The sequence below is a fragment of the Tachysurus fulvidraco genome, chromosome 15 (assembly GCF_022655615.1).
Source record: "Tachysurus fulvidraco isolate hzauxx_2018 chromosome 15, HZAU_PFXX_2.0, whole genome shotgun sequence".
NCBI classification, from domain to species: domain Eukaryota; kingdom Metazoa; phylum Chordata; class Actinopteri; order Siluriformes; family Bagridae; genus Tachysurus; species Tachysurus fulvidraco.
This window is the reverse complement of record NC_062532.1, coordinates 8,810,670-9,099,027: the sequence shown is the minus strand read 5'-3', so window position 1 is coordinate 9,099,027 and position 288,358 is coordinate 8,810,670. Positions and strand designations below refer to the sequence as shown.

General features: G+C 38.1%; 15 protein-coding genes, 2 long non-coding RNA genes and 1 pseudogene across 32 annotated transcripts in view; 6 read left to right on the top strand and 12 right to left on the bottom strand.

Moving 5' to 3' along the window:
* The window catches only part of LOC113639632 (ras-related protein Rab-26-like), a 61,713-nt gene extending 54,079 nt beyond the window's left edge, over positions 1 to 7,634 (top strand). Inside the window, exons 6-9 of the mRNA XM_027141627.2 lie at positions 2,388 to 2,453; positions 3,430 to 3,486; positions 6,149 to 6,225; positions 6,637 to 7,634. Coding sequence (XP_026997428.1) covers positions 2,388 to 2,453; positions 3,430 to 3,486; positions 6,149 to 6,225; positions 6,637 to 6,739 — 303 coding nt within the window. The 3' untranslated portion in view covers positions 6,740 to 7,634. The remainder of the gene's footprint in view (positions 1 to 2,387; positions 2,454 to 3,429; positions 3,487 to 6,148; positions 6,226 to 6,636) is intronic.
* A 3,246-nt stretch (positions 7,635 to 10,880) lies between these two features.
* On the bottom strand, positions 10,881 to 39,875 carry LOC113639510 (arf-GAP with dual PH domain-containing protein 1). The gene is made up of 11 exons (XM_027141390.2): positions 39,491 to 39,875; positions 32,912 to 33,042; positions 26,935 to 27,026; positions 24,173 to 24,255; positions 17,235 to 17,347; positions 15,163 to 15,309; positions 14,813 to 14,896; positions 14,510 to 14,572; positions 14,104 to 14,175; positions 12,911 to 13,139; positions 10,881 to 12,443 (listed from the first exon to the last, which is right to left on the bottom strand). Exons 1-11 carry the CDS (start codon positions 39,585 to 39,587, stop codon positions 12,415 to 12,417), a joined length of 1,140 nt encoding a protein of 379 aa, XP_026997191.1. The 5' UTR covers positions 39,588 to 39,875; the 3' UTR covers positions 10,881 to 12,414.
* Positions 39,876 to 40,700: 825 nt separating this feature from the next.
* LOC113639511 (RNA-binding protein with serine-rich domain 1) lies at positions 40,701 to 44,865 on the bottom strand. The gene is made up of 7 exons (XM_027141392.2): positions 44,730 to 44,865; positions 43,592 to 43,750; positions 43,299 to 43,490; positions 42,850 to 42,955; positions 42,618 to 42,771; positions 41,412 to 41,553; positions 40,701 to 41,210 (listed from the first exon to the last, which is right to left on the bottom strand). Coding segments are annotated over exons 1-7 (861 nt in total). The 5' UTR covers positions 44,732 to 44,865; the 3' UTR covers positions 40,701 to 41,104.
* Positions 44,713 to 48,337, top strand: LOC113639509. 4 transcript variants are annotated; one of them, XM_027141388.2, is made up of 5 exons: positions 44,713 to 44,826; positions 44,934 to 44,961; positions 45,256 to 45,914; positions 46,941 to 47,081; positions 47,172 to 48,337. In XM_027141388.2, the coding sequence occupies exons 3-5, from the start codon at positions 45,303 to 45,305 to the stop codon at positions 48,042 to 48,044; spliced, it is 1,626 nt and encodes a 541-aa protein (XP_026997189.1). In that variant the 5' UTR covers positions 44,713 to 44,826; positions 44,934 to 44,961; positions 45,256 to 45,302; the 3' UTR covers positions 48,045 to 48,337. The 4 variants fall into 4 exon arrangements, with proteins under 4 accessions (XP_026997189.1, XP_026997190.1, XP_026997188.1 ...); XM_027141387.2 differs by having other exon boundaries at positions 44,749 to 44,826; positions 44,934 to 44,991; XM_027141389.2 differs by lacking the exon at positions 44,934 to 44,961 and having other exon boundaries at positions 44,742 to 44,826.
* Positions 48,338 to 52,374: 4,037 nt separating this feature from the next.
* LOC113639568 (cytochrome P450 2K1-like) lies at positions 52,375 to 62,482 on the bottom strand (the record flags this gene model as incomplete). Its single annotated transcript, XM_047800643.1, has 7 exons — positions 60,685 to 62,482; positions 58,235 to 58,397; positions 55,010 to 55,159; positions 53,944 to 54,104; positions 53,579 to 53,758; positions 52,732 to 52,873; positions 52,375 to 52,589 (listed from the first exon to the last, which is right to left on the bottom strand). Coding segments are annotated over exons 1-7 (1,218 nt in total), but the record flags the coding sequence as incomplete, so codon positions are not given.
* A 4,920-nt stretch (positions 62,483 to 67,402) lies between these two features.
* LOC113639667 lies at positions 67,403 to 77,120 on the bottom strand (annotated as a pseudogene).
* Positions 77,121 to 103,253: 26,133 nt separating this feature from the next.
* On the top strand, positions 103,254 to 113,204 carry LOC113639620. Of its 2 annotated transcripts, none has more exons than XR_007137891.1 (3): positions 103,254 to 103,311; positions 111,263 to 111,489; positions 112,659 to 113,204. It is a non-coding gene; the product is annotated as an uncharacterized LOC113639620 (long non-coding RNA). The 2 variants fall into 2 exon arrangements; XR_003439864.2 differs by lacking the exon at positions 103,254 to 103,311 and adding an exon at positions 108,734 to 108,822.
* Positions 113,205 to 116,702: 3,498 nt separating this feature from the next.
* Positions 116,703 to 130,638, bottom strand: LOC113639531 (cytochrome P450 2K1-like). 4 transcript variants are annotated; one of them, XM_047800717.1, is made up of 9 exons: positions 130,372 to 130,638; positions 120,598 to 120,760; positions 119,844 to 119,993; positions 119,058 to 119,218; positions 118,548 to 118,727; positions 117,869 to 118,010; positions 117,575 to 117,759; positions 117,208 to 117,349; positions 116,703 to 117,147 (listed from the first exon to the last, which is right to left on the bottom strand). In XM_047800717.1, exons 1-9 carry the CDS (start codon positions 130,573 to 130,575, stop codon positions 116,933 to 116,935), a joined length of 1,542 nt encoding a protein of 513 aa, XP_047656673.1. In that variant the 5' UTR covers positions 130,576 to 130,638; the 3' UTR covers positions 116,703 to 116,932. The 4 variants fall into 4 exon arrangements, with proteins under 4 accessions (XP_047656673.1, XP_026997234.2, XP_047656674.1 ...); XM_027141433.2 differs by having other exon boundaries at positions 116,703 to 117,129; positions 130,372 to 130,634; XM_047800718.1 differs by lacking the exon at positions 118,548 to 118,727.
* Positions 130,639 to 136,692: 6,054 nt separating this feature from the next.
* LOC113639619 (cytochrome P450 2K1-like) lies at positions 136,693 to 143,258 on the bottom strand. 2 transcript variants are annotated; one of them, XM_047800715.1, is made up of 9 exons: positions 142,969 to 143,257; positions 140,587 to 140,749; positions 139,835 to 139,984; positions 139,051 to 139,211; positions 138,546 to 138,725; positions 137,860 to 138,001; positions 137,566 to 137,750; positions 137,198 to 137,339; positions 136,693 to 137,119 (listed from the first exon to the last, which is right to left on the bottom strand). In XM_047800715.1, the coding sequence occupies exons 1-9, from the start codon at positions 143,170 to 143,172 to the stop codon at positions 136,923 to 136,925; spliced, it is 1,524 nt and encodes a 507-aa protein (XP_047656671.1). In that variant the 5' UTR covers positions 143,173 to 143,257; the 3' UTR covers positions 136,693 to 136,922. The 2 variants fall into 2 exon arrangements, with proteins under 2 accessions (XP_047656671.1, XP_047656672.1); XM_047800716.1 differs by lacking the exon at positions 138,546 to 138,725 and having other exon boundaries at positions 142,969 to 143,258.
* LOC113639532 (THAP domain-containing protein 2-like) lies at positions 143,073 to 156,272 on the top strand. Of its 4 annotated transcripts, none has more exons than XR_007137901.1 (4): positions 143,073 to 143,182; positions 154,221 to 154,413; positions 154,498 to 154,620; positions 154,728 to 156,272. XR_007137901.1 is itself a non-coding variant. In XM_047800720.1 (4 exons), exons 1-4 carry the CDS (start codon positions 143,775 to 143,777, stop codon positions 155,061 to 155,063), a joined length of 669 nt encoding a protein of 222 aa, XP_047656676.1. In that variant the 5' UTR covers positions 143,404 to 143,774; the 3' UTR covers positions 155,064 to 156,272. The 4 variants fall into 4 exon arrangements, 2 of the variants coding, with proteins under 2 accessions (XP_047656676.1, XP_026997235.2); XR_007137902.1 differs by lacking the exon at positions 143,073 to 143,182 and adding an exon at positions 143,404 to 143,859; XM_047800720.1 differs by lacking the exon at positions 143,073 to 143,182 and adding an exon at positions 143,404 to 143,794 and having other exon boundaries at positions 154,501 to 154,620.
* A 736-nt stretch (positions 156,273 to 157,008) lies between these two features.
* On the bottom strand, positions 157,009 to 162,172 carry LOC113639515 (cytochrome P450 2K1-like). Its single transcript, XM_027141396.2, has 9 exons — positions 161,867 to 162,172; positions 161,180 to 161,339; positions 160,844 to 160,993; positions 160,457 to 160,617; positions 159,722 to 159,901; positions 159,176 to 159,317; positions 158,899 to 159,083; positions 158,664 to 158,805; positions 157,009 to 158,070 (listed from the first exon to the last, which is right to left on the bottom strand). Exons 1-9 carry the CDS (start codon positions 162,071 to 162,073, stop codon positions 157,883 to 157,885), a joined length of 1,515 nt encoding a protein of 504 aa, XP_026997197.1. The 5' UTR covers positions 162,074 to 162,172; the 3' UTR covers positions 157,009 to 157,882.
* A 13,571-nt stretch (positions 162,173 to 175,743) lies between these two features.
* abca3b (ATP-binding cassette, sub-family A (ABC1), member 3b) lies at positions 175,744 to 216,184 on the bottom strand. Its single transcript, XM_047800582.1, has 31 exons — positions 215,966 to 216,184; positions 213,281 to 213,362; positions 209,016 to 209,271; positions 207,124 to 207,251; positions 206,529 to 206,694; positions 205,190 to 205,449; positions 204,954 to 205,070; positions 204,567 to 204,687; positions 200,283 to 200,456; positions 199,990 to 200,171; positions 197,969 to 198,115; positions 197,693 to 197,822; positions 197,390 to 197,544; positions 193,184 to 193,339; positions 192,599 to 192,809; positions 192,279 to 192,429; positions 188,098 to 188,196; positions 187,169 to 187,367; positions 186,664 to 186,973; positions 186,280 to 186,553; positions 185,781 to 185,985; positions 183,494 to 183,713; positions 183,083 to 183,241; positions 181,825 to 181,985; positions 181,604 to 181,738; positions 180,532 to 180,726; positions 180,211 to 180,398; positions 179,769 to 179,939; positions 178,611 to 178,807; positions 178,123 to 178,196; positions 175,744 to 177,985 (listed from the first exon to the last, which is right to left on the bottom strand). Exons 2-31 carry the CDS (start codon positions 213,332 to 213,334, stop codon positions 177,848 to 177,850), a joined length of 5,133 nt encoding a protein of 1,710 aa, XP_047656538.1. The 5' UTR covers positions 213,335 to 213,362; positions 215,966 to 216,184; the 3' UTR covers positions 175,744 to 177,847.
* A 1,501-nt stretch (positions 216,185 to 217,685) lies between these two features.
* Positions 217,686 to 229,903, bottom strand: ccnf (cyclin F). The gene is made up of 17 exons (XM_027141395.2): positions 229,692 to 229,903; positions 228,813 to 228,967; positions 228,213 to 228,319; positions 227,956 to 228,023; positions 227,543 to 227,739; positions 227,264 to 227,317; positions 226,305 to 226,409; positions 226,120 to 226,197; positions 224,976 to 225,127; positions 224,714 to 224,878; positions 224,405 to 224,528; positions 223,905 to 224,085; positions 222,233 to 222,320; positions 221,597 to 221,696; positions 220,818 to 220,951; positions 219,709 to 219,866; positions 217,686 to 219,337 (listed from the first exon to the last, which is right to left on the bottom strand). The coding sequence occupies exons 1-17, from the start codon at positions 229,702 to 229,704 to the stop codon at positions 218,922 to 218,924; spliced, it is 2,295 nt and encodes a 764-aa protein (XP_026997196.2). The 5' UTR covers positions 229,705 to 229,903; the 3' UTR covers positions 217,686 to 218,921.
* A 6,688-nt stretch (positions 229,904 to 236,591) lies between these two features.
* On the bottom strand, positions 236,592 to 239,949 carry LOC113639519. Its single transcript, XR_003439847.2, has 2 exons — positions 238,464 to 239,949; positions 236,592 to 237,217 (listed from the first exon to the last, which is right to left on the bottom strand). It is a non-coding gene; the product is annotated as an uncharacterized LOC113639519 (long non-coding RNA).
* A 4,436-nt stretch (positions 239,950 to 244,385) lies between these two features.
* On the bottom strand, positions 244,386 to 253,030 carry LOC113639516 (tubulin epsilon and delta complex protein 2). The gene is made up of 10 exons (XM_027141397.2): positions 252,799 to 253,030; positions 252,615 to 252,713; positions 252,489 to 252,544; positions 250,501 to 251,011; positions 250,362 to 250,415; positions 248,655 to 248,733; positions 247,917 to 248,049; positions 247,480 to 247,578; positions 246,870 to 247,057; positions 244,386 to 245,714 (listed from the first exon to the last, which is right to left on the bottom strand). Exons 2-10 carry the CDS (start codon positions 252,710 to 252,712, stop codon positions 245,562 to 245,564), a joined length of 1,371 nt encoding a protein of 456 aa, XP_026997198.2. The 5' UTR covers position 252,713; positions 252,799 to 253,030; the 3' UTR covers positions 244,386 to 245,561.
* A 44-nt stretch (positions 253,031 to 253,074) lies between these two features.
* cfap70 (cilia and flagella associated protein 70) lies at positions 253,075 to 272,144 on the top strand. 4 transcript variants are annotated; one of them, XM_047801038.1, is made up of 26 exons: positions 253,075 to 253,235; positions 253,369 to 253,552; positions 254,056 to 254,154; positions 254,362 to 254,447; positions 256,692 to 256,877; positions 258,552 to 258,734; positions 258,825 to 258,919; positions 259,431 to 259,506; positions 259,601 to 259,738; positions 259,896 to 260,042; positions 262,306 to 262,368; positions 262,453 to 262,544; positions 262,663 to 262,723; positions 263,643 to 263,837; positions 264,367 to 264,498; positions 264,684 to 264,809; positions 265,024 to 265,157; positions 265,500 to 265,615; positions 266,329 to 266,496; positions 267,924 to 268,096; positions 268,441 to 268,593; positions 269,654 to 269,815; positions 270,001 to 270,090; positions 271,476 to 271,577; positions 271,769 to 271,816; positions 271,969 to 272,144. In XM_047801038.1, exons 1-26 carry the CDS (start codon positions 253,179 to 253,181, stop codon positions 272,047 to 272,049), a joined length of 3,147 nt encoding a protein of 1,048 aa, XP_047656994.1. In that variant the 5' UTR covers positions 253,075 to 253,178; the 3' UTR covers positions 272,050 to 272,144. The 4 variants fall into 4 exon arrangements, with proteins under 4 accessions (XP_047656994.1, XP_026997194.2, XP_047656995.1 ...); XM_027141393.2 differs by having other exon boundaries at positions 259,404 to 259,506; XM_047801039.1 differs by lacking the exons at positions 253,075 to 253,235; positions 253,369 to 253,552; positions 254,056 to 254,154; positions 254,362 to 254,447 and adding an exon at positions 254,786 to 254,801 and having other exon boundaries at positions 259,404 to 259,506.
* A 649-nt stretch (positions 272,145 to 272,793) lies between these two features.
* On the top strand, positions 272,794 to 280,539 carry hmox2b (heme oxygenase 2b). 2 transcript variants are annotated; one of them, XM_027141460.2, is made up of 6 exons: positions 272,794 to 272,929; positions 274,184 to 274,324; positions 276,045 to 276,162; positions 276,283 to 276,774; positions 277,142 to 277,262; positions 277,380 to 280,539. In XM_027141460.2, the coding sequence occupies exons 2-6, from the start codon at positions 274,227 to 274,229 to the stop codon at positions 277,505 to 277,507; spliced, it is 957 nt and encodes a 318-aa protein (XP_026997261.2). In that variant the 5' UTR covers positions 272,794 to 272,929; positions 274,184 to 274,226; the 3' UTR covers positions 277,508 to 280,539. The 2 variants fall into 2 exon arrangements, with proteins under 2 accessions (XP_026997261.2, XP_026997262.2); XM_027141461.2 differs by lacking the exon at positions 272,794 to 272,929 and adding an exon at positions 273,238 to 273,528.
* On the bottom strand, positions 280,275 to 287,329 carry dnaja3a (DnaJ heat shock protein family (Hsp40) member A3a). Its single transcript, XM_027141459.2, has 11 exons — positions 287,082 to 287,329; positions 286,760 to 286,896; positions 285,161 to 285,244; positions 284,874 to 285,086; positions 283,144 to 283,296; positions 282,904 to 283,051; positions 282,376 to 282,440; positions 281,768 to 281,896; positions 281,572 to 281,687; positions 281,339 to 281,436; positions 280,275 to 281,160 (listed from the first exon to the last, which is right to left on the bottom strand). Exons 1-11 carry the CDS (start codon positions 287,272 to 287,274, stop codon positions 281,138 to 281,140), a joined length of 1,359 nt encoding a protein of 452 aa, XP_026997260.2. The 5' UTR covers positions 287,275 to 287,329; the 3' UTR covers positions 280,275 to 281,137.
* Between the last annotated feature and the right edge of the window lie 1,029 nt (positions 287,330 to 288,358).

Here is a 288,358-nt window from a genome sequence, read left to right as displayed (position 1 = left end):
GGAATATAAAAACTGTTCCCATGAAATACAAATAAAAACTTTAAAGTTTAATTTTTTATTTAATCCTAATCAGCAAACCAGAGGCAAAAGTGGTAAGGAAAAACTCCAAGACAATATGAGGAAGACACTTTGAGAGGAACCAGACTCAGAAGGAAATCCACCACAGTCACATGTAGTCCATGTAGTCCATGTGCATGTGGGGCCATCCTCTGCAGCAGGACCATCCTCCCAACCAGAATTTGGACATCAGGATGGACTTTGATTCTGCTATCCAGAACTTCTACTTTATCAAGATCACTGGTATCTCAGGAGTAGCATGTGTACCCTGAAAGATAGTGTGTGTGTGTGTGTGTGTGTGTGTGTGTGTGTGTGTGTGTGTGTGTGTGTGTGTGTGTGTGTGTGTGTGTGTGTGTGTGTGTGTGTGTGTGAGAGAGAGAGAGAGAGAGAGAGAGAGAGAGAGAGAGAGAGAGAGAGACATTAGGCATGTTTGTGATCATAAATGGGTTAGGACAATGTACATTGTGTGCACAGTGTAAGCTGGTCAATACTTACTATGGAAGTCTAACAAAGGGAAAGCTAAAACGTGACACAGACATGAGGGTTTCCTGGGACAAAAAGCTGTAATCCACTCCAGAGTTAACAAATCTTAATGGATATGTGAGAATTCAGGGTTAGCATCAAAACATACTAGTTCACTAAACACTTATAGTATGACCTCTGAACCCTCCCGATCTGTTGTTTTGCTTGTGTTTTCAGCCTGGAATTAACATTGACACTTAGTCCTGAACACTAATTGGAATGCTGTTTGAGAACTGTGGTGTTTTTTAAGAAACAGCAAAACTACTTCACTACTTTAGGTAGCAACAAATATCCTATACATTTTGATTGAAGTATCATGGCAGATCATAAAAATATAAAAGTTCACTCAGGTACTGTGCTGTGAGACTATTCACTGATTAATAGATCAGTAGTAGTCAATATGAAATTTAACTAGGAGCCAGTGCAGTGTGTATGAGACAAGAGTGATGTGTTCATATTGTTTTGAATGTCAATTATTGCCTAAAAGGTATTTGATGCATAGCTAATAGTCATTTATTAATTTATGAAGATCAACACACTTAGACTGGTTTTAGAGACCCAAAAATGAGTATTTCATTTTGCCTTATTGAGTCACGCATTGAGAGTGATAGTCACGCATTTGGGTCTTTAGTCACGCTCTGCCGCCACACATCGTATTTCTCACGCAGAAAAATTTTTTTGACTATTTATCATATATTTAATAAGCCGCAGCGCCCAAAATGTATCAGTCCGCACCGCTGTCTCTATGGAACCGGGCAGGAAACAAGCGTGTCTCAGTTCTTAGTCGAGCCTGACACTTATCAGCCAATCAAAAAAGGAGGCTACACAATAGCCAATCAGAAAATAGCACTATCTGGGTAAGATTTAACGCAACAACCAATGAAAAAAAAGCATATTCATTAGAGAGGGTATTTTTGATGGTCAGTTTGAACAAAACCTCAACATGCAACAGCTTGTCTCTGGACGGGACATTGTCCTCAATCATGACCCTAAAAATGGCTGGGCCCTGTATATACAAACATTACTTTTCCAAGAATGAGCAAGAATATGTCAGAATGTAAAAGAAAATAAAGGACAGACTTAGGCCTGTAACATCCACAGCAGGCAAGAGGGGAGGTTTCATCCTCCACATGAAAACAGGAAGCGAAGCGGTACAGAATTGGAGTGATGTTGCAGGGCACCAAGGAAAGAAAAAAAAAAAGGCAAGAAAGAAGTGAGGCAACATCCTCCACAAGGAACAGGAAGCAGAGCAGCGTCCCCAACAGGAGCAGAAGCAGAGTGAAGTCCACAGAAACAAAAGAAAAACAAAATTACAAAAAAGTCCTAAAAGCCAGAAAGAATAGTCCAGAATAATTGCTCTAAAAACAGCAAAACTACATACACTTGGAAAACACTAGGGAAGACTAAGCAACTGAAATCAGAAACCAGAAGACATGGCAAGGACTCAGCAAACAACAAACACAATATAGCAGGTATAGAGAGAGAGGGCAATCAGTGAGACACAAGGAACAGATTAAGGACCATTTCACTGGTGAGGACAAAACATAAACAAAGACACATGGCACAAGACATAAACAATGCCTGCCAAAATGTTCCCCTGGTGTTCAGGCTGGAAATAGTCCAATCCATCCATAACAAACTGGTCTACAGTTTAAAATGATTGTTTGTGGGTACTTGGGAAAAGCATGTAATGATTCTGTTATTTAGGATTTGTTACTTTGGATTATTTTGCAGTATTATTTGCTTCTGCATTAGTATCCTTTATTGACATTGTACTTTATTTTTCTCCTTCTTTCTTGTTTATACAGGCTTGGCTGACAGAAATCCATGAGTATGCTCGGCAAGATGTGGTCTTAATGATACTTGGCAATAAGGTATGAGCATGAATACAGTCATATTCTATTCAGTAATCAGAGGATATACAGGAAATAGCTTTTATTTATAAACACTTTTGTAATGAGGATGCAAGATAGTCCTATACCAGTGATAAAGCAATCAACAAAATTCAAGCAAAAAAACAACAACAAATAAATAGAAATTTGTAAACAATAGAAAAAAAATAACACTTACAATAACCTGGTTGTATGAGCAGTCAATCTTTTTGGTTAAAAGTTGTTGTGTTTTCTTTGGTGGAAAATATGGTAATGATATTTTTGCAAGTTAGTTACAGGGTTTTGGGGTTTTTTGCCTATTTTCCCAAAATTTATGTCAAATTATAAAGTCAATTTTTTCAAAAAATGTCAACAAAGCTTCAAAATTCCAATCAATCCAAGTGTGCTGGAGCTTCATTTTCTGAGAACTGATTGTATTAAACAAGAAAATTGAAAGGCACGTTCAGGCAAACGTTATTAGTAGCTATGTAAAGTGTGTGGTATGGATGTTGACAGCGACAAAAATTGAGCTGAAATTTTGGTGTTCTAAACTTTTAGCCTAATCTGTAACTGGATTATAATTTCTATTGGTTTGCTTCAAAACCATGGCTGACTTCAGCCAAATGGCTTATGTTCCTGTCAGGAATCTTTTTAGTTTCATCTGAGTTCTTGGCAGTTCTTATAATGTAAAGTAATCAGTGCCTTTCCACCAGCTCTTCAAAACAGCTGTAACATTCCTAAACTTTGCATATGGATTCAGCTTCTGCCTCCTCTTGTGTATTGTTTTTGGCTAAAATGGAAGGCAAATAATAGTAAAGAGAAAAAGTGCCTTCCAACTTTGCTCCCCTACTTTCACATAAAATCAGATGCTCATGGTGTATTTGGTACAAAGCTGTTAATGAGCAATGATTAACATTATTTTTCTGAGCAGTAAGATAGTTGGTTTGAATGTTTCTGCTAAAGAACTGTGTTTTTACAGGCTGATGCCTCTCATGTTAGAACGGTAAGGAGAGAGGAAGGTGAAAGACTCGCTAAGGTGAGCTGTTTACCATTTTTATGGTCCAAAACAATCTGAACTGGTAATTTGTTCCTATCTATGATTTGCTATATTATTACTATTATTATTACTATTATTATTATTATTAGTAGTAGTAGTAGTAGTAGTAGTAGAATTTGTTTATGTTTGTATGTATATGTTATGTGAAAACCATACATTTTTATTTGATGTGTATCTCCATGCACAGTTGCTATGTAAACAGCATTATTAACATGTCCTTATCACCTATGAGTGCTCTGGCTCAGGTGGCTAGCAGGTTTTCATGTAATGGTGGAGGGTGTGAGGATGTCTAGAAAGAAGAGACATGTGACATATGCATGAGCATGACCCAATAAAGTTGTGGGGCTATCCTTTTATTTCTTTGTTTGACTTGACAATCTGAAAATTCTGAATTTGGGCAATATTCAATCTTCTTATTGTAGGTGGCTACACTCATAAATATAGTTCTAAAAACTATTCTGTGCTAAATATTTTTGTGAAGTATTAAGTGTGAAATTAAAATATTTCTTATTTATTTTGTGTGTATTTACAGTGGCATGATATTACTGCTGCAATACTGTTAAAACAGTATGCATCTTCTGTATAAATAAATATTTACACATTTTATGTTTTATGTTGGATTTGTGTGTGTGTCTGTGTGTGGACTGTGTGTGTGTTCACACACAAGAGTGGCATTGTGTGGTAAGAATTAAGTAAATATATTAAATCTAGTAAATATATTTACTGCATTTGTAGCCCATACCTTTTTGGGCACAGGGCTGGCACCATCTGTTCTTTTCTTGAGGGCAGCTCCTGGGGAGGAAGAGCATGCATATTTCTGCAAAGCCATTTTGGGCATCATTATCTAATGAAAACTGTCATAGGCCAGTGAACCTATAAGGGGGATCGAGACAACATCAAATTTCCATTCATTTACAAGAATGTATGAATTTGACCTCTATAAGAACACAGTTTTTGGATCTTAACAGATAATAGTGGCTGCTATTGATAAATGATACTGCATTAATTTACCCATGGTCAAAGGAGTTGTGTCCCCGGGCCGAGCTATCCAGAGCATGTACAATGAGGGAAAAAATTATTTGATCCCCTGCTGATTTTGTACATTTGCCCACTGACAAACAAATGATCATTCTATAATTTTAACGGTAAGTACAGACAGAATAACAACAAAAAATACCAAAAAAAAAACCTCCAAAAGGTAAGATCTTGTATGGAGCCTCACACCGAGGGAGATTGACAGCTATATTGTGTTTCTTCTATTCGCAAATAATTGCACCAACTGTTGTCACCTTCTCACCAAGCTGGATGTCTACAATCTTGTCCCTGACATCCTTGGATAGCTCTTTGGTCTTGGCCATGTTTTAGAGTTTATAATCTGATTGATTGATTGCTTTTGTGGACAGGTGTCTTTTATACAGGCAACAACTGAGATTAATCTCAGATTGTTGCCTGTATAAAAGACACCTGGAGCTGGAAATCTTGCCAACTGATACTTATTTCACTCATTAAAATGCAAATTATTTTCTAACTGTTTTGAAATGCTTTTTTTCTGGATTTTTATTGTTATTCTGTCTCTCACTGTTAGAATAAACCTAAAATTAAAATTATAAACTGACCGTTTCTTTGTGTGGGCAAACGTACAAAATCAGCAGAAATTAAATAATATTTTCCCTTATTGTAATAGAACTAGAGTGGGATTTAAAGACAAATGCATGGAGAATGATGCAAAGCGCATTAAGATGAAAATATTGGTGTTTGTTTTTAGTGCATTTTTTACTCACATTCGAAAAGTATAACTGTTAATTTATTATTCACATTAGAGACTTTTATTTTGATGTGTTAGGTGATTGAGTAATGTGACAAGGATTGTGTGGAGACGTTTCCTTTCTTGAAGTTTTCACAGTCCAGGGAATCATCCTGATGCCATGTGTGTTCAAAGAGATGGTGGTCATGTCACAAATTTAATATTTATGTTAAATACAATGGATCTTACTCAGCAAATTTTGTATAGTGAACTTGTTATTCCTCAAAGTCTTCTTAATCAATATCATTAATAATTATTGCAAGTATAGGGGTATTCTAATTTGCATGTAGTATAAGTTTAGAATGAAAATTGTGCATTTGTTGATCTAAAGCTAAAATGTAGGTAATGGGGTTAATTGTCATTTGTACATGTTAACCAGAAGCAAATACTTCTGTGGTCAATTGAATAATAGGTGCATTTGTGCAGACTATTCTAATTTGGTCAGATTTTTATTTGGTTATAACATATATTTTCATTTCAACAATAAAACACACAAGACAAGATTTTGTTCATATTGGTATGTGGCTTTACAGTGTTTGATCCCTTAACTATACATTTGAATACAGATGTTTGCATCGGACTGATTCTAGATAAAATTCTTTCACACTTTTGCATCTTTTTAGTAGTGTCCATAACTGTGCTTACTATTATTTTTAACTGGTGTTTTTTTGTTTGTTTCCCCCCCCAAAAAGAAACAGAGGTTAATCTTACATATGCATGGAGTAGATAGGCAAGGTTTAAAGTGAAGTGAAAGTGATAACTTTCTTTTAAATAATGCCATTTTACAATATATAACCGATAACTCTCTTGTCATGTGGATGTGTTTGTTTGTATAAGGAGTTTGGAGTGCCTTTTATGGAGACAAGTGCCCGATCTGGCCTTAATGTGGACCTGGCCTTCACTGCCATAGCAAAGTATGTAGACCTTCTATGTGCAATTTTAAAGACAATATAAATAACAATACACATTATAAAATACATTGTGTGGTCTTTGTTAATTATAACGATAACATATGTGACATCAGCGGCTCATTGTGTCTTTCTGTATCCCTCACTTATGTACTTCCATTTGTCTTCAATATATTTAAGTTCATATCCTGTTTATTAAAGGTTTTTGATAGCCTACACAGATCGATGCTAGATAATCAAATGTACAGTACCTTTATATTTATATTTATTGTGTTGTCTTATCATTGATATTTGAACTTTATGGTAAAACAAGAGCTTTTACTCATAGGACTTTTCTACCAAAACTTACCAGCTAGGATTATTCAATCGTGAGGAATTTTCAGTCTTCCTGCTGTTTATCTCTTCTCATCCTTGCAGAGAGCTGAAGCACAGGTCCATGAAGGATGGGGATGAGCCAAAGTTTAAATTGCATGAGTATGTCAATAAGGAAATGAAGACCACTGGCTGCTGCAGGACCTAAAACCACAAGTGGGTGTGTTGTGTGTACATATGCACATGGTTATCATAAATGTGTTTACATTTGCCCAGCTATGGGAATTTCTTTTGTTTATGTCTGTGGACATATGGTTCTTATGACTATGTTTAAATTTGTCCACATACATCATGTGTTTGTGTGAATATATGTATACTGAATACATGATAAATGGTAGACAATGAACAGTGTGCAGCATTTGATCAGCTTTGTCAAACCATGTGTGGAATTTTAATTCATTTCGAGCTTGGGAGAGCCTTGAAGGGCTCATGGGTACTATAATTAATTCAAGCTGTTTCTAGAGAAGCACAATTCTGCTCTTTTCTATCTTCAAAAGCAACACATATCCTAATCAGTGCAATGGGAAGAAACAGTCAAGCAATGCCACAAGCACATAGGTATAAAATGTTAAATCTTTTTGTCCACCAAAGTTATTAGGGGCCATCATGTCATTTTATATAGTCATTAAAATTCAAATTAAATACAAACCAGATGAATAATGTAGAAATTGCAGCAGTTTTAGCATTTACAAACCCACCTCCAGGTAGGAGGTCAAAACAATTAGACAATTGGCTGCTCAGCTGTGTAGCATTTGCATTTGTAATCTGGTGTTCTTAACTCTCAGTATGAAGCTTAAAGAGCTGTCACTGCCAGTGGATGCCATAAGAGAGACCACATTTTGGTTATTAGGTTAATAATTTGGTAAACAGTTAGCAAAAAAGAATGGCCACAGGAATAATGATAGAGTTGTAATACCACACAAAATAACTGTAGTGAATGACAATTTTAGGTAGGTGTATATGTGTCCAAATCATCAATCAGGTATCCAGAGTAATCACAGAGGGTTTGAAAAGGGGGAACCATATATAAATATATATATATATATATATATATATATATATATATATATATATATATATATATATATATATATATATATATATATATATGAAAATCCGCATTTCAGCTTTTGAGAGTGAATAAATTATGACAGTCCATGGCAGCTCAAGTACACTGTCATTAAAGCAAAAAGCAGTTCTTGTAAATATTATAATGCTTCTTTTTAGTTGTTGTCAAAATAGAATTTGTAATGAAAACAGTTTGTGTGTGTATGTGTGTTTGGAGAAAGGCATCCAATTGTCAATAAAAGAAACAGCATCCAGCATTCCTAATATTTGGCCAGATTAAATTAAATATCTGGAACAAATGGGCTGTTTCAATAAAGATGCTTTTAAATGTACATTTCATACTTTCAGCTTTTGCTAAAACATAAACCAGGATTACAGCATGCTAATTCAGTAATATATTAATTGGTACCAAGATATAAATGAATTATTGGTACCAAGACATTTTAAATATGGGTGAAAACCCCCAACAATATATGTGATATGTTATATATAAAGTTCGATGGTTGATATGTGTTGGAGTGTGACCAAGGGAAACATAGCTGTCACACCAGTTTAACATCACAGCCATGTTTGGACACCAGCATTTAATTAAATGGAAAGGGATTTTCTCCAAAGCTCATATTCCAAAGCTTTGAGCTACAATAAGAGTGTTTTTGACAAATTACTGATGTTGTTTTTGACAAATTACTGTAGACAGTGTACATGTTAAAGCTACAATTCATGTTTTGTTGCTTTCTGTAGATATTTAAGTGTTAAAAGTTTTTTGATCACAATGTTTATGCCAAATTTCAAAACAGCTATCATTATTCATTTCATTCAGTTTTTCATTTTGTTATATATATATATATATAATTGGGGCAAGTCATGGCCTAATGGTTAGAGAGTCTGACTTGTAATCTTAAGGTTGTGGGTTCGAGTCTCCGGCCGGCCACGACTGAGGTGCCCTTGAGCAAGGCACCGAACCCCACAACTGCTCCCCGGGCGCCGCAGCATAAATGGCTGCCCATTGCTCCGGGTGTGTGTTCACGGTGTGTGTGTTCACTGCTGTGTGTGTGTGCACTTTGGATGGGTCAAATGCAGAGAACGATTTCTGAGTATGGGTCACCGTACTTAGCCGTATGTCACGTCACACTATATATATATATATATATATATATATATATATATATATATATATATATATATATATATATATATATATATATATTAGTTCAGTGTAGTTAAGTGGCAAAAAATCTTCATTACAGCTTTAACAAACCCTAAATGCTAACAGTTAAAGTTATCTTTGGATAAAAGTTGAAAGGTATATTTTGCAGAATTTGTATTTTGTGTATTTTCTTATATACACTGCTAGCAGTTCATGTTCATTTTACATAATTCTTTACATAGAAAATCAGTATATTGAGTGTTACATCTTTTTTGATATATTATAAATCACTTAGAACTACTATTTAGATTAAACTTAAATACTGAGGCAAGAAAATAAATCTTAATGAATTCTTAATTTAAAACTAAGCTACACTGTTAACATGTGTTACTTTTTCATTTTGTAAATCATTCTGTAAAGTATTTTACAGGGTTGTAAAATACAACAAATTGTATACCAAAACCAGAAAAAAACCTACATTTATCTTATATTTTATGTATGATTCTATTGAATTTACAGTGCCTATAGAAATTCTATACACCTTTTTGAAATGTATACATTTCGGCTAAACAAACCAAAATTGAGAAGTGAATGTAGTAAAACAATATAGCACCATTCTTTTGGCTACCCTTTTTGTGTTAAACTAGTGATATTTATATAATTTCATCTATCCATTCTCTCATAATGGTGTTTAATTCCTCTCTTGTTCTTGCTAGTTTCTTGTCTCTGTCTTTTTTGTCCATGCATACACAGTTTTGATGGTGCCAGCCATATATTTGCATTAATAGATAAACTATTATAAACTAATTACTAATTCTAACTAATAACTAATGAGTTTCATTAATCATATCGTTAATACTTAACATCCATATTGTTGTAGATATCATAGTTCAAGCATCTGATTAGATTAGATCTGTTTAGATTAGATTACTATATTACTGAGAAGATGGTACACCCTGGACAAGATGCCAGTAAATATAATATAGTAATACATAAAATGAATAAAGTAACACATTTGTTAGACATCAGTGCATAAGAGAAAGTAACCAAAGTATGTCGTAATTTTTTTTTTTGCTGTTTTCAGTCATATATTTGTCAGTTTTGTTGAATTTGTAAGTTATTCATTATTACAATATTGTGGCAATATCAAGAAAACCAAACTGACTGACAAATTGACAAACATATTTGCCAGGATACAGCAATAAATGGCAAACTCTGGGTCATTTTTCTTATGCACTGGTGTATAACAGTAGTAAATATACTAGTACCTACTAGTAAATTGGGAACAACTCATTGCATCTACTTCTTTTTAGCAATTGTAATGATAGAACTAATCAGAATCACTGGTAGCTAAGTTGCTCTCATTTTAGCTATCACTGGAAAGGCGACTATCATTTTGGAGAATGTGCCATATTTCCTTTCTTTATGAAAAGCTTTTAAACTTGCATTGCTTTTGCACATTAATTGTTTGTTTTTTTTCATTGATTGTGGTTCTAAATATTTGTCTTGGGTTATAATCTGAATGGTGCTAGTTATTGTTTTGAAAAAAATGTTTTACCTGTAATAGGAAATGTAGGTCATTTCTGTGGGGTAGGTAGACCTTGTATAGGCACTGTTTAGTATGAATTGATGTGAAGATACATGAATGTAACATATACAGTATATGCATATGCACCTAAAGCTTATTCTTAAAAGTTTACCAATTGAAAAAAATTGTGCAGTTTATACAGTTATATATGATTTTTATAGACATTTCTGTCAACATGTTTACCTGGTTCATTGAAAGAAAATGTGATATTTGTACATTCTGATTTCTCTTATACTATAAATTGTATCCTATTCATGCATTGTGACCTTTTTGACACATTAAACTTCTTGTTGTGCAATAATTTTATGTTTAAATAAAGTCTACATTACAAACAGAAGATTTTTTGGGTTTGCTAAAAATGGTACACGTCAACTCGTGATGGACGGCAACGAATGAAGTGCACATAAAATGTAAGAGCTGTAACAGTAGTGCACTCTCATGGAGCAAATTTTACTTTCAGCTAAAACAGATAGACAGGGGCACATGTTTTTCATTAAAATAGATTTATGCACAGATTATACACAAAGCTCATCAGTTTTAGTGTATAATATTGTTTCTATTGTCAAAATGTTCCTTTAATGTCTTTCTTCAGTGCTCAAACAAGTATACAAGACTCCCATCGCAACACAACACAACACACAAATAAATAAATAAATATGAGGAGTTTTACTGGACACATTGGCCTGGCAAGTTTGCATGTCTCTCAGGTGATAAATATGAGTTGTAATACAGTCAAAATTTAATCCATTGTATCAATATGTTCTGACATGGGGCCTCATTTATAAAGACTGCGTAAGCACAGAAATGGATCTGGAATATGCGTACGGAAACTCATACAGAGAAACCAGGATACATAAAGAAATACTTGGCAGGAAATACTTGAGTGTATATTTATAGCTTTAACTCACGTGTAGAGCAATGCTAGAAACAACAGGAATCATGGTTACACTGCATAACAGGCTTCTTAAACATAAAAAGCATTAATGCTTTACATTTTTGATGAGGTGAAATAGTAAAGCATTATATATTAGTATTATCAGCTGTGAAGTAATTTCACATATATGTATAGGATATATTGTCTATAGTACGGCGACTATGTTGAGTTGTTAGAAGGCCTCACCAACCGAATGTTTATAAGATGCTAGCCAAAACATTTTCACTTGTTTAAGAAGTCTGTGTTAAAAAAAAAATATAATAAAAAAATAAAAATTCAATAAATGTGGCATTTAATACTACTAAATATATAATTAAATGCTGTCCCACAGGGCTGCTCACAACAAAATACAATGACTTATAAGGTGTAGCCTGTAGGCTAGTAATCCTCAGCCTAATAGGTGTTAAACAATGTTGTCAGGAGAACCACAATATAAATATCCATACAATCAATTAGCTTTAAAATTAATTTGGTGGTGCAGCACTTACAACTGATGTGTTCGTTACTAGAATAAAATAACCTGCATTTGAAAAAAAGAAAAAAGAAAGAAAAAAGAAAGACCAACATGCACCTCTCCACTTATTGATTATTTTATATTAATTATATTGACAATCTCAAAAAAAAGAAAGAAAAGGCTTTTTTTTTTTAAACCTTGGGCTTATTTTCAAGTTTACTGTGATTTCTAAAGCATAAACGGTGGGCAGGTGTACGGATGCAAGGTTTTATAAAAAGCAATTTTTGCAGCAATTTCCTTTTTTATGTGCGTACAAACATTCCCTCTAGAATTCATGCAAAGTCTTATAAATGAGTCCCCTGCTCATTTCTGTGTCACTTTTACTTAATGTCACCATCAAATAACATCTTTGCCAGGAAAGACTTATTATTTACTTAAAGCAACTGGGATAAAACATGGATGTGCTAGTATGCAGAATTTTAAAGCAGAGTTTGCACAGTCATTGTATCGGCCCATCAAAGTATTCTGAAGCTGTTGTCGCTGTTTCTCTCTGCACACCATTATGATAGGCTTTGGTGCTGTGAGTTGCTACAGGCTTTCATAGCATCTCTGAGCTCGATTCCCAGAAAGGATCAGGGCTTATGCTTGAAGCGAGCCTCCACTGTATTTGGCAAGAACAAAAAGCAAACCATTAGATAAGAAACTTTTACCTTATAGATGTGTATTGTAGCATAAAGGACTGTTGTTAAATGTATTATAACACCAGTATTTTCTGGATGTTGTTAAAGTTTTGCCAAATTTAGAAAATTCTAATGGCATGTGTCTTCAAGCTCTATACAAAAACAAAATACACTGTGCAAGTACTGGTATTTATAGTAGGTCAAGTAAACCTAAATAATTTAGAAAACTGAATATGAGAGACAGTGTCTGACAAGAACAAACAGGAGACAGTGTCTGAAAAACAGCATCAGGATTGTCTGCAAGGATCAATCATTTTTAATTAGATGATGATGAAACAGATGCAAGAAATGGAATAAATATACAATGAAGGTTAAAAACAACCACACAGTAAAATAACAGACCTTGAAATAATAAGGCTGAAAGTGAAGCATGTAAATGGAAGGTCACCTGCATACTCCTGTGGTAGCATGGGTTTGTTCATAACACTCTGAAATACAGCCATCCAATCTTTCTGTTCTGCCTCTGTTTCACAAGCAAAGAGGAATTTTCTGTCTGGGGTCACAATGGTGATGCCAAACTGCCAGTGGTAGCCCTGAGTGGACAGGGGCAGGCCTGGTACTACAGTGTAGCCACTTTCCTTACTGCCAATGAACACTTCCCCTCGTGCATAGGCATCCTATGTAGAATGGCATAGTGTTAGCATTAGTGAGGTCAAATGAGTAGGAGGCCTAACAATACCTAAGACAGTCAGAATGTTTATAAGAAGCTATGCCATAAAATCTTCACTTAAAAAATAAAATAATAATAAAATTATATATACATATATATATAAAAACATTCAATAAATGTGAATATTTTCTACTGATAGATAATTATTGTTATGCTAATATACCCAGTAAATTAAGTGAGTCCCACAGGTCGGCTCACAACAAAATACAACAGCATTATCTAGTGGACATTACTAAATTGCACTTCAACCCTTATTTCTTCTTAAATCATAAGTTCTATAATCAGAACAGATAGAAATGAATTATGGTATTAATAAAAAAAAGGGCAGTAATTTTTGTATTGTGATGTTTCTGCAGATATGTTCAGATCTAGAAGAAAAAAATATATAAAAGGGAGGGGTGGAGCAGTGATAAGTGCAACGGTTTTACCAAAGCAATACCTGGAAATGTTCTGAAATAAAATGTATATGAGTAAATATATGTGTAAAAAGTAAAATGTAAAATGTTTCGCACTTCGTGTATCTAACAGCTGAATAATAAAGTGAACCATGCTCCATGAAGGTTAATACTGGTAATAATGGCATAGAACTTTTAAGGAAGTAAACTAAAAAAAGTGAGCCAAAAAGTTGACATTCAATAATATTAATGCAGTTACAACTTTATATTTATAATTCTTTATAGCAACATTTTGCTGTAAAACATCTCATGCACTCACCACCACCTTGAATAGGAACACTTGCAAACCTGTTCACTTATGCAGTTATCCAACAGCCAACCACATGGCAGGAACACATAAAATCACCTCTTTTCACCAAGGCATTTCTGTGTAAATCAGCAGGTGTACGAGTGTTCCTATAAAAGTGGAAGGTGAGCACATTTTTAAGAACATGTAAATTATAAACCGCTGCTCACCAAGGGGTCTTTAAAGTACATGAGCCTCCTGTCATCCAGAGTGAACCAACGTTTTTTAAAACCCTCTGTTTGCTAGAACAGACATAAGACATGAATAAACACAAATATATTTGGTTTAGTATTTAGATTATTTCATTTATTCCTTCTTTAAATTGATCAACATATCACTATTCCCTTCTTCTATACTTTTCCTTATTTTCATAGTGGGGAGCAGCTTACAGTAAAACATACAACAGCTTAACTAAAACATTAACATTTATGGCATTGGCAGACGGCCTTATCCAGAGTGACATACTGTATGAAATTGCTCTGAAGTCTCCATCAATTAAAACATCAATAGATAACATCAATAAAACTGCTGTCAAGAAACTGTTTTCGGTCAGTAAACAAATCAAGAATTTCCAACCTTTGGACCTGTCTTCTCCATAAAACCCTCCTTAATATAGTTCCTTGTCAGTTTGGGCACCAGCTAGACAAAGAAAGAAAGGCAGTTAATTACACTGTAGAAACAGGATGTGAATAAAGCTTTTTTTGTGCATGTGTGACAGGCGTATTTAAAAAAAAAAAAAAAAAAAGCCTTCCACCACAAAACCTCAGGTTCCTTATAAAGAGAACTGGCCTTGGGAGATGATGTAATAGATGTTCTAGTATTTCTGTACATTCCTTATGTATTGTGCACTCTTGTGTGTATGTATTGAGGCTTACTTACTTCAGTATCAGGGGCTCCAGGAAAAGCAACTTGTAAGTAATGGAACCTAGCAGCTCGTATGGCATTGAACCAGTCGACTATTTCCTAAAAACACATACATCAAAATGTAAAAGAGAATTGCTGCTGCATTACTTTTAACATGCAATTTCTCCACATGACCAGTAGTGGGCGTCAAAAGATAAAACAAATTCAAATCACAAACTGCCATTTAATTCATTTAATTCACAATTATGTAATATGTCATGATTATATCTCTGACAAAATATCTCAGTTCAAGATAACTTGCTTCAACATCTAAAGAATTCCATGCCATGTATTTGGAAAATGAATTGTAAGAAATTGGTCTTAACCTTTCCATCCTCGTGGTACACAAAAATATTCCTGGTGCTGTTGTCCTTCAGGTAGGTGATCTGGAGACCGTGAGGGTGGCCAATTTTGGTCGGCTGAAAGGTGGCATTAATGGTTTGGATCTTCATCAAGGCTTTAGGTTCCCTAGCCTACCACAGAGATATCAACATAAATATCAACACACAATGTCAAATAAACATTAAATCCTCAAAATGATCCTACCTAACGCAGTTGTTAAGCATTTGGAAATCGGCTTCATGAAAAGTGTATGTGCAAATAAATTATGCAGGTATTTTTACAGTAAAAATAAGGCTTTTAAAAAAATTAACATTTAAAATTTCAGATGCGCTGATTTTATTCAAAGCAAGCCTCTACACTTACTAGTAATTTTGACAGCTGTAACATCAGAAAACAGTTTTAATCTTCTGTTCTCTAGTTTTAGTCACAGTTTTCCACAAAATAAGTGTTTTTGTTGAAAACAAACCTGCTAGTGTAACAGTGGAATACACACAGTTACACATATTATAAATATTCACATTTAAGCGATGAAGATTAACAATATTTCAGAAATATTGTGCATAACCGGACCTCTAACTTTGTTCTCCCCTGTACACTCACTGGTCACTTATTAACAAAAACACATGTATACCTGCCCATTTACGTGCTTATCCAATCAGCCAATCATGTTGCAGCAGTACAATGCCTAATATCTTGCAAAACAGCACAAGACCGTCAGTTAGTGTTCACATTACACATCAGAATGGGGAACAAGTGCAATCTCTGTGACTTTAACTGTTGCATTGTTGTTGTGCCAAACAGACTGGTTTTAGTAATTTTGAAACTGCTGATCTCATGTTAATTTCAAACTGGGACCAAAGAAATGCCACAGTAAAAATGTAGGGCAGGCTTGTCTATCTGTGCATAGGAGCTGACGAAGGAATCAGCACTATTATTATTTTACTGTTATATAATTACAAAATATTGTTGACACAATAGTGCACCTAATTTAAAGATGTAATGACTTTAAAAGAAAGTATGTTTGGAAATTGAAATGAAATATCCTATTGTTTATCAACGCTGGTAAAAGATTCCACATCATCAGTGCAAATATCTTTAGTTATTATTAAGTGTTATATTAACATAATCAAATTCCTAAAAATGCTTGTCAAATTATTGGCTAAAATTGTATTCATAGCAGATTATTTTGTACACAAAAATTTTTGATATCACTTAACAATCAAGGCCCCATGAAACATGGTCTTAAGTCAAAGCCCTTTTTGAAGTTTTTGTGGGTGCCAATTCAGCAGTGCAATGTGTGGACTTTACGACATTCATCAACATTCAAGTACAAATGGAGGAAGGCTTTTTAGAAATCCAACTAGAATTCTTAGTTCTAAGAATTACTACTATTTTAGTACTATTTTAAAAATAATAAAGAATAGTTAAAAAGGTAGTTAAATGTTGAATTATACTTCCTAATTTGAGCGTGAATTTGAGCTGGTGTTTAATTTGTTTGTTTGTTGTTGTTTTTTTTAGCTTTTTTTAATAACGTAATGTCACACAGAAACCTTTCAGAATTAAGTGAGCTTTCTAAATCTAAATTAAGTTAAACACACTATTAGATAGCTATGCTATTTATTGCCGTTAAATTCAAATAAATCCTTCAGTTAAACATAAAAATATTGAAAATCCCTGCCTCACAATGTTTCAACTCAATACACCTTTGGAAGTGATCACTGAGTTCAGCCTTCTCCAGTCTAAGTTTGCAATGTACAAGATTGTGAAAGAACAGCAAAGACCAATTGAAGAAAGAATTTTAATAGCATGACTATTCAAGAAAGGAGAAGTGGGCAGACTCAGACGTACCACGGTGGTGAGAATGTCAGCATTTTCGACATTTCCAATGGTATTTTTGACCTGTGTAATCACACACACACACACACACACACACACACACACACACACACACACACACACACACACACACACGCACACACACCCACACACACTCACACATACACACACACACACACACATACACACCCACACACAGATCACCAAGAGAAAGACTTACATCATGCTTGTTGAAATACTTCATTGCTCCCTCTCGCTCTGAAAGAATAAATTTTCGACTGAGAAACTGGCCATTGTCTCGCCCTCGTTTCCATAGAAACCCCTCACGATAACCTGTAAAGAAAGAAAGAAAGGAAAAAGAAAGAAATGTTTTGGGTAAGAAATTATTTTCTAATATAGCAAAAATTCACAGGCACATTCATTCAGGGAGGGAGTTATGCTGAAGTCTTCCTTGGACATCCATGAATTATTTATTCATCATAGCTTTTTCTGGAGGCAGGAAATCAATAGTGGGTCCAAACACAGTGATGTGCTCAAAGCTTCCGAACCTACTTGTTGAACCACCCTAGACCAACCCACCAAATGACACGTACAAACAGTACACATGCCTTGAGTATCATTTTGTGCATGGTTATATGTTTATTTGGATATTTCCTGACAGTTTGATTTAATGAGTTTAGTTTTAATACAGAAAGCTTAATATGTTTGTCACACAGTGAGGACACACTGGATAATACTGGAGCAACAGTGTGAATAGGTGAAGGAAAGGACGACACCTGACACTGCAGAATTTATCAGAGAATGCTCTCTCTTACACATACTCATTCGTACTCTCATGGTCCTTTTATTTCTATATTTACACACACACACACACACACACACACACACACACACACACACACACACACACACACACACACACAAAGGTGCCCCAGCCAGCTACTGGCATCTCTTCATATACACGTACATTCACATGTGTAGTTTATGTATGTATGTATGTATGTATGTATGTATGTATGTATGTATGTATGTATGTATGTATGTATGTATGTACAGTATGTACTGTATGTATGTATGTATCTATCTATAGTTTTCACCCCTTGAAAATTTTATAGTATTGCAATTTTATAGTAATTCCTTTCCATTGCATTCCCTCAAAATGTCTACTAGAAGCCTTTCTTTTCTCACATATATACTGTATGACAGCATAGTGAAATTCTTTCTTCACATATCACAACTTATGGAAGTCAGAGTGCAGCAACAGTCATGATAGAGCACCCCTATAGTAGAGAGGGTTAAAGTCCTTGCTCCAGGGCCCAACAGTGGCAGGTTGTCAGTGCTGGGTTCTTGATCCCCGATCCACCAAGCACTAGCCAGAGCATTAATCACTTGTGCCATCACTTCCCCTAAGTGAAAGGGCATTGCATATCCCAGTAAATTATCAAGCTGGGGTCAGAGCACAGGGTCAGCCATGGTGTAGTGCCCCTAGAGCAGGTGGAGCTAAGGGCCTTGCTCAGGGCTCCAACGTCAATAGCTCAGCAGTTTGGCGGCTTGAACCCAGAACTTCAGATCAGTAACCCAGCACCTTGACCACTGAGCCACCACATCCTTACATATAGCTTACAACATATACATAATACCTACATATATCTTCAAATATATGCAAAATATATGTAGTTTTATGTGCTAACAGGCCATTTAGGCAGAAGGAAGCAAATTTCTTAACATAAAAAGCAAACAAAAATTGAATGAAAGCAAAAATCAAAGGTAGAACTGCCAAATGAAACTTAAGGAACCATAGAATTCAACACATAGCAGGATAAACAACCCAGAGGATTAGAAACTATATACAGAAATTAAATAGGGGTAGTAATTTAGACTGAAACACACATAACAGTCGAGAGTGATTAAGAGTAAATATTTCAAAATTCTTAAAAACGCTTGTTAAATTAATGGCCAAATATGTTTTATATCAGATTATTTTGTCACAAAAAATGCTGAGATCACTTAGCAATCAAAGCCCCTTTGCAGTTATAATTACACCATCATTAGCTAAATATACTGATTCACACTTGATCGAAACATGGTCTTAAGTCAAAGCCATTTGATCTACATGAACAATGCATACAACACACCAAAAGAGCCTGGAAAAGCAGGTAAGAAGAAATGGCTCGATTTCACTATATATATTAATAGTGAATACTTTTTCTATATAGAAGATCCACTATTCCTGGGCACAGTCCAAGCAATTCAGTACAAACATGCCTCACGCTCACACACACACACACACCACCCAAACACACACACACACACACAGACACACACATTGTTGAAGTGCTGAAGTCGTACATACAGCTGAGCTGAATAATGATTTTGGCTCTCTTGTCTGTAACAAAGATTGAGTCAGCATAGTCTGAGCCTGTCTTTTTTTATATTTCAAATCATTTGATTGCTCTGTTAATTGAAGTGATGTTTGATAGATTATGCCTGGATAACAGAGAATCAAGTCAACAGATATAAATTTCAAAACAGAATTAGCACAAAATTCATTGCATCTAATCATCTAATGCATTAATAGTTGTTAAAAAATGCTACAAAAAAAGTAAGCCTAAGAAATAAAACCTGAATTCAAGATGTAAAGTATTTAACCAACTGTACAACTCAGTTTCACATTTAAAATAAAATTAATGTGGATGTTACCAAAGAAATCATTTAATGCATGCTTACAATCTTCTTGTTTCTTGTCCCCTCCTCCACCTTGTGTGATGTATGTTACACAAATCGTGTGGGGAAGTTAAAAAATACTGAAATGGAAAAAGAGGACTTCTGCATTGCTCTGCAGTGATGCATTTAGGTATTTTTTTTAGCTATCAACTAACTGATAACAAGCCTTCCGGAAATAAATGTGAAATCACTAAAATGTTACTGACTAAAAAATTCCAAGGGATTTGGAAAGAACAAAAAAGGAGCAAATTATACTGACGCATTTTCTTCACTGGCTGAAAACAAAACAGCACTGAGCAGCGCACAAAGCAGACATTCACAAGAAAACATAAAAACTCAAAGATAAGGCAACTTAGCTATGCTGCTGCCTCAAGCAGTGTGTTTGTCAAGAACAATGGGTGCACCCTCAACTGCTCTGAAAAAAAGCTCATTCTTACAAACTAGCACTGAGCTATGTTTTAATAAAAGGACACAGACTCACCAAACAATTAAATGTGATAACCATACAAAATTCAAAAATAAGTCAAGGTGACAAGCGATAATCCAAAGGGCAAACTCAAAACAAGATCAATGTCAAGCAATCAGCAAAAAGACTTAACTGGGCAGGGACCAATTATATGTTAATATAATATATACATATAATTAAACAATCTATATCAGAACCAGTAGGGAAAAGGCAAAACAAAGAATTAATGGTACAACATAATCACAATGTGTATTGGTGTGTGCGTTAATGTGGCTAAACATATAGGGTATTGGTTATTGAACTGAGTGTGAGTGTGTACATGTGTAAGTGTGCACCTGTGATCGAACTCAGGTGTGAGCCACTGTGACAATGGTGATTAAGTGATTTTCATGTCACCTTCAAACATACAGAAAGATCTATTTTGCATCATTTACTTTAGTAGAGTCTGTCATATTGTGATGCAACCCATGACAGTAATCATGACAATACATTTTTTTAAGTTTTAAGAGAGATTGAGCTTGAGCTTGTGTTTAAAATTTCTCTGCATTACATTGCTTAACATTTTACAGTTCAGATTTAGAACCTGATTGGATAATTTAGCTGGCTCTGTATAAACCAGGCTGGATAATGTTGTGACATATCATACCACCCCACAATGGATTATTATACAACTGAAAAATATATTTTAGAATGGCCCAGGCTTTTGGTCACAGACATTTCATAATGTCCATTTAGGGTCATTTGTCCAAAAAGTTTGTAAACCCCTACCTTACTAAAGGAGAAGGTTTGACTATAACACTCACATACAACACTGGCTTCCAGTAAAATTTCATATTCATTATAACATTAGTAATAATCAAAACCTGAGTAAACATTCACTTTTACGGGTCACTTTTCAACTAAATCCAGATAAACTTATAGAAGTGCTTAGTAATCTCTATTAAAATCACATAATCAAACTAGATCTTGGGACTGGGATTGTGGAGCTTCCAAAACATGTGAGGATGATGAATAGAGTCTTCTGATTAACTGTATGAAATGCTGCTGAAAGGATGAGTAGGATGAAAGCTGATTTTGTTGTAATAGTGAATAATATTTGTAGCACTGTTCTGGCCAGTAATACTGTCTACATCTGCCCAGGGATAATCCAATACTTTTGTCATTCTCAGAAATTTGCCAGGAAGGCAGCATCTGTTACTTTGCAGCCAGCTTGTTATAATTGTCTATTATAATCCACCACACCTGCTTAGATCAAATGGTGCATGTTCTTTAATTGTTCCTACAAGAGATACACAAGTGCAGATCTTTTCCCCGCAAGGCCCAATTAATCTTCCAAACCAGTTTTACTATTTGCTCTTTTGCTGAGGAAAAGGAAAAATTAATGTGTTTTGGACTAAATCTGATAATCTCAATGTATTATTATTATTATTATTATTATTATTATTATTATTATTATTATTATTATTATTATTATTTGTTTGTTTGTTTGTTAATTTATGTATTATTATTATTATTATTATTATTATTATTATTATTATCTGGGATTATCTGAGATCTGGGATTGTAATATATGAAAAATTATATTTCAGTTCATTTAATTGACTTTGTTGCATTAAATCACATCACATAAATATTGTGCTTCAGATAATGTAAAACATGAATGTTAAAACAACACCTAAGGAACCTTGGTTTGGTATGTTTTGAATGTTTTATCTTTGTAAGGTCATACCACAGGCCATTAGTTTTATCTTACTTTAAATATTTTCCCAGCTCTGCTCAGGGCAGTACAGTTAGTCTTTGGGCCTTAATGTAGTGATCAAGAAGTGAATACAAACGCAATTGCATGAAGGTGTTAGAAAGAGACTATCACAGTCATAACTGTTGACCACAGGCCCAATTCAGCTACATCAGTGGAAGACCTATATATCAAGTCTGATACAGTGCTATCCAACAGCTTGCTATGCAAATTAACATCCTGATAGCTCAATCCAAAAGATTCACCCAATTTTATACTCATTTGTGAAAAGCCTTCAGCAACATCATTTAAAAAGGCACTGTGAGGAACCACCAGGTATAAAAAGGTGTAGGATCCATGCCCAGTCTTTATTACAAAAACCATGATTAAAAAGTCCAAAATATTAACAGGAGATGAAACAGGAACAAACAGGCCATAGAGTCCAAGAAAGACAATCAGCATAGACAATCACCATAGGCAAAAACAGCGAAAAATCCAAAATCAGAAACAGGAAATACACGACAATCAAACAGAATATCCGGCAAATCCGGAAGTAAACCGGGAACTCAGTACTCCAGCGAGGGTTCCCTCTGGCGGTATGGAGTTGCAGTACACAGTGTTATAGTTACGTACATTTTGTCTACAATGGCAACAATAAATAATTCAGAGCATTGCAAAAAGCTTTCTATAAAATAATGGTTAATGATAATTGAAGAAGATGCAACTGGAGAAATGTGATTTGTTGTACATTTTTTCTCAGTTTCTTTTAGTTTAAGGACATGAAAATGTTTGTTTCTTGAATAGTGAAGTAAAGATAGTGCTTCATAATAGTCTGGGATGGAAATAGATCAGCAGCAATTTAGATCACCAGACAGAAGCTGACACAGTAAAAACATTCCCTAAAACATCAGAGAAAGAGTGATTATATCAAATTACTATTAAAATCTTGATTCTGATGGTCAGAACATGTAGCCTGTGTTGAACAGCATGGCTCTGACACTAGTTTCGGCTGCAGGACAAATCAAAGGTTTATATAAATTAATTTGTTTGGTAACTTTTTCTATAGTAACAGCTTATTCATAGGGACCTAAAAGTTTGAACAGTCTGTTGAACAACATAATGGCAATTGAGAGTTTTATTTGAATTCATTTAATGCATATATTGTAATAAATGCTTAAAAACCACTACTAATCACTACCATAAATTCCAAACTTTTCTGCTGCTTACACTCTAATATAGGGGCACAAGAAGAGATGAAGTGGCTCATCATCAGTAGGTGGTCAGTTTGCTTGACTGATTTGAATAACGCATGAGTGCCTTGTGCATTAATATGTCCTTGACATCTCTCAAGGCTACTTGCAAAAACGGGAATAGTCAGAATCACCCTGTTTTTTCCAGTTGATCTTGGCCTACCACCTGTAGTAGGTGATGCCTGATTAGTTGGAATAAAAACCTGCAGCCACACCAGCACCAGGAAGACTTGGATAAATCATAAGTTGTTGTGTATAATAATTATAGTATAGTATATGATTCTTTTCACTACATAAATGTTAAAAATGATCTATTCACCTATCATTCAATCATTTCATTAAAAAAATGCATATTTGTATACTTATATATACTATTGAATATATAGTGCACTATGTATAGACACTATGTATACAACACTATTATTTTGTGTGTATGTGTTGTGCATATAGAGGGAATAGGAAGCCATTTGGGATTCAATTCAAGTTAATTAGTGTTAATTATTCCTGCATGAACAAAGTTAGTGACTTTTTTATACCAATAGAGTCAAATATCTGGAGAAAGAGCTAAAAAGACACTTTATGTTTTTTGTATAAAAGTAGGCCTAGGCTGTTGCTTTCACATAATATTTGCAAGTTATAATTTCATGCAATATGAAAACATAGTGTAGCTGTACTGATAATCTACATTCTGTTGGTGACAGTATAATAAATTAATTAATATCTACATGCCGTGAATACAAGTTAAAAAATATAATTTATAAAGAAATAGGATATAAAGCCAATATTTCTTATTATATTTTTAACCACAACATCCCACCCCATCCCATCCCTCCCTATACACAAGCGCACACACACACACACACACACAAAGTAGTAATCAGATCTTATGCTCTCAGATGATAGATAAAATAAAAGACATGAAGAGTATATGTAACAGTATTAATAAAAGAGAGATAGATAGAAAAGACAGAATATTGTCATACCTGCTGAGTATGGCTCTTGTCTCTCCACATAAATAAACTCATTCCTCTCATATTTGGCTCGGATCCACTGTTCCCGCAGCACCCTGTTGGGGGGCAAGGCGCAGAGTAATTTTATATTCTTTCTTCTTCAGCCATCACTCCATCAGAGAAGAAATGTAATCTTCTTTAATAACCAGGGCCGGACTTTGTCACGATTGGCCCCTGTGCAGGCATAACATTTATGGCCTACTAATGTTGCTCTTTGCATGTGCAAAATCCACAACCTTATTATTATGTAATAGTCAATAATATTTGTAGCACTGTTCTGGCCAGTAATACTGTCTACATCTGCCCAGGGATAATCCAACATGATCATAGTAAAGCCAAAAACAAGCATGGGTGCTAAGCAGGAAGTAATTCATATAAATGACACTTACACTCATATTTTGGCAGTAGAACGTTGCAAACTCAATTTACCATTGTCAATTCATCACAGTTCGCAAACCCAGTTTCCCAGAACACACCATGGCCTACAAACATGGCCACCGCAGACTATACATCCTAAGACCTATGCACTTAAACACTCTCACAGTCACCTGATTTCTAAATATTCACCTTTAAACCCTGTCATTAATCATTACCAGCACTATATATTGGACCTTCACACACAAACACACACACACACACACACACACACACACACACACACACACACACACACACACACACAAATACACTGCAAAATAAACAATCAGTTATTCAAACAATTAACACTTTACCAAACTTTTGTATTATCTCTCTTATGGGTCTTGGCTTTTTGCTAGCCTTTAAAACATCATGTTTGTACACTGCATGACCTAGTTTGTGTTTTGGACCCTGCTTTTTGCCTTGAGTTTCGATTCTGTCTGCATATTGATTTAACCACAACTGCATCTTTATCTGTCTCAGCCTCCTTACTGATGACAATTATGTAAATGTAGGTTTGCACCTGAAACTAGTGTGTCTCAAAAACTTGTTAATAAACTATTTAACTACCTAAATTAGTTATATAAAACTGCTATATTACTAATACTAGATAAGCAGTTATAGCATGTTATAGCATTTAAATATGCTATAACAAAACTGACCGATTGACCTTCTAAATGAAAATGTATCAAATTGAGGTTGATCATTTTAGATGCATTAAAAGTACCAAACCGTTTAACTAAATTTGACAGCTTAGCATTTATCAGCCACAGGCTGGTATCTAAGAGGTACCAGAAAGACCAGAAGCTGACTCTACTTCCTTCCGTTTTTTTTTTTTTTTTTTTTTTTTTGGCTTTGAACCTTATGAACCCTCCTTAGGGCTGCACTCTGTGCTCACACATCTGGACAATAATAACACATATGCATGAATGCTGTTTGTGGACTTTAGCTCAGAATTTAATACCTTTAATAATCCCTTCCACATAGGCATCGATCTAGGCATCAACAATGATGAGACAACCTACAAGGAAGCGGTACAGCATCTGGTCACATGATGTGTGCCGAAAAACAACCTGCTCCTTAACACCAGCATAACAAAGGAGCTCATCATGGACTTCAGGAGGAAGAGAGGAGGCACGCATGCCCCATCCACATCAATGAGTTGCCGGTTGAATGTGTCTCCAGCTTCAAGTTCCTGGGGATCCACATCTCGGAAGACCTGTCCTAGACCACTAACACCTCCAGCCTGGTCATGAAAGCTCATCAGCACCTGTTCTTCTTGAGGACACTGAAGAGACATCATCTGTCTTCAGCCAAACTGCTGAACTTTTACCGCTGTGTGATCGAGAGTGTCCAGCTGTGTCACAGACTGGTATGGGAACTGCACATCCACAGGAACTTCACTTCCAGCCATTGAGGACATCCAAAGGAAACACTGTCTACATTGAGTTTGCAGCATTCTTAAAGACTCCTCCCATCCTGTCCATAGACTTCTTTCTGGTACGTGCTTCAGGAGTCTCCAGCAGGCTGTGGAACAGCTTTTAACCAAGGGTTGTCCTCCTTACTGAACTCTGACTCCCAGTGACCCACAACCCCCCACAACCCACCCCAACCCCCACACCCTGTACCCCTGTATGTCAATAGCACCTGTATGTTATATCAATATAATATACAACACCCTGTATATTAGGGCTACCACACCTGTATTTCTTGTCCATAGCATATTCATCAGTATATTATCCTGTTCATACTGTAAATACTTGCACTTGCTGCTTATTTCACTTCTGGTTATGTTCCAAACTGCATTCCGTTGCCTTGTGCATGTACACTAAACAAGTGTACATGTAAACAATAAAGTTGAATCTAATCTAATTGAATCTAATTATCAAGAAAAAAATCTTACGCAAGGTCAATTCCACCGTGTGCTAATATAGAAAAGATTATAGTTGCTGTGTGTGTGTGTGTGTGTGTGTGTGTGTGTGTGTGTGTGTGTGTGTGTGTGTGTGTGTGTGTGTGTGTGTGTGTGTGTGTGCTCTGGTTGCTGGGACAAACTTTACAAATGCCATTTTGAAGGTGCAGAACTGTAAGCAAGAGTTAAATGGACTAAAACTGATTAACTAAACTTAACTTTAGCACCTTATTTGTGTGACTCTGAGAACTGCAGGCAAAAATACTGATTGATTCTCTGGCTCCTAATAGCATCTAACATACAAACTAGTTAAGCAGGAGTATTCTGTGCAATTACTCATGGTTAAGGGTCACATGATAATTATACAAGAAGAAAAAGGCCATACAAAGAACACTAGGTCTTTACTCACTGACAGTCTGTGTGTTTTGGGGAATAGTAGAACGCTGGCACCATCTGTTCATATTTGCCTTTTGAAGAACTGTTGCCGATGGAGGCCATCAACTAAAGAGAGACAAACAATGAAATGTCAAGACATAAAAAAAACTTTCATATTTACATAAAATGTGTGAAAAACAAACAGTAAAGACATTATTGAGGTTATATACTTAAATTTAAATGCATACAAGCTACATGGTGGTGGGGTAGGTTGCATTAAGTTCCCTCACTGTGTGTATGTGTGTGTGTGTGTGTGTGTGTGTGTGTGTGTGTGTGTGTGTGTGTGTGTGTGTGTGTGTGTGTGTGTGTGTGTATACGTGTACGTGTGTATAGCACATATGATGTTTTCCACACAAAAAATTAATGGTTACAGCTGCCACATTCATATGCACACTTATTCTATTTCACATTAGAAACGGAAACAAAACGCACAGCTATAGATTTCTATTCTTCAACTGTCCAGATTTGCTGGATCTGTGTGAACTGTAGAAAGGAGTGGAGTTTGATGTGGTCTTCTGCTGTTGTATCTTCCTCAAGGTTCAGTATGTTGTGCTTTCTGAGATCTGTTTCTGCTCCACAAAATTGAAGGTTATTTCAGCTACCGTAGACTTCCTGTCAGTTCAAATCAGTCTGCCCATTCTCCTCTGATCTCCATCAATAAGACATTTCTGCCTACAGAACTGATATTTTTTGTTGTTGCTTTTATTTTCTGTAGCACTCTGTGTAAAATCTAAAGACTGTTCAGAACGAAAATTCCAGGAGATCTGCAGTTTCTGAAATATTTAAATCAGCACAACTTGCCATGGTCAAGTCAATGAAACATTTTTTCCATTCTGATAGTATATGTAAACTTTAACTGATGCTCTTTATCTCTATCAGCATTATATTTATGCACTGTACTTTTGTTACATGATTGCCTGGTGGACAATTGTATGAATGCAAAGGTGTACAAATGTTGCTATCACAGCTGCTGGTGAGTATATAGGCATCTTTGATGCAATATTAATTTGAATGGATAAATGAATAGAATGCAAAGATTGTTATTCATAATAGAAACAAATTATAATGCTCTAAAAAAATAAGGGGACACAAATCTTTATTTCTTTATGAATAATCACAAACAGATTATGTTTTGGGTTATATTTATGCAGAAAGATATAAATAGTAAAAGGGTTCACATACTTTTACATATACTATGTCTATAAGGAATCAAAAAAGATTTTCTTTTCTGCACTCTTGTGGTTCAAATTAGGTGCTAATAGGAATAACCTAGGCAATTACCCAAACATTCTGCCATCATGGGTTAAAACATCAGCACATGTATAAACAACAGCTAACAGAAGTCATGTTGGTAACCTGTCTGACACAATAAAATTCTATCCTTCTTACTTTTTTATATAATTACTACAGCTTGGTGTATAATATCTTGTTTTTGTTGTTTTAAAAAGCATCAATCAATAGAAATTATGAATGATTGTTTGGAAAAACTACTGCCTTCCCAGTAAGGAACTGTGCAAACAGATTCACAGTCACAGCACATGGCAGGCACCCTTATCCAGAAGAACTGAGCAATTGAGGGTTAAGGGCCTTGCTCAAGGGCGAAGCAATGGCAGTTTGGTGGTCAATACGCATATGGTTCTGTGAAAGAATTCTGTTTTTGAAATAACTTTTAAGATACCTCTAGGTGCGCTAGGTTACTAGAAAATGCCACCTCCCCTTCTGATGAATCCTGTTCTTTATGAGATTTGCTGGCATTGGCAAAAGATGGGGACAAAGCCAAGGCTGCAGCAGAAACAGGTCAGTGCTATGGAAACCACAGTCATGCTTCAGCAGTAATGCCAAGAAAAAGTACAGCTATTATATCCTACAGCCTGGATTCCCTAATTCCCCAAAGTGAAGGTATCCACTTCCCAAAAACCATATCTGTCCATGCACTACACTACTATTACAGGTTTGGGGACGCCTTGAAATACTTACAGAGGAAAAATGCCAGTCCAGCCTTAACAAATCTCTGGAAGGCCCAGTAAATGACCAAGAAAAGCATCTCAGAGAAATGGCTAGTAAAGCAGTTTGTATGAAGAAAGTGATTGCAGATGTTCTAACTGCAATAAAATGTAAATTATAAAAGTTTTCAAATACTGTCACATATTGTATATTGAAATATTTCACTATCTACACTGAGTTTGCAGCATTCTTAAAGACTCCTCCCACCCTGTCTATAGGCTTCTTTCTGGTAGGTGTGCCATCGATGCGGGGATAAAAACAGACCCAAATGCAGGATAGCATAAAAATAAACCGATTTAATAAATAAATCACACAAAACAGGGACACAGACGTGACTAGAGACGAGACCAAGGACGAGGATTCCGCACTGCCACCGGATTCTGCAAAGGCAAGGAGAAAGAGACAAGGGTGGGGCAGACACGTGAACACTGAACATGGCCAAAGTACGGGCTGGATCCTGACAGTACCATCACCACCCCACCCCACCCCCCACCACCACCCCCAAGGCACGGCTCCTGATGAGCCAATCCCATATAAAACCATATCCAAGGGGACCACGATCCAAGCAAGATCCAGGAGGGGGGAGCAAGGCACACACAAGGCAGGTGGGGGGAGCAAGGCATACGGTAGCTCAGCCAGTGAGGGCCGAGTGACATCCACAGCAGAGCAGAAGGGCCAAGCAACATCCACAGTCAAGCAGAAGGGCCGAGTATGCGGGGTGATGAAGCAGGACACACACAAAAAAAAGAAAAAGCTGGGGACATTGTCCGCCAGCAGGAAGTGAGGCAGCTCCCTCCATGGGAAACCGGAAGCGGTTTCACCCCACCGGAACAAATGCGGACCGATCTCACCCCCCCAAAAAAAATAATAAAGTCCAGGGACAAACAGGGCCGAGAAAACAGTCCGGAAAAAAAATGCTCCCGCAATAAGCCGGTCCAGGCTGACACTATCCTGCTGGTTCTTGGTCTGGCACAATCCTTCTGTCAGCGATGCGAGGATAAAAACAGACCCAAATGCAGGATAGCATAAAAATAAACTGATTTAATAAATAAATCACACAAAATAGGTACACAGACAAAACCAGACATGACACAATGCGTGATTAGAGACAACACCAATGACGAGGATTCCGTGCCGCGTTGTCTATGGCCTATGTTAAATACACAAGACAATTAACACATGAGGAACAGGTGTGCAGAGGCAGGACGAAAGAGACAAGGGCGGGGAAGACACGTGAACACCGGACGTAAACAACCGCACATGGCCAAAGTCCGAGCTGAATCCTGACAAGGTGCTTCAGGAGCCTCCAGCAGGCTGAGGAACTGCTTTTTCTCAAGGGCTGTCTCTTTACTGAACTCTACCTCCCGGTGACTCAGAATCCAACAATCACAAAACAATAATCTACTATCTAATTTCGATTACTATGTATTACATGAAGATAACACAGTTGTTGTGACTGGTATATGAATGAATGTTACAGCAGCTACAGGAAACCTCAGGCTGTGACATGTATGTAACATTATAATACTCGATAATTTAGCCATTATACATAGGTTCAGAAGTAAAACTTGACATTGGGCAGCACACTGGGTAGATTGGTGAGGTTTACACCACTTTACAAACAGTTTTCGACAGAAAGGGGGGGGGGGCTTAAATTGTTTCAGTGTTGTTTTTTGTTGACTTCTCTTTCACACATAAAATTTACAAAGCTTACCATGCAAGACACATACAGTATGAGTAAATTGTTAAAGGGAAAATAAAAGCATGTGCCTATTTTTATTCTGGGGGTCTGCACACACTAGTCCATTTAATCAGGATAAATAGCCAGTTGCTCTGCATGCTTATTGTGGCTCTCTTTTTAGCTGTAGTCATTATAATTTATATGTTTGAAGGTTACATCAGGACAACACTGTTATAATTCACCTATTTTGTAAAAGAGCCATATACTATTTTTAAATAGAAGAGAGAAGAGAGACTCTGATGATCGTCTCAGCTGATGATTATCTGCTGCAGGCTCTTGTGATCCAAGATGGTGCAATTCCCAATCCAGACAGCTGCTCAGGAGGCTCTTGATGGTCCATCTGTAATACCTGTTCAGGATGAGTGGAGGCAGATGTGCTTTCTTCAGCCTTTGTATGATGTAGAGACTCCGCAGGGCTTTCTTACAGATAGCTGGTGTTGAGTGACCAGGTAAGGTTCTCTGCCAATTGAACAGCAAGGAATTTAGTGCTCTTGATCTTCACAAAATATCCATTGATTTTCAGTGGAGAGAGGTCAGTCTGTATTCTTCTTAAGTCAACAACCATCTCTTTAGTTTAGTTAGGTTGTTGGCTCCACACCATGCTGTTTGCTGCTGCGCCTAATCTCTGTATGCTGACTCGTACTTCTTGCTGATGAGAGCAACCCTGATTGTGTCCTCTGCAAACTTAATGGTATGGATCAAGCTGTGCAATGATACACAGTGGACTGAGCAAACAGTCCTGAGGGGCTCCAGTGCGCAGTGGGGCAATGCTGGAGATACTGTTCTCATACTGTTCTCCCTGTTCTCCCAGGAACTCCACAATCCAGCTGCAGGGGGAGGTGTTCAGGAGCAGAAGGTTCAACCACTCAGCCAGGTGCTGAGGAATGCTGAAGTAAATTCTATGAACAACATCTATACTATTTGTTATGCCTAGATGAAGGGTCATGGCAGAGACATCATCTGAGGGGCAGTTTGGATAATACGCAAACTGCAAGGGCTCCAGTGAGGGTGGCAACTGGGTTTTGATTTGCCCTTGATGGATCCCTCAAAGCATTTCATCACAATGGGTGACATGACAATAGTCAATGATGCAGAATATTGGCAGGTCTTCTTCAGCACCAGGACGATGGTAGTGGTTTTAAGGCATGTTGGAACAACTGTGCTGTGCTCAGAGAAATGTTGAAGATATCAGTGAAGACATTTGTCAGGCTCACTCTGCTAACAACCTCTGTCTGGCCAATAGTCTGAGTGAGTTCACTTGTCAATGGGACAGTCCTGCCACCAGCCATCACCTATGACACCAGCGATCAGCACCAACTTAAACACCAGCGCATCATCTTCACCACTCCCAACACAGCACAGATGCATACCTCAACGCCTGCTGATTCTGATTCTGAAGAAAGCAAAAACTAATTTCATCTGTAAAAATAGTCATTGTTCCGATTCATTCCCATGGTACTGAGTGGGGTTGAGGTGAAGGCTTTGAACATGTTGGACTAGGCTTTATAGTTCCAGCAGAGGAAATATGTAATGCTATGGCAACCAAAGACATCACATACAATGTTGTGCTTCCAAATTTGTGGTAATAGGTGTTAATGTCAGATTTCCATAAACCTTTAAAGTGTTTGATTTGCCTGTCAGCTGCCAGATGTTGAACTGGGTTCCTTACAGGAGTCTAGTCTCCAAGATATAGTGACAAACACCTAATTCTTGTAGGTCTCAGTACCACTTTGATTTGAAGCCTGGCCAAGGTCAATGTGGGTGGCTTTAGAACGGAGGTTTACACTTACTATCATCAAGTTAGAAGGAAACCTCCAGCCTAGGACAGAAACCAGCAGATGGCTGAATCCAAAACAGCAAGAAGTTTGCTGTGGTTAATAGATATATGTGTGCAAGCAGTTTTTGACTCAGGGAAAATTAAGCCACCTTCATTGGCAATGGAGGGAAAACATTGGCATTGGCATCTCCAGTTGTGTAAAAAAGTGAAGGAAGCACTTTAATTTGATCAATTTATTAAAATTATTTGTATAGCGTTTTTAACAATTCACATTGTCGCAAAGCAGCTTTACATTAGCATTTCATGTGATATACCAACAGCCTAGCTATATCAGACACCATGCTTTAGCTAATTAGCTAAACTAGCAGAAACATTTCACTGGCAATTCTATGACAGAAAGAAGAATGCGTACACTAACAACAGACTCACCTCCAACTCTGATTTCTCCCAGGGGTCAATGAAGACAGATTTGACTCTGCTGATCTGAGGAATGCTGCGATGGATGCCTGAGCAGTTCTGACATATGAAGACACCCAAGGTGAAGGAAGCCCACTCTGGACCTACAACACAGAGACAGAGCATTTAGGTGGGTGGGTGGGTGGAAGGAAGGAAGGAAGGAAGGAAGGAAGGAAGGAAGGAAGGAAGGAAAGAAAGAAAGAAAGAAAGAAAGAAAGAAAGAAAGAAAGAAAGAAAGAAAGAAAGAAAGAAAGAAAGAAAGAAAAGAAAAGAAAAGAAAAGAAAAAGGTACTCCATTTGAACCTCTCTTCCGGTTTACCCACACAAAAAAGAGAGAGCCATTATCTGTGACAAGCTAAGAAAGACAAAGAAAGAGGTCAGGAAGTGGTAAACATAGAGCGCAGTAACTGAAACTTGTTTGGTTAAAGATTCAAACCAGATGTCCATTAGATTAGAGTTTGTTGTGTCAGTGGCTTGCCCAACTCCAACAGTGTAGTGAACGTGTATTGTTCACACAGTGTAGAATCATACAGTATAAATATGTAATGCAAAGTAATAAATGTTATTCACAAATATGCTTGACTGTAAAGAAAGGAAAAGGATTCCAGTCGACCCAGATACCCACATTATATACCCACATAAAATAATTTAAAAAAAACATATAGTTTATAAAACCATTTACCTGTTCCCTGAATTAGTGTGCCATAATTTCCCAGATTCTCCACTGTATTCAAATAAAAGCAATACGAGCCATTTGTAATATAACACTATGTTTTTAAAACAATGGTTATAGCTCACATTTTGGTTAAATAATACTGTAATCATGTTATGTTGCTTGCCTCATTAAATAAATACCTAGTGGTGTCATGCACTATCAGCTATTATATACACAAACTACTGATTTTCATCTAGTGAATCCACAGAAGAGTGAGAAAAATAAAGAACATTGTCTCAACATTATGTTGGTAGAAACATCTTTTTGATAAAATATATGGTCAGATCAGTAAAGATATAGAAAGTATTGTTCTTTACAATCATGGTGAGCAGAAACGCATCTAAGCATAGACAAAACAATAACCCTGAGCTGGATGTGGTACAACAGCAGAAGATAACACTCCTGTCAGCCAAGAACAGGAATCTGTGACCATCGTAAACACAGGTTCACCCAAACGAGACATCTGAACCCTTGAAACACTTCTGGTTGAAGTCTCCTCGCTTGGTCTTGCACACTGCTGCTAAGAATGGCTGCTGACCCATGTGACTGCTGTGGATACCCATGTGACTATTGTGCTGTCTTTGAACTGCTGTTGCAGCGGTCAGCTTTGTGCATGAGTTGTTATCAGTGAAGCCTTGAAGACTTTGGCAGAAAGAAATTAGTGTAAATTGTAGCATGAACTGAGAAATTATGCTGACCTATTTCTTGCTAGGGAGCTCTGGGTTGCATAATTCCATTTCGCCGTAAACATCTGTAGAAAGAACATTGTTTACATTTACATTGTTTATTTTCCAGGGTCAACCAAATGAGGATGGGTTCCCTTTTAAATCTAATTCCTCTCAAGGTTTCGTCCTCATATCACCTGAGGCCAATATATCATTGCAACCATTCACTCAGGCTTGCTCATTAGGGAATAAATATGAATTAAATTTTTAAACTTTATATTTTTTATTCTGTTTTCATGCTTGGCATGGGGGTAATCCAGGAAACTAACACTGTAGCAGCGGGTAATTTTATGCAACTCGCTTTTATTAAACACTGGAATTTGGCAGAATCTCTTGTCCTCAGTGTTTGTTACATCAATTTGTGTATTTTGGTGACTGAGTTTGCACACACACACAAACAAAGAAAGAGCATAAAATGTAGATTGAAAAAGCAAAAGCTGCTTTCTTTACTGTTATACTGTTTTAAGTTCTGTTGAGGGTTTTTGAACTAATCTGGCACCATGCCAATCAACCGTGCAGCAGATAAAGTCACTAGAATCACAATTTCCCCATTCTGAAGGTTAAGATGAACAATAACTGAACCTCTTAAATTGTATCTGCATGTTTTTATGCATTGCACTGCTACAACATGATTGGCTAACTGGGTAACTCTACAAATTAGCAGGTCTACAGATATTGCTGTTAAAGTGACCAGTGAGTATATATTTATTTATAATTTACACCAATCAGCCTTAATATTAAAACCACTGACAGGTGAAGTGACTAACCAATAATACTGATTAGGGGTGGGATAAATTAGACAGTAAGTAATCAGACAGTTCTCAAAGTTGATATTTTGGAAGTGAATTTAATGTGGTACAAATTATGATGGCTAGAGAACTGGGTCAGGGCATTTCCAAAACAGGAGGTTCTGAGGGTTCCCGGTATGCAATGGTGGGTACCTACCAAATGTGGTCTAAGAAAAGACTGGCAAACTGGGCCATGTGTTTTGGGTTAATGCCCGAAGCATGTGCAGAGTTACTATATGTAAAAAGGTGCATATTCAATGTAATAAATGTATACAGTGATCCAAAAAATCCTACACACACCTGTTAAATGTTGCAGGTTTTTCTAACATAAAAAACAACAAAAAATAAATCAAGCCAAAGCTTCTTCCACATTTAATGTGATGATCAAACACAAACTTCAAGTAAAAATCAAATAGAAATGCCCTAAAGAAAAAAAAAGAATAAACAATAATCTGATTGCACAAATAAGCACATCCTATAGTATCATGCACTAGTACATCAGACCTGCACATTTTTATGAACAGCAGATATGTTAATTCCTTTCCACTGCTTCTCTCTTTGTACCCATCCCGAGGCATCCAGACACTGTACCAGCTCTCAACGTCCTCTGTGGGACGAAGCCTTTGGACGTCCACTGAGCCGAGGCCGACTCTAAGAATCCTGAGACATCTCCAGTTAGACTCTGTGATACTAAGGAGATCCGAAGTCCATGATCCTTACACCAATACAACATTTAACTGACTGTATATTACAATCACACCCCCAGTGTCACCCATATGAGGATGGGTTCCCCCTTGAGTCCGGTTCCTCTCAAGGTTTCTTCCTTTACCAATTTAAGGGAGTTTTTCCTTGCCACTGCTGCCTGAGTCACCTCAGACTTGCTCATAGGGGAATAAATACATACACATTGTAACGATATATATCTAATAATAATCTAGAATTTTTATTCTGTTAATTCTTATTTCTTTTATTATTCGTTATTTCCTTTATCATTAATTATGTTTACCTTCTGCTCTATGTTTATGTTCTGTAAAGCTGCTTTGAGACAATGTCTATTGTAAAAAGCGCTATACAAATAAACTTGAATTGAATTGAATTGAATCTTAAAATTGTACACGTAATGGTTCACATTAAAACTCATGTTCAAAAGTAATTATCATACACCTGTCATCAAGTATTTCTAATTAACCACAATCTATATAATTGCTGTATTACTTCTGTATCTGGATTATTTTCTTGACATCTTTTTGGCTTCATCTGACTACACAAGCCATGATCTGCAAAGAGCTTAGAAAGCTTTTACAGGCTTTCACCGAATCAATCATCAGATGAGTACAAAATAGTTTGCAGAACTTTAGGGCCATTATCAACAAATAAAGAACATAAGGCACCACAGTGACATTACCTAGTATCCCAAAAATTGACAAAAGGACAAGCATGAAACTGCACAAGGACCTACAGTAATATTAACTAGATTTGTAAAGTTCGTCGCAACAAACTTTGATGTTGGCTTTGATGGGGCAAGTATTCACAAAGGCCAGTGCTTTTTGGAGGCTAGTGGACATAAGGGTCAGTGTTACTTTTGGAGGCAAGTGGACAGAAAAATTGTGAAAGCTACTGGAACGCTAGGGTGCCAATACTTTTGGAGGAGAGCGGACATGAGCATGTAATGTGATCTGAATACCCGTGGGGCAGTTCCCCACATTGTGCTGAGTGTTTTGATACGTCACATGTCCATGTTGTGCAAATTTTAAATTTTCACGTGATGTCACATGACCAGAATACCCGTGGGGCAGTTCCCCTCATTGTGCCGAGTGTTTTGATATGTCACATGTCCATGTTGTGCAAATTTTTATTTTTCGTGACGTCACAGAACCGAAAACCGTGACCCTAAAACCGTGATACGAACCGAACTGTGGGTTTTGTGAACCATGCCACCCCTAATACATATCTTCTTGTACGTTGGCAAGATAGTCTAGCTAAAATTAGTATGTTTGCAATATAGTAGAATTAATATAATAATAGTAGTATAGATTGAGACAGGCTACAACATCAGATGACCATCCTCACAAGTTGCTCAGGTTTGCTGATAGTAAAGTAATGGGATGCCACATGTCTGTCACCTTCTGGCTTTCCCTTTTAGTTATGCTGTCATAGCTAGTCTTGCATCCTGTCTGCACTTTGCACATAATGTACATTGTCCATCACATGATTGCAATCATACTTAACCCCTCGCCCTATCCAAGTCACTCCCGATCTTCTAGTGTTCTGAGTTCCTAGTCTGATCACATGTTCTTACGGACCTACTTCATCAATCCTGATGTTCTACCCCTGGTTGGGGTTCTACCCCGGTGGTCGGGGATTGATCTGCATGTTTGGCTAGTGAATCATTGGATTGTCCAACATTGAACCATTGTTATGTTAGTCAGCTGTGAGGTCTGGTCTTGATCAGCAGTCTTTTGAAGACTTTGACAGGAATTAATTAGTTTTGGGTCTATGGTGAATTCAGAGTTTTTGCTGACCCATTAGTTAATCAGGAGCTCTCAGTTGTACACTTATAAACTGTTGTAGAAATGACATTATTTACATTTACATTATTTACTGTCTAGTGTCAACCAAATGAGGACGGGTTCCCTTCTGTGTCTGTTTCCTCTTAGGCTTTCTCCCTCATATCATCTCAGGGAGTTTTTCCTTGCCACCATCACCTCTGATAAGGATAGATGTTAAACATATATAGTAACTTAATTTGAAATTTTAAATGTATTTATCTATTTATTTTATTTAGAGGAATTGACTCAAAAAATCGACCACACTGGGTTTCAATCCCTGTCAGAAGAGAATTGGAATCTAAGGCTATCAGGTGCACAAGATCATCAAAACTTGATAGTTGAAGACTGTAGAAAGACCAGGTGATTTGTTTTCCTAACTTTATCCATCTCAGTATTTGCTGATTTTCTGCTCACAATGGTTTTAGGGTGTTTATTTTAGTTACTATAGACTTCAGCTCAAACTAGTCTGGTATTTTTCTCATATCTCTCAAAGAAAGTGTTTCAGCCAGCAAACCCTCTGCTCACAGAATGTTTTTTCCGCCAAAACCATTCGGTGTAAATTCTAGATGTTGTTGTGTATGAAAATAACAGATCAACAGTTTATAAAATATTTAAACTAGCCATTCTGTTACCAAAATATATGCCACCTTTTGAGAACATGTAAGATTCACCAAAACCCAGTTAATTCAACAGAAAGTGGGAGTAAACGAGTATCTGGACACTTTTATTGCTGTAATTTTACCTACGTCTTTTGACTTAATCCTTTGAACAAAAAAGATTTGCTTAGAAACAAACCTGACCACAATTTACCAGCATTGTTGCAAAACTGTAGCTGGCGATGACAGATTCAAGATGTCTGCAGTAAGAAGCAACAACACTAGAGTCTTTAAATGGTTATTTGCCCTTGCTATATAGTACAGATGCAATCAATCATGCATGTGGTTGTTTAAAAAAAATAGATATTCTTTAAATTGCATATATACTTAAACGTATTAAGATGGCAAACAATTAGCTAAAGTGACTTAAGTGGCTAAAATGCTTTAATTGACAGATAAAATTAAGTCATTGTCAAAGATGAGAACCTGCGGTTCTTTTACATGGAGCTGGAAGCTCTTCAGCCTTTCATGCCAAAGCACTTCATCACCAAATAGTCTCAAGAGGGCTTCCCAATACATCCTTCTGTAACGTAGTAACCCGATGTACAGTCTTATAATGCTGTAATTCTGATTTACAGGAAGATTTATACTTTTCTGAGCTACAATGTGCAACTTGAATTTGGGTGCCGGTTTAATAAATTCACTTGCATGCATATCAAATACAATCCTGGCACAAAGAGTCAATAGGTGTGGTGGAAAACATTCAGATACACTGAATGTTATGCCAATGGATGAAAAGGGAAAGCATTAGAGGAATGAACAAGGCTGGGAGACATAATGACATTTATGCACTTGATGTACACACAAAAGCCACGCCCACATCGTGGAGGCTTGAGACTTGGTGTTTTTCTTATAAATCACTCACACACACACACACACTGTGTATATTTTATATATATATATATATATATATATATATATATATATATATATATATATATATATATATATATATATGTACACACACACACACACACACACACACACACATATACATATATATATATATACATACACGCGCGGGCACATAATGGGCGAATGAGACATTGGATTGAATAATAGGACGGTAGAGATGGATGTGTCTTTAGGCGCGGTCTAAAGGTTTCGGGAGAATCTTACCTTGAGCCCCGCAGTCAGAGCAGCACCCATTCCCAGGTCTGTCCAGAATCTCCTGAAGCCGGCGTCTGTGTGGTTCTCCCGAAGCCATGCTGAACATTCGGACCTTTCAGACTGATGAACACAGAAAGCTGCGCTGTTTTCCGCTGGGATTCGGCTGTGATGTCACAAGAAGCTCCAGCGCCCGAAATATCACGCTTCAGGCGATTCCTGACTGACGGAACATTTTCAAGAGCTTTGACGGCGGTAACGACATTAAACGGATATGAAATTAATCGGAAAATATGACCTCAAACCCCGTGAGCTGGTGACTGAAGTATGGTTAGTTTGTCTCAATGCAGGACTCGTGTATTTAACGCCCTTCAGTAGAGAGACCTCAAGCGGTCGCGGCTACACAACACGCCTTTATTCACCTCAGATGGTCACTTAGAGGAAGGCGAAGTCTCTGTATGTTGCTATACTAAAGCTTGGGGCTTTCACCAGGGTTCATTTACACACACTGTCCACTTTAATAGGAACACAGGGGTCATGAAGCAGCAGCACAGAGAATAAAGTGTCATCAGGTTTAAACCCACATCAAAATATCTATCGATAGTCTTTAGAGAATGAGGTGGGAAAATAGCCACATTAACACTGGTAGTAGAATGAATCATACTGAAGATCTCTGCATCATAGAACAGTAGTTCAGCCTTAAAGCAGTTGATCACAAACTCTCGCACACGAAGGCCATAGACTGCATGTAGTGTGTAAAACTCAATGTCCTCTGTTGCAGCAGTTCTAAACAGCCTCTGGAAGCATCATTTAGCTCATACTACTACTACTACTAATAATAATAATAATAACAACAATAACATAAGATCCCTGTCAGAAGCTTCTTGAGATGGGTTTCCATAGCCCAGCAGATGGACACAAGCTTAAGATGACTATAAACACAAGCATTGGCTAGAGTGGTGTAAAGCATGGCACTTCTCCCATCAGGAGGCATGGCAACTGTGTCATGGTCAGAAAGCCACATATTTTTGGCCATGTCTACTGTATATTGCAAGATTACAAATTAAAGAATTATATGTTGAATATTACAGTTAGATATGAATGTTCTAACTTTTACAAACTGAAAGTTGTTAATTTTTTATTCATTTAGAAAGCTCCCTATCTGTTTCCTACAGAGACACCATTGAACAAGCCTAAAAAACAAAAAGTTATTCACAATAAGTGACTTGGAGACTGGAGATTTAATCAATACACACTGTGATTTTAATCAATACAGATATGTAATGTGCCGAGCTTCCATTAATCTTAAAACTACTTAAAAAAAAAAAAAAAAAAGAACATTGTGTGTGCTGGCACTACCCATATATGGCAAGTAAGAACAGCAACATTTTATAAATGCACAAAACAGAGAATAAAGGTAAAAACCGATGCACACGTTCACTCAACTGACTTTTGATTACATGCCAAATTCCAAAAGAGAGCGAAAAATAGGATGTTTATGATTCTGATCAAAATTAGTAAATTCTGTCCATTCGAACTACAGGCTGAAGTGTCCTCTTGATGTAAATAAACTAAAAAGGTGAGACACTGAACTACAAGCTTTTGAAGATCTAGGAGAGAAATTCTCTATCGTGAAGAGTTGGAGCTGGAACGTGAGCGATGGCGTCTACGGCCCGGAGATCTGGAGCGAGACCGTCTTCTTACTGGGGAACGGCGACGTGGAGAACGAGACCTACATTTTGTTGGAAATGTGTTTAAAAAATGTTTTTTTAAAAATTGAAAAGGTTTACAAATTATAGGTTACAATGCATTTTTAAATGTTACATTCAATATCATATTTTTCTATATTACATAATAGTGACAAAAGATGGGCAATCCTATTATACAGTATACAAATGAGGATGTTTATTAAATCCAAGGAAACAATACAAACCTCCTTCTCATACGAGGCGGAGTCCGGCGCCACATGGGTGGAGGAGGAGGCATCCTACGTGGAGGGGAGAGCCTGCGTGGGGCAGGTCGCATCCTCTGAGTCAGGACAGCTGTTGCTGTGATTTCTTGACCATCTATTTGACCTGGGGATGGACACGGACAAACGCACGCATACAAAGATGAGTGCGTTTTCGGATCCATACTATATGTAAGCCATGGATCTAAAAAAAATTATTCTGACAATGTAGTAATAGGGCCCATGGTACACTCAATGTAACCCTATGCCTTTCTGTTTTAGTCATGCTTCCACTTCACTCTAAAAGACTCTATTGAATAATCTGTGGTCTCTCGAGCTGTATATACTCATTAAGCCCACTACAACACTGGTGTAAGAAAGTCACTTTTATAGGCCTGCCTTTCTGACCTTTGCAGATGTACCCTGAACCTGTATGTAATCCTTTAATACACCAAAGGTTTGCATATCTTTTACACACATTACTCTTCTTTCTGAATATTCTGACTTGGACAACAGTTCTCAGGAGCTGATTTAAACGTGAAGACTGCCATTTTTATCACAACGATCCTATTCGCTGGGGTTATAAAGTTATAAACTCGTTAGAAGGTCCTTCAAATGGGTCATTTAAAATGGTTAAAAGAAATATATATATTTTTTAAAGTAAACATTTTTTAAAAACACATTGCTTTACAGTTTATTTGCACTGCTTTCATGCTAAATGGAAAAAAAATGCACTAGTATACAAGCTCAGAAGATGCAGCAAGGGCTCTCTCATTAAGTTTATGGTCTGCTTGTGTGAGCACGCTGGCCATCAATGTTGAAACTTGCAGGAAACCCAAAGTGCTTACAGTGTGCAAACTTCACTGATCGTATGTACAATAAGTACACTTGTGTAATGATGCATTCCGCTTAATTTGGACTGGGAAGCTAGAACATAGAATCGCATAATTTTCTACCACTTTTTGACCTTTAAGCTACAAAGTAGAGGGGGAAAACAAGGGCACTGCTTTCCTTATTTCTTTTTAGTCATTTTGTGCTAGCTAGCCTATTGTGATGAGTGATGTATTTAGACACCACTATGCCAAATTGTGATTTTGTTACACCACTACTAACAATATTTAGTATTCATTAAAGTAAAACATAATATACAAGTAAATGAGAAAGAAAATAAATCAGAATTGGAAAATGTACCTCCATCCATGTGTTTCAGGGCCTTCTGGGCATCCTCTGAAGTTTCATACTCTACATAGGCATAGCCTCTTGACAAGTTTGGATGACATCGATCTGATGGCATGTCAATCATTTTTATCTTCCCATACGTAGAGAAGATCTCTTGAATGTGATCCTAATAGCAAGAGAATAGATGAAGTTGCAATGTGATGTTACTGTAGTTTGTCTATATGATTTATAAAATGCACCTTACCTTGGTGACATTTCTAGTCAGTCTTCCAACATGAAGCTTGGTGGGCTTAGGGCTAGGGCTCCTCCTTTTCCGCTCTTTCTCATCAACTCTCTTCTGAGACTTAGACCTTAAATTGCATTAGATTAGCAAACACATTTTAAGTTTCTGAAACAAACCAGTAAGATTACTACTTAAGGGTCATTTAAATCATTAGCTGGTTTGAGTCAAATCAACAAAAGACTTACACAAAAATCAAGTGCCTCTGTTAACTGAAAAATTACATTTAAATACGAAATTTCTAGATGCAGAACATATACTTTACATTCATTAAAAAATGTAATTGCATTCTCGGTCTACAAAGAAGCAACTTACAACAAACTAACAATATGAAGCTTTTAAATCACTAAGAAATTTTCATTCAACAAATGTTATTGCCTATTTAAGATATGCCGTATTGTCCAAAAACATACTTTGAACGCGACCGCCTGCGATTGTCATGCCGACGTCGGCTCGGGCTGGGTGATGCTGAAGAGCCAGAGGAGCTGGAGGATCGTGATGAGCTGGATGAGCCGGAGCGACTAGAGCCTGAAGAGGAGCTGGAGCCACTCGAGGAACCTGAACTGGACCCAGAGCTGCTGCTGGAGCTGGAACTGGACCTAGACCTAAATTGAGATCACAAGTTATACCATGTGCCTGAATAGTACAGAAAGAAAGAAAAACAATAAGGAAGAAATTGTAATGAGACAGTCTGCAAAAGTCTGACCTGCTGCTGCTGCTGCTCCCAGTAGAGTTACTGCGTCGCTTGCGGTTCTTGTCTCGACCCCTCTCTTTCTCAGCACCTTCCTTCACCACAGCTTTATCTTTGCCCCTTTCTCTGGCCTTATCTTCTGAACGCTCCCTGCGTTTGGTAGGTGATGGAGCCCTGTGGAAATAATAGAAAATTTTTATATAATAACCCTATAGAAGATCCCGAATATTACCTGGTACATACTGTGATACTAGACACTGAGCACCAGGTTAATATTTGCCAACTAACATAAAAAATTTAGCAGAGCCAAATTACCAATAGTTCTATTATAGTTCCTAGCTCGACCTATAAATAAAGTAAAATTTCAAAAGCACTATATATGCTGAAATTCTGAAAAAAATGAGCAGTTAAACTTAACGCAAAAACTGCGGCTTTTGGTATATAAAACTTTATAAATGTGCACAGCGGTTTTAAAATTTGATCAATATTGGACAAAGTAATATAGCATCGACCTAAATGTTAGACGACGTTAAAGCGTTTTCTGATTTATAGAAGATTTACATCTTTGTTTTTGTAGCATTCGCGACACATTAGCCGTGCTAAGCGAAACCTGTTTCGCTTCTTTTACTAAAGCCTTTTACTATTTGCTTCAGTTGGCCAACAATAAAAAACTAGCTAGCTCTTTATTTACAAACCAGATCAGACACGTTTAAATCATTAATATTCGGCTAATTAGCACGACGACACTGATGCTCTCAAATAACACAATTAGCCGAAGCTCGCTAACGGCGTCGCGGGCGCTTTCTATTCATTTACAGTGGAACTGTTGGAAGCAGCTATGCTAAGCTGTATTTCAGTAAACTACTGCTTTTGTTTGCAATGATGTACATCGTTTTGTTTAATGATGTAAAATTATTTACATTGTACTCGTGCACAATAATATGCAGTTAGTTTCGCCCTACGAACCATTAGCTAGCATTGACCACACAGCGTGTTAGCTAACTAGCTAGCAGAGTAAAATGGTCATAAAAATAGCATAATATCGCTGAGCTCTGTTATGTTTATCCAGTGCTAACAATATGCAAATAATTACTGTAAAGCAGTCGCATATTCTAATATTTAAAAACAGTAACCGGTTTAAAGTCTAACTCACATCTTCTTTAAGCGCAACACGTCCAAGCGCTAAACCAATTGTCGCCTTTTGTTTGCGTAACCAACGCGATGACGTCACACATCGTGCGACAATCCTGGTATGCTATGTTTATGTTTTCTTGGGCTCGAGATCTTTATCTAAACACATACAGTTTATTTGTAATATTTAAGAGCCAAAATGAACAACGAAACCGTTTTCTTATAGGAATATAAGCAACTCAAAAGCTGATCAGGTAAAGACGCTAATACTGACGGACGCCAAGGTACCGTTTTAGCCAGTGGGCTAAGGTTGCTAAAGTGGTTTTAAGATTGCTTAAGTTCATCTGTCTTATGTTCGTTAAAGAGAAATACATGAAAGCTTGTGTTTGACGCGTCTGACGTGTTTATTACCACTGTCTTGGTTTTATATATATATTTATATATATATATATATATATATATATATATATATATATATATATATATATATGAGAGAGATGGTCTTTATGTAGAGAGGTCTTTGTGTAATATTTACCGTTTTGTTTTAGCTGTAACGGAAACCCAAAAGGTTTTGTGTACTTAAGACCTCGGGGACATGGGCAGGCTGGATGACGCTGCCAAGCGCAAGGTGGTGGAATTGCGTGAAGCAGGCCTAAGCTTCCGCAAGATAAAAGCTGTGCTGGAGCTGGAGAACATAAAAGTATCCGCTCAGGCAATCTACCTCTTCCTGAAGGAGTTTAATGGAAGAGGCAGACAAAATGATGCTCCCATGTCCGGGAACGGTGGATCTACAACAGCTTCAGGATCAAGGGATACAGGGCTAGAGTCGAGACACAGTGGCTGGAGTGAGCAGCAACTAAGGAATCTGCTTCGTGAGGCTGCCCATGTTGCTGGCTTCTCATCCTCTTCAGACTCCTCGGGGCAGACTGGGGTAGCTTCAGAAACCAGGGGACACTCCTCTGGGGCAAGTATAACTAACCAGGAGCCACAGCAGGGAGACAGGAAGGACGAGGATGTCCGAATCATAAGTGTAACCTCACTGGCACAGAATACCCACCATGATGGTGTTCAAACAGTACGCTCTGGGTTTGGCTCAGGAGCAATGGCTGGAACATTTTCAAGGAGAAGGTACACACCCTCACCAGCAAACCCAGTCCTTGTGGCTCGGAAACGGCTCCTGGACAAGGCTTTGCTCCACAGAGCAAGGGTAAGTGTATTTTGTTTTTGTTTTTTTACATAGGCTCATTGAATATTGGTGGAACACAAAACCTAATCATGAAATAATTTCCACACTCACCGTACACTTTGATTAGAACATCCCTACATCTGCAACTTTTGCAGCTATCTAATCAGCTGATCATGTGGTAGTATCACAATCCATAAAGGATCGCTTATGCAGGTCAAAAGCGTCAGCTAATGACCATACCAAACATCAGAATGAGGGTTCTTGATGATGTTTCTGTAATCTCTTTTATCAACAAAGAGTTTCAACCTGCGGATTCTCTGCAACAGGAATGTGAAAATGTGATTTCATGCATCATGCTGCTGCCAGATGATTAGCTTATAGGATGAATGCATGAATGAACAGTTGTTCCAGTTAAAATGGATGGTGATTGTATGCAAAACCTTCTTGTGGAAATTAGGGAATAAATTACATTAATAAAGAAGGTTAATAAAAGAATTGTACAAAAGCTTGTGTATCCTGAGGCATTAGTGGCCATTGCAAATTATTAACAAAATATGCAGAGGGATGTCGGAAGTGCTGTCTTGGTCTATCTAATTGGATGTCCAATTTATAAATGTCACCTCACTGGCCAATCTTTATTTCTGTCATGGTGACTTTCTTTTTCAAGGAAACGGGCAAAAGAGAGGCAGCACAGAGATCCTGGGTCTTGAGCAATGATTGCAAATACATAAAAAGACTAAAATATTTGAAAAATTTTCACCACATTGTGGATTTATTATATGTGCATTAGAATTATTAGATTTGTTGTGTTAGATGTGGAATATATTTTGTAAGCTTAACCAATATTATACAGTGTAGATGACCTTCTATAAGCATCAGCAGTCATGCCCAGCTCACAGGTTTCTGAGATTGCAAGCTCAAATCCTATGATGCTATGATCCCTCATTGACACTTTGGGTCTGGGTTGAGGTGACGTGTTCAGTAGGAAATGTTGAAATGTTACAGCCATTAAATAATACTTATGACAAACCTGGTCATTTTTTATAGGTACGGGACAGTGGCCCTCAGTCTGCCCAACAAACTGTGTCATTAGTGAGAAGAGAGCAGTCCTGTTTCCCTTATTCAGAAGGAAGGAAGGTCATGTTACCTCAAACAAGCTCATTCAACCCCACTTCTACCCGACCTGTAGTAAGTAAAGACATCTTGTTACACCATATTAGCACTGCCTCGTTTCTTTTGTTGCCTTTCAAACTTGTAAAACAAATTTGTATTTCCCAGAGGGGGCTCCACCCAGGGACCAACCTTTTTCGACAAGGATTTCAGCAACGTGCAAATATACCTACCCGCTCTACAGAACAGTCACCCCGTGTTGGCATTCGGATTCCTGTGCCAGGTCAGTCAAGTACCGGGCCACAGAATGCAAATTCATCTGTAAGGGCTCCAGCTCCGACTAATCATCAGCAGTCTCCTCCAAACCAGCAGAGCAACGTGGACACCGGAACACCAAGTGCACTGCAGGAACAGGTCAAGTCTCTTGCTTCTGAAGTACGCAGCCTTGGCTTGGCTCTCAGGATGATGGTAGAGCAGCAGGGCCGGCTGGAGAAGGAGCAGAGCCAGCAGACCCAAGTCCAAAAGCAGATCCTCAGCACCTTGCAGAAATTAGCATCTAAACAGGGACCCTGTGGCTTTCAACACAATGCAACTCCTACACTTCCCCAGTGCCCATTGTCCTCAGCCTCCTACAGCCAGAGCACCTTCACCCCCAGCCAAGGAAGTAGTTTGTGCAGCCAAGCCCCATCCAGGTATAACGAAATCAATGGATCCACCCTTGAGAATATTGAGCCATTTTCTCTGGACACTCTCAGCACTGCAGCTATAGATGGCTTTCAAAACTCTGAGACTCTGTCATTCAACCGGACACACTCACCAACATTCACACAGGCACACACACAAACATTCACATCTGAGATAGTCAGTTACACACAGCCTCACACAGACACTTATGCAGGAATGGACAGCAAGCCAGCAGAAATAGCCTCACCGAACACAGACAGATCCTTTCAGGTCTGCAGGTCTTCGAGTCAGTCTTCTACTGAAGCTATTTCTGTTCATGATACCCAACTGACTATTGTAAAAATTGAAAATGTTTAAAAAAAAAATGCAGAAACTGACATACACTGCTGTGTTTGTTCCTTGCTGAAATTTGATGAATTTTAGAGTGAATCATTTTATGGTACTGTAGCTTCAGCAATAGTGGACAAGTAATAGTAGCACAAGCTTTAATAATGGGCCAATCATCATACCATACATTCACAAAAAAACATTTAATATATCATAAATTTTGAATTAATTGTTTTTAATTCTCTATTTATGTGTGTTTTTATTTAATGAGCAAATTACACGTTTTGTGTTTGGCAAAATAAAACCTAACTTTTTTGACTACATGACTATACAGTAAAAAGTGATTCATTTATAAGATTAAAATTATTTAGATATTGCAGTTGAAATTACACTTTTCTATAAGAATCAATTGCAAGCTGAATGATTTTTGTTATAATTCATTCGAGGTTCTGGTGCTACATCATAAAAGTAAAAAAGGTGTAGAGATCCCATCTGCCCATCTAAAAAAGAAACACGTTTTTACTTTTGTACATTCTACATTTTTAAAGGGAACTCCAAAAAGAAAGTAGAAGCAAGGCTAAAATCACAAAAACAAAAGCGTTAGTGTGGTCAGGTACTGATGCCAGGTGAGAAGGCATGGTTAGAAATTTAGTTTATATTGAAGGTGTTCAAGTGGGGTGGGAATTGAACTCAAGTTCTTCCACTTCAACATTGGCAAACCATGTCTTCAGATGGTTCACATGTCATTTTGGAAATTTTTCATTCTACTAAAAATCATATATAGACTATTTTGTAAATATACCATTAGAATTGTGTGCTTCCAGTTTTGTGGCAACAGTGTGAGGAAGGTTCACATGACGGTTCACAAGACTTTTGCCATATACAGTAGTGTGTTTTGTGTACTCAGCCCAAAATAGTAAAAGCAATCACTCTGTATGGGTTGACATTACAGATCGTTACAGATGTTTGCATGTGAAGCCCTCTTGTGGTAGATTTGCAGTGTGACTGGGGGCATTGCCTCACATAAAAAAATGTGGAATGATGGAGATTCTTGCAGGGAAGGAACTGCATGTTGCCTATAACGCTTCTGATAAACATTTGCATTCACCCTGCGAAGTAGCTGTATATGTCTGCTGCAGTAAACATCTCCCAAACCTTGACGCTGTCAACATGCTGCGTGGACAGAGGAGAACTGGTCCAATTTACTGATGAGTGAGTTTAATTTATTTGGGTCCAATGGGAAACATTGTCTTTTCATCAAACTATGGAAAGACTGAACCCAGAGTGTGTAAAGAAGTCCCTGAAATGTGGAGGAGGAAGTATTGTTTGTTGGATGTTTGCTGCAGCAATTTTCATGCAAGGTAATGCCCCTGTTACATTGCAAGCCGGTCCTTGAAGCTAAGAACATTGAAATAATGAAATGGCCAGGCCAGAGTCCTGATCTAAAACCGATTGAACATCTTTGGAAAGTCCTTGGCAACAAAGTTATTGCTAAGAAACCCTCTACAATTACAGAACTGTGGAAGAGTAGAGAATACGAAGATCACCCCAGGGCAGTGTGAGAAGCTAGTGATGTCTTGCAGCTACAGATGTGCTGAAGTCATTCAAAGCAAGTCCTACTAAATGTAACCCTCAAAAATTTAAGTTGTAATGTTCTTTTGTGCTACACAGTGGTTACTGTTCTCAAATTTTGAAGTGTTTTCCACAAAATAAAGGTTTTGTTGAAGTGTTTTGGTTATTTTGTTACCTTATTTTAAACATGCTAGTAGAATAGCGGTATACCCACAGCTTTTATATCTGATGTTCCTTCAAATTCTGACCAATTATAATTAAAATTATAGTTCAGAAAACTGAACAGTTGTTCTTTAATTTTGACCTCTGTCCTACAAATTCTCTAATTTACGAGGCAATTAAATATTTGCAGTGTAACAGGCCTTTAAATGGCACGATCCCATGTTTTTCATAGTTGTATTAAAAGTCAATGATTCATTAGTTTAACTCTTTAAGAAAACAAAAACAAACCAAATTATTATAAACTTATTATCAGTGATGTTTCAATACTTGTAATGCTAATTAACATACAGTTGAACTAGCAGGAAAATTTGATTTTAAAAAAATAAGTAAATAAAATTTCAGCCATACGAGAGATTTGATGGTTTATGCCATTGTTCTTGGGGTAAGATAAAAAAAATTATCATTTTGGACTGAATTTTTTAAGGAATGTTAAAGATGTGCTAACATTTTTACACAGTAGTAACACCATTGTTAGTGTTTAATGTGTTTTCTTTATTGATGGGGTGATTATCACAGATTCTTTTCCAATTCTGTGAAATTTCATAGTTCGAAGGAATAGATTTTATAATCGGGTGGCTTGTATATTTACATAGTGTGTTTTCCTTTTAAATTGGAATCAGCGAGTGATTTGGGAAAGGTACAGAATTAGTCATGTTTACTGCAGTCATTAGTTTGGAGAGGCTCATTTGATTCTGACCCGTAACATCTACTCCGATGTCTACCATAAAGAATTTGCAAAATAAAAACCATAATTTGAAATCAGCACTCGGTCATTTAAGGGTTAGTGGGTAAAGCTCATATGGCTCTAAAATAGATGAAGCATGAATGAAATTCACAGTGGTGATGAGTCTAAAGTGAGCAGTTCATTTATGTCACTCAAATTTTAGAACCCTGTTAGAACAGGGTTCTAAAATTTGAGCAATGTTAAAGCTAGTAGAAGAGCCACTTTTAGAGTCAGTAACTTTGCCACATTGTGGCCGAATCCCATACTACCTCTAGAAAACTAGTTCTTAATGTCGGAGATAGCACAGTCTTGTTAAGGTTTAACCTGATCCCCAATCACCTGATGTGAGCAAGCATGACATCACAGATGTCATACTGCTAACTCTTTTAACCATGCTAGGATGAGACAGCCATCAATGCAGTTCAGTTTGTGGATGCCCTGGAGTCGTAGACAAGCCAAAGTTGCATCCATGCACTTTATAAAGGTGCATGGTAATAAGGCCAAAAACTCTATGTTGGTAAACTTCACCCCCAAAAGTGAACCTGAGAAACTTCCTGCTTTCTGGTAGAATCTTGATGTGAAAGTATGCATCCTTTAGATCTGTCATGATAAACTAATCCTTGGATTGATTTTGGAAGTCAATAAGTTTGAGTGTTACAGTAGCATCTTGAACCTATAGAGGTCCACAGAGTTTGGTTCATGCTGCACAGACCTAAAATTAGACACAGGGCCACATCCATCTTGGGTCCTAGAGGTAGAATCCTGGCTCCCATTTCCATTACATTTTCAAAATTTGTGATCTTTCGTTATGGTTATCAGAACCAACTGAGCTACATTTGGCAGTAGCTGTTATGTTGCTAAATAATCTGAAAGAGGTATATTTTTTATATAATTGGCCTGCTCAGGGCCAAGACAGAGTATGCTGGCAGGAAATAACCAAACTGTTCAAAGAGGAAGCTCACTAGAGAGTGAAAGAGAGGCATTCCTGCTTCCTGAATCACCAGAAGGGGTCTGGTTGGCAGAACCACCTTTTGAGTTCATCAGAGAGGTTGGATATATTGTGATAATGGTGTGCTCAGATCCACAGCAACTTTCTTCGGCAAACAGGCCAGGATGCAAAACTGGGGCATCCAGGAGGAAGGTCTCATCATTCTTTCATCGTTCATCATTCATCATGGTACGCCTGCAGAGCTACCATGGTGTGCATGGAAGCAGCAATCTGACCTGTCTCACGTTCCAGTCATGTTCCAGAGTTCAAGTTCTGCCAACTCAAAATTTAAACTTCACAAATTCAGTTTTTTTTTAATAGAAAAGCATGCATTGCCAAAATGCATCCAATCAGCCCCCTTAAGGACTCATTAGTCTTCTCTCAAACAAACATTGCAAAAATAAGTTGTGAGTTGTCCCCTGTAAGAAAATGGGGTCACAACAGCACACATCTTCTAAATAGTTTGCTCTTCAGAATAGCCATTAATTGCAAAAAACAGATAGACAAACAAAGGGGGGCACGGTGGCTTAGTGGTTAGCACGTTCGCCTAACACCTCCAGGGTTGGGGGTTCGATTCCCGCCTCCACCTTGTGTGTGGAGTTTGCATGTTCTCCCCATGCCTCGGGGGTTTCCTCCGGGTACTCCGGTTTCCTCCCCTGGTCCAAAGACATGCATGGTAGGTTGATTGGCATCTCTGGAAAATTGTCCGTAGTGTGTGTGAGTGAATGAGAGTGTGTGTGTGCCCTGCGATGGGTTGGCACTCTGTCCAGGGTGTATCCTGCCTCGATGCCCGATGATGCCTGAGATAGGCACAGGCTCCCCGTGACCCGAGAAGTTCGGATTAAGCGGTAGAAAATGAATGAATGAATGAATGAATGATTGACCTTCTTGATGAAGAAGCCCTGGAATGTAATATCACAAGTAGTGGCATGTGGGATACTCATGGGTACTATGTTAGCTAGTCTCTGAGTTTCATGGATCACTGCATCTGTGTAAGGCAAATTCCTTCTGTCCTCCACCACTGGCTGACGATCTCCAATGACTCTGTCGATCTCCTCCTGGACATGGTCTAGAACAAAAAAAAAAAAAAAAACATATATAGTGTGTATGTTTACACTATATTTAAAAAGAAAAAAATGCACACTGAAATCATTACAAACATTCTGGTATTGCATTGGTCATTCACTGGACAATGCTTATGCAAGTTTTACCCTGAATCTTAGGATACTTGGCCATTAACAGAAGGCACCAGCGTAGTGTTGTGCTAGTGGTGTCAGTACCAGCAGCAAACAGATTGGAAATGGTTATAATGAGATTGTCTTCATGAAAATATTTGTCTTTATCTCCAGCTTTCTGTCCAACAAAAACAACACATGCAACCATTAGTCAATGTGACAGTAATAAACTTTAATCCTTTTAGAGTACATTCTCTGATGTCTACCTGCCAACATTAAATGTCAAATGTTATATGCATTAATGCCACCTTCATCTCAAATACATCAAGATAGGTTCACTCTTTTTGGTCACACATTCTTATATTACTGTATCAGAGCATAAAGATAAAAGAGATAAAAGAGACAACTATTTATACAAAAATATACTTTTGGAACATAAAAACATAGTACTTGTGGAACATAATTTCTGCACTATGCTGCTTTGCAATTTCTTTGTGTTGTTCTATGTTGTTTGGCTTTTTGGTCACAGTGGCAGTGATTCTATAGAAATTCAGCAAGATCTATCATGTTTGTTTTAGTATTTACAGCATTAAAAATGCATTATCCACCACATCCTCAAGTAAAAAATGTCTAAAACAGGCTTTGCAATGTACTGTAGAAGTGTGCACAATAAATTTTGAAAATAAAATCCTGAAAAAATTATATTTCTCTCTTTCTCTAGACAGACAGACAGACAGACAGACAGACAGACAGACAGACAGACAGACAGATAGATAGATAGATAGATAGATAGATAGATAGATAGATAGATAGATAGATAGATAGATAGATAGATAGATGCACCCTTAACATTTACATTTTTTACAAGAAAAAGATACAGTACCTCTGCATTATTTTTGCGTATAAGAAAAGAGTCAACCAAGCCTCTGGTTTCCTCAAGATTTAGTGTCTCCTCCAAATTTGTTACAAGCTCCTTTATTTGCTTTAGATTTTGCTTGCGGTTTTTCATTATGAGCTTCCAGTCCTTTAACCAGCATCCAAACCACGGAAACATATTATAAATCTACAAGTAGATGCAAATACAAACCATATTCAGAAGTAGTTTCTGCCTCAAACATTAACCATTTTATATAAGATCACAGTACACACATATACATGTATATATTCTTTTCTGATTTGTGATTTCTTTTGAAAATCTGTGCTATAAAGTGACTTTTATAAAGTTCATTGTTTAGATAAGCATGGTACCTGTATAGAAGGTGAGCCACTAAGCTTGATGGTCTCATTAGCCCGCTTAACCATTTCTTTGAATTGAAGGTCACTGTATTGAAACCTGCTTCCATACACAATGGCTGAGATGACATTTGAGGTGGCATAATTTAATGGCTGTGAAGTATCAAAAGGTCTCCCTGTAAAGTTGTAGGGAAAAATTAATATCTTAAATATTTCCTTTATAGAAATGCTATTTAAACTGGCCTTAGTTTCTGCATTTTCTATACTATTTTAAAATATACTAATAATTTAGATTTAAATTTAGTCTTTATAAAAACTGTCCCAGTTTAATCAAAGTTCATCAGAATTTTTTTTTTTAACAAGAGGAAGGGAAGTTTTTCCCTGAAGTTAATGGAATACATACAACTATATACTGTAGACAATTATGATAGGATAAAATAAGTAAGAATTTAGAACCGCTTTCCAAACTTACCAATATGTAGTTGTGTACATTGTACTTATAGCTCAGTTTTTATTCATTTTAGAATTTAAATAGGTCAGATTTAACAGATGTTTTTCTACTTGTAGTTTCAGTTAAATATATTCAAATTAATTGACACAACCGTGGTAGGTCTCTTCAGCAAGAACGACAAGTCAGCAAACAGAGAGGAAGTGCAACTGCTATCTGCCTGGTGTAGAGCCAACAACCTGTTTCTGAATGTTGACAAAATTAGAGAAGTTTGCTTACTTCGGGAGAGCACAGAGCTCTTTACTACTCTTTGATATACCTTTTACTATCTGCTTTACTATCTGCACTTTGTTGCCTTGTACCCAGTTGCAATGACAATAAAGCTGAGTCTAATCTAGTCTGATCTAATCTAATCTAACGGTCAATACTAATTCTGTATTTCCTGTTAATTACATACAATTTTAATATACATCAAAAATGCCTTTTAACATTTCTCCAACATTCAGCCACAGTGAATAATGAAATTACATTTTTTTATTACTCATAAATATAGAAACGAAAATAATAATTTAAACTAGTAAACTTGACTTCATTTTGAATGAATGAATGTCATTTGACTGTAAAGAAATGTACCCTGAAATTCTTCCAACACTTCTCTTAAATAGTGTGTTTCTTCTATGATTTTCTCTTCACTTCCTCTTTTGCCCATCCCAAAGTCTCGAAGGGTGGTGAGGGAAAATCTTCTCATTTCTTTCCAGTTTTCACCATTGCTAAACAGAATTCCTAAAGTTGAAAAAGAAATTAACACAGAGAAAACCTGTATTGCAGAAAACTGTAATACAGAAGGATTCTGAAGAAGTTCAATAATTTGTTTAATTATTTTTCTTTTAATGACTTGTCCTCATCAATGATTATTTTCATGGTAAGATCAATGTAGGTAAATCATGATGTTTTGTAATTTCTCTAAAACAAATTCTTGCAACTTTTCAACAATGTCAACAAGAAGTATTATATAATGTACTTCCATTTATTATTCAATATAAATACTTTGAAAGAATTTTGGAAGAAATCTAAAAATTGTATTTCATGAGTAAATTTGTTTTGAATTGTAAAGAGCAGGACAATTAATTAGAATACGTTTAAAAGTCATTCTTGTTTTATAGGAGTGGCAGGCATTCAGCAGGAACATGTGTAAGTCTGGAGTGTACAATATGGCATTGTGTATATACAGTCTGATCCCGTCTGGATACAAAGAGGAAATGAAGGAAGTTTCTTTTTGAAGGTAGTTTTTTATGAAAGAGCAAATGATAAACACCTTCACGGTCTCCAGGAGCTCTGATAAAGAGTATTCACTGATTAGGGGCCAGGGTGCTGTACATAGCAGGTCATCTTTGGGTCTAAGGCAAGCACAGGTTCTTGAAGGTAGTTTGTCATGAAGAAGCTAATAATAAACATCTTCATCAGTCAGCAGTTACTAAGTGTATTATATGTAGCAAAGGCAATATTCGATGGAGTAATATGCCGTGGCTCCATCACAACGCATGGTTATGTAGGGTTCTGCAGGTTATGGTTGTTAAACTCTGTTGGGTGCTCTGAAAACAACATGAACTTTATAGATAACTGAAGCAGTTTTAAGGGCAAAGTTAGCCTTTTATGAAAAACCAAAAAAATACAAAAACAAAAGAGTGCCCCACACTGAGCCTGCCATTTGCAGCACTATACTAAATATTGTGTCTCTATATATATATATACAAAATGGTTCCCTTGCTTCAGTATACAAACAGTAAACTGGTCCTGAAAGCTTGAAGGGAGAGTCTTAATCTTAAGTGGTGTACTGTATATAATGTTTTAATATAGGAATGGCAACATCATGAGCTACATTTCCATAGTCCATTTGGAATCAGCCCTGCATTCTGTAAAGATGCAAAAGTTGTAGTGTCTGTAGTGTAATATTTTAAATTGTAGTTTTCTAATGTCCATAGTTTTAAGGCACTTGTTTCATAACATATTTAGAATTAAAGTGAGGCCTAATAAATTGCTTTTTTGTATCATCCATAATGAGCTCATGCACGTTTTTTATGGTCATATTTCCTGCCTTTTCATGATCAATAAATACAGCTATAGTGTTCTCTTTTTTGATAAATCTGTTTCATATTAAATTTTAGTCTTGTACATCATGCATTTTCCTTGTCTCATGGTTTCTACAGAGGCAGCTAGTCAGAGATATATGGCAACAATTGTTTGGGATGGAAAGATCTTGGCCTGGTTTTGGTTATTGGTAGCCTCTTTCCACTGGGATGGTACATGATGGTTTTAACGGTGTCCAAGCATATTGATAGCATACTTTGGGGTATAAATTGGTAACAAAGTTTGTCTGGTCCAACATCAGTATCATTTGTGCAATTTATGGCTTTTTAAAGTTTTAAATTATCAAAAGCTACTTATGTATTTTTTGTCTGTAATGATTGGAACTCGGGTCAGTAGTTTTCCACTGAATAATTTCTCTCGAATATTTCTGCTTTTTCATCTTTCATCAACAATTTAATGTTTTGTGGTTAATACCCTTGGTTCCAATCTGGTCCCACCTTCCTTTCCTTTCATCTTTCAAATCAGGTCCCGTATTTTCTTTGCTAGTGTTTGAGAGGTCTTTCTTTTCAATTTAGTAATAGTTTTTCATGCTTGTGCACCTCATATTTTCAGTATCATTAGGTAAAACTTCTTTTTATGCGTAATGTTAAATGTGTATTTAACATTTCAATAACCTTTTTGCACTTTTCATCAAATCATGGGTTAGTTCTGCAATGTTGGTTTGTTGATGATTTTGGACGCTTATTTAATATTAAATGTTTTTCTAAATCATACAGAATGCACAATAAGTGAAGATAAGTGTGTTCATATATGCAATACTGAAATAATAATCCAGTGGATTCATCCACCTCTGCAATTAAAATAACACTATACATCATTACTGGCAAAAATACATGCACAAAAAGAAAATTGTTAGAGACTGAGGTTGAGCAACAATAATACACCATCTCAAACCAACATGAATGCATTAACAAATAGAAACTTATTTTAAAAGCTGCATTTGAAACATACAAAAAACGTATAAAATCTTATGAATTTGTAAATAAATCAAGCGGTCAACTACAATCAGTTGAAATCAGTGCAAAATAAAACATTTATTAACTGAAATAAAAATATAAATTACATACAACCCTCTTTTGATTAATAAAACTCTTGTCATGTCATGTTACAGGACAATAATCCCAATCACACCAAAAAATAATCAAGATGCTGGAAAGTCAAAGTCCAAACTTCAAGGTGTTCTACATATTATTAAATTATAGGGTGTTTATATGGTTTTTCTGACTGTTGGTTTATGTTTAGGGGAAAAAATGGCCACATATTTTTGAATCTTTTGTGTGTCTTTGTTGTCACCTAAGAATATTTATTTTATAGAAGTTGGTAACAGTCATGCAATTTTTGTTTAGACCCTGCTATTTTACTCTTTCTAAAAGACTTTCCCTATGAATGGATTTGATATATGAAAAATATGGACTCAAAGATACACGTTCCTATATATGGGCTTTAAGATACACCCACTTACAATTTTTTTGAAAAAATGGAAACTTTTTCTGTAGGGTTCTTCTCCTAGCTTTTTGAATTTATGAAATTAGCATTAATTCATTCCACAAAGACTCAAGATTATATCCAGAGACTTTTAGTAAACAAGAATGGACAGAAAGAAATAAATAGAACAAAGTGAACTTCCATAACTAAAACATTTAAATGTATATAGTTTACAATCATTTACAAGTTAATTATATTAGATTCAGTGAAGAAGAATTCTCTTACCATGTCCTTTGCTGATGTCAAAGAAAATGGGACTGATATCCCTGTTTCCAAATTCCTCAGCATTATTTACAAGTGCCTGTTTGACAGTTTGATATCCTGCCAAGACAACAACTTTCTTAGGCCCAAAATACACAGTGAATACTGATCCATATTTCTTTGACATCTGTAAAAGGAAACAAAAAGTTAACGTCAGTTCCAAATTTTATTTATTTATTTTTGCTTTTAGAATGAGTCATATACAGTATATATAAAATGCCATTTATCGTGTAGCTCTCACAGTTAGAGCTCTTCTTCATGCACAGTTAGCTGCCCAGTGTTATGGTTGTGGGAAATGTATGAGAAAACTATCTGAACAGATCAGAACATGAACCTTTGGAAACATAATACTTCACTGTGTGAGCAAAGACATGGCCAAGCACCATTTTGTGAATGGAGGGCGGAGCCAGTGGGAGAATGTGGTAAGGTTTACACACCTGTGAACCTATTCATGTTCTTTCTATTATGCAGGGAATGCAGACAGAGATAAAAGACACTGGAAAGGGGAGAGAACATGCGGAAAAAATGGGGAAGTAAACCAATGAAGATAAAGAGTGACTTGGTAAACATCTGCCTCACATCTCCTCAATCCACTCTCACCTAGTCAGGGCTTCAACTTTAACAACTGCACGACTATTATTTAAGTATTATTTAAGTTTAACTTAGCATGTTTATTAATTGTCCATAGAAAATGACCTCTGTGTCCAACGATAATATCCCAAATTTAATGGAAACATTATATTAAGAGCACAGTCAACTTAAGACAATACACTTGTCAGTCTGAGACACAAGGCACAAGGCACTTCCATTAAAGACGGATAAGACTCTATTATTTTATTCTAATACACAGAAATTAATCTAACACAAACAAACGCATCTTGTGCAGGGTGTATCCTGATTTGTGCCCAGAGTCTCCTGGGATAGACTCCTTGTTCCCAGAGACCTTGTAGAATAAGCAGGGGTGGTGGCAGTTTATTTTGCAGGGGGAGCTGAGCCATTACAAATAATATTTGCAAAATAGATCTTGTTTATTATGTTATTGTTGGTTATGTTTTTAATCATTTTTATTTATTGATTTTTTTTTTCATTTTATGAAATTAAAGAAGCACTCGGTTTACAAAATAAAATGATTTCACATAGACTTCAGAATTTTAGTCAACGGCAGTACAACAAACACCTATAGCACTGGGGTTATATTTACAAACCACCAGGACAGTGCAACATCATCAACATTTTATGAAATTAAAAAAACCTTTACTAAAAGTCTTTGCATCCGCAGGAAAATCATCAACAAATTGCTCTGTGTGTGAAAAATCATTATCTGAACCATTCTGTTTCTTAAGCTGAGGTATGTTTATATTCTCATTGTCACTAGAACCAAAATCTGATTTAGAATTATGAGGTTTGGCACAAGAAAACGCTCATTTTTTAAAATAAAATGTAATATTACGCCTATGCCAGCATAACTGCAACTCATGTCACGTGACGTTATGTTATGCATGAGTAATAAGTAAATGTTTTAAACTTTATTTCATTTGTTATTTTAAATTATTAGCTAAATTATTAATTAGAACATAGCCTTTATATTATTGCTTTAAAAACAAAAATGTTTGGGGGTGCTATGGGGGTACTTTGTTCTTTCTTGAAGCACCTCCTCTCCCCTCTCTGGTGCCTTCTATTCTCATAAGCAGTGAAGAGAATGACTTGGGGGATATTTTAATGTAGTGTATTTAAATCTTTGTAGGGATACAATATATGCCCTATATGTGCCACACTATATAATGCTTTAACTGAAATTTAAAAATAAGAGTAAACAGTCATGGAGCTGTAGTAAGGTAACAATAGAACTCTTATATTAATGAATGCTCTCAGTGTTTACAAGCAACGTAGTTTTTTCCTCTAGATATTTCAGTCTATAAAATAATCAGGAAACCACTCATACATTCAGTTGCTTTTTTCAACATGCACTATTGTAGAACAATAGTTCCAGAACAGAAGTGTTGTTCCCACCAACTGGGACTATAAAAGCAAAAGGCTTACCAAATAGAAATCATCAACATAAACTAAGGTTTCACAACTAACACAATGTGTATAACATCCCCAATAACCAGAATTAAACGTTATTAACCATTTACTACAAAAATATAGAAGTGGATAACTACCAATCTTCATGAAGGAGGGTTTTGAAGAATATTGTCCCCTGTCTTTTTTATCTGAAATTTGTCCTTGTGTGAATTTTGGCCGATGTAGGCAAGAGAACAGTCATGTCAGAAAGACATGTCTTTGTTAGATGTATGAAGTGTTCTCATCTTAGAATCAGAAATCGTTGGCTTACATAACCAATTTGTTAAAAAATTAAACAATAATGCAGTAGTGCAAGTAAACAAAGTGACTACAACAGTCAAGACACTCACTTCACATAGAGTCAGGTAGGGTCTCTTGAGGTTCAGCTGCAGAATATTTCCCAGGATAGGCAGTGGCTTAGGACCTGGAGGCTCTTTGTTTTCCTGAGAGCTGGCATCAGAAGAAAAAAGATAAACAATCAGCAGAAACATCATCACAAGTCCAAACAATATGCCAGTGCTTGTAGGTTGCAGGAGAAGCTCTTCCACTAAAGCCATTCATGAAGATGTAATCAGAGACAAATGTGTAAGACAAAAGTAGAAAGCAGCAAACTGAAAAACAAACTGCTTGGGTTGCTAGCCTGGTGGAAACCTAAGTACGGTTGCCTGGGAGTGGTCATTGAACCAGGGTGAAGCTGTATTAAAATAAAAACCACAGGAGAATGTGTTTGAGAAATACAATAACATTTCTGCATCATTTTACTCAATTGTTTCAACAACATAATTATTTCTTAGATATTTACTGACTCAAAAAGAAGATTCATTGTTTTATGCTTTGGTTGGCTGCATTCATGGCTAGCTTAGGTATGATTACAATGAATGACATGTCTGTCTACATTAGGAAGGAACTGTTGAACTCTTATTCTGGCCTTTTTGTTCAAAGACCAGAAGATTGCAATGGGTTGTTCAGGAATCCCAAGATAAAAGTATACACAAAGTTTCGATCTAGAGGAAATGAAGATCAGGAGGTGGAGTATGCCAAAGGAGTCTGTTTTTTTTAATTATTATTAAACCAATGGCCATTTTATCTTCATTTTAAAAATATTGAAATATTCAAGTAATATAACTAAATAAATACAACCAAAGAAATGTTTTTTTAAATGATCTGCAAAATGTAATAAAATAAATAAATACATATCTAGTGAAGAAAGGACACCCACACATTTATTTATATTTAAAATAAATAAAATTAACTACAAGTGTAGGTGCAAATTATTAGAACATTGTTACAAAGCATTTTGAAGAAGGCTCCAAATATTATTTGCAACTGGAGAACATTTAAAACAACTGCCAACATGGTCAGGTCAGGTCGTCCATGCAAATTTACCCCAAAAGCAGACTGCAAGATGCTTAAAGAAGTCTCCAAAAACACTAAAACATCATCACAGAACCTACAGCAAGCTCTTGCTACAGTTGTGCATGAATCTACAATCAGAAAGAGACTGCACAACATAAATTTTGATGGAAGGTGTGCAACTAGGAAACATTTGCTCTCTAAGAAAAACATGAGGGCAAGACTGAAGTTTATGAAAGAACACAGAAAAAGGCCAAGACTTCTGGAATAATGTGCTTTAGACAGATGTCTAACATTGAATTATTTGGAAACTATAACAGAGGGCATTTATGGTGTAAATCAAATACAGCGTTTCAACAAAATAATCTCATACCAACCGTTAAACATCTAGCTAAAAGTGTTATGGTTTAGGGATGCTTTGCTGCAGCAGGACCTGGCCAGTTTATTATCATATAATCCACTATAAATTCTACATTGCATCAGAAGGCGCTTGAGGAACATGTGATACCATCTCTCAAAAAATGACGCTGAAGTGCATGACAAAAACCTACCAGTAAATCCACCAAGACTTCACTGAAAAGTAAATAGCCAAGTCAACCCCAGATCCAAATCCTCTTGAGATCCTGTGGGGTGATTTGAAACGGACATTCAAGAAACCCCTCGAACATAACACAGCTGAAAGTATTTGGCGTTGATGAGTGGGGGAAACTTTCTTCCAGTTGATGTCAAAAACTGGTAGATGGCTACAAGAAACGTCTCACTAAGGTTATTTCCGCCAATGTGCGAAATACTAGCTATTTGTCATGACGCAGGGTAAGGAAGCGACCTAAACGCAGGATAGCCAAATCAACAGGGTTTAATAACAAAAGGACATGTAACAACACACGGAGTAGTGACAGGACAAAGACAATAGTAAACAGAAAATCCATAGGGGCGAAATACGGGCCTGCAACACCCCCCACGGACAGTAAGTGGGGTGAAGTCCTCTATGGAAACCAAATGTGAAGCGACACCCCCCACCGGACAAATGCGGAGCGATGTCACAGGACAGGCTGGTGACATGGCCCGCAACTAGGAAGTGAGGCGGCGCCCCCTGTGGAGAAACCGGATGCGAAGCAGCGTCCCTCACCGAAAAAATGCAGACCGGTGTCACCAAACCCGCAAAGTCCAGGTAAAAAAAAAAAAAAATCAAATAAGAAAAAAATACTCCCAAACGGCCGGTCCAAGCTGCAGCTATCCTGCTGGGTCCTGGTGCGGCAGAATCTTCTGTCATGACGTGGGGTAAGGAAGCGGACCCAAACGTAGGATAGCCAAATCAACAGGGTTTAATAACAAAAGGACATGAAACAACACACGGACTAGAGACAGGACAAAGACAATAGTAGATTCTGCGCTGCACAAGGCAATGCGGCACAATTAAATACACAGGGTAATCACAATGGGAAACAGGTGTGTAGACAGGGAGGAGCAGACGAAGGCGGGGCCGCTACGTGACGAGAAACGTAAACAGATGCACGTGGCCAAAGTCTGGGCTGAGTCCTGACACTATTAGGGCATAGAGTGTTGTAATTTTTTATAAATAATAAAAAATTAAATAATCATTTTGTTTATTTATTTTGTTTAATAAGTAAAAAGTGATTTTTTTTACAAGCAATTACATCACTTTCATCTACAGGTACAAATTAAAACAAGATCAGATATTGACATGTTGACATTTCTTAATGAAGGACAATATACTGTATAACTATATTGGGGTTAGTGAATTATTACCAATCCCAGCCTATATTTGCTAATTACCTTGTTACCTTGTCAACTTTGCCATTTAAATCATGCCAGCACTAAATATCCTCACAAAGTATCATCAGTCTCGCTGCATTACTAAGCCATTTGTTTATGCTGCTGTTTTCTTGCCTTTTTTTCTCTTTTGTGGTGAGAGTATTGTATTGTTCTTCACGCTTGTGTGTCATGCATCTATACTAATAATCTCCACAACATGGATTCTACAGTTCCTGCTGTGGATGACTCTTTACTGAATACTTTGACTAAGATGAATCCAGCAGAGATTCTCCAGCTCCAGGTTAACATAGCCTGTCAGGGAGAATTGCTAGCAACCTGTCAATAACAGCTAATTGAGCTGCATATGACTTGTGCCTAGCTGCTATAAGCTTTTCAAGACTCACCTGCTGCTTGGTTGGTACCTGAGGGGATGTCTCTATCTGAAAGGTTTGATGGCTCTGCTGACAAATGCCATGGTTTCTTCACACAGTGTGATATCCTCTTCACAGTCCAGCCGGAGGCCTATAAACATGAGACAACAATATAATTTCCCTCCTCATAGGGAAAGCTCTGGACTGGGCCTCGGCAGTATGGGACAGTGACCCATTGTAATAGGTGCACACTTCCTTTTCCTACTTATTGCAACTCATTAGAGATGAGTTTGAGTATCTGGCAGGAGGAATGGACATATCGGTACAATTACTCCAGCTTTGCCATGATTCAAAAATGGCCACCAACTACACTAGCAGACAGACATTAGCAAGCCAAAGTGGTTTGAATGAGAAGCTGCTATGCAGTTTTCAGGGAGGGATTGGATCCTGCATTACAATCTAACATGGTGTGCAAGGTTAAGGATTTTCCATTATTACAGTGCATCACATTGACCTCTATCTCTTCCATTCCTGATCTGCATCTCATTACGGTGAAAGCAAGTGACCTCAAGTCATTCAATCAAGACCTGAATCTCCATGGAGGAATGCTAACGCAGCAGTTGTGCCTTTATTGTGGCCAAGCGAGACATCGATGTGTTGCCTGCTTCATGAAACAGGGACTACACACTGCTAAGGTAAGCCTGAGTTCATGTTCCTATAGACTCTGCTACTCATAAAATTTCACTATGTGAATGCTGTGTCTTATCTTGACACCCTGACTCATTCTGCATCAGCTGTCAACCTGGTCCACCACCAGCTGGTTGGACAACCAACCCATCGGGGATGGCTACATAACTCACCAGACAGCACCGTTACACTCCAAGTTGGACTGTTCCCTGTGGAAGAACTAGTGCTGTTTGTGATATCATCCACAGCCAACCCAATCATTCTGGGGTTCCCCTGGCTTAACACCCACAATCCACTAGCTTCATGGAGAAACAAAGGACTTACCAAGTGATCCCTCCCATTGTCTTTTTTGAGAGTCCAGAGCAAACAACCACTGCTGCTCATATTCGTCAATTACCATGACCTACAGGAGATTTTCAGAATGGATCATGCCATAAAACCTCGTTTCACAGGCCATGAGACTGGGCTATCAACCTCTTCCCTTACACCGCACCTCCTTAGAGCCAGGTCTATATCCTTTCGATTCACTAGAACGAAGCATTGGAGAGCTACATTGAGGACGCTCAAGCATCCGGTATTATTTGCCCATCAGCCTAACCCTCAGTAGCTGGCTTTTTCTTTACTAAATAATAGGACATAGGTCTAAGGCCTTCAATGGAATACCAGGGACTCAATGCATTCTCAGTCTGCTATCCCTACACACCGCCCCTGCTTCCTCCTGCCCTCCTCTCTCCTCTGAGGAACTCAGAGAAGCCCACTTTTTCACTAAATTGGACTTAAGAAGTGCCTACAACCATTATTTGGCACTACAAATACCTAGTCATGCCTCACAAATGCACTAGCCATTTTCCAGTCTTTTGTCAACAAAGTTTGCTGGGACTTGTTTCACCAGTGTGTTACTGTCATTGACATTCTCATCTACTCCAAGATCATGGAATCCCATGTTAAGCACTTATGTACAGTATTGACATGGCTCCTAAATCACCAACTCTAGGTGAAGGCTAAAAAATGCAAATTCCATTGGTTATGTTAATAGTCAGCGAGGGGTGGAATTGGACTTTAGTAAGGCCTGAGGAGTGATGGAACGGCCTACTCTCACCAAGATAATGTACTCCAGAAATTCCTGGGTTTCACCAACTACTACCTCTAGTTCATAAGGAACTAAAGTTCAGTGGTGGCCCTACTCACCACCCTAATATGCAGGAAATCTAAAAGACTCAGTTGACCAGCTTACCTAGTCTCCAGCTTACCTAGTCTCAGCCATCCATCTGCAGAAGAAGAGCAATGAATGCAATAACTGGCAGACTGGGAGGGATACGGCCCTGAGGAATCTACCAATGATTGCTGCTAGATCACTCCCTTATTGCCGACATCCACCAAGCTCACCCAAATCACCCCACACTGAGACCCAGGGGTCAGCCCTGAAGAAGAAAGAAAGATAATGTAACAAATTTGCCTGCCCTTTCATGCCAAGAAAGGAGGCCCTCCCCTGAATATTGTACCACACCCAGGTCAAAGTTATTGTGCAGTGTAAGAAATTACAGAAATTGCACCCAAATTCCACTCCAAGGTACACATCTAAAAGAGCTCATTCCTAAAAAGGTTTAAGCATCATAAGGTAATACGGTTTACGTGACCACGATTACCATTTAAAGTGACCAGTTGACTGATAACAATTGTAACAATAACAAGACAAGGTATACATGACCGTGATTAACATTTAAAGCCATCTGGCTAAATAACAAGGTGTGACCCAGCCATTTGGGAGACACTCAGATCTTATGCTCAATACACCTTCAAAGTAGAATCTCATTTAAATTACAAAGAGGAAAACAGTATAAAATGCATGAGCAGGATTTGCTCTGGGTTCTAACCGACTCCGACGAACCCAAAGTACACTGCTCTCTCACTGCTATGCTGGAATAAACTTCTTGTTCTTTATTAAGATCTTCAACATCATCGTCTTATTTTTACACTACGTATTTTTTTCTTACAGCAGGTTGTCGGGCATTGAAGCCAGGGCAGCACTAAACAGTCTTGCTGCGTTACCAAGCCTTTTGTTTATGTAACTGTTTGCTTTCCTGTGTATGACCCTGTTTTCTGTTTATGGATTTTTGGATTGTTTGTTACATTTATTCAGATGTGGGTAGAGTAGCCAAAAATTGTACTCAAGTAAAAATACTGTTACTTCAGAATAATATGACTCATGTAAAAGTAAAAAGTAGACATCCAAATAATTACTTGAATAAGAGTAAAAAAGTACTTGGTGAAAAAACTACTCAAGTACTGAGTAACTGTTGAGTAACATCTGATTTATTTTTTAACACAAGGCAACAAACAGGCAGACAAAAATACAAAATAATCTTTAGGCAAATTATGGCTCATCCAATCAATAAAATAAATTCAAATTAATTAATTACAAAATAACTTAAATTAAAATAATTCAGGTAAATTTGAGTACTTAATAAATAAAATAATAATAAATAAATAATAAATATGCACAAGTAACACAAATTTCCAAACCTTTATACTTTTTTACCAGGCAGAACTAGAACGAGGCAGCCCATAAATTCTCATAAACTGTGTGTGTGTCTCCATCGACAGAACAACAGAAGGAAACACACACACACATTTCATACCAGGCATGCTGAACAGAAAATTGCACACCGGTCAACGTAAAACGTGTGTGTGCGTGTGTGAAAACATGCAGAAACAAACTATTTCACCAAAAAAATCACTCAGTGAAGTCACTATTAAGCTTCACCGTCTGCATTGCCGACGGTTTGTATTGCTAACTAACCCGTCCCACCGCTGAGATTGAGTATGGTTGGTGAAACACAGTCATGTGGTAGAGCCTTAGCGGACGTTTCTCTGTCAAAAAAAAAACATTAAAATTAATGCGTAGAATACCAAAGAGGTAAAAAGAAAAGTAACAAGCTCATTGTAGCCTAATGTAGTGGAATAAGAGTACAGTTTCTTCTTCACAAATCTACTCAAGTAAAAGTAAAAAGTATAGTGATTTAAAACTACTCCTAGAAGTATAATTTTTTCAAAAACTTACTCAAGTAAATGTGACGGAGTAAATGTAACTCGTTACTACCCACCTCTGCATTTATTGCTCCGTTTGTCCTCCTGTTGTCCTTCGGTTGTCCATACCCTGTTCAAATGCCCCAATAACAGTTTAGGCCTTAGCCCGGTGGAATTGAATCCTCCATAATATTTGGGTCTTTGTAAGTTAGTTAATTTGATTCTGGGAGGATGTTTTTTTTTTCAATAAAATTTGGTGAATTTGAAATTGAGTGATTTTTACCATAGAGTTTGAGTCTGAAGCCACTTCCAGGACAGCAGAGACACCCGGTGCATGTGGCAGGGCATATAGGCTCATCTGCCAGTGAAAGTGATGTCTCCCCCCAGAGGTGCTGAATGACTTCTGCAAGGAAGCACATCCCTCCCCCAACAATCAGGTACTCTGTCTATCCACAGACACCCATTGTAATGAAGTGCTTTGAGAAGCTTGTCATGAAGCACATCGAGACCCTTCATTTAGCCGTCACCCACCTGGACAATAAAGACACTTGCGTATAAATGCTTATTAACATTGCTACTTAATCTGTGATCTCTGTTTATGTTGAAGAAAAATAAGAGTTAGATTTAATAAAAGCTATTAAAAACACTGACACATTCCTTTCCTCTCACTCACACCGTTCTTTAATCTGACCCTGTACTTTAGGATTAGAAGTTAATCCTTGATTTTCTATTTGGTCTATTCCATTTTATGTATATATTATAAATTCTATTTAAATTCTATTTTACCCAATATTTCATTGACATTTTGTATTTATCACTTTGATATTACAAGAAACAAGTTTGCTCTTTGCCCTCGACTCTCCGTGGGCAATTTAGCATCACAGACAGTGCCGCTTGCATGCCAAATCCTGAAGAGCCAATAAGGAGCTGCCTCTAACACTTCACCCTTCAGGAGTAGGCGAGCTAAAGAAGCCTGGCTGAGCCGTAGGAGAGGTAAGCTTTGAACAGTGAATGATGATCTAATGGTGATTTCTTCTTCTGTCCCTCTGTTTCACCAGACTCTCCAGACTGACTGTATCCAGATCTTTTCCATCTGCCAGCCAAGCGTTGCTCCTGGGTTAGTGCCTCATTCTTCACCCCCCACTCGTCCCTGAGCATCAAGGCACCATTGCACCTTTTGCTTTTCTCCGCACTCTGCACTGCTATCTTCACTCGTGACCCTTAAGAATATATATTCACTCATGCAATGCACAGCTAACTGGACACAACTTGTGGGGAGATGAGGTCCAGCTGATCTTCAGACACCACTGGTGGAGGAGTGAAGCGGAAGTGCTGCAGTAAGGAGGTGAAGAAGAGAAAGCGTTCCATCCTGGCCAGACTCTCTCCCAAACACACCCTGCGTCCTGAAATCAGACAAGAACCTTTGAAACCAATGGAAATATGGAGCACAACATTCAGCAAACAAAAGCATTTTAAACTACCTGCAGAAAAAGGCATGAAGGCATCATTCTTAACAAATCGGCCTTGCTCAGCTAGGAAATGTGCCGGGTTAAAGGTCTGTGGGCTCTCCCATTAAGTCTCATCTCAACACAGATGTCAGAAGAGGAAGCACACAGTGAAGAGGAAGCACACAGGTACCCTGCAGTGAACAAGAGCTATACATGTCAATACATTTAGTCAAATATCTATAATTAAATAGTGTTAAATATCTAATAGTATAATCTATATAGTGTTATATGGATCTAATTAAAGATTAAAGTTTGGTCTGACCTAATTATTCTTAGGACATACCATTATATCCTACATAATTTATTAACAATACCAACACCAAATTAACAGACTGACCTTCTTGATGAAGAAGCCCTGGAATGTAACATCACAAGAAGTGGTGTGGGGGATACTCATGGGTAATTATGTTAGCTAGTCTCTGAGTTTCATGGATCACTGCATCTGTGTAAGGCAAATTCTTTTTGTCCTCCACCACTGGCTGACAACCTATGAGGACTCTATCAATCTCTTCCTGGACATGGTCTAGAAATAAGAAAAAACTTTTTTTTAAATACTGTTTTATAACCTAACATTCAAACAGTAGACTACCTGCAGCGGTTATTCTGTGGACAATACTTGAGTGTGTGAAATTTTACCCTGAATCTGAGGATACTTGGCCATAAACAGAAGGCACCAGCATAGTGTTGTGCTAGTGGTATCAGTACCAGCAGTAAACAGGTTGGCAACGGTCATAATGAGATTCTCTTCATGAAAGAAGGTGTCTTTATCTCCAGCTTTCTGTCCAACAGAATCATTATATGTAACCAGTAGCCGGTGTGACAGTCATTCCATTTTATATTATTTGAGTACACTCTTTTCTGATGAACACAATGATTTGTGCATCAATGCCACCTTTATCTAAAATCCCAATGGTTACTTTCTCTGGTCACACATAATTATTGCACTGGAACAAGGATTTAAAAGGATAATGTTTCCTTTTTTAAAAGATTTTATTTCTATTCTTGTGGCGAATGCATACAGTGATAAACCCTACAGCTGAAAATTCTGCCTTGTGGTCTTGAGGTCTGAAGAGGCCAACAATATGGTTATCAATTTTTTCCTTTTCTTCACTTATGCTGAACCTTAATTTTGGGGCACAGTGGCAATGATATATTTTATAGTGTCTAAAAATGCTGGTTCATGCATTCTGCAGTATGCATCAAGCTAAAGTGATCTCATGTTTTTTGTAGAATATGGAGCATTAAATGTAAAAGTGATTAATGTTATTAGTGATTAATGTTAAAAGAAGTCTTTATTTTTCTCACATATACATTACAGCACAGTGAAATCCTTTTCTTTAAAGTGCATAGTTAGCTTTAAAAATCCTAGTTTGAGAAGAAAAAAAAATAAAGATGTTACGCTATCCCAGTTATGGGGAAAGCACACACACACACTAAATTAAATTCCTTGAATCTGGGTATAAACTACATTTATTACATATTACTCATGCCTACTCATTTTGCTCACACAAATTTAGTCTCTCTCTCCCCCTCTCTCTCCCTCCTCTCTCCAAGTCAAACTGAAATTACTCATTCAATCATTCATTCATTTTCTACTGCTTATCCAAACTTCTCGGGTCACAGGGCAAACTGAAATTAAGCAAATATAAAAATCTTTGCATGCTCAAAATTTCTTCAAAGAATTTACCTCAGAATTCTTTTTGCGTAAAAGAAAAGTCAACCAAGCCTCTGGTTTCCTCAAGATTTAGAGTCTCCTCCAAGTTTATGACAAGATCCTTTATTTGTTATAGATTTTGATCAAACTTTATCATCATAAGTTTCCGGTCCTTTAGCCAACCTCCAAGCCATGGAAACATATTATAGATCTACAAGTAAAATGTAGAATTACTTAATGCTTCAAACATTCAGCAGGTCACAAATGTGCACAAGGTGCGAATGTTTGACCCAGGTGCAGTCAGCAGTCTTGTTCTCTGTTTCTGAGCTGCTGAGGACAGTGCTGAAGATTCTACCTGCATTTACTAAGCCTCTGAAGCTCTTTGGCCTTGTTGCAGCCTCTACACGGATGGAACTACATTCTTTCACCCTTTTAAACATTTTATCTGTGCTAGAAATTGATTTTTCAAATGTTTAGAATTGTGTTGATGAGAATATTACCTGTATAGAAGGTGAGCCACCAAGCTTGATGTTATCGTTGACCCGCTTAACCATTTCTTTGAACTGAGGGTCACTGTATTGAAACCTGTTTCCATAGACAATGGCAGAGATGACGTTTGAGGTGGCATAATTTAATGGCTGTGAAGTATCAAATGGTTTCAAAAGTAGTAAGCAATGGTTTCAAAAGTAGTAAGCAACAGTTTAAATTAAAAAAAAATCCCTTTGTAAAAATTATCTAATTATTTAATTATCTAATGATTAAAGTTACTGAAGTACACCAACCTAAATTAAATGTAAAGTTATTCATAGTAATGTTTGTGATACAGCTGTCTTAAAAAGAAATAGAATATTGCAAAGTTTCTTTTTTTGCTATGTTAGAAGTGCTTGTTTCTAATGTTGCTAAAATGCTAATTTTGGTAGCCTGATTTGAACTGATTTCTAACCTTAACACTAGGTAAGCTGTATCTCAGATTTGATTTATTATAGAATTTGAATAGATAGGACTGGACTTGTTGAAATGAATTTTCTTTTTGGTAATTAATTTTTGTGCTTATTTCATTTTCTTTCCACATTTCTCTTTCTATGTCGGAATGAATGTGTTCTTCCCCCCACTATGGTCATGCTGACCTGTGATAAGTGTACCCTGTGTTTCTGCAAACATAAGCAGGATGGTAAGGCTTGCTGATAACGTAACCATAATCTTAAGGGAATAGAAAACGAGGATTCTCTGTCATGTAAAATTGTATTTCTGTGTTATATGTTATATGTCATCTTCACCTCTTCTGATTTAATGTTCTTGATTTGAATCTATCCTGTTCCTTTAGTGCTCTTGACCGGATGAAAAGACAAGATAGGTTGACCTGCTTGTGAGATTACTCGCAGGACACTCAGTTTCTCTTTGCTCATGTACAGGCCTTCTGACCTTCAATACTTGGATAAGAGTTGTGAGGAAGCAGCATTCTAGCATACCCCTATCTATGTTGACAAAACTTGGCCTCCGCCTTATCTCATACACCATAGCTTACTGTATTTTCATTGCGTATATATTCTGTTCTGTCGCTCAGTTCTTTGAGCAGCTGTTTGGAATAAACCAGATTTGATTTCACTCGTGTGGTTTGTTCTCTTAGTGCTCCGGAGCACTCCTATTGTTTTGCAGAGGTAAAGAGACGTGGATGAGTGCGAGGAGGAACAGAAGTCAGTTTACTTAAAGCATCTGTTATAATTATAATGAGGTCCGAAAATATTTGGTCATTGAAAAATGTATTGTTAACTGTCACGGTGTGACACGGTGAGACAAAAAAGCGAGGGAGGATCCAAGTGCAGTTGAAGATTTAATGACAAAACAGAAAACAGATAAGCAGGCAAAACAGGCTATAACAGAGTGGAACAGGAACAGGAACAGACCACATAACACACCAAACACCAACACAACCACAAACAACGACCAACAACAGGGAAGTGAACAGACAGAGTAAATATAGTAGACAGGAGCCAATCACAAAGCAGAGACGATTAGAGACAAAGACAAGACACCTGGGGAAGAGATGGAATGTAATTAGTGTCCATGGTGAGCAATGAGTGGGCGGGGCAAACAATTAACATCAGGGAGAGACGGCAGACAGAAACAAGGGGAAAATACAGACAGACACGTTACATTAACAGTCTACAAAGTATATTAAATAATGAACTAAAAATTAAATTATGTAAGGACCTCTTTAGCTTTTTTGAGGGTATTGCATACAAAGTACATTTCTACTGTAAGTGCTTTAAATGTAAATACCCTGAATTAGATCTGAAATTAGAAATTAGAACTGTACCTATTACTGATTCATAATGTTAATGACAGAGCTGACAGTAATCTGTGTCTTAATTCCTAATGAGAATACCTACAGTACATTGTCTTTGCTGCACATCATGGATTTATTTACATAAACTCTACACTGTGACTACAACAGTTAAAGTTAAATATTACTTCAGTTTTTGTGGTTGTTAATACTGTGACGGTCAGCGTGCTACACGCACCTCCTGAACACCAGCGAAGAGAAGTGTCTCCAGAATATTAAAGCTCTTCCGGACTACACTCCCCAGAATCCTTCACTACCGCTGATTATATTGCCACCTGCATCAACCACCTCCTACTTAAGCTGAACTTGAACTCTACGCCGGTGCAAAGTGATTTGTTTCTACAATCTGAGCATTTCTGTGTATTCCTAGTCTGTTTCCGATTCTGTTTCTGTCTACTGGTTTCTCTGTTTGCTGCCTGCCCCGACCTTCTGCCTGTTTTGCCGTTACCGATTTCTGTCTGCTCTCTGATATTTTGTTTGCCGGCTTTGACCCTGCTTGTCTGATTTCGAGTGTGAATTCATTAAAACTGCTGCACGTGAATCCTCAGCCTTATGACTCCTCATTACAAATAAAATACAATTTTTAATATATTTAATCAATTTTGACTTTCATGCAGCAATCGAATATGCAGAAATATAGTCTAAAATTTTAGCACGAATTGTTTAAAAAAGTGAAATTTTTACTGACATTAAAGTCATATTACTGTAATATTTTAATCTTCCAACACTAAATCTTCCAACATTTCCCTCAAATAGTGTTTCTTCTATGATTTTCTCCTCGCTCCCTCTTTTGCCCATCCCAAAGTCTCGAAGAGTGGTGAGAGAAAATCGTCTCATTTCTTTCCAGCTTTCACCATTGCTAAACAGAATTCCTTAAGTTGAAAGTGAAGTTAATAAAAAGAAAATTTTAAAGTTTATTGGTGAGGGAGAGAGAGAAGATTCTTAATTGGTAGATATCCTGAGAAATCATCTAGTTAATACATAATAAATATAATATATGATTCGTGTAATGAATAGGTTGACTATTCTGAAAGGGTTATTCCCATCCTAAAGAAACCTGCTCTGGATCAATCAGACATCAGTAACTACAGACCGGTATCACTTCTCTCATTTCTTTCAAAAATTCTTGAACGCATTGTCTATAATCAACTGTCCGTCTATCTCTCACAGAACAACCTCCAAGATCCCAACCAGTCTGGCTTTAAAGCAGCTCACTCTACAGAGACAGCCCTTTTGGATGTTTCTGAGAAACTACATGCTGCTAGATCAGCCAAACTGTCATCCGTCTTTATCCTCCTTGACCTTTCAGCAGCGTTTGATATGGTCAACCACAAGACTCTCTTATCCACCCTCAAGAGTCTTGGGATTTGCAGATCAGCTTGGGAATGGTTTGCTTCCTACCTGGAAGGACGCTCGTATCAGGTAACATGGAGGGGAGTGACATCTGCTCCACGCAGACTCTCCACTGGTGTCCCACAGGGCTCAGTACTTGGTCCTCTTCTTTTCTCCCTGTATACTCACTCTCTTGGTGAAGTTATTTCATCACATGGGTTCTCTTACCACTGCTATGCTGATGATACACAACTTATCTTCTCTTTCCCACCCTCAGATGCCACAGCTTCTGACCGGATCTCAGCATGTCTGGCAGAAATTTCATCATGGATGACTGCTCATCAGTTAAAGCTCAATCCTAGCAAAACTGAACTGCTGTTCATCCCAGGTGATTCATCCCCAGGTCACGATCTTGCTATATCCTTGCACAAAGATCTGATCTCCCCTTCAGCCACAGCTCACAACCTTGGGGTAACCATGGACAATCAACTGTCCTTTTCCTCTCATGTTGCTAATGTGACTCGCTCATGTCGGTTTCTTCTCTACAACATTAGAAGAATTCGGCCATTTTTGTCCACACAGACTGCTCAGGTACTTGTTCAGTCTCTTGTCATTTCTAGACTGGATTACTGCAATTCACTGCTGGCAGGTCTACCTATGAACGCAATCCGTCCTCTGCAAATGATCCAAAATGCAGCTGCCCGGCTTGTTTTCAACCTGCCAAAGTTCTCGCATACCACCCCGTTGCTGCGATCCCTCCACTTGCTTCTGGTAGCTGCACGCATCCAATTCAAAACACTGATGCTGGCCTACAAAGCCAAAAATGGACCAGCTCCCTCTTACCTCAAAGCCCTCATCATTCCTCGCACTGCACCCTGCAACCTCCGATCTACCAGCACTGCTCGACTAGTTCCACCATCTCTCAGGGTAAGAGGCAAGTATACTACAAGACTCTTCTCTGTTCTGGCACCAAGGTGGTGGAATGAACTTCCCCTAGAGGTCCGGACAGCTGAGTCACTGGCTATTTTCAAGCGGCGGTTGAAGACCTACTTATTCAGGAAACACTTCAACTAGCACTTCTTTCCTTATCTTTTGCATTGCAAAAAAAAATAAAAAATTCATTGTAACTTTGAACAAATGTTTTAAACTCATGGTATCTTAAGTATGTGTAGCGATTTTGGCTCGTGAAGCAAGGTAAATATTTATAAGCAACTAAAACGTGTTATAGTGACTTCCAAATATTTTAACCTAAGTTGAAATTAATGGTACTGGAATTAAAGTTACGCTTATTTAGTTTAGTAACTTATAAAGTTACGCGAGCAAATAATTTAAAAAAAAGTCAGGCAAGCCTTAAAAGAAGAAACACATTACAAAAAGGGTTATAAGAATGAGAACCTTAGAGTACCTTATCTTGGGTTTTATTAGTAAAAGGAATGTCTCATTGTGTTGTGTGTGTGTGTGTGTGTGTGTGTGTGTGTGTGTGTGTGTGTGTGTGTGTGTGTGTGTGTGTGTGTGTGTGTGTGTGAGTTCTGTTTGCAGGCCCCAATGAGCCGCATGGGGTTATCTGGTGTAGGGTCCAGTCATTCTGGAGCCAGGTGTGTGTGTAAAACTGGGTTGCTCATCGGTTAATTGAGGAGTAGATGTTGAAATTTAGGGTGCCTGGGACATGAAATCTAAAATGACTGGTACAAGACGCTACATATGTAACCTAGTGAACCAGCATTAATGTATTCAATGTTAGAGATTTAAGCACTTATGTACGTCACTCTGGATAAGGGCGTCTGCCAAATGCTGTAAATGTAAAACAGCTAAATGGAGAATAAATTTCTCATTCTTATATATGGAATAACATTTAAATACACTAGAATAAATAAATAAATAAATAAATAAATAAATAAATAAATAAATAAACAAACACATACATACAGCAAGACTGGAATGTTAATCTTTCACCTTCGACTATGATTAAGTAGGATGTTTAAATGGTACTTCTTATTGCTATATACATTAGTACAGGCAAAAATACAGGCACAAAAAGAACCAGAGGCTGAGTGTGTTTCTGAAGTAGAACTTAGTCACTTATTCTCTTACCATGTCCTTTGGGACTGATATCTCGGTTTCCGAATTCCTCTGAATTATTTACAAGTGCTTGTTTGACGGTTTGATATCCAGCTAAGAAAACAACTTTCTTTGGCCCAAAATACACAGTGAATACAGATCCATATTTTTTTGACATCTGTAAAAGGAATAAAATAGTATAAGTCAGTTTGAATGCTCTTTTATTTGATTTATATTTGTGGATTAACGTTAGCTATTGCAGTTAAAGCTCTTTGTCATTTGCCCAGTATTGGTACATGGGCCACAGGAAAAAATACAACTAAACATCAACAGGTTTATTATAAACTTATTCTTTACAGTAATGTTCTGCTCCAAGTTTACTTGTCACTTGTATTGTATGTATAGTTATGTAGTATTGGTGCCCCCTAGTGGCAGTTCTTCAGAAAATCACATTTCTCATGCAGTCAGATCCTCAATCTTCAGATGCCATCCTTTGTTTTGCGTTTGTAAAAGCCTCATCTGTAAGTTAATTCTTCTTTACATAATACTTGATGATACATATTTTCATATATTTGTGATAAGTTTATTCAGAGCTTTGATTTAATGTAATTTTTGTGATTACAGCCTTTAGCTATTAGCCTAGCTTTTGTTTGACAGCATGTGTTAATCTTAATCTACTTTGATAAGATAAATTCTGTACGAGTCAATATTTGTATTTGTTGTCAATTTCTTGGTCTGATAATCCCATTTAAGAAAATTGATGACATTGATTTAATTTGGGCTATTTTTAGATATACTTACACGAATGCTCTTTAGTCATTGGTTATTTTTTCTGATTGTTGTTTATTTGCAGTTTTAATCTTAATTCATAATGTACCTGGCATCTTATTAAACATCAAAGACTAAGACGAATCCTGACTCGTCTGTACTTTATGGATGGAGTTTGGCTGGCTCTTAAATTGCATTGGTAGATGCAAGGAGAACAGTACAAGTAATCTCCATAGATGGTAAGAATCATCTGTGTAATGAAGCGTCATAGGGCTGAGGATCCATTTGCAGGCTTTATTAGAATACTCACAGTACAACAGGCAAGGGTCAACGTTGGCAAACACAACAATGCAGGGTAGACAGAAATCGTGGTCAATACAACAGAAAAAAGGGCAGGGCAGGCGGCAGAGAATCATAACTCAGAAATACAAAACAAAGTAACAACCAGAAAATCACAAAACAGGAAAAGCTCAGAATGATAGCCGAGGCAAATCGAGACATAGCACAGAAGTCAAGTTCAAGTTTGTTTATATACTGTAGGAAGTGGATGATTGGAACCAGGTGGCGGTATAATCAATCCCGGTGAAGGGTATGGGAAGTGTAGTCTGGAAGCTACTAATATTCGGGAGAACGTTCCCTCTGGTGGTGATCGGAGGACGAGGCAGGTGCTTCAACCATGACAGAGCCCCCCCACGAGCGGCTCCCGAATCGAGGATGCGTACAACGCCGGGGTCTTCCACAAGGTCGAGGGGCCAGTTTATCTGGGTGCTGCCAGTGTAAGCAGGGGAGGTGGCACTGATGTGTCGGCAGCCTCCTCTCGTTCCCCTCTCGGACCACCAGCAGGTTTAAGTAGCGAGACATGGAAAGTAGGAGAGATGCGGTAAGTAGAGGGTAATGCCAGGCGGCATGACGCAGGGTTTATTTGTTTTATGATCTTGAATGGGCCCACGTACCTGGGACTGAGCTTTCTGCAGGGTAGGTGGAGCCAGATGTCACAAGTGGAGAGCCAAATCCACTGACCAGGTTGATAATCTGAGTTCTGCGGCTTTTGTCGGCCTGGAGTTTTGCCTGACGGCTCTTTGCAGCTGGTGGTGTGCCTCGTTCCAGGTCTCTTTGCTCCTACGGTACCAATCATCCACTGCTGGCATATCTGCGGGCTCACTGGACCATGGGAATAGAGGCAGTTGATACCCAAGTATACACTGAAAGGGTGTCAGACGGCATGGTTTTGAGAAACGATCAATGGTGAGGATTACGGTGTAGTTGATGGACTTGGGTAGATCGGTGACGTGGTCGATGGCTATGTGGGACCAGGGTCACAGCGGAAAAGGTAAGTCATCCGGCAGGAAGTTGATGTGAGGTTTTCGAGGTGTTATACACGGTACAGTTTCTCACAAAGTTTCCTACAACTTCAGATAGAGAGGGTCACCAGAACTTATTTTGTGCGAGTTGAGTAGTGGCCGAAACGCCGGGATGACCAGAGCTTGGAGAGACATGCAGTCGTTCGATGAGAGCTGAGCGTTAGTTCACCGGCACGTATGTCATGTTGTACAGTCACAAAGAAGAACCCTGACGAGGCTGGTGACACAGAGTGCCGAATAAACCCCTTCTTTAACTCCTCCTCGATGTACTTTTTCATCGCTTTGGATTCTGGATGTGACAGGGGGAAGATTCTGCCCTTGGGTGGTGTGGTATTGGGCAGCAGGAGCTCGATGCTGCAGTCACTGGGACGATGAGGAGGTAAGTCGGTGGCCTTGACCTTGCTGAAGGCCTCTGTGAGATTGTGGTATTCGTCCGGTAGGCCGGGAATGGCAGGGGAGTCAGGTGTAGTGATCGTGGAGTTAATCTGGAATGATGTCTTGGAGGGCTGGTAATGTTGAGTGCAGGTTTTATCCCAAGTTACAATCTGTTGCTCCCTCCATGAAATAACAGGGTTGTGGAGCTTCAGCCACTGCAGACCCAAGATTAGTAAGTGATTAGTAGAGCTGATAACATGAAAACAGATGGTTTCACTATGACAGGAGCCCACTTGTAATTTGATCTCCTCGGTAACGAATTGTATTCGTCATTCCACTGTCAAGGTACGCTCAGTTAGTGGAATGGCATTTGCTCTGACAAACTTGCCCGAAATGAAATTTCCCGTAGCACCGGAGTCAATGAGCGCCACTAGATCAATCTCCCGTCCCTGTACCTTTAACCGCACATAAAATTGGGCACAGTTCTGAGATCGGGAGGTGAAAATGTTCAAACTCACTAGGGTGTTTCGTTTATTGTGTGGTCTGGTGGGGCAGGTTGGCAGCAGGCATCCGGGTTTTCCAAGGTATAGGCAGAGTTGTTGACGGATGCGTTGCGCTCTCTCCTTGGGGTGAGGTGTGTGTATCCGAGCTGCATGGGCTCGATATTCTCGATGGTGGGATGCGTGCGGGCAATCGGCGGGTTTTTATCAAGTTGTTTATTTGGATCGACAGCTCCATGAATGCCGACGATCTCTCCCCTCGTCACGACAGGCGAGTTCGGCCTGCAGACTCGAAACTCGACTCTTGAAACTCAAGGGCATAATCCGCAGCAGTGCAGTTTCCCTGAGAGACGCTTAATAGGCGCTCCTCTGTGCTTGAGCGGAAAGCTCCATAGAGAGCTTGGAAATCACTGCTGGATCACTTTGTGGTGTAGTCTTTTGTAACGAAGCATAATAGGGCTGAGGATCCATTTGCAGGCTTTATTAGGGTAGTTGACAAATGACCAAGAAAAAGTACTTTTTTTGGAAAGCATAGCTTTTTAAGAAAAAATACATATATTTGTGGAGTATGAAAACTGCAGTTTCAGAAAATAGTACTGGTCACTCATTTTGTCAATGACTTCACATATTTTTTTCACTCAACAATACTGTAAATGTGTCCTATGGTGTGACATTTAAAAAGTACTAAGAAATTATATTAAATAACATAAAATAAATACTTGAGACAGAATTGTTCACATTATTAAAACATTATTTTCTTAAAGTGATATTTATTTTACATGAAAGTACTAATTAGAATAATTTTCACCATGAATAGATGAAGTTTAATTTAGGGGTGTCACACCAAAGGACAAAAAACTTAACTTCAGTGGTCTTAAAACATAGTTAAATATTTAAACAATTCTGAGAGAAATACTTACCATGTGCACTTCTCATGGCCTTCATAGGGGTCTTCAGTCACATGACCTTGAGTGGGGTCTTTGAATTAAATGTAGTCATCCATGATATTGCCCAAATTAAAATTAGGTTTTTGCATAACACCAAAGGACATTTTTTTCTGTGACAAACTTTATGAAATTCCTACACTTTTACAAATGTATGTATATAAAAAGTGATGGCCACTTAGTGAAATAGACACTTGCACAATTATGCCAGGAGTGTTCATTAAGATTTTTAAACATTATTTTCTTAAAATAAAAGGTAATATTTATGAAATAATGTTGTCTACTGTCACACCATAGGACAATTTTGAGATTTGGCTCAAAGTTCTAAAAAAAAATAACAATAACTTGGGTATTAAAACAACAAATTCATATAAAACAAGAAAATGTTTAACCATTTACAGTATACTAAATTATGAAAATGTGAAATAAATTATGTTTTATCTTCTGTGACAGTGAAAAAGCCATGTCACGTCAACTACCCATTAGAATACAACAGGCAAGGGTGGACGTTAGCAAACACAACAATGACACAACACAACGTAAACCCTTTGTTCATGGTGATCCTTAATGTCCTGCTGCCATTCCCATGTTTATAAATGAATCAGGTTTATACGTTTAGAGTCCTAAATGTATTACCTTATGATACTTGAACCTTTTTAGTAATGAGCTCTTTTAGATGTGTACCTTGGAGTGGAATTTGGGTGAAATTTCTGTAATTTCTTACACTATCCATCTCAATCTCCAAATTATTTGTAAATTTGCAAGGGACTTTTGAAGTCGCATGGCAGATTGAGGTGAGGCATGGCAAATTTGGCATCAGAACCTACTGTACAGTTACCCTTGACTCTAATGTCTAATGACATTATAATAACACGGAACAAGTATAATATTTAAAAGTGTATATATATATATATTTTCCATTTTATTGAATACTTTTATTCTTAAAAATATTTAGGAAATTTTGGCTGCATTGGCAATAGTAGAACTATTGCCAATGCAGCCAAAATTTCCCTAAATATTTTCTATTTCTGACCACTTTCCTTTCCGACCATCTTGATGCAGGAAATGCCAAACCTACAGCTAAATTCCCTTCCCCCACCACTTTAACATTCCTTGTTCTCTCATCCTGACTATCCTGTCTTTTCTGATTTTCTAGAAGTCAAGCTGATTCCTGTTGTGTTTCAAAAGACACAGTGAATATGTATTGAGTACTTGGAAATTTTCAAAGATTCCTGTTTTTCTGATTATTCGAATCCATTAATCCTCCCTAAGATACAAGTGACCTTATAAAACCCTATTAACCACACAGAATTCCTTAATTACTGAGTTAGAACTTAATTAAGTGACGTGACATATGGTTAAGTACGGTGACCCATACTCTGCATTTGACCCATCCAAAGTGCACACACACACAGCAGTGAACACACACCCGGAGCAGTGGGCAGCCATTTATGCTGCGGCACCCGGGGAGCAGTTGGGGGGTTCGGTGCCTTGCTCAAGGGCACCTCGGTCGTGGCCGGCCCGAGACTCAATACCACAGCCTTAGTATTACAAGTCAGACTCTCTAACCATTAGGCCACTTGACATGTGAAAATTTCTTTCAGGGTTTGTTAGTAAGCAATTGGCCAATTTTTCCCAAGTGCTGGAAATCCTGGCTTTACTGCTGCTACCATTACATTCAAAGGGTTTGGTTGAGAATTGTGATTCTTATTTCCCTTGAAAATTTGGAATTTTGTGAAAACCCTTTAAAAGCTTTCACAGCATTTTTTGTCCAATCCTCACTGCAAACAAATTTGAAGATGAAGGTATAAAAAAGAAAGTGAGTTAATATTTTGAAAATGCACAGATGAATTCACATACATGCGTTTAAAAGAAATAAAAATAAATAAATAAACATACTCATTAAACCACCTTGTAATGAAGCCCCAGACGCAGCTTGTTGAGAATTCATATGCAGAGTTTTATCGATGATCAAGTCAAATCCAAATCCTAATCTACTGTAATAATTAGAGTCGGGAAACCGGCAAGGAAATAGAAAGTAAAGGGAATGCAAATAAACAAGGCAAACAAGTCCAAATCACAAGCCAGAGTACCAAAAATGTGAAAGCAAAACAATAGTCAAACATTGGCAAACAAGACAAGGAAATACAGAAATGGCTTGGTATGACAATAAACTTTGCACTGCACGGTGGCATGCATTTGGTTAAATTAGTGTGGAGCTGGCCCCTCTGATGTCAGGAATCGAGTAGAGAGCACAAATGGTAGGCTAAGGTGCCCTTTATTTCTTGTGGGAGAGGTGTTTCAATGCCAACTGGCTCCCAAATGGGGTCACTGTGAGCCAGTTTGAGGATGGACACATGAAAGGTGGGTGAGATACCGTGGGAGGGTGAAGGTTGAAGACAATAAGACACTGAATTGATTTGTCTCATAATCTTAAACTCTTACGGGCCGAGTCAAAGTGACCACTAGAGGATGACCCAGAAACAAGCTTCATTTCATCTTTAAAGCATCAAATCCTCTAAAAACACGAAAAAACCTATTTACCTAGTAAAGATTTTACTCTCAATATTCAATATTTTTTTAAGCCCACACACAAAGCATAATATGATTCACAGCCTTCATACTATTAGAAAAAAATTTGACAAAACTGACCTAGGTGGCGCTAGAGCCGGTTTTTCCCTTACCTTTAGACGCTTCCCTTTCTTCACTGGGGTAATATATTCCAAAACAAATATTCCATAAAAATCCACACGGGTCCAAGGAACTGGAATCTGTAAGCCTTTTAATCCAAATCGCTTTGGTCGTGCCGCAAATATTCCGTTTGTGTTCCGAAAACTGGAAACAGTAGTGCACCATCATCTTGTTTTGCCGCTCTAACTTCTCATTGGGGTATTCAAAAATTCTAAATTTACATCATATTTATTGCCCAGGACCTAACGAATCAAACAAGCCCTCACTTGAGCCAATCGGTGCTTGTATTGCAGGGATAGACGGCTGGGAAGCCAATGATGTCATGACATCATTTTTGGGAACCCGCCTTTGACTGACAATTACTCCTTCCAATAGAAATGAAATGGGCCGGGACCTCTACAGCTCTTTAGCCAATAAGCAGACGATTCCAACGATATGCAACATGCCGTGTGTTCTCTGGCAGTGTCTGAGTGAAAAAGCTGCGCAAAAGAATTCTTGCGTAATCCTTGACCTTTTGTCACTCTCACAGCTCAGGGTGTCAAGTTACAGGCCTGTTTTCACACCAGACTTGTAGACAGAGAGGCCCTGTATGTTTTAGGCCTTTTAAACTGAGCATGCAGCCTTTTAATTCAAAGTAATACAGTAAACAACTACACAAAAACGCTGGACCAGACGACCATGTCTGTAGAAAAATATTTTTATTGAAGCCATTTTTGGGTCTATTGACTTGAAATTTTTTTTTGGTGAAAGCCAAGACGTGTTTTTGGTCCCTAACATGTTCCAGAAAAATAAGATTAATCAGTTTATCAGGTAAACAACCCAGGCGGAAATGAAAACCTTCCACTCTAGCCTCTGTAACTTTGTGCTAGTAAGGCCTAGAATCAATCTGAAACTAGTTTCAACTAGAGACTAGAGAATCTCTTCTTTCCAATGAGACCAGGCTCACCCCGTGTGTCAAAGTATGTGGGAGCTGTACCACTTTTTGTTGGGTAGGTCATGTAGGCGAAAAACCTATCATGTCGCCGTCGCGAGAACGAGCCACCACCGCTAGGAGGCGAGAGTGCATCAACTTCATTGTAACTTTTAAGCATTAAATCCTCTAAATACACGGTTAAATTATATACTGTTTGAAAGCTTAGACTCTCAGGATTTTATTAAGCGCACACACAAAGCATAATATGATTTATAGTAATTTAACCATTTGATAGCCACTTGAACTAGGTGGCGCTAGTTCAGTTTGCTTACTCACCTTTAACGCTGGTCTTTAAATTTAAATTTCCCTTTCTTCACATTGTCACTAATGTTAATGTATTTCCCAAAACAAATGCTTGTAAAAATCCCCAAGAGTCCAAGGAACTGGAATATGTAAGCCTTTTAATCCAAAACGCTTTGCTCGCCTCACAAGAATTATGTTTCTGACCGGAAACTGTATACACCGGTTCACTTCCGCCTTTGTTCGACTCCTACTTCTCATCGGAGGCTTACAAAACTTTCAAAACGCATCAGATTTGTAGTCGAGGGTCTAACGAATCAAACAAGCCCTCTCATGAGCCAACCAGTGCCCGTGTTGCACAGATAGCCAGCTAAGAAGCCAATGAGGTCTCTCCATGCTATGTGGGTCACCCTCCCTTGACTGACAATTGACTCCCTCCAGTGGCGATTTGATGTTTCGCGAGCATCATAGCTCTTTAGCCAATAAGGAGACGATTCCAACGAGATGCAACATGATACATCTGGTGAGTTTGGGCTGTGCAATGAGAATGCGCATATTAATTTTTTTCAACTTTATTGCGCAATTCTCGAACGTTTCACACTCTCACGCCTCAGGGTGTCAGTTTACAGGCATTTTTTCACATCAGACTTCTAGGCAGAGGGGTTCTCTTTGTTATAGGACTTTTGAACTAAGCATGCAGTCTTTTTATAAAAAGTTATACAGTAAACAAATAAACAAGAAAAACCTGAACGGACGGACATGTCCATAGAAAAATATTCATATAAAATCCATTTTTGAGTCTTTTGACTTCATTTTTTTTGGTGAAAGCCAAGACATGTGGCTATGACCCTCAGTTGTTGTTTACCTAAAATCATTAAATACAGCAATGTATTTAATCAGTTTATCAGGTAAACAACTCAGACGGAAATAAAAATCCTCCATTCTAGCCTCTGTAACTCTGTCAGTAAGGCTTAGAATCACCCTGACACTTGTCAGAAACTAGAGACTCTCTTCTTTCCAATGAGACCAAGCTCACCTCTGTGTGTCAAAGTATATGGGAGCTGTACCACTTTTTAGGTGGGTATGTCATCTAGGCAAAAATCATGAAAATGGGGGGGGGGGCGACAGGTAAGAGGTTAAAGAGGAAATCAAAGAACAACCACCAGTATCATGAGAGTTACAAGACCTTCATGGAAGAAATGTTTAGCAAAGGAGTGGCAGAGCCAGCACCCACAACATATGATGGAGAAACATTATGGTACATATCACATCATGGCGTTTATCACACTCAAAGACCAGACAAATTGGGAGTAGTGTTCGATTGCTCTGCAAAATTCCATGGCATTTAACTTAACGATACTCTTCTCACCAGCCCAGACCTGATCAACTCCTTGGTGGGAGTATTGTGCAGATTTAGGAAGGAAAACGTTGCTGTGATCAAAAAGATTTTCCATCAATTCGTGTTCCTACTGATGAAAGAAACTTTGAGATTTTTATGGTAGGAGGATGAAGATTTGGAAAGAGAACCCCATGAGTATAGGATGGCTTTGCATCTATTCGGCGCTGCCTCATCTCCTGGATGCGCCAACTTTGCCTAAAGTACTTGGCAAAACAATATAATTCTGAATATCCATCAGTCTCATCATTCATCAAGAAAAATTTCTACATAGATGATGGCTTGATCTCCGTTCCATCGATCCAAAAAGCTAAAGAGCTAATAGTCGAAGCCCAAGCACTGTGCAAGCATGGTGGTCTGCACCTTCAAGTTTAATTCAAATGAAAGGGAAGTCCTCCGCAGTGTGGATTCTTCTGAATGGGCAACAAACACTAAACCACTCAACCTTAATTCTGAAGCAACAGGATATGTTCTTGGTATTCAGTGGTCGACGGCAGATGATACATTGAGTATTGATGTTAACCTGAAATACCAATCAACACATTGTGGGATTCTGTCGGTCATTGCTTCCTTGTACGACCCTCTTGTATTTGTCTGCCCTTTCCTATTGAAAGGAAAATTTATTCTTCAGGAGCTGTGCCGCAGAAATATCGGATGGGATGATCTCCTTCCTGCTGATTTATTCCTACGGTGGGAGGAGTGGAAAAGCAGTCTCCAAGATCCAGTGTTGTAATGTAACGGAGTACAAAAACTTCGTTACTGTACTTAAGTAGAAATTTCACGTATCTGTACTTTACTTCCCTATTTAAATTCACTTTTACTCCACTACATTTCCTAGATAAAATGTATACTTTTACTTCGTTATATTTCCACTAAGCATCTTCGTTACTCGTTACTACAAAATAAAAACAGCAGAAATGTGTGCGACTGCAATAAGGGAGGTTTGGCGAATCACTGCTCCTAGATTGCATTACGCGGCTCCGCACGCTCTAAAGAGAAGCACAGGCACATGCACGCGCAGTCAGAGCTGGAGGAATTTATCTAGAACGTTGATCGTCGGAAAGCCACAAAAGCAGTGAAATTTCACTAGTTACTGATGTCTGATGGACCCAGAGCAGGTTTCTTTAGGATGGGAATAACCCTTGCTCTTGCTTATTACCAGAGTTGATAGCACAAACAAAATATTAATGCAAACAATCCATTCCATACTAAATAAAAATAACATTTATTGATTTGGTCATTGTCTTGTGAATATTTTTATTTATTAATGATTGCATTCATTGGACACACTGTTTGTAGAGAATGCACACATACAGGAACTGATTTGATTCAAGACTGGCATCATTACATCATGCATAAAATTTTGGTGTCCACTTTTGCCATTTAATAATACCATAACTTTTGGCTTACTATGTATTCATATAATATATAATTTAAAACTCTTCTTGTTTTAAATTCTCACTGAGGGCTAAAAACCCTAAAGATAAAATCCTAGAACCGCCCCTGCTCTTATGCCTACCGAAATTCACTGACATTTTACTTTTACTTCAAATACTTATGTACAGAAAATGACTTTTGATACTTAAGTACAGTATATATCAGATACTTTAAGACTTTACCTTGAGTAATATTCTAAAAGGTAAATTTCACTTCTACCAAAGTCTTTTTCTAGTATGATACTTGTACTTTTACTCAAGTATTGCTTTCTAGTATTTTATACAACACTTCACCATTCCAAGATGTTATCATCCACCATCTTTTGGTATCATTGTTAGGACAGAGCTGCATCACTTCTCAGATGCAAGCAATCTGGGGTACGGTGCATGTTCCTACCTTAGGTTCAAAAATGACAAAGACGAAGTACTCTGCAGTCTTGTAATGCCAAAGCTAGAGTTGCTCCCACAAAAATTAAGAGCATTAAAAGAATGGAACTGTCTGCAGCTGTATTTTCTGCCAGAATGAGTGCTATGTTAAAGACTGAACTTGAAATGAAAATCAATCAGGAGTTTTTTTGGACTGACTCAGGGGTTGTGCTGGCATATGTCAACAACGAAGCATCATTTGTTCATTGCAAACCATGTTCAGTTAATCAGAGATATCACAGATGCAAGTCAATGGTATTATGTCAACACACCTGAAAATCCTGCTGATCACTCCTCCAGAGGTCTTTATGCCTCAGACATATGCACATCATCCTGGATAACAGGACCTACATTTTTATGGGAACAAGAAGTGCGTTCAGCACCCAACCCTTTTAGCAGAAGCCCAACCCTGGTCTGATCCTGAGGACAGACCAACTCAAGTACTTGCAACTAAAAGCAGTGACTAGCCTCAAGTCAGCAATATCCTACTGACATTGTCACTGTGGAAGAACGTGCAAGAGCTTCTGAGGTTGTGATTAAACTTATTCAGCAGCAATCTTTTTCTCAAGAGATAAAGATGATTCAAGGAGGCAAGGTTCTCCCAAGCTCAAGTACGCTCTTTCACCTCAATCCCATATTGAGAGGAGGTCTTCTTTGTGTTGGAGCAAGATTGCAACAAGCATCCCTGAGTGAAGAGTTAAGACATCCAGTGATTCTGCCTAAAAACAGCCACTTAACCAAACTTATTCTGGCTCACTATCATGCCAAGGTTTGCCATCAAGAGAGGTATCAAACACTCATGGAACTCAGAGCAAATGGATTTTGGGTTATTGGTGGCTGAAAATCAATTGCTAAATTGATACACTGCTGTGTTCAATGTAGGAAGCTCATACGGCCGACAGAACAACAACAAATGGCTGAGCTCCGTAAAGAGCATTTTTCCTACTCTGGTATGGACTGCTTTGGCCTGTTTGTCATAAAAAGGGGTCGAAAGGAGTACAAGAGGTAAGGACTCATCTTTACTTGCCTCTGCTCTCGAGCTGTCCACATTGAAATGCTGTAAAATGCTCCACAGACCCATTTATCAATGCCTTGAGATGTTTCATCAGCCTTCGAGGGGCTGTTCTTCAACTCAGCTGTGACCGTGGCACAAATTTTGTGGAAGCTATTAATGAGCTCAGAGAAGCTCTCATGAAATGTGATGTCAAAGCTGACATCACATGAAAACCAATGTGAATTTGTCTTTAATCCCCCCTCAGCGGGATTAAACATTGTTCTATGAAGCGATGGCTATTATCAATAGTCGTTTAACAATAGATGGATTAAATGACCTCAAGTCACTGGAACCTCTAACACTGAACCATCTCATTCTGATGAAGTCCAAGATTGCTATTCCTCCTCCTGGGAAATTTCAAAGGGAAGACATGTATGCGACAAAAAGGTGGTGTCAAGAACAGTTCTGGAGTCGTTGGAAAAAAAGAACATTTCATGAACATTCCCACACTGCAAAAGTGGCAATCACCCCGGCACAATCTGAAAGTCAATGACAGTCATCATCAAAGAAGACATGATGCCAAGAAACCAATGGCAATTAGGCAGAGTTATTGAAGTCATTCAGGGGAGTGATGGTTTAGTTAGAAAAGTTATGGTTCAAACAGGAGAGCAGAAACCAAACAGCAAGCTAGAGCTGCACTCCAAACCTACCATCCTTGAGTGACCAATTCAAAAGTTAGTGGTCCTGCTTGAGAGTGAAAGATTAATTAATACCTGTCACATTCTTGCATCAGACCATTTCTAAGTGAGCTATTTTGTCAAAATCATGTTTGATATGTTTGTTAATTTTCTGAGGTCAGAGGTCAATGATTTGTAGCACAAATTTTACATGTTAGCAGATGCTCAAAATGCAGAGAGAAAGATGGAGAAGTTTACATATTAATGGTTTAGTTTCCCCTTAGGAGTGTGGAACGAGGTATGTTGTGACGTTAAACTCTGATTAAGGCAGATTGAACTCTGCACATGGTTCTAAATATTACCGTGGTATGCTCAACAGATTTATATTGTGATTATGTATTTGTTTATTATATTTATGTTAATGTGCTTATGTTTGTTTGTTATTCGTCTTTCTGTATAGTTTTATGGTGCAATGAAGTGTGAAGCATAAGGTTTAATATGCTGAAGGCAAGAAAGGATGCACGTAACCTGTTAATGCAGACCAATGCAAAGAAAGGGTTTATTGCATCAAAAATAAATGTTCAAGCATCAGTGAAAAACTCTCTGCCTTATTCTTTGGAATTAAGGGGCCGCTACAGATACATATCCTACTCCCACAGGGTATTAAAAGATTTCACTGTCCATCTTGTAAGGCCACTAGCTGCTCCTGATATGTGGCCAGCATCTTCCCCGAAGCATGATGAGAGCTTATAGCCTGAACTAAATATACAAAGTATTCTGAAAGGACACCTCAGGTGTAGCTCATTGAGAATCCATACACAGAGTTTTATTGATAACCAAGCAGAAAATCATAACTATAATCCAATAATCGGAGTCTGGAAACCAGCACAGAAATAGCCAGCAATGGGATGGCAAACAAGCCAAACAGGATGGAAACAAGTCAAAAACAGACCAGAGAATCAGAAATAAGAAAGCAATGCAATAGTCAAACACTTGGCTGATTTTATACACACAAAAATACAGAAAAGACTAACAAACTAACAATTCTTTGCACTGCACAGTGGTGCATATGCAGTTAAAATATCATAAAAACCTGGAGGCAGTTCAATATTTTGGATATGGTACCCTCTGGTGGCTTGGGGTTATCATAGCAGGTCGGGATGTTACACAACAACAAAAACAACTCGACAACAGTATATCAGAATCATACCATGTGTGCATCGCATATAAAATGTGAATTTCTGGGGTTTTTTTTTAACTAATATAAAGTGTGTAGAAAATGTGATCTTTGTTGATACTGTGCCTACTGAAGCCCCTTTCTTGGCTGACAGGAGTAGCACCCAGTGGTATTCTGCTGTTCTAGTCAATCCACCTCAAGATTATTGTATACTTCTTGTTTGCATGAACCAATCTGGCATTTTCCTTTGACCTCCTATGTTTATTTTTGCACCATTCTGTTTAAACTGAAGCTCTTAATCTGTATAATTGTATAAACTTTGCTGCTGCACTACACATTTACACTGTATATGAGTTACACAAATTATACAGTTAACATAAAAAAACAAGCACTGCAAATATTTGTCTGTAAAATTAAAAAAATTTAAAAAGGGCTCAAAGCTCTTCAACTGCTTGACATAAAATCATAATGTTTGTCATGTAACTCTGCTGCCAAGTAATTCATTGCTAATGCTGAAGTCACACTAGTGTAATATGACAAACACTGAAAGTTAAATAGTTAAACATGAACACTAACATTACTGCAAATAAATACACCTCAACAACTAACAAAACAAATTAAGCAGCATGTCAGAAAAAAGATAATAAAATACATTTACATAAAAAACATAAACTGAATTTGGTTCTTTAAAATGAACATGCTAGTACAAATAGTGGATTATAACAATTCATGTCACGATGTGACACGGTGAGACAAAAGGCGAGTGGGGATCCAAATGCAGTTTTCTGTTTAATGAACAAAACACAGATGAACAGGCAGGCAACACAAGGCAGAACACGGAACGAAACAGAAACAGGCAGGCAAAACAGGTCATAACACTGAAAAGGAACAGAGAGCAGAGAACAGGAGCAGAGAACAGGAGCAGAGAACAGGAGCAGAGAACAGGAGCAGAGAACAGGAGCAGAGAACAGGAGCAGAGAACAGGAGCAGAGAACAGGAGCAGAGAACAGGAGCAGAGAACAGGAGCAGAGAACAGGAGCAGAGAACAGCATACACCAAACACCAAAGCGACCAACAACATTGAAGTGAACAGACAGAGTATATATGGTGAACGAGAACCAATCACAAAACAGAGACAGACAAGGACTAAGACAAAACACCTGGGGAAGAGATTGAATGTAATTAGTGTCCATGGTAACAGATAGGTGGGCGGGGTCAACAATTAACATCAGGGAGAGACGGCAGACAGAAACAAGGGGAAACAGACAGACACGTTACAATTCAATTAATAAGTTACATAACTGATTTTTTTTTCTTGTTATTGGAATAATTTTATGACCAGTTTGTATTTAATGTTCATATTATTTTAGATAAGTTTAGATTTATACTATCTGTGGTTTTGCATTGAATTTACTTACAATTATAGAAACTGATTTAGTGTGCACTGTGGCCAATTACTAAGAGTTCTGTTTTCACTAGAAGGACTACAAAAGCTTGGCTAATGGAAATCAAGCAAAACTAATGTTCACAACCAGCCTTAGTACTTAGTATACTTATTTACTTAGTATAAGTATATATGACGGGGGGCACGGTGGCTTAGTGGGTAGCACGTTCGCCTCACACCTCCAGGGTCGGGGTTCGATTCCTGCCTCCGCCTTGTGTGTGCGGAGTTTGCATGTTCTCCCCGTGCCTCGGGGGTTTCCTCCGGGTACTCCGGTTTCCTCCCCCGGTCCAAAGACATGCATGGTAGGTTAATTGGCATCTCTGGAAAAATTGTCCGTAGTGTGTGAATGCGTGAGTGAATGAGAGTGTGTGTGTGCCCTGCGATGGGTTGGCACTCCGTCCAGGGTCTATCCTGCCTTGATGCCCGATGACGCCTGAGATAGGCACAGGCTCCCCGTGACCCGAGAAGTTCGGATAAAGCGGTAGAAAATGAATGAATGAATGAATGAAGTATATATGACTGCCCCAATAAGTCAAACATTTGCTGCAAGTCAAACATTTTCTTCAGTGTATGAAGTAAATAACAGTCTTCATTATCTACAGTGGCGCATTGCTGCCACCTACAATTATTTTTTTCCACTCAATTATGTCATAATAATGAGAAAATATGTCATTAAAAGACAAATTATCTCGTTTTAACTAGAAAATATGTCATAATAACAAGAAAATATGTCGTTAATACGAGATATGTCATTAAAATGAGAAAATATGTTGTTAAAACGAAATCATATGTCGTTAAAACGATATATTTTTGGTAGCAGTTTAGTCATGTTTTCAAAGGTGAACCACGGCATGGCCCTGTGTAAGCTACGGTAGTCAACATCGCCATGGATTTTTGGACCTTTTTCTGGAAAATTTCAGATGAACATATTCAAAATATGAAGCTAGACAAAGTAAGCCTTTTGAATTGTGTTCATGCAAAATGTAGGCACATTTATTTAATTCTCATGTATGATTATTGTTTACTATGAGGTGCCATACACGGTTTAAATCAAACATTGCTTATGAATTATAAACTATAACTAGAACAATAAAATGATTGGATGTTCAAACAAATAAATGTTAAATACATGTGCATACTAATATGAAATCGATCAATACGATTGATACATCTTATAAGTGCGCATATGTTTAATAGTGATGTGATGTGTCGAGTTTGTACTGTATGTTTGTGTGAGTGATTTAAACGTATATACGCCTGGATCATGTTTATAAAAATGCGAATGCCCGGGTGTTTACATGCATATATAATATATATATATTGTAGTATGTTAGTATGCACGTATATTTGTTTCAACATCTGATAGTATACAGTACCTATATGTGAGTAATTTATATATGTGCACATGTTATATATATTTATTGTTATATATAAATGTTTGATTGAAACCCCATATGGCGCCTCACAGTTACAGTGGGCTTCTTAACGTGTAGGTTACTGTAGGTAAACTTAGCAACGTTTTAGCAAATAACCTGTCTGTGAATCTATACCTATAAAATCTAAGATTTTATCATCTTTTAACAAGAGGTTTGTCCAAAAAATGACAGTGGGAGAACTTTAGTCACAATATTTTTGATTTTCAAGAAACAGTTCTTGAAGATGACATTAGTGTGGGAGAACTCTACACAGTACTGAAAATGGGAATGCTAAGGTTTTACCTGAGTATAAAGAGTATCCCAAATGATGAAATCAATGTCAGCAATATTGAGACACAAGAAGAAATGCAAACACCACAAGAACAATGTTCCACTCCTGTCATTTCTGCTCATACAGCTGACTCTTTGTCTCAGACATCCAAGGTTATAATTTGCTGTAATCTCTGGCATGCAGTTTGGAAGACACTTTGGTGTATGAACTCCTGCACTTACCTGTCATACAACACTCTGACTTGGTAATCACAAATGTCGTTTTTCCCTCAACAAGTGATTCAATCAGTGGCATTACAGCCCTATCACAGATCAAGCAGAAGCTGCAGCTCATGGGGTCACGGTTTCAGCTTCAGAATATACACTCCTACATGTAACCATAAAGCTGCATAGGAGCACTCTTTTGGATGAGATGATTGGCCAGTTTAAAGATTCAAGGATCATGACATACAACTTAAAGTACAGAATCATAGATGAGAAGGGAGCTGATGAAGATGGTGTGTCCAGAGATGTATACTCAAGCTTCTGGTCAGAATTTTTGGATCATGCAGCTGAAGGGGAGGATATGAGAGTGCCATCACTCTCTGCAAAATGGCAGGATGAAGACTGGAAGTCAATTGGAAGAATCCTGGCCAAAGGATTTAAGGATCACAGATATTTTCCAACCCGTCTGGCAACAGCTGTCACAGTGGCACTCATTTTTGGAGAGCATTCAGTCACAGATGAGATTATGATTGAATCATTTCTATCATACCTGAGTCAGTCAGACAGTAACGTGGTCTCTTTGGCCTTAAAAGAAGATCTCCTTGGTGATGATAGAGATGAGCTGCTGGATCTCTTGGATCGTTTGGGTGCAACAACCATGCAAACACAACAAAACCTAAAAGAACTGTTGCTAAAAGCTGGTCACAAACAAATAATCCAACTGCCAAAATATGCTTTAAACAACATGTCTGGAGCCAAAAAAGATTTTCAGAGAAACTTTCAATAGCCCAGTGGATGTGCTACAGATGTATGAAGACAAAAAGGCCCACAACAAGAAGGTTCTTGAAATTGCTGGATGTCTCACCTCAAACGCAAGCAGAGAGCAAGTGCTTGCGTTTTTTTTATAGCAGTACATCAGAGGATTAGATGGAGTGGGATTGAGGAAAATGGTTAGATTTGTCACAGGCTCTGATGTTGTCTGTGTCAATGAAATAAAAGTGATTTTCACATCTTTGGATGGACTGGCAAGGCGACCAGTCGCTCACACCTGTGGCCCAGCTCAGGAGTTTCCCCCCATGGTTTACAGCTAAACCAGAACTGCGCTCTGATTTCGAAAGTATATTGTCGAGTACACATGCACTTATCATGGACATTGTATGAATCATGACCTAAATGTTAACAGAAGAATATAGTGGTGATTTGTTATTGTATTTGCCATAAAAATTGGAGTTACCTGTTAAAAATGTTACCTCAAACATGTGAACTGCATGGTTTTTCATTTTTGAAAGTTCAGCTTTTTCAAAATGTTTACATTGTTTACAAATGTTCATATTCAGCATATAAACTGTTAAAACATTGATTTGATGTAAATTTGCACAGTTGATCTTATCCTCCTCAAATAATATAATTAATGTAAGGTGTTCAAGGTTGCTCAGTTGACTTTTTTATTTACATCTTCAGATGTAATTCAATCTTTCTTTTTTTACAGTTCATGTTAACTGGAAATGTTATAAATAGGTTGCATTTCCTGTGACATAAATAAAAAGAACCCAGTTAATTTTATAAAACAGTATGAAATTTATTATTGCAATTTGATTTTACATTGTGTCATTGAATGGAGCGGTCAGTTAAAGATATTACCTGCCATTTGGGATCACACTGTTTTCACCCCCTTAACAGTAAAACATGTGGACAAAATGTACATAGTGTATAAGAAGACATGCATAGGTACAAATGCGAATAGAAAATTACTTTATTTTTAAAGTACACGATAGCGGAGGAACACGTAAAATTCGGCAGGCATCACAAAATTTATAGATTAAAAATGAACTTGTTTCAGGTTTAAGGATATACTCATTTGAGTAATTCACTTAAAACAGACATAGTTCATTCATATAAACATAGAAGCGCAGTTGACATATCTCTGATCAGTTGGCCTGACTGAGTGTTTCTTTGTAGCGTGTAAAATTAATTGCAAGTAATCCTTTCAAACACCTTACAGAAAAATAAAGTTGATAAAATGACATGAAACAACAAAAAATATTGCCTCCGACACTAAATTATCACTAAATTCAAAGTGCTGTCAATTGCATTGAGGATTGAACCCCCACTCGAGTAGACAGCTACAGATAACAGAATCATTTAAAATTATTGTGGTATAGTGCAATACACCTCCTGCCCAGTTAGTGGCACAATGCACCTATTTTGTTCAACAGAATACGTATGTATGCAGGAGAGTAAGAGAACGGTGTGAAGAAGTTTTGGAGTAAAGAAAGTTATAGTTAACCTTGGCTGTGACTGCTTGTTTTTCTACTACATACACAACATATTGGCGACAAGGAATTGCTTTTCTTGGAATTTCACAACCGCCAGCTTTCCTGGACACTCGTGGTGAGCCGACAATGTTCTACAAGTCTTGGATACAAATGTTTGAAAATTATCTCCTGGCACTCACTGCTAATGAGATGCCAGACAAGCGAAAGCGTGCACTGCTGCTTCATTGTTTGAGCACAGAAGGTCAGCGGATTTTTCTTACACTTCCAGATGTTGGTACATCTTACAAGTCTGCATATGATGCTTTACAAGCCTTTTTTGTTCCTAAAGTTAACGTGGTTGCGCAGAGGAATAAATTTCATCAGCGTGCGCAGAGGCACGGTGAATCTACCGTTCAATACGTTCCTGCATTATGGGATTTGCTTTTGAACTGTGATTTTGGCACTCCCTGATGACATGATTAGGGATCAGATTATAGAGAAAACGTCCTCTGGGCGTATTAGAGAACGTCTACTTTTAGAATCGTATCTCACACTGCAGAAAGCTATTACAATTGCGTCCCAAATTGAAACTGCAGTGGCTGAGGCGAAAGCGATGGCTCTCGCAACTGAAGCTACAGTCAAACTCGTTCAATCGAGAGATGGTGCTGCCACACACAAACGTAGACCGAGAACGAAATCAAATGCAACACGCACACACAATGGCCCGACTCACACTGCCCAACTCAAGACTTGTTACTGTTGTGGATCCAATTCACATTTAGCCAACAACCCAACATGTGCTGCTAAACATGAAAATGCAAACAATGTGGGAAAATAGGACACTTTGCCAAAGTTTGTCGCAGCGCAGCTTCCACATGCAATGTGCGAGAAGTTACTGTGCCAGATCTTACAGTCTTAAATATTACTCCTACTTCAACGGTGTCACTGACAAAACGTCTTTCTTGTACTGTGTCTCTTCATGTAAAAGATGGACAGTTACTTACCACAGATTTGCTTGTAGACACAGGTTCAGCAGTTTCCATTCTTCCAGAGCATGTTTACTGCCAGAAGTTTCTGCATATGCCCCTTAAAAAGCCTACAGTATGTCTAGTGACCTACATGAATAAACCTATTCCTGTCCTTGGATGCCTTCACCTTACTGTTACATACTGCAACCATAGCACGCAAACAGACTTCTACATTGTCCGTGTTGGGACATCTTTGCTTGGAATCTATCTTTTCACAGCTCTGCACCTTCAAATTCAAGATGGACACATTGAACCACCTGCTTCACCAGCAGAGGATCGAACTGCTGTCAACAACACTGAGGCTTTAGGCATTGCTACTGGATTTACCCACAAAGTTAAAATGCGTTCAGATGTGCCCCCAGTTCAGCAGAAACTTCTCAGACTGCCATTTGCTATTCGTTATGCTGTTTCAGAGAAGTTGAAAAGGCTCGAAGCAGAAGGCGTCATAGAGAGTTGACTCGTCTGCCTGGGTGTCTCCTCTGGTGGCATTCGTCTTTGTGTCTATTTACGTGAGCCAAACAGAGCGGTGGTGATAGACAATCACCCTTTGCCACACATTAAAGAAGTCTTTAATGAGCTCCATGGTGTAACTATGTTCTCCACAATCGATTTGCAAAATGCTTATCATCAAGTCCAGTTACACCCAAGCAGCAGAGGTCTTACAGCGTTTATTACGCATGACGGACTTTTCCGCTTTACAAGAGTTCCATACGGCTTGGCACCTAGTGCCTTCCAACGGATGATGTCTCAGATTCTGGCAGATAAAAAAGGTGTGCAATGCTATCTAGACGACATCATAGTATACGGTGAGACACCTGAACTTCATGACATGAGACTGGAAGCCGTCCTTCACTGCCTACAGGAGAGTGGGTTGAAGCTGAACACAGCTAAATGCCATTTCAGGAAGTCTGACTTGTCCTTTCTTGGGCATCTCATTTCTGCCTCTGGCCTACAACCTGACCCTGGCCATGTTCAAGCTGTGGCTCAAGCTCCCCCTCCTCATGATGCTCAGTCACTACGTTCTTTTCTTGGCCTGACTGCGTGGTATTCAAAGTCCATTCCCAATTACGCCACACTTGTAGAACCTCTTCATGCTCTACTTCAAAAGTCTACTGTTTTCCATTGGACTGAGGAGGCTCAGGAAAATTTCTCCCGAGTTAAATTCATCATACTGTAGCTACAAGCCCTGCTCTTGCTTTGTTCAATCCTTCCTTGCCGACAGTCGTCACAACTGACGGGTCAGATTACGGCATTGACGCTGTGCTGACACAGATCCAGGGCCATATAGAACAGACAGTTGCATTTGCCTCTAAGGCACTGACCGAGTGCAAACGCAAGTACTCTACAATTGAAAAGGAGGCCTTAGCGTGTGTCTGGGCGACTGAAAAGTGGCGCACTTACTTGTGGGGTCGTCACTTTACTTTAAGAACCACAGCCCTGACTACCTTACTCTCAACCAAAGGCCTTGGACGTGCAGGCATGAGAATAGCCCGATGGTCTGCTCGTCTGCTGTGTTTTAACTATAATATTGAATACAAAGCAGGGCGAGAGAATGTTACAGCCGATTGCTTGTCACGTCTGCCTCTTCCCATTACAGAAGAACATCAAGATCCTGAGCTGGAGATGGTTGGTGTTGTGTCAGCTGACTTTGCAGCTGTCACTACTGAAGAGCTCTCAAGAGCCTGTGATGCATGCCCTGTGCTACAGAAGGTGAGACTTTACATTTTTAAAGGATGGCCTGGGAGTGCAAAAAACCTAGACTCTGTCATCACACCTTACTTTCGTATTCAGAATGAACTGGCTGTGCAGGATAGTTACATAATTCGCGGCACTCATCGTGTGATTGTACCTTAAGCTCTGCAATCAAAGCTCATTCAGTTAGCTCATGCTACGCACCAAGGGATCGTTTGCACAAAACAAAGACTGCGAGTCTTGTATTGGTGGCCTGGCATAGATTCACAGGTTGAGTCTGCCATTAAGCCATGCTCTACCTGTCTGCAGCATAACAAAACTGCCATCACCCGTGCTGCCCCGCTACAACCTGGGCCTACTCCGACTGCAGCCTGGGAAAAGGTAGCTGTGGATATCGTGGGACCTATTCAAACTGCACCTCCTGACTGCCAGTTTGCGATAACTCTCATTGACTACTATAGCCAATGGCCTGAGATTGCCTTCAGCTCAGGTATTACCTCAATGACTTATGAACTTTCTTGCCACTGTGTTTAGTAGGGAAGGAAATCCACTCGAACTGGTCACTGACAATGTCCCTCAGTTTGTTTCAGCCGAGTTTGGATCTTTCCTTGCTGACAGAGATATCAAGCATTGCCGCAGCTCCGTGTATTACCCACAAGCAAATGGGGAATAGAAAGCTTCAACAGAGTATTCAAGGACTGCTTACAGACAACCAACATCGAAGGTAAACCTTTGAAAGCCTTTGTTACTGAGTTTTTACATACATACAGAGCCACTCCCCATGCCTAGACCTCAGTGTCTCCTGCCGGGCTACTTCATGGTAGACCACTCAATACAAAGCTGCATATCAGAGGTCTCCACTCCACATTGCCTCTTACAGAGCACACAAACCTGAAACAGAACATCCAGATGAAGCAACAGAAAACAAAACGGTATGCGGACAAACGACATAGTGCACAACCATCCACTTTCCAATTTGGATCTTCTGTTTGCATCCGCAAGTCTGGGTTCATTGCAAAGGGATGTTCTAAGTTTACCAAACCTTTTAAAGTGGTAGCCCAGAAAGGTCCTGCTACTTACCTGTTATCCGGTGGACATGTGTGGAATGCCATCCACCTTGCACCTACACCCCCACCACTTCAAGTGTTCCTACATCACAGCCTGATGATGCTTGTTTGCTGCCAAGCACCTCTGAATCACCTGAAACTGTGCAACCCCTTTCCCTCTCTCCAAGAGTCCCAAGGATGCGACATGCCCCGGTATGGTCCAGGGACTATGTGATTTAAAAAAAAAAGAAGAAAAAAAAAAAGAAAGAAATTATTATAGATTATTCTGTCTCTGTTCCCTGAAGATTGTATCTACAGTTCATTTACTAGTCTATTTTGTAATAAGATTGAATTGTGACACTGATTAGACTTTGTTATATGCTGGTCAAGATTTGACATACCTACGGATTCCGTTATTTACTTCCATGTTCAGGTCATTATCGATATTACGACTTATATTTCTACTGATTTTGTTTCATACTTACTTGCCATGTGATCACATGTGAGATTGTTATTTTCTACAACTTTTGCTACTTAAGGAAAAGACATGCTTCATGTTGTTTCAGTTTACATATATTGTTCATGAAGTTACAGTGTATAGTTTTATTTCTTACAAGAGAGGAATATGTGGTATAGTGCAATACACCTCCTGCCCAGTTAGTGGCACGATGCGCCTATGTTGTTCAACAGAATACGTATGTATGCAGGAGAGTAAGAGAACGGTGTGAAGAAGTTTTGGAGTAAAGAAAGTTATAGATAACCTAATAAAATTGGGGCCAGGATTTACATACATACGACGTCTTAAGCGATTTCTCTTTCTGAGTTGCACTCCATACGGATCCAGAATATTTAATAAATGTCGAGTTACGCTTTGACTGACAACAAATCCAGCCTGAATACATTTTAGATGTTGTAGATTATAGCCATGTAGCTACCCGTAACGAGCTAGTTCATCAACAAGGAATAATGCCACATCCAATGGATCCGTTTGATTCTTTCATCTGTACAGTCTCAGATGTTTAGGACCGCGGGATGAGCAAGAAACAAGCCTCATTGCAGCTTTAAAGCATTAAATCCTCTAAAAACACAAAAAACCTATTTACCTAGTAAAGTTTATACTCTCAAGATTTTCTTAAGCCCACACACAAAGCATAATATGATTTATAGCCGTCATACTATTTGAAAATTTTTTTGGCGAAAACTGACCTAGGTGGCGCTAGACCAGTTTTTCCCTTACCTTTAGACGCTTCCCTTTCTTCACTGGGGTAATATATTCCAAAACAAATATTCCACAAAAATCCTCACAGGTCCAAGGAACTGGAATCTGTAAGTCTTTTAATCCAAAACACTTTGGTCGCCTCGCAAATATTCCTTTTGTGTTCCGAAAACTGGAAACAGTAGTGCGTCACCATCTTGTTTTTCAGCTCTAACTTCTCATTGGGGGTTTCAAAATTTACGTCATATTATAGCCCAGGGCATAACGAATTAAACAAGCCCTCACTTGAGCCAATCGGCGCTTGTATTGCAAAGATAGACGGCTGAGAAGCCAATGATGTCATGACATCATTTTTGGGAACCCGCCTTTGACTGACAATTACTCCTTCCAATAGCAATAAAATGGGCCGGGACCTCTACAGCTCTTTAGCCAATAAAGAGAAGATTCCAACGATATGCAACATCCCCCATCTCCGCTGCCTGGATCTGCGTGAAACAGCTGCGCACAAGAATTATTGCGCAATCCTTGACCTTTTCACGCTCTCACAGCTCAGGGTGTCAAGTTACAGGCCTTTTTTCACACCAGACTTGTAGACAGAGAGGCTCTGTGTGTTTTAGGCCTTTTAAACTGAGCATGCAGTCTTTTAATTCAAAGTTATACAGTAAACAAGTACACAAAAACACATGACCGGACGGACATGTCCGTAGAAAAATATTTTGAAATGAAAACCTTCCATTCTAGCCTCTGTAACTTTGTGCCAGTAAGGCCTAGAATCAATCTGAAACTAGTTTCTGAAACTAGAGAATCTCTTCTTTCCAATGAGACCAGGAAACCCTGTGTGTCAAAGTATGTGGGAGCTGTACCACTTTTTGTTGGGTAGGTCATGTAGGCGAAAAACCTGCAAAAAGGGGACGAGGTCCTGCCGACGCAGTGTCCTCATACTGATAATAACTCCGTCAACATGGCTTAATGCCCCTAAAATCTCTTTGTGGTTTAAACCAAGGTAAAAATAAAACAAAATCAGTTCCATTACATGTTCCATCTTGTGCCACTGTACTCAATGCCCTTCATGTAATTCCTTTATTTCAAACGGCATATTATTTTGTTTTAAGAAAACATGCCATTTTAACGGGATAGAATCTCATTAAAACGACCTATTTTCTTGTTATAATGACATATTTTCTCTTTATTATGACATATTTTCTCATTATTATTACATATTTTCTCGTTAAAACGACATATCTCCTTTTAACATATTATATCGTTTTACTGACATATTTTCTCGTTATTATGACATAATCCCAGTTAGTCAAATCCCAATTGGTCAAATAATGAAAAAGAACCAAATTGCTTACCACAGCTATGCAGATGACACCCAGATATACTTAGCCCTGTCCCCCATTTCCTGGTCTCATTGGAAAGAAGAGATTCTCTAGTTTCAGATACAAGTGTTTTTCATTTCCGCCTGGGTTGTTTACCTGATAAACTGATTAATCTTATTTTTCTGGAACATGTTAGGGTCCAAATAACAACTGAGGGTCATAGCCACATGTCTTGGCTTTCACCAAAAAAAATTTCAAGTCAATAGACCCAAAAATGGCTTCAATAAAAATATTTTTCTACAGACATGGTCGTCTGGTGCAGCGTTTTTGTGTAGTTGTTTACTGTATTACTTTGAATTAAAAGGCTGCATGCTCAGTTTAAAAGGCCTAAAACATACAGGGCCTCTCTGTCTACAAGTCTGGTGTGAAAACAGGCCTGTAACTTGACACCCTGAGCTGTGAGAGTGACAAAAGGTCAAGGATTACGCAAGAATTCTTCTGCGCAGCTTTTTCACGCAGACACTGCCAGAGAACACACGGCATGTTGCATATCGTTGGAATCGTCTGCTTATTGGCTAAAGAGCTGTAGAGGTCCCGGCCCATTTCATTTCTATTGGAAGGAGTAATTGTCAGTCAAAAATTGTTCCCAAAAATGATGTCATGACATCATTGGCTTCTCAGCCGTCTATCTTTGCAATACAAGCGCCGATTGGCTCAAGTGAGGGCTTGTTTAATTCGTTATGCCCTGGGCTATAAATATGACGTAAATTTTGAAACCCCCAATGAGAAGTTAGAGCGGCAAAACAAGATGGTGACGCACTACTGTTTCCAGTTTTCGGAACACAAAAGGAATATTTGCGAGGCGACCAAAGTGTTTTGGATTAAAAGGCTTACAGATTCCAGTTCCTTGGACCTGTGTGGATTTTTGTGGAATATTTGTTTATTTTAATATTTTATTTTTATGTTACCCCAGTGAAGAAATGGACGCGTCTAAAGGTAAGGGAAAAACCGGCTCTAGCGCCACCTAGGTCAGTTTTGTCCAAAACATTTTTCTAATAGTATGAAGGCTGTGAATCATATTATGCTTTGTGTGTGGGCTTAAAAAAATATTGAGAGTATAAACTTTACTAGGTAAATAGGTTTTTTCGTGTTTTTAGAGGATTTGATGCTTTAAAGATGAAATGAAGCTTGTTTCTGGGTCATCCCCTAGTGGTCACTTTAGAGGTTTTGAAAACAGGTGAAAGTGTCCCTACATGATACACTTAACTGTAATATTATATTTTATTTCCAACTCCGACTATTTGTCCAGAGTAGACATTACTGATGACCCTTTTTTATATATATAATATAGAATCTTTACTTGTCTATCTGATGTTTTTTTCAAATGAAAAATTTTCTGCAAAGTGTTTTAAAAATTATCTAAACAAAAAAAAAAGATACAAAAAAGGGACTACAACAATCAAGACACTCACTTCCCATAGCGACAGGTAGGGTCTCTTAAGGTTTAGATGCAGCATGTTTCCCAGAAGTGGCAGTGGTTTAGGACCAGGAGGCTCTTTGTTTTCTTCCTGGGAACTGGCATCAGAAAAAAAGGAGATAAACAATCAGCAGAAACACAAAAGCAAACAAGATGCCAGTGGCTGTAGGTAGCAGGAAAAGGGCTTCCAGCGAAGTCATTGCTAAATAGGTAACGTGAGTCAAACATGTTCTACATAAAAAGTAGAAAGTAGCAGACATAAAAACAAACTACTTGGGTTGTAAACATTTGTAGTGACTTTGGTTGGCTGGGTGTGGTAAAGAAACAGGGGTGGAGCTGTGTTAGAATAAATGCCAGGCAGACACACAAGAAAATGTAATTTTATTTATTCATACATTTTATTTGGTATATGTGCCTCTCATTAATTTTTTTGTGAATAATTTTTATTTGCAGATCTCATTTTATTTTATTGAACATATTTAATTATTTATTTGTAACAGATATTCATAAAAGAAAGCTTGCATTGAATGAGTAACTACGATTACACGAGTATTCCACAAGTTTTTAGTTGGCTTTATTTGAAATAGCCTCACTTGATGTAGCATAACAATATTTATACCATTATCAACACATATAAACACATGTAGAAGTAATTTATTTAGTAGCATTATTACTGATTGTCATAAATAATAAGTAATAATGAATCAGATAAAAACCTCTCTCTGTTGCACAAGTTGGTATTGCTCAACTATTGCCTCACAGTAGAGGAGAGAAAGAGAGGGGGGGAGCATGTATTAGGAAGAAGGAAGAATAATTTATTGTAATTTAACTATTGACAGCCCACTAGTTAAATTTCATTTCAATTTAGCAATATAAAATGCTGTTTTATATTACTCTGTTTATCGGGTATCTTAACATTCTGAGGTGATTTCACCCAAATTCATTCTAGTTGACTCACGCCAAAACAGTAGGCTCTCATTCTTTTTACTTTGTTTAACATTATTTTTTCACTGTTTTACAGAGAAGAACTCAGATCATATTTCACTTGCAAAAAACATTTCAGGTGTTCCTTTGTCTGCATTACAGTGACACCTGTTAATAAAATACATGTAAATATAAAAAATTTATTTAGTGGATTCATTGGACTGCTGCTATTTTCTGTGTAATTTGTTTCAACCACAATTTGCAATTTTTTTATTGCAACAAATTACACAGAAAATGTATTTTTTTTTGTTTAGCATTTTTTACAATTGACATTGTCTCACAGCAGCTTTACATAACAAACATAGAACAAAATGTTATTATGAAAATAATATAAAGATTAATATAATACAAAATTCAAAATTAATATTAGGTATATTTAAATGTGTTTGTATTTATCCCCGAGTGGCTTAGTGGTTTTCCTCACACCTCCAGGGTTGGGGGTTCGATTCCCGCCTCCGCCTTGTGTGTGCCTTGCATGTTCTCCCCATGCCTCGGGGGTTTCCTCCGGGTATTCCGGTTTCCTCCCCCTGTCCAAAGACATGCGTGGTAGGTTGATTGGCATCTCTGGAAAATTGTCCGTAGTGTGTGAGTGAATGAGAGTGTGTGTGCCCTGCGATGGGTTGGCACTCCGTCCAGGGTGTATCCTGCCTTGATGCCCGATGACGGCTGAGATAGGCACAGGCTCCCCGTGACCCGAGAAGTTCGTATAAAGCGGTAGAAAATGAATGAATGTATTTATGCCCAATGAGCAAGTCTGAGGTGTCTCAGGCAGCAGTGGCAAGGAAAAACTCCCTTGAATAGTAAAGGAAGAAAAATTGAGAGGAACCAAACTCAAAGGTGAACCCATCCTCATATGGGTGACACTGGAGGGTGTGATTATAAATATACAGTCCAACAAATGTTGTATTGATGAGGAGATTGCTGTCCTCAAAGACAACATGGAGTTGGCATCTCCTCTTTAGTATCGCAGAGTCCAACTGGAGCTGGTAGATCTCTAGATGCCTCAGGATCCTCACAAAGTCGACCTCATCTCAGTGGAGGTCCAAAATCTTCATGGCACGGAAAACAATCTTAGCTAGTAAAATTTCTGGATGCGTCAGGATGGGTAGAAAAAGAGAAGCAGTGGACAGGGATTAACGGAGCTGCTGTTCATAATATTAACAAGCACTAGATGATCATGTGCATTTGGTCAGATGTATCAGAGATTATAGGAAGTATTTTATGTATGCTTGACTAAAAGATAAATTTTTAATCTACATTTAAACTGTGAAAGTGTGTCTGAGCAGAAAGACTATTCCAAAGTTTGTGAGCTAAATACAAAAATGCTCTACTGCCTTTAGTAGACTTAGATATTGTGGGAACTACCAGAAGTCTTGAGTTTTGTGATCTCAGAGAGCATGAAGGATTGTAACATACGGTGGCAGAGAAGTGCAAAACACATTAACAAATCCGAAAACAAATTATCAAATCAAAAAATACATCAACAAATCTGAAAACAAATTAACAAATCTGAAAACAAATCTGAAAACAAATTAACAAATCCGAATACACATTAACAAATCCAAAAACACAACGATAAGTCAGACAACCCAGAAACGGTAGGTATCGTTTGCGAATGGAAACTTACCAATCATCGGACGAGACTCCCATCACTCAAGATATACAGGTATGGAATCTTATGTGTAATGTGTAAAGTTCTCAGATTAAATATAAGAAAATAACAAAATTAATCCACAGTAATCCATTCCATCCCTCCATTCCAACTTTTCCCTGTGGCAGACTGTTGAACTTCATAAATATCTTGAGTGACAGGTGTCTTGTGCAATGATCGGTAAGTGTTCCAATCACCGACTATAGCAACCTCTTCCGGTTGTTGTTGTGTTTTCGGATTTGTTAATGTGTTTTGTGCAACGATTCAGACAACCCGGAAGAGGTAGGTATAGTTTGCGAATGGAAACTTACCGATCATCGGACAAGACACCTGTCATTCACCTGTATATCTTGAATGACAGGTGTCTTATACAATTATCGGTAAGTTTCCATTCGCAAACTATACCTACCGTTTCCAGGTTGTCTGAATTGTCATTGTGTTTTCGGATTTGTTTCTTCTCTTTATTGGCTAAAGAGCTGTAGAGGTCCCGGCCCATTTCATTGCTATTGGAAGGAGTAATTGTCAGTCAAAGGCGGGTTCCCAAAAATGATGTCATGACATCATTGGCTTCTCAGCCGTCTATCTCTGCAATACAAGCGCCGATTGGCTCAAGTGAGGGCTTGTTTAATTCGTTAATTCGCCCAATGAGAAGTTAGAGCTGAAAAACAAGATGGTGGCGCACTACTGTTTCCAGTTTTCGGAACACAAAAGGAATATTTGCGAGGCGACTAAAGTGTTTTGGATTAAAAGACTTACAGATTCCAGTTCCTTGGACCTGTGAGGATTTTTGTGGAATATTTGTTTGATGTAAAATGATGTAAATTTTGAAACATAAAAATAAAACACCAGTCCCATATACACACATATACTCACTCAAGTTTGCTTCAGCTTAAATACTGTTGTAATACTTCTACAAAATTAGGGGTTTGTTTGTTTCTGGTTATGTTTTCCTTTTGTGTGAGTTTTTAGGCTAAGTCTGAAGCTAACTTCTGCTGTAATATGCTGTAATAATGATAAAGTCAAGTCTGTCTTTACAGCAAATACAAGGAGCAACTCATACACTTGCATGGCCAAATGCACTCAGGCATATTAGCTCCCAACCCAAAATATAACTGCATTGCTTCATGATTAGAAATGTAATCCAATGCAAACCAAATAATATAATAAACTATAAATTCAGTACTTCTTACATACAAGTCAGACAGAGTTTATTCGTATTCGGTTTGTGTGTGTGGTGTGTGTGTGTGTGTGTGTGTGTGTGTGTGTGTGTGTGTGTGTGTGTGTGTATAGGCCCATTGTCTACCATTTCTGAAGCAGTGCACAACAACTTAGTAGGACAGAACAAGCTGTACCACAACAATACACAAAATCACTGGCCCATGTGTATACAGGTTTTGTTCCAAGAATGTCATCATTTCATCATTTTTTGATGACTCACACTATAATTGTCAAATGTCTGTCACATCAAATACACTTCACATGCTCACTCTCACTCATTCACTTTCAGTACTCACTTGATCATTGTCAAGGTCAGTGTGAATCCTGAAAACATGGCATGTTTAAGAGAGGAATGTGCTAATGATATTGTTTTCTGATGTGGTATAAATATTGTGCATTCATTAATAATTACATTTATTCAAGCATTAAATGTTTAATAAAAATGTGAATATATATATTAGAACATATCTGAAATGATTGTGCTATGTACATCTGTTACAAATAGTGGTTTTGTTGGTAAATATTGTCGACTTCTTCTGCGAAGAAATGCTTTGATAGTGTTGAGAGTAATAAAGGTTATAAACATTTACATTTTACGCACTGAAATATTTTATTAGTATAGGGCATGTTAGCAAATCACTGTAATTAATGCTAATCTATAGTTTTATAAATAAACAGTTGACACTAAGTCAAAATATTTTCTCCTGGACAGAAATATAATGGATTTATCTGCTTAAGTGTCACGTCGCTAGGCTTTTTCTCCCAAAATAAAAGACTTCAGTAATCTCACATACATTCCCATTTGAGATAGTCACACCTAGATCTCAGATCGACCTTATTAATTATTTGTTCAAATGATCAAAATGCTAGCATTACAATACAAGCTATTTTAGTGAACTGAAATCCACCAAACAAACCCAAACAGTATTTCGCTGCAGTGTTTAATTTGCTTTTCATTTTATCCTAATGTGAATCGGTTAAAACTGAGTTGCAGAAACGCACCATCCTGCTCTTGTGTAGCACAGTCACTATGCTTGCATGCCGGCATTACATTTTTCATGTGCTAAATATTCAGTATTCATTTTTTTTATGTGTAGGGCAATGTCTAGCTACAACAGCAACCTCCTCCCTGGTCACTGTCACGGTTATAATCACCAGTCAGGGGTCAAGGCACAATGTAAGTAATAAATCAAGTCCTGAGAAAAATCCCACCAAATGGTCAGCAAATGCAAATTGTCTTGGCTGTGCACATGTCTGTTAATTTATGGGTGATTAGCATTTATCAGCATAAGCATGCAAGTACAAATATAATCAACGTTTCTAAAATGTTTTTGTTTGGTTTGGCTCATGCAATAAAGGCTCATTACTAAAAGATTGCTAAATGAGGTTCATGGTTTATTTGTCTGTTTACGGCTCCTGTATCGTTCTTTGAAAGAATTACTTTTGGTTTCTATCAACCAACAAACATGTTTGTTAAACGTAGGCTTAGTTTGTGCCCTGCGATGGGTTGGCACTCCGTCCAGGGTGTATCCTGCCTTGATGCCCGATGACGCCTGAGATAGGCACAGGCTCCCCGTGACCCGAGAAGTTCGGATAAGCGGTAGAAAATGAGTGAGTGAGTGAGAGGCTTAGTTGGTGCTTGGTGTGATGGTATTCTTTGTCCTTGACCATTTGAACTAGAATGAGGATGTGTATTTGACAGGGACTACAAATAATTTCTGTGCTCTCATTCCATTTATGGCTTTGTCATCCCACTCGTGTGGCCTATGGTTCTATGTTCCATGTGTTTTGGATTAATTACTGAGAGTTTTGTATTTGAATCCAGAAGAACAGATCTGTACTCATCTGAATAGACTAATGTAGTGGTTGATGATCGGCGGTCTTCAGCATCAGGTCCTGCAATTTGTAATTAATCAATTTTGTGCCATGTAAAAAGTGGCCTTTTTAATCACTGTGTCTGAATCTAATACAATAATCAGATCTTTGTGAACGAGATCCTGAAAAGTCTGCAGAAACTGTATAGCCCAATCATGTCAATACGGACCAGGATAACAAATGAATGATTCCAGCATCTTTTGGCAACCATACCATAAAGAACTGATGCTATCTTTAGAGCAAAGGTAGGCTCTTCTTAGTATTGATACTGTATATAATAGCTCTAATAAAGTCGGTGAATGTGTAAGAAAATTTGTTTACATTTGCAATAGCAGTAGATAAAGGGAAATGCTACACAAATTTATAAGAATTAAAACACAGCATTAAGGTACAGTAAGTCCCCAGATGTTAAGGGAGCCAGGCAGATAATGACCATACAGCACAGATTTTCCATACAGAAATGCAGCTGTCCCTCGCAAATTCATTGATGTAACCTGACAGGGTATATAAATCTTTTTAAACACATTATTATCTAGTAACCCCAGACTAGACTGCCCCAAAATAAAAAAAAAACTCTACTAGTCAAATTCAAATACCTAGTTTTTATGTCTTTATCTTTACCTATATACGTACAGTAGTGTGTCTGTTGATGGGTTCTTTATTAGCTGTATCACCATAATTTTAGATTTCCAAGTGTTTTTGAAGATATTCCAAAATGTCATGATTGATCTAAACAGAGCTTTTGATGACTGCTAGTTGCTCATTGTATGTCATCTCTGTGGCTTGGAAAAGAGAGCAAGGAAAAACTCCCTGAGATATGAGGAAGACACTTTGAGAGAGCAGTACTGTCCCTCTTTAGAAGTGATTGGGGTAGGATTTTAAAAGGGGCTCTTGTTTTGAGGGTATAAAAATTGGTGTTAGTGTCATCATGGGTGAGTGTCCCTAACTAGCATTGCCTCAATTCTGGTGCACTCTATGAATGCCAAAGGGTGTGGAATGAGGAGCCTAGGAGACACAGTTAATGTGTGGCTAAGTCACGTTGCGGCAGGTTTCGGGCTTTGGGTTTTGTACGCCGATCTTGGAGATTTGCATTTCCTGTTCTTTTATGATGAAGAATTCCTAGGACATCGGACTGCATGAAAGCGACTGTTATCCTTCCTGTAGTGACTGATCATCAGTGCATATACAGTAGACACCAGCTTGTGGGGTTGTGCAACCAGGACAGGCCGATGAATTGGCAGCATTATTGTATTCACCGCCATGCACAGTGCAGCGTTGCTCTTTTAAATCTTTCTTTTCTAGTCCGCACGATTTGTGGAACTAGATTGATCAGTAATGATGCTTGGTGTTTATAATCTTAAAATTTGCACAGTCAAAGGTAAAATATAAAATTTAAGGTGGCCACTAAGCTGTCACCATCTTGTCTTTTTTTTTTTTTTCCTTTCTTATTTTTCTTTGTGGTTAAATTGTCTTTTTTCCCTTCTACCAAAAATGATGTGCTTTTGTTGGTTTCTTTTGCATAATGATTGAATCGATGATTTATGAGTTTGCGTTACATATCTTTTTTCTCTTTTTTTTGACATTTTGATTTCAGTTGTGTGTTTAGGCTGCTCATCTGGCATTGCGGTTGGTGGTAGAGGTGATTCCAGCAACTGCACATGACTGGTTCGGGTTTTTATCTTGATGTAACCGTGTGTGTCTGTGCTTGTCTGAAACCATAATTGTGTCTTATTTCCCTTCAGAATTTGTGTGGCCAGCTACAGCAAGTGCGTGCTTTTCTGCATATTGGTGGTGGTGCTTCTGGCAGCTGCAGTGGTGATGCTGGAGTTTGTGACCATTTGCCCCTTTTCCTCCAGGAGAATAGTTTTGGCGGAGTGCCTGATTGACTGTTATCCATTTGGTCTTTAGCTTTGGTCAGAACCCAAAGCCAGAAACCTGCTGCAATGTCACTTAGCCACACGCTAAATAGGTAAGCACAAAACACAACTACAGATAAAAAGTTTAAAACACACATGAACAATAATGACACCTGTTAGCTAGCAATTTACACTAATCAAGGAGTTTGATGGCATGCAATATATACAAATGGCTGACACCATTTTCATAATAATCACTTCTAAAAAAAGAGACTACTGCTACATTTGGTTCCTTGTTAGACAAAAATACAATCCTTTAATGTGTCCCCAGGCACAACTCAGTTACAAAATTTGCTGCCATATTGGAGCATGCATTCAGATATGGATAGCGGATAAAGCTTAAATGGCTGAAGAGTTCTTGAAGTCTTAGATTTTTTTAGGTTTTAGCCAAATGAAGTAAAATCTTAGGCAAAGCAGCAGATATCTCTGGAGAATGTCCGCACATACAGTATATTACAATTCCAGTTTTGAACCTGGACAAGATAGTCAAATAGATCCATACAGTCACAGACACTACTGGTGCATATGTAGTCATACCAACCGCTAAACATCAATGGAGCCCCTAGTGGAGAGAGTGGACAGTTTCCGGTACCTGGGTGTTCACATCACACAGGACCTGTTTTGGTCCTTAACACAGCGAAAATGCATAGTTCAATAAAGGGGACTCTGTGCATAAGGTGAGGATTGGAGTCTGGCAAGCAACTCAATAAGCACTTTGTCTGCAGATTTTACCTGCACGTGCTGTGGAAATAGGAGGCTCTGTCATCGTCTAAAATTTAATTTAATAAAACTGGATCCCCAGCATGGGACTTGTATTGAGAGTAGGTGGGTGGAATGCGTGAGTGAGTGAGTGAGTGAGTGAGTGAGTGAGTGAGTGAGTGAGTGAGTGAGTGAGTGAGTGAGTGAGTGAGTGAGTGAGTGAGTGAGTGAGTGAGTGAGTGAGTGAGTGAGTGAGTGAGTGAGTGAGTGAGTGAGTGAGTGAGTGAGTGAGTGAGTGAGTGAGTGAGTTACAGAATTAAAATGAAATTGAGCAAGAATTAAATTGACTTTACCCTTTCTTGTTCACCATCATTGTCACAGTGCTGTTTTTCATTATTTTTTTTGTTTTAGTTTAAAGTGCCTTTTTATTTTTTTGTCTGTGTGTGTTTTCAAGTTACAGGGAAATTAACCTTTTTACTGTGTTCCCTCATTTCTGTCTATTTCTCATATACCACCTTCATAGGAAGTACTCAAACACACAGTTTGTGCCCCTAAAGCTGTGCTCATCTCTGCTGAATGGATCGTATATGGGCTGTGTTTGCTGACCTGGATGTGTGATGAGAGCCTTATTTTGGGGGGACTGGGCATGTGCTCAGAAGCTTGATGATGACTGGAACCACTCACATCCACTCAAGTCTTCTCTTGCATGCCTTGTCGTGTGGTTTGGGATAACACACCTAAAACTAGAACCGTGAGGACATGATAAAATATTTTCATGACAGTTTACTGAAAATGAAACTTATATGAAAATTGTAGTTATATCTTAAGGTTTGATTCAAAACCTAATGTACAGCTAATGAGCAATGTATTAAACAGTATGGAAATTGACCTTGTAAAAACATTTTACTTTCTGAGAGGAAGTCATTTTACTTACTTTCCTTTCATAAAGAATTGAATCCCAGAAAGATACTGTATATGTGGAGACAGAATTCTGAATATTCTCTGAACATTAAGAAGCTAACAACCCTATTAAAAAAACCTTTAGAAAAGTACTTTAAATGAAATTTTACCTCGTGTACAATGTTAAAATAAACATGTATAATGTTTTCTGCTTTCTAACATTTTGTGTGTTGTGCACCAGTGTTGTGTCCCTTTTTCAAAATACTGGCTAGTTTGTTGTTATTGCAAAACAACACGAAGTCTGTGACAAAAGGATTTTGTTCGACACCAGAGACATGGGAAAGGAGCCGAGTACCTGTGGGACTTCATGAGAAAACTGGAACAATTTTCTCATTAAATGCAAAACCTATGTAATAAATGTAATATTTATGTATGCAGAAGACAGCTTTGAACTATCACTTTCCTGTACAGTTGTGATTCACAGACAGCGCTTTCCGCTGCATAAATTTTTCCACTATCCTCCTCTTCTGATGGTATTTACATATTTACATTAGATGGCAGAATAACTTCAGCTCCTTGGTATCCAATTTAATTCTACAAAATTTGTTACCCATGCTCTCAATTAATTATGTGTATTTATCGCTTACTTGTACGTAAGTAGCAGCAGTTTTGTAATCAATTCTAAAAATAACAGGTAGCAAGTGTAAAGGTGATAGAATTGGGGTTAAATGATCATACATTATTGTCCTGATAAGAACTATGGCAGCTGCAATTTTGGACTAACTGTAGCCTATTTATTAAAGATAGGATGTTTCTTAGCTTGGCAATATTTTTAATGTAGAAGAAGGCTGTTTTTGTAATATGGACGATATGATTTTCAATACAGCGCATTTTAGTAACAGTACATCCATCTAAATGGAAGTTGAAGTGTGAGAGCTTCTGTGTACTGGTTTTTGGAACGATAAGTAGTATTTCTGCACTTAGTTAATTTAGACAATTTAGCTATTTCATCTGGTTTTGATGAGATATACACTCTTAACCGAATTAGTTGACATTACTAGAAATTTTCGAGGAAACCAGTTGCACGAATCCATTTTAGTTTTTACACAGAATAAAACTAAACAAGTTAAATCTCAAGTCACGTGATAGACAAATCAAGTTTACATTAGTAGTCTGTACTGAAATTCATGATTCACTTACATGAGATTTTATATATATTAATTTAATAAGAAATTAAACAATAACACCATTTCATTTTTTTATTGTTGACAAAAAACAATCAGAAAAAGAATCTGTTCAATAATTCACATCGTGCATCTTGAGAACAAAAAACAGGCATGGTTTCTGAAGCTAGCTTAGCCATGATGGTAATTAACTATAATGTTTTAATAGGTAACCTCGTTTGTCACATATAAATTCACAAAACGTACACTTCCACTGCATCTTTAAAAGAACCTGTGAAAACAGAGCATAAGAAAACGTCTACAGTAGATTAGCCAATCACTTTCACTGTAAAATGTTAATGAATATCTGATAATGACTACATTTTTAAACAGTTTAGGATGCTACTACAAACAAACAAATAATAATAAAAGTTTCAAAAGAAATTTAAGAAACATGTTTTAAATGGTTATTGTAATACACCAGAGACATATGCTAGCGTTAGCGACATGCATACATATGATACATGAGATCCTCGAACTGATCCTTGAGTGGCCCCGTAATTAACTGGAAATAAATATAGAGGATTCACCATTTAATTCTAAAAAAAAAGGTATCGATCAGACAGGTAGGATCTAATCCAACTTAAAGCCTGTCCCTGAATACCTGTGTAATTTTGTAAGTGATCTAGGAGAATGTTGTGATAGTGTCGAATGAAACACACTTGGATACCAAAACATAACAAAAACTATACATTTTAGTATAGCATATAATATGCTTAAAGGAGCAGACACAAATCAAGTTTAATATGGCGCATTGTTCAGTCTCTGGTCAAGAAAATAAGGTTACTTTATTTAAGTTAGTTTTACAATAATGTATTCAATGATTAGGTCATTAAAAGTTTAGAGTGACAAATGAGAAATAAAGATTTCCCTTAACCCAGAATAATAGCAAAAACAATCTTATCATAATATATTAGTGTAAGTGGCACAATTCATTTTACAATATACATAGGTTACATTTTTAGATTAACCCATTGTTACTCCCTACATGTCCAGTATTGTTCAATGGGCAGAAGCCTTAACTGACAGTATACTGACACTGTCAAAAAATCCTGAGCAAGCCAAAGGCAAGGAAAATCTCCCTGAGATTACATGAGAAAAAACTTCATCTGAGTGACTTTCCTATATTGTCAAGTGTGAACGTATAATTATCTTATAATTCATTTTATAAGTAAAAAATTTTGATATTAATTTTCCAACATTGCTTCCGTTTAGAATTTCCAGCCTAAATATTGCCTATTGTGTTGGCTGCTCCACCTTAAATCTTATGTGCTTTTTTCTCAGTACTAGCTCATACTTATTTTTTTGGTGATTACAGTGGTGATTGATTGTACTATTGACACACTTTTCGAAAGTTTATTATTCATAAAATGTCATAAAGCTTATGCCAGCAAAATAGTATTATTTAAACAAAATAATCAGTAGTCTCACATCACCTTTTTTTCTCTTAGAATCCTCATTTGCATAGCAAATTAAATACAAATACAGTCTGTTTCTCTGGGCAACTCTTGTCTTGTCGGTCAATTTGTACCAATATTAGCCAGAGCATAATAAAGCAGAATCAAACTTTGACAACTGCACTTCCTAGAACTCAATAGTACTATTAATGGAAATGGTATTGGTGCTCTTTAAAATCTTTATTGTTTTGGTCATTTGAAGTTGTTGAAAACAAATCAGTCCTAATTTTTGCCTTGTTCTTGAAAGGTTGAGTTTTTCCACCTTTCCACGCCATTCCTGTTTTGTTTGTTGTTCCTTGATATCCGTGATAATGATTTTTTTTTATCGGACACTGAACTGAGTTAAATTCCTGTTTACTTTACCATTTAGTGTGTCACTGAGTATTTTACCTGAGATTTATTCTTTCTTTCTTTCTTTCTTTCTTTCTTTCTTTCTTTCTTTCTTTTGTTCAACACTCACACTTCACTCTCAACAACAATCTCCCTTCTCTCTCTTAGCATGCTAGCTTATTCCATGCTTAACATTGCCACTTAATCTGTGATCTCTGTTTATTTTGAAGAAAAATAAGAGTTAGATTTAATAAAAGCTATTAAAAACACTGACACATTCCTTTCCTCTCACTCACACTGTTCTTTAATCTGACGCTGTGCTTTAGGATTAGAAGTTAATCCTTGATTTTCTATTTGGTCTGTTCCATTTTATGTATCTTGAAAATTCTATTTTTCCCAATATTTCATTGACATTTTGTATTTAACACTTTGATATAACAAGAAACAAGTTTGCTCTTTGCCCCCAAATCTCTGAGGATCAGCTGAAGCGCCGGCAATTTAGCATCACAGACAGTGCCGCTTGCATTGTTTTTCTTCTCAAACTAGGATTTTTAGGTTTTTCTTCTAGGTTTTTTAAAGCTAACTATGCACTTTAAAGGAAAGGATTTCACTGTGTTGTGTGATGTATATGTGAGAAAAATAAAGACTTCTTTTAAATAACATTAATCACTTTTACATTTAATGCTCCATATTCGACAAAAAACATAAGAGATCACTTTAGCTTGATGCATACTGCAGAATGCATGAACCAGCATTTTTAGACACTATAAAATATCATATTAAATCATAAATCCTTGTGTTCATCAGAAAAGATTGTACTACTATAATATTTGAGTACAATGTAAATTATGTAAAAATATTCTTTATTGGGTCCTAAGAATATATATTCACTCATGCAATGCACGGCTAACTGCACACAACTTGTGGGGAGAGGGGTTTAATGTAAAGCCCACAGCTGGAGTGAGGTCCAGCTGATCTTCAGACACCCCTGGTGGAGGAGTGAAGCGGAAGTGCTGCAGTAAGGAGGTGAAGAAGAGAAAGAGTTCCATCCTGGCCAGACTCTCTCCCAAACACACCCTGCGTCCTGAAATCAGACAAGAACCTTTGAAATCAACAGAAATATGGAGCACAACATTCAGCGAACAAAAGCATAACCAACTACCTGCAGAAAAAGGCATGAAGGCATCATTCTTAACAAATCGGCCTTGCTCATCTAGGAAATGTGCCGGGTTAAAGGTCTGTGGGCTCTCCCATTGAGTCTCATCTTTCAACACAGATGTCAGAAGAGGAAGCACACAGGTACCCTGCAGTGAACAAGAGCTTTAAATGTCAATACCTTTAGTCACATGTGTATAATTAAATAGTGTTAAATATCTAATAGTATAATCTATATAATAATAGTATAATCTAGTGTTATATGGATGTAATTAAAGATTAAAGTTTGGTCTGACCGAATTAGTCTTAGGACATACCACTATTATATCCTACATAATTTATTGACAATAAGAAGACCAAATTAACATACTGACCTTCTTGATGAAGAAGCCCTGGAATGTAACATCACAAGAAGTGGTGTGGGGGATACTCATGGGTAATATGCTTGCTAGTCTCTGAGTTTCATGGATCACTGCATCTGTGTAAGGCAAATTCTTTTTGTCCTCCACCACTGGCTGACGACCTTCAAGGACTCTATCAATCTCTTCCTGGACATGGTCTAGAAATAAGAAAAACTTTTTTTATACTGTTTTATAAACTAACATTCAAACAGTAGACTACCTGCAGCGGTTATTCTGTGGACAATACTTGAGTGTGTGAAATTTTACCCTGAATCTGAGGATACTTGGCCATAAGCAGAAGGCACCAGCGTAGTGTTGTGCTAGTGGTATCAGTACCAGCAGCAAACAGGTTGGAGACAGTTAGAATGAGATTCTCTTCATGAAAGAAGGTGTCTTTATCTCCAGCTTTCTGTCCAACAGAATCATTATATGTAACCATTAGCTAGTGTGACATGAGATGAACACAATGATTTATGATTTAATATGATATATTTTATAGTGTCTAAAAATGCTGGTTCATGCATTCTGCAGTATGCATCAAGCTAAAGTGATCTCATGTTTTTTGTAGAATATGGAGCATTAAATGTAAAAGTGATTAATGTTATAAGTGATTAATGTTAAAAGAAGTCTTTATTTTTCTCACATATACATTACAGCACAGTGAAATCCTTTTCTTTAAAGTGCATAGTTAGCTTTAAAAATCCTAGTTTGAGAAGTACAACAAATAAAGATGTTATGCTATCCCAGTTATGGGGAAAGCCCATATTCTAAATTAAAATCCTTGAATCTGGGTAACTATAAACTATATTTATTACATATTACTCATTACTCATTTATTTTGCTCACACAAATTTAGTATCTCTCTCTCTCTCTAAGTCAAAATGAAATTAAGTAAATATAAAAACCTTTTCATGCTCAAAATGTTTTTTCACATCACAGGATTTACCTCAGAATTCTTTTTGCGTATAAGAAAAGAGTCAACCAAGCCTCTGGTTTCCTCAAGATTTAGAGTCTCCTCCAAGTTCATGACCAAATCCTTTATTTGTTTTAGATTTTCATCAGACTTTATCATCATAAGTTTCCGGTCCTTTAGCCAACCTCCAAGCCATGGAAACATATTATAGATCTACAAGTAAAATGTAGAATTACTTAATGCTTCAAACATTCAGCAGGTCACAAATGTGCATGTGTACAAGGTGCGAATGTTTGACCCAGGTGCAGTCAGCAGTAAAATAGTTCCACCATCTAATTGATGATGACTGTCTTGTTCTCTGTTTTATGAGCTGCTGAGGACAGTGCTGAAGATTCTACCTGCATTTACTAAGCCTCTGAAGCTCTTTGGCCTTGTTGCAGCCTCTACACGGATGGAACTACATTCTTTCACCCTTTTAAACATTTTATCTGTGCTAGAAATTGATTTTTCAAATGTTTAGAATTGTGTTGATGAGAATATTACCTGTATAGAAGGTGAGCCACCAAGCTTGATGTTATCGTTGACCCGCTTAACCATTTCTTTGAACTGAGGGTCACTGTATTGAAACCTGCTTCCATAGACAATGGCAGAGATGACGTTTGAGGTGGCATAATTTAATGGCTGTGAAGTATCAAATGGTTTCCCTGTAAAGTAGTAAGCAACAGTTTAAATTAAAAAAAAAAATCCCTTTGTAAAAAATATCTAATTATTTAATTATCTAATGGTTAAAGTTACTGAAGTACACCAACCTAAATTAAATGTAAAGTTATTCATAGTAATGTTTGTGATACAGCTGTCTTAAAAAGAAATAAAATATTTCAAAGTTATCTTTTTTAGAAGTGCTTGTTTCTAATGAGTGCTTTAAAAGTAAGGTACATTTATAAGTGCTTTAAATGTAAGTACTTCTGAATTAGTATCTGAAATTAGAAATTAGAGCTGACATTGATTTATAGTATTAATGAAAGCACTGACAGTAATCTGTGTCTTATTGCTAATGAGAAAACCTACATTGTCTTTGCTGCACATCATGGATTTATTTACATAAACTCTAAACTGTGGCTAAAACAGTTATAGTTAAATATTACTTCAGTTTTTGTGGTTGTTAATTCAGTACAATTTTTAATATATCTTAATAAATTTTGACTTTTATGCAGCAATTGAATATGCAGAAATATAGTCTAAAATTTTGAAAAGTACTAATTGTTTAAAAATGTGAAATAGTGACTACATTTTAACTGACATTAAAGTCACATTACTGTAAGATTTTACCCTGTAAATCTTTCAACATTTCCCTCAAGTAGTGTGTTTCTTCTATGATTTTCTCCTCGCTCCCTCTTTTGCCCATCCCAAAGTCTCGAAGAGTGGTGAGAGAAAATCGTCTCATTTCTTTCCAGCTTTCACCATTGCTAAACAGAATTCCTTAAGTTGAAAGAGAAGATAATAAAGAGAAAATCTTGAAGTTTATTGGTGAGAGAGAAAGAGAGAAGCTTCTTAAATAGTAGATATCCTGAAAAATCATATATTTAATGCATAATACTGTAAGTATAATATATAAATCCTGTAATGAATATGTTGACTATTCTGAAAAGAGCTAAATGGATAATAAATTCCTCATTTTTAAATATGGAATAACTTATAAATACACTAGAATATATAAACAAATAAATACAGTATACCAAGACTGGAATGATTATCTTTCACCTTCAACAATTCTTTTTCTACAATTAAGCAGGGTGCTTAAATGGTTCTTCTTATTGCTTTATACATCATTACAGGCACAAAATACAGACACAAAAAAGAACCAGAGGCTGAGTGTGTTTCTGAAGTAAAACTTATTCACAAATGCAAAATTAACACACCGTGTTTACATTTATACAAACCAAGCTTCTCTCCTAAAAGATGTAATCAATTTTGTAGCAAATTGATAATAGAATGTCCATTGAAACCACTGAAAAATATGGTATATAAAATACACACATCTGTACACACACTCACATGCTAAACAACATGATGACTCTCTTACCATGTCCTTTGCTGATGTCAAAGAAAATGGGACTGATATCTCTGTTTCCGAAATCCTCTGAATTATTTACAAGTGCTTGTTTGACGGTTTGATATCCAGCTAAGACAACAACTTTCTTAGGCCCAAAATACACAGTGAATACTGATCCATATTTTTTTGACATCTGTAAAAGGAATCAAAGAGTAAAAGTCAGTTTGAATGCTTTTTTATTTGATTTATATTTGTGGATTAACTTGCTGTCACAACCAGGGGAGGAAAGGACCCGTACGCAGGATAGCTTCAAATGAACGGGGTTTAATAAATAATAAAGACAACACTGTAAAAGAAGGTAACTAAAACAATACAAATGACGACACTTAACAATGACTAACCGTAACTAATGATTCCGCGTTGCCGATGGCAGCTCACTTAAATACAAAAGATAATGAGACACAATTAGGAACAGGTGTAGAGACATGGAGGAGCAGACTAAGGCGGGGCAGACACATGACGGGAACGTAAACAAAAGGCACATGGCCAAAAGTCCGGGCTGAGACCTGACAGTACCCCCCCTTGAGGCGCAGCTTGTGAAGTGCCAAATCCCGGCAAGGTCCAGGAGGGGGTCCACTCGACGAGGTAGATAGGGAGGCAAGGAACACGGCGAAGGCAGATGGGGGGAGCAAGGCACACGGCAAGGCTGGTGAGGGGAGAAAGGGACACGGCAAGGGCGGTGAGGGGAGTAAGGCACACGGCGAGGTAGGTGGGGGGAGCAAGGCTCATGGCGAGGCAGGTGGGGGGAGCAAGGCTCATGGCAGTCCACAGCCGAGCAGAAGGGCCGAGCGACGCCCACAGCCAAGCGGAAAGGCCAAGCGATGTCCATAGCCGAGCTGAAGGGCCGAGTGGCGTCCACAGCCGAGCTGAAGGGCCGAGTGGCGTCCACAGCCGAGCTGAAGGGCCGGGCGACGTCCACAGCCGAGCTGAAGGGCCGAGCGATGTCCACAGCCGAGCTGAAGATCCTCCGTCACGGGCCTGTAACACCCCCCGCAGAAGAAGTGAAGCGAGGTCCTCCTCGGACGGAACCAAAAGTGGAGCGGCGTCTTTAACCGGAACAAATACAATCTCCCAGGACCTGAAGTGGGACATTCACATTGACTCCATTGTGAAAAAGGCAATGTGATTCGCCAGCTGAGGAAGTTCAACTTGCCACAGGATCTGCTGAAACAGTTCTACACTGCCATCATTGAATCCATCCTCTGCACATTAGTGACTGTCTGGTTCAGCTCAGCCACCAAATCTGACCTCAGGAGACTACAGAGGGTAGTCCGGAATGCTGAGTGAACCATCGGCACAACTGTCCCCACTCTCCAAGACCTGTACTTTTCCAGAGTGAGCAAAAGGGCAAAGACAATCACTCTGGACCCCTCACATCCAGCACACTCCCTCTTTGAACTGTTGTTACAGAGCCCTGAGCACCAGAAAGACCAGACATAGGAACAGTTTCTTCCCTAAGGCAATCCATTTGATGAACACTTAACACACATCTGATGAACACCTAACATACACAGAACAAACCCTATTCTTACATTGTTTACACATACAGTACTCATTTATATTTCAATTTGCACATTTATATTTCAATTTGCACATCTATACTTCAATTTTCACATTTATATTTCAATGTGCACATTTTTTTCCACTGTACTGTACATACAACTGTCTATTATATATATGTGTTCATTTCTTATCATTGCCATTCTGTTTACACTGTGGAGCTTCTGTACTAGAACAAATTCCTCGTAAAACATACTTGGCAATAAAGACCTTTCTGATTTTTTAATTCAAGGTGTGTCCACTAATTAGCATCACAGGTGTCTACAATCTTGTAGTCAGTCAGTGGGCCTATATATAGGGCTCTAGGAAGTCACTGTGTTGTCTGGTGACATGGTATGTACTGTACTGTACCACACTCAACATGGACCAGAGGAAGCGAAGGAAAGAGTTGTCTCAGGAGATTAGAATGAAAATTATAGACAAGCGTGATAAAGGTAAAGGCTATAAGACCATCTCCAAGCAGCTAGATGTTCCTGTGACTACAGTTGCACATATTATTCAGAAATGTAAGATCCATGGGACTGTAGCCAACCTCCCTGGACGTGGCCACAGGAGGAAAATTAATGACAACTCAAAGAGACGGATAATCCGAATGGCAACAAAAGAGCCCAGAAAGACTTCTAAAGAGAGCCAAGGTGAACTTCATGCTCAAGGAACATCAGTTTCAGATCGCACCATCCGTCGTTGTTTGAGCCAAAGTGGACTATATGGGAGACGACCAAGGAGGACACCATTGTTGAAAACAAATCATAAAAAAGCCAGACTGGAATATGCCAAACTACATGTTGACAAGCCACAAAGCTTCTGGCAGAATGGTCCTATAAAAATGGAACTTTTCCAAGGCTCATCAGCTCTATGTTCACAGACGGAAATATGAAGCATATCAAGAAAAGAACACTGTCCCTACAAAACATGGAGGAGGCTCTGTTATGTTCTGGGGCTGCTTTGCTGCATCTGGCACAGGGTGTCTTGAATCTGTGCAGGGTACAATGCAATCTGAAGACTATCAAAGGATTCTAGAGAGAAATGTGCTGGCCAGTGTCAGAGAGCTTGGTCTCAGTCGCAGGTCATGGGTCTTGCAAAAGGACAATGACCCAAAATATAGGAACGCGGTTCAGCACACGTTGCCATGACAACAGCAGGATGCCATCCTCGTTCAGTTTGCATGTGAGCAGTCCCACCTGACAGCAGCAACGGAAGTTTCCTTGTGCCTCTGTCGTAATAAGCACGCTGTCTTCTTTGGAGGTCCTGAAGAGTAGAATGTGTGTTAGTTGGTACTGCAGGTTGGAGCACTCTGCTTGAGCTGGGCAAAGTGCTTCTCAGGACCCTGCCAATAAGCAGTTGTGCTGGAGAATAACCCATACCTGTGACAGGTGTGTTCCTGAGAGTTAGATGTGCCAGAAATGGGTCAGTGTTGGTTTGTTTGGCCTTCTTTAACAGATGCTTAACAGTCTTTACAGTTCTCTTAGCCAGGCCATTTGACTGGGTATAGCCTGGGCTGGAGTGAGTGATCTTAATTCCCCATGCTGTGGCGAACTCATTTCTTGGTTGCAAAATGCATATGGTTGCACACAATCTCTTTAGGTATACCCATTCTGGCAAATACGGATTTCATCTTGTTAATAACTGTGTCATCTTGTCTCTGTTTTGTACTTCTGGGTATTTGAAAAAATAATTAGAAGAAATGAGTGACCATAGATTTCAAATATGTCAGCTCCTACTCAGCCAAGGAAGCTCTGGGAATTCATGAGAGATCATCGGCTCCCTCTGATGGCGAGGCTGGAACTGCTGGCAAGTTGCACATGACTCCACCATTTTTTCAATGTCTCTTGTCATACCTGGCCAATACCAATGTACTCTGGCTAGAGCTTTGGTGCGTTGCATATCGGTAGCTCTCTACCTGGTGTATAGATTACATTCAGGTCATAGCGTTGCAGCTGAAGTAGTATCCGCTGAAGTCTGGAAGAGCTGTTCCAAGTGGCTTTCTTAAGATTGTTTTCAAAGGTTTGTGATCCGACTGCACATTAACCTTGACTCCGTAGGCATACCGATGAAAGCCTTTCACTGAAAACATGATAGCCAGAAGCTCCTTCTCTATCTGTACTCTGTGTTAGTTAGAGCTCTGAATGCATATGCGATAGGATGTCCGTCTTGCATTAGACATGCGCCTAAACTGTTTTTGGATGCATCTGCTTGTATCATGACAGCTTTCTTTGGGTCAAAGAATTTAAGAACAGGGGTTGTTTTGAGTGCCTTTTTTAAGTTCTTTACAGCTTCCTCATGTTCATGTTGCCATTGCCATACACTGTCCTTTCTCAGCAGTTGTCTCCGTGGAACTGTGGCTGTCGCTTCTCTGGGTACAGTATGTATTGTGCGATATACACCATCATTCCAAGCATGTGTTGCAGTGCATGTCTGTCTGTGAGGGATGGCATATCAACTATTGCCTTAACTTTTGCATTGTCCACATTGACACCCTCTGATGTCACAACATGACCCATGTATTTGACACCCAGATAGCAATTATGTTTGGGCCACATGTGGATATTATCCGGCACATATGGCCTAGATGTGGCATGGCTATACGGATATGGGCCAAATTGTGGCCATATTTGTTTTGCCACAACTTTAAAATTGGCGGGAAATGCTCTCTTGGTTCACAACTCATTTTGAGGTATATGGCCCAGATAACAACGAACACATGAGAACCATATGTGGTTGAGCTATGGCACACAGTGAGAAACACGGACTTGTGGTAAACTTTTGGCTTATACGTGGAAAAACACAGGAATCCTGAAATCAAGTGCGGCAGACATCCTCCGTCCCACACCTCAGGTTGCTATGCATCTTCTATGCATATTGGTGGAGTGAGACTATGGCGCGAATGTGACTGAGACGCGGACAGTGGGCGGCATTTCTGCTTTCCTCACGACTGTGTCAGCTACGTTCAGGTAAGTGATTAGCACTTTTCATATAATTGAAATATGCAGCATTATGTGTCAATATTGCATGTTTTTAGTTTAATTGAGGAAGGGGTCAAATTAGCTAATATTTTCCTCAGTTTACCAATACAGTTTAATGTATGCTAGGGCTCTGCTGGTTTGGCGTTTTAAATTCCGATGTTTTTGGCTATAAATCAACAGTACTTAAGTAAAGTTGGCCGCATATTCACAGATTGGAGTTTCCCAAGTCAATAACTCCTGAGCTAAACGCTGTTACTACACAAACAACACCTCTTTTCTATCGTAGTAATGTAGAGAGGCAGCTACAACCCAATTTTCCTCAAAATCAGCTTTCCTCCGCGGTGGAAAAAATACATGTCTCTATGTGCGAACCAAGGGACCGTCTGCAAAGTGCAAAACCCGAAAAGCGTATAAAAACAGTCAACTTGGGAGAAATGTCTCTTTGGTTGTTGAAGATATTTTCCCCAAAAGTAAAACACATTTCCCCCAAGTAAGTGTTGTAGTATAACTATCAGGACATCAGGGATGTGTGAGCTGAATTTGGTGACAGTACAGTGTATTACGGTGGTTATTGACTGTTTTTTAGTATTCGCTTTTCGGGATTTGCACTTTGCAGACGGTCCCTTGGAATCTCTCTCATGCACTGAAAGTCATGCATGTCTTTTTTTTAAAGCAGAATACATCCAGTGTAAATTTTAACCAGTTGGTGAAAAGAATTCTAAAAACAAAACCTAAATAATTTGTCATAAGAAATTATGCATTTATTATGGCCAACATATTGAAAAATACAATTTGCAATTCCTTTCGAAAATATACTGGAAAAATTTTTTTGGTCAATCAGAGGTGGTTAATTATTGCAATTAAAATATTAAAGGAGGAAATTTATATTAAATGATTTTTCCCCCATTATCCTCCAGCTCTAACTTCCATATTGTATTGCTGCTAGCATTATTTAAATTCATCTTTATTGCAGAGACCGAGAGGGGGGTAGGAGGGAGCGAATGAAGAAACACGAGGCCCTACAAGACCCTCATTAGGCACATCAAAACTCAATTTCTCAATTTAAGTTCTCTGTACAAGTTAATCTGATTTTTTTGTATTTTTTCTGTGATTTTTATTACTCTGAGTTGAATACATTCTTAAATGTATTCTTATGTTTACTCTTACAGCTGTAATTATATAAACACTTGTTTTGAAGTAAATTGTTTTGAGTACATTGTTGTTGAGTGTTTCATTTACCTTTAAGTTAATATGACTTTTACATACTGTCAGATGCATGTGTGACACATATGGGCCAATAGATTTTAACAGAACTCAACCATACTAAAATTGCATATAAGGCTCATATTTGGGCCACATTAAATTGTATTATTTGTCTCATGTTTGGTGGAGTTATGGCACTCCTTTGGTCCAGTTCTTTCAAAGAAGAGGTGTGCCATATTTGGGCCACATAAATTACATTTGGCTCATGCTTGGTAAACTTATGGCTCTGCTTTGGTTCAGTTTTGGCAAAGGAGATGTGGGCCATATCTGGGCCGACAAACTAATCTGGGCCACAGCTCAGCTGTTTATCTGGCCCAAATCTGGTCCAAAGGAAATTTGCTGACTGGGCACTATTTACCTTGTATTGTATCTCTTTGTTGAATTTGACGTTAGCTTCCTTTGCTCTAGTGTTTACTTTTTGCAGAATTTCGTCATGTTCATTTTCTGTGGATGCAGCGATAATCATGTCATCAGCAATTATATGAACAACCGTGATGTCCCCAAATGTCTCACAGTTGCACTGCTGAAAAACTTCACTCGCTTTATTTGCCAATAGCCGTCCTTCTCATCCAACACTGAAGATTTTCTTACCAGCAAGTTTGCACAACACCTCATCTGCTGTGGGAATTGAGTAATGCTGTCTCAAAATGGCCTTATTTAAGTCAGTAAAGTCTAGGCAAACCCTCAGCTTCTTCTTGTCTTTCTTTTCGGTGATGACAAGACTATTGACATGTTGTTGGCTCAATCACTTGTTCAATAACATCAGCTTTTAACAGGTCATCAAGCGTGTCTCTCAGTCTATCCATAACTACCAGTGGTACTTTCCTGCAGCCATGTATGACAGGAGTGACTGTAGGATCAATGTGGATGTGATGTTCTCCTGAGAACTCACCAAGTCCTTCAAAGACACTTGCATGTTGCTTTAGCAGCTCAATGTCCATCCTTTTCATTAGACCTAATGCTTCACATGCATCCTTGCCTAGGATAGCTGTGTCTGAGTGGTTTGACACATAAAACAGCAGGTTGGATTTGGTTTGAGCATTGGAGCAATCCAGTGAGATTGTTCCTTCTGGTTTCAGTTTAACTCCACCGTACGCCACCAACACTGTATTTGTCGGTTTCAGTGGCAAGTTTATTCGTTTTTCACATTTGACTTTTCTCCTAAGTGTTTTGTACACAGCCTGCAGTAGTACATTTGTTTCTGCTCCTGTGTCTAACTTAAACTTAACAGACATGTTTCCTACATCTATGTCTGCATACCAGGAATTGTCTCTTTTAGCGCTTATGTGGTCTATGTTCACTGTCCCAATGAAAAGTGAATCTATTTCTGAGCTCAAATTATGCATTTTCATCTTATGTCTTGCTTTTGTAGACTCACACATCTTTGTGTAGTGATTGAGCTTACCACACTTTCGGCACGAGACTCCAAATACTGGGCACAACCTTGGTTGATGTGACTTTCCACATTTCCTGCACACTTGACCCTTTACTTTCTTGTTATCACTTTGTACTTGTGGTTTTCTTCCTTGTTTCCACTGTTGGTTGTCTTTGGTCTTGTTCACTGCATGTATTGCACTTTCTTGTGTTGTAGTACTCATTGCTAGTATTTGTGCCTTGGCAGTCCCGCTGCTCTGCAGATCTCAATCGCTCTCTCAAGCGTGAGATCAGACTGTCTTAACAGCCTTTCTTTGAGTCGTGTATCATTCAAACTGAATACAATCTTGTCTCTGATCATGTCGTTTTCTGATGCACCGAATTCACAGTCCTTGCTTTTCTGTCTCAACTCAGTCACATATTTCTCAATGGCCACTGACTCTGCCATGGGATGAGCCCAAAACTGATGTCTTTCAAACACAGTGTTTTTCTTCCCTTCTTCAGCTTGACTGCATCCCTTACTTCCGGGGTCCACCACTGGGTTCGAGGATTGCTGCCACGACAGGCACTGGAGACCTTATGGCCACAGCTCAGAGCGGCCGCGTCGACAATGGAGGCGGAGAACGTGGTCCACTCAGACTCAATGTCTCCATCCGCACTCAGGATCTGGTTGAAGCTCTGCCAGAGGTGGGGGTTGAAGATCTCTCTGACCGGAGACTCTGCCAAACGTTCCCAGCAGACCCTCACAGTACGTTTGGGTCTGCCAAGTCTGTCCAACTTGCCCCCCCGCCATCGGATCCAACTCACCACCAGGTGGTGATCAGTTGACAGCTCCGCCCTACTCTTTACCCGAGTGTCCAAGACATACGGCCGGAGGTCAGATGAAACAACCACAAAGTCGATCATCAACCTCTGACCTAGGGTTTTCTGGTGCCATGTGTACTGATGGACACCCTTATGCTTGAACATTTTCTTTATAACAAAACACCACTCGGGTTCAGGTCAGGGGGGCCGTTCCTCCCAATCATGCCACTCCAGGTGTCACTGTCGCTGCCCACGTGAGTGTTGAAGTCCCCCAGTAGAACGACGGAGTCCCCGGTCGGAGCACTTTCCAGCACCCCTCCCAGAGATGCCAAGAAGGTTGGGTACACTGCGATTTGGCCCATAAGCGCAAATAACAGATATCAGATATTTGTTACAATTATTTTTACTAGCAATTAAATTACATTTTGATGAAAATCACTGTGGACAGATTTAGTGTGCACTATAGCCAATTACTAGGAGTTCTGCTTTCATTACAAGGACTACAAAGCTTGGCTAATGGAAATCAAGTGTAGCCTGCTTGGCTGTTACGTTTTAGAACACAACATTGTTTTTGTATGTGATTTTTTTTTTTTGACTGAATGTATTGTTATGGTCCTGTAAGTGTCTTAAGCCCATTGGTTCAGGGCTTGGGCTGTTAATTTTGATGTGTGTGTGATATGAAGAGAGAGTCAGACATTTTTGTTTTTTTGTGCTGGAGAGACACGCAAAGGTGTCGCTCATTATAAATAGTTTCTGTTTACTTTTTACTCCTGTCCAGTAGACACTTTAAAACAAATAGTGACTTTCGTGGACTTATTTTTTCTTTGTTTTTTTTCTGGAGCACACTTCCAAAGTTTGCTACGGATTATAGGTGTTGTTCCCGGACCTTTTGCCACTGAGGGGAAAAAGTGCTCATGCGTTCGTTCGTGGATTACAAAGGCTATTTCCAGGTAAACTAAGTCGATTATACTTTCTTTGACCCTGGATTCGAGACTGTGAAGAGATTGTGATTCTAAGTTTTTTTTCTTTGTGGTTCATGCCGATTAAAAAGAAGGGGCGAAGTAGCTTATCGCTTATAGTTATTTACTAAATGATTAAGTATTATGTTACACTGCTATTTTTCTTTGTTTAAATTCCTAATATATACTGTGATTTGTGACTTTCCTAAGTTGTTTTTGGATCTAGTAAACGAACCCAGAGTGCTCTTATCATAAAGGGTGGGATAGGAGTGCTACACAATCAAAACTAAAGTTCACAACCAGCCTTCCTACATAGTATACTTATTTAGTTTAAGTATATATGACTGCCCTAATAAGTCAAACATTTACTGCAAGTCAAACGTTTTCTTCAGTGTATATTAGACAGTAAATAACAGTCAGACGGTAAATAACAGTCTTCATTATCCGTCAAAGAACTGGAAGTTTTTATTCTTGAGGGATGGCTCAACATATGCATGATATACAGGACAGCATTCCAAGAAGGATTAAAGCTATTTTCAAAACAGGTGAAGGTAGTCCTACTTTATATATATAGTAAGAAAGAGAGTCTTTACTTGTCTATGTGATGGTTTTGTCAGATGAAAAGTTTTCTGCAAAGTGTTTTAATTAAAAAAGAAAAACATTACCATTGTTAGATGTATGGCCTAAGCAAGTTCTCATCTCAGATCATGCAGAATCAGAAATCTGATTGATTTGTGGCTTCCACAAACAATCTTTTAAAAATGATCTAAACAAAAATAATAAGGATTAAAAAAAGGGACTACAACAATCAAGACACTCACTTCCCATAGTGACAGGTAGGGTCTCTTGAGGTTTAGCTGCAGCATGTTTCCCAGAAGTGGCAGTGGTTTAGGACCAGGAGGCTCTTTGTTTTCTTCCTGAGAACTGGCATCAGAAAAAAGTTGATAAACGATCAGCAGAAACACAAAAGCAAACAAGATTCCAGTAGCTGTCGGTAGCAGGAAAAGGGCTTCCACCAAAGTCATTGCTAAATAGGTAATGTGAGTCAAACGTGTTCTAACAAGTAGAAAGTAGCAGACATAAAAACAAACTTGGGTTGTAACATTTGTAGTGACTTTGGTTGGCTGGGTGTGGTAAAGAAACAGGGGTGGAGCTGTGTTAGAATAAATGCCAGGCAGACACACAAGAAAATGTAATTTTATTTATTCATACATTTTATTTGGTATATGTGCCTCTCATTTAATTTTTTGTGAATAACTTTTATTTGCAGATCTCATTTTATTTTATTGAACATATTTAATTATTTATTTGTAACAGATATTCATAAAAGAAAGCTTGCATTGAATGAGTAACTACGAGTAACCACGAGTATTCCACAAGTTTTTAGTTGGCTTTATTTGAAATAGCCTCACTTGATGTAGCATAACAATATTTATACCATTACCAACACATATAAACACATGTAGAAGTAATTTATTTAGTAGCATTATTACTGATTGTCATAAAAAATAAGTAATAATAAATCAGATAAAAACCTCTCTCTGTTGCACAAGTTGGTATTGCTCAACTATTGCCTCACAGTAGAGGAGAGAAAGAGAGGGGGGGGAGCATGTATTAGGAAGAAGGAAGAATAATTTATTGTAATTTAACTGTTGACAGCCCACTAGTTAAATTTCATTTCAATTTAGCAATATAAAATGTGGTTTTATATTACTCTGTTTATCGGGTATCTTAACATTCTGAGGTGATTTCACCCAAATTCATTCTAGTTGACTCGCGCCAAAACAGTAGGCTCTCATTCTTTTTACTTTGTTTAACATTATTTTTTCACTGTTTTACAGAGAAGAACTCAGATCATATTTCACTTGCAAAAAACTTTTCAGGTGTTCCTTTGTCTGCATTACAGTGATACCTGTTAATAAAATACATGTAAATTATAAAAAATGTATTTAGTGGATTCATTGGACTGCTGCTATTTTCTGTGTAATTTGTTTCAACCACAATTTGCAATTTTTTCATTGCAACAAATTACACAGAAAATGTATTTTTTTGTTTAGCACTTTTTACAATTGACATTGTCTCACAGCAGCTTTACATAACAAACATAGAACAAAATGTTATTATGAAAATAATATAAAGATTAATATAATACAAAATTCAAGATTAATATTAGGTATATTTAAATGTGTTTGTATTTATCCCCGGGGGCACAGTGGCTTAGTGGTTTTCCTCACACCTCCAGGGTTGGGGGTTCGATTCCCGCCTCCGCCTTGTGTGTGCCTTGCATGTTCTCCCCATGCCTCGGGGGTTTCCTCCGGGTATTCCGGTTTCCTCCCCCTGTCCAAAGACATGCGTGGTAGGTTGATTGGCATCTCTGGAAAATTGTCCGTAGTGTGTGAGTGAATGAGAGTGTGTGTGCCCTGCGATGGGTTGGCACTCCGTCCAGGGTGTATCCTGCCTTGATGCCCGATGACGGCTGAGATAGGCACAGGCTCCCCGTGACCCGAGAAGTTCGTATAAAGCGGTAGAAAATGAATGAATGTATTTATGCCCAATGAGCAAGTCTGAGGTGTCTCAGGCAGCAGTGGCAAGGAAAAACTCCCTTGAATAGTAAAGGAAGAAAAATTGAGAGGAACCAAACTCAAAGGTGAACCCATCCTCATATGGGTGACACTGGAGGGTGTGATTATAAATATACAGTCCAACAAATGTTGTATTGATGAGGAGATTGCTGTCCTCAAAGACAACATGGAGTTGGCATCTCCTCTTTAGTATCGCAGAGTCCAACTGGAGCTGGTAGATCTCTAGATGCCTCAGGATCCTCACAAAGTCGACCTCATCTCAGTGGAGGTCCAAAATCTTCATGGCACGGAAAACAATCTAACTAGTAAAATTTCTGGATGCGTCAGGATGGGTAGAAAAAGAGAAGCAGTGGACAGGGATTAACGGAGCTGCTGTTCATAATATTAACAAGCACTAGATGATCATGTGCATTTGGTCAGATGTATCAGAGATTATAGGAAGTATTTTATGTATGCTTGACTAAAAGATAAATTTTTAATCTACATTTAAACTGTGAAAGTGTGTCTGAGCAGAAAGACTATTCCAAAGTTTGTGAGCTAAATACAAAAATGCTCTACTGCCTTTAGTAGACTTAGATATTGTGGGAACTACCAGAAGTCTTGAGTTTTGTGATCTCAGAGAGCATGAAGGATTGTAACATACGGTGGCCGAGAAGTGCAAAACACATTAACAAATCCGAAAACAAATTAAGAAATCCGAAAACAAATTAAGAAATCCGAAAACACATTAAGAAATCTGAAAACAAATTAACAAATCTGAAAACAAATTAACAAATCCGAATACACATTAACAAATCCAAAAACACAACGATAAGTCAGACAACCCAGAAACGGTAGGTATCGTTTGCGAATGGAAACTTACCAATCATCGGACGAGACTCCCGTCACTCAAGATATACAAGTATGGAATCTTATGTGTAATGTGTAAAGTTATCAGATTAAATATAAGAAAATAACAAAATTAATCCACAGTAATCTATTCCATCCCTCCATTCCAACTTTTCCCTGTGGCAGACTGTTGACTATAGCAACCTCTTCCGGGTTGTCGTTGTGTTTTCGGATTTGTTAATGTGTTTTGTGCAACGATTCAGACAACCCGGGAGAGGTAGGTATAGTTTGCGAATGGACACTTACCGATCATCGGACAAGACACCTGTCATTCACCTGTATATCTTGAATGACAGGTGTCTTGTACAATGATCGGTAAGTTTCCATTCGCAAACTATACCTACCGTTTCCAGGTTGTCTGAATTGTCGTTGTGTTTTCGGATTTTTTCATTTGTTTTCGGATTTTTTCATTTGTTTTTGGATTTGTTAGTGTTTTTGGATTTGTTAGTGTTTTTGGATTTGTTAGTGTTTTTGGATTTGTTAGTGTTTTTGGATTTGTTAATGTGTTTTTGGATTTGTTAATGTGTTTTTGGATTTGTTAATGTGTTTTTGGATTTGTTAATGTGTTTTCGGATTTGTTAATGTGTTTTCGGATTTGTTAATTTGTTTTTGGATTTGTTAATGTGTTTTGCACTTCTTGGCCACCATAGTAACATGTTAGATTAGATAACAAGAGTAGTTAGATACATGGGAGCTAAACCATTAAGAGCCTTGTACGTAAGTAGCAGCAGTTTTGTAATCAATTCTAAAAATAACAGGTAGCAAGTGTAAAGGTGATAGAATTGGGGTTAAATGATCATACATTATTGTCCTGATAAGAACTATGGCAGCTGCAATTTTGGACTAACTGTAGCCTATTTATTAAAGATAGGATGTTTCTTAGCTTGGCAATATTCTTAAGGTAGAAGAAGGCTGTTTTTGTAATATGGACGATATGATTTTCAATACAGCGCATTTTAGTAACAGTACATCCATCTAAATGGAAGTTGAAGTGTGAGAGCTTCTGTGTACTGGTTTTTGGAACGATAAGTAGTATTTCTGCACTTAGTTAATTTAGACAATTTAGCTATTTCATCTGGTTTTGATGAGAGATACACTCTTAACCGAATTAGTTGACATTACTAGAAATTTTCGAGGAAACCAGTTGCACGAATCCATTTTAATTTTTACACAGAATAAAACTAAACAAGTTAAATCTCAAGTCACGTGATAGACAAATCAAGTTTACATTAGTAGTCTGTACTGAAATTCATGATTCACTTAAATGAGATTTTATATATTAATTTAATAAGAAATTTCATTTAATTTTTTTATTGTCGACAAAAAACAATCAGAAAAAGAATCTGTTCAATAATTCACATCGTGCATCTTGAGAACAAAAAACAGGCATGGTTTCTGAAGCTAGCTTAGCCCTGACGGTAATTAACTATAATGTTTTAATAGGTAACCTCGTTTGTCACACATAAATTCACAAAACGTACACTTCCACTGCATCTTTAAAAGAACCTGTGAAAACAGAGCATAAGAAAACATTTACAGTAGATTAGCCAATCACTTTCACTGTAAAATGTTAATGAATATCTGCTAATGACTACATTTTTAAACAGTTTAGGATGCTACTACAAACAAATAATAATAAAAGTTTCAAAAGAAATTTAAGAAACATGTTTTAAATGGTTATTGTAATACACCAGAGACATATGCTAGCGTTAGCGACATGCATACATGTGATACATGAGATCCTAGAACTGATCCTTGAGTGACCCCGTAATTAACTGGAAATAAATATAGAGGATTCACCATTTAATTCTAAAAAAAAAAGGTATCGATCAGACAGGAAGGATCTAATCCAACTTAAAGCCTGTCCCTGATCTAGGAGAATGTTGTGATAGTGTCGAATGAAACACACTTGGATACCAAAACATAACAAAAACTATACATTTTAGTATAGCATATAATATGCTTAAAGGAGCAGACACAAATCAAGTTTAATATGGCGCATTGTTCAGTCTCTGGTCAAGAAAATAAGGTTACTTTGTTTAAGTTAGTTTTACAATAATGTATTCAATGATTAGGTCATTAAAAGTTTAGAGTGACAAATGAGAAATAAAGATTTCCCTTAACTCAGAATAATAGCAAAAACAATCTTATAATATATTAGTGTAAGTGGCACAATTCATTTTACAATATACATAGGTTACATTTTTAGATTAACCCATTGTTACTCCCTACATGTCCAGTATTGTTCAATGGACAGAAGCCTTAACTGACAGTATACTGACACTGTCAAAAAATCCTGAGCAAGCCAAAGGCAAGGAAAATCTCCCTGAGATTACATGAGAAAAAACTTCATCTGAGTGACTTTCCTATATTGTCAAGTGTGAACGTATAATTATCTTATAATTCATTTTATAAGTAAAAAATGTTGATATTAATTTTCCAACATTGCTTCCGTTTAGAATTTCCAGCCTAAATATTGCCTATTGTGTTGGCTGCTCCACCTTAAATCTTATGTGCTTTTTTTCTCAGTACTAGCTCATACTTATTTTTTTGGTGATTACAGTGGTGATTGATTGTACTATTGACACACTTTTCGAAAGTTTATTATTCATAAAATGTCATAAAGCTTATGCCAGCAAAATAGTATTATTTAAACAAAATAATCAGTAGTCTCACATCACCTTTTTTTCTCTTAGAATCCTCATTTGCATAGCAAATTAAATACAAATACAGTCTGTTTCTCTGGGCAACTCTTGTCTTGTCGGTCAATTTGTACCAATATTAGCCAGAGCATAATAAAGCAGAATCAAACTTTGACAACTGCACTTCCTAGAACTCAATAGTACTATTAATGGAAATGGTATTGGTGCTCTTTAAAAGCTTTATTGTTTTGGTCATTTGAAGTTGTTGAAAACAAATCAATCCTAATTTTTGCCTTGATCTTGAAGGGTAGAGGTTTTTCCCCCTTTCCCCTCCATTCCTGTTTTGTTTGTTGTTCCTTGATATCGGTGATATTGATTTTTTTTTTATCGGACACTGAACTGAGTTAAATTCCTGTTTACTTTACCATTTAATGTGTCACTGAGTATTTTACCTGAGATTTATTCTTTCTTTCTTTCTTTCTTTCTTTTGTTCAACACTCACACTATTCCCTCTCAACAACAATCTCCCTTCTCTCTCTTAGCATGCTAGCTTATTCCATGCTTAACATTGCCACTTAATCTGTGATCTCTGTTTATTTTGAAGAAAAATAAGAGTTAGATTTAATAAAAGCTATTAAAAACACTGACACATTCCTTTCCTCTCACTCACACTGTTCTTTAATCTGACGCTGTGCTTTAGGATTAGAAGTTAATCCTTGATTTTCTATTTGGTCTGTTCCATTTTATGTATCTTGAAAATTCTATTTTTCCCAATATTTCATTGACATTTTGTATTTAACACTTTGATATAACAAGAAACAAGTTTGCTCTTTGCCCCCAAATCTCTGAGGATCAGCTGAAGCGCCGGCAATTTAGCATCACAGACAGTGCCGCTTGCATTGTTTTTCTTCTCAAACTAGGATTTTAGGTTTTTCTTCTAGGATTTTTAAAGCTAACTATGCACTTTAAAGGAAAGGATTTCACTGTGTTGTGTGATGTATATGTGAGAAAAATAAAGACTTCTTTTAAATAACATTAATCACTTTTACATTTAATGCTCCATATTCGACAAAAAACATAAGAGATCACTTTAGCTTGATGCATACTGCAGAATGCATGAACCAGCATTTTTAGACACTATAAAATATCATATTAAATCATAAATCCTTGTGTTCATCAGAAAAGATTGTACTACTATAATATTTGAGTACAATGTAAATTATGTAAAAATATTCTTTATTGGGTCCTAAGAATATATATTCACTCATGCAATGCACGGCTAACTGCACACAACTTGTGGGGAGAGGGGTTTAATGTAAAGCCCACAGCTGGAGTGAGGTCCAGCTGATCTTCAGACACCCCTGGTGGAGGAGTGAAGCGGAAGTGCTGCAGTAAGGAGGTGAAGAAGAGAAAGAGTTCCATCCTGGCCAGACTCTCTCCCAAACACACCCTGCGTCCTGAAATCAGACAAGAACCTTTGAAATCAACAGAAATATGGAGCACAACATTCAGCGAACAAAAGCATAACCAACTACCTGCAGAAAAAGGCATGAAGGCATCATTCTTAACAAATCGGCCTTGCTCATCTAGGAAATGTGCCGGGTTAAAGGTCTGTGGGCTCTCCCATTGAGTCTCATCTTTCAACACAGATGTCAGAAGAGGAAGCACACAGGTACCCTGCAGTGAACAAGAGCTTATACATGTCAATACCTTTAGTCACATGTGTATAATTAAATAGTGTTAAATATCTAATAGTATAATCTATATAATAATAGTATAATCTAGTGTTATATGGATGTAATTAAAGATTAAAGTTTGGTCTGACCGAATTAGTCTTAGGACATACCACTATTATATCCTACATAATTTATTGACAATAAGAAGACCAAATTAACATACTGACCTTCTTGATGAAGAAGCCCTGGAATGTAACATCACAAGAAGTGGTGTGGGGGATACTCATGGGTAATATGTTAGCTAGTCTCTGAGTTTCATGGATCACTGCATCTGTGTAAGGCAAATTCTTTTTGTCCTCCACCACTGGCTGACGACCTTCAAGGACTCTATCAATCTCTTCCTGGACATGGTCTAGAAATAAGAAAAACTTTTTTTATACTGTTTTATAAACTAACATTCAAACAGTAGACTACCTGCAGCGGTTATTCTGTGGACAATACTTGAGTGTGTGAAATTTTACCCTGAATCTGAGGATACTTGGCCATAAGCAGAAGGCACCAGCGTAGTGTTGTGCTAGTGGTATCAGTACCAGCAGCAAACAGGTTGGAGACAGTTAGAATGAGATTCTCTTCATGAAAGAAGGTGTCTTTATCTCCAGCTTTCTGTCCAACAGAATCATTATATGTAACCATTAGCTAGTGTGACATGAGATGAACACAATGATTTATGATTTAATATGATATATTTTATAGTGTCTAAAAATGCTGGTTCATGCATTCTGCAGTATGCATCAAGCTAAAGTGATCTCATGTTTTTTGTAGAATATGGAGCATTAAATGTAAAAGTGATTAATGTTATAAGTGATTAATGTTAAAAGAAGTCTTTATTTTTCTCACATATACATTACAGCACAGTGAAATCCTTTTCTTTAAAGTGCATAGTTAGCTTTAAAAATCCTAGTTTGAGAAGTACAACAAATAAAGATGTTATGCTATCCCAGTTATGGGGAAAGCCCATATTCTAAATTAAAATCCTTGAATCTGGGTAACTATAAACTATATTTATTACATATTACTCATGCCTATTTATTTTGCTCACACAAATTTAGTATCTCTCTCTCTCTCTCTCTCTCAAAGTCAAAATGAAATTAAGTAAATATAAAAACCTTTTCATGCTCAAAATGTTTTTTCACATCACAGGATTTACCTCAGAATTCTTTTTGCGTATAAGAAAAGAGTCAACCAAGCCTCTGGTTTCCTCAAGATTTAGAGTCTCCTCCAAGTTCATGACCAAATCCTTTATTTGTTTTAGATTTTCAGCAAACTTTATCATCATAAGTTTCCGGTCCTTTAGCCAACCTCCAAGCCATGGAAACATATTATAGATCTACAAGTAAAATGTAGAATTAATGCTTCAAACATTCAGCAGGTCACAAATGTGCATGTGTACAAGGTGCGAATGTTTGACCCAGGTGCAGTCAGCAGTAAAATAGTTCCACCATCTAATTGATGATGACTGTCTTGTTCTCTGTTTCTGAGCTGCTGAGGACAGTGCTGAAGATTCTACCTGCAATTACTAAGCCTCTGAAGCTCTTTGGCCTTGTTGCAGCCTCTACACGGATGGAACTACATTCTTTCACCCTTTTAAACATTTTATCTGTGCTAGAAATTGATTTTTCAAATGTTTAGAATTGTGTTGATGAGAATATTACCTGTATAGAAGGTGAGCCACCAAGCTTGATGTTATCGTTGACCCGCTTAACCATTTCTTTGAACTGAGGGTCACTGTATTGAAACCTGCTTCCATAGACAATGGCAGAGATGACGTTTGAGGTGGCATAATTTAATGGCTGTGAAGTATCAAATGGTTTCCCTGTAAAGTAGTAAGCAACAGTTTAAATTAAAAAAAAAAATCCCTTTGTAAAAAATATCTAATTATTTAATTATCTAATGGTTAAAGTTACTGAAGTACACCAACCTAAATTAAATGTAAAGTTATTCATAGTAATGTTTGTGATACTTCTGTCTTAAAAAGAAATAAAATATTTCAGTTATCTTTTTTAGAAGTGCTTGTTTCTAATGAGTGCTTTAAAAGTAAGGTACATTTATAAGTGCTTTAAATGTAAGTACTTCTGAATTAGTATCTGAAATTAGAAATTAGAGCTGACATTGATTTATAGTATTAATGAAAGCACTGACAGTAATCTGTGTCTTATTGCTAATGAGAAAACCTACATTGTCTTTGCTGCACATCATGGATTTATTTACATAAACTCTAAACTGTGGCTAAAACAGTTATAGTTAAATATTACTTCAGTTTTTGTGGTTGTTAATTCAGTACAATTTTTAATATATCTTAATAAATTTTGACTTTTATGCAGCAATTGAATATGCAGAAATATAGTCTAAAATTTTGAAAAGTACTAATTGTTTAAAAATGTGAAATAGTGACTACATTTTAACTGACATTAAAGTCACATTACTGTAAGATTTTACCCTGTAAATCTTTCAACATTTCCCTCAAGTAGTGTGTTTCTTCTATGATTTTCTCCTCGCTCCCTCTTTTGCCCATCCCAAAGTCTCGAAGAGTGGTGAGAGAAAATCGTCTCATTTCTTTCCAGCTTTCACCATTGCTAAACAGAATTCCTTAAGTTGAAAGAGAAGATAATAAAGAGAAAATCTTGAAGTTTATTGGTGAGAGAGAGAGAGAAGCTTCTTAAATAGTAGATATCCTGAAAAATCATATATTTAATGCATAATACTGTAAGTATAATATATAAATCCTGTAATGAATATGTTGACTATTCTGAAAAGAGCTAAATGGATAATAAATTCCTCATTTTTAAATATGGAATAACTTATAAATACACTAGAATATATAAACAAATAAATACAGTATACCAAGACTGGAATGATTATCTTTCACCTTCAACAATTCTTTTTCTACAATTAAGCAGGGTGCTTAAATGGTTCTTCTTATTGCTTTATACATCATTACAGGCACAAAATACAGACACAAAAAAGAACCAGAGGCTGAGTGTGTTTCTGAAGTAAAACTTATTCACAAATGCAAAATTAACACACCGTGTTTACATTTATACAAACCAAGCTTCTCTCCTAAAAGATGTAATCAATTTTGTAGCAAATTGATAATAGAATGTCCATTGAAACCACTGAAAAATATGGTATATAAAATACACACATCTGTACACACACTCACATGCTAAACAACATGATGACTCTCTTACCATGTCCTTTGCTGATGTCAAAGAAAATGGGACTGATATCTCTGTTTCCGAAATCCTCTGAATTATTTACAAGTGCTTGTTTGACGGTTTGATATCCAGCTAAGACAACAACTTTCTTAGGCCCAAAATACACAGTGAATACTGATCCATATTTTTTTGACATCTGTAAAAGGAATCAAAGAGTAAAAGTCAGTTTGAATGCTTTTTTATTTGATTTATATTTGTGGATTAACTTGCTGTCACAACCAGGGGAGGAAAGGACCCGTACGCAGGATAGCTTCAAATGAACGGGGTTTAATAAATAATAAAGACAACACTGTAAAAGAAGGTAACTAAAACAATACAAATGACGACACTTAACAATGACTAACCGTAACTAATGATTCCGCGTTGCCGATGGCAGCTCACTTAAATACAAAAGATAATGAGACACAATTAGGAACAGGTGTAGAGACATGGAGGAGCAGACTAAGGCGGGGCAGACACATGACGGGAACGTAAACAAAAGGCACATGGCCAAAAGTCCGGGCTGAGACCTGACAGTACCCCCCCTTGAGGCGCAGCTTGTGAAGTGCCAAATCCCGGCAAGGTCCAGGAGGGGGTCCACTCGACGAGGTAGATAGGGAGGCAAGGAACACGGCGAAGGCAGATGGGGGGAGCAAGGCACACGGCAAGGCTGGTGAGGGGAGAAAGGGACACGGCAAGGGCGGTGAGGGGAGTAAGGCACACGGCGAGGTAGGTGGGGGGAGCAAGGCTCATGGCGAGGCAGGTGGGGGGAGCAAGGCTCATGGCAGTCCACAGCCGAGCAGAAGGGCCGAGCGACGCCCACAGCCAAGCGGAAAGGCCAAGCGATGTCCATAGCCGAGCTGAAGGGCCGAGTGGCGTCCACAGCCGAGCTGAAGGGCCGAGTGGCGTCCACAGCCGAGCTGAAGGGCCGGGCGACGTCCACAGCCGAGCTGAAGGGCCGAGCGATGTCCACAGCCGAGCTGAAGATCCTCCGTCACGGGCCTGTAACACCCCCCGCAGAAGAAGTGAAGCGAGGTCCTCCTCGGACGGAACCAAAAGTGGAGCGGCGTCTTTAACCGGAACAAATACAATCTCCCAGGACCTGAAGTGGGACATTCACATTGACTCCATTGTGAAAAAGGCAATGTGATTCGCCAGCTGAGGAAGTTCAACTTGCCACAGGATCTGCTGAAACAGTTCTACACTGCCATCATTGAATCCATCCTCTGCACATTAGTGACTGTCTGGTTCAGCTCAGCCACCAAATCTGACCTCAGGAGACTACAGAGGGTAGTCCGGAATGCTGAGTGAACCATCGGCACAACTGTCCCCACTCTCCAAGACCTGTACTTTTCCAGAGTGAGCAAAAGGGCAAAGACAATCACTCTGGACCCCTCACATCCAGCACACTCCCTCTTTGAACTGTTGTTACAGAGCCCTGAGCACCAGAAAGACCAGACATAGGAACAGTTTCTTCCCTCAGGCAATCCATTTGATGAACACTTAACACACACAGAACAAACCCTATTCTTACATTGTTTACACATACAGTACTCATTTATATTTCAATTTGCACATTTATATTTCAATTTGCACATTTTTTTCCACTGTACTGTACATACAACTGTCTATTATATATGTGTTATACTAAAATGCCTCACTATTTTATTACACTTTATTAAGCGTTAGAGTTCATTGTGACTTTAGACTTATGTTTACATTTCATTTATTTGAGTTTTCCTGGTTGTTGACATTTCTGTCTTAATAACTGAAGGGATTATGATAAGAGGAAGGTTAAGCTTAAAATAAAAATGTTTAAATGTAATATATTTTTCTCCTGGTCCTTATTTTAAATGGGTCATAAAAAAGTTCAATATCGACCAATATGAAACACTGATATCATGATACAGTTTTTGGCCATATTGCCCAGCCCTAGTTTATGAAGTAAATAACCATCTTCACCATCTGTCAAAGAACTGGAAGTTTGTATTCTTGAAGGATGGCCCAACTTATGGATGTCTTGCATGACAGCATTCCAAGAAGGATTAAAGCTATTTTTAAAAAAGGTGAAAGTAGCCCTACATTATACACTTAACGGTAATATTACAGTTTATTTCCAACCCTGACTATATAACCATGAGCCCTTGTCATTTGTATCTGTCATTTTGTCCAGAGGAGACATTACTGATGATTATTAATGTTGATTAACACTGACTAATACATATACATATATAATGCATATACACAAGTAAATCTTTATTTGGATATCGGTCATTTTTTGTCTGAAATCTGTTGCTTCAACAAACAATCTTTTGAAAACGAAGTGCTAATTATCTAATGCAAGTAAGAAGTGAAAACAACAACCAAGACACTCACTTCCCATAGTGACAGGTAGGGTCTCTTGAGGTTCAGCTGCAGCATGTTTCCCAGAACAGGTAGTGGTTTAGGACCCGGAGGCTCCTTGTTTTCTTGCTTAGAACTGGCGTTAAACGATAGAAAATAAACAATCAGGAGAAACACAAGACCAAGCGTGATGGCTGCAGTTGTAGGTTGCAGGATAAGAGCTTCCAACAAAGCCATTGCTAAAGAGGTAACGTGAAACAAACGTGTTCTGCACAAAACAAGTACAAAAACTACTCGGGTTGAAACACTTCTGGTTGGCTGGGTGTGGTAAAAGAACATTTTATAATAAAAGGCGGACTGAACCACCCTTAAATTTCCATTATATATATATAATATATATTTTTGTGTATGCTATATATATTTGTGTATCTTTTTATTATTTTGTTTAACCATTTTATTCTTTAATTTTATGAAACGTGTTTATTTATTCGTATGAGAAATTCATCCAAGTTTTAAATAAGTAAATAAAACTACATGGAGCGAGTTTTAAAGCGGACTATATTTACAATATGTATCAACATTTATACCATTAGTTATTAAAACGCATGTGGAACTCATTTATGTAGGATGTGTTGGAGTTCTGAATAGATTGTCCCCCTCCGTTGCACAAGATGGTATCGCCCAACTATTACCTCGCGCTGGGACAATAGTGATGGAAAGTTCGGTTCTTTTCCGCGAACCGGTTCTTTCGGACAGTTCGTTTTAATGAACCAGTTCAATAATCCAGTTCACCAGTTCTTTTACGTGCTGGCGTAATGACGTAATTCTACTGTTGACAGATGATCCAGAGCTTTCTGAGGTGATTTGAAGCTATGTATGTCGGTTTTGACACGTCCAGTGTAAACATCCTCAAGCCCACTCCAGGTGACTCAGCCCGGACAGTAGGCTTTTATTTATTTTACTTTGTTTAAACCTTTTCCTCATATTCCCATGCGTACAGTTTTACAGGGAAGAATTATGTTTCGCTATGCAAACAATAAATTGTGTGCAAATTATAAAAATTACATTCAGTGCATTCATTGGACTGCGTAATTTATTTTAATAAACAGACAGTAAGTTGTGGACGTAAAAAAACACCAAAATATTTCTTGTATACCAAAATATATTAAACTATGCATTCCAGTATAAAAAAAATGCTTAAAGGACAAGACACAAACTAAGTTTAATATGACACATTGTTCAGTCTCTGATCAAGCAAAATAAAGTTTTTTAAAAATGTACTTTAATTTTAGAACAATTTATTTAATGGTTATGGTCATTAAATTGTTTAAAGTTATTTAATTATGGTGTAAACATTTCCCTTAATTCAGAATAATGTTCTTATCTTAATACATTTGTGTAAGTAGCAATTGAAAATGTCCAATACTGATCTACATGCCCAATACTGATCAAGATTTAATATGAAAACAGTGGTTTTTGTATTAGAGACTACTTGTATGCAGGACACCACATTAGGTATGTATCTTCATGCTAATGTTTCAGCGGGTTTAATTTTGTAATGTGTATAAATTATGTTTGACTAAGCATAAGGTACTACACATACTTGTGTTAAACCAGTTACTCTGTGGGGACTAATAACTACATTTACATTTTCAGCATTTGGCAGATGCATTTATCCAGAGCGACGTACATAAGTGCTTAAACTAGATTTGCTAAACCTGCGCAATTTTGTGTAAAATTCCTGGACCTCACACCTACCAGCACCCCTACAGCTCCATTGTTCTCCTCTTTTTGTTGTGCAAATGCCCCCCATCACCTGTGAGGCCTGGCTCATTTGCATTTGTTCACTCAGAGTAGCTCAGATCCAAGGCAGGCCAAACCTCTGTCTGTGACGGAAACCTTCACGGCCTATCTATACAAAATGTTTAATTTATATAAAAAAAATTGTGTGCTAGGGTTTGTCATTGCCATAGTACATATCATATTTATATAACCCTTGTGCAGACCTGGGGTCTATTTGACTCATCTGGAAAGTTTAATGTGTCATAACTTGGGTTTCCTTCCACATATTTGCCTGAAATTTACCAGGATTGTTCCAAATTATGAACTTTGCAAGTAAAATTAATCTTGTCTTCCCGGGTCAATTTGACCCGGCCACATTTAGTGGGGCAATAGGTCACACTTTTGCCCTTTTCAGTGCAATGAACATACATACAGACACAAAAATGCACACATAAAATGTCCACTAACACACGCACTCAAAACACACACCACAGACACACACACCACACACACACACACACAAATTGGGCATTGCATCTCATTAGGCCTCCAGAAAAAAAATACACATTTGTAAATATTTCACACTTTTGAAATGCCTTTGCCAAGCAGAGGGCAAAATATGATCTACCGAAACACACACACACACACACACACACACACACACACACACACACACACACACACACACACACACACACACACACAGATGTTGTGTTTTCATATTCAAATCATAGCTTCAGTCAGCTTTGACCTGGGGATGTTTGACATACACCAGCCAGTGGTTATCCAAAATAATATTTAATAATTTCTGCTTATTTTACTTAAAATCATGGCATAATATCATGAGGTTTATTGTTTATAAATTAAATATAATAAAAAGCATAAGAGGTGTAAAGGTAGTTTTATTTTATTTTTAGTATTTTTAATTTATAAGAATTCAAGTCAATTTGACCTGGAAAAAACAGGTTTTATTATTTACTGACATTATAAATGGTCAAAATGGTTTCAAAACAATCTCCTGGCTTTCAAAGAGACAATGCCAAGAGATAGATTCATTTCAATTATGCAACACCTTCTAACAGACAAATTTGTTGCGGTCTCCAACATCTGGACATGCTTCAATAAGAACTGTGCTGAGAGTTTCACTCCAGGAAAACACATGACCATAGATGAACAGCTGTTCCCTACCATGGTTTGTTGTCCATTCACACAATATATCGCAAGCAAGCCAGACAAATTTGGTATCAAGTTCTGGATGGCCACGGATTTGGAGACCAAATATGTCTGCAATGCATCTCCTTACTTGGGAAAGTACCCCAGTCGCCCAGGGTCCAGCTTGCGTAGTGAAGCACAAGTGATTTGCTACTGCACTGGGCATTCCAATGTCCTCCTCTACCCACATAGTGCCCTCTTTTGTCGTCTGGCTCAGACAGGGCTTCCCAGTACCACGGTGCATCTTCTGTGGAGGCATGTTGGGTTCCTACTCCGTCTCAAAATTCACTTTTGGTGTTATAATTCATTGATGGCCAATGAAAATGAAATTACATCATTTTATTGATTATGTGTAAGGACATGTCAAAAGCCATGGACCATAACTTCACTCAGCTTATGACATTTGTCTACAAACATACATTGGAGACTGAAGTGTTAGCAAGTTTTCATTTTATTCATGTATTAGCAACTTTTCATTCTTTCCCAAGTAAGGGATGTCTCATACACACTCTTCTTCATGTCTCATACACACTCTTACTGTACCAAACACACTCCTCATGTCTCATACACACTCCTCTTCTAGGCAAAGGCATATCAAAAGTGTATCAAAAGGCATAATGAAATGCAATGCCCAATTTGTGTGTGCGTGTGTGTGTGTGTGTGTGTGTGTGTGTGTGTGTGTGTGTGTCTGTGGAGAACAAGATTAATTTTACTTGCAAAGCTCATAATTTGGAACAATCCTGGTAAATTTCAGGCAAATATGTGGAAGGAAACCCAGGTTATGACACATTAAACTTTCCAGATGAGTCAAATAGACCCCAGGTCTGTACAAGGGTTATATAACTATGATATGTACTATGGCAATGACAAACCTTAGCACACAATGTTTTATATAAATTAGAAAGACTATTTTGTATAGATAGGCCATGAAGGTTTCCGTCACAGACAGAGGTTTGGCCTGCCTTGGATCTGAGCTACTCAGAGTGAACAAATGCAAATGAGCCAGGCCTCACAGGTGATGGGGGCGTTTGCACAACAAAAGCAGGGCTGAAGAACTGTGAAAATCTCAACAGGGGGAATCACACCTCGGGACCTGCACCAGAAAATTAAAAATCCAGTAAACCTAGTGATAAATCTCTAACATTGTATACATTAATGCTGGCTCACTAGGTTCAGTGTTGTACAGTATAAAGTACTAGAAAGCAATATTTGAGTAAAAGTATCGTACTAGAAAAAGACTTTGGTAGAAGTGAAAGTCACCTTTTAGAATATTACTAAAGTAAAAGTCTTAAAGTATCTGATATATATATTGTACTTAAATATCAAAAGTAATTTTCTGATATTTTCTGATATTTATATGTACTTAAGTATATGAAGAAAAAAGTAAAATTTCAGTGATTTTCGGTAGGCATAACAGCAGGGGCGGTTCTAGGATTTCATCTTTAGGGGTTTTAGCCCTCAGTGAGAATTTAAAACAAGAAGAGTTTTATATTATATATCATATGACTACATAGTAAGCCAAAAGTTATGGTATTATTAAATGGCAAAAGTGGACACCAAAATTTTATGCAAGATGTATTGATGCCAGTCTTGTATCAAATCAGTTCATGTATGTGTGCATTCTCTACAAACAGTGTATCCAATGAATGCAGTTAATTAATATTTAATTAATTAATAATAAAAAAATTCACAAGTCAAAGACCAAATCAATAAATGTTATTTTTATTTAGTATTGATATTGCATTAATATTTTGTTTATGCTATCAACTCTGGTAATAAGAATAGTGACATTTAACTGCTTTTGGTTATAGATAAATGCCTCCAGCTCTGAGTGCGTGTGCACGCTGTGCGTACCTGTGCTGCTCCGTAGAGCGTGCGGACGTGCGTAATACAATCTAGGAGCAGTGATTCGCCAAACCTCACTTATTGCAGTCGCGCACATTTCTTATGATTTTATTTGGTAGTAACGAGTAACAAAGATGCTTAGTAGAAATATAGCGGATTAAAAGTATACATTTTATCTAGGAAATGTAGTGGAGTAAAAGTGAAAGTTGACATAAATTTAAATAGCGAAGTAAAGTACAGATACGTGAAATTTGTACTTAAGTACAGTAACAAAGTATTTTTACAAAGTTGTTGGAGTTGTTGGGGTCAACAAAGTTGTTGGAGTCCTGATCATCCCAAGCCAGACAATTAAATGTAATTCAATTTATTTGTATATTTTAACAATTCACATTGTCTCAATGCAGCTTTACAGAAGCATAGAAGAGAAGAGAAAATATACTTATTATTAATATTAATAATAAATGAATACATACATATAAAGTTTATAATTCATTTTAAAATATTATTTTAAAATGTAAAATATTATATATCTCTAACATTTATCTCTAATGAGCAAGCTGGACGAAACAATGGCAAAGAAAAACTCTCTGAGATGAGATGAGGAAGAAACCTTGAGAGGAACCAGGCTCAGAGGGGAACCCATTCACATTTGGGTGACACTGGACAGTAAATAACGTAAATGTAAATAATGTCATCTTTTCAAAAGTTTATAATTGTGCAACTGAGAGCTCCTGAGGAACTAATGGGTCAGCGCAGACTCTGATGCCTCTTTTCCACCGGAAAGAACCGGGTGCTGGTTCAGAGCTAGCGCTAGTTCTGGTGCAAAGTTGGTTCCACTGGCGAACCTTCTAAGAACCGGTTTGCCTTTCCACCGGCTAGAGAGCCATCACAGCGCCGAGTGTGACGTCACTGTATACGTGTCACGTGTCCCAGCAACGTTAGCGCAGCAGCGGCAAAAACAAACACAACAACAATGGCAGATGTTGCTTTACTGTTAATGCTCATGGCTTTGCGAACCTACACTGGCATCCAAACGCGGCGAATAAAACGTGTACGTTCAGCTCCGTGTAATCTGTATAAACGGAGGTTGTAATCGATGAAGTACATAACGTTATTTTATCGTTAACACAGAAAAAACGTTAGCCTTAGCATGTAGCTACCTACTATCATGTGTGCTGATAATGTATCATATCGCGGTAATGTAAAAGTGTATTAAACATTAGGAAACTTAAGGTACATTATCAAATGCGCTAACAGTAGCCCCGCCCCAAGCGGTTCTTAAGTCTAGACCAGCAACGTTTTGGCGCTACTTAAGAACCACTTTTCCTGGTTCGGAGCCGGTGCTTTGGCGGTCGAAACAGAAAGAACTGGTTCTAAATTAGGCTCTGGCTCCGAACCAGCACTCGAACTGCCTCGGTGGAAAAGGGGCATGAGTTCACCACAGACCCAACACTAATTCCTTCCTGCCAAAGTCTTCAAATGATTGCTGAAAAAGTCCAAACCATATGGCTGACTGAAACAATGGTTTAAGGCAGGGGTGGGCAAACATTTTGGCTCGTGGGCCACAATGGTTATTAAAACTAGAACGTACATTTCCTGAAGAAAATGTGAATGGCACTTGCACATGGCAAATCCCGGAGGCTAGTCGAGACGAGCATGTGACGCCATCTGAATACTCTTGAGGAAGTTTTCCTCATTGTGCTGAGTGTTTGTCCATGTTGTGCTAATTTTTTATTTACAGGTGACATCATCAAAATAATTATGAGGACATTCCCCACATTGTGCTGAGTGTTTTGATATGTCACATGTCCATGTTGTAAAAAGTTTTTGGATTTTGCATATTTGGGGGTGGGGCTGCGGCACAACCGGAAGGCCAGACGGTACACTAATTTAAAAGTTTGTTCAGAGTATCACCCTAAAGGAGCTGGCCGAGTTTGGTGTAGATAGTTTGAAAGCTTGCCGAGTCATAAACCTACAAATTTTATAACGAGAGTCTATGGGGAAAAAGGCCAATTTGAGACCCGGTACCGGAAGTACCGGTACTCGGATCACTTGTAAAAGTCATAGCACACCTCTCCTTAATGAGCCGGTCGATTTGACATGTCATTCATGCGTCTAGGACAAAAGCTGCGGGACAAATTACGCGCCGAAGTTTTGTCCGGCACATTAGTAATAATGTTGCTTTGCAAGCACCATTAATTTGACAGAGGGGCCGGGCCAGAATATGATATTGGTGTGTTTGTGTGAAATAATATAAATTAAATGTAAAAACCATTACATGAAAAGATTTAGCTTTTAACAGGCAGCAAAACACCACTGTGCTTAGTTTATTGTTTTACAAATTTATTAATTTAATAACGTAGTAATATACTCCCATTCAGTTTTAGTGGGAACAGTGTTGTTGGTCTCCTTTTTTTGCAAGTGCGTCAATGTCTGGCGTTATATTTGTTGTGTCAATTCTCAAGATAGATTGGATCACTTGGATCTGTGACAGGCTTTGTTGATGTTCATGACACTGAATGTCTATTCACACACATAGGTTGAACCAAACAATGTCAGCATCTTCTGTGCCATCCTCCGGAGGTTTGGAAACGTGGCTTCGTTAATTGAAGCATAAAAGTTTGCCTTTGCTCTCCGGACACAAGAGACCTGCTGTCTCAACCATGCATTCTTTTAAAAATTTGCCTTCGGAGAAAGGCTTACTGGCCTTTGCTAATTGGAATGCCAGCAAAAAACTTGCCTTAGTACTTGACTCTTGAATCGCAGTTTGTCTGTGAAAAAGATTTTGCTGAGTCTGTAAATTAGCCGTCAATCTCTGAGCTGGAGCCGCCCGTTCTTGTGGTTTACTAGCGTAGTTAGCATGTTTTGTGGCAAAATGACGGCTGATGTATTCTTTAAAAACTGCTACAGTTTCTTGGCATATCAGACATACAGCTGTTGATTGGACTTCAGTGAAAAAATATTTTGTTGAAAAAATATTTTGTTCCGTAATGCATTTACATTTACATTTACAGCATTTGGCAGACGCCCTTATCCAGAGCGACGTACATAAGTGCTTAAATCTCTAACATTGAATACATTAATGCTGGTTCACTAGGTTACATACTTAAGATACCATGAGTTTAAAACATTTGTTCAAAGTTACAATGAAAAAGTGTCAAAGTTTTTTTTGTAGTTTTTTTTTTTTTTTTTTAATGCAAAAGATAAGGAAAGAACTGCTAGTTGAAGTGTTTCCTGAATAAGTAGGTCTTCAATTGCCGCTTGAAAATAGCCAGTGACTCAGCTGTCCGGACCTCTAGGGGAAGTTCATTCATTTACATTTACAGCATTTAGCAGACACCCTTATCCAGAGTGACTTACAACTGAGCAACTGAGGGTTAAGGGCCTTGCTCAATGGCCCAGCAGTGACAGCTCTGTGGACCTAGGGTTCGAACCCATTACCTTCTGATCAGTAGCCCATCACCTTAACCACTGAGCTACCATGTCCCTTGGTGCCAGAACAGAGAAGAGTCTTGTAGTATACTTGCCTCTCACCCATGAGAGACTAAAACCTGGGGTAAATATATCTGACCAATTATGAATTGATTGTATATTAATCCAGTATTTGCTAAATTTGATGATAAGTTCCACAAGCTTAAATGTTTTGTGCCATTGTACAATAACTGTGTTCAGTTTTTATGCATAATGCACTTAAATAAATAAACTGGGTAAAAGTGTTATTGAAATTGCACATACGATTTAGGTTGTTTATAATATATTTTTGTAAAAGGACAATTCATTTAATATAAAGATTTTTATAATTTACTTCTTCTTTGCACTAATACAAAGAAAAAAGCGAATTTTGCTACGAGTTTACTGGTCTGGCCCCCTTGAGATCAGATTAAGCTGTATGCGGCCCCCAGACCAAAATGAGTTTGACACCCTTGCTGTATATGCTAGCATGCCTTTTAGTATGATTTCTGATAATAAATGACCCATAGATATATACACTAGATGCTGCCTTGGCAGACCTGCCAACCTTTTGTGTAGCAGATACGCATTTAGACATCAAAGTACGCTGGTACGATTTTTCACTTCAAAATACGCATTGTAAAAAAATGATTCCTTTGAGTACAACTGTCTGTGTATTTGCGCACCAGGCAATGCGCCTATTAGTGATGGCCAGTGCGTGAAGGACTCGTTCTTTTGAACCAGTTCTTTTTAGTGAACTGGATGAACCGGTTCACCAAATCGGACTGATTCGTTCTAAACAGTTTGCGTCTTGAGTCAGCGCTGATCCACAAGTTACTAAAGTTACTCACTTTCAGTCATGTCTGACAGTCGGTCCGACTCTAAATAAACTAATATCCTGGAGTATATGTAACTCCTGTACACTGAACTGACATGTTGTGCTGAGAGAACTGTGAGCTGTTGATACTGTGCATGCGTGAATTACTGAACCGATACAGCGAATCATCAGTACACTGAACTGAGAACTGCTTGTTTTGGACGTGTTTTTTTTAAATGCAAATGATAAGGAAAGAAGTGCTAGTTGAAGTGTTTCCTGAATAAGTAGGTCTTCAACCGCCGCTTGAAAATAGCCAGTGACTCAGCTGTCCGGACCTCTAGGGGAAGTTCATTCCACCACCTTGGTGCCAGAACAGAGAAGAGTCTTGTAGTATACTTGCCTCTTACCCTGAGAGATGGTGGAACCAGTCGAGCAGTGCTGGTAGATCGGAGGTTGCGGGGTGCAGTGCGAGGAATGATGAGGGCTTTGAGGTAAGAGGGAGCTGGTCCATTTTTGGCTTTGTAGGCCAGCATCAGTGTTTTGAATCGGATGCGTGCAGCTACCAGAAGCAAGTGGAGGGATCGCAGCAGCGGGGTGGTATGCGAGAACTTTGGCAGGTTGAAAACAAGCCGTGCAGCTGCATTTTGGATCATTTTCAGAGGACGGATTGCGTTCATAGGTAGACCTGCCAGCAGTGAATTGCAGTAATCCAGTCTAGAAATGACAAGAGACTGAACATGTACCTGAGCAGTCTGTGTGGACAAAAATGGCCGAATCCTTCTAATGTTGTAGAGAAGAAACCAACATGAGCGAGTCACATTAGCAACATGAGAGGAAAAGGACAGTTGATTGTAGGTTGTGAGCTGTGGCTGAAGGGGAGATCAGATCGTTGTGCAAGGATATGGCAAGATCATGACCTGGGGATGAATCACCTGGGATGAACAGCAGTTCAGTTTTGCTAGGATTGAGCTTTAACTAATGAGCAGTCATCCATGATGAAATTTCTGCCAGACATGCTGAGATACGGTCAGAAGCTGTGGCATCTAAGGGTGGGAAAGAGAAGATAAGTTGTGTATCATCAGCATAGCAGTGGTAAGAGAACCCATGTGATGAAATAACTTCCCCAAGAGAGTGAGTATACAGGGAGAAAAGAAGAGGACCAAGTACTGAGCCCTGTGGGACACCAGTGGAGAGTCTGCGTGGAGCAGATGTCACTCCCCTCCATGTTACCTGATATGAGGGTCCTTCCAGGTAGGAGGCAAACCATTCCCAGGCTGAGCCGCAAATCCCAAGACTCTTGAGGGTGGATAAATGTAATGATATGTAAATGTAAAGAAATGTAAATGATAAGAGAGTCTTGTGGTTGACCGTATCAAACGCTGCTGTTTGTGCTAAGTAAAAAGTTGTGATGAGTGAGCATGTGAACTTAACACTGACTAGCAAATGTGCCTGACCTCGCGCCGCGTCGCTGCAGTAAGTTGCTACTCAAAACATTTTTCCAAGGTTGGCAGGTCCTAAAAATGCGTCAAAACCGCCGCCATCTTTGTACGGTGCTCCTTTACCTCAAATGAATGCACGATGCCGGACTTCTGTGCTGCATATGGTTGTTCAAATGAAATAAATTTAAAAACCAGACAGCAAGGGATTACATTTTACAAGTGAGAATGTGTTTTATGAAATTGAATGTTAGGAAATTATATTCCTTGTTCAGTTTGTTTGTTTTAGTCCTTGGTTAATGACCGCAGCTAATCCTTGCTAGTTACTCATTAGTTTTTGACAGTTAGGAAAACCGACAATGTTTGTAGATTCCGAAGCTCTTAATAAGGACATTAAAATTGACCCATGCTTTTTTTGCTTAAAAGTGGAGATGTATGTTTTCCCTTATCTGTCAAACCTATTTTATTAGATTGTCCTGGACTTAACACAAGCAGAATGCTCTTTTATCAAGTTACTTCACTTAAAAACATGTTTAATGACATTATGTCTGAAAAGAGTTTGGATTTTTTTTATCTTATATTAATAAAAAAATGTATAATATGACTTGCTGTTTATATGTATTTTGTTTTTATTTTATTTATATGATATTTGTGTTTTTGTAATTGAATTTCTGCCATGAAAATAGCTTTTGATTGTTGACATGGCATTAAATAAAATAATCAGAATCTGAATCTGTTTGTAGATTCCCAAGTGATATACAGAGATGTCAGTCATGGACAATAGCACTCAGGACAGAGGGCTTCGAGCCAAAAGACCGCACCGTACTGTGCAGCTGTCATTTTCGGCCTGAAGATTTTGACGGGAGTGGGCAGACCATCCGTTTACGACAAGAAGCGACCCCATCCATTTTTAACTTTCCTGATCATCTTTCAAAGGTTTGTCACAGCATTTTCTTTAAAACAACGTTTTGTAATTTATTATGTGTTCCTATAAGCTCAAACTATTTCCCTTTTCTCCAGCAGCCTAGTTCATCCAGGTTAAGCAGAACATCAAACAAAGTAACTGAAGAATCTCCACACCCATTGTCCTACACACCTGTCAGGGGGCTTTTAAGACCAGACCTCTTTGATCAGTCATTCATAGTAAGTGAAATGATTTAAACACATTTGGATGCTTGGTGGATATAAAAGTGACATTTTAAAAAGTTAGGATACATGATTAAAGTTACTGAGTTTGTAAATTTTTTCAGGATCATACATATGCCTTTGACCCAGTTAAAGCAAAAGAGAAGTTGTTTGTGTCTCAGGAGAACGTTGAGAAGTTACAACGGGACTTGAGAAATGCAATGGACAGGGGAAGAAGAAAAAAGAAGACAGTTAGCTCCTTGTTGGAGGATTTAAAAAATAACAAGATGCTGACTGAGGAACTGGAGCAAAAGCTGAATTTCTACTCTGGTTGGCTGACTCGATTCACCCTCTTAAATGCACATGATCAATTGTCTCTAAATCAATCTGAAATATGTCTCTGTGAAACTATAATTTTTATTTTATTATTGTCTGCTATTTGTCTGCTAATTGTCATTTAGCAGACTCCCTTATTCAGAGTGACTTACAATTTGTTTCAATTTATACAACTAAGCAAAACCCCCAGTCTGCAAAAGCGTTCTCAAACATAACATTTAAATGAGTTTTGGTTTCTTATTAGACAGCCTCTCCAAATGTTAAAAAACAGACTCACCAGCTATAAGAGAAATATATGATGCAACACACAACATGGTTAATTGATATCTATTGATTTAGGTGTATATATATATATATATATATAGTCTTGCAATGGCCTGCTAGTACTTAGTATATTGAGATGCACCTTCAGACATTTTAGTCATTTTAGACATTTTTACTTAAGGAGGTGACAATATGAGAGAAGTGATATTGGAACTTAATTCTTTAGAGTAATGTGATGGTTAAATAACATGGGAATTAGTTGGTTTTAATGTGTGTGTGGATTAGAGGACTGGGAGTTTCAGTATAAACGTTTCAGGTTAGATGATGCTGTCAGACATGAAACTCACAGGACAAAGAGACTAGATTTTCAAATGATATTTTTCATTTAATAAATGTCCTTTTTGATTCCTGTTTATTGAGCCTGTGGTTAGAAGCTGTTTTTTCATGGATATTGGATCTTCGATTCCCCTCTTGGAATTAGTTTGAGTAGTAAAAGGATTTCACTATTAATTGTGTTTATAGTCACACAGTATATCTCTTAGGTTTCCTGAATTAGCTGAAGTTAGTTTTATTCAAATGTTCAAGCATTCCGGCCCTCTCGACCAGATTGTGTAACAGTTTCTTTTCACAAGCCATCAGACTCCTTAATAATAATTGAACTGATCTGTACTAAGCACAACACACACATGCACATCCATGGGCAAAAATCCCGGGGTAAATCTAAAATAACCATAATGACACAGTCTCTATGCTATAATAATGATAAAAACAAAGTTTTTCACTGTGGGACATGTCTTTATAAGTACAATTTGACTATTATTTGTGTCCCCCCTTCAAAAATTGCTCATGAGAAATTTTATATATATTGTCCCCCCCTACTGTTAAATGAAATTTACGCCCATGTGCACATCAACTGTATTTAATGCACAGACCTACAACAAACGAACACACACTTCCAATACATATCCATCAAACTGTTTACATGCTGGTTTTGCTCTTTGCACATGCTGTCTCACATTTCAGTCGTTTGCTGTTTTGCACAAACCAACATCTCAGGTAACTGCTGCTATAATTCTGTGTTCATTCGAGTATTTCTGCACACACAATATTGTTGAATATACAGTATTTATTTGAATATACAGTATACTGTTTCTGTTTATTCTCTTTTGTGTATTGTCTTTTGGGTATTGTCTTGTTTTTTTTTTTTGTTTGCACTGTCTTGTCTGTCCTGTTTGTCTTGTCCTGCACTGTTTGCACCAGGTTTCACATATTCACTTTATGTGGCTAAGACTTACTTACTAAGTTCTTAGCCCTGTCTTTGTTTAATGTAGCATCATGATACTGGAGAAACGTTGTCTCATTTCACTGTGTACTGCAACAGCTAAATATGGTTAAAATAAAAATAAAAGCTTCTTGACTTGACTTAATTTCAGGCTTGTAGGTCATCCGGCTTACATTTTAAACAGCTTTGTCTGCTTAGCGTTCTGGGAAGGTTTTGCATGTGAAGTCTGTAATTATGACTTTGAATTATTGACTTTCAAGCGGAACTGGAAAGGGGAAATATATGGAAAATATAATTTAAAGACAACATTGATATAGGCACTGCATGTCTGTAGGAGTTTAACTTGATGTCTTTGTGAAACATTGTGCAAATTTGATCATGAAATTAAAAGTAAACCTGAAAAATGGTGTAGGTATACAGGTTAAATACTGACTTGAACACACAATTGTGTACTAAAATTGAGAATTTACTGATTCATAACTTTAATATGACAGCCACAGTTCAGGTGCAATATACAAAAGAAATATAACACAGCATATATAGATTTTTATTTTTAACAAATATCACACACTGCTCATATATACATATCAATCAAATACAGTACAGTCTCATACATATCTGCTGAGAAGCATTGTATCAAATGTTGTTGGGTAAAAAACTAAATCTTTTTACAAGGTCTATATTATTTTTTGATTCATAATAATAAGTCTGTGATGTAGTTTTTATTATTTATTTAGGTTTCATTTACAGCATTTGGCAGACGCCCTTATCCAGAGCAACTTACATTTTATCTCATTATGCACTGAGCAATTAAGGTCCTTGCTCAGGGGTCCAATGCCTTAACTACTAAGCATCCAGTTTCTTTTCCAAAACGTAGTTTTGGGTTGTTTTCATGCAACACTCACACGTATTTTAGCTTTGTCAGTGTGAATGTCTGCTTAAGTAAACAGATGCCTTTAAAAGAAGAGGTCATCTCTAAAATTCTATTTGGTCTCACTAACCATATCTCTCACACTAACATCCCCCCTAAATGCATTGCTTCAAAAAATTTTACCACCAAGAATAATTGTGATAAAATAAATAACATCAAGGATGTTCTTACAGTAGCTACATATACTGTCAGTGCTAAACATTTTGAAACCTAATCAAACTAAAAAAAACTTTCTAACTTACAACTTGAGCAAACAAAAAGATGAGTTAAACATATGCACTGAATAGATGCACTCAAGTGTGGAATTGAGCTAGAGAAGTTGTTAATAGTAAAACATAAAATAGAAAAATGAATTTTGATGATATTATACAGAATTCAGGATTTTCTTTTTTAAATATATTAGTATAAAATAAAATGGAGAAGAATCTATTTTCCCATCTTAAGTACTATTTCTTATTTGTCTTTGATTAAGTCCGTTTCACTGCACAAAGCTTGTGGGGAGATGGGTTCACAGTCAGCCCAACCACACCTGTGAGGTCCAGCTGATCCTCAGACACCCCTGGAGGTGGAGTGAAGCGGAAGTGCTGCAGGAGGGCGCTGAAGAAGAGGAAGAGCTCCATCCTGGCCAGGCTTTCTCCAAGACACACCCTACGTCCTAAAAGCAAAAAGGCAGTTCTCAGATTTCAGGTTTCTGTTGCCACGCATTTTTGTCTTAAACATGTCATTCCTATTTAGTTCATGTGAGATCATACCACAAAATACAATCTTACAAAAAGCGTTCCTTATTTTTATTATTTTTTATTATTTTTCATTTTTTAGAATATTTCTGGCTATTGTCTTTGTCATCTCTGAAATGGAAAAACTACTTTATAGTGTCATATAAACCAGCAGGACAAACCCAGGAATGTTTATGCATGTACATTTAGATTTAATTTCTTAGGGGGTACTTCAGAGTATAAAATTGATGTGGTCAAAATGTTCACCACTCTGCTTAATTTTTTCCTGGCCTTAAATTTATGTATAATTTTTCTACATTTTACAGCACTTTTAATAATCCTAATATCTAGGATTTGCGTTTGTTTGCTTGCTTGATAACCTTTAACAAAGAACACATTGGAAGTAAATCATGTGATTATTCTCATGATGTGTTCTTTGTAGAAAAATTATACAAAAACCTTTAACAAAGAACACATTGGAAGTAAATCATGTGATTATTCTCATGATGTGTTTTATGATCAAATAAATCACCTGCAGAAAAAGGCATGAAGGCATCTTTTTTAACAAATTGTCCCTGTTCATCAAGGAAATTTTCTGGGTCAAAGGTGTGTGGGCTCTTCCACTGACTCTCATCCCTCAATACAGACATCAGTAAAGGGTAAACAGTTGTGCCCTTGAAGAGACAATTAATAAATTGTTAAATATGAAAGCAATGTTTTTAACGCACATTTTAAGCTGAGGTGAATTCGATTAACATTAACATTACCTTCTTAATAAAGAATCCGTTAAAGTTCACATCACAGCTGGTGGTATGGGGGAGACTCATGGGTATTATGTTGGCCAGTCTCTGGATTTCATGGACTACTGCATCTGTGTAAGGTAAGTTCTTTCTGTCCTCTACAACTGGCTGACGACCTCCAATCACTTTGTCAATCTCTTCCTGGACTTTATCTTCATGTATAAACATTCATGATTAGCAGAAAATATATCCACTTAGACCAAGAATCATAAATGCACTTTCTGTATACAGTAAGTTCACTTACCCTGTATGTGAGGGTACTTGGCCATAAGCAGCATTCCCCAGCGCAGTGTTGTGCTAGTGGTATCAGTACCAGCCACAAAAAGATTTATCACTGTGGTGATAAGATTCCTCTCATTGAAACGAGAGTTTTTCTGTCCTGACTGCTATAAAACCAGACACCACAGAGCTAACATTAGAATTCATTGAATTCATTAATTAGTCAGGAGACACATTTAGACTGATTTTTTTTCAAGCAAATACTATATGCAAGCAGGTGTAAGCATCTATATTTATTCATTTATTACTTTAGCAATTTTTTTAAGTGACTTACCCAAATGAGTAATGCAAGCAATGCAATATGTCAAGAAGAGGACAATGCAAGATTTTTTTGTGTGTATGGGTGTGTGCTAGAGGTGCAGCAAGCATAGAATAGAGGTGTAAAGAGCTAGTGGAAGTGCAGGCTTGTTTTTGTTACAGTATTTGACTAAAAAGTGTTATAAAGAATCGAAAACGGCTTAGCTAGACACAATGAATTCTGTCTGTCCACTTGAACTAAAACCTTTCATACCTCATCACTTTGTTTCCGGAGGAGAAAGGAATCGACAAATCCTCTGCGTTCCACTGGAGTCAGTGTCTCCTGAAGATCACTCACCAGGTTACAGACCTGTGTCTTGTTTTTTTCAGCATTCATACGGAGTGTTCTTCTGCTTTTCAAAAATGGTCCTATCCAGGGAAGTATGTTGAAGATCTTGAAATATTAGAAAATGGAAGGTAATTGGTCATTATTTTGTACACTATGTAGCACAAATTCAAATATTACCACAAACCCTACACTCATGCAAATGGTTCATTGTTTTAAAGCAACACATCAGCACTATATACATTACTAATAGAATGTGATCACATTATCAGTACCAAACCTATACTAAAACTGTCATAGATACAGCATGAATCAGTGTTACATATAATAGAAGACAAACAGAACAGTTATCGACAGGTGGACATCAGCAACATTTCTGCAGCAGCATCATGCAGCTGCTCCTTATAATTTGTCCAAACTTATTCAAAACAACCAATTACACCCCAGATGAATGTACACATTTAGTGTAGTTTATCACTTATACATGAATAATTTGTTGGTCTGTACTGCATCCCAATAAATTAAGGGAAACTTTAATACAGGTCATCAGTTTATTTCTAATAATGTCATACATTGCAAATCAATCCATACACCTGAATACTAAATTTTAGGAAATCTGACATTTACTTTCAGATATAAGAAGAAACTCTAGTCATTACTTACTCGCATAGAAGCAGATCCACCAATCCTGACATTTTCATTGGCCCTCTGGACCATATCTTTAAATTGAGTATCACTGTATTCAAATCTGTTTCCATACACTATGGACGAGATGATGTTGGAGACAGCATAGTTCATTGGTTGGGTTGTGTCAAATGGTTTTCCTTTGGAGAAATAAAAAGTTTTATTGTAAATAAATACAAATAAATTTCTGAAAGATATGTATGAGACTGTATGAGACTGTATTTGATTGATCTGTATTTATTATGAGCAGTGTGAGATATTTGTTAAAAATAAAAATCTATATATGCTGTGTTAAATTTATGAAATCTAAATAGAAGATAGACTCTGATTATATTTCTCTGAAATGTAATTAAATTATCTGGGTACCCCCAAAGCTCTCAAACACTTCTTTAAGGTATTGGATTTCCTCAATGATTTTTTCTTCACTGCCTCTCTTTCCCATTCCAAAGTCTCGAAGATTTGATAAAGCAAATCGTCTCATCTCTTTCCAGTTCTCCCCATTAGAAAACAGGATTCCTAAAGAACAAAAAAGTTTAATCTTCATTTAAAAAATGTTTAATCTTCATTTTTTTCATCAGTTTCTCTTCATACACTTTTAAAGTGTAAATTGTAGTTTTCCTGCATAAAAGATGCCTGACAATAAATGTTCTGATGTGAAAAATATAGTAGTACATGATTTAAATATAATATAAAATCCCTTACCATGGTTTTCAGCAAACTTAAATGTATGATTGATTTCTCTTTCCCCAAACTCCTCAGCATAGTTAACAAGTGCCTGTTTAACTGTTTTGTATCCTGCTAAGACAATGACTTTCTTGGTGCCAAAATAAACTTTGAACACAGATCCATATGTCTTGGCAAGCTGGAAGAAAGAATTGGACATTCATGAGCACTGTAAAAATTTATGTCTTCATCAGTCCTGCTGTCTCTCTTATCTCTCAGCTATCTCTCACTTTCTGCTAATTAAGTGAGTGGAATGTATGATAAGGAAATTTATCTGAATGCATATACAACCAATCAGCAAGCTGCCTATATTATTTTTACAGCTTATGCAATGCGGCTACCAGAAGAAATACTTCACTCCATTTGCTCCAGTGATACATGGATAATAGTTTACTTTGATATTACAGCAGAAAAATAGATTATTTCTTCTGCCCACTTTCTACAGAATATACCCAAGTGATTTAATTAATATTTTGCTTGTAGATTTCATTTAAAACTTTTGGTAAAAGATTAACGTATTATCCCACTTCTCTTCCACTGGATTACGTTTTTAGTGTACTAAACTAAACTATGTTTTTTTCAGGTCAGAATATATGTCTTTTCTCTGAACTTTCAAAGAGGATGCACTGCTTGATATACATTAGCGATGCTATTGACTGTTCTTACCTCAGAAAGTGATTCGTGGGGTCTGTCCAAGTCCAGCTGAAGCAGGTTTCCCAGAAGAGGCAGTGGCTTGGGTCCAGGAGGTTCATTAGCTTCTTCCTTAAAGCTAGAGCTTGATAAATAGAAATAAATAACCACCAAGAGAACAAAAAGACCAAGCAATATGCTTGTGCCAGTAGCCTGCAGAAGAAGACTTTCCACCACAGCCATTCTAAAACCTCTATGACCAGTGTTTCTAATGCTCTGGAAATTCCAAAGGCAAACACACGTGTATATATACAGTATAATGGATAATCCAGGGCAAGGACACTTACATCACAGAAGGCATTCTTTGAAAAAAGACAATGACACAATGACAAAAGAGGCTCAATAAAGGTTACATAATCTTGAAGTTACACATTACCATGAATAACTAAGGCAAATTATGCATGGCACTCTTTATAACAGGGATCTTTAATCTTATCAGTATAGAGCTTTAAACATCACATTTCAAAGTAGGTGAAGGGAGAAATTACCAACTAATTTTTTTTAATGGGTAAGATTTTATTTTATTTTATCCTATTGTTTTTCAAATAATTTATTCTTTATTTATTTTTCAATTGTTTGATGTACAGTAGATAATAATGTTATTTAATTAACAATTATTTTGTTTTTGATTTTTTTCACTTTCTTAACAATATCTGTCATAACGCACACTAACACAGTTCAAAGTGTATGACTTGTTAAATGATTTTTATTGTTCATTTAATTTAGTCTGTGATTGCGTTCCAGTGCTATATTAGAGCTGTCAGTCAACAGTGCTTGGTTTACCCTTTATCCTAATCCCGTGGGTAGTCATTACAAAGCTGTAAAAAGTGTTGTAACAATTCGTTCAGATATTTTTATTTAGAGGAAGTGGAAAGATACCATGCATGCTCTGCATTACAGCTCTCTCCAGTCTCATTAAATAATATCATTAATAATATTCATCATATGTTTAATTCGTTAAATGATAGTTTATATTATTTACAGCTTAACTCTAAAATGATCAGGTGTGGGATAGTAGGATAGAGGTCATGCATTTCAAAAATTGGCCTCTATTTCTGTGACACTGCTATTTACACACACCACTCAGCCATTAAAAAGGCTGAAACCTAACTTACAGAGGACAAATTGTGATGGCTAGACAACAGGGTCAGAGCATCTTCAAAACAGCAGGTCTTGTGGGGTGTTCCCCAGATGCAGTGAATAGTACCTATCAATAATCTTAGGCTGGCAACATCTGGTGAACTGGTGACTGGGCCATGGCCCAACTAAATTGGTGAAAAAAGTTAACACTGTCTGTGATATAAAGTTGTTAGAAAACAGTTCATTATACAGTAGCTTGCTGTGTATAAGGCTGTGTAGCAGCAAACTAGTTAGTGTCCATACTGATCCCAGCACCTACCATAGGCACATAAGTACCAGAACTGGACAATGGAAGAAGATGTCCTGTACTGATATATGAATAATTTTTTTTACATCTTGTGGACTGCCACATGCATGTGTGCTGCTTACCTGGTTAAAAGATTGATCCAGGATGCAGTAGGGGAAGAAGGCAAGCCAACAATTACAGTGTGCTGCACTGGGTAATGTTTTTCTGGGAAACTTTGGGTCCTGGTATTCATGTGTATGTCATCTACCATTTACCTAAACATTGTTACATCTCATGTACAGCCCTTCTCGCTAATGTTATCCCCTAATGTCAGTGGTGATTTGAGCAGGATAAGGCACCCTGCCACACTGCATGAATGGTTTAAAGAACATGACAAAGAGTTTAAGGTGTTGACTTGGCCTAATATAGTCATTCATCTGTGGGATGTACTAGACATAAAAGTCCTAGCTATGGAGGCTCCATTTCAAAACTACAGAATGTAAATTATTTACTGCTAATGTCTTGGTGACAGATACCACAGCACACCTCCAGAGGTCTTGTGGAGTCCATGCAATATAAGGCTGGTGGATTAATGTTATGGCTGATCAGTGTATACAGTGGTGTTGACCCCCTTCCTGATTTTTTATTTCAGGCATGATTACAGCCACACCTGCTCACAATCAAGAAATCACACAAGACCTAATTGACAAAGTGAAGTAGACCAAATGATCCTCAAAAGCTACACATCATGCTGAGATCCAAAGAAATTCAGGAACAAATAAGAAAGAAAGTAATTGAGATCTATTAGTCTGGAAAAGGTTATAAAGCCATTTCTAAAGCATTGGGACTCCAGCAAACCACAGTGTAGCCATTATCCACAAATGGCGAACTCATGGAACCGTGGTGAACCTGCCCAGCAGTGGCGGCCCGACCAAATTTACCCCAAGAGACTCATCCAAGATGTCACAAAAGACCACAACAACATCCAAAGAAGGCCTCCATTGCCTCAGTTAAGGTCAGTGTTCATGACTCCACCATAAGAAAGAGACTGGGCAAAAATGGCCTGCATGGCAGAGTTCCAAGATGAAAACCACTGCTGAGCAAAAAGAACAAAAAGGCTTTCTCTCAGATTTGCCAGAAAACATCTTGATGGACTTGGAAGACTTGCTGTGATAAATGGAACCATGAATTCTGCTGTCTACCAAAAATACTGAAGGACAATGTGCGGCCATCTGTTTGTGACCTCAAGCTGAAGCGAACTTGGGTTCTGCAGCAGGACAATTATCCAAAACACACCAGCAAGTCCACCTCTGACTGGCTAAAGAAAAACAAAATGAAGACTTTGGAGTGGCCTAGTCAAAGTCCTCACCTGAATCCTACTGAGATGCTGTGGCCTTAAAAAGGCGGTTCATGCTTGATAACCCTCCAGTGTGGCTGAATTACAACAATTCTGCAAAGATGAGTGGACCAAAATTCCTCCACAGCACTGTAACAAACTCAATGCAAGTTTTTGCTAAAATAATAGTAAGAGCTTGATTGCAGTTATTGCTGTTAAGGGTGGCTCAACCAGTTATTAGGTTTAGGGGCAAACACTTTTTCACACAGGGCCATGTAGGTTTGGATTTTGTTGTCCCTTAATAATAAAAACCTTCATTTGAAAACTGCATGTTGTGTTTACTTGTGTTATCTTTGACAAATATTTAAATTTGTTTTGTGATCTGAACCATTAACGAGTGACAAACATGCAAAAAAAATAAATCAGGAAGGGGCCAACACTTTTTCACACCACTTTATATCGGGTGAATAAGAATATCTTTTTAAACTGCTTCTTAACTTTATGGAATGGAGACACTTATATGATAAGGAAATATGTTAGCATGCATCTCAAACAGCAATACAGTAGCCACCCATATATTTTAGTCAGCTTATTTAATGCAGCTACAAAACAGTTGCAAAATACTCTGCTTTGTTTGCTCCACCATGTTAGCAGCAGCTTTACCATTACTGGGGTGGGTGTGGCTAACTTTAGTGCACCTGCAACTTCACAATCACATGATCAAAATACACACTAGGGAAAAGGTGAATGCCTTCTACCTAATGTCTAAGATCAAGCCACCATTAAAAAAGTGTCAAAAGTCAAGCAAAAAAATAGGCTGCAAAAATTTCCACAGCACATCATCAGAGATCTTGTGAAGTCAGAAAGATCTGTTCTACTGACACAAGCTGAACAACATTAGTCAGGTGATTTTTGTGTTATGGCTGATCTTTTATTTTAATGGTTATTTATAAAATACATATATTTAATTTTTTGGTGGAAACAAAATTTGTCTATTTCAGGCTTACAGAAATGAAACTCAGACTTAGCAAAAATGAGACGTTCTTGCGAACTGGCCTCTTGTATGATATTTCACGTTAATGTGAGTAGATTGCTAGTAGGGACTAAGTGAAAGTTGCTATAATACTGCAGTAAAGCACTCAGTCAAATTCAGACTTTACCTTTACTCCAGTCATGAAAGACAAGTTCATCTGCAGTAGATCAGTGTTTACAAGTACATAGCAGCATAATGACTATGACCTGGATAGTGAGATAGGTTGTGGGCTGATTACAACTCAATGTTTAAAAAAAAAAAAAAAAACACGTCTGAATTTGGTGTCCACTAAAGATCATTCACGACTCATTTATTTCTGTAAACTGTGCCACAATTTAAACTGGCCTCTTGATGTTTTCTGTTAATGAGTGCTGCACAAACACTGCCAGTCAAATCCAGACTTTACCTTTATTCCAGTCCTGAAAGACAGTTCACCTATGTAGTCCAAAGTGTAGACCAATACCTTATGTAAACCAAAGTGTTCAGGAGTAAATAGCAGCGTAATCATGAAATCACATGACTCTGATCTGCAGTGTGAGTTTAAGATAAGATAAGATAGGATAAGATATACCTTTATTCGTCCCACAATGGGGAAATTTCTCTTTTACAGCAGCAAAAATATATAAAAAGAATAAAGACATAATATAATATACGGTCTATACAAAAACAAAAATGTATAAAAATTACCAGCTTTATTACAAGCTGTGCACTGACACCAAAAGTGGTGAACATGATGCCGAGACGTTGCACTTGCTAAATTGCGAAGGGATTGTTGATATCTCGAACGGTGCTGCCATGGCGAGGCGACTAAGTTATTGCGAATTCAGAGAAACAGGAAGTGTCTTCTGTCTAAGGCAAAAAATGTCTTATTGTGATGACACGCGGTGTGTATGTTTGGCCAAGGATTCCGATCGTAACGATGTACTTATTGTGAGTCCCGGGTATAGCGCCACCAACAGGCCCCAGGAAGTGTGTCAGTCACAAAGGTGGATTTTTTGACAGATGCATGCAATGAATTTTTAAATACTCCTCCTAGAGGATTCATGCGATTGAATCTAATGCGAAATTGCAAACGGATTTTTGATATCTCAAACACCGTTGCTATGGCATCGTGTCAAATTTTACTTTTATCTCAAGCATATTTAAGGCTTTTGGCGTGCTTATGTAACAGGTATACAAAGTATACGACTAAATATTGTTATAATTCACACAAAATTGTTCTCTTGTACATTTTATGATACCTGATAAAGGTGTGCTTCTCCTTTAAGTGTCGCGTGGTCACGGTATAACCTAATTTCCTGTCCTAACTCCTCCTCTTCCCTTTTGATCTGTGATTCAATGATACTCGTGATATATACACTTTAATGTGTTTTGAACTGTTCCGTGCGACTGAACATTTTTTTTCCGTGTGACTTTTTTTTTCTTTTTCTTCTTTTCTTCCCCAATCTTCCCTGACTGTATGCTGAACTGTTCTTCGCGCTGATGCATGCTCATTATAACGGAGCTTTTTGTGATTGTCACAAGTTTTTTTCTCTTCGTGAGACGTCACACTGTACCGCTTGAGAGGGCCTTGTTACATGCATTTCTGCAAAGTATACATATATATACAGTGTTTTTAGTGCGTTTAATTCCATTTTTTTGCATATCTCTTAGTGTTTACTTTTCAAGTTAAGTCATGTTTGAGGACACTGTTAGTCAAGATAACTTTAGCTCTGTGTAACACCCTAATGCTATGTTTCCAGCAGCAAGGGGTAGTGGGGCTGTGTTTAGTCGCCCTGTAAAATTGTCTGAAACTCCACCTCACTGTTTTGGGAGGGGAAGGGCATTGTTTAATGCAGATATTGACCAGGTACATGCATCTGATTCAGCCATTGGTGCCTCAGTAGGCCCTACTGCCTGTTCCACACCTTTTGCACGCTCAAACCTTAGGTGGTTTTATTTCTGATTTAGCTCAGAAAATTGGTGAGAGCATTTCGGCCAGTCTTACTTTAACACAACAACCCAGCCAAATGCAGTCTAAGTCAAATGTACAGCATTCAGATGACTCTGTTGATACATCAAAATTGAAAGTGATTGTCCAACATGATGTGACACCTCCACCATTGATTAGGGGTGATCGAAGTGATTCATTTACTGTGCACGAATGGGAGGACATGATGTACAGTTATTTGAACAGTAAGAAATGCACTGATGAAACTGCTTCTGATCTCATTTTGAGCAGATTGGCTGGAAATGCAAGGGACGTGGTCAAAGTGTCCTTACGTAGCTTCCCAGGGCAGGCTACTGCAGTGCTCCCCGCCACAGTGTTTGATATACTGAAGCGTAATTTCAGTGAGTTGACTTACTCAAACATGCCTTTGGCTGACTTCTACAACACGCTCCCTAAGGTGGATGAGAGTCCAATGGACTACTGGATACAGCTGAATAAAGCGATCGATGTGGCTGATGAGTGTTTATGTAGGTGCAACAAGTGTGTTGAGGATCCAGCAGCTGAATCTGTTATGATGTTTGTCTCTCACTGTCCAGATCCTAGCCTTGCTTTGTCTTTTCAGTTCAAGCCTGATGAACAGTGGAGTGCTGCCGAGGTTCAGGAGCGGCTAGATTGTCACCGCAGGAACCTGAAAAGAACTTCTGCTAGAACCCAACGTTATTCACCTGTGTTCGCCTGCCATCAGGACACTGTGACTGTCCATGACAATCCTGAATCGAGTTCTACCAAACAGTTTGAGCCCCCCTCTGGTCAGTCACCATGTTTAAATGGTCAGCTCAATCCCAACGCTGTCCCTTTTACACCTAACGATAGTATGCAGCAGTTAGTCGGCATGATGGATAAAATTCTGTCTCTCTGCACTGCCCCACTGTCCTCGTCCAATATTGGATGTCACGTCACAACATCAGACACCAGGCCTAGTGTGGGCCCAACATGTAAAGTATGTCGGTCTAAAGAGCACACTACACATACTCATTGCATGCGGCAGAGGCTTTGCCGTAGCTGCTTCAAGCCTGGACACTTTAAGAGTGATTGTCCAAAGACATCAAGCTTTGAACCACGTTCTTCTGCTACTCAGTTAAACTAAATGTGTGGGAGGGGGTAGCATGGGTGGTGATGTACTTCCCCTAAAAGATGAGTCGGACCTACATGAGATTTTTGTAAATAGTTGCAAGTTGCAGCCGCCTGATAAAACGGTGCTGTATGTGGGATCTCAGAGGATTGATGGAGCTAGTGAACTGTTTTATGCTCCTGTGACTGTCAGTGGCCAGTCTGTACTGAATGGTTTGCTAGATTCCGGCAGTATGGCTTGCACCCTGAGTACGGAGAGTGAATCCAAGTTGCGTGCTGAGGGAGTTCTTTCGCAACCTTCAGTAGTTCCTGGTAACGTGGTCCTGGTGGGCTGTGGTGGTCTTACTATTCAGCCTAAGTGCACTTATGACCTGGAAATCGAAGTCTATGGATTCAAGTTTATCGTTCCTACTTTAGTAGTGCCTGGACAGAAAGATGAGTTCACTATCGGCAGTAACGTTATCAAATGCGTGCTTAAGAAGATGAAAGCTGAAAAGAAGTACTGGGAAGTAATTTCATGTAAAAACAGCAATCCTGAGTCTGAAGAGTTCCTTGAGCTTTTGAGCTGTATTTCTCGTTGGTCTGGTCCTTGCCAGCCTGTTAAGCTCGGTGAAGCTCTGTCAAGCTGTTACCTTACTTCCCAGATGTGAACACCTGGTCTGGGGAAAACTTCCTGCTAACATTCCTGTTTCCCCAGGGAGCGCAGTCATTGTTGAACCCACTACTTCACGTTCAGCACCCCGTCATGTTCTTGTGGGACGCATGGTGAGCCCTATTTGGGGTGATCGATGGGTGCCGATGAAGATTTTGAACCCCACGCAGTCCCCAATAACAATGCTAAGCTGGCTGATGTGTCTCCTTGTTTGGCAGTAGAGGATGTTGCTGTCACACAAAATCTGTGCAGATCTCATGATGTTCCTGAGACAGCTTTCCCCAAGCCTGTGCTATCTGTCGATCCTATTAGGTTATTGCACGAGTACGGCTTGGATGACATTAATATCAATGCGTGTGAAGTCTCCGACTTATGGAAGGAGAAGTTGGCAAGTGTTATTGTGTCTTATCGTGATGTTTTCTCCAGAGACAGACTTGATTGTGGAGAGGCGAAGGATACATTTATGTGATGAACGTCCGTTCCGTCTGCCCTACCGCCGAATCCCTCCTGCCCACTACCATAAGTTGCGAGTAGTTCTCTCTGAAATGGAAGAAAAAGGCATTATCAGCAAGTCAGTTAGCAAGTATGCATCTCCTTTGGTAATGGTTTGGAAGAAGGATGGTTCGTTAAGAGTCTGCACTGATTTTCGCTGGCTTAATGCAAAGACTATAAAGGATGCTCATCCTTTGCCCCATCAGGCGTATTGCCTGGCTGCTCTTGGTGGCAATCTTCTGTTCAGCTCCATGGATTTAACATCGGGATTCTATAATGTCCCACTCCATGTAGCTGATCGGCATTACACAGCATTCACAACGTCCATGGGCTTATGAATATAACCGTCTCCCGCAGGGCCTGTGTAACAGTCCAGCATCCTTTATGCGCATGATGCTCAGCGTATTTGGAGATCTTAACTTTTCCAGCCTCCTTTGCTATCTCGACGATTTGCTGGTTTTCGCCCGCTCTGAGGACGGGGCATTGAGGCGCTTATAAGTGGTGTTTGCACGGTTGAGAGCTAGTAATTTGAAGTTGGCTCCAAAAAAGTGTCACTTCCTCAGGCGTTCCATCAAGTTTTTGGGCCATGTGATCAGCGGTTCAGGAGTTTCAGTGGATGAAGATAAGGTTGCAGTCATTGCTGCCTTTCAGGAGAAAGACTTGATGAAAGAGGATGGCAGCACACCTCCGCCAAAGAGAATTAGGTCATTTCTGGGCATGGTTCTTTACTACCAAAGCTTCCTCCCTGGCTGCTCTCAAATCGCAAAGCCATTGTTCAAGTTGACTGCTGGTCAAAGAGGTTTGGTGAAAGGCACGAGTCATCGTAATACTAATGGCACTTTCCGGGAGTTGACCCCTCAAGACTGGACTCCTGACTGTAATGTTGCCTTTGAGGAGTTAAAGAGAGCCCTTGTCAAGAGCGTGGTGTTGGCCCACCCTGACTTTGAGCGTCCCTTCATCCTCTGCACTGACGCATCATTGAATGGCCTTGGCGCAGTGCTTTCTAAAGTTTCTGCTGGCGAGGACAAAGCACGTCCAATAGCGTTCGCCAGCAAGTCTTTGAACCACAGCCAAGCCAATTACCCTGTACACAGGCTGGAGTTTTTGGCCTTGAAATGGACTGTATGTGACAAGTTCAGCCATTGGCTTAAAGGCCATGAGTTCACCGTGTGGACCGATAATAACCCGCTCACATACATCATGACAAAACCTAAACTGGATGCATGTGAGCAGCGCTGGGTTTCAAAACTTGCCCCGTACAACTTTAAGATCAAGTACATCCCTGGACGGTTAAACGTTGTGGCGGATGCGCTCAGTCGTGACCCGTTTGTCAAGCCGGTGAGTCAACGAATTCTGACCGAGCCTTACTCAGAGCTGTTGAAACATGTACACAGTGTGGAAGATGATTTTGTACAAAGAGCGTTCCATCTCACGTGCCAGCCACAAACGCTTGGCACTGAACGTGATCAAACTTCTGTGGTGGATGTTTCTATGACTGCTGAGGATGTTTCGTCCGTCTTGCCGTCTTGTGGTGATTGGGATTTAGGTGCTGTATCCAGAGCAACATCCCTAGCTGATCATATGAGCTCTTTAATTCCTGCCTGTCAAGATGTCACCCATGCTTTTTCATTGTCTGAATTGCAGAGTCAGCAACACAATGATGCAGTTATTTCACGGGTGTCCTCCTATGTCAGCAGGAAGCGCAGACCTTTCAGGCGCGAGCGTGTGAATGAGGATCTGCGTGTATTGAGGATTTTAAAGCAGTCGGACAAACTCTTTTTGCTCAATGGCATTCTGTACAGAGCCATCAAAGACCCACTCACTAAGCACAAGAGAATTCAGTTCGTGATGCCTGAATCCCTGAAACAGGAAGCTCTTTCTGGTGTTCATGATTTGGCCGGTCACCAGGGCCAACCACGTACACTGTCGTTAGCCCGCCAGAGGTTTTATTGGCCTGGGATGGAAAGTGATGTACGTGAATACGTCAAGACTTGTACCCGTTGTGTCCTGAGTAAAACTCCAGAACCAGCTGCGAGAGCACCCTTGGAGAGCATCAAGGCTACTGCTCCATTGGAGCTCGTTTGTATTGATTTCTGGGCCGCCGAGGATAGGCACAATAAATCCGTGGATGTCTTGGTAATCACGGATCATTTCATCAAGCTAACTCACGCTTTTCCATGCCAGAACCAATCGGCTGAGTGTTGCAAAGAAACTCTGGGATGGCTTCTTCTGTGTTAATGGCTTCCCCCAGCGTATTCATTCTGACCAGGGAGCAAGTTTTGAGAGCGAGCTAATAGCAGAGCTCCTTGATCTTGCTGGTGTGGACAAGTCACGAACCTCCCCGTACCACCCAATGGGGAACGGTGGAACTGAGAGGTTCAATAGAACGTTAGGTAACATGTTAAGATCGCTTCCACCCAGATCTAAACAAAAGTGGCCACAGTTAGTGCAAACTATGACATTTGTGTATAACTGTACTGCCCATGAAACAACTGGATTTGCCCCTTTTTACCTGATGTTTGGAAGGGTGCCGAGATTACCTGTTGACCTCATGTTTCTAAGTGTGCTTCGTGATGAGTCGATCTGTGATTACAATGACTATGTTCAATCTCTTGTCAGTGATCTGCAGTCTGCTATGATACTGGCCCAAAAGAATTCTACTGCAGAACAGAAACACCAGTCTGACTGTATCAGACAGAAGTTCTTATCACCAACAAAGGCTGTTGAGGTAAACGGAAGCTTGCCGATAAATGGGAACCCACCGTGTACTCCATTGCCGCTTCCAAACCTTCCCTGCACGTCTATAAGATCCGTGACAGATCTGGTCATGAAAAAGTGGTCCATCGGAATCTCTTGTTGCCAGTTAACTTTCTTCCTTTGCCCACAACAGAGTTTGAGTTTTCTGTAGATGAATGTGCTGGTGATGGTCCTTGTTCCTCACCTTCTCGATCTATATGTGATGCAGCTGAGTCAACAATTCCTGTCACTGGTGGTTTGTCACATGCAGAGTCTTTATCTGTCATTTCTAACATTGCTGTGTGTGATGATGATTGTACAGCTTCTTGGGTCGCATCTCATTCTTTTCCAGATGTTTCTGAAGCACAAGCTGATTTTTCTGTTGCTGACCCTGACACTGTAGCTAGCGCTTTTTCACCTACTGTCCCTGTTTCTGCAGATTTGGACGATCCTGTGGTTGACAATAACCCTGACAATCGTTACGTTACCAGGCTTGGTAGAGTAATTAAGCCTGTTCGTAGGCTGAATGGTTCAACTCGAGACCTTACTTGGTGTGGAGTCCATTTCTCCTGTTATTCATGTTTGAAGCTTTTAGTCATGTTTGCATTACTTTCTGATACTGCTGAGTGTAATGTACTATATTGTGTTATATTGTAATTTCTCATGTGTATTCTGTTTCAGAAAATGGTCTGAGTTTTTCTAAGTGTAAAAGGCACTTTGGTATGCCTACAAAATGTGTAGTGGTTTGGCCGACTTCTTTCACATTTGTATCCCTTAGTTGGGTAACTTTTCATGTTGGTAGTCTTCACTGTTTCATTCTGGAGAGTAGACCAAGTCATTCTCAAGACCTGTGCTCTTGTTTTTGTTGTCCTCTGTGGAATTTTGTGTAAATTCTGGGGGGTGAGTGTAACAGGTATACAAAGTATACGACTAAATATTGTTATAATTCACACAAAATTGTTCTCTTGTACATTTTATGATACCTGATAAAGGTGTCCTTTAAGTGTTGAGTGGTCACGGTATAACCTAATTTCCTGTCCTAACTCCTCCTCTTCCCTTTTGATCTGTGATTCAATGGAAGAGGTAGGTTTCTTTTGTCATCCTGTTAATTTAATGTAATCCTTATTTTAATATTATTTTGTATATTGGTATTTCCACCCCAATTTATGTGTAAAGTATTATTTTATTTATTCTTGGGATTATTTTCATCATTTTACATTCTTTGAGGTATATTTGTTTTTTATGTGAGACCAGCACATGCTAATAGAGGAGCATCATTTGTTTTATAGAGTGTTATAAGGGCCACTCAATCTGAGGCTGCTTATTTGTCTCTGTTAATCAGGTATGTTTTCTGTATATTATATTATGTTTATTTTCTTATGTTCTCTCTGCCCTTTTGATCTGTGATTCAATGGAGGAGAGTGTTATAAAGGCCACTCAATCTGAGGATGCTTATTTGTCTCTGTTAATCAGTAAAGAGATCCAGTGAATCGGCTGCCTGCTGTCCCGTGTCTGTCTTTGCATCACACAACGCAGACCAAGTTTTAGTACCCGGTGTCGCTAGCCGCACGTCACGCTGGGTATATGCGAGCTGCGCGGGTTACACTTAGAATAACTTGAAATTTGACACATACATCACATTTGTCGGCTGTTAAGTGTGGACAAAAAGGTCAGACAAAGGTGTGTCTCTTAAGTGGCTCACTAGCGCCCCCGTTTGTCTAAAATGTGGAGTTTCATTTACCTACAGTCCCCAAATTGTTCAGTAACAACGTCAAATAGTCCACTGATATTTACCCACTTGATGCACTTGCACACCGTGCATTGTTTTCTGAGAGGCACCGTATAGCAATAAAAAAACGTGCGAGGGCCCGCCATCGCTGCTTGCAGCTATATATTTTTTTCTTTTTCTTTTTTAGCACACATTGGCCAATTGGGGTCCCTTAACATGCTCGAAAACTCTTGAAATTTGGTACACACGTCAGAGTCGGGCGACGCTAGGCTTGGGCAAAGGCGGGAATACGGGCTTGGCAGGGAGGCTCTGTAGCGCCCCCTGTAATGAAAAAACAAACATTTGTGCACAGATCGGGCAATTATGTAAGAGAGTTGGTACGCATATAGATCTCATCGACCTTTTAAGTAGTCCTCCTAGGGAATTCTTGCGATTTGCACCAAATGTGGTGAACATGATGCCGAGACATTGCACTTGCTAAATTCCGAAAGGATTTTTGATATCTCAAACGGTGCTGCCATGGCGAGGCGACAAAGTTATGGCGAATTCAGAGAAACAGGAAATGTCTAATATCTAAGCCAAAAAATGTCTTATTGTGATGACACGCGGTGTATATGTTCGGCCAAGGATTCCAATCGCATCGATGTGCTTATTGTGAATCCCGGGTATAGCGCCACCAACAGGCCCCAGGAAGTGTGTCGGTCACAAAGGTGGATTTTTTGACAGCGTCATGCGGTAAACTTTTAAATGCTCCTCCTAGAGGGTTCATGCAATTGAGACCAGACTTGGCCACAATGACTCAGATATTAGAGATGTGAAATTGTGAACAGATTTGATATCTCAAACACTGTTGCCATTGCATCGTGTCAAATTTTACTTTTATTTCAGGCATATTTAAGGCTTTTGGCGTGTTTAGATTAACTTGAAATTTGACAGACATTTGTCGGCTGTTAAGTGTGGACAAAAACATCAGACAAAGGTGTGTCTCATAAGTGTCTCACTAGCGCCCCGTTTGTCTAAAATGTGGGGTTTCATTTACCCACAGTCCCCAAATGGTTCAGTAACATCAAATAGTCCATTGATATTTACCCACTTGATGCACTTGCCCACCGTGCATTGTTTTCTGGGAGGCACCGTATAGCGATAAAAAAACGTGCGAGGGCCCGTCATCGCTGCTTGCAGCTATATTTTAACTTGAAGTATCTGGGAATACATTTTGTACTGCATAATTATGGCTTAAATTATTGGTGTAGATATTTAAAGATAAATTATAAAGATAATGTGTGTATTTAATTTTACAAATTAGATTTAAATTCATTGCTAATGATGCATAAGCACACTAAAGCTTTATTTTTTGTCATTTTTTGTGACATCCAGCTGGTGATTGGGAACACTGGAACTAAGGGGTTTATCTGTTGCTGTTATAGCAAAAAACAACTTTGTTTCAGTCCATTCTTAAGTAAATTTATTAAAAATATAAATAAAGAAAAAGAAATGGCAATTAATACATATTAGTCAAGATTAATTAATGGTACAGTACATATGATCTTAATTCCCTTTTATCCATTAAACATTATTACCACTATATTCATCAGTTATAATCATAAAAAAAACCTGAGTGTCAGTGTTGACAATCAGCTCAAAAGTGAAAGCTTTTATACCGTGCAAAAGTACAAATGAAAATAAATAAAAAAAAACATTAAAAAAAAAGGTAAAAAATCTTTTGAAAAAACAAGTAATTTACACAATTAGACCTTTATGCCATACCAGTAGCGTGGATGGAGGATACACACAGTACACACACCCATCAACCCGGTCAAACATATGATATATGGTTCACTCAGCTATACAACAGAATGACTCACAACATTAGTCAAGATATTAGGAATGTAGCAGTCATAAGTGAGTGGACAGGAGAGGCTTGCACTATTGACACTCAAGTACCATATTTCATAAATCCTTTTTTTTTTTTAAAGAATGACAGAATCTTAAAAATGGATTGGCTCAAATCAGTAATTCAGATTTTTTGCCCAGAACTGAAAATAACTCAACATTGTATATTAAAAGAACCTTTGCAAATGTTGTACATGCATACAACACAGTAGTGTCACTTTTCCGTTAGAATTAATAGTGAACAGGATGACTAGGTACCATTCTTTATACAACATACAAAAAATCTTACATATGCTATGTCAGTTTGATATTTAAATTGAAATATTTTGCCACCAGTCTGCACAGTCACAACACAGGTGGTGTTTTACTAGTAGTCTGATAAGAATTTAACACCGAGCTTTGACACCTGAAGCAGCAGCTGTTTTGCATGTGGACATGTGAAGGTACTTCATTCCATTATTTCAGTTCTTAGTATATTCTAATACATTTTGGGTCCTGTCACTACTACACTATATAGCTATATATATGGACTCATGAACATCACACCCATATGTGGGTCTTCCCACAAAGGGAAGACACAAAGCCACAAAGTTTAAAGCACACAACTACTGTATCTAAACTGTCTTTATATTTTGTAGCATTAGGATTTCTCTTCACTGAAACAAAACAGATTCCAGCATGACAATGCCCCTGTGTACAAAGCAAGGGTTGGAAAGGAGGAAATCAAATGGTCTCCACAGTTTCCTGACCTGAACACCTTTAGGATCAACTGGAACATTGTCTGCATACCAGGCCTCCTCAACTAACATCAGTACCAAACCTTACTAAAGCTCTACTGGCTAAATGTTCCAGAATCTAGTGGAAAGCCAGAAGAGTGGAGATTATTTCAACAGTAACTTTGGAAAGGGTATCAATGCATATAGGCAAATCTGTAATGTATACAGTTCATTTTATCTTCTGTGAACCATGGAGGCAAACAGTTTAAACTAATTCTTTGGAGGATTGATTCCAGTGCAAATAAGTTATGTGATTAGAAACACAGAACTGTGTGTAAGAATGGATTAGCAAACAGTTCAAATAGAAAAAAACTTTAAAAAATACATTTATATATTGCCATATAGCTATGTGTGTTTGCTTTTAGAGATATGAATGCTGTGGCATTGTTTATAGATTTATTTTGATTCTTTAGGTGACTAGTTTTTGCAGGACAGCTTAAATATTACATACAGCCAAATGTAGGACTGAAGCAAAACAAATAAAAAAAACAACTATCATCAGATCTCCAACAGCTCCATCAATATGTAGACATTTACACATAACCTCAAAACCCAAACACACATCTTGCACACACACACGCGCGCGCGCACACGCACATGCGCGCACGCAGACATGCACGCCCACGCGCACAGAATTAAACAAACATTACACATGCTTAGTAGAGTCCTCAAAGCACTTCCAAAATCTGAGATTAGTGAAGTACACTGCCAGTGCACCTGTGTGTGTGTGTGTGTGTGTGTGTGTGTTTTTAAGGGGGCTTAAGGGGACACGAGAGATATTTTCAGAGACCTGAACATCTGGAGCAAAATTGTTCAGCCCAAGATGCACCACATAAAGGCCAGAAAAAAGGAAAACTACAGGAGTCTTCATCTCTCTTTCTAATCAGTCTGATTTTCTCCTGCCTTCAGAACAGTGCTGGAACTGAGCAAAGCTCAGGAAAACTTGCTCCAGTGAGATCTGACTCACACAATAGTCCTCAATGCAATATTTCTCTTTAGCTGCCTCAAGGATCCCAAAAACCTGGCAATGGCAAGAAGTGACAAAATTAGGACAAATTTGTACTAGTCATGGTGTCAAATAACAACCAACAGAGGGCAATATTATGGTTATGTGGAAAAACCATCAAATACATGTTAAGAAATAAGAACAGAATGTACCTGAGCCCAGGTTAATGTTTTGTCAGTCAAGTGATAATGTACCATCCCCTGGTGTTCATCCTTGAGTAAGCTACCTGAGAACATAAAAGAGCAATAATGCACAGTTGTTAATGTATACCAGTTCAGTTAGCCTCAGTTCAAAATCACAGAACAGGCTGTGTGTAAATTTGTTCTTTATTAACCATATAGTACATGTCAGTGTGGGTGTCAAGACATTTGTAGTGTTGTCCAAACTCGGTAGAGAAATTACATTCCTATATGCAGTACCTAAAGCCAACATGTTAGTGGTGTTTTTGATACCAAAATTTCATTTAATACTTATGTAGTTTTTGGTTTATTTATGTTTGCTGTATATTTGAAATCAGTGATGTGTCTTCTTTACTGCTACTCCATAAGAGAGCTCTATATAATAATCTACATAGCAAATAGTTAATGAGTGAGTGAGTGAACAAGCGATTTCAGACATAGGGTATGTTTCAGACACAGACCAGGGAAGGTGCTCTCAATGAAGTCTTTAAAGAGCTGAAGGTCCATCTCCTCTAAATCAGCCTCCATGTGAATTTTGGCTAACAGTGTGTATCCACTGCCAAATTTGCTCTTTAGATGCTGTGGGCTGCCCAGACATTTGAACTGCCCGTTGACCATCACAGCCAGTCTAGTGCACAAAGCCTCACACTCCTCCATACTGCACACACAGAAGTCAGCAGGTTATTGTAATATATCAGACATTCTGTTGTTTGTACTTAAAACTTTGTGCATCCAAACCAGTCACATGATATTTGTGCACAAAAACTCAGAAATGGTGTCAGAAACCAATGACAGAAACAAATGCAGACAACCATGTTATATGATATCTATAATATATTTTATAACTGTATCCAAAGTGGAAGCAAAGTTATACCTAAATATCATACAAATTTATTTACTTTTAGATAGTAATAGTGTTTATTTGCATACCTTCACCATATTTTTACATAAAAACAGAGACAAACGAGAGCAACTGTGAAGCCAAACGTCTCTGAGACCCTCTAGTGGCCGGCTGCAATACCTGTTTCTATGGTAGTGACTCAGAACAAGGGCAACAAGGGCAACTTCTATTACAAATATTAAATGAATGTAAGAATAGTGTTGTCTTTTTCCAAGTTCGGATGATTTTTATATTGCCTCAAATATTTTTAGGTCTCTTATAAAACAATCATGACTGTAGTCTCATGAACACACTCCAACATTGACCTGAACTTTGGCCAGTTCTGTAGCAAAACCACATCCTTTTCTGCTGTAAACTATTCTAACAGACCCTCAGCTAGAATGTATTTGCAGTTTCTAATCATATATTGCACATTTTAATGTCTAAACTACAGTTTCCTCTGAATGTACTGGAACAGCAAGGCCAGTTCTGTCTTTTATTTATTTATTTAGCTTTACAATGAAGACATTTTAAACTTAACTCTACACCACTTTACAAATGTCTTAACTGATATGCAAAAGAACTTATCCTTTGGGAGTGTGCTTTACCTAAAGAGTTATTTATTTAAATCTTCTGTAAAGCAATAAACAACACAACTCTTTAGTGGCTTTGGTGAGGTTTAGTTTACACTTACTGTAAGTGCTAAAGCAAAAGTATTTGTTTACACTGAGGAATTTACCTGTGTGAGGTGATGATGATGGCTTTGCCAGATTCTCTGGTGCGTGTGACTGCGTCCCAAAGTAAACGTCTAGCCACTGGATCCATGCCAGTGGACGGCTCATCGAGGAAGATGACAGGCGGCCCACCGATCAGAGCCATACCTGCACTCAACTTCCTCTTGTTGCCCCCACTGAATGACAGAAACCGTGCAGAAAGAAAATTCACACAGATCATTATTTCACACAGAAAATTACATGATGTTCTCATAAAGCAGCCCACTGTTTTTATACTGAACTAACACTGTCAACACTTTGTAAACAATTTCTTGAATGAAAAGTAATTTCTAGCTTCTGTCAAATCTCACTATAGTCTTTACAGATTCTGTGTGTTAGATTTTTACAGTGACACTGTATTTATGCATATAGTGCTCTGATCACTCATTCACACACACACATCTGTACCTGTAACTTCGAACCATTTTGTCAGCATGTGGCTCCAGGAGCAACGAGCGGAGCACATTCTCTACACATGCGCAAACATATTTTTCTGGGATTCCTCTGAGCCTTGCATACATGCTGAGAGTCTCACGGCCAGTCATGTGATCCAGCACAGCATCAAACTGAGGGCAGTAGCCGATTCGCTGCTGTACCTGCAGGTCATACAGTTCACTTTAAAAATAAATAATATTATAAAATAACTTTTTTAGATTAGAAATGCACTAAAATCTTTACTGACATGATATATTTATTTTTTTGTGAATAGTACAACTGTCAATGTCTGACCTTCTTCACATCATGGAGAATACTGTAGCCATCAATGAAGGCATCCCCTGCAGTCACAGTCTCATCTCCAGTCAGCATTTTAAATGTAGTTGTCTTTCCAGCCCCATTAAATCCTAGCAGTCCAAAGCATTCACCCTTCCCCACAGCCAGGGACAAGCGGTCCACTGCCAGCAGAGACTGACTTCCTGGGTATACCTATTCACACAGCAATGGACCTTCTTGTAATAGCTGACAATGGAAATGTAACTAATGTCACTAAAAACTCTTGGATCATTAACTTTTTGCATACAAATTAACTGATTCATTTGGATGCGGGTCTCTCTAAAATCAGAGAAAATATTGCTGTAAACCTCTGAAATAATTCGGCTGCTACCATCATTAGTTATACCGAATCATCAATAATGTTTAGTGAGCCTGGTCAGGAAGCAGCTACTGTATGCAAGCCCAAGCCATAACACTACCTCCACCATGCTGCACAGCTTTTATGTTTAGGATCATGTTTTTGCATTTTTCTTTACAGATTTCATTGTTCAATTGTTCACTGAACAACCTGTTCAGAGTCTGTTGCTCAGTACACCAGCGGTTTGATTCTTTGTCTATTTTTGCAATGCCTCAGATTGATTTTCCTTCTTTACTCAGCTACAGATGGCTTGCTTTCCTCCCATAAACAGCTCTCTGATTTTTATGTTGGCTAATCCTTTTTAACAGCTATTTATTATTTAAACAATCAAACTAACCAGACAGACTTGGGGAACAAGATACACTTGGTAGACATATGATCAAATATTTTTGGAAATTATGTGGTTTCTGTAGTTTAACAAACAAACAACACACATCTAAATATAAAAAATTCTCATATTCATCATATTATTATTTCATATCATTTCACATTCAAAACATGTGAAATGAACTTGCTTGTCCAATAATTGTTTGTCAATTCTTACACTAGATGGAAGATGATGGTGGTGAAGAAGGCTACTTAATATCCGATTATTGATCCAACACTATAGTCAAGGATTCTCAATTATTAAACTGCACTCTTTCTTTTGTAATAGCGCAGTTTAATAATTACCTTAGTAAGTTCTTGCAGAATGAGAGGACTTCCAACCATGGACTCCACCACAGGCTGGCATTCTAAAACCCTCTTTCTCTCATCAGCTACATCTCTATCCTCAGGCTGAAAGGCTTCTTCTCCAACCTGCATGCCCTGGACACAAAAATATATGCATGTTTATCTATGTACCAATCAATTCTGCATCTGCATATTAAGGCAAAATTTATTCTCTCTAACACCTTCTTGCATCTCCTGCAGAGGTTGAAGAGTGTGTTGATGCACCGAAGCTCAATGATAAAAAGAAGGACAAGGAAAACCACACCCTGGAGGGACATAGCCACCAGGTAGGAGCCCACTCCGGGTTCATTCATAGAGAAGTAGTTCAGCTGATAGGTGATGTCTGTAGAAAACCATAAAATTCAAAGCAACTTAGGATTTATGAATTCAAATGGCATGAATAATTACTATTATTTTACTTCTGAATACAGACTTTGCTATTATTATTATTATCATTATTATTATTTACACACTAAAAAGGATTCAGACATGAACTTTTTCCATTTCTTTCTACGTGTATTATGCATCAAATCATCAAAAAATTATATTCCCAGACAACAGATAAGGAAACCTATCCAGTTCTACAATTATGTCTGAAATCACAGAATTTTATTTCTTTCGTGATCCAATTAGCCAACAATGAGGCAGTGATCCCTGTGATACTAACTATGGTATAGGTGTTGGTTGAATGACACAGAATGGCATGGTAGTACCAAAACCACAAAGTAAATTGTCCCATCATTCTTGTACTTGGCTGAGAGGAGTAGAAGCTGATGTAAGTTTGATGTGTTTAGTATTATAAGATTCTTTTCAGTTCATCACAGTTGTAAAGAGTGCTTATTTAAATTATAGACTTCCTGTTAGCTAAAAACACTTTGTGATATATGTACAATGTGAAACTGTCTGGATTTCAGGGATTCTAAATACTCAACCCACCCCATCTGGCACAAACAACCAAACCACAGTTACAGTCACAGAGATCACATTCTTCTCCATTCTGAACATTAAATTAAGCTCTTGACCTGTATCTGCATGTTTTTTTGCATTGCACTGCTGCCACATGATTGGCTGATTATATATATGCATGGCTGTGCTTCCTAATAAAATGGAGGTGTATGAGTGTATATGATAATATTTAACTTAATGTAAATTTAGATTCAAAATTTAAATTATAGTAAACAGCATGGCCCCGGTCAAAATAAAAAGATTCTAAAGATAATTAAATGAAAGTATGATACAAATATTAATGTGGCTTAGGATACTGCTTAGATATATGTGACACATTTTGCTAAAAATAAACAAATACACTAAAAAATATATGTTAACATGTTTATTAGAGCATTAATGGAATATTCACTGAAGAAGAAGAAGAAGAAGAAGAAGAAGAAGAAGAAGAAGACTTGAGTCATATTCACTAAATAATTCTGAAATAAAACTTACTGTATAAATGGCAAATTTCTTTGGTGAGGAAGCTGGTGGTACAGAAGCTGATGGTCTCATAATTTTGGTAGAATTGGCTAAAAGACATGCCCAGGCAGTAGTTGGGGAATAGCAGAAATACTTTATCCATTAAACGTGAAAGATTCTCCAGATGCAACTCTAGAAATAGTAAGAGAACCAGGACAATTTGGTTATAGATACTTATGCTTTTCTTGTCTATATCATAATAGGTTTGTCATAAAAATCTGGAAAAAATATAACATTATGCCAGTAGACTAGTTGTCATACTTTCTACTGCTCAAACCCATCTTTCATCCCATATTAAACACCATAAGCCTGTTTGAAGAGTCTCCCTCTTAATCAGCCCCTAATGTTCTTAGTAACTGGGCAAATGGGTATAAAATCTCTTACCAGGGATGGTCATGATGGTGACAGCAAGGAACGTAGCTGTGCCGCTGATTATGTTGAAGATGGTGAGGCGAGTGAAAGCAGTGGCAGCACTCGTGAAAAGGAAGCTGAGCAAGTACATGAGAGGAATCACAGCCCAGCCATAGAGCAGCAACAAAAGCAGCACATCTACCAGGTGTTTTTTCGTAACAAAGGCCTTCACCCCAAATACAGAAAACACCACCTAAAACACAGAGGGTGAACATTAAAAAAATGAATGATTGTTATTTTCAAAATACTCAAAAAATGATTGAGTTCCTAATCATAAAAGTATACACCAATTTACTAATATAAGACCACCTGTCAAATATTGGCCCTCTGCATGCTGCCAAAACAACTCCAACGCCCTGAGGCATAGACACTACCAGACTGCTGGTCTTTCTAAGTGGTGTGGTAACTGGCACTAAGACATTAGCAGCAGGTGGATTGAAAGTTTTCTGGTGGACCTGCTTGGCTTGGACTTCTTGTTCCAACACATCCTACAGATGCTCGATTTTCTTGTTGCACAGCTGAGATTTGGAGAATTTTTATGCCAAGGCAACATGTTTGTTATGTTCCTTAAATTGTTCCAGAATAATGTATGCAAGGTGACAGGGTGTGTGATCATGCTAAAAGAGGGCACTCCCATGAGGGAAAACCACTGCTATGAAAGACTGTACCTGGTCCACAACGATGTTGAGTCAAATGACACAGTGGTGTGGAAAAGTGTTGGCCCCCCTCCTGATTTATTGTTTTTGCATGTTTGTCACACTTTAATGTTTCAGATAATCAAACAAATTTAAATATTAGTCAAAGATTACAACATGCAGTTTTTAAATGTTTTTAAAAACACTTTTTTTTTATTATTAAGGGGCCCTGTGTGAAAAAGTTAAAACATTACTGTGGTTTATCACACCTGAGTTAAATTTCACTAGTCACACCAAGGCCTGATTACTGCCACACCTGTTCACAATAAAAAAAATCCCTTAAATAAGACCTGACTGACAATGTGAAGTAGACCAAAAAAAAATCTCAAAAGCTACAAAGCATGCCAAGATCTGAAGAAATTCAGGAACAAATGAGAAAGAAATTGAGATCTATAAGTCTCGAAAAGGTTATAAAACCATTTCTAAAGCTTTGGGACTCCAGCAAACCACATTGTAGCATTATCCACAAATGGCGAACTCATGGAATCGTGGTGAACCTTCTCAGGAGTGGCCGGCTGACCAAAATTACCCCAAGAGCGCGGCGACGACATCCAAGATCTCACAAAAGACCACAACAACCTTCAAAGAACTGCAGGCCTTACTTGCCTCAGTTAAGGTCAGTGTCCATGACGTCACCATAAGAAAGAGACGGCAAAAATGGCCTGAATGACAGGTTCCAAGACAAAAACCACTGCTAAGCAAAAAGAACATAAAGGCTCATCTCAGATTTGCCAGAAAACATCTTGATGATCCGCAAGACTTTTGGGAAAATAATCTGTGAACCAGTTATTAGGTTTAGGGGCAAACACTTTTTACACAGGGCCATGTAGGTTTGTATTTTGTTTTCCCTTTAATAATAAAAACCTTTATTTAAAAACTGTATTTTGTGTTTACTTGTGTTATTTTTGACAAATATTAAAATTTTGTTTGATGATCTTAAACATTAAAGTGTGACAAACATGCAAAAAAAAATTTTTTAAATGAGGAAAGGGGCCAATGCACCACTGTGTAAAAAACGTCAGCGTGTATTGTCAAAGGTCTTCACACCTGCCCATTTCTCCTGTATCCCAAAGGTGAACGACAAATCAAGACTGCTAAAATTTTATTAAATATCAGACTTTCATGTTCTCTGCCAGTACAAGATTATAATTATGTCCTTTATCTTCAATGAACCATTTTGGGTCATCAATGTACGTATGTTATTTGAACAAACTTTGCATCGGTTTGCATATTAGATTATTTGATAGTACATTGTGCATGAACACCTGAACCATGAACACCTGAAATGTTCATGCACCATGAGCACAAGTAAATGACATTTGCATAGCACTTTTTGTATAACGTCTGTTGTGAGTAGCAGCATTATATGCTGTATACATGGCCTCATACATCAGCGCTACTATCAGCTATGTTTATTTTAGTTCTGTTGGAGTTAAAATGAAATACTGTATATAATAATCTATAAGTGCACACTTTTGCATCAGACTGAGGTGAATGGGGATGGAATTACAGCATTTTTTATATGTGGTCTCTCCCTTTTTCAGAAGATATAAGGCAACACTGACCAGCATTAGAAGACAAGGCAGCGCAAAGTTGATCAAGTCCCACAGTAAGGCAGAGAACCAGAAGTTGGAGAGGTAGACACCGCTGACCCTCTGTACATGCTTGGACTTCACAGAGCGCTCAATCACCAGGAGCAGGGCGAAGGTGCTGGCCAAGGATGCCATTCCATACATCAGGTTAATAGCTATGGCAAAGCCAGTTTGACCCCTGAGCAAAAGATCCAAGGAAAAAAAAGAAATGTAAAAAAAAAAACAGATAGTAAATTTATGCAGCCATGTGTATAAATTGCATTTCCCTGATGCACTGCAAGCATATGCTGTTTTCAACAATTACAGACACACTTTAGCTGAGAGTGGTTAACAAATGTAACATTCAAATTAACTAAATAAAGCATAAAGTTCCATTGCCTCTAGCACTTGTGTCATCTGTCATGCTAAATGTGTTAAACTGTATTGTTTGTAAATGTAAAATTCTTCTATACTGGGATACACTCAGACTCACTCTGAGAGCTGGCTCTGGGCTGTTTCGGACATGTTGCGGGGCATGGGTTTGTTTCCTGTCTGGATGGAAGCATTTGGGCCAGCCAAGAGCCTGTAGAGAGCATTATCCACCATCATGAGTGCAGTAGCCGGTGTGTGGTAGCCTTGGTTGTTGAAGTAGCCAGTGATTTCAGCAAGCTCGTTAGTTTGACCACTAAAAGCAGCACCCACCACGCAGCGCTCATTGAAGGCTCCTCCTTCCCTTATGGCATTGTTTAGTACATACTCTGTGAAGTCTGCAATGATAGAATACACTGATTCAACCATTATGATTCACCTTTAATTTTTGCTTACATCATTCCATTCAAAAAGGGTCACAATGTTTACCCCATTTCAAAGCCATTACCAGTTAGATTGGTCACTGGTGAGGCACTCTGTGCATCAAGCTGGGCAGCATAGGCTTCAGCAAGTGCTGTAACCAGAGGTCCGGCATTAGAATCCAGGGCAATGGGCACAGAGGTGGGGCCATACCGGTTAAGTGCTAGGAGAAGTTCTGGGGTTTTGTGTTGCCTAGGGAGTGTTTGGGCCACAACAAGGGCAACTGCTGTGAAGATAAGTGGCACTAAAAACTGTGCCACCATCACCTTCCAGTTCCGCCAGCTATACAGAGCCCTCTTTAAAAACATGGCGTAGAACTGCTGCATGTAGAGCTTAGCCTAGTGTGTAACAGTTTTGGTTACAAAGAGAAAGGAAAGAGAGGTCATCCATACTATACACTGTACTAATAAAATATTCATTTCAAACAATGATCAAAATGAGATTTACTTTAGTATGAAGTTCTACATGATATAGGACAAAAAATACATATTTAGATACAGAATCTTTCTAGGATGACCCTTAGACAGACTGACCCCTGTGTTGAGTTTGATGTTGGAGCAGTCCTCTGAGATCAATGTGCCACTATCGGTGAAGTCTGTTACATCAGTCATGCCGCTGATACTGCTAGTATCGTCAACTGTCCAGTCATGTGACCTGCGCTCATGCTGGTACTGCAGAGCTGGAAGCTGAATGGCCTGAATGTCTAGACTGGAGTCCACCAGCTTCCCAACCCTGTCCATGTACAAACACACAGATATAAAAGAAACAGGTCATATTCACATACAAGTGTTCCAGATGTAGCTGTAACTATGTAGGCTGTGACACTTAACTATGTGGAAAGCATTCTGTATAGAAGAAAATCTGAACTATAATGAAGAGGGGGAAAACATTGTTAAACTGTTGGACCTGCTCAGATGGATGTGGCTACAAGAGAAGAGGAGGGTAATAGAGTGACAGAAAGGTTTCTGAGCACGTTGCAATCAGCCACAAGATTTTCCATCAATTGAAGTTTTTAGGAAACAATAACAATCAGTCTTTCTTCTAGACCCCTTATAGAGCCACATGGTCACTTCCTATTGAGACAGTAATGATGATCCATTGAAAGCTTTACAATAAAATGAAAAGAGGAATGGAACAGAATAGATGGGGCATGGGCAGATAAATAAGATTTGGTCTCGGCTTTTTTTCAGTCCTCTGAGATTGACCCTGACATAGGCTTGAAAAATCAGACATGCTTTTTGATGTGCTTTTTTGATGACTTAAAAGAATCATAAATGATGGATATTGCCTTTCAACCAATTTTACTGAGCAATACTAAAGCATCCTGCTAATGAAACTTGGTTAAACATCAAAGCATCTTAATAACACATGAAGAACTACCAAATCTTGGGCAAATCCTTTCACTGGTCCAACAATATACCATGTGGTTATGATGTAATATTGATTGGTTTAATCCAAGTACCTAAGAAAAACTTCCTCCATGGTGGTAACAGAAGCACCATAGCTGGCGATGCCCAACTCCTCTCTGTTCATTTCCAGCTCAGCAAACAGAAGCTCGAACCTACAAAGATGCACAAAATCTTCATTGACTGGACACATACATTAATTCCACCTACAGTGGAACAGTATAGATTTTTATTGCATTTTTGTTAGTTATTTGAATAACATTTACATAATACACATTGTCAGAAAGCAACCTTAAAGAAATTTGCAGGCATCAAATTCAAAATGAGTATATATTTTCAAATTGAAATGGATAATTGCAAACAGAAGTACAGCACCATGCAGATCTGATCAGAAAGAAGAAAGCAATGTGAATATACTATAAAAATGGAGTACAGCAGCTTATCATCTTGTGTTGTACTCACAATTCATGTACTAACACAGTGAATGTCCAAAGACAAAGGACTATTAAGACATTTATGCAGCCATGTATAATTGTTATAACAACATTTGCCCAATATAATGATCAGAACCCAAGTGGCTGAAGCAAGAGAAAGAGAAGGAATTATTGATTTTGGGATGAATAAAGAGAAGTTCAGTAAATGAGAAGGAAATGGGCATCACATCAGGGCACTCCATTATAGACAGATCGATGGCTATATTTTCCCTCTCTGGCCCTGAAACAGCTTACATTTAACCAGGAGAAGTAGCAGTCTAAGTAAGGGTTGTGTCCTCTTGAAGGCTAGCTAGATTAAGGTTGAAAATTGTTGTTTTTCTTTGCAGCTTTAAGTGGGTTTATGTTATTATGCAAGTTATTAGGGTATAACAATTATATAGCTCTTGCTGATTATAATTATTGCAAAATATATTTTATTAAAGATATTTCGGCTGCATAAACTGTAGGTATTCCATTGTCAAATACAGGAATACCTGTACACCTAGACATTTATAGTGTTATTCCATCAGCCAAATCATGTGGCAGCAGCACGATCAACAAATATACATAAATAAATCATGCAGCTTTATATATACAACTTTGTTATACACATGTACATTTCCTTTTGTCATGCAAGTCTGCATGCTTAAACATCTTGTTGATGAGAGCGATCAGAGGAGAATGACCTGACTGTATTAAACTGACAAAAAAAGTTTACAGCCATGGTGAGCAGAAAAGCATCTCAGAACATACACATTTCAGTCGATTGCTGTTTTGCTCAATACTTTACAATACCTCATGAAACTGCTGCTATATTACTAATGTGTTCATTCCAGTATTTCTGCACACGTAATATTGATTGAAAATAAGACATTTACACTGGTCAGTGCTGTTTTTTTTTTATTGTCTTTTGTGTATTGTCTTTTGTGAAATGTCTTGTATATTTTGTTTGCACTGTCTTTTGTCCTGCACTGTCTTTTTTGTCTTTTGTCTTGCACTGTTTGCACCAGGTTGCACAGATGCATTTTATGTGGCTAGTGCTACTTACAGTACTACAGTAAGTCCTTAGCTCGTCCTTTGTTTTATTTAGCACCATGGTCCTGGAGAAATGTCTCATTTCACCATGTACTGTGTCAGATATATATGGTTGAAATGGCAATAAAAGCTTCTTGACTTGACTTGATATACATCAAAGGCATATAGAGGTGGATGGGTCAGATGGCCATATCAGGTTCCAATTCTGTCTTTCCACAACAATGGACTTTCTCTGCCTTCTGTCCACGAACCCCAAGAAGACTTTTTGTTCTGCTCCTGTGATGTGTTGCGCTACAATTGAAGAAAGCTATCATCCGAGAAAAAGTGGAAGAAAACACAACTTCTAGCAGATCTTGACTCTTACTGTACACCCAAGTTCTCTTCAGACGTGACTTCTGCCAAGCCTTCCTTCTACAAGGGAAAGCTTGAAGCTTCTGCAAATGCTCCACAACATCTCTTCTCTACTCAATCACCCTGGCTCCACCTGCTTCATCCTCCCTGACTGCAGAAGACTTCTTTTTACCGATCGATAAAAAAAATCTGCAAGGATCTTCACTTTTGCCCGACTGCACCTACATCTCACAATCAGGTTTCCCCTACTCCTTCTTGTCGCATTTCTCAACCATACCAGCAGAAGAGATTCTACAACCCATCCTGTGTTGCTATCCTTCCACCTGCCCATCGGATCCACTCCCTTCCACTATGCTCCAGACCATCTCGCAAGACCTTCCCTTCATCACCACAATCAGCAATGGCTCTCCAACATCTGGTCATGTATCAACTACCTTCAAGAGAGCAAGGGTTACCTGAACTAACTACAGACCGGTATCACTTATCTCTTTTCAATCAAAAATTCTTGAAGACATTGTCTATAACTGTCTGTCCATCTCTCACAGAACAACATTCAAGATCCCAACCAGTCTGTCTTTAAAGCAGCACATTCGACAGAGACAGCCCTTTTGCATGTCCCTTTTGGAAACTACATACTGCTAGATCAGCCAAGCTGTCATCTGGCCTCAATCTCCTTGACCTTTCAGCAGCGTTTGCTAGGGCCAACCACAAGACTCTCTTGTCCACCCTCAGGAGTCTTATAATTTGCTGATCAGCATGGGAATGGTTTGCTTCCTACATGAATGGTCACTCATATCAGGTAACAAGGAGAGGAGTGATATCTGCTCCATGCAGACTCTCCACTGATGTCCCAAAGGGCTCAGTACATGGTCCTCTTCTTTTCTCCCTGTATATTTACTCTCTTGGTATTTCCTCACACTGGTTCTCTTACCACTGCTTTGCTGATGATACACAACTTATCTTCTCTTTACCACCCTCAAATACCACAGCTTCTGTTCAGATCTCAGCATGTCTGGCAATCATATCATTGTGGATGACGGCTCATCAGTTGAAGTTCAATCCTAGGAAAACTGAACTGCTGATCATCCCAGGTGATCTATCCCCAGGTCATGATCTTGCAATATCCCTGCATAACAATCTGATCTCCTCTTCAGTCACAGCTCACAACCATGGGGTACTATGGACACTCAACTGTCCTTTTCTTCGCATATTGCTAGTGTGACGCACTAATGTCTGTTACTTCTCAAAGCATTAGAAGGATTCAGCAATTTTTGTTCATAGAGGCTGCTCAGGTACTTGCTCATTCTCTTGTCATCTCAAGACTGGACTACTGTAACTCTTAGCTACCAGCACTGCTCGACTGCTCCCACCATCTCTCAGGATAAGAGGTACACAACAAGACGCTTTTCTGTTCTGGAACCGAGATTGTGGAATGAACTTCCCCTAGGGGACCGGAAAGAATAATATGGGTTACTGTATTGCTCCTGTCAGCTCAAACCAATCTGGCCATTTGCTTTTAACCTATCTTGTAAATAAGGCTTACAATTTCCACTCACAGAACTGCTGCTCACCTTTTTGCACTATAAATGTATCATTTTCCAGAAATTCCCAATAGATCTGTAGTTTCTACAATACTATTCCAGTCATAGAGATCACACTTTTCTCCTTTCTAATGTTTGACTGTTTTTATTGTGCTGCTGCCGCATGATTGGTTGATGCTGTTCTATGTACTTGTAAACAAAATTAATGCAACGTGACAATTAAGAAATTGTATGCAAACCATGGAACATAAACAATTATATGGAATAGTTATATTTCAGACCAACTGATTAAGTCACAATACATGTTTTATTTTGATCATTAATTTCTTATTTTTTTAAAAAATTAATGTTTCTTCAGAAAAATTGTGGATTTGTCTTAGACCAGTCTGTCTGATGTGATGCTCCTCAATGTACACATGCCACAAACAATCTTGAAATAGATGCAAATCTCCAGTGAGTCAATATTAATTATTAAGCATGCCTGTTTTCTAAAATAATCTAGACTTAGAAACCCCATGAGAAATCCTTGTTTCCTTCCTCTGCTGATGCAGATTTGATTACACCATGGTTCAACCAAGTTTCTTGACTAACTTCTGAAGGTCATGTAATGGCTGTGTAAATCAAATCTAGCTAATAGTTGTAAATTAAGTAATAAATCCTGGCCTGGATCTATTTTTGGCTCACCCAGTAAACATCACAACATAATCAGTTAATTCCACTACTACTTCCTATATATGTTGGCGGTTAATTGGATGTGTGAAGTATGTAATGTAATTAGATGTGTACAGACAAGGCCTATTGGTTCAGAAAATACACACACTCAAAGTACTGTCTTACCGACTGGTGCTCTCTTTTGGCAGGATGTAGGAAAGTTCAGCCCCTGCACTACTCTCCAGGGTGGCATTGGGCACGTACATGTGAACCAGGCGGCTGATCTCTGACACGTTACACAACGCATCCTTTACTATCACCATATGGTAGCCAGCACCTGAGAAACATATGCAAATTAATGTGTAACAGTTACACACAGTATATACACTAGTCTATGATGCTTTTAGTCATTTATATTACATTGTTAGTTGAAAGCAAAGTCATTTTAACTTTAAATGAATATTTAAGAAAACCCCATCACCCCACCACAAGTTTATATCACACACCGTATTTGTTCTTGAGGAACAGAGGTGAGCCACAGCATTGGAGTTCCCCACCAGCCATGATAGCAATGCGGTCTCCCAGTAGGTCAGCCTCGTCCATGAAGTGTGTGGTAAGAAGGATGGTGCGACCTCGTTTCTCACCCTGCAACAAATCCCATGTGGCCCGTCTGGCTGATGGGTCCATGCCAGAGGTAGGCTCGTCCAGCATCACCACCTACAAAGTAAAAGTCAGGAAAAGTGACTCTTCCTACAACAATAATTCCATAATGACATGGAAAATCAGAAATGTGCAGTCTCCTAAAACCTAATCAGTATTAGTATGTAAGCATGGATTATAACAAGAGAATTAATATTGGTCATTGAAAGACTGCATTAAAAGAAAAACTGCTGGTGTCACTGATATCAAACAGATCAATAAGACTTTGAACAACAAATAAAGTCATACACTTCAGCAGATCCATCAGCCTTTATCAACACCATGATAATGATTAGTATCAGCTGTCTGTTCTCAGTAAGCCAAAAACACGTCAGTGAAGCATGTGACATTTATTCATCATAGTCATGTACAATCTGAAAACAATGGCTGACCTTTGAGTCTCCTATAAGTGCAATTCCGATAGAAAGCTTGCGTTTCATTCCACCTGAAAGGGTCTTTGACCGTGCACTCCTCTTATCCCCCAGGTTTAGAATACGGATGATGCGGTCCACCTCATCTGGGATCTTCTCACGGGGGTAGCCCTTCAGCTGAACAAATTAAGTAGAATTAATGGAAGTCAAAAAGAGACAGGCAGCAAAAAGAGTAACAAACAAAATAAGAGATATGATTACATACAGCTAGGCAAATTACAATCAAATTCAGTTTTTCACAACTCCATTTATTTCATATTACCATGCATTTTCTGTGTTAAGGCAATTAGGGTATCTATTTTAATGCCATGTCATTTTATTTCCAGGTCATTTCATAATAATGGCAGTAAAGAGATATTAAATACAAAAGATTTTCAGTCGGCCAAAAGTTTCATACACTTTTTTTAGTATTGCAGCTTCCACAAGCTTCTTGCTACTTCCTACTTTGTGGGAATTTCTGCTCAGAACTGGAATGTCTCAGACAGGATTGTGGGCCTCCTGAAGCCACATTTGGGAGATCCATTTGCAACCAAGTTTAAACTTGTATTGAGGCATTGATTTAATACATCTAGTTAAAACTCACGTGGCACCAGGACACCCTAGGTCGGAGGTCGATGATCAACTTTGTGGTTGTTTCATAAGACCTCCGGCGTATGTCTTGGACACTCGGGTAAAGAGAGGGCCAGAGTTGTCAACTGATCACCACCTGGTTGGATCCGATGGCGGGGGAGGAAGTTGGACAGACTTGGCAGACCCAAACGTACTGTGAGGGTCTGCTGGGAACGTTTGGCAGAGTCTCCGGTCAGAAAGATCTTCAACTCCCACCTCCAGCAGAGCTTCAACCAGATCCCAAGGGAGGTTGGAGACATTGAGTCTGAGTGGACCATGTTTTCCACCTCCATTGTCGACGCGGCTGCTTGGAGCTGTGGCCGTAAGGTCTCCGGTGTCTGTCGTGGTGGCAATCCCCGTACCCGGTGGTGGACCCCGGAAGTAAGGGATGTCGTCAAGCTGAAGAAGGAGTCCTATCGAGCCTGGTTGGCTCGGGGGACTCCGGAGGCAGCTGATAGGTACCGGAGGGCCAAGTGAGCTTCAGCCTGGGTGGTTGCGGAGGCGAAAACTCGGGTCTGGGAGGAGTTCGGTGAGGTCATGGAGAAGGACTATCGGTTGGCCCCAAAGAAATTCTGGCAAACCGTCCGGCACCTAAGGAGGGGGAAGCAGTGCCCTGCCCACACTGTTTACAGTGGGAGTGGGAATCTGCTGACTTCGACTGGGGACATTCTCGGACGGTGGAAGGAGTACTTCGAGGATCTCCTCAACCCCACCGACATGTCTTCCACAGAGGAAGCATAGGCCGAGGGCTCGGTTGTGGACTCGTCGATCCCCCAAGCTGAGGTCACTGAGGTAGTTGAGACGCTCCTCAGTGGAAAGGCACCGAGGGTGGATGAGATCCGCCCTGAGTACCTCAAGTCTCTGGATGTTGTGGGGCTGTCTTGGTTGACACACCTCTGCAACATCTCGTGGCGGCTGGGGACAGTGCCTCTGGACTGGCAGACTGTGGTGGTGGTCCCTCTGTCCACATGTGCTTTGTGGATTTGGAGAAGGCATTCGACTGTGTCCCTCGTGGTGACCTGTGGGGGGTGCTCTGGGAGTATGGGGTCTGGGGCCCTCTGCTAAGGGCTGTCCGGTCCCTATATGACCGGAGTAGGAGTTTGGTTCGCATAGCCGGCAGTAAGTCAGACTTGTTCCCAGTGCGTGTTGGACTCCGACAGGGCTGCCCTTTGTCACCGGTCCTGTTTATTATTTATATGGACAGGATTTCTAGGAGCAGTCGGGGGCTGGAGGGAGTCCATTTTGGGGACCACAGGATTTCATCTCTGCTTTTTGCAAATGATGTTGTCCTGTTGGCTTCCTCAAATCAGGACCTTCAGTGTGCACTGGGACAGTTTGCAGCCGAGTGTGAAGCAGCGGGGATGAGAATCAGCACCTCCAAGTCCGTGGCCATGGTTCTCAGCCGGAAAAGGGTGGCTTGTCCTTCAGGTTGGCGGAGAGCTCCTGCCTCACGTAGAAGAGTTTAAGTATCTTGGGGTCTTGTTCACGAGTGAGGGAAGGATGGAGCGGGAGATCGACAGGCGGATCGGTGTATCTTCTGCAGTGATGCGGTCGATATACTGGTCTGTTGTGGTGAAGAAAGAGCTGAGAGAGGAGTCAGCTGAGGTGGCTCGGGCATTTGTTTCGGATGCCTCCTGGACGCCTCCCTGGGGAGGTGTTCCGTGCATGTCCAACCGGGAGGAGGCCCAGGGGAAGACCTAGGACACGCTGGAGGGACTATGTATCTCGGCTGGTCTGGGAACGCCTTGGTATTCCCCCAGAAGAACTGTAGGAAGTGTCTGGGGAGAGGGAAGTCTGGGCATCCCTGCTTAGTCTGCTGCCCCGTCCCCGGATAAGCGGGGGTAAGGATGGATGGATGGATGGATGGATGGATGGATGGATGGATGGATGGATGGATGGATGGATAAAACCCCTTCCTTATGAGTCCAGTCTAATTGAGGCTTAAGGGGCCAGCAATGGCAGCTTTGTGGACCTGGGATTCAAACCTTCTAATCAGTAGTCCAACATCTTAACCACTGAGCTACCACATCCCACATGTGAGTTTTCGTTTCTTGGAGTTCAGTTGCAAAAATTTCAGAACAAAATTTCAACACTGGGAGGTTAGTTTAAATGTATTGAATTATGTTGTAGCTTTCATTATTTTCACAGTATTTTGTTAATTTATACCTCATTTGTACAACTGCAAATGTAAGATATGAAGCAACAGCTTCATAAAGCTTCAACAGACTATCAACAACAAAGCTGAATGAATGAGAAATTGTTGTTAATAATAATAATAATAATTATTATTATTATTATTATTATTATTATTATTATAGGTAGCTATTTTGCTACAATATACCAAGCTAAATGCAATATACCATAGCTAAATGCAATTTCTTACTGTACCACATTTACTATTACTGTACATTTTGACATGCAATATTTTTTATAGTTTCATTTCATGTTGTAGATCATTAACTAAACAAGTTAGTTCCTGTTATCCTGACAAGCATATAATTCCTGTTCCTATTATCAATTAGTTCATGCTGTCAATAATCACAACCTCACTTGTCATATGTTCTCTTCAAGTTGACAAGACAAATAAACTGCAGCTTTTCATATTACCAAAAAACCTTACTAACATTACAAAAAAGTGTAGACACCAGGACTCCTTTTATAAATGGTAAAACAGATATCTCTTTACAGAAAGGTTAAAAGCCTTTTTATGGACTGATATTGAGAATAAGCTATTACTCATGTATATGATAGAATATTAGAATAGAACAGTCAACACTAGTACTTGTCATGGTCATGCTGTTAAAGTAAATGAATACCTTCTGACCAGTCAGATTCGGTGGAAAAAGCAGCTGTAAATATGCCATACGTTTTTGGGAAAAATGTAGTACACAGTGTTGTTTAAGGAACTTACGAACATATTCAGGACATTTCCAGTTTAAGGGAAAACTAAACACATAATGAATTTTTCTGGTATTGTAAAAAAGTCAACAAAGACATGCCAGCTATAATGAGCAGCTATAATCTCATGAGATTATTGTATTGCACACCATTGGGTGTCTTACTGCTAATAGAAAAAAATAAAAAGACAAAGCAATATGATAAAATCTAAAGAACAAGCAATCATATAATTGGTATAAATATTGGTTTCTAAGCAACATAACAAAAAAGGTTAGAGGATAAAAAGAACAACGGGTTTAGTGTGACAGTATTATTAGTTTACAGCCAGGGCCATTGATGCAGAATTCAGTTAGTGTGATGCAGACACAGGTGTGTATACTGAGAATTTTACAACAGCTTCAACAATAACTGTCAGTTACGATAACTGTGACACTGTAACAAGCCAATACCAACCATACAAAGTTAATCTTTACATTTGCAGTGCCTTATTTACCTTTATATTATTTATATTTACATGTGTGTGTCTGCATGTCTGTATGTTTGTTAGGGGTAACAATTTAAAATGGTCCTTGCAAACTAATGTCATAGGATGTCATAAAATAATGGAGTTACTATGAATGGATTTTTCATTTCTGTGGATAAAAGAAGCAAAAAAGTTACCTGGGCGTAAAAAAGCAGATGCTCCCGAACCGTGAGGTTGTCGAAAAGCACATCATGCTGTGGACAAAGGCCTAGGCTGCGGCGTATCAGTGTCATATCCTGGCATATATCATAGCCATTAATGTAAGCTCTGCCGCTGCTGGGAGGAAACAAGCCTGGAAGAAAACAAGAAATAACACACTGAACGAGACAGAGCAAGCACCAAATAATATTAGACTGACTGGAAGGACAGAGAAGCTGAGGATTTAGATGTCTGATCTCTTTCACAGTATCCACTGATTTAAATCAAGTTAAGCAGCTCACCAGTCAGCATTGACAGTGTGGTAGTCTTTCCAGCTCCGTTGTGCCCTAGAAGCACCGTGATCTGGCCTTCAAACATACTTAATGTGAGATCCTTCACAGCTTCTTTAGTCTTATTGCCCATTTTAAAAACCTGCCGTGGAGAAAAGCTGTTTTACAGATCATAGAGACAAGGATAGGGGCTTTAAAAATAAAACAGCCCACGTGAAAGTCATAGTGACTGTGTTTAGATACAAGACAACACTGCCCTCCAAAGATCACACACACTTTGTACAGTACCTTGGCCAGGTGCTTGATTTTAACCCCCGAGACTAATCCAGTTGGCTCTTCTTCAATGAATTCCCCTTTCAGCGCTTTTTCTGCATCCTCTTCGTCCTCCTTCTCCTTCAGCAGGGCAACCCGAGGGCTGTTGCACCAGTATGAGGGCTGTGGCAGCAAATGTTACACATTATAAAAATATCTATACTATTAAAAAAGAAATTCTGGACCAAATATGTGGTCCAAATTCAGTGTTATTTGATTCTTTTGAACCCAAGTGCATTTGTGTTAATCTTACATCATCACAAACATGCAATTTTATCTTTTATTATCTTGGTGCTGTATGTGCATTAAGGCACCTATCTTCGGTGTCTCTCAGTGTTCCACTGCCTCTCATGGACATAAAAATTAACTGATGATCATCGGATAGAACACATGCAAATGTTACATTACTTCCTGAACAAGTGCAGACCCGGGTATAAGTTAAGTTCACATTCACAAGTGCACAGAACCAGTGCAACCTCCTATAGATAGACTTCCGGTCCACACAACAGCTTCACATTGCCAGTTCTTCATGCAAATCCTGTTATTATTCAGAATAAACTGCCAGTTTTCAAATATAATACTGTTTCTAGGAACAACTCATTCACAGGGGCTTGTATGGCAAAAGCTCCACATCTGATAGTCTAATACTAAAAACAATATGAATTTTTTCATTCATTCATTCATTTTCTACCGCTATATCCGAACTTCTCGGGTCACGGGGAGCCTGTGCCTATCTCAGGCGTCATCGGGCATCAAGGCAGGATACACCCTGGACGGAGTGCCAACCCATCGCAGGGCACACACACTCTCATTCACTCACACACTACGGACAATTTTCCAGAGATGCCAATCAACCTACCATGCATGTCTTTGGACCGGGGGAGGAAACCGGAGTACCCGGAGGAAACCCCCGAAGCACGGGGAGAACATGCAAACTCCGCACACACAAGGCGGAGGCGGGAATCGAACCCCGACCCTGGCGGTGTGAGGCGAACGTGCTACCCACTAAGCCACTGTGCCCCCCAATATGAATTTTTTAATATATATTATTGTTTAACAAAGAAAGACATATGATTGTTAATATGATCCATAAAAGAGATGTATTATATTCGTGGGAGTTTCCTCCAGGCTTCCTGAGACCCACTAGGATAAACGATGTAGAGAATGGATGGATGGATGGATGGATGGATGGAGGGATGGAGACTCATGTGTCTATGTTTTGCAGTTAGTATGTTTACCAAATTGAAAGTCATCAGACCAGAGAAGTTTCTGATTGCTTGTTAACCATGACAAGTTGCTATTTTTGTCCTGTTAACTAAAAGTAGATACTGGTTATAAAACCTGCCTATAACTGTTAGAAAACTTTGGGGTTGTAACTTTAACTCTATTAATTAAGTTATAGGAAAATAATCAGTGATAATGTGCACCAAATAAATAATGTGCTTCACTGCCATTTTTTCCTAAGATAAACATATAAACCATGGGATCCTAGAAGCGGACTGCAGTTTATTCCAGTAAAGAGCATGTGTGAATGGCTGACAAAAGAGGAAGAAAAAGCAAAAAACTAGAAATGAGGTAAATCATTTCCAGTCATGTTTTTTTTTTTGCCCAATACATTTCTAGATATGGTCTGGTCAGTATAAATGAGCACATACTTAAACATACAGTTCAACAAGTCAATGGAGTTAGCAAAAATGCAAATATTTTAGAATGTTTTCAGCAGATGAGCTTACACCCATATTTTGGAGAAAGGGCTTGGGTGAAATCACTCCTTGTCTAAGTTCATCCTGTATTATAATATGTCCATTTTATGGAAGGATATCTTTACAGAGCAATTATGTTTTCAACACAAACTGCATTTAGCAAAATAATCTGTACTCTGTAATGAGGATCATGAAAGAGAACACCATTTACATAGGATAGGATCTTGCATGGAGAAGTTTAACTTAAATTTAAATTTACATGCATTAAGGTCTCAGAACTTAAACACCACGTACCAACGCGAAAAAGTACCATGGCCGTGGTACTCCATACTCGCCGGGAAAAACTGCCTCGATGTACCAGGTCACCAGTATGTACAGTATAGTGTCGAGAAGTAAAAGCCCAAGAACCTGAGCCAGTGAAAAGTCATCATCCACAGTCACAGGCTCAAACAGATTACTCCACTGGATCCCTATGCCTGTTTGGCAAACAAGGTGTAGAAATCCACATTGATGGAATAATTGCATTGGAGACTGAGGGATTAAGCAATAATCAATTATAAAGAATAAATAAAATTATGGAGTTTTACCTTTGCCTTCAAACATGCCGATAAGTTGAGCACCCATAGCCATGGCCACATTGGAGATGAGACAAGCAGACACCTTCTGAGCATGGGAAAGCAGGTCATAGCGTGGCCACAGAAAGAGGTATGGCAGGTAGCTAAAAAAGTAGAGGAAACCACTTGCTGCTGCTGCAACATTAGCTGAGAGAGAGAGAGAGAGAGAGAGAGAGAGAGAGAGAGAGAGAGAGAGAGAGAGAGAGAGAGAGAGAGAGAGAAAACACAAATCATTCAGGTTAGATTTAGATGAGACCTATCTGTCAATCAGTCAATCTCCTGATCCATCTGTCTGTTTTTCTGTCTAAACTTTTTCCGATCAAGAGTATGTTTGGACCATTACACACATGAGAGTCTTCCTTATTTGTCCTTGGACAAATCTCTTTTACTCCTCTGAAACTGGAGATCTAAAACTGGCTTTACAGCAGATTTGTACAGAGGAGCTTTCCGGACATGCTGACTATATCGACCCTTTGCAGTTGTGTGGGCCTTTATGCATGTAGAATTTTTATGAATTTTGAGCCTCTATGAGTGAGTTTGATTATAATGAACAGTGCACATTCGTTTAATCTTTTTTTGAATTGTGTACAGATCCTGTAATACAAGTTTGCCTTTATGGCTTGAGCGATTTGTCTCTTAATAACGTCTGCCGTTAGGAAATAGGCGCTTCCTCTGGAACAAAATCCAGACCCGAACGAGGGGATAACAGACAGATGGGTTTTATTTAGAAAAGAAAAAAAGGCCATAAGGAAAACACTAGGAAGAAAACTTTGCTACAACAATACAAAAACAAGGAAACAAAAAGAGAAACACAACTTCAATGACTCAGCAAACAATACATGTAAGATAACTGGTATAAATGGGAGGTAATTAGAGAAACATAAGGGACAGGTGTGTACAGGCAGGAAGGGGAAACGGATCGGGCAGGGCAAACACATGTGAGTACAAAACACACATGGTGCAAGACATAAAAAATCCTCTGCTAGAACTCTCCCTGGTGTACAAGCAGGAAATAGTCCAAGCCATCTCTGATATCTGGACTTTAATGGCTTTGTACATTCCACATCCAATAACTCACCACATAAAGAACCTGCACAACCCATGCCTGTCTTCAAAACTGGCAGATTGTGTTTTGTGTACACACAAACAGACCCACTTCAAGTAGATGTGATATTCTATATATTTTAGGCCCTCTACTATAAATATTAACATCCAGTAAACTACACACTCCTTTCTGTTTCCTGCAATGATGTGACAGAGTCACAGGTGCAAATAAGAGGGGAACAAAAAAAAAAAAAAAAAAAAAGAACAGCATGATGGAGGCCTTGTGCTACAGAAAATGAAAATTGCTTTCTAGGTTATTTTTATACCCACATGCAAGGGCAAGCACAAAAAGGTTTTCAGGGCCTCCATACACTTCACATTGTGCCATTCTGAGCTAGAACAGGCTGAACAGAGACAGCGCAGATATTTATTAAATCCCATTTGCAGCCAGTATTCTGGCTGTAGGAGGAACTGGGGAGTGATTCACCCTTTCACCGACTAGAAGAAAGGAAATTGCTCTTCTTTACGAAAAGACAGTCCTGTATTACATTATACAAAAGTGATGCATGTCAGCTTCTTTTGACACAAAAGTAATTCATTTAGAAGCAGGGACTATTTAGCTGAACAGCAAAACATTTATTTTTCTTTAACAAAAATCATCCACTAAGACAAAAAATGGAATTTATGAAAAAGGTCAATGAATTGTAATGAAATTAAAATACTACTGCATTAACAGAATTTAAATAAATTACCTCAAAACCCACACATCTGTATTTACATTTTAAATTAACCTAATGTGACTAGATTTATTTCGGTGTTCATTTTAAAATCAGCTATCACCTATTTCATGTGTGTCAATCACAAATGCAGGTTTAATAGTTCAGATTGCAGATATAGATTAAAAACTGTATTGTCCTGTGTATAGTTCGATAGCGTGGGAAATTTACTTCAGGAAAAAGCAAAACCTAAGCATCAGGGCAACCAAGGAATAAGGAAAGGTGATCAAAGGTGACTAGCTGGTTATTCTTAGCTGGTTATGCTGGTTAGTCACCATTTTTTTTTCATCTAAAATGAGTGCTAGCTTGCATAATGTAATTCACTTGAATTGGCAGCATTTTTGGAAAAGCCTTGGTGTACCTGCACGACTAAGCTTCCCTTCACAGCCTTCCATTCCCCAGGAACCAGCAAGTCTATGTAACCACTTGTAACCTGATAGATTCTTAGTGAATTATACATACAGGAGCTAGAGCAGTGGTGTTCAAACCAGTCCAGTTCATCTATGTCTCTACAACACAGAAAGACAGACAAAAAGGATCTGGCCCTGAGGATTGGTTTGAGTTCCAAAAAAGCTACCAAACACCTCAGGACCTCCCAATAGATTATATTATTAATACATAACAATCAGTCTGGTTCATTCTCCTTTTCTTTCTTCCCTATCTGGAGTAAGGTAGACATTTTTGAAACATGATATCCTCTTTTGTCTGAAAGCTAGTGCACAGGTCCAGCAGAACCACAGAAGCCATTTAAAATATTATCTGACGACATTAGCAAGGAAGCCATAAATCTGTAGCAGAATAAAAATGAGACGCCTACTTGTACTTTTGTTCATTTGTGTTGGACATGATTCCAGTCCAATGTTCATGACCTCTATTGAAGATTTTTAAACAGCTGAAAGTACAAACAGTGTTCCACGTGGTCCTGTTAATCATCTTCTAAATGGACATTTTAATCTGGATTATTGGTCATTTTAATCCATCCATCCATCCATCCATCCATCCATCCAATTCTACTGGGTTATAGGGAACCTGGAGCTTATCCCAAGAGACTCAGGGCACAACGCAGAGTGCAGAGTGCCAATAGAAATGTCAGTCTATTACAGGACAAAACTGCATACACACTCACAAACCATTCACACACTACGGACAATTTAAACATGCCAATACAGTGCTTTGGGCTGGGGAGAAAACCGAAGTACCCAGATGAAACCCCAGATGAATGGGAAGAATATGCAAACTCCACATACATGGCAAAGGCGGGAACCAAATACCCCAACCCTGTAGGGGTGAGACGAACGTGCTAAGCACCAAGCCATCTTCATTTTAATTCTTTGTCTGTAAACTGCATGGGATGATTTGGTCCTCTCCCCTGTCAACACTTAACAGTCATGTATCTGAGTTCAGGTATGTGGAAGAGAAAAGTTAGATGTTCAGGTGTTTTATACAAGATCAAAATCAGTTGATGCAATGACTGGTAACTTGCACGTTTTAAACTCCCTGTTTGTAGTTATTGCATTATAAGGAAGAGCTAACTAGCTTCCGAACTTGGAAGAATATTGTAAGCATATAAGGGGAAAAATGCCTTGTTATATGAAGGCTTTAAAAAATGGAAAACAGTATTTTGCTATTCTTTTATCTTTGAAGTATCCAAATGTGACCATATTACATGTAAATCCCTCAGTCTAACTAAAAAGGAATACATTATAGCTGCTTAAAATGTAGCCAACTTGGTATTAATCATTATCACACCAAATTGATCTGTGTTTGTGTGAATGAATGTGAGGTTAACATATGACTTACTGTATAAGATAAACGCCCTTTTCATTCTGGATTAGATCAATCACTGTGTTTGCAGAAGTACTGAACAAATCGAAGTACCCCCACTGTGCTAAGCAATAAGATCTTTCATGTTTTCTTCTTATTTTCTGTGTTTTTTAATTGATTATTCAAGACAAGTATTTGATCTGACCGAAAGAAACCCTGCTTGTAAAAGAATAAGAAAGTTGAAAAAAATTAAATTAAAGATTTCATCAGGCCGAAAGCCTCTGAACCTTGCAAAGTTATTCCATTAATTGGGCATTTCCTTCAATTTCCCTTAAAGATTTCGTCATAAGTATTCAATTCAGTATTCAATGCAGAATAAATCATTCAGTTATAAATGTTCACAACAACCTTGACCTGGCCTTGAAAAAACTATAGCTCTAAGTATGTCAGAATAAATAATGAACTGAGGCCAAACAGCTACAGTGATGGAACAAGATTCACCTAAATTAGCTGTTCATGATCAAAAATGGTGGTGCTGACCAAAAAAAACAGGTGCTGGTTCTTGTGTTAAAATTAATGATTCGCAAAGGGATTCACACAGTTATACATAATCTCTCTAAAAAAATACTATTTCCCCATGGGGATTAATACAGTATTCTGAAAATAAAATTACCTCTGGAGAAGAATGAGCTGACCATGAAACAGAAGCTGATGGTAGCCACGGTAAATACAAGGAGGAAGACGAAGACTAGTGTAGGGTCACTATGCATCAGCACTGCTCCGTTTGGACTCACCTTTCATATAAAAAACACAGACAGAAATGCAGACTCATACAGAGATATCCAGATTCATTGCTTTCATGTGTCTCCCTTTGTAAAGTTTGTTTCATTTTATCATAACTTCATGTGGTACTAATCTGTACCATTTCTGATGATCAGCACAAAAACTGAAGCTGGAAAAAAACTCACTAGAAGACTTATTCTTAAATGGATACTGTGACCCAACACTAAGTAAACAACATTACAGCATTATGAAGCCAGTGATGGCAAAGAAAACTCACCTGGACACAGAAGAGCACAGTGACAAAGAAGATTGAGATGGAGAGGAAAATAAAGAACATGAAGAACCAGGCAGTCCAGTGCAGCCAGTTGCTCAGGCCCATCATTCTCATGTATTCCTAAAAAATACATTGTAAAAAAAAAAACCTTGTCTTATACAGAAAGCCAATCACACAACACAATCATAACAGATAAATGGCATGATAATGCATCTTCTTCACCCGTTTTACAGACACACCTTGAGTTTTCTTTCCTTTTCCTGCACTATGGCTCTGACAATGTTGAGAGATGTGTAGGTGAAGCTGAGTACAAGCAGGAGGGGTAGCTGGTTTTGGATGGCCAGGATAAAGACATCATAGATGAAAGCTGGGTAAGGGAAGCGTGACAGTACGACACGTGTCTGAGTGAAGAGGGCGGTTGCTGCTGTCCTGTTGTAGGCTTTCATGATGGCTCGGTCCACAGCATGCTGGATCATTAGGAATCCTTCACGGTAATAACCTTTTTACATATGACAGCAAGATTTGTTTTGTTACTCTACTAAAGCAATGATAAATGCCTTCTTTTTAATCTAAGGCCAGTACTAATTAATACTTGACGCATCACCAAGAAGAATTTACTTTGCTCACAAGCTTGTGCTGTCTGCATCCAAAAAACACTCTTTCCATCAGGTTTCCATGTCAACCACTAAATGGTTTGACTCCACATTTCAAAGTGAAGATGTTCAAATTACAAAGCTCTTTTATAACATCTCTTAAAGCTTAGTAGACTGAGTCAAACAAATGATTTCTGGTCATTTTTAAAGTAATGTATTCCACATATGTTTTGATGCTACGTTCAAATGTTTTTAACATGGTCCTCTTTCTATTTGTTGTCTTTAGCTTTATGTTTACATTTTGAAGTTTTCACATTGCATTGTTAATGTTTCCTATATCTTGTTAGCATTTCCTATATTATAAAAATGCAGTTTTAATGACATCATAAAAAGTAAAGTCAGGACATCTCTGAAAGACTTATTTTAAAAAGTAGCGGATCGCATTGGTGGTTTTCTGTAATTGTATTTTTTTATTCAATTAACCTTATGAACTGATTTAGATATTGTGCTACTGATTTACAAAGTACAAAGTATAAAGTCTCTTTGAAAGTTGCATAAAACCTCCAACATCATCTTTCACACTTAGATTTTCATAAATTCTCCAGCTTTACTATATAAAATGTAAACGCCCTTCATGTTACCAAATAATACTGAAGCAGTTTTCCTCCATGATAAAGGAAAGGTCAGTAAGAAGCAGCAACCTAGCAAAGCTCTTGAAGAGATTTTCATAACAGTATGTCAGTATTAAATCAAAATAAAATGCTCAGAATAAGATCCATTTAACTTCCCAAATAAGAACACAACACTGTTTGTTAAGTAAGCTTATCTCACCTCAAGTGCTTTTAACAAGTGAACCAGTCAGCAGAACCTTAAAAAAAAGTCCTTACTGCTAGCTGTGGTAGCTATTTGATTGATCAGTGATGACCGTAACCTCATGTTATCAACTGCTTGAGGACTGAAGTGGCAAAGAATTTAAATCACTGACCTGGAGTTCCCCCTTGAGGGTCATGCTGCTCTCGGGGTCCAGGCAGCTGAACGAGGGGGAACAGGCTGGGAGTGTGCCAGTCAAGGTCATTGTTTGGATTCAACTCTGATTTTTCCTTTGGAGGAGCATTTCGGGGGCTGTAGGTGAAACGCAGATGATATCTGACCTGCAAGGGAAAAGAAGGGTAAGAAAATAAGGCAGAGAAAAGAAGAAAAATATCATTAAATAATAGGAGACAATTAAAAAAGACACGTGAAACCCTCAGGAGCATTGATGAAAATTCTGAAATAAAAAGATAGATCTAATCCAAAAACAGTTCTCACACTTAAACCATTCCCCAATGTGACTCTCCTCCAAGGAACCAGTTTGCCTTTACTGCTAATACTGCAGCTTTACATATAAACAAACACCTTAAGAAATCTTTTAAAACAAGTTCCAAAATAATTCAAGCACAATGGCACAACAGGTCAAATTCCTAATCATTACATTTCATGATTACTGATTAAAAACAATAAAACAGTCCATATTTTATTAAGAACTTTTGGGTTTAGCAGAGAGCACAATTCTGGGTTTAAAAGTTCCTCTAGACCTTTACCTGAAGCGGAAGAGGTTCATCATCTTGAGTAAATGTGTGGTCAAACACCACTGCTGCTAGGATCTTTGCTGATTCAGGGTCTGTTTTCACAAACTCCTCAAACTGATGCTCAGTCTCAAACCCACGCACTGGAAAAAAAAGAAAGCAAGAATATACTATAGTTATCAAACTCCAGAGAACATCTAACAATGTCTACATTACTGTAGCTCAACCTTGCCATTATTCTCAGCCACTAAGGATACTAAGATTTCTATTTAGAAGGAAGTGTGTTAAATTATTAGAGGTTAGTAAATCATGTTAAAAAAGGCATTTTTTATTAAAGCTGCAATATGCAGTGGTTTGTTTATTTAATTCATAAAATTTTAATACCTAAAAATGTTAATTTAACTGTTAAATTAAAGCTGTTGCGTTTTGGCACTAATGTGGCAGAATTCATGCACACAACATCCATCATCATGGCACAAGGTGCTGTAAAACCAATATTTAATTAAATGCATTAACATAAAAACAGGTAGAACACGGACAAGTACCTCTTGCAAATTAGGGAAATAATGAGAAAAAAAATGCTCTCAATAAGAGGTTTCTTTTGTTCTGCTGCCTCGTTTCTCTGTTCATTTTCTATCTGCACCACCTATTCCTCCTATTCCTAAGGTCCAGGCTTGCTTACATTGGAGAGAGTGTATGAGCGAGAGAAAGAAAGCAATGGAGAAAGAAATGATATGTAAACAAAAACTAAAACTGCTATCCAATAGAGCTACAGCGCTCAGCCAACAGGCAATGAAAACAATGAGGACAGACAGGTTCCTGTTTGTTCTCCTCTGTAAAAAAATACTATTTTGCTCTATATGCTTTGAATGCTAGCAATTCAATTGTCCTGCCTGAGGCACATCCAACTGTTTCCCTCATTTTAGTTTGTTCAGGAAAAACAAGTAACACCTGCTTTTCATACGTAGGAAAATAATTATATTAGTTACAGCATATTCTGTGTCAAAAAAAGCTGAACACCTGAACACAAGAAACATTCTAGATATAGTGTAATCTACCAGCTCAGCCTGCAACTCGGCACCACCCCTTAAATAAAAAAGCAATGCAACCTTATACGTGGAGCATCCTGCACAGCTTGTTTTCACCCAAGCAACAAGCTCCATCACATGATCCACTCTATTTGAACTGGACTGACCTGCAATATCAGGAAAACAAGCGTTTTCCCCTTCCTCTTTTCTAGAAACAGACTATAGCAGTCAGCTTATTTCTAAGCAGCTGTAAATTCTGTTATATTATCAGCAAAATGAAAGTCACCTTGTATAAAAAAGCACTTAGTCAGAAGGCAGAATGTTGTATGATGACATGACCTGTGCATAGTCCTTAAAGTGCATTAACTACACACAACACATGGTACTAAACCAGTATGACTCACCATATATCCAGGTTTTTTTTACATTTTCAGGCCAGTTGCACTTGCATCTGTCATCATGAGGTGCTGTGAGCAGCTAGTCCAGTGTGGTGGACCCCTGCTCTTAAAATAGCTTAAATAATGAAGTCTTACATAGAAATAGGACTATGCTTATAGAGCATCATAAGCACTCATGTCTCATGAGGATAGCTGAAATTTATGATGAAAGTCATAAATAGCCATTGTTCTGTTAATAGTTGTTCTAGCAAACATGTGACAATACAACAGCTCCTTGAATCTTCTGTGTAGTAACAACATATTTTCATATAAACAAGTACTAAAATGTCAAAAACAAAAGTTCCCTGTTCATAAAAAGTCATCACATGACATTCCTCGGGCAAGTAACCAGCCATTACCTACAGTGCCTGATCCAGGTGTGTGAGTAGCTGGCAAACACAGACTGAATAATTAAACTGTTTTAACTCTGTAGTGTCCTCACCTGCACTGATGAAGCCCTGTTCCAGGCTGAGCTGCACATCCTCAGCCACTTGGCGTACTATACTGGAATTTGCCGGCACGTAGGCAAGCTGCAGTTTTGAGGGCAGATGAGCAGGAGGCCATTCCAGTGAGAAGCTATCGTAATTTGTTGCATTGGGGTAGTTAGTGAAGGACACCTTCTGACGCAGTACAATTAGGATTGCAGAGAACAGGAGAGGCAGTGTGATCTCCACCAGGGTCACCAAGATTTGACGCTTCTGCAGGAACAATGAGAACATGTAAGGCAGAATGTAAGGAGAAGAAACAAAGTGGAGATAAATAAAGTGGAAAAAACATTACACCACAGTATATACCTGCAATGTAAAATTTCAAACTAGTATACTTAGATGTTCACTGTGGCTGTGTATTGTACCAAATTAACTAGACATGTGAATAGAAGAATGTTGTGCGGAATAACTATTTTTATTCTTGAATATCTTTATCATAATCTATTGACTATGAGAACAAGTTAAGCAGCTATACTGAGAGAAATGCAGCAGTAAGAATGAATCTCATAATAGTAAAAGTTTTCCAGAGTAGCACTGATTGTTCGCATAACAGTGAGGTGAGAACACTGGGTGAGAACATTCTTTCCTGTCCTCCTGTAAAAGGTGGAAAGGTGTTCTCTTCAACCTACAGAGGATGTGGAGATGCTGCTGAAATTCTTGGCTAGGCTGGTGGTGTTCGATAGCATTAGACTGAGCACACAGTCCTGCATGTCTGGTGCTCAAGGTGGTATAGCTAATCTTAACAGACTGACCCCCCAGTCCAAAATTCCATTATCACACAGAGGGAGAAACTCAGATCAGGCTCAGGGTGACTGTGTTAAATTCTGCACTGAGGTCTAAAGAACCAACATAAGTGTCATTTTTGTCGAGGTTGGCCAAAAACAGGTAGACACCAATAGATATTATGTCTTCTGTTGAGCATTAAGGGTAGTAGGCATACTGGAACATATATTAGAGCAGGGGTCCACCACACTGGACTAGCTGCTCAAAGCACCTCATGATAGATGCAAGTGCAACTGGCCAGAAGTTACTGAGGTAGGACACATTGGCACATGGATCGTGGTGGCCAAATGCGTGGTGGCTGATCATCACCTTCCTCGAGCACCTAGCCAGTACATTGCCAGGACCAACAGCCTGTTCACACATGTTCTGTGCATCAACCCCTGAAAGAAAGCATTCAGTGATTATGGGAGCATCACCATCACCTCAAACCTTGCTAGCTAATAGGATTTCTTTACATTTGTTGGAAATGGGAAATTATATGCAATAGAAAAATGGACATATGCCTAATTGTCCTGATAGATCTACATGGTCTACACTGCCATCCACCTACCCATCCATCAAAAAAAAAAGAATAACAAACTGGTGAGATTGGTTGAACTAATATACGAGGGTGAAGCTTATGTTACGATGCCACAAGTGACTTTTACTGCAGGTGATTAAATGGTGATCATGATGCTGATACTCAAGGTGATAACTCTTTTCCTATTTAACTATATAACTACTTAAAATGTTTTGCTTTTTGATGAAAACAAACTTTACTTGGTGCAAAGGGCATGCAAAATGAAAACATATTTCAATTAAAAAACCTACAGTTTTCAAAACAATAATTCCAGAAAATTTAACATGAACTGAATACCAAAAGGCTTACATCATTTTTTGAAATGATATACTACATTTTATACTCAAAAGAGATGAACTCCGATATTGTGGTTTATATTGGTAAACCACAATATTGACAGCAGCAGTAACTACAGAGTTAAGGGTATTATTCTTAACCCTTTTTTTTTATCCTCTTGGGTTTCCTGGCCATCCTTCCTTGAACTTGGTTTCCTAGCAACGCTAAATGCAGCAGCAAGAGGACAGAGGACAAAGAGTGTGGCTCATGTTAGGGGGAAATAGCCAGTCCTCTCACAAGACTCCTGAACGGTCAGTTCAGAAAGCTTAAAATGTCTCTGTCAAGCAAACCGAAATAAAACTGTAGTAACTGCTCACCCCTGTCAGGCGTAGTGCTCGGTTAAAAAACACAGGCATGGCAGGATCATGCTCCAGTGATTCACTCCACTATTGATTTATTGATAGTGTGCATACGTAAATAAAGAACAAATAGGCACCAACCCTATAGCCAAATATTTTACAGGAAAATGTTAGACACTTTCCCAAACATCCCTTACTATGCAAGTAGATAGGTCAAGTTAATTTCTGTTAACTGAAAAAAAAAAACAAAACAAGAAATACTCTATGTGATTTGTTTTAGTAATAACAGGCCTCCCAGATTGCCATTGTAGACCTTATAATCATAAACTATATTAATTAAATTATATTAATAGAAACTATTAATGTTGATTTATCTTCTATTTATTTCAGTGATTGATTTTTTATTATAAACAAATGCTCAGATGGGATAATATGGAAAAATGGGGTTAAATAAATACTAATTAATTAACTTATTTAATTAAGGAAATGGGGCAGCTACTGAACTAAAATGACCATAAAAATAAACATAATCTGAGCTATTTGTACAAGATTTATTTTTTTCCACAATAGACAAACCAGTCTAAAAGAGGATTAAAATTCAGTCAAAGGCCCATTATTGGCAGCTTGGTAGTGCTAGGATATAAAGTCACATCTGTTTGACTGCTGAACCAGAAGTTTAACAACTAAGTCAGCACAGTCTTTAAAACAAGATAGAGCAGTTAATCCTGTCAATCCACCTCAAATGGAGGAAGAAACTCTTTTGCACAGCAGTTGTTTTTTTGTGATAGTTGTGAAATCTCACTGTATCTCAGAGCAATCAATAACACCATTCTCACATCCTCAATAATAATACAGTTCCTGTCTTCTTCCTCTCTTCTGAAGAAACTGCTGACCTGAACTGCTCAGCAGACCACTGGATGACTACTGACATAAATAAAAAACTCTTCACCAAAAGAAGAAGGCCGCTTCACATTCAGGCATACACTTGTTAGGATTTTTAAGCTTTAAGCTGCCTTCCATGCGCTGTTAAATAATTTAAAAATTGACTTAACTCTTACCCAATCCAAAACTACACATTCTGTCATTGTAGTCTTTGTTTATACACTTAGTTCTACACACAAAGCTGTATATTTGGCATGATGTGCTGTAGAGATGACATCATTTTTATCGCTAATGTGAATTTAAATACAGTTGTTAGTAAATAAAGAGTTAGATAAGCATTATTTGGGGCTGAGGAACCTCAATGTTCTGTGTTCTATGAGATGAACAGTGTCTGATTTGTCAACACCTGCTCCACTAAATGTAGTGTGCATCATATAGGTGGAAATAGGTGAATTGTCATCTCTAAACTTGCTTTGTGTCTGAATGTATGTGTCTATGCTGTCCTGTGATGAGAAATGCATCAAAAAATCAACAAAAATTAGTATTTGATCTGAGGAAAAAGTTACAACACCCTATGCCCTAATAGCTAGAGTTTCCACATTGGCTGAATTAACCTCAATGAGACATTTCTTGTAGCCATCTACCAGTTTCTGACATCAACTGGAAGAAAGTTTGTCTCACTCTTCAATTCAGAATTCTTTCAGCTGTGTTTCTGATTGTAGATTCATGCAGTTTGACATAATTTGTGGTTTTTGGAGACTTCTTTAAGCATCCTGCAGTCTGCTCTTGGGGTGAATTTTCTTCAACGTCCTGACCTGGCCATGGTAGCAGTTGTTATAAATTTTCTCTACTTGCAAATGTTTATCAATGTACAAGCCAAGGGAATCCCTGAGCAAGATTTTCAGCAGGGCTAAAAAGCTTACAAGTTTATACAAGTTGATATATTCCGTTTGTCTGAGAATCCTCTTTGCTCCCAAACAGCTGATTAGATAAAGCATTAGCTTAGTTCTGAATCGCCTTTAGCAGATTAAACAGATTTGCTTTCAGCAAGTAATGAACTCGAATGGACTTGAATTCTATGTCACTTAAAGTGTATAGTACACAACTATAAGTATATATAGTGTTTAAATATTTTGCCTTTAAAAATATCTATGATGTATGTTTGTGTTCGACAAAAATCATCATTTCTTCTTTAGAAGCAATTTATTATTGATGTACTATCAACTTTCATTTATTCAGATGTAAACCCAACATGAATAGATGATATTTTACATGCACAAAATTTTCCTTGTTGGATTTTTGACTTGAATGAATTCTGCTGACAGTTATCAGCATATCAAGATAGAAAATCAAGACTCACTTGTTGGAGATAGTTTTTCCAGAGAAGTAGCCCAAACTGTCGCCACACAGCCATGTTTAGTTCACAGCCACTGCTTTTCAACCTAAAAAGAGCAAAAAAAAAACACAATATGCAAAGTTATTTCCAGCAGTTTGTGCTTGGATATTTTGGTCATTTTTACAGAGGCAAACGCTAAGTAAATGTAACAATGTAAATAGTCTGAACTTTCCACTTGTCAATAATTAAATGATCGTGATAATGATGACGATGCTGGTTATGCTGATTAGTAGTATTTTAAATACTGTTATTATTTTTTTGTTAGAAGTCACACCAACACCACCGATTTCAGATTAATCACCTGTGAAGATCTGTTCAATATCATTATCATTTGGAAGGAAAAAAGACACCTTAAATTCGGTTCAAATTCTGAGTTGATAGTTTTGATTTACACTTCTATACTTAGCTAATTCATTTTCATTTTGGTTTCCTGCTTCCTGTATTACCCACAATGCACTTTGACAAACTGCACTAAATTTTTTAATGATTTCGTGTCAGCAGGATTTAGTCCTTGATTCCTCTCCAAGCTTAATAGACTGATGCAGCAGGGCTTTAGTCCTTTAGACTGTCCAGCTCATCTGTACACTCTGCACAAACTGAGGTTTGAAACTCAGGCTAGTTAGTAATCTCAGAGCACAATGGGGTTGCTCGTGGTATTAAAATGAAAGAAAAATCTTTTAAACCTCAGTTTGAGCCGAGTCTCTCGGCACGACTCCACATTCCGTGATTGTAGTCCCCACTACTACACTGGATCTATCATTAACAAGACATGCTGGAAAATGGTGACTGAAAAAAAGAAGTGCTTTCTCATTTGTTCTAAGAGCTAACAGAGAGATTTGACTGTTAGTTTAGTTGCTGCAAACTTATCACAGGAATAACAATTAACAACACAGCTACAAGCAACAAATCAGCAAAAGAATCTCTAAACATATCAGAAATATCTGTATAGATCTAAGTACTGTGAGTTTTGTTCCACTTGCATCACACAACACGTTTATGTTCCACTTGCATCACACAACAAAACACCTTACATTTATTGTTACTGTTATGATTCAGCCCGGACTTTGGCCACGTGCATGTTTGTTATTGTTCCCCGTCACGTGTTTGCCCTGTCCTTGTCTGCCCTGCCCTGTTTCCACGCCTGCTCCTAATTGTATCTGATTGTCTTGTGTATAAATGTGAGCCGCGTTGCCGATGGCAGTGCGGAATCAACTGTTGTCTTTGTCCTGTCTCGTGGTCCCCTTTATTAAACCCTGTTTTTTTTACTATCCTGCGTTTGGGTCCGCTTCCTGCCTCGCGTCATGACAGTTACCAGCTTTTTAAGTCTAAATATTAATCTTCATGTCATTACTCATAACATTACGCTTAAAAGACACAGTCTGCTAAACTATATTTTGTCAGATAATGATAGATAACGGTGAAAACAGTGGGATAATGCTTATATTATTTCTTTAATCAATGTTTATTTATAATAAACTGCTAAATGCATACTGATAAATATGTCCTTCGCTTATCTCAGTCCATTTTCATTGAAAAGTATTGCAATTTACTTCAAGAACTGAAGACTGCTGGAAAATAATGAGTGAGACATGAAGTTTGTTCTCTCTTGCTTTTAGAAGCTTCCTACAGATTCTACCATTAGAGATCCCTGATTTTGTTTTCCTATTAAATGCTTTTGTAACTGACTGTGAGAATAGTGAAAATACAAGACAAAAAAAACAAGAATCTCTACTCAAGTCACAAAAATTCTATATAGACATTAATTGAGTTTTAAGTTAAAAGTTAATTTAATAATCACATAAGTGAACAGTTGTGATGGGAGATTTATAAAATCTTTCACCACCAGATCATCTCATTTATTATAACTTTATTTCGAACAAAACACAAAATCACAATCTCGTCTCATCTCGAGTTGTTCAGGAGGCTCAGGATGTAGAGCATGAAACCACACCCCATTCACCCCAGTCACTACTCAGTGCTCTATTTTGAGACATTTGTCATTTTGTACTTGTGTGAAAGATCTGATGTGATGCACAGCAGGAAGCCCCACAATGCACAAGTGTTGTGTACAAATGATGTCGTCTGCCTTGTAATAAAACGCTTCCTCATTAAAAATGTAAATATAAACGTGGTATTCTGTAAAGCTTTATCTTGTACTAAGCATTTAATAAACTTCATTAAACTGTAATTTGGAAAACAAACAGACGATTTGTTTTCTGTGCATAATCTAGTGACAGTGTGCAGACCGTGCAAAAGCTTGATAGGGTAAAAAAATAATAATAATAATAATAATAATAATAATAATAATTATTATTATTATTATTATTATTATTATTATTATAATTATTATAATATAATAATAACATAATAATGAGCACTGAGCTGCAGTCGATGACTAGAAAACGAAACCATACACAGCTCTATCTTTCTCCAAACTGAACAATAGGTGTGTGTGTGTGTGTGTGTGTGTGTGTGTGTGTGTGTGTGTGTGTGTGTGTGTGTGTGTGTGTGAGAGAGAGAGAGAGAGAGAGAGAGAGAGAGAGAATGAGAATGAGAATGAGAATGAGAGAGAGATTGTCATGTTTGATTTGTGTTTGTTTACAGACAGAGAAAAGGCCCAGAGAGCTGAACACAATGTAAAGCTCTTACCTTCTCTAGGGCCTGTAAGACTGTAAGATGCACTTCATCAGCTGTCCTCTCGGCAGAATTGGCATAAAAAATCCCTCCTTTCAGGATAAAGACGTTAAATAACGACGTGCTTCTCGGCCCTAGTCATCCGGATTGGCGTTCCTGTGTCCGGGCTGTTTTAATAAGATGTTAGAATATATCGACTCTGGAGCAATGACATTGCGCCGGTCTGCGATCATTACACGAACAGTCAACAAATCAAGTCACGTGGGAGGCCAACTGAGGTCACGTGACCAGCCTTATTCCGGGACTCTACAGCTGTGAGCTAGAATGTTAGTTTATACTGTAAACACTTCACTACAAGCATAATGTAGTAATTAATGTAGATCTGCTTTATTTACTTACTGTGCTGCTTGTCAACACGGTTCGTGTAGCATTAAACGTGTCGTGCAGGGAATATGTTAGATGACGTCATTGACTCACGGTAGTATGTCAAAACACACACACACAGAGACACACACGCATACACACACACAGAGAGAGAGAGAGAGAGAGAGAGAGAGAGAGAGAAACACGCATACACACACAGAGAGAGAGAGAGAGAGAGAGAGAGAGAGAAACACGCATACACACACACACAGAGGAGAGAGACACGCATACACAAAGAGACACATACGCAGAGAGAGACACGCATACACAAAGAGACACATACGCAGAGAGAGACACGCATACACAAAGAGACACATACGCAGAGAGAGACACACACAGAGACACACAGACATACAAACACAAACGGACATACAAACGCAGACATACACACACAGAGACACACACAGGCAGTTTTACAGTGCTGTGCTCACTTGAAACTCGAGTATTTCGAACAAAGTAGAACAATCTTTGTATTAAAGTTTTATGCCATAGCGCTGTTGAAATCTTGATTTATTTGTATAACTCTAACTCTGCCAACAGTGCCATTGTAAATCACATCCCTCGTCAATGCAAATTCTGTATTAACAGCTAATAAGCCTCCACATAATCAAAGTAATTATAAACAGACAAAATGCTTTGTGATTTGTCAAAGAATAATAATGCATCATTTTTGATATGGAAAAACTGTTTGCAAGGTGATATTCATTTAAATATTTTGGTAAGGAGTCTGTAGTATCAGCACAACAACAGTCAGAATTAAGATCAATGAATGCTTGTAAATTATAAATGCTCAAATGTAGTTTCGTCATTTGTTCACATTACTGTACATTCCACAGGCATGTGTAAGGTAAGGGAAAGTTTTAATGTTATTTCACTGTGGAGGTAATGTCTTTAAAATTAGATTTATTCATGTAGAATTTATTTACATTTTAATTATACAATAGTGACATCACCACCATTTGTATTAGTTATGTAATTCTTCACCAGTAACTATACATACGGTAACTGGGCAGTGGCTACACAGTGGTTTAGACTCTGGAAGGTAGTGGGCCCTTGAGCAAGGTCCTTAACCTTTTAGTGCTCATTTGTATGAATTTAAGTCACTCTGGATGGTGACTAAGGGTGTGTGGTTAAGACTAAGATTATGGGTGTCTGTCAAATACTGTAAATGTAATGTTTAACAATGTGATGTACTGTTTGTCCAAAGAAAATGTTTAATATCCTTACACCTTTCTCCCTGTCTATATATAAAATCTTATTGCTATCAGCCTTTGAGTTCCATTCTAATGAAATCAAATAATAAAAAAAAGCATTCTGCAGCATTACTTTATTGTTTTAAACACTTCTAAAACATCTCTAGGTTTCAAGTAGTGGTTTTTTCACAGCTTAATACATATACAAAGACCTGAAAATCAGTTACAGTTCAAAAGTTAAGTTACAGTACTGAACAGATGCATTAAACATTTTCATGGGTTGTGATGTTTCTGAAATACAAGAACATTTCTACTTGTAGAGCACTAAATAACACACATGTAACTGATTTTTCAGTACCATACACAGCTGATTAAGAACACTGCATCTCCAGTGTTGTAATGTAAAAAGTGCTTTGCTTCGTTTGAGGTTATGATGAAACAGCATGTCATATGTTGTGCATTAAAAATCTTGAATCCTGAAAGTAAGCAAGTTCCAACACAGTTCCTGTGTTATTCCATAATTTATCACAGGTGAAATAATGCTATCACAGTCAGCACTGTTTGCAGGATGTATGTTGTATGAAATGTTACAGTACAAGCATAAGAAGAACTTGACCACACTTGAAAATAGTGACACCTTTGGCATTCAGAACATGGCACAAGACAATGATGGAAAAGGCACACAAGTGTATATACATACAAAAACATGTAAAGTATAATTTACTCATCGACATAACAGCAGTCCAAAGAAACATATCAGTGCCCCGTAGAGTTAAATGAAACAGCTGTATTTTGACGGATCGCAGTACCAGGATATTTAACGTCTTTCTGTCTGGTAAAAAAAAAATAATACACACACAAATGTAACGGTATGAATGTAAATTCTGAGATAGTTTTATCTTTTCTCTGGTGGATGAAATGTGAGGTTACTGTAATAGTCTGTTCATTTGGCTCTGGTCTCACCAAGACAGACAGGATCACAATACAAACTTTTTTTTTCAAGAATTCCAGTGGTTTAAATGTTGGGAAATGATTCAGCAAGTAGTCTGCCACATATAATGTAACACAATACATGGTGAGGCGGACAGGATCCAAGCAGGACCACCATCAGGGTTGTTCTTCCTCGTTTTCCTTTTGTCTTAATGGGATACTTTTATCCAAATATACAAAAGCAAAGAATGAATCTGGTCCCCAATGACCTCTTATTGATTGTTAGTATATGTATATTTTGGACACTCTTTTGAAGCTCACAGTGGACAGGATTTCAAAGCTGCCATTTGATTGTTTGTCAGAGGCACAAAGTTTATAGTGGCACCCTTACTCTCAAACATTTCTGCTGATGCCAACCTTTTCTTTCACAAACTAAGGAAAGCCTGTTCTTCAGCACAGATCTCACCATCTTCCCTTTCCATTTCCATCTCTCCACCACTGTGGGCCGCGGTGTTCTTCCTCTTCACCTGCCGGTGGGTGGAGCCACAGGGTCTCTGCATGGGTACCAGCAGACGAAAGCCGGGTGAGGCGGGTACAGACGCTGGTGCCAGGCTGACTGGGGAGAGATGGCAAGGGACCAGGGAGGAAGAAGAGGCAGTGGAAGGACTGCTGCTCTGGACAGAAGAGTATCCAGAGCTGTGGAGATTGATGCGGAGTGGCCTTTTGGAAGAAAAGGAAGAGCAGGATGCAGCAGGCTCAGCCATGTTTTCCTCATCACTTGAGAGAGCACTGCAGTCTAGCCGCTGCACACACAGTGGTAGCTGAACTGAAAAGATAGAAACTGTGGAAACAAAAACATCTCTATTACTCGTACATTTGTGGTACAACATTAAATTACCAATACTTTTAAAAGCATGTCACAATGTCTCTTCAATAGCTCACTAAGGATGATTTTGCCCAAACTATTTTCTCTGACCCCCCACCTCCCTCTCCCATTACACCCAAAACTGTATTTTACAAATCTAGAAGCATTTTGTAAACATGTGGTATGAATATCTACTGTCTGAGCTAAAATAAATCAGCCCTGCAGTACTTCTTTAATTAACCCTGTGTATATTTCACCTTTAGTGAACCTTTAGTGGTTCTGTTGGGAAGTGGAAAATAATCCAGTTTAAGACATTTTTAAAGAGCAAAACCTGTTTGTTTACACACCTTCACACTCTTTCTCTCCATCACTGTCTTGATCTCCCTCATACCCCGAGCAGGATGTATCAAGGCTCCAGTCTAGGATGCCATCCACAAGGGTTTCCTCCTGATTCGACAGCTCTGCTGTGGGTGTGCCCCGATTGGTATGCATGCTATTCTCTCTCCTGCAAAACAAAGGGGAGTAAAATTAACATAATTAAATTTAACAAAAGATAAGACAAAAGGGCAAGACTACTTTCCTCAAGACTTCACAGCAGATTTCACATGTCATTGGTACAGAATTTCTAAAGAATTCTCTAAAGGCATGGTAGAATTTGAGTCTTCTATATATTGCTGCTAAGATTTAAACTGTGCCTTGAGGCCTGCCAGCTTCCAAGACATTCAGCTGCTTTAAATGCTAAAATGAATGTTCACCAATAGAAGAAAAAAAAAATCACAGCTAATATAAACAATGATATTTAAATTACTGATGTATGGATATGTGCCCTTCACCACTGCAACATGTTTACATTACATTACATTTACAGCATTTAGCAGACACCCTTATCCAGAGTGACTTACATTTTATCTCATTTTAATACAACTGAGCAATTGAGGGTTAAGGGCCTTGCCAGGGGCCCAGCAGTGGCAGCTTGGTGGACGCAAGAACTGAACTCACAACCTTCCGAATGTAGTCCAACACCTTAACTAGGCTACCTCATCCCTTATGCAAACTGTATTATGGCCATAAATTGCCATGATGCATTATTTCATAAGACACTGATTTTAAAGATTTTAATTTATTTTAATGTTCTGCTTGACCTGAATAATTTTGGTGATAAAAACATAGAAGGCCATGTGCTAAAACTTTCTGCTTTTTAATTTTCACAGCAACATTGTTCACTATTGCTTGTTCAGCTCACCCCAATAAAGATCATTTTATCCCTCAACTTTTTGCTACAGTCTCTTTAGTACGGTTGCTTTTGGGTACATTAGTAGTACCCAATCAGCTTGCTTTTAAGTAAGATTTGTCCAATTACTGATTGGGGGTAGGGTGGGTGACGACACCAACATATCTTATAAACATAAGCTATATAATATGGTACCATTTCATAGGAATTTTCTACAAAATCTACCTCTTGCTGTTGCTGGTTGGAGAAGACAGGAATGTTTGGATGTCAGCAGATTGGTTGTTAGCACTAGGATGCTCAATATGAGGCTCCACCTCTGGAACCTCCAGCACTTGGCACAGTTCCTTAAAGTCCATTACCTGTGAACCACAAACACCCAAGTACGAGTATGAGACAACAAATATGAGTCATCTCTAACAATATTAAAGTAAAACCTTGTTATATATCTTTCATGATGGGTAAAAGGTTAGAAGTCTAGGGTCACTTTTGTGTTTTGTCATAAGCTATCTTAATTGTGGCTTTGTTTCAGAAAGCCATAAAAAAAGAAAAAAAGAAAAAGGGCATTTGGTTCAACAGTGCAGATGGGATTGCTCAGCAGTTCAGCTCTGAACAGAGTAAAGTGCTGTCTCTTTATACAGAGTCTCGATGTTTGAGAATTTGGACTGAAAGCCCACTCTGCAGTGAGCAGAAAGAATGAAAAGGCTAGATTAACCTTTGCTGAGATACATGTCAAAGAGAACTGGTGCAAAGATCACTTTATTGATGAAAGCAAGTTTAATTTATTTGGGTCTGATGGGAAACATTATGTACCATTATGTTCCATAAGCTAACTTAATTGTGGCTTTGTTTCAGAAAGCCATAAAAAATAATAATAATAATAATAATAATAATAAATCATTAAAAACAATAATACCTGAATACACTATATGAAAACAACAACAAAATCACACAGATATTCGGCGAAATTAGGAGCAGAGTTCTAGAAATAACAATACAATACTCACTGTATCTTTGCTTATATGTTGGTAGGAGTCACTTTCAAACCTCTGCTTAACACCAGTTAAGGCCACTTGTCTGTAATCTTTTGGCACGTCCTGACTGAAGCTACAAGAGGGAAAAATTCATCACAAAAAGCAAGCATATAGGACATTGCTCTGAGGTTTCTTTCCAGTGTACTCTGTGCTTGATTTAAACAAAAACAAATAGAAAGCACACTGTACTGTTATCCTTTGTGGTTAAATTAACAATGTAAAATAAAATGTCAAAATAATAAAATTTGTCAAAATAATAATTATTGCATTGTATAACTCGAGTAATATGTAACTGCTGTTATAAACAACTGTGCTTGTTCACAATACAGATTTGGGTGTGATTTCAGTACCAGAGCCTTTTTATAGTTTCATATTCTCTGCAATTTTTACACGAGGAAAAACCTGTGCTTTTGGGAAAATTACAAATACTTCAAGTAGTGTAAATCAGCCAAGCGAATCATTTACAATTACAATTTTAAATTTAAATTTTAATACAAAATTACAATTACAATATTGATCTCCCTCTGTTAGAACAAATTTAGAAATACCAAGTCCTGTAGACAAGTTTGGAGAGAGTAGATTTATACAAAATAAGCACATGAACCTCACCACTTAATATAGATGAGCAAACCACACGACACCAGGTCCTGTTTAGTAAAGCCTGTGCTCTCCACAAGATGTCTCGGCCATACAGGAGCTGTGAGAACACAGAGGAGGAGAAGGGGGAAAAAATTCACTTCTAAAGACACTTGAAGAAACAGCTAAGCAAAACATGGCAATAAGATTTTATGGTTACATTTATGTTGAGAAATATTTAATGTCGAAGAAAGTACAATTGTCAAGCGTTTTAGATCAATGCATTGACCACTTTGATTATTGTATTATTTTGATAGTGTTTAACCATTGGGAGTGGAGTAAAAGAGGGGAAAAAATAATAAAAATCCATTAGGGTGGGTAAAGAATACCATCAATTTCTATTAGATTTATTGGCAAATTAGTATAGATCTCAGCAAACTGACCAAGTACCTGAAATCAAAAAGTGGAAACTAAATTTAAACTAAAGTAACAGAAAATTGAACATGACAAGGCATGCTGGTCTTTAAAAAAAAAAGGGGGGGGGGGGGTATTTGGACCGTAGCTGTTGCTATAGAAACTATAAGGCAAAAATCACATTGAAATGCAGTGGTCATTTTAGTTACTCAGTTTTCAGCACCTCAGTCTTTGCTTATAAAGACAATTTGAATCCACCAGTAATTAGGGCTGGGTGATAAAATAATAACGATATGTATCGTGATAGACACGTGATCGATATCAATAAAAAATGTGTTCAATAAAATGTTCAATATTTTTTATTCTTCTTCGGAAGAAAACAGAGGTTGTGATGCAAGTTTGGTTGCATTAACAAAGGCACTCACTCTCTGGTAACCTAGCAACATAGGGAGTGACATACTAATAGCCAATCATGTAACAGTATCATGTTTGGTTGCGCCATATCGTTGTCTCGTGCTGGTCTGCTGGAATCCTCTTCAGTAACCGGCGACTGATAAGCAGAAAATGAGCCGCAGCGAGCGAGGAAAATGCAGCTACTTTTTCATATTTCTGCAGGTTTAATATTTCAAACAAGGTTACTGTACTGTATCAGGTTTGTTTTTTATATTACAGATGTATCAGTCTACCTTTTACATATTTTAAAACTCTTTATTCACCAGAAGGTGAACAGCTAGTGAACTTCCTAGCACTAAACGCACTAAATTCTCAGGTTTTCTATGTTTATATTTAACACTTTGCAGTGTTTTATTACACTTTATTAAGCATTTTCTACATTTTCTTTCATTTTGTACCTTAAATAGTAAGAGATAATTGTTAAGTGTGCATTGTGACTTTAGACTTATGTTTACATATTAATTATTTACGTTTTCTTGGTTGTTGACATTTCGGTCTTAATAACTGAGGGGATTATGATCAAGGTTAAGTTTAAAATGTTTAAATGTAATATATTTTATTTATTTTTACTTATTTTAAAGGGGTCATAAAAAATATCAATAATTATCGATATCGACCGATATGAAACACTGATATCGTGATACAGTTTTCAGCCATATCGCCCAGCCCTAGCAGTAATTCAGATATGCAAAAGAACATGAATATGATATGACTCAAAATAACTCTCATGACATTTGGGTTATGTGAGTAGAAATCACAGGAATGAAAACTGGTGAAAAATAAGATTCGAACAATTTTAAGATTTTGAAAAAGAGGAATGATTAAATGGAACAGTTACCATAGTTGTGCAGTGCTCTAGTGAGCAGCAGGGTGGCGCTGGCAAAGCGAGCAGGATCAGGCAACGTGAGGGGGGAGAAGAGTAGAGACAGTTCACAGATGTAGCTGAAGAGATGAGCAGTACGCCGATGCATGGGCAGAAGAGACTGCAGTACCTCACCATAGTCCAGTAGAGTGGGAGTCTGGAATAGTGCACATGCATATTAAAGACTTAAAACATTTATTGTACTTATGCCAGAAACGAAAGTGCGTGATTAAAAGCTAAGTCTCATACAGTAAAATCTATACATAATTGTGTAAAAACCTGCTTTCTTTTCACATGTACATATGCAGGAATGGCGAGTAGAGGTGCCAAGTGCTGTAGTGCAGCCATACATGCCATAACGCTGTGTACGTATGTAAACAGCAACAGTTACTAGTGCAAGTGCCTGGGCTTATGGAAAGAAAGATTGCTGTTGTACAGATAGAAGTCAAGTAGACAAACAATCAAAAATCACCCACCCGGATCTTCCCCTCCAGTACAGAGATGACCTCCCCCATCATCCTGACCAAGTCCTCATACTGATATGTGTTATCAGTGAGCCACACAGCCTCTCGAATGGTCAGAATTTCTTTACTAATATACCTGAAAAGAAAAGAAAAAAAAATTAACACAACCACTGAAGTGACAAAAAAAATAGCAGGTCAGCAGAGTTTACGTCTCAGCCAAGTTGTCCCTGTAGATTTGCACAGATCTTAAAAGCCAGACAGTTTTTCTTTTTCATTCCAGAAGACTAAGCATATAAAAATTACTATTGTTTAGGATCTTACCGTGTGCAGATGACCATGCAGGCAATACCCAGAAGCTGTAACCTAGCCTTGGGCACGGAGCGCCGAGCCAGGTAGCGGTCCACACAACTTACAGTCACATGCAGAGCCAAGCTGGAGAATTCCTTCATAGTGGCTACCTCCACCAACCAGTCGATCAGGATGTACCTTGTAAAAAAATTAGACGTGCCAAGTGAGCGCACTGTAAACCTCTTAGCCAATATGAATAGACGGAGTATTAAAAATGAGAAGATATTTGTAGCACCTCATGGTATCATTGATGCCTTCTTTGTGTGGGCTGTCAGAGCGTCGTGGAGGTGATGGACAGGAAAGAAAGAGTTGAGCAACGAGGTCAGCACAAGCCTGAGGCTCCAAACCCAGAGGATTGCCAATGGCACATGACTTTGCTAAAGACAACTGAGAAATAAGATCCAAAGTAAATGGTTACGCTCAACTGAAATCAACCATGCTCATGTGCCAACAGGATTTTCAGCAAATCCTGCTATGGCCAACAAAAATAACTGACAGATCCAGAATGGAACTTATCAAATATTGGCTGTATTTAGCGTGCTGAAGTGAGATAAGGACAGCAATGACAGATCAATGGATGAATTATTAGGACCATGACACAAAACAGTAACAGGATGTGAACAGAAACAGATTGGATGATAAAAATAAATGACAAAGAGCCAATAAGCAGTTGCTAATTTGTAAAAATCAAAAAGTACTGAAGCCTTGTGACACAATATTGCATTTTTTGAGACTTTATTTTATTAGATTTAATATGCAAAGGCTGTATCTAAATAGCAACACTTACCAAGGAAAACAGCAGCCAAAGGTAAATTGTTTGGTGTCAGTTATGTGTAAAGAACCCATAATAAATTCAGTGTTAAGAGTTTGTGGTTTAAAGAAAAGAGAAAAAAAGAAAAGAAAAAAGTAGTGATTCGGCATGGGTAGCTCCATCACACCTAACTACAGCATCACAAAATCACAATTCTTAAAAATTCAAAAAAGTTTTGTCTGTATTCCAACTGTGCCATATTATAAGGTCTTGTACATAGTTTTGAGCTTCGATGCTAAACATGTCATTTACACATTTTATTGGTCGATTTAATTGCCTCATTTTTTTATATGTTAAAAAATACAGCAACAGGGCAATGGACAAATTCCGAGTTCAGGAATAAAATGTTCTTTTCAGATCATGGTTTTGCTGTAACCAAGGATCTAAAACAGAACATTAAACTTCAGAGCAGCCTGACTGTTCTTTGAAATCACAGTAATAGCAACAGCAATGAAATCACTGCAGGTGAAACTGACCTTGAGGTAAACAGGAACATAAACGGGTGGCTCATACAAGCCAGATAATAGCATTACAAAAAAAGAAAAATAACAGACAGATAGACACAAACCTGTGCTTCCCAGCAGCCCTTTGCAGCAAAGTCCCGAAGAGCACGCGCACACTCCAGATACCGACCAGGGTCAACCAACTGCAGGGAAGGGGAGAGGAAAGTAGGGAAAAAAAAAAAAAAGCCAGTGAGGGTCATAAATAGTCATCACGAGTGAACTGATTTGTAAACTCTAAGAAGGTTCTTACTGCTGTATGGCGATTTTTTTCCCAAAGGAGATAGGAGCTTTGCACACTGCCACAGCACGCTGACTTGTCAAACATGGTAAGAGCTGATGAGCGCGTCTCCTCCTCCTGACACACATGGACAACACAAAATGAAAATCAAAGCAAGTGTAAAGAAGGCAGCTTCACAATAAACAAGATGTTTTCATGACTCGGGTGAACATGAAATAACTTGTGAGTGAAGCTGATTTGCTTCATTATTCAACATATTTTTGCAAACAGTTTAGTCATGGTCTCAGAAAATGAGCAGCAAATGCATCACACGAAAAATAATAAAGAAAGAATACAAAAATCAATTACAAACATGCCTTTCAGTGCTGTATACTACTTTATGATCTGATGGCAATTAAAGGTGGCGTGGTGGTACAGGGTGTAGAACTCCGGGGTGTGGGTTTTGGTCCTGTGGGGTTCGATTACTATCTGTGTGAAGTTTCACATGTTCTCCCTGCATCTGTGTGGATTTCCTGCTGGCTCTTCACTTTGTCACACCTCATCAAAACTGGTGAAAGCAATCTAAATCAGAGACTACACTAAACAGCTCCTAGGTGTGAATGTGTGTGCATTCAGCCCTGTGGTGGGTTACTATCCCATCAAAGGTGTGTTCCTGCCCAGTCATCATCCCAGGCTATGAAGATACTTTCTGTTTTTCCCCTCGTACTGATCTCAGGCTGGTTAGCAAATTAGAATTGGACATCCTGAGCATTTATGCAGAGGTGTTGGGCTGTAGCATCCCACATATGTGGTCCGTTGAGACCATGTGTTTAGAAATTGAAAAGTAAGACTTGAAAAAACTAGTGATGGTGGCTATTAAACTTATTGTGGTGTTTCATCATCTGCTGACATTCAAAAGCACTGATGGGTGACTGAGGACCAATTCATTCAATGTGACAAATACAAGTTGAGATGGTTAATCAGTCACTTACATCTGACAGATCAAGGACTCTAGCCAGGCAATGAAGTAGTGCTCCTCTCCTCTCCTGCAGAAAAAAAAAATCAGTGCAAATAAACCAACATGATAAGAGCTAATATGATTGCTATAAGACACAAAGATTAACTTTATTTAGCAATAAAATTGATTTTTTTTCTACTGCATTTGTAGATTGTACAATAGTTAATGTGCAGATGGTCGTGGAGTCATTAGTTTACTTTAGTAATAGTGTACATGCAGCTGGTAAAGAATGTGCATGTACAGATTTCCTTACCAAGTTGCTCTCACACTCTGATTTGAGATGTTCATATACCACAGCCTTGCAGCAGCTCCCAGAGGGAGACCATGGTGGCCGAATAAAGAGCCAGATGAAGGGATCAGCCTGTGGTGAGCGCACACGTTCAGCCAGGGTGAAGTATTTGGCAGCCATCCTGCCACAGAGATCAGCCCGTCCCTCTTCACCGAGTGCCGCTGGAGAGAAGCAAGAACAGACTGCTTTGATCAAATTTAAACAGCACTTTCTGTTAACAACTATTGAAAGCTCATCAATTTAATCAGGTGAACAAATAAGTAAGCACCAATCAATCTAGTGGCACATTCAAATGCATGAAAATAAGACTATCGTGTTAAAAAATAAATAAATAAGTAAATAAAATAAATGTTAAAAAAAAAAAAAAAAAAACTTACGTCCTTCATTGTACAAATACGCAATTCCTAGTTTTACTGCAGCCTCAAAATTTCCTTTCTCTGCAGCCCTGGTGATAAAACCAAATACAAATGAGCTAATGGACTCAGATATGATAGCGTGATTTAATTTTGAATACATTTTCAAGTTTCCTTCTTAGTTCTTAACATTTGCACTATTAGAAACTAATCAGGGGTGTTGGCTGACTCTAGGACTATATAGTCCTAATATTTCTAAACTATTAACTATTTTCAGCTACCTCTCAAACAGCCAGACAGTGTCCGGAGCTGGCCAACGGTCCTTAAAGCTGACCCGTGCCCAAACACTTGAGTTGTTGTTGATGATATTACGAAGACGAGAGTGCACCTATAAGAGAGAAGACAAAAATTTATAATGGAAGCTAGTAAACGGCAACATACAATTTAAGAATCATTTCTAATCACTTCTGTATTACAAACTTGCACATAAATGAATAATAAAAACCATATTAACCCTTTAAGGACATTATCACATTGGCACTTTTACCCTTAGAATAGGTTTCTGGTGCACCGAGTTCAGTGAAAACTGTGTTTGATTCAGTGTACAGTTTAGATCTCTGAATGAACTACAACTCAAAGCTCTTTTATTAATAAAGAGCTTCGTTCAGAACAGTGATTATAAAGTTGTGGAAATTAACCTATGATAATGCCACCCTACCCCAAACAAACCCAGTAGTGAGTTAAGGTATAAACTACCCGAGCGCATCATGTTTTCTCCTTTTTTGTAATTTTTAAACTCTTTTTTTTTTTTACTCTATTCACACCCTCAAATCTGACCCCTGAAGATGACCGCAACTACAGGTGGTGGTTGAGAGACTCACGGCTCTGACGGAGAGCAGGTCCTCGGCAGAAAGACACTGGAGGACACAAAGCAGCACCTCTTCAGGTAGAGTCAGAAGGCCCAGGGAAGAGACCTGCTTTCGGACCCGCTTCCTCGCAGGCACAGCAGAACATTTATGGCATCGACAGTGTAACACTATAATGGACAGATAAAAAGCTTTTTTAGTGAACATATATCATTGCTGATGAAGAAATTGTGTTGAATAAAGCCTAGAAAATCAACAGGCTTTTCTTCTTCTTCCTAGTCAGTTTCAAACGTTTGTGGTTTCTCATTAATATCACTGAGTGATGGTTTCATCCTGAAGACCACAACTGCTATAAAATAATACTAGGACATTATTCCTGCTCATCGTGGTAACTGGATGTCAAGTCTGAGTAACATGTTAGTTTATTATGTTTTAAAACTGATAAATGAGTGAGTCAGTGAGTCAGGACACTTTAACCTTTTACACCATTACTGGGTTCAGCGCCTAATTTCCCTCCTTGGCTTTAACTCGACAGATGTGAACTCCTTTACACTAATACTGCTTATTCACGTCATAAGCACTGAGGTTACATTTACCAGCTAAAAGCTATAAATATTTCTGGTATAAATATCCAGTTACTGTAAATATACAAGTTACAGAAAAGAAAAAGCTAAGTCAGTTTAGCATCTGTATAAAGTAGCTTAATGTTAACTACATTGCTAGGTCTTTGCCATAGACTCTACAGTTTAAATCTAGATACAATGACAACAAACACATAAGTCATCTATAACATTTATGAATTTATAAACAGAGAAAAGTTGTATTTACTTCCTATAGAGCAGTAACTGAGATTAGCTTGATTGCTAACAGCTAAATAAATATATAGGTACTCACCGCCGGCTTTCATTTCAATACAAGCTCGTTAGCTGCTAACTAACTTTAGCTTTAGCTCCTTAAAGTGAATATAGACAGAAACTGGACCGTTACAGTAAGTTTAATTAAACTTGTGCGGCTTGTTGGAGGCTGTTTGCTTGCAGAAGAGCTCAGTATTAGTCTGTTTAACTACACACACAGCTTGAAATTATGGCTCCTCCCCTAAGCCTATTAGCACCGCCCGCGCGCAACAGTTTAAACATCAACTTTGCTGGCCCATTGGTTAAAACACGACCACGCCCACGCAAAGTTCTACCCTACGCTGATTTGTCCGTTCCTAAAAGTCGGCATGTAATTGGTTAATTTTATGAATAATTAAAAGCACTTCTATGATTGGGTGGAATGATGCTATTTCGAATTGTGCCTTTCTATTCTTACATGAAGTCTTACAGTATTAGTTTTTTTAGGGGTATGGAATGTAGATGTATCATAGATTAATTAGAAATGAAAGATACATATTACGTATAGATATAAATTATTTCAATTATGTTTGACCATGAGCTTCACACAGGATGAAGTGCACTATATAACAAAAAATATTATTTTTCTATACACAACAGTATTAACAGTAGAGCCTGGCATATATATATATATATAGCAGACATTCTCCACACCACCACTGCATGTCATAGTTCCAAAATGCATCTAGAGAAGCTTCGAATGTTCCCAGAAGCACAGCGAGCTCCTTCATTGTGAAATGTAGAAGTTTGGAAACACCAGGACGTTACCTAAGGCTGTCTGCCCAGTTGAACTTAGTAACCAGACTAGAAGGGCCTTGATCAGAGAGGTGAACAATATCCCAGTGACCACTCTAATGGAGTCTCCTGCAGAAATGTGAGAACCTGCTAGAAAAAAAGAATCTCAAAATACTCCATCAATCAAGCTTTTATAATAGAGTGGCTAGGCCTTGGTTAAAGGCGTGTGGCAGGAGTCTGGAAGCATGTATTAAAATATTCTCGTTTGATGCGATAAAAGTGTAACTTTTTCCGATAAACACCAAGTGCTACATCTGACATGACCAGATACTGCTCACAACTGGTTAATACTTTTCCTATGGAGAAATATGTGAAACTAAGTTTGTAGAGATTTTCCAAAGAATACTCAAAACTGTAACAGGTGCACAAGGTGTTTGTGCAAATACTGCAAATACTATGGGAATGAATACTGACCCAGTATTAATGATCCTAATGACTTACTCTTCCATCAGCCTAAAACTCTGTTGAGAGGAATTATAGCACTTTTAACAATAACATTTTTAATAAATGCATAAAACAAACAGGGAAAATAAGACTTAGGAAGAGGTTTCAGGAAGAGGTAGGCTCTCCCATTGCTTGAAGACAGCCAGTGACTCAGCTGTTTGACGGGGAAGTTCCTTCCACCACCTCAGTGCCAGAACAGAAACAGGTCTTGATGTATATCTACCTCTTAACCTGAGAGATGGTAGTAGTCGAGCAGTGTTTGTATACTGTGGGGAGCACGATGCAGTGCGAGGAGTGATAAGAGCTTCTCATTGAATTGCTGCCATTTGAGGACACCATTTCATCTTTGATTTATGTTTTCTTTTGATTTTCTGTAATTTTCAGCCATATTAAATATTATTATTATATTTGTTATCTTTTAACTAGTCAATGTGCCTGTTATGATATATCTTTTATGGTTTTGCTGCAGATTACATGCCAGATCTTTTGACAATTATCAGTAATGGTAACAAGACAAAGTGCCAGGCAGCGTGTGACATTTACTGTGAAGCATTTATAAATTAGTTATAAAGTATTCCGTCAGTGCTTTGTCTGAATAAAGTGTTACTTATTGAACTGAAATAGCTTCTGATGGTGTCATGACTGTTCATATTCATGCAAACAATGTATGTCAAGTTTTTTTTTTAATTCTTTTAAATAATAAGGAATTAAAATAAGTTATTTTAATCGTGCCCTTGGAAGACCCTCTGTGTGAAATTATGCAGGTATTATTAGCATGGAGTAAGACAAAGCATAATAAATGAGTGTGGCTCTATTCATTGGAACCTACAAATATGTTCAGGTCAAATGACCCATAATTAGTGTGCCAAAAGAAGAACTGCGTAATGACAACAATTAGCAGTAGTGTCCTAAAATAGATGTCTTATGGAGCAACGTCTTTCTTAAAAAGAGAACTTTTCCTATTCAGCTGTAAGACACCAAATGCATATAAATAATTTCATCTAAAGCAATCTACATATGCTATATGAAAATACAGTTCAGTGCTATGTTGGCTTTATCCTTTAAGTCATAAAATGTATTTTCCTCTTATTATTTCAGCCCTAAATGTTAAACTGTTAACGTTTAAATCTTCAAACATAGTGGTTATCTTAAAATAAAAATGTGTTTTTATTATAAGACATGCTTTTATTATTATTATTATTATTATTATTATTATTATTATTATTATTATTATTATTATTATTATTATTCATTCATTCATTCATTTTCTACTGGTTATCCGAACTTCTCGGGTCACGGGGACAAGCTGTGACCCGAAGTTCATATAAACAGTATATACACCCTGGACGGAGTGCCAACCCATCGCAGGGCACACACGCTCATATTCACTCACACGATCACACACTACGGACAATTTTCCAGAGATGCCAGTCAACCTACCATGCATGTCTTTGGAGTACCCGGAGGAAACCCCCGAGGCAGGGGGAGCACATGCAAACTCCACACACACATGGCGGAGGCGGGAATCGAACCCCCAACCCTGGTGAACATGCTAACCACTAAGCCACTGTGCCCCATTATTATTATTATTATTATTATTATTATTATTATTATTATTATTATTATTATTATTATTATTATTATTATTATTATACATTTATAGATATTATTAATGCTTTCAGTACAGATAAAACAATAATAAAAGTGTTTAAAGTGAAAAGTCTCATGTAGAAATGAAAACAGTAAAACACTAGTACTCTGTATTAAATGCACATTGAACAAATGTTGGATACATGTTGGACAATGTTATCTGATGGGATCGAACCCAAAGCTTCGTTTGTAGCCAGGTCCTGTGACTGCCTGGATAGTTAACATTTGCCGCCTAATTAAAATGAAAGTGGGGATTCACAGTGGTGCAGTGAGTAACATTGTCATCTCACAGCTCCATGGTCTGGTGTTCAGGGACGTGAGCTCCGGTTTCTGTCTGTGTGAAGTCTGACATTCTCCTCTCTGCCTCTGCTTTCCTCCCACCTCCAAAAAACACACTGATAAGTAGATTCATTAATCTGAATTGCCCATAGGTGTGAATAATTCTAATAACTAGAAGAAAAATCTAAATCATGAATCAATTATTCAGTTATTGATTTGATAATTGCTAAAATTGCCCTTCTTTTTTCAGATATGTCAGTTAGTCAGTAAGTTACCAGTGGGTGGATTTGTAAGCTAACTGACTGATATTTCTAATTGTTACATATTTGTTATATATTAATTTATTATTCATTCATTCATTCATTCATTTTCTACAGCTTATCCGAACTACCTCGGGTCACGGAAGAAGAAGAAGAAGAAGAAGAAGAAGAAGAAGAAGAAGAAGAAGAAGAAGAAGAAGAAGAAGAAGGAGATTAATTAAAGATTCCATATTTAATAAAATTATGACAAGAATATTATAGTAGAACCAGTCCTTTGTATATTTCCAAAACTTTTATTAACATTTGTGTGATTGTACCATTGAATGGATTTATTGAGGCAATTAGGAAACATTTGTTGCTGCTGACCCTTAACTTGTACTTACATGTATGTGTGTATATAAAGAATAAAAAGGAAAGCCTAAGCACGAACAAAAAAATCTAAAAGATGTACTTCAAAAATAAAACATACAGAAAATATAAATACAGAAATTAATCAATTGCAAAATACAATCAATAAAGAAATTAACACAGAATTACATGACTATGCAAAAATATTAAGACATCATAATTAGGTAGAATTGTAAGATGCTTATTCATTCTATGATTTTATTAATTTTTTTAGTTCTGGTCTTCTTTGGTAAGGTTTGCTATGAGTAGATGCAAGATATGTAAATGCACTGAAAGTATACTTACTGCAGAAAGAGTTCACTCAAAGATGAAAGATAAAAATGTTTTTTTCCCTTGTGTTGCACTGTAGGCTGGTTAACACAAAAGAGTAGTGTACACCCACCAGTTTAGTATATGCTTTCAGCATGTCTAAATCATCACTACTGTCTAACACAGACACTAACATTAAACTTTGAAGAATTGTAACTATAAAAATATATTATCCCCAAGCCTCAGCTGAGGTTTAGCTAATAACAGGCATTGTCTCATACACTTCCTGATCGTTAACCCTCTAGCTTGCCTATAACAGAGCAATGTAAAGACTTTTCCACCCATTTTAGAGTTCCAGACCTTCATTACAAAAAATGCAAAACTGACAACACCATAAACCTCCTAACATTTCCAAGCTGATTTACTAACAGGGTCTAGTAATGACTGCATTTTGAACTGAAAAGCAGGTTTTGTAGTAGTTTTGCACATTTTCTCAAAATCCTAGCAATATGTTTTCTAATAAAAGTAAACCCTGTCATACAGTGGCATTATATCTGAGATATAAAAAATGAGGCTGAAGCAAAAGAAAGTGCCCTTTTTTCTAGTTAATTTTCCCAGCATGACAACAGTTTGACAAAAATAGAAAAACACATTCGCATGTGACATCTTGTGGAAAATACCAATTTTTTTTAGAATCATAAAAGTGTTATATATATTTTTTCATACTTCCCTGTAAGTGAGAACAGTAATGTTGTTGTGAAGTGCTGTGCTAATAATTCATTCTGTACCATCTCCCTGTGTGGTTTGATTTTGATGATGGGAGGGAAAAATCAAAGGGTGCAGTTTTCCAGGAAACTTGCAGTGCTCAATTGCCGGATAAGTGCCCAAGAACATCTGGCAGAGTTCACCCTGTACTCTTACTGGTCAATTTAACAGCGTCAGATATTGTTTCCCCCATTTATTTACTGATTGCTCTCAGGCTAGCTAATTATCTCTATACTCCATCACCCCCCACTCCTACAAACCCACCACCCCACCTCAAAAAAAGGTTAGGATATTAAAACAAGCTGCACATAAACTTTTAGGAGACTGTAATATTATTTGTTTTAAAAGATTAGATTAAGTTGTTTTTTGTTAGAAATCCAGAAATAAATATAGATGCTATTAGATATAATCTATGAGCATTACATGTAACTGAATGAGATGAATGAAATATTTAGCGTAAGTTACGTATCATTTTATTAAAGCTCTGTCTTAATGTGCTGCTGTTTGGTAAAGCAATCCAATATTTTCATGTATAACTGCCATGATGATTTATTTGTTGCTTTAATGACCACTGAACATGTGAGTGTGAAATCAGGAAAAAGATGTCATGCTTGCCAAGCCAATACTGGGTGGAGAGGGAGGAAAAGGTCGGTGGGCCTGAATTCCTGTAATCTGCACTGACCCTCCCAAACCCGGAGCTTCCTCCTCTGTCCTGCTCTCGCCCTTTCCCCTTTTCCCTGAATCAACTTGCTTCCTGTCCAAATGCTCACACGCTACCCAGTCACTGGGCTTCATTTGTCATTTAAGTTTTTTTCTTTTATTAAGTGAGTCAGTGTGCAGTTTACCTGTGAATGTTCAAATAATGTAGAGCAGACAAAAGAGGAATAGGAGCCTGGAAAAATTTTCAGCAGATAATTTGAGTTACTGGGACAACACCTCACATGACCCTGGTGGAACCCAGGATGGGGTTTGTGGAAGAGAAGTTAATAGATTGGCGTCACTGCGGGAACGTGCAAAAGAGGATGTGAAACGATAGTCATAAAGTAAACACACTGTGATGCATAATGGACTGTACAATGTAATTAGGAATACACTACAGCACTGCGTTCATGGAAAAGGATATCTTTGGAAAAGGAAGGCAGAGATTAATTTATTAAATTAATAAAATTAAATAAATAAATAATGCTAACATTTATCATTAGCTGTTAATAATAATAATAATAATAATCATCATCATTATTATTATTCATTTTTATTTCACTATTGTTGTTGCTAAATGTATTATGGTGTTTAGCTTGAGGTTAAGCCCACAGTGTCATCAGTACAGTACAGTTTGTGTATCAACAATTTGCCAACACACACACAGTTATCTAAAGTATAGAACCAATCTTCAAAAGGTTTTTCAGTTTGATCTTTTGCCCCTACCTCACTTGGTTCTTCAACAACTATCTTAGCTCAGATCATTTTAAAAACGTATACCTTTAGTTAACACCCAAAAGTCTAATCTAAAATGAAAGAAATGCTATACATTTTGTGTTAGATCATTTATTAAGAATGACAGGGAACATTAGTTGTGAATAGTGCAGCTGTGTTTAATAAAATTTAGCCATATAGGCAGAAGATTGTCTTATCTGTAGACATAAACCACATTTGTAAGTGTACTACAGTTTTAAACAATGTCGATTACAGCTCCAGGATCCTGCTTCAAGCCTGAGCCCAGCTTACTCTGTCCGTCTGGGTTTCCTCCCTCAATCAAATTGGTTTACATGCGTGCCTTAAATTGGTTTGCTGTAACATCCAGGATGTATCTGTGCCTTAGCTGACCTTTCAAAGAAGTGGTTATTAAAAATCAAGTGTATTGACAGTTATACACCATGATTCATACATCAATTTGTGCTGAAAATTAGTGTTGCTTTCCTAACAATCTGAGGTATACAAAAATGCTTGAGAAACACCCACATCATGTTACATTGTTTAATTAACAATTAATGAATAAAGCACATTTAATACTTTTTACTTTATCAGCCTAATAAAAACACAGAAGGCCCATCTCTATTAGCATTTTTTAATACAATAAAAAATGTGTTTAAATAGGAGTATAAATATATAAATATAAGTTGGTATTTACATAACTAACATAGCTAAATACATTACAGGTCACAGGTTAGCATATATTCACCTCCAGCTAGATAATACTCTGCAGTGCATAGGCACACTAAAGGCCAATCCAATAAAGTATACCCCAGAGAAAAAGAGGTAGATTTTTCCTTTTCCCCCCTTTTCAAGCAGCAAAATAAAGGTCATACACAACACACAATTTCCTCTTTGTACTAAAGCAGGGTTTTAAAATAAAACTGTCTTTAATAACTTGGCATCTACTGTATGAATGTACAGCTGTAGAGTGCATTTACAAAGCCATAGCTCAATGAACGAATATACAGCTGGAGTGTATGGAGGGCACAAGTGGGTAGCTGCATATTGAGAGAGAGAGAGAGAGAGAGAGAGAGAGAGAGAGAGAGAGAGAGAGAGAGAGAGAGAGAGAGAGATGTCTGGCTACGGATCTTTCTTCATTCCAAGCACGTGGCAGATTTCTTCCATGCTCTTTCCCTCAATGAAATTGCTCATCTCTCTGCAGCTTTGTATCCTTCTCTATATTTTGTCATCTCACCTTGTATGCCTGTGGAGAATGTGGGCCAAGTCATGACCTGAGAGCAATAGTCTTTTGCCACAGCTGATAAGTTCACACTTAACCGAGCCCTTAACACACAGGCATAGATCACCGTGTCATGTTTACTGTCTGGCTACTCTACGTCACCTCCCATGGCACAGATAGAAGAGATGGTCAATATTAGACTAATATTAACTATATAAGACCCTCAATCTTTCAGTCATCATTAAGTATTCACCAAGCTATGTTTTCAGATATTGATCAGATAACGATCAGTCAGATGATCACTGAATGGTTCACCATCACTCATCCCTTAATTTCATACCACAGATGGATTATTTTGCAAACACTTCCCCCAATTTACTGGTCTACATAATTTCTTCATATTATCTCCTGGTTATATCAGTTACACATGATTTTCTCCAATATCTGGTCCCTACAATTCCTTCCACTTAAGCAGTGTTCGATTTAACGCAGGCAGCAACAGCATTCTGCATTGTTGAAAAGACCACTATAGCATATTGTTTTCCCTTTCACAAGGCACACCTTTCCTTTGCAAAAACAAAGGGAGGAATTATTTTCCAATTACCCTAAGAGTTCACAGAAAGAACTTTCAATGAGCATTAAGATACTGAGACATTTAAATAACTCAATAATAATAATAATAATAATAATAATAATAATAATAATAATAATAATAAAACTAGTTCTGCAATTGAGTGTTAATGAAAGTTTATGGCTGCAATTATACAATTATCCTCCATTAGTTTCATGGAGACACTCAGGGGAATTCCCACTGTGCAAATGTGTGAATGTAGTCTGAAAGACGGATATTCTACAATAACTGTCTTCATGCATATCCTGCCTACGTTCTGTTTCTCTTCACTGATGCTATTATTAGAAACCTTTCTCTATCTGAATGAGCCAGGAGGTTCTAACTGTCAAATAAATATAATAAAAATAATTATCTTATAATAATATTATAAAGTATAATAAAATAATGGATTCAGTTTCATGCATAATGATAATGATTCACTTTTTATCGCACTTCAATGAAACATCATTCTACCAATCATAAGGATTACACAAACTAGGTTTCTCAGTATACAACCAGAGCTGAATAGGTGAACAACACATGAATATTTCACAAACCAATTCCTTCATCCATGGGAAATAAATTAAATAATGATGGTAATGAAAAGCCAACATAATGACAACCTTGTCAAGTCCATTAATCTGGTGTTTGTCTACCAACCTGGATGAAGGGCTTTCTTCAAATGGAAAAAATTCCTGACACAGTGTAATGATTGGTATTTCCACCATGGGGACGGATATGAAATGCAGAAACAATGGCAGTTTGAGGAACAGGAGAATGGAGTTTATGAGCTGGGAGTGACAGAAGGGCAGCGGAAGGGGAGTTGATAGAAGGTAACTCCATAAGCCAGAAATTACATGAGAATTGGGATTAGCTTGAATGGAAAATCTGATGTTGTCCAATGGATTTATGAAGAGCAAAGGCCAAAGAGAACGATGTTGAGAAGGTATTGTACACCACTTGAGTCCCACTTGCTCAAGGCACACGAGTGAAGTAAACGTGAGTGTTGACATCTGGTGTCCTCTTGCATTTTTTTCTCTTTCAGAAACATCATTATCTGTGAGGCAGGGAAATAAAATCTCTGCAGACAAAATACATTATATATTTTTTTCTTTGGGCTTTGGTTTGTTATTTTTACTTATATATTCCTTAAATGCTGCTGTGCAATGGCCTGAGAGTGATTAGAGGCACACACCTACAGCGAAGAAACCAGAGGTTTATAAATGTTTATAATATTAAAAATCCTCAACTAAACCGCTTTTGGTGCACAGAGGAGCACACCTTCCTATAGAATTCAGTTCCAACTCTAACTCAACACACATGCTACAGGTAATCAATCTACTTGCCTAGCCAGATCAGCTGTATTGATCGAAGTCAGGAACTGAAATCAGAAAGAAGGTTGATTTCAAGGGAAATGGTCACTGCTTTCCAAGCATCCACTACACCCAGCCTGATATCAGAAAACCGGGAAAGAGAATGAAGTAGAATTTCCATGCACCATGCTTTCAGTTCTCCGTATTTCTGCCTGCACGCACACACATAAGCAATGTTTCCTGCTCATGCCTTCTCTCTCCAGTAGCGACTAGCTGAAGCTCGGCTCAGGTTCCACTCTCCCATTGCATAAAAAAGCTCACACATTGCTGTAGTGTCACAGGACAGGAGAATGACGTGCACCGATTACGGATTTGCACTTCTGCTTTTCGTCGCGGTGTCTTGTTGCCCTCACAGGATCACTTCTTTGCTAGCCTTGGGTAGCGATTTGGCCCCAAGGGCAGGAATGCAGGGGACTGACGGCTGTGTTGACGGCAGCACTGACTTCACCAGAGGCTTGGTGTTACGGCCCAAGCGTTTAGAGTCTTAAATGTATATGTGGCTCTGGAGTTGTTTTGACACCAGACACTTGCTGAGTGGTGGTAAACCATGTGTGTGAACCCTTATATTTGTCCAGTAGGTTCCTTTGCTCCCTGGGGGTATCCTGAACACACTGGCCAGCTGTCCTATTTGCATGTTCACACTACTGCTTCCTGAGTGAACACATGGGCAGACGTTTGGCAAAACAAAATGCTAAACAAAAGGCAAGGTGCTATAACAACTCCACGTGTTGTAAATCAAATCTTCATCCTTCTAGTCTCTCCCCTCAGTCACAGAGGACACTGTTCAGTGGTAAATGGGCCTGCCTCTTTCTTTTTCCTGCGTTTCTTCTTATGTGCTGTCCAACAGGCAGCAGCCATTACCACCAGGACCAGCCCGACAATCAGCAAGACCACTGACACCACCTTGGTCTGAGGGAGATCATTGTATGTGTAGGTCACGCTTGTGCCAGCTATACCAATCACCAGTGAGATGATTCCAAAGGGGAAGATGCAACGATACCAAGATTTCTCCATGCCCCCTGTTGCCTGAGAAAGCCTCTCCAAAGATGACAGGACCTCTGGTACTTTAGCTGCCCCCTCCTGAGTCTGTCCCTCTTGGTTGGTGCTTGAAGAAGGCTGGGGCTGGCATGTCAGGTGCCCTGTAGTACAGCCCATCTTAAAAACCAAATGCCTTTAGCCTCAATTACCTTGAGTTTGTTGGAGGCCAGGTGGAAACTTCCTCTACTGTACTCCAAATCCAGTCCTGATTTGAGAAAAGATCTAAACAGGCAGATGTGAAACTATGTGCAAGATGAGTATGACCAGCAAAAAAGGTCTGAAGTCCCTGCACAGTCCTCCTCTCTTTCTAGGCTGTGCAGTGTTCCAATAATCTGCACTGTGAATCCGCAGCAGCATGTTGAACACTCTCCCAGCTAGACTGTGTGCGGGTATATAATGTGCCAAAGGCAGGGGGTGGAGTAAAGATGCAGTGAAGGGGCCGGACACCAGAAGTGATTGGCTAAAGCCGCAGTGTGACGATGAAGAAGAGCAGAGGAATGGGGATCAAAAGGAGAGCTGGAAAGAGGAAGGGAGGGTGGGAGTTAACCATTTAAAATCCATGTCTCACTTTTCCAGGGATCCCTGCAGTCGTTCTTCCTTACAGGAACAGAATAACAAATATATCCCAAAAGAACAGTTAATATGAGCATGTGACAGCTTTAAAGACACAAGAATATTATGCAGTATCCTGCAATTTCAAGTAATTTTTTTTATCTTTGTTAGTGATCAAACAGAGGGAATTCCATCTGAGAGCACAGATGAGCTCTGCACCCTCACTCTGTGGATGATTAAACCCTCCACACACACTCATACACACACACACTCCTGTGCGTGCCCACACACCCTCACCCACCCACGCAGCAGCAGACAAAGGCAGGTTGCCAAGTGCTTGGAAAAACGGTTTTGTATGGATGTCCATGTGGAGTTTCTACACGATCTGGATACTGAAGGGGTTTTTGACCGTAGAGAAAAGAAAATCAATCCAGAGACACAAATCCCAGCTAAAGGACTGAAGAGAGGGCTACTGTAGAGATTAGAGAGAGAAGTTGTGATTTTTAACTCTCTATATTTGATGTTTCCTTCAATGATCACAACTAGACTAGCAGTGACAAGAGTATTACAGAATGATTAGAAAATACTGAGACAAAGCAGAAATGAAAAAGTTGAGTCAAAATTGATAAGTAAAAAAAAAAACAAATAAATAAAGAAGGAAAGTGCATCATATTTTACAGTGCATCCTAGTTAAGTGTCTTTATTCCATGTGTCTAGACTTTGGACTGATAATATGAGACCTGAATTGAAGTTTGACATGGTTAATGATGTCCATCAACAAAAATCCCCATGAACTGACGGTTCAGTACCAGAAGCTGATTTAGAAAACACTTAAAACAATTCAAATGTTTGGAAAAATCATCTGTAAATAAAAGATACTGAACATTGTGCCACAGTATGTTATCCTCTGAAATACTGTTTAACCCTCAAGGCACTACTATTTAGAGCAAAGCTAAACTACTTCAGGATGCAGAGACTGCAATTCACCCTCTCAGTTTGTGAAGTGGTTCCACAGCAAGTAGGGGCAAACACTGTTACTGATGAGTGCGATGACTCAGCACTGGCAGCTTTAACTTCACACGCCAGCATATCCGAAGCATAGAGTGGAATCACAGAAAAAGGGTTAAATGGGACAAGATGTTGTGGCATACTGCACATGAGGACAAATGTGCTGTTGGCAGGGGCACAGAAAAAAATTATGAATAAAAAATAAATATCTGGTGGCCTTCAGTTGCAGTTCTCCCACTTGTCTTCTAAAACTGCCTATATGGTTAACAGTGAATATTGAGAACTAATTAACAAAACTAAATCCATTTTCATTGCTTTTAGCATTAGGAGTGTGAGATAATGGCTGCCACTATTTATAATACTATGTATTTACACAGGGCAGCAGGACAAAACAAAAAACCTTTATATATACACACACACACACACACACACACACACACACACACACACACACACACACACACATATACACACACACATATACAAAGTGAGCAAACAAAAGAAAAATCTAAATCAAATCAATATTTGGTGTTATTTTTTTGCCTTCAAACCAGCATAAAGTGATGGCATGGCACCCACAGAGCCCTGATCTCAACATCATCGAGTGTGTCTGGGATCACATGAAGAGACAGAAGGATGTGAGAAAGCCTATATCCACAGAAGATCTGTGGTTAGTTCTCCAAGATGTTTGGAACAACCTAGCAGCCGAGTTCCTTCAATAACTGTGTGCAAGTGTACCTAGAAGAATTGCTGCTGGTTTGAAGGCAAAGGGTGGTCACACCAAATATTGATTTGATTTAGATTTCTCTTTTGTTCATTCACTGCATTTTGTTCATTTATGAAAATAAATGTTTAACACTTCCATTTTTGAAAGCATTCTGTTTACAGCAGTTTTTCACACCTGCCTAAAACTTTTGAGAGGAACCAAGCTCAGGAGGAAACCCATCCTCATTTGGGTGACACTGGACAGTAAATAATGTAAATGTAAATTATGTCACTTTTACAACAATTCATAATAGCGCAACCGAGAGCTCCTAAGGAACTAATGGGTTAGCGCAGACGCTGAGTGTACCACTTATTCCTTCCTGCCAAAGTCTTCAAACGATTGCTGATAAAGTCCAGAACATACAGCTGACTGACGCAACAATGGCTCAAGGCATAGCAGCACCAGCCACAGCAATCCCATGAATCCTTGGCAGGGTGACCACCAGGCAACGAGACTCCAACCAGGGCTAGAACATCAGGATCGACAAAGTAGCTCCATAAGAGGAGACGATCAGATATCAAAAGGCCTACATGTCTAATCAGGCTTATAAGTGACACATACTGTAACTGACACACAAGGCTCGAAGCATATGTAACTTAACTTAAACTTAAAGTGTTATCTGGGGATCCTCCTGAGAACATGTGCACTCACAAATGAAAGTAAAAAGCATAGATATAGGCTGTGACAAGAATTAAGTTCATCTCTTTGTTTCATTCATTCATTCATTTTCTACCGCTTTATCCGAACTTCTCAGGTCACGGGGAGCCTGTGCCTATCTCAGGCGTCATCGGGCATCGAGGCAGGATACACCCTGGACGGAGTGCCAACCCATCGCAGGGCACACACACACTCTCATTCCTCTTTGTTTCAAAAGTTATTTAAAAAATCTCCTCACAAAACTTTACCAACATCATGTTAAGCAATATAGTTCCATTTATAGTAAAATATACAGAATGAATTAGTGTGACAGAGCAGAATATGGGGGTTAAGGAAATCTGTCATCCCAGAGTATGTGAGCCAAGAATCAATGATTGTAAACACTGAGAGCGCTTGGCATCAGACAAACACTCGGTTATGCCTTTGAGACACATTATAGATCATGACTGGAAGGAATATCACTTGAAACTTCATCATTATAGAGAATCATCTTGTTTCACGATTGCATGGAATTACAAGCCATACACCATAGTCACCTACATGTCTTTCCCTCCGTTAAAGCAGGTCAATGCATTGATGATATAAGGATGAGCTTGGTGGTTTAAATGTGAGTGAGTTCATGTATGTGGGGTGGATGCCTCATCTGTTGTTTGTCCACTTTGTTGTGCTCTCTTTTGGTTTCCCCATTTTCTTGGTGAGTCACTGAGAAAGGAGGAGTGCGTAGGGGTTGGAGGAGGCTCCAACCAGCACCACCTGTCCCCCCCGTCTGGACCAGCCTACATGGCCAGGATCTCACTTTCACCTACAAGAGTCTGGCATAAATAAAGTGCTCATACAAGTCATGGAGCACACTGATCACACTGCGTACACTCTACACTGATGACAAATCGGACTTTCATTGTATTGCAAAGGATGAGTCACACTGTTGAGCTGGCAGCATGTTAAATCTATGCTGTGCATAAAAGCTATGTAGTTGACATATAACGCTGCATAAAACCAATGTGTCATTCATGTCTTCTGTGTAACCAAGGAGACATTTAAAAACTGGTTCATTGTGCTAAAAAATACATGATTACACATGCAGGATCAGATCAGTGAGGAAAACTTCACTAGTTCTTATCTCAGCGTGATCTCATCTGCTGGGACTCTCGATAACCTGTAAGTGTCAATAACTGGATTGTGATTCTATATTTTTTGATAAGCAATTTATTTCCAGTAGTATTTTATTTGAAGGCCCAGCTAATATGTATACTCTGCCAAATGTGTTTGCCTGTTCTTATGGGATATATTTGCTAGATACCCAAGAATAGATTTTTTTTAAATCAGACCTGCAGACAATAAACACTGCTGTCTTATTCATAAACTACACAATTCTGTTTTTAAGTCAGTTGTAGAATAGAGACATTCTCCCTTTTCCCAAAATAACAGGAAATAATACAAATGGTAACTAATTGTATAAATGTGTCTGCCTATATTGGTTCTTGCATTATAGTATGTAATAACTTCTTTAAGCCTGCAGAATAATTAAAAATAATCCACTGATCACAGACAGAATATCTGAGTGAGATGGAAACAAATAAATAACTTTTTGCCTATGCAATCTAAATTCTTAACAAGCACTTGGCTGTCATTTATTTATGGACCAATTGTGTTTGTGTTTCTATGCATAATTCTTATTTTTATATAAATGGTTTACACATTTAAGAGGATACAGGATTATAAAAGTTCAGTGATTGTCCTCTGGAGATTTAAATTTCAATAGTAAAATAAAATCTAATTTATTCCCAAATTCTTTGCAAAATTGTGATTACCATTTCAAGCACTATCAAGAAACCCCCAGGTGCTCAATCTTCTTATTTTGCATGTTTCGTTGCTTTCAACACACACAATAATCTATGTAATGGCAGAAGGTGCAAACCGGGGGGGCAGGCACAGCTTAATCTAATCTAATTTGTATCATGGTGCTGTCTGGTAAAAACTCAGAAAAACATGACTCATGAGACACATGAGACCACAACATGCATATTAACAGACTTTGTAATATAGATACTTGAAATGTAAAAGCTGCTGATGAGCTTACAGATCAACTCCTGATTTAAAATGGAGGTAAATAGATGAGAGACAGCTGTTAACTGCAGCTGGCAGATTTATTCCTGCTGCAGCCAAGCAGCTGCAGGCTCTTGGCTATCAGTATTTAACACAGCAGATAAGAGGCATTTGAATAGACATCTGTCGAACACATACAGCATAAAAATCCTGCTTGTGTCTGGTGTAGGAGCATAGTATCCAATCTGTGCATAGGGCCTAAATCAGTCCAGGGTCATCACTTTGTCCACTCGATGTGAAAATGAATGTCGTCTTTCTTTATGTTTGAACTGAATCGATGTCCAAAACCAGGCTCGGAAATTGAGCACCTCCCTCTCCCAGAAGCGAATACACACCACGTAGGGCTGTAGCACTGAGGTGCCCAGAGGAGGAGGAATCACTGATCAGATATAGGAGTGCATCACACATGGCCTGTAGTAAGAAAAATGCAAAAAGCTGCTATCATATGTGTAATGGAATAAAACACAGTTAAAAACTTTTAGGTAGTAAATTTGTCCAGGCATAAAATAGATTTGATTAAAGGCTTCCTTCTTGAGGTCAGAAAAGTAAAATGATCTCAAGGGGCTGAAACTGGAAATAAAAGGAGCTTAAATATAAACTGGCTCGAGGCATGAAGGAAGATGCTGCAACCTGAATGTAAAAGTATGATGTCATTGTATTTAAGAGAAAAGCAGAGGTGCTATGGCTCAGACATATATATGCCAAAGAAGGTTAAACAAGTGATGAATCATTTCCTGCTTTATTTCACAACATAGTCTAATAAAACAGCAATGGTGCAGATGTACCAACCTGTTATTACAGGTGCTGTATAAACCATCAGTAAGTAAGTACACAGTGCTAACTGTAGTCCTTACTGGAGTGTTGAACTGTTTTCATATTTAGAGTTGTTAGCTGTGTTAGTCTCTGATAGAGTGACTGGATAAGGTCATGCATTATTGTTACTTTCTTCCTTGTCCTTAAAACTTTATATTTGCATCTTAAAGGTTCATTTACACTGAAATATTACTTGAACGAAATCTGATATTTCTGCCTTGCCAAATGTGTGGGCAGAAAGTGTGGGCCTGAACATCCAAACAAGTGTTTAAATGACATATTTCCTTAACAAAAGCCGACACTTGTATACCTTTGCCTTTCACACAGGTTCTTTTTGATGAACACAAGTTGATGTTTTGATGAACATTATTAAATTACTCCTCGTATTTTGTCATTTATAACCGGCAATTTCTGAACTAAATTATAGATTGATCAACACCTACTCAATACAAAACCAGACCTGAAATGATGTGTATGTGGTAATGGATTAAAAACCTTAAAAATAAATAGAAAGAAAAGAGGAAAGATCCACTCAGGATAAAGACTGAAATATGCCAAGTGTGACTCTGCTCATGTAACACATCACTGTTTTCACTTTTTTCCTATTTTACAGGAATTATTATTGTATTATTCCTGTTTTATGTAGTTTAAAGTAATCTGCACAAATTGTTTTAATTTTCTAAAATCATACATCAGCAAGTGAGCATAGAAAGATATGTTTCTGAAATTTGAGGGGTGAGAATAATCTCTTACCTGGTGCATGTGGATCTCCAGCTTCAGCTGAGCTACCTGTAGTCTCAGGCTGTGCAGATCTTCTAGCTCTACCTTGCTGCTATAGGCCAGTAATGGGGGCAGACAGGGTTGCCCTGAGATGTGCCACTCAACCCTACTGCGCAGTGGACACAATGCTCCATGCCACCATGCCATCTTCCTCTCCCAATCTGAGGGAAACCATTTATACATTATTTATATATTTGACTCTTGCATGATGGGTGCAAAACCCTGCACTCTTACCGTACCTTTGCAGATAAGAATGGATGCCACTGATCTATATTCCTCTATATTCTATATTTTCCTCTTTTACAAATATTTCAGGTAATCCCAAGATTTGTACATAAATCTTTCATGAATGGAAAGAGACCAGTTTTATGAAACACACCAACCTTGTTGGTCCATCTAGATATGGAGCTCATCTCTGGCTGTTTACGTGCAAGGATTTATCACTCTATATGATAAATGCTAAATAATCTGATACAAAGTTAGTGAAATGAACATGCATTAAGACTGAATTAAATACTGAGCTATGCCAGTGTAAAAAGCTCTATTCTGTTGTAACCTTTATCAGAAAGGCTTCATTAAATACCTTTTTTGAGGCGACCAGCTTCCTTAATGACCAGGCCCATCATTTTTTCCAGGCCTGCCAGCATTAGTAGAGATTCATATTCCTTCTCTGTGGATGGTTCTGTACAGACATACACAAACAAACAAACAGAGTGCAAGATATTTTCACATACCCCTTAACTGGAGGAGTGCAGTTTGCACATAGGCAACAACACTTACTTGCCTTTTAAAAGCTGCCAGAATATAAACTATATTATTACTGTTGTGTTAAATCAGATGGGAGCATTAGATCAATTCTCTCCTGAATGAGCTGCCTGAAAGCTTTAATTCCACATTACTCCCTCTGGTCTTGTGGCTCATCTCTCAGTCTCTCCTCCTACACCCTTCTGTTATGATCTCTTGCAGACTCCCTGAAGAGTGTTCTCTCTCTTCAAGCCTGTTCTTTTAATAATCTACTACCTGGACTCCATCCCATTTGGTGGCTTTGGAGCTCCGCGTTATAGCAGTGAGTCAGGTCCAGCCCTAGCTGCGTAAGGACATCCAGCTCTGCTTCCATGGTTGCTTTGTGGACAGAAGCCCATTCTGTGGGAAACTGGCACATTTAGAGGTCAAGGAGCCATAAGATGCTGATCAAAATATTCTGAGTGATGTAGAACAATCGATGTTTGGACTGAGGGCAAAATAAGGCAGCTGTGTCATAATAAATAATACCATCATTATAAACAGATTATCAGAAAGATGGAACATATGAAAAACTGTGGCAAATAAAAAGACATCTTAAAAACAAATTAACACCATAACATTGCAGAATATAAACTGCTCAGAGCAGAGACTGATACATTAGTGTTTCTTAATACATACGTGTTAGTACTAGACGTATACCTAAGGCAGGTAATTCAAATCTACCAAAATATCAAAAACCATAGCCCACGTTAAGATCAAGCACACAGGATTCGATTTTTTTAGTCCCTTTTGTAATTCCTACTCGAAGCCAACTGACAGGTTACAAATAATGCCACACAAACAAATTTCTAAACATAAATTTAGTGATTCATTTATTTGAACCTTGGTGTTTGCTCCACCAAAAGCACAAATTAGCTGCTCGGATCTGTTGCAAACTTTGAATAGATGGCATTGAAAACAAAAGAAAGGAGGCACTGGATTGTTCTTCTTCTTTAACCAATTCTGTAAGGATACAGTACTAATAAGTCTCTTCTTGGAGTGGTCTCTCTCTGGTACAGCCTTAGAATGTCTGGTCAAAACTTTATTCCACAGCCTGGTAATAGTCACACAACTGGCAAATTAACTTCTGAGATATTCAAATAAAGCTCAATGTCAATATATGACATACAGTGGTGTGAAAAAGTGTTGGCCCCTTCCTGATTTTTAATTTTTTTTTAAAAATTAAATATTAGTCAAAATTAACAAGTAAACAAAACATGCAGTCTTTAAATGAAGGTTTTTATTATTAAGGGAAAACAAAATCCTAACCTACATGGCCCTGTGTGAAAAAGTGTTTGCCCCTAAACCTAATAATTGGTTAGCAGCACCCTTAGCGATAACTTGCAAGGAGTCTGTTACAGCAATGTGGAGGAATTTTGGTCCACTCATTTTTGCGGAATTGTTGTAATTCAGCCACATTGGAAGGTTGTCGAGCATGAACCACATTTTTAAGGTCATACCACAGTATCTCAATAGGATTCAGGTGAGGACTTTGACTAGACCACTCCAAAGTCTTCATTTTGTTTTTCTTTAGCCAGTCAGAGGTGGACTTGCTGGTGTGTTTTGGATCATTGTCCTGCTACAGAACCCAAGTTTGCTTCAGCTTGAGGCCACAAACAGATGGCTGCACATTGTCCTTCAGGATTTTTTGGTAGACAGCAGAATTCATGGTTCCATTTATCACAGCAAGTCTTCCAGGTCCTGGAGCAGCAAAACAGCCCCAGACCCACACTACCACCACCATATTTTACTGTTGACAGGTGTAATGGGACACACACCTTCCAAAAAGTTCGACTTTTGTCTTGTCAGTTCACAGCATATTTTCCCAAAAGTCTTGGGGATCATCAAGATGTTTTCTGGCAAATCTGAGATGAGCCTTTATGTTCTTTTTGCTCAGCAGTGCGTTTTTTCTTGGAACTCTGCCATGCAGGCCATTTTTGCCCAGTCTCTTTCTTATGGTGATGTCATGAACACTGACCTTAACTAAGGCAAGTAAGGCCTGAGTTCTTTGGATGTTGTTGTGGTCTTTTGTGACATCTTGGATGAGTCGTTGCCGCGCTCTTGGGGTAATTTTGGTTGGGCGGCCACTCCTGAGAAGGTTCACCACGGTTCCATGATTTTCGCCATTTGTGGATAATGGCTACACTGTGGTTCGCCGGAGTCCCAAAGCTTTAGAAATGGCTTCATAACCTTTTCCAGTCTGATAGATCTCAAATACTTTCGTTCTCATTTCTTCCTGATTTTCTTTGAATCTCTGCAGGATGCATAACTTTTGAGAATCTTTTGGTCTACTTCACTTTGTCAGTCAGGTCTTATTTAAGTGATTTCTTGATTGCGAACAGGCCTGGGTGTGGCTAAAGAAATTGAACTCAGGTGTGATAAACTAGTTAAGTTATGATTTTAAAGGGGGGGCAAACATTTTTTCACACAGGGCCATGTGGGATTGGATTTTGTTTTCCCTTAATAATAAGAACCTTCATTTAGAAACTGCATGTTGGGATTACTTGTGTCAGCTGAAACATGAAAAAAAAAGGAATGGGGCCAACACTTTCACACCACTGTATAATAAAATGCTGTTTCTAGAAGGAGGTTCATATTTTGTTTCAAAACATGCACACACACATACATGCACACACATACACATACACACACACCCCCACACATGGGCACGCACACACTAACTTGTTCTTTTTGGCTCGTTGTGTCTGCCATGATGGTAAAAAAGGAGAGGGCACCCTGCAACACAGAAAGCACATAACAATCAGCAGGAAATTTAAATAAGGAACGACTACTGATGCTAAACAGCAGAGGCTAATTTTACCATTGCTCTTTAGGAGATGATGCTACACTTTGCATTTTTATCTGTTGATCTGAAGAAGTTCTCTCTTCTGTAGAAGATACACCGGCATTCTTCACACCTCTGTCTGGTTCTAGGGAAGATCTGGTCATCTGACAGGGCTTTATCTGGACATTGACTCTTGTAGTTTTCTGCGTCAAAAAAGGTTTTATTCCCGACTGCTTCCCTTTGATTGTGGGCTGAGATAAAGGCACTGTTTTGCCCACATCCTGCCGTGCAGCACTGTCTCCACGGGCAGCAATGCGTTTTAATTGTTCTCCACGCTGCCAGCTTCCTTTCACTTCAAAGGTCAATGAGGATTTTTGTGGGTTTCTTTTATCGCTGTCATTAACAGCAGGAGCATTTCTAGCAATGCTACTTGAAAATGTTTTTTCTTGGTAAATCGCGCTAACTGCAGAGCTGCTGCGGATTTTGAAAGCCTTTTTCAGAGCTTGTTCTAGGAGCTCAACCTCTTGTCTCTCTTCCAGAGGAACGTCTAAAAAAAAAAAAAAAAAAGATGCTAATCATACACATTGTGTGGTTAGTCAGTGAATTAGAGTGAAGAAAGGGTTTGGACAAAAGTGCCAACATGGAGTCTATGCTTGTTTACCTCACGTCATGCTGCATGTAAGTGATCTACAGTGACAGCTAGAAACTTGATTATACTGTAGTGTTTATTTCACCACAACTGCTCTGGAGATGAACACATGGTTGCTATTATATCAATAACTAATATGCCTGGTTCAGCCAGTGAAGGGAGTATTTAGTTAATGTGGTACCTGTATTTGCTTCTTTATCTATTTCAGATAGAGAGTCTTGCATGTCACAGAGAGAATGAGGAGAAGCTTCTTCCTGCAGGCCATCGGAGTTTAAATCAGAAAACACCCAGGATCTAGTACTAGACCTCCATCTTCACTGTTTTTATGCACACCTTTTTTGCACTGACACTTTAACTCTGGACTTGCACAGCACAGTGCCACTCTATACACTATTTACACACCATACTGCACCTGGACACTTTAAGGACAATCTTTAAAAACCAAACACATTTATGTATACACATTATTTTTCCACTTATATTTTCAATATTTTATATAGTTTTTTATTTAGTTTATAATTTTTTAATTATCTATCTCCCTTTGGGTTTTTTATCCTAAATTGCACTCCTTTTTTTATACTTATATACAGATATCGTACCCTGTATGTATGTTTATGTGACAAATAAAATTTGATTTGATTGATTTGATGTCAGCAGAGCCGCAAAACCAAACAGAAGAGTCACCCAGCTTCGGTCTGTTATTAAAATCAAGTTTATCCAGAATGTTTAAAAGGTAAGCCTATAAGAGTATACCTAATAAGAAAACTATATAATCACACTGTCGAACAGACTTTCCTTTCATTGGCCAGGTGTATTACCTAACACTGCCTAACACTGTAGGTCGCACAAAGACAAGGTAAAGGAGGTCCCTTTAGATTGGGTGGTTTTCTGGGGTAAATAGTGATGGCCAGTTCGTGAATGAATCGTTCTTTTGAACAAGTTCTTTTTAGTGAACTGGATGAACCGGTTCACCAAATCGGACTGATTCGTTCTAAACAGTTCGCGTCTTGAGTCAGCGCTGATCCACAAGTTACTAAAGTTACTCACTTTCGGTCATGCCTGACAGTCAGTCCGACTCTAAATAAACTAATATCCCGGAGTATATGTAACTCCTGTACACTGAACTGAGACATGTTGTGCTGAGAGAACTGTGAGCTCGAGCTGTTGATACTGCGCATGCTTGAATAACTGAACTGATGCAGCGAATCACCAGTACACTGAACTGAGAACTGTTTCTTTCGGACGCGTCTTCGAACGAGCTCATTCAAACATATAGAACCATGTTGCACTATCATAAAACCTTGGGCTACATTAATGTATGGTTGTTGTTTACATCCCGACTGGAACTTGTGTGTATTGTGTTGATTCATCTCACCATGTTTCACGCTGGTCGACGTTTCCGCTTCACTGCTGTCTTTCACATGTGTTTTCCTGCCAAATGACACACGTTATTATTAAAAACTATTAGCTAACCAGCATAGCTAGTAATAACACGACTTACATGGACCGTAAAATGTCTTTATATTGTCGGATAGTTTGGGTTAGTTTCAGCTCCTCGTCTCTGCAGAGTCTGATCGCTTCACCCACAGGTGAAGACATGCTGAAACACAGATATATCAACTGTAAACTGCTCTGTGTGTGTGCGTGTGTACACATCCACAGGAAGCACAACATGGATAACTTACATATAGCGTTGGTTTAATACACTCGCCTCATAAAGTGGCAGTTTCAAGTCACACACCAGGAAGTGAAACTTTACTCATAACCGGTTACATTTGTATAAATCAGCATATGTTGTAACTAGTTCACGTTATTCACGTTAATAACTTCTATTCTGCTGCAGCTACCAGAAACCGTCTAATACACGTGTTATACACTAGCGTGCTAAAAGAGGTCTGACAATTTTTTTTAAGGTCTGACAAAATAGAACGCAACGCAGCTATGACGTCAAACATCTCGCGAGAGCAGGAAGCGTTACTATGGAAACATCGAGACGCTTGTTTTAGACTTCAGAGAAAAAGTCAACAATTTTCGGAAAGTGTTTCATCTGATTTTGTGGATCGACATGGATCAAGGAGCAACCGGTGCAGTGCAGATGACTGTATTGCGAGGAGAAAATTTGGTAATTAGTCGATCCTTCAATTACCTTTTTTTTTTTTTTTTTTTTTTACAAAAAAATAAAGATCCATATTTATTTTAAAATAAGTATGAATACACGTCCAGATTCTGTACTGCTGCTTTTTCTGTCATTTCAGAGAGGTAACAAAAAACAGCCGTTTCTCAGCTTCGTGCGTGCTGAATTTAACGGTGTGCTGCTGGGAGACTCGCAGAAAGTGCAGGTGCCTTTGGACGAGGGCGTGAATTACAGCTTCACCTGTGACTTTGAATGTTCAGAAGTGACCCACACGCTAGACGATCTAGCTCATAAACCTGTTATATGTGAGTGAATCTGTGTGTGAGTGGAGAAAAGACTTGCTGACTTTTATTACCATGATCTTTTGCTTCCTGTTTTTTAGTAACACTGATAACAGTCCATTTTATCATTAGCCATTTGGACCAGTGGCTCTCAAAGCATCGTCCCAAATCACAATCCACTGTTCTGAATGTTATTCTATTTATAAAGTCAATATTCATTCGTTTTATCCTGTTCATGATAGATTAGAATGGTATCCCACTGCACTTTCATGAAATCATTCACACTTTTAGTATAGACAATACGTTTACTGGCATGTGGGAGGAAGCCTGGGGAAATTCGTGCAGAGCCCGAGCACAGGATCAAACCAGAGACTCTGGAGCTGTTGACTAATGCTACGTTGCATCACCAACCATAAATGGGTTGCCAGCTTGGAACTATTATGTTGTTGGCGTGTGCAAGCCTAATTTAATTCCTTCTGCATATGGTAAAAGTTAATTGAAACTTCTCTGTCATTTTGACCTTTTAGTAACACTGTCTGAGGTCTCCCCAAAAGAAGAAAAACAAAAAGATGAGAAGACGTCTGTCTTGGGCCAAGCTGTTGTGGACCTGCTCCCTCTGTTGCATGGTGAGCATTTGCTTATTCTTGTCACACATGTCAAGTAGGAAATCTGCATTTTAACAATATTTTACCTGAGAGTTTGTCAGGAAAATAAAAGTTAGTAGCCAATTAACACACATATGACGATAACAACTGAGATCCTTTTCAGTGAAAAAAATATTTATAAGGGTTTTTTTTTTTTTTTGCTATGTTTCTGACCTATTTGAACTTTAGGAAAATGTAGCTTCTCCTCCACTGTGGTGCTTCACCCTACACATGGATCGCCCTATATCACTGTCTCACAGGACAAAGGACTTAAGGTAAGGTATACAAATTGCTGCATAAAGCCTTCTTGAATAGAATTAGAAAAAAAAAGAAAAAAGTATTCCTAAAAGCATGGGCGTAAATCCCGGGGGGGACGGAGTGGAGGTGTGCCCCCCCCCCCACCCCACCTCATCCGAGGATTGTCCCCCCCAAAAAAATATTTGAAAAATATCGCACTCTCTGTTGTGAAAAATATATGTATGTATACCTAAATAATTGTGTACGTACAAAAAAAAAACGCAAAAATGATTTAGTTCCCCCTCCCCTTCCTCACAGTGGTTCATCCCACCTACTCTGCACACACCAGTCAGGTGTGTGGCTGCGGCTCAATTAATGTTCAACTCCGTTAAGTAGGGTATTTTATTCGCTTTAAATATAAAGCGATTCTCTTTAATGTAGTTGATGCAGACTCATTCATAAATTAGTTGCGGAAAAATGCTGATTACCGATGTAATTTTCCATGAATCTGCTATATTAGCGATTAAAATCTGACTTATCTAGCTAACGTTAGCTTGTTTACAATAGCTTGTTGCATAGTGCACTGTAACTAACACGCCAAAGCCGTCGAGGAAAAACTTTGAAAATAACCATAATGACGATAAAAGCAAAGTTTTTCACTGTGGGGACATATCTTTATAAGTACAATTTGACTGTATTATTTTTGTCCCCCTTCAAAAATTGCTCATGAGAAATTTTATATTCGTTTGTGGTCTGCAATGAGAGTGCGCTAAAATAAAACAGAGAACACTTTTTAATATTTATTTTAAGATATTGTGTTAACCCCCGGTAGAGGGGGGGGGGGTGTTTTTACGGTGTATTATAAACTAGAATATTGTGCACTAGAGTATAAAGTTAAAATCGGGCACGCACAGTTAAAATTTGCAGATGCACGCATACACATTTGTCCTTATTTATCTTTTATCAGAGAGGTTACCCTAAGTTGATCCAGGCTTATATACTGTAGGGTGAATAATCCTTGGGACATTATTCCTCTATACCGCTATTCTGCAGTTGACAGCGATGCTACCTCATCTTCCCATATTAACATCGGGTTTCTTTGGCATTTCTGGTTTCCACCCTGATAATAAATATGTGTATGTGTGTGTGTGTGTGTGTGTGTGTGTGTGTGTGAATGTTGCTCAGGGATGGACTGGTGTCCCATTTGTAGTAAATCTCTGACAATCTGCACCTAGTGTTCCATGAATTCAGGTTTCACAGCAACCCTGATGGATGTCATAACCATAAAGTTGATTTGTGAAAAAGGATGAAAAAAAGGTCAAATTCTTTACTGAGTTCTCAATCCAAACGCTTTATTAATGTCTTAAATACCCAGATCTTAGGGAAGATCCACGGTTAAATTTCCGTTAGGTTCATCGTGGAATGGCACCCAATGAATTTAACGTGAGTTCATAATACAGTGCTGTATTTGCTGTATATTGAAATAGGGTTCTTATTGGATTTGTAATATCTTATATGGTAGGATCTTATTTGTATAAGGCTGCCATGAGTTTTATGCTATTCTTAATGTCAAATATACATTGCATTGTATTGTCCTTTTTGGAAGTCCTATGACATTCCATAGTATAGTTTTTCTAGGAATTTAGTGGATGTGTTTTGTTTAATTCTCAAAGATTTACTGTAGAGCGTTAGATGTCTTTAAAAAGTTAAGTGGGACAACCAAATGAATTTTAATGGGTTTTTATATGTATCTTGGGATATTCCTCTAAACTACTGTTGATAAACTATAGATTCCAGCAGAAAAGACAGTGAATTTTATAACTGTACATTTCCGTATAGTAGTCAAATGATCCCCCAACATTCTGCTTGTCCAATGCCAGTTGAGATGGTTTGGGCAGCCAGTCAGTTCTCGCTAGAAATGTATCAGGTATGTCCCACTGGATGGAAACCCTGGGGAAGAGCCAGGCACTGCTAGAATAGATAGAATATATCTCTCATTTGGCTTGGGAATATTTGGATATTTACCAAGTAAGAGCTGGAATCTGTGGCCAAAGATAGAGAAGCGTGGACTGAACATCTAGAATGTTCCCACAGTAATGGAAAGAAAATGAACAAAAAAATGAAAGACTACATTTCCTATTTGTTTATGTAATTGAAAAATCCACTGTAGTTACTCAATATATGCTTTATGATGGATAATAGAGCAATAAGATAAGAGATTGAGGATGAAGGTCTTTTTTGTATTTGACTTTTTACTGGACTATGGAATCCTCTTTCCACAGCCAACACTGGAGGTGACAGTCAGTACACCAAAGCCGTTGCTCTCAGACACTCAGCTATCTGAATCTAATCTGTTGACAGTCACAGTAGAGACGGCTTACTCTGTACCTGAGGTTTGGAATACTGCTGCCAGTGGGCCTCAGTACAGTTATGTAGCTGCTCTGCAAGTCCCCCTAACATCACAAAAGGTAGAAGAAGTTATTACTATATGTATTATGACTGGTTATGAAGGTATAAATAAATAAATAAACAAACATAATTTCTCTTGCCAGTCCGTGATACTAGTGTACCCCCATTTAGTGTCCCTGATCTAACACACCTACTTTAATGCATCTAATTAGTTGAACCACTTGTGTGGGAGCAGTAAAAAAAAATAATATGTGTGAGACTTTTGGGATCAGGACTGGGAATTTATGCTCTAGGCAGAACCACTTTATACACATTAACATTTCTGAGATTATGAATTTTTTCCTCTTTTGGTAGAAATTAATTTTATTTTTATTTCCTCAGTAACATAATATAATTTCTAATTGTCTTAGAATTGTTTCTTGGTGCATTTAAGACTGTATTCTGGCTGTTTTATGGCTAGTGTCTGTAGCACTTTGTGTCTGTGTGCATCTCATGTTTAATGATCCCTGTTTTTGTTCTTCTTGCAACAATACTTTTTAGTCATTTTGTAAAAATGTCATTTTGCAGCAGTTATACAATGGATCTTAAATTCTACACACCCCTGTAAAATGGTTTCTGTTATGTAAAAAATCAATCCAAGATAAATCATCAGAACAAGAACATGATTTACAACTAGATGATTTTCCAGCCTCAATGTGAAATTATGACTAACAATTAAGTGAATAACATTCAGACAAATTTTGGGAAAAATAAGAACAAAGCATAAAAAGTTACAATATGGCTTAGAACATTATCAGTGTTTGCCTATACCATGGTTGTGGAGTTTGCATTTGTATTTGCATTTTTCTGCCTGTACCTCGGATGGTTCCTTTGGGTACTCTGCTTTCCTTCCCCAGTCCAAAGACATGCATTTTAGGTTGATTGGCATCTCTAAATTGTCTGTAGCTTGATAATGTGTCTGTGCAATTGTGTCATGTGATCGACTGGGATCCTGTCCAGGAAGTATACTGGAATAGGCTCCAGGTTCCCTGCAACCCAGCAGGATATATAAGTGGTGTAGAGAATGGATGGATGGATGGAAAAGGTTACTAAATTAAATTGGTTGCATAAGTGTGTACACCCTTTTATAGGATAGATATAGAGGATGTGGCTGTGTTCAGGATGAATCTCACTTACTGTATGTCCAAGCTCAAGTTCAAAAGTAATTACCATACAGCTGACATCAATGAAATGATTCTGATTAACCCCCAAACCCTCCACTGATTTTTAGTAATTTGTCTGCATTTCCATGGTTTCATCTGACTGCTAAAAAGATGCAAAGAGCTTACAAAGAATGTATGTCTTATCTTACTCGTTGAAATGAAACAGAAATGTTAGAATATTATGTTTTTCTAAGAAGAAATGAGAAAATATTGTCAAGTGAAGATGTCCCATGCATTTACCCAAAATGAGTGGTGTAATAGAATCAAATGCTGCTTCAACAAATTATTTAGTTGGGGTGTGCACACTTAGGTTATTGTAATTTTATTATTTTTCATTTGTTTGTTTCTTATTTAATTTTCATATATTGTAATTTCACACTGAGGGAGGAAACACTTAAACATGATTTAGCATGGTTTCATTATTTTACTTCACAAAATCCTGCTATTTTAAAATACCACTTTTATTCATAGTCAAATGCTTAAATGTGAATATGAAATGCAGAGGTCAACATAAAAAAATTTCTTTTTCAGAAAGAGCAGTTATTGTTGTTCTCCAATGGCATATTAAAAATGGGTGGAGAAAGAGAGCCAGTGCCTAGAGGCAAAAAATGGCCCCTTGGCTCATTCCTTGCCCCAGATGCCCATTTCATCCCAGGCATGTTCATTGTTGACAAGCCTGTTAAACTGGAGCATATTGACCTTAATACTGTTGAGGTATGCCTGGATGTTTCAAATGTATTATTTTCTAATAAGACAAGTTTGATGTTCATGCAGTGACAGCTAATTAACATATCTGTGTAACAGGGTGAAGCATTCCAAGCTAATGCTGAGTGCAACAGAAAAAGAGTGAGCTGGGATACAGAGCGTCGCTGTTTTATTGATTCAGGAGGAGCTACATGGTACGTTTGTGCTCAATAACTGCCTATTTTACTGTAATCCACTGTTTTTCATCGCAACTCCTGGAAAGCTCACAAACTCCCATTGTGTAAATTTCACAATTTTCTGGATCAGGTTTAGGTTAGTTTGCTGATAATGTTAAAAGGCTTAAATGTGAAAGCTTAAAGGAAGAAAACTGTGAAGAAGAAAGTGTTCATAAAAAATATCAATAATCTATCTTTTGCAAAGTTAAAATGATTTTGAGTTTGATGTCATTTTGGCTTTGGTATCAGCTATGCTTATGTTGACAACCTCAGCCAAGATGGATCATTAATCAATTCTAGATTAAATGACCATTGCAGATTTGCTGATCTGAGGTCCTGGCTTCTGAGTACACTGAAATGAGGCATAGCACTCCAGGAACTTGGCTGGGTGTTCTTGCTTTTCTTTTGTCTTTGTATTATTCAGATCATCCTTCCATTGACAGTGTTGGTTGTTGTGTGTCAGTTTGTCCAATAGAATTGTTGAATGCAGGTTGTGGCCAGTGGAAGTTATGAGATATACGCAGTCTTCCAAAGCAAGAGGAGGAAAAGTAGGCAAAGAAAAAACGGTAAGCAATGAAGTAAGAAACTGTTTATCTATCTAATATGCTATTTCCTTATTATGCCTTTTTATGAATTATTCTTCTTTGCATTTGCATACAGCAACTGGAGGATGACGTTCAGATTTCTTTTCATGGAGTTGTCTATGTCGACTTTGCACCTTTGCTGTACCCTGGAGTCAAGCGTATCCGAGGAGCGTACAGAATCCACCCATTCTCTGAATCTGACCTACTAAAGAAAGTAGGAGTGGGCATCATCCCATACAGGCTTTTACACTGAAATAATTTACATTGATTAACACACATATACTGTATAATTTAACAATTTATCATTTTAATTCAAATTATTTGCTTTGCCATTGTACTTCATTTGGGGTTTAACTGAGTTCATGTTGAAGACCAACAGGCAGGCAAGTGTGGTGAGCGAGAGCATGAAAGCACAGCTATCAGAAGCTCGTCTTCGTCCAACTTCGTTAACCCCCTGCAGGGCAGCATCCAGCAAAGTGTTGGGAAACAGTAGAGATAGTAAAGAAGAAATAAAAAAGGTATATGCTATTCAATGTAATGTGTAAGATTCTATAGAGCCAGGGTTCCAAATTGTGGTTAAAAGACTCCAAATAGACATTGGACAAATAGAATTTTATGTGATCCAATGCTGTGAACACCATACATTTTTTGTTGTAAATTTTGTAGATTTTATAGTATGTCAGTAACAAGTGTAGCTGTGACTCAAAAAACAAATTAATGTTCCTTACACAGACTTGCAGATCTAGTTGGATGAGCAAAGGACATCAGCAGCAGTCTGGCATGTTATGCTCTGTATATTTTAATATTTCCCCACACAAACTCAGCAGAATCAGCTTATAAAGGGCTTTGTTTAATAGCTGAAAAATTGAGTTGAGAATGTACAGAGAATGACTGGCCGGGATGGAAATGAATAGACTATTCGATTCCAGTGGATTCTTACCATAAATGTCCATGTCCAGTGGTGCCCTTATTATTATGTGAGCAAATATGAGTAACTATTAAAAATAAAACAGGCAACTTAAATATGACTTAAATGAAGATTTAACTCCATATTTTAGTGAAAGTGTAGGTTTGTTGTCCAATTCGGCTTTAAGGTAATATTATTATTTTTTTCTCTGTTGAGCAAAAGGAAGAAACTGAGAGAGGGTTCAGTTGCTTTGAAAAGTGACTCTGAACAGCACATTATCAATGAAATTATGACATTTGATAAAGAAAAGCAATTTAAACGTGCTTCATGAAGCTGTGTAGAGATGCAGATGCCCACTTATCGTCTCCTATGTGGCGCAGCATGGTGGCTCATATCCTCTGTGCTTGGATCCGGATCTGTAACAAAAACAGGCTTCCAAAAGCAATTAGTTGTAAAAAGCAGCAGATTGGTGGCTTCACTGCAGATGGTTGATCGTCATGACACCAAGAGAGCATCAGTTTCCTGCCATGTCAACACACACTAATGCCTTTTACATACCTACATGTCCTAGCCTTACAAGTAGGGATTAAACGAGATCCCTAGATAGATAGATTGGATATTTATTCTTTTTAAGAAAGGGTCACCCTGCAAGTCTAATACCTGCCAGATACCCATGCAGCGCCTTAAATGGTGTCTTAGATTCAGCTTTCCTCATAGACTTGGAGTCGAATACAATTGCAAGTAAACACGATCGCTAATGAAACTCTCAGGCAGGTAATCAAAGTTGTGATGCAATCAGGAAACAACACAGAGTAACACAGGCAACTTGAAATCAGCACAATAACAGAAGGCTTGGAAATGTTAGACAATTAGTGTGACCTGAGCAAATACTTTGTAGTGAATAGACTGAATAAAATGTCCTTTTAAACACTGTGCGTCAACAAATGCCGAATTTAGTATTGGAAATAGATTAGACTATACTTAAATCCAATCAGTTTTGCTATTAAACCTAAATTGCTGAAGTATACATGCTCAGATTTTGGATCAGTGTCGCTTCAAACTGTGATTAAAATCTGTGTAACTGACTTTTTATTATTGAATATTACTGAATATTTTTATTTTAATTGCTATTTTCATGCTTTTATTAAAGAAAGCTCTATTTTACTACACTCATGAATATATTCCTTTACAACAGTTTAACTCACTGTTTAAACTTGAGAGATTAGAGATTAGATGCAGCTTCTCACAAGCTTTCTCACATTTAGTATTGCTATACTAACATTTATAACTTTGTATATATCTCACACAGAGACTCTGGGAAAACCTCTCATGCACCACTCTGTAGCACAGAAGCAGCACAAAAATCGATCTAGTTTAGTTACAAGTTACCAGCCTGTGTGTACGTATCAGGTTAGATCATGCGCCTGTGTGTGGCATTATAACAAGCAAAATCCTGTCATACTGAATGTTGTCCATATGCCACTGGCTTTCCCAAAGGCCTTCTCCAGGTCTGTTCTGAACACTCTAATTATTGACCACCTGTTCCTCACTATTACTCCCACTGTGTCACATTTTTACTTTGCATATACATTATACCCATCTGATATGTTGTTGTTCTTGTTTTGTCTTGCATCTTGCAGTTTTTTTAGCTTATTTTTCTATATATTGTTTTAGTTTTTTACCATGTGGTTCTGAAAACTTTCTGCCTGTCTCATGGTGAATTTACTTGATATTCAGTTGTCTGCCTGTGTTCTGTACTGAGCTTTGAACCTGTGCTTTGACAACTATTTATTTTGATCATCTATTAGAAGTAAATAATAAATATATAGAAATGGCACTCCAGCAAAGATATAACTGCGATCCTGTCTTTACAGGCAATACCTGGAAAAGCAGAGAGTGTGACCGACGTTGAACTGCAAGTGAATACAGATGCTCAGGTTGGTCTGTTTGATCAAAAAAGAATACTGAACCTTTCAGTCTTTTAGACAGTTTTGTGCAGCTAATGTGAAATGTATTGATAGATGTATGCAGATGCGAGATCATACATCATTATTGAAATTGCTTTGGAGAAACCGTTGGTTCCAAAAAGACAGCCAGAGGAGCTAGCAAGAAAGTGATTATTACTTTTTTAAATTACTTTAAATATCTAGTATGTTATATTGTGTGTTACAATGGCATTAGGAGATTATATGCACTGACTGAATGCTTTTGTGAACTTGTTTGTGCTGTAGAGTGAGGGAACTGGTTCCTCCAAGGCCTCCACGACACTGGCATGCAGCTGGAGCAGAGAGAGTAAGAGAGAAGCAACACACACGTGCCCACTCTCTCTCTCTCTCTCTCTCTCTCTCTCTCTCTCTCTCTCTCTCTCTCTCTCACACACACACACTATTTGAATCCATGCTCTGTCCATTTGTCTGTGTTGCCCTCCTGTGGAAAGTGAACAAAATTTATGTTAGTTACACCCTGACTATACCGACTCTCTTTGAAGGGACAGTTTGTCTTGTAGAGTTTCTGTTGCTTGCAAATCAAATGCTTAATAATTTATTATAATGCGCTTTCATCTTCATTGAAACCCATCAGCTGACCTCATCTCTTCAGTTGTTACCTGTATAATTTCTATACCAAAACATGTAAACAGTTTCACTTAATCTTGAATGTTTGTGTCAAATGTTAAAATAACTATAAATACATAAACTCAGATGATTCACCAACCTGAGTCTAATATTTGAATCTAATATTAATATGTTTGTAATAAGTTAAATCTCACATTTATTTTATTTATATTACACTATTTCTCCATGGTTCTTTGGCATGCATGGCTTACAATCCTAGTGAAGGATACATTACCTCTGTTCCCATCAGTCCTAATGAATGAGGCTTGACCTGTGTGAATGTCACTCACAGTCATTCCCAGTAAAGATGGTGTGACCTCATCCCTAGTAGAGCTAGCATGGCTTTCAGGGACAGGGACAGTGAATAAGTTGTGGCCTGATCAAGCTAGTACTTCAAAACTCTAACTCTCTGTGTTTATTGAGACTCTCTCTCTCTCTCTCTCTCTCTCTCTCTCTCTCTCTCTCTCTCTCTCTCTCTCTCTCTCTCTCTCTCTCTCTCTCTCTCCCCTATTCTATAATGCTACAATGTTTATGCCCTTTAAATGCATTTAAATACACCTGATAAAAAAAGAATTAAGTTGCGTGGGTTTTTGGTGCAGGCTGTGCAGGAATACCAGGCACAGATAATGAATGTAGCAGTGCAGGTGTTGCAGCAGTATGAGCAGATGTTTGGAGCTGCATTCGTTCCTTGTGCCAAGCCTCTCGATCCTGCTACCCAAGAGCAGCGAAAAACTCAGTTGTTCGGAGAGCTGAACTGCTCTGGGAAATACTTCGCCTTTAAGGAGCAAATGAAAGTAAGTTATGAGTTGGTATGACTGGAAAACATTAAATTGTTCTGTTACAGGAAAATAATTAACAGCAAAGTGGCACCATGCAGCCTGACGTGAGTTACAATTGTTATGTTCCTATATCAGCATGTCTCTATGTGTTTATATAGCACATCAGTTTGAAAATACATTTTTTGGTTATTAAAGAATGGCACAGCATACGCTATTGTGGTGGAACATCCATGAAACCTGAGTTATAATACTACTGCCAGATTAACTGTTACAAGTAAATAATTCAAAATTGAATTTTATTTGTCACGTACACAAATATATACAGTACAACATATTGTGAACTGCTTTTTGACTGGTTCTTATAAAACATAAAAAAGAATAAAAAAAATAGCTACACCAAACGATATAGAAATATCCATTATCCACATTAAATATTAATACAATTGTTATATACCTTGTTATATAACATAAGGTATATAACCGGCTTTAGTAGACTTTACTTTATACATAGGATGACCAGTTTTTTTATTTTGTCTGTTCCAAGTATTCAGTAGTACGAATTGTGCGTGAGAAGATGCTGAGAACGGAGGCTTTCACCAACCCAGAGCAGCTGCAGGCTTTTTTGAGTCAACTTTATAGCTTCCTGGTGGACGAGATGCATGTTGCACTTAATAAGGTGTGGCAGTGACTTTCTGGTCAAGTTAATTACTTAGTTGTCTGGCTTGTGATGTATCTACTATCTGTATTTTCCTGTCTGTGAATGCATGCTTGTTGGAATAATGGTCATTGGACACTAGAACACTTTCAAAATGATTTTAAAATCAGACTGGCAAACAGCTTTTCTCCCTGACCATCCTGCAGACCTTATCAGCTGAAGAACAAGAGCTCCAGGCTCAGCCCCTGCTGGACTGCAATCAGCTTAGGCACTTTGCCAAAGAGGCCCTGCTACATGAGGATTATCAGCTAGCTGCCCACTATTACCAAGAGGTTCATGTCACTTATTCCGATAATCTTATTAATAGTTTTGCTTTGTGATAAGAATCAGAATCAGGTTTATTGCCAGCTACAGTAGGGTCTACATGTACAGGAATTTGTCTTGTTGTGTTGGCGCATAGTAATAATAGAGAAGAAGCATAAATATAAGAAACAATGGTTATAAAATAAAAATAAATACCATTCAAAACCATTTCTCTCTTTGCAGCAACTGGCTCAAGACCGGAGCAATCCATCCCACTGGTTTGATTATGGTGTGCATTACATGTGCACCGCTGAATATGTGAAGGCAAAGGAGTGTTTCCATCTGGCTGTGTCTGTTGACCAAGAGCACATACCCAGGTGTGCAGTTCATAGTTTGTGTTGCATTACATTGTACAACATATGATACATAGGCAAAAGTATGTGGACACCTGACCACTGCATCCATATGCCAGTCTTCTTCAAACTGCTGCCACTAAAGTTGTAGGTACACAAATAGATTGGATGGCTTTATATGCTGCACTCATATTTCCCTTCACTGCAAAAAAGGGGCCCAGTTATGTTCCAGTATGATGGAAAAAGGGGAATTAAATCTGGAAAGGGATGTTTAAAAAGCACTTATGATTATGGTCAGCTGTCCACAAAGCCATATAAAGCACATGTAAAAAATAAATTTTTTAAATGTTTACTTGTCTTCTTCAGCTTACTTCTGTGTGGAATTCTGTCAGAAATGAACAATTGTTGTGAGGAGGCAGAGACCTTTTTCGAAAGAGCCACATATATCAATTCAAGCTCTGTGGTCACCTGGACCACATTTGGTAAGACCAGTATGAAATAAGAAATGCTACTGTTGTTTTTTTCTTTCTCCCACCACTACCAACCAGCTCTTTAATATCATATGGCAGCCAGGAAAGGTGAAAGCTAACACATGCTTCTATATGAATAGTAACTTCATCTTTTTAAATTTGTTATCGGTAAAGTGTTATCGGTAAACTTCCACATACATGAGTTCTCTGACACCCACAGTTGCCTGGTGTCACTGTGATTGACAGGGAAGAGACAGTATGCTCCCACACAAGAGCATAGCCAAGTTTGCTGTATTGGCTCTGAGCCATGGGTGTTCACGATCTTGATCATTATGAGAAAATATATTTAAAGTGTTCCTATAATAATTTAAATATAAAATATGACCCAGTTGGGTATAACAGCAAAGTTCTTATTGACATATCTGCTCATGTGCTGGCCATTTTTGCAAATCAAACAAAGTACATCTGGTCAAAACCTGACTTTTTCACTTTATTGGCGAGACTCATAAATGCGAAAATGATTGTCAAGCAAACATGGATTAAAAGCCACAAAAAATATTATAACAGTTGACTTTAAGTTGGCCTGGTATACAAAGATCAGTTAGGGTTACTATGCCTAAATTATATTTCTCTATATCATGCCTGGATCCATCTGGGTATAAACACAACCCAATGAAGGCCTGTCTTATCATTATCTCCAAAATAGATATGTTTTATGTGTGCAGGCTTGTTTTACTTGGCCCAGGAGAAATTCATCCAAGCAGAAATGGCTTTCATGGAAGCAACTAAGCAGCAGAGAGCAGCCCTGGAGTGTAGAAGCCCAGAGCAGACAACAAAGACAGTGTGTGACAGGAACACTCATTCAGAAGATAATGAGCGGTTGGATGAACCAGGTGAATTATTTCTTATTTCTTAGTTCAGTAAATGATACTATTCTTGGGCTTTATACAATACAATCTACATTTAATGAAATTAGCTGTCTATTTATAGAACAGTTAAATTACATAATCTGATTCTTGTTGAAGCTCATTCTAGTTTTTGCACCTAATCTGAATTCTGCAGAAATCCCCAAAAAATTTATTAAATTCTAACATTAGTTTGCTAAGCTACAAGAAGACATGTGAAGCCTGATAAATGCATGTTTTTGAACTGCTCATGCAGCATCACTAGTAGTAGGAGTAGTAGCAGTAGCAGTAGTAGTAGCAGTAGTAGTAGTAGTAGTAGTAGTAGTAGTAGCAGTAGTAGTAGTAGTAGCAGTAGTAGTAGCAGTAGTAGTAGTAGTAGCAGTAGTAGTAGTAGTAGCAGTAGTAGTAGCAGTAGCAGTAGCAGTAGTAGTAGCAGTAGTAGTAGTAGTAGTAGTAGTAGTAGTAGTAGCAGTAGTAGTAGTAGTAGTAGTAGTAGCAGTAGCAGTAGCAGTAGTAGTAGCAGTAGTAGTAGCAGTAGTAGTAGCAGTAGTAGTAGTAGTAGTAGTAGTAGTAGTAGTAGTAGTAGTAGTAGTAGTAGTAGTAGTAGTGGTAGTACTGTAGCAGTATTGTAACCTAAGTGGTAACTTTGACCATTCAGAAGCTAGAGCTAAATTTAGGCAATTACCTCAGCCTGCAGCAGTTTTTATTTTATTTTCATGTAAAGAAAAAAAACTAAACACTATTTTTCATTAAAATAGTTATTTCAATAACCCAAAACACTTTCTACATTTTCTGGAAAATCAGCATGGAAAATGCAAAGAGAACTTTCTCCATGAAACACTACGAGTGCAAAGATTAGTCTCTACATTTAGGCTCAATTCATTCACTGAATACAAAACTCAAGATATGCATTCACTTAATGTTTCCCCTCACACTCAAATCTAAAACATATTGCCAAAGGTTTGTGGACACACGGTGAACATTCCAGTTTTGATTTAGTCCTCCCTTTGTTATGACCTCCACTCTTCTGGGAAGGCTGTTGGGATTTGTGCTCATTCAGCCAGTAGAGAATTCACAAGGTAAGACATTGGTGTCAAGCAAGAGGCCTGGTGTGCAGTGTTTCCATTCATCCCAGTGGTGTTTAGTGGGGTTGAGGTCAGGACTCTGTGCAGCACACTAGAGTTCTTTCATGTCAACCTTGGCACACAATGGATTATGGATTTTCCTCACTGCACAGGGACATTGTCATACTAAATCTTGTCTGGATCTGTTTGTTCCAGTGAAGGTAAAATACTAATGCTACAATAAATTAAGACATTCAACACATTTTTTTTTTTTTATTTCCCCACATTGTCATGACATTCATGATGGAATACACAGTAGCTAATATCAGGCTAACAGTTTTGATTTTGCAGCTGGGAAAGAACACACTGAAGGTGAGACAGAAGGACAGGACAAACCTCAGAGCAGCCAGAAAGTCAGAGCAGAAGAGGATAACAAAACAAGAGACCATCAGTCTTCCCCTAGAGTTAGCACCACCATCTACATGGAGACGGCGAAGTTTCTACTAGACAGTTATGCCTTACAGGTGATCCAATGCCCTCCAAATAAAATAAAATTATATTTAGCAAAGAAAAATACTCACTGATATTATGAAGCTTTCTGTATGGATTTAACATTTATGAAAGGAGTCTGCAGTGTTAGCATTTTGTAACAGTTCAGATGTTTTATAGTGAATTGCATAGTGGACTGTGGACTGGTAGTGAACTGCATCACATCACCTTGCGTTTGATTATTTTCATGTTCCTTAATATGATTTGTTCATCAGTTAGTGGATTATATGTAATTGTATTCTGAATGTAATTATGTGTGTGTGTGTGTGTGTGTGTGTGTGTGTGTGTGTGTGTGTGTGTGTGTGTGTATGTATCCAAGATGGCTCAGAGGGCTTTGGCTCAGGAGTTGTTATGTCCAGATGGAGGGCCAAGCAGCTCATATTATTTGGCGCTGACCCAAATACAGCTGCTGAGAGGAGAGTACAGCAGCGCCGAGGCGAGTCTGCAGCAGGCCCTCAGTCATAACTTTCAAGTATGTTATGTGTTTACTGGATTATTAGTCTAAAAGCTTCGCAATATGTTTTTTAACATTCAGAAAGTAGAAAGTATAAAACATTTGCTCATATAAGGAGCTACTGTTTTTAATTAAACGTAGAGCAATTAGTATGCTTTAACCTTGATTAAACTTTAAAAACTGGATGGAATAAATCAGGATTACATTTAAGCTACCTGGTTAACACTGTAGAGAATGAAAGGTCCTGCTTAAGGTCCAAAACATACAAGCTCATCTGTGAAACTTGGTGGTGGTAGTGTCCTGGCTTGGGCTTGCATAGCTGGTTCTCGAACAGGCTCAGGGGAAAAGTGGAAGGCTTTAGTTTAGCCAAGTCAGTCACAAGACCTTCACCCAAATGGGCATCATTTCACCTCCTGAAGAAGAGACTGAAGGAAGAAACCCTTCCAAATCAATGCAAAAGCAAGCCTGCAAAACCTCACAATAAGAAGAATACAACAGTTGTTTAACATTTAGTGTTAAAGCTATATGCTAATTTATGAGACTGTATATGACTGTAGAAAGGACATTAGTTATCATCAAGATTGTCTCCTGTGTTATAATGATTTATAATTACACACTGGTGAAACTCAAATGAGGATGGGTTCCCTTTTGAAGCTTCCTCATACCATCTCAGGGAATTTTTCTTTGCCATATTCACCTGAGGCTTGCTCATTAGTGATAAATACAAATAAATCTAAATATAAGTCTAATATAAAATTTTGAACTTGAACTTTCTTATACTCTGTGAAGCTGCTTTGAGACGCTGTCCATGCTTATATAATAATAAAATAATCTACTAAATTCTGATTTATTTTCTCATAGATATCTTTTGATGTCAAATCCAAATGTCTTTGGATATCGATAAAATTACATAAACATTTGTTTTTAGCTGATGCCAAATATGGTTAATTTTTTATTTTTTTTTTAATCTGTCCAGTTCTTTGTGAAGCATTGATTATAGCATTTTGTGTTAGAACTTAGAATCAGTGCAATTTACCCTGTAAGATGCTAAATGTGATTTTTTTTTGTTGTTGTTCAGGACCCTGACGCGTGGGCTCTCTATGGTCACATGTACTATATGATAAAGGATTACAATCAAGCTCAAGAGTCTTATGAGAGAACGCTTGATTTTGTAACAGATGCTTCAGACACGCATACTGCTTACCTGCGTCTGGGCTCCATCTACTTACAAAAAGAACAGGTGAGAAAACACCTGCTTCACAAACAGTGTGTTCTTCATTTTACATTATACAAGGCTTTTCTGAGATAAATCAAAGGGACTGGATATGTGGAATAACGTTTCTTTCAATTACTAGACAATTATTAGACAATTAAGTGATGTGCATGACTAAAAGACATTTACAATCTGTTTACATGCCATTGTAGTATGAGAAAGCAAAGCCTACATACCTGCTTGCCTGTAAGAGTTCTCCCTCCTGTCTCACCTGGCTCGGGCTGGGGATTGCCTGCTACAGGGTAATTACATAATTCATAATTGAGAAAGATGGTGACATCACATCTACAACAAACCTATAAACACTTACTGGAAGACCAGAACAACCTTGATGTATAATAACTGCATTTAAAAAAATAGCCAAATGTGGATTTGCCAAATGTGATATATCAGAAGGTGTACAGAAGATGCTTTTAAGCATTAATGAAAGGAGTTTTAGGTCTCAGCACATTGTAAGTCCATTTTCTCAGTTTTCTGATGAGCTGCTTCAAGAGTGATCTAAAAGAGAGGCTTATTAGTGAGCAACTGTTACAACATACACACACCGTTCACTTTATTAGGAATGTTTGAATACATTTACAGCATTTGGCAGATAACTACATACCTACACATTTGTCTATTTATCCAATCAGCCAATCACATGGCAGGAGTACAGTACAAAACAAAAAATCATCCAGTTAATGATCACATCAAACATCAGAATAACATGACTGTCGGTGCCAAACAGACCAGGCAACATTTTTTAAATCTGCTCATGTATAGTTTCTACAATCACAAAAGGACCCATGCCCCCTTTCCCATCTCCCTCCACTTGGTACCTGTATCTATTCAAATTAAATTCAGCCTTGAGCTCACATACAAGACCATGCCAGGAACAGCACTCCCCTACCTCAACACTCTCCTTGAGGTTTATTTCCACCTGCAACCTGTAAACAGTTAATGCACCTATTCTGTGGGTAAGAGTTTCACTATATAAAATGAATGTAGCACATTATAAGATGCTATTCAAATGCTTGTTTGATATTGTAAATGCGGTTACTTGAGATACTATAATCTTCCTGTCAATCAAATCAAATCAAAATCAATCCTGACAGTTTCTGAAATACTCAAATCAACTTGTCTGGCAGCAACAACCATCCCACAGTCACAAAGAATTTTCCCATTCCGATGTTTAATGTGAACAATACTTACCTGAGATATGATAGCTCAGTGTTTAAGGTGTTGGACTACTGATAGGATGATCATAGGTTTGAATCCCAGGTCCACCAAGCTGCCACTGCTGGACCCCTGTGCAAGGCCCTCAATTGCTCAGTTGAATAAATTGAAATAAAAATGTAAGTCACTCTGGATAAGGGAGTCTGCTAAATACCTGAAATGAAATGTAACCTGGATCTCCTTGATTGTATGAATTGTGCTGTGTCTGATTGGATAATTACATGAATGACAACATTCAGGTCTTTAATAAAGTGGTGGTTAAATGTAAATTATAAGAACAATCTAACATTCCACTAGGTTAAATATATGTGTCCCATTTAAAAGGGTCTTATTTTATGACCTACATGTTTGAAAATATGATAAACATTTCATTATGGTGGTTCTCCCATCTTTTGTTTTTTTGTGGAATTAGTTGGGGGAGTTGAGTGAGGCTGAGGATGCCCTTACTGAAGCTAATGCCCTCAATAACAGGAACCCTGATGTCTGGGGCTACCTGTCACTGATTTGTTTACAGGTATGTAATAACTTAATTGTTTTCACTAATGTTTGACAATTCTTTTACTACCACTGTGCTATTAAAAAGAATCACCATCAGCTAAAGAAACAGTATATTTTCTTTATGTCATGTTATTTACCTAGAACCGCATGCTGGATTCTGTTTTTTCTTTACTTGGTTAATGTTAATGCACTTTATTGCTTTTTCAGACTGGAAGGAAACTTGAAGCAGAGCAGTCATACAAGTATGCTGTAAAGGTTGGTTGTCTTTTTAAATAGTTTTTTTGTCGATGTAATCTTTTGAGTCATACTCAAAAATATACATATAATAAAAACATAAATATACACAAAGAAATGAATTTGTATGAATGTAAATAGTCATCTACATGTACTGATCTTTGACTCCACAGTTCAAGGCGTCTGAGGCACTGCTGCAGGAGATTACAGATTTGCAGTCAGTTGTGGGGTTTGGAAATCCAGGTTTTTCATAAAATATGTACACAAAACATCTTTTTAAGCAGATGTGTTCATTTATTCTGTCTGCTGCTAAAGAAGTATTCAAATAAAGCATCATCCTTTTTCAAAACTGAGTGTTTATTATTATTATTATTATTATTATTATATGGTTGAACTCAGGTAATTTTCTTAGCAGCGTTTATATACACACATAGTGCATTGATTAGGACTGTTACCCCATGCGAGATGTATTCCTGCATTGCACGACCTTGCCCAAGATGGAGCGGTTATTGTGGATGAATAAATGAATTGATAAATCAATTGTAATTTTATACAACAATTTGTTTGAGGTTTGCACAAATGCTCAAGAAACCCCCAGGACAGACAAGATCCACTGCAACCTTGATTAAAATAAGTGAGTGCATGGATCATTTTTTCCCACCGGACTTGCAAAAGTAGTTATGTGAATATACCATTTACATATTTAACACAAACATTAAGGCTCCTCCATTTTCTTGTACATAAAACATACTTTATTGAATTAAAGTTCTTTCAAAAATCTCAGAACTCAGCAAGTCACCAAATCTCATATTTCTTAGAAATCTCAGTTGTGTATGTACAGTATATGTTTATATGTAGTGTTACACGTATATGCATATGAAAACATATAATCTACACCACTGGAATCGAAGGAAGCTTCTACATTAGTCTAACATCGGTAAACGAGCATCTATTCATACACACGCATTATTGTACTAGTGTATTCGTGTATTGTCTTACAGTGGAATATAGACCGCTCCAATATGGCGGACGCTATGACGTAATGCTCGTCGACTAATGTTTTCCTGTGCGCTTGACAAGCACGTGGCAAATAAGCACTTCCCCTTTCTAACTGTAAGTGCGTTGTAGGTGAAGGTAAGTGTGTTTTACTGATTATATGTGTTTTACACTGGTTAGTGTTTTGAGTGTTTTGTTTAACAAGCCTTTGGGGACTATGTGAAGGGTTTGAGGCTGAATATTAAGAGTCGCAGCTGGAAAACTGATGAGAGAAGCTATTGTTTGTAGCTGTATTAGCTACAGGATGATACCTAGCTGTAGGATTACACAGCTGTAGGGTTACACAGAGCTGTAGGGTTACACAGAGCTGTAGGGTTACACAGAGCTGTAGGGTTACACAGAGCTCTTCACTTGGTGACGGTTTCCAGCAAATTGGTTTGCAAACACTGCATTTCAGCTAGTTTAATTCAGCCGGCTGTGTTCCAAACGCATTAAATGGTGAACTGCTGCGTTCACTTACAGGCAGAGTTTCCCATCAGCTCGTTATAACGCGTCGCAGCTGCGGATCTAAAACACGTGGCGTTACTGAGCGGTAAAATGTAGAGTAACAAACAGATGTAGCTCGAAATCTCAGCAGTTTTCCCCTCACATTCACTGCGAGCTCAGTGGATGTACCAGAAAGACCTTTCTGACCCAGTCATGACCTTTTGTTTACTTTCTCCCCGTCAGCTGAAACAGTTGTGTAAACAATTCAGTAAACAGGTCTTTTCTCTGTATATTGTCAGCTTTGATGCTAACTGTTAGCTGTTTATTCGTCTTAAGATTGTCTGTGCTTAATTATTTTACTAAAACACAGTATTCTGTCACACACATTACAGCCACACTTGTGTTTATTATGAACGGCAGTAAACTTTAGCTGAGCTGCAGGTTATACACAAACAGTTGCTGAAGGAAAACAAGATGTATTATATAATTCTTTACACCCACTGAACTTGTAACATTTTCTAGTCTGGAAGCATGGTGGTGGTAGCACCAAGCTGAGCAAGACCTTTGGCCTCTTGTTGCTTCTCACACTAAAAATGTCTTTATCCATTTAGGTGCATTTCCTTCCATTTTAAAATAATGCATTTTATGTCACTGTGTGGGATGTTTAAAGTTTGGAATTTGTTCCTATGTTCCTAATACATTTAAAAACCTATTGTGCATAGATTCATGATGTAACACATGAACACAAGAATACATCATGAGTTTCAATAAGTAGTAACACTGAAGTGCCTTTTTTATTATTATTTTTTACATTTTTTTATTACTTTTCTTATATTAAGACTCCCCTTCTGGAGACAAACATTGTGGAATTGTACTGAAAATCATATGTCTGAATCACTTCCACAGGAATAGCATAACTCAGGCAGTCAGCAGAGACAGAGGCTAAAACATGTCTGCAGTAAAGATGGAAGATTCAGCCAGTGGCGTGAGTGTGGTGAATAGTGGAGGACCTGTGTACGAGGATAAAGAAGATAACGACAATGCCAGGTGTTGCTGTCTTTAATACATTATCAATACTGACATCTGAAATGGATTTAGTAGAATTACCATTGTGGTATTACTGTAATATGGGAATATGAAGGACTTTTCACAACTATAGTGTAATAGTTATATATAATAGTTAACTCTGGATCACTGTAAAATCCGGATAAAGCAGAATCTTGGGGTTCGTGTTTCACATTATAGATTGCTTGCAAACACAGGTTTAGCCTTCGCATTTGAATATTTGCACAGTCAACAACCATGACTGAATAAATACAGAACATGGCCACTGTAAATTGACGATTCACTTCAGAGAGAATTTGTTTTTTTATATAGTTTGACCAGGCATTCACTGATTCAAGCTTCTGCTAATTTTTCAGTTAGTTCTTTAAATACTCTTGTTATTTCACACTGCTCCATCCAGTTTGTGACATCCACTTTTACTATTAAAGGTTAAACTATTAAAGGTTTCCTCTTTGATGTTCCTCCAATTGATATTTGTGTTTTCTCCAATGTGTTTTCTGCCACCAATTGACATTATTTAAATTTTTTGTCAAACGCTGGAACTGCTGTTCCCACAACAGAGACACACAGGGTTTTTGTGACTGTACAAAGCAGCATTTTATTTGCATCATTTATATGTTTGGCATTGCACTTAAAGATGTTATGGGAGTCTAACTAGTGTCTTTTTGCTCAATTTGAGGTGATTGTTGTAGCACTAGAGTTTTCCTCCCAGTATCTGTGCTGCATTGTTCTGCTCTTTTCTTAGTTTTCATGTTCCACATATGAATATTTAACTAAAAGTTTTCTTCTGTCAAAATCCTTCTCAAGTTCTTCTCAAGTAAAACACCCACGTGCCACTGGACGTGGATGTCGGATAATTGCCACTGGCGAAACCTAGCAGCACAAACACATAAGCATTCTATGTGGTCATTCAGTATATCATGTACACGAACTGGGGCACTGGTAAGGATGCTGTATCATTAGCATTGGGATACTGATGACTCAGTTTCCGGAGACATTCTAATTTCCTCATCAGTCAGTGTAAATACCTGAAAATGTCAATATGTCTCATAAACTTTAATCAAGAGTTTCTGTCTCAGTACTTCAAGAAGGATCGTAGGCTAGTAAATAGATTTAAACTTAAAAGTCATTAGACTCAAACAAACTTTATATAGAAAGAACAATAAACATGAGTACCTTTCAGAGCTATAACGAAGCTACTTAGACTTACAGTGCACGTTGGCTTAGAGGCTACAGAAAACGAGACATGATTTCCAATATGGGAACATAGTGAGAATTCGATGATCCCATGTTTTTGTGGTGCATTGTGGGATTTTTAGGGAGTGAAAATTTTAGTTTACTGGAAGGATATTTCAATTGACTCCCTGCCCAGTGCCCTGACTACTGAACTGTATGGACTACTGAATGGACATTGTCTCAAAGCAGCTTTACAGACCATACAATTTTTATGTAAATATATTTACATTATCCCTGTTTATCTCTCCCGAGCGAGCGTGAGGTGGCACCAGTGGTAAGGAACACTTTTTAGATGGTATAAGTTTCCTTGAATGGAACCAGACACAAAAAGGAATCCATCCTCATTTGGGTGGCAACAAGAGAGTGATTCAGAGAACTCTTTCTCTGATCTGTTTGTATAAATGGACAAATGTTTATTCAGCTAAGCTTATTCTGCATCATTCTAATGAAGCTGCTTCCATTACAGACCTGAAGATCTCTCTGAGCTGCTAGCTGCAGGAACCAAATTAGTTCATGAGCAAGCTGAGAATACGCAATTTGTCAAAGATTTCCTTCGTGGAAAGATACGCAAAGAACTCTTTAAGGTTAGAAGTACTAGAAAAGAAATATCCAGTTGTCTGTATTAAATATTATGTTCTGTTTTTAATAGAACATATTCAGACCAAAGCAAACTTCAAGTGTCTAAATTATCTCTTTACTAACAGCTCGGAGCCGTGGCACTCTACTACACCTATTCAGCCATGGAGGAAGAGATTGAGAAAAACAAGGATCATCCACATTTTGCACCTCTTTACTTCCCCAATGAGCTTCACCGGCAGGAGGCCCTGGCTCAGGATCTCGAGTACTTCTATGGCGAGGACTGGCAGAGTCAGATCAGCTGCTCTCCTGCCACTCAGTGCTACATAGAGCGCATTCATGAAATCGGTCGTGAAGATCCTGTGCTGCTGGTGGCTCATGCATACACGCGCTACATGGGTGACCTCTCAGGGGGTCAGGTGTTGAAGAAAGTGGCCCAGCGTGCCCTCAAGCTGCCCCCTACAGGAGAGGGAGTCTTCTTCTATCAGTTCGACAGCATCCACAGCAACAAAGCATTTAAGCAGCTGTACCGCAGCCGAATGAACGAGCTGGAACTCGATGCCAACACCAAGGACAGGCTTGTTCAGGAGGCTGTGAGGGCTTTCCAGTTCAATATGGAGGTAGGAAGCAGCAAAGAATCACTTTGCCGTCTGAAATGTTACAATTCATGTCTGGTTAGTTTTGGTACCAATCCGTCGGCCAATAACAGAGTCCAATTCTCTGGGCAGTCTTCAGGATCTCTCAGATGGCAGTCGAAGGAGCATTCTGGACTCCTGTAATATGCTTTTAAGTGTGAGATACAGTAAATGTATTATCACCCAGTTTTTAATTTTAGAAATTTAGTTTGAAAGAGTTCCCTGCTCCAGCGGCAGGATCCTGTCTTTTTACCACCGTGGTCCGGTGGTGCTATATTCTGTGTTGCTAGCATGTTAGCATATGTTAAAATCTTGTTCCTACTGACCCTGTATAATTCTGCGTTCATCTTAGGTTTTCAAAGAACTGGAGGAAATGGGGAAGACGATTCAGGAAGACGTTCTGGATGGAGGACCCATCCACGGCCACATGGAAGGAGACATCAGCAAATGTCCATACTACGCCGCCAAAATGGGTAAGCCTGATCCAAATGTTCATCTTCAAAAATATTTTGGAAATTAAGGCCATGAATGATGTCATGACTTGCTGATTTCATGGTGGCCTTCATGTTTGTCTCTCTTTCTTGCTGTAGCTGCCAGTGGAGGATCAGCATATATTTATCAGATGGCTGCAGCAGTCCTCAGAAACCCCACAGGCCAGGTGCTGTTAGCTGCGTGGATCGCCGCTCTTGCTGGATTGGGTGCCTGGTACCTCATATGATTCCTTCATGGCCATGGAATTGTAAAATTGAAAATTTATGCTGGCGGAGTTCCTTCCCCTTACCAAAATCCTAATCAATAGCTAAATACTAAAGCTGATTTTGAAAGAGGAACTTCCACCACCAACCTCACAAGAGGGGTCTAATAGACATGTACAGTACACATTCTTTAAGTTCTTCTTCTACCTGGGAAACAATGAGTCCCACTCACATTTCTGTTACTAATTGAGAAATATGTTCACATGAATCTGTGCTGCAAAGTGAAATGCAAATAGAGCCAGTTGAGCTCACAAGCTTACATACACATTGTAGAATTTGCAAAATGTTAATTCTGGGTAACGTAAATATCTTATGTAATATTTGAAGGGCATAACTGAATGGAAAAAATAAAACATAAAAATATGATTATTCTATTTAAAAGTTTACACCCCCTTGTTCTTGTTGGTGCCTTTATCATCAGTAAGTATCTACACCTTTGTAATAGTTTGAGTACCTCAGTTGTTCTCAGAGTAAAAGAGTAAAAGATCCCAGATATGTAGAAGATACAGGAAAAGGAAAGAATTTTGCTGGACCTGGATGGTATTTCTGAAGAACAGGGGGCTGTTTAACTGCTCAGGATAAACACGGCACTCATGAAGAACTCACAAAAAAAGAGTCCCTGATCATGCAGGAAACAACACAGTGTTAAGAATAAAGCAGATGCGATCTGCTTTATTCAGTTAGTATTGTGCTTTGCAACACATTTATTTGAATTATTAACATTTTGCAGATTCTGGAAGACGTATGTAAATTTAAAACCTTAACTGTATCTATTTTATACTGTATTAATACAATTATAATAGCTGTTTTGTGATGTTGTAATTTCAGTTCAGAATATAAAATTTTGAAGAACATTTATGCACTGGCCCAAATGGCATACTTGTGCTCGTTGCTTCTGCATGCCTGACTGAGCTTTGTGAGGCTTTAGATTGCACTGTACTTTTATTGGAAGGCTTCAGAAGGCGACTCACGAGTGTTCTATGTACATTTCGCTGGTCGACTTACACACTGTAATCCTAACACTTAACCACTCCTAGCTAGCATCGGCTACATAGTCTTGCCTGCTCTGTATATTTGACGTTGGTATCAGTCTGGCAAAGCTTTGCAGGAGAATAAAAGTGAACAGGAGCCCTTTATGCGCCTTGCTGTGTGCATCCACCTTTAATGCTGGACCACACAAATCGTACTGGTCAATATCTTAGTAGTAGGTGTGTTGTTGTTTTTTAGTTATTTTGCAGCATTGGAATATTATCAGTGAATGATTTGATTCAGTCATTTGGTAAATCTGCAGTGAAACACTAGCATACAGAAAAATCACATGTAAAATATATACTGGTGGTTGAGGGGAAAAAACCCCAACAAAACCAGAAAAAGTAATAAGTGTGAAAGCACATTTGCTGCACTCTGACCCACAAGCAAGCAATGATCTCCTACACACAACTCCCTGCAGTTACACACAAGCACAGAGAAAGGATAGGAAGCAATGATGAGAGATGAGAAATGGGTGAGAATTTAAAACTAAAATGTAGAGGTCTAAAGTAGACTTTATGATTTCTAGCTAAACACCAGTCCTGTGTGTGAATGGGATTAAAGACGTTTGATCTATAACCATTACACAAGACTTTACTCAAGGCTCCTACATGGAGCTCTGTATGAGGTCCTTAGGGATTAGTACACCATTTAGGACAGGGCTTGTTCTATTCAGTATTGCTGCTACTACCACCAAATCAGATCTTGATGCAGTAGGCAGGGGTTTTGAGAGATTAATATATACACAAGTGTCATGTTATTACTTTTTGCAACAATCTGGTGCCACACAGTGTTTACACGAATGTGATGTGATTAGATTTTGAGAAGAATTGAAATAAAAGAGCAGTATAGAAAAAAAAAGTACACAAGTATTTGTAAAAGGCTTTTTCTTCCTAACCTGATAACGTAGGAGATACAATCTTCTCCGATGTACCTAATTTATCAGTGGCAGGTGTTAAGTGTTATATAATACACCATATATTACCACTAAAATCTCTTTAAAATGGTTTTACTGATAGGTTGATGGTTTGTGCTATTTTCCTTCAACTAACAATGAGTAAATAAATAAGCTTGCGGTTTGCCTTAACATTTTTCAGCTTGCATTAACATTTGGCATTTACCAACACACAAGCTCAGTGCTAAGCAATGTAAGGAAAAGAAGCTTAAATGTGCTTATTAAGCTCCTACACAACATTTGTGAAAATGTGAATCGATTTAGAGAATAATAAAAATCAGGGTCAGGTTGTAAGTGAGGAGTATAGGAATATTTGCACAAAGCAGTTTGTTGATAGTTTGGGTACTGCAGCTATTTCAGACCACTTGCTTTTAGGTATCTCAATGTTTAAAAAAGGGATCCTGTACACAAACTGTTTATATAGTTTGGGTTCATCTCCTAATAAATATATTAAAGTAAAAATTTGCTTTTGTTTTATTGAGAGTAAAATTGTCACCAAATAGTGAATAAGTGGCTCTTCTTTCCTGGACCCAAAGAACATGTTCCTGTCATTTATGTGCTATCTACTAGAATGGAATAGTATTTAAATTAGTATACCAAATTCACTTCAATAACAGGCTGCATATGCTGAGGATTTTCCCCCAGAAAAGGCTTTGCATAGCAGCTGGTGTTTGAGAAATGAACAGCGAATATTATGTAAAGGTTGATGTGTATTTTAACAGATGCCACCAAGAAGCTGACCAAACTTAAGATAAAACATTGATAGTTTAATACACACAGTTTGTAATACCAAAATGAGAGTGCACATTCAAATGGATTTATTCATTCATTGTTGCTTATTGCACCTTTAAATGGGAACCATTCTATAGTGAAGCAGATTACCAGTACAATTCTCTTAGGATTAGTATCTGTTTTTGTTTAGAGTTCTCTGTCTGTCTGCACAAATGAATTCTTTGTACCTTCCCACTATGTGACAAATATTTTGGACTAATAAACACTTAATCCAACACATTTGACTTGTGGTGTCCAATTTAATTTACTGTGAAATGATCATAAAGGTTTATGAATGCTGTTTAAACAGTGACATCTTAAACATTTAAATAACAGCTTCAGAGCAGCAGTTACTGTAACACACTTCTGTGAAGATGATCAGGCACTCGCCTCATCTGTGCAGAGAGAAATCTCAGAACTTCAGAAAATTACACCTAACCAGAATATAGACTTAAAGCACAGTTAATGGAACATGGGGTAATCTGAAATGACTTAAGAACAGTGCGTACAACCTTTGACAAAACGCTGCAACATAAAATTCATTCATTCTGATGCAAGTCAGAAATGTCTGTGCGTTTGTTGAGCTCCCAGAATGCTTTCCACAGACTAGACCACACTGCACGCAAAGCTAGTGAGATCAGCTTCAGTGTGGATCAGCAGGTCCTATCAGAAATCATCACCTTCCCTAAGGCCTTTATGGAAATGGTGGACACAGATCTGTGTGTCATGTTGGGGCTGTCTGCTTTACAAGTGAGAGATCTCACACTTGCTTCTCTTCTATGTGGCCAGCAGTTGGTCATAACAGCTGCCCTGTGTCCTCATCACCCTCACTGCTGTCTCAGTTTCCTGTAGATCTTTTACCTGAGGAAGTTAACACTAGTATGAATAAGAGCATAATACCAAAAGAATTTTGTTACAGCAGCTATAAACATTCCTTTTTTCTTCTCTTGTAAAGTGAAGACAAAATTATGAGGCTTGTCACACACTGCAACTGAGAAAAGGTAAAAGCACAAACTCCTATCTGCGTGTGTGTGTTCACCTGTAGTGGTTGTAGTGACTCCATTTACTGTTCCCTCGACATCTACTTCATCTTCAGCGTAGCTCATAATGAGGGCACGCTGTCTGTCAGTTAGCACCCTAAACACCAGCAAAATAAAGGATCACCATCAATGAGATTTGACACTCACTATAATGATCACAGTGGTTCATAAACTTTACATTGAATACTCGACGAATAGATTATATAAACAATTAAGTATAAAATTGTCGTACTTGGGGACTTTAATCTTGATGTGGATGTAATGATCACCATAACCATAGCCACTGACACGTGGGATTCCCTTTCCAGAAAGCCTGATCTTCTGCTCGGGCTGTACACCAGCAGGGATCTGTGCAACATTCAGGGTTAGACACCGTTCCAAGAGTACAAATCTCCCAAAAACTTTACTGTATAAAAGAACTAACTCACAGAAAGGTTGACTGTCTCATGGAGTCCCTGTGCTCGTGCTGTGCCTCCCAGGATGGCCTGAGCCACCGAAACCTGAACGTCTGAGTGGATATCTGCTCCATCTCGCCTGAACACAGGACTCTTCTGGACCTGAGGACCAACAAAGCTAGACTTTAACTCAACCTGGCAAATCCTAACAGATACAAATTTGATAAAGAGCTGTGTAATCATGCATGTAGCACACTAACAAAAAAGTAATTATGGAATTTCTCTGTAAACTGAAGGAATAATGTACATCAGGATGTGCTTTCATAAGAAATTAATCAAATCTGGGTAGCACATTTCCATTTAACAGCAGTTGTATTTTATTCCTTAGTTAGTAGGTGTTCATTCTGTTTAAACACTTTGGTGAAATCTCTCTCTCTTTCTCTCTCTCTCTCTCTCTCTCTACACATTTCAGATATTTGCATAATCTTTTTTTAATTATAAAAAAATATGATAGAACACATTGATAATTTAACATTTAGCAGTAACTAACTTTTCCTCATTGTCTGTCAAAAACAACAACATTGTCCTTAAGTGTCAGATTGTTATTTAAATAGAAACAAAAAAAAAATACATCAACTCACCTTGAATGTGATAAAGATCTCTTTATTTCCCACAGGCATCCTGACCGTTTGGCCATCTTCAATACCTGTAAAACCACCAACAATACAACAAGCATCAGACCACATGGTTTAGATCTCACAAATAGGTCAGCCATAATAGCCCTGAAATAAAATGGGTTCATTATTTGCATGAACAAACTATAATAGAAATAATAGAATTTGCACAGTCCAGATGACTGAAATTTCCCATATCACAACCATGCACCAGTAACACTGATATATTTCTGTGCTTAACACACATCCGGCCTCACAAATGCCAATTTGCTCAATTCAGCTGGTTTGGGAATGTGTAAATTATTAAATGGATCTGAAAACACAATATTACATGCACTATTTTCCAGCTTCAATCAAAGCAGTCTTGTTGAATATCATCCGGCATGTGATCAGGCATGTGATTAGGGCTGGAGAGGCATGTTAACAGGAAAAGAATTTCATGTTAGAGTTGCTACATCTTTACATGTGAATGTTCACTTTAGTTGAATGACTCACCGGCAGGAACAGGAACCATGACGGTGCGTCTCTGCTTGCTCTGACCTGTTCCTTTACATGCTATGCAGGGGGACGTGATCACCGAGCCCCGGCCACCGCACCGCCGACAGGTAGAGCGCATCACAAATGGCCCTGTGTTCACAGTCTCCTAAAGGGACACGAAGGCCATGTATAGGTTAGTATCAGGCTGCCTTTCTGTTTTTAGCTCATGTTGTTGAATTTCACAGTATAGATTATTACCATTCCTGTGCCGTTGCAGTGATGACAGTGCTGGATCTTAGAACCTGGCTCATGGCCTTTGCCATCACATCGCTGACAGGTGGCCTCAATGTTCACTGTGATTTCCTTATTCACACCTTTAGCAGCTTGTGCAAATGTCAGCTCCATCACGTACTGACAAAAAAACAGATGGAAGACATTGGGCCCTGTTAGCTGCTTATGAGAAAATACATTGCATTCCATCTCATTACTGCAAAGATTATGCTTTATAACACTTCATCAAATACACTGCCATCTGAAATAATTGGAACAGCAAGACCAAGTCTTTTGTTTTGCTATAAACTGATGTCAAACCCAAATCATCAAACAACAAATATGGGTCTCTATCCATGTCCTGAGCCCAGAGGAACTTAACTACACTTTTGCTTCATTTCTTTGATGGCTCAAATGTATGCTCTAGTCTTATTAGTATTTCAACCATTTGTGAACTGCATTAAATCTCTGTCTCATTTTTCATTTGTATCTATACAAACCAATGTGATTTAATTACAACTAGAGCACAAAAGCTCTTCATAGAGCCTGTCTTAATTTTTCTCTCAGCACCAGATTGACGCACACACTACAGTGGGCACGTTTACAGTGGTGCAAATTGGGGACTGATTGTTTCCGGTGCCTCCTTTAGTGTTGGTCTTGTTTGAAGTCCTGGATACTGGTGCGTTTGTTTTGGTCACATGGAGCATTACAAAATATGCATTTTTATTTATTATCAAATGATCATATAAAAAAAAAAGCGTGACAAAAAACACAATAATTGATGAACTGCCTCCTGCCTCAGTTATTTTGACAGATATAGTGACTTTGAAGAAGAATAACTTTGTAATTCTGCAATAAAATAAAATAATCTCTAATTGGTTTACATTTAGCATTTAGTTTAAGCCTTTTTACCTCTCTCATTTTGAAATTTAAAGGATTATATAAAAAAAAGTTCACCATTTAACCTCCAATACTGTAAATTGTTTTACGTTTATTTCAAATGATCACTTTGTAGTTGTGTAGGAGCACTGGAGAACCGAGAGGTTTTCCGTAATAAATATCAGAAATGTCTCTGAGTGACACTCTTTTATTGTTTCGGAACTATGTAGTGGTCCATGTTTTGCTTTTGTCCAGTTAAATGTGGTTAAGAAATTAACTAAGTTGTTAAGAAAACTTCATGGTGCCACAAATGACAGAAGAAGAAATATTCCAATTTCAGACAAGGAATTTAAGACAGCAGCTGTTTTTCTGTTTCTACACTGCTGAACTCTCATTATTTAAATCATGAGGAACGAAAATCAAGTCTTTTTTTTTAAAAGATGTCTGACCTTTTTAATGTCATGTCCGAATTAAAAAATTATTTAACCTTTTTGTTTATGGATTTTAAAATAAAATATGACTTTTGGCAAGTTTTTGTTTCTCTTTATAATAAGAAACTCACCAAATAGTACACAATTGTACACAGACCTCAGGTTCAGTACCGCGATGTGATTTCTGGTCCACGTGACAGTTTCCATACTACCAATTATTCATGCAAAAGCTGCTCTGTTTTGAACTAAACGGTCTGTGTGAAAGCCCACAAATTTGATCAATAACCTGTGAGCATGAACAGTGCTGCGGTATAATAAGGAAAAATAAGAGTCTCTCATTTTCAATATCATCTCGTCCCTTTGTGATCCACATCAGCTACCTGTTCATCAGCATTTAAACTCACTGACCTCCTGTGGCTGATCAAAGATGCCATTGAAGTCCCCAAAGCCTCGAGCTCCAGCAAATTCCCCAAATATCTTGCGGAAGAGTTCCTCAGGGTCCACTCTGGTGCCGCTGCTCCAGTACTGCTGCTGACCCGCACCAGCTCCAGCTCTGCCTGCCTCAAAGCCAGCTGAGCCATACGCATCGTACTGCTTCCTCTTCATCTCATCACCAAGCACCTAGAAGGAGACCAGACACAGAAGATCAGATGTTTCTCACATCATGATCAAAGCCTGTGACTTTACTGTGATACCTCATAGGCTTCAGCCAGCTGTGCAAATTTCTCTTTGGCCTGTGGATCGTCTTTGTTTGAGTCTGGATGATATCTCTTTGCCATCTGAAAAAAAGAAAACCAATTTGTGTAAATAAAAAAAAATGTGTATCTACTCATTTAATGTCACAATGTAGGATTCAAACTACAAGGCTTTTATAATAAATCTATGGGCCTTTTTACACCTGGCCACTTCATGTGTTTTCTCTGATCCAATAGCTATCTGATTTGTAAAAACGGTACCATTTACATTAGGCCACATAAATGCGTTTTGGCGAATCGGATATCAATCTGATCTTTCTACTCCCGCCCAATATGCAAATATATTTTACCTCATTTCCGGGGTAATTGAAATGGAACACACTTTGGTGTCTGCGTTTGCTATATAAAACAGCATTTACTGTTAGCTGTATTTTCGCTGGCGGCTGCAGTGCATTTTAAGACCCACCTGGGGGAAAGATTGGAGCCAGCACTGGTGGGAAAACATATTTGTTTCTGGCGCGATGTACGACTCGCAAGTCACCTGCGAGTGACGTACTTCCGTTTGGGAGGAGTATAGCTCTTGAACAACCACATGCATTTACACCTGTCCAGTTTAATCTGAAATGCGTCCCAGACCACCTCCTGAAGTGGTTTGAGTGATCGGATTTATATCCGTCTCGAAACCTTTTCGGAGGGGATTTACACCTAGTCTTTTTACGATCGGATAGCTATCGGATCACAGAAAACGCATGAAGTGACCAGGTGTAAAAAGCCCCTATAACAACATTTAAGCAGCTCTTTTAAACCTAAATGCAATCTGAAATCTTACCATACACTTTTTCAACATGCTGTACTGGGAAAAGAACGTCTAAATAAAACACTTATAATGAAATCTAAAAGCAAGGATTAAATAAACAATTATATTGTAAACAAGGCAAGCAAAGTAGATTACAAAATTCTGCTGCCTGGACAGAATGAATCATCGGCTGGAACAAAAGCAATCAAACAAAAAAGTACATTCAATGCAACCAACAGTGGAGACTGAAATGAAGTTCGTTGCAACAAACTTTGATGTTGGCTTTGTGCTGAGTGTTGATGTCACGTGTCCATTGCGTGTTAATATTTTTTTTTGGGGGGGGGGGGGGGGTGTTTACGTGATCCAGATACCCGCAACGCAATTGAGTGTTTTTGATACGTTCCATGTCACATGCTGTGAAAAGTTTTTTGATTTTTCATATTTTGGGGGCGTTGCTACGGCACCACCGGAAGGCCAGTCGGTAACCAATTTAAACTTCCAAAGTTTTGAATGGGATTCTATGTATATATAAAAAAGGCCACTTTGAGACCCGGTACCGGAAGGTCCGGAACTCGTATCGCTTAGAAAAGTAATAGCAATGAACTTCAGACCAGGGTCTACAACATATCCGAATTGGTGCCTGTGGCTCAAAATAATAACCAGTAACAAAACAGAATGTTGGCTTCATGATAAATGCTGAAGATGTTAAAAGTTATGATTAAGTTATGATTAAGATGTTTCATGTGGTGTCTGCTAATCGCTCTCATGCTACAGACGGACTGGACACAGAGTTGAAGGTTTACTTGGTAATAGGCTTTCTTGATTTCTTTCTGCGATGCTGTACGTGGGACACCGAGGATCTGGTAAAAGTCCTGTTTACTTCTGTCGGCGGCATTAACATGGAAACACAGCCTCGGAAGGACATGATGAGGATTTACACCTGCAACCACAAGCCATAAAACACTGTAATTAACTCCATTTAGGTCTTAAAGCACGAATGAAAGGTCAGCTCGCATTACTGGCAGTTTGTATGTCAACAAATCGTAATTTAATTATAATTCTGATAACTGGTCTGCTCCCACACTCAGGCTATTAGCATGTAGCTTAGCCAGGCCTGACTCTCACCTAACAGTCCCGTCAATGTCACCGCTTTTTCCGCTCCGTTTATAACTCTGCTGCCCGCCGACCAAAACACGCCGCCCCCAAATTTCGCCAAAGCTCCATTATGCCTGGAGACAAAAGTGCTACAAGTCCGGACATTACAGGACAGAGTGACTGTCACCCAACGTGCTGCACACCGCGCTGCAGGAGACGCCATCACTACCGAATGCACAGTCTGGGGACAAACTGCGCATGCGCAGTGCGCATGCGCAAGACCGATCAGAATAAGAGTTGTCTTATTGGGGATAGTTTTTTACAAAATTAAATTATACTGAATTATAATGTTATTCTAAAATAAGCATATGAAATATATTATTATAAAGCATGTTATAGTGCATATAAAAAAGTCGTTGGAGAATTGTGTTTCATTCCTTAAGTTAAATATGAATCTTAAGGTGTAAATCAAGCAAGATTTATTATGACCAAAGTGGACAGAATTAAATATGTTTATGTGTTTAAATTAAATTGTCATAATAAAATTGTCTCACAATAAATGTCGGTGGGCGGTTATAATTAAAGTTAAAGTGAAAATTATAAGGATCATAATCATAATAATTATCATAATAATCAGCTATGTTTGCTAAGTTCAGCTTTTCAATACAGTCTATCAAACCAAAGTAAGTAAGTTTGTAGCTTCTCAGTCATGTGTGACCTGCTTTTGGTGATTTAAAATTAAATAGAGGCTGAACTTCATTGTATAACATGTTTGCCACAGGTTAAAAAAAAACAGTTTCTAATTAAAATCCACTCTTTTATTTAAATGTTTTTTAAAGCTTTATTTAGACAAACTTCCTTTATGTGCAGCAAGAGATTTCAGGGCTGTATGCAGATCCTGGATCAGAGTTCTATTGAACTCACTATAAAGACAAGAAGACATCTTAGAAATAATCGATACTGTTTAATAATCAATGACAAGGACCGAAGCTGAGCTTCTTTTACTACCCCAAAATGCTTAATTCCTTTTATGCCACAGCGATTTTCCAGCAATAAAGTTATTTACTGAATAAAGGATGACACATTATATTTAAAAATATCTAAAAAATCTGTTTATATAATGAAAGTTTCCTATTATCGCTTATATTATGGAATTTTTCTTGTTACAGAGTGTTGTTACACAAACATGATGCAACAGCCTTATCATTGCTGCACCCTGAAGAATCCTTCTGAAAGTGTTAAATAAACATTATACTTTTATTAACCCACAAGTAGATAGATAATTACAATAGATAATAAAAATGAAT

What these genes read in the sequence shown, in the direction of transcription:
- LOC113639532 (XM_027141434.2), top strand. Translation starts at nt 143,775, where the DNA reads ATGATCCAGAGCTTTCTGAG. An exon ending in TTCCTGATCATCTTTCAAAG is followed by an intron (nt 154,414 to 154,497) that starts GTTTGTCACAGC and finishes CCTTTTCTCCAG; the next exon opens with CAGCCTAGTTCATCCAGGTT. An exon ending in TCTTTGATCAGTCATTCATA is followed by an intron (nt 154,621 to 154,727) that starts GTAAGTGAAATG and finishes AAATTTTTTCAG; the next exon opens with GATCATACATATGCCTTTGA.
- ccnf (XM_027141395.2), bottom strand. An exon ending in GGCATCAATGATACCATGAG is followed by an intron (nt 224,879 to 224,975) that starts GTGCTACAAATA and finishes TTTTTTTACAAG; the next exon opens with GTACATCCTGATCGACTGGT. An exon ending in TGGAGAGAAAGAGTGTGAAG is followed by an intron (nt 219,338 to 219,708) that starts GTGTGTAAACAA and finishes TTGTTTCCACAG; the next exon opens with TTTCTATCTTTTCAGTTCAG.
- abca3b (XM_047800582.1), bottom strand. Translation starts at nt 213,334, where the DNA reads ATGGCTGTGTGGCGACAGTTTGGGCTACTTCTCTGGAAAAACTATCTC. An exon ending in AAAAGGAAAGAAAACTCAAG is followed by an intron (nt 205,071 to 205,189) that starts GTGTGTCTGTAA and finishes TGTATTTTTTAG; the next exon opens with GAATACATGAGAATGATGGG. An exon ending in AAAATGGTTCGAAGTTACAG is followed by an intron (nt 179,940 to 180,210) that starts GTACAGATGTGT and finishes TCTGTCATTCAG; the next exon opens with TGGGGGCAACAAGAGGAAGT.
- LOC113639516 (XM_027141397.2), bottom strand. Translation starts at nt 252,712, where the DNA reads ATGTCTTCACCTGTGGGTGAAGCGATCAGACTCTGCAGAGACGAGGAG. An exon ending in CCAAATGGGATGGAGTCCAG is followed by an intron (nt 247,579 to 247,916) that starts GTAGTAGATTAT and finishes ATGTCTGTACAG; the next exon opens with AACCATCCACAGAGAAGGAA. An exon ending in TGGAGATCCACATGCACCAG is followed by an intron (nt 245,715 to 246,869) that starts GTAAGAGATTAT and finishes TTCTTACTACAG; the next exon opens with GCCATGTGTGATGCACTCCT.
- LOC113639510 (XM_027141390.2), bottom strand. Translation starts at nt 39,587, where the DNA reads ATGTTCAGCATGGCTTCGGGAGAACCACACAGACGCCGGCTTCAGGAG. An exon ending in GGGAGAAATCAGAGTTGGAG is followed by an intron (nt 27,027 to 32,911) that starts GTGAGTCTGTTG and finishes GTCTCTCTTTAG; the next exon opens with TTGATGGCCTCCATCGGCAA. An exon ending in AGTATTTCAACAAGCATGAT is followed by an intron (nt 15,310 to 17,234) that starts GTAAGTCTTTCT and finishes TCTCTGTGGTAG; the next exon opens with GCTAGGGAACCTAAAGCCTT.
- LOC113639511 (XM_027141392.2), bottom strand. An exon ending in CGCAGGCGGTCGCGTTCAAA is followed by an intron (nt 42,956 to 43,298) that starts GTATGTTTTTGG and finishes ATGCAATTTAAG; the next exon opens with GTCTAAGTCTCAGAAGAGAG. An exon ending in CCTGAAACACATGGATGGAG is followed by an intron (nt 41,554 to 42,617) that starts GTACATTTTCCA and finishes GTCCATCCCCAG; the next exon opens with GTCAAATAGATGGTCAAGAA.
- dnaja3a (XM_027141459.2), bottom strand. Translation starts at nt 287,274, where the DNA reads ATGGCGTCTCCTGCAGCGCGGTGTGCAGCACGTTGGGTGACAGTCACT. An exon ending in ATGAGACAGTCAACCTTTCT is followed by an intron (nt 281,688 to 281,767) that starts GTGAGTTAGTTC and finishes AATGTTGCACAG; the next exon opens with ATCCCTGCTGGTGTACAGCC. An exon ending in AGTCACTACAACCACTACAG is followed by an intron (nt 281,161 to 281,338) that starts GTGAACACACAC and finishes TAACTTCCTCAG; the next exon opens with GTAAAAGATCTACAGGAAAC.
- cfap70 (XM_027141393.2), top strand. Translation starts at nt 253,179, where the DNA reads ATGGATCAAGGAGCAACCGGTGCAGTGCAGATGACTGTATTGCGAGGA. An exon ending in CCTGCTCCCTCTGTTGCATG is followed by an intron (nt 254,155 to 254,361) that starts GTGAGCATTTGC and finishes TTTGAACTTTAG; the next exon opens with GAAAATGTAGCTTCTCCTCC. An exon ending in CACAGGACAAAGGACTTAAG is followed by an intron (nt 254,448 to 256,691) that starts GTAAGGTATACA and finishes CTCTTTCCACAG; the next exon opens with CCAACACTGGAGGTGACAGT.
- LOC113639515 (XM_027141396.2), bottom strand. Translation starts at nt 162,073, where the DNA reads ATGGCTGTGGTGGAAAGTCTTCTTCTGCAGGCTACTGGCACAAGCATA. An exon ending in TAAGTTTGCTGAAAACCATG is followed by an intron (nt 160,994 to 161,179) that starts GTAAGGGATTTT and finishes TTTGTTCTTTAG; the next exon opens with GAATCCTGTTTTCTAATGGG. An exon ending in CAAGTACCCTCACATACAGG is followed by an intron (nt 159,084 to 159,175) that starts GTAAGTGAACTT and finishes TTATACATGAAG; the next exon opens with ATAAAGTCCAGGAAGAGATT.
- LOC113639531 (XM_047800717.1), bottom strand. Translation starts at nt 130,575, where the DNA reads ATGACTTTGGTGGAAGCCCTTTTCCTGCTACCGACAGCTACTGGAATC. An exon ending in CAAGTATCCTCAGATTCAGG is followed by an intron (nt 117,760 to 117,868) that starts GTAAAATTTCAC and finishes TCTTATTTCTAG; the next exon opens with ACCATGTCCAGGAAGAGATT. An exon ending in AGGGCTTCTTCATCAAGAAG is followed by an intron (nt 117,350 to 117,574) that starts GTCAGTATGTTA and finishes TGTTCACTGCAG; the next exon opens with GGTACCTGTGTGCTTCCTCT.
- LOC113639509 (XM_027141388.2), top strand. Translation starts at nt 45,303, where the DNA reads ATGGGCAGGCTGGATGACGCTGCCAAGCGCAAGGTGGTGGAATTGCGT. An exon ending in CTTTGCTCCACAGAGCAAGG is followed by an intron (nt 45,915 to 46,940) that starts GTAAGTGTATTT and finishes CATTTTTTATAG; the next exon opens with GTACGGGACAGTGGCCCTCA. An exon ending in CCACTTCTACCCGACCTGTA is followed by an intron (nt 47,082 to 47,171) that starts GTAAGTAAAGAC and finishes TGTATTTCCCAG; the next exon opens with AGGGGGCTCCACCCAGGGAC.
- hmox2b (XM_027141460.2), top strand. Translation starts at nt 274,227, where the DNA reads ATGTCTGCAGTAAAGATGGAAGATTCAGCCAGTGGCGTGAGTGTGGTG. An exon ending in CTTTCCAGTTCAATATGGAG is followed by an intron (nt 276,775 to 277,141) that starts GTAGGAAGCAGC and finishes CGTTCATCTTAG; the next exon opens with GTTTTCAAAGAACTGGAGGA. An exon ending in ATACTACGCCGCCAAAATGG is followed by an intron (nt 277,263 to 277,379) that starts GTAAGCCTGATC and finishes TTCTTGCTGTAG; the next exon opens with CTGCCAGTGGAGGATCAGCA.
- LOC113639619 (XM_047800715.1), bottom strand. Translation starts at nt 143,172, where the DNA reads ATGGCTTTGTTGGAAGCTCTTATCCTGCAACCTACAACTGCAGCCATC. An exon ending in CCTACCTGTCACTATGGGAA is followed by an intron (nt 140,750 to 142,968) that starts GTGAGTGTCTTG and finishes TTCCTTTTACAG; the next exon opens with ATGTCAAAAAAATATGGATC. An exon ending in AATGTTGAAAGATTTACAGG is followed by an intron (nt 139,212 to 139,834) that starts GTAAAATCTTAC and finishes ACTACTTTACAG; the next exon opens with GGAAACCATTTGATACTTCA.